The 288,358-nt window shown below is 42.8% G+C and overlaps 3 protein-coding genes across 5 annotated transcripts; 1 reads left to right on the top strand and 2 right to left on the bottom strand.

Annotated features, from left to right (window-relative positions):
- Positions 1–131,294: 131,294 nt before the first annotated feature.
- Positions 131,295–213,383, top strand: PKN2 (protein kinase N2). 2 transcript variants are annotated; one of them, XM_056845631.1, is made up of 22 exons: positions 131,295–131,348; positions 159,247–159,547; positions 185,184–185,335; positions 189,373–189,490; positions 193,060–193,205; positions 193,313–193,526; positions 195,033–195,218; positions 196,300–196,409; positions 198,640–198,783; positions 198,885–198,960; positions 199,279–199,453; positions 199,925–200,054; positions 201,307–201,437; positions 202,043–202,118; positions 202,377–202,468; positions 204,431–204,607; positions 205,511–205,573; positions 206,904–206,980; positions 210,781–210,923; positions 211,677–211,784; positions 212,610–212,690; positions 212,769–213,383. In XM_056845631.1, exons 1-22 carry the CDS (start codon positions 131,298–131,300, stop codon positions 212,970–212,972), a joined length of 2,955 nt encoding a protein of 984 aa, XP_056701609.1. In that variant the 5' UTR covers positions 131,295–131,297; the 3' UTR covers positions 212,973–213,383. The 2 variants fall into 2 exon arrangements, with proteins under 2 accessions (XP_056701609.1, XP_056701607.1); XM_056845629.1 differs by having other exon boundaries at positions 201,280–201,437.
- An 8,871-nt stretch (positions 213,384–222,254) lies between these two features.
- GTF2B (general transcription factor IIB) lies at positions 222,255–247,514 on the bottom strand. Its single transcript, XM_056845633.1, has 7 exons — positions 247,465–247,514; positions 241,560–241,666; positions 231,943–232,076; positions 227,801–227,947; positions 227,535–227,664; positions 226,290–226,571; positions 222,255–222,661 (listed from the first exon to the last, which is right to left on the bottom strand). The coding sequence occupies exons 1-7, from the start codon at positions 247,479–247,481 to the stop codon at positions 222,528–222,530; spliced, it is 951 nt and encodes a 316-aa protein (XP_056701611.1). The 5' UTR covers positions 247,482–247,514; the 3' UTR covers positions 222,255–222,527.
- A 4,559-nt stretch (positions 247,515–252,073) lies between these two features.
- On the bottom strand, positions 252,074–276,579 carry KYAT3 (kynurenine aminotransferase 3). Of its 2 annotated transcripts, XM_056845632.1 has the most exons (13): positions 276,482–276,579; positions 271,957–272,015; positions 270,807–270,951; positions 267,893–268,042; positions 266,536–266,622; positions 264,552–264,680; positions 264,325–264,445; positions 259,728–259,804; positions 259,196–259,285; positions 257,900–258,086; positions 256,468–256,541; positions 255,300–255,386; positions 252,074–252,145 (listed from the first exon to the last, which is right to left on the bottom strand). In XM_056845632.1, the coding sequence occupies exons 2-13, from the start codon at positions 272,010–272,012 to the stop codon at positions 252,089–252,091; spliced, it is 1,260 nt and encodes a 419-aa protein (XP_056701610.1). In that variant the 5' UTR covers positions 272,013–272,015; positions 276,482–276,579; the 3' UTR covers positions 252,074–252,088. The 2 variants fall into 2 exon arrangements, 1 of the variants encoding a protein (XP_056701610.1); XR_008933180.1 differs by lacking the exon at positions 256,468–256,541.
- Positions 276,580–288,358: the final 11,779 nt, after the last annotated feature.

Below are 288,358 nucleotides of genomic sequence, written 5' to 3'. Positions count from 1 at the left end.
GTCTCCATTTTGTGGCCCTTGTTGAGTTTAAAGGAGAGCTATCTCCTTTCTTCATATTCCTGCCCCCTGGCTGGTTTCCAGGGCAGCACGAGGGAGGGAGCAGGCATGTTGGAGTGGCGAATAGGAAGGCTCACTGGAGCTTCGCATGTGGCCAATGGCAGCCATGCATTTTGCATTGCTGCAAAGCCAGCTGGTTCAAACTACCTGGGTTGCAACAGAGGACAACCTAGAGAGGAGGAGGGAGGAGGGTCAGGAATTCTCAGTGGCCAGTAGGAACCCAGGTAAGGAATAACAGTGTTCTTTAACCAATCACTGAAGGTGTTTTTTGGAGGGGAATTATTTTCAAACTTTTCTGTGCTTGGCCAAAGACTATGAAAGCATTATAAAAAGCTAATAGGACATTACATGTAATATTATCCATAGGAAGCTCTGTTAGCTGAAAACCCAAACCTTATGCTCTATTTAATGTAGAGCATCCCCCAATGCAGTAGATAAGTGCTATATCTCATAAAATGTTCACAAAGACAACAAAGAAGTTTGATTGTAACCAATCTGTGTTTAAATATGCAGCTAGAAACATTTTTTCCTGATTATACCATGTCTGAATATATTATAATTCTTAATAATTATGTCAGAGGGAGCCAAGACTGTTGTTGAAACTGTGCACAGTTTCCCATCTTCTTTTTTTTACAAGGGTCAACAGTGCCTTAAGTTTTTAGCAAATTTTCAGCTCTTTACTGGAAAGCATATTCATGGGGCAGCAATGTTGTTCTTCTGAAGGCAATCCTCAGCCTTGTTTGCCCATTTAATCCATGCCAATCTATGTGAGTTTTGTTTTTTTGTCCCTGGTGTCTCAATGCTACAGCTGATGTAGGCCTTGGACATATATCGAGCCAGACAATTTGTCCATCTAGATCTCGGCTGTCTATTGTGAAAGGCAACAGCTCCCTGCACTTTCAAGTAGATAAAGATCTTTCTCATCCCTTCTACTCGAGATTCATTTAAGTGAAGGTACCTGGGAATTAACCTTGTACACATGCTATTCGACTGAACCATAGTCCCAGATTCAACAGTGAATGAGGCAGGGGACTGTGAAAGCAGAGAAGATGAAAAGTACCACTGAAAGGAAAAAACAAGCAAAGAAACAAAAAGGCACTGAAGAGCATTGAAACAAACAATGAGACTGTTTGGTGATGTGTGGATTTTTTTCCTAAAAAATCTGTTCGGCTGCATCAAATTGTTACTTTCGAAGTGAATATCAGAATTAGAACACATCCAAGATAGCCTAATATGCATGGTGAAACATGCTGGCACATTATCATAAACCAAGTAACACTGGAAACTTTGCTTAATCTTCCTTTGCTATTCTACATTCCATGTAGATTAACCCACCCAAGTTTACATACCAGCCAACTGCGATTTATTTACCATTTCTATAATTTCAGATTAAAAAAAATTAAACCAAAGCAACACCTTTCCATATGGCCTATTAGAGAAACCACAAAAATGCCTCAAATATATAATGCTATATCAAACATCTGTGTTGGTTATCCTGTGGGAATTTTAATAAAAGACGAAATAGCAAATTGATGTTAATTTTATGATACCGGGACTTTAAATTAAAAAAACCCAAAATAAATAGCATCCATTAAACTGATCATACTGTTGTAACTCAAGTTGTGTTTATTATGCTAATGGAACATGAAATTAAGAAAAAGACCTTTATGCCAGTGGAATTAATTAATGAGCTTTATGAAGGCATTGGGATGTAATTTATTTCTAGATAAGTAAGTCTAATTTGCAGTTCCATGGGTCTCTGCAATGCTGATTGTAATAGTTATTCCTGCAGATGTGCTGCTCACAGCATGCCTTTCCATTAGAACTGAACACCTCATTATATAAACTGTATGTAATTAAACATAATACAGTGGTGACTTGTTAAACTGGCCTTTTTAAGTCAGCAGCTGCTTAAGCTAATAACACCATACACAAGATTTATATCATCTAACATATAACACTGATATTAAAATATACTGCCCAAGGGATTGATAAGTAATTTGATGGTACACAACCAGTATACTTCAGATTCACTGATAATAGATTAAAGGCCTATAATGCTATCGAAAGAGCAACAAACTTGAGTTTACTTGCAGTATGCAGTTCTTAGTTACCTATGTATATGGGGATTTTTTTTTCTTTTTTGGATCCACATTTAAGAGGTAAGTACAAGGCACGGCTCAATTTAGACATGACATGAAACCTTGGTTCAACTAAACTATGTGATTCTGTGACTGCAGCCCACTCCTCACTAACCATAGTGAGTTAAGAATCCATGAAAAAAGTATCTGAAGGCAAGATTTGGTCAGTTTATTAACCTCAGTCTTAATTATGGTTTCATGTGATGTCTGAATGCTTAGGACCAAACTAGATGTTACTACATTCAAGGGCCAAACCTGTGGATGCTGATGCCATTTTAGAGCTGAATTTGGCTATTTAAAAATGCCTGCAGCACAGCAGGACCAAGGGATCTTGTTCCCCCGATGCCTTTTCAAGTGCCAAAACAGCCTCCCTCAGTTCTTTCGACACCTGAAAAGGTGTGGGGGTGGGGATCAGATTGCATGGTCCCATTGTGCTGCAGACACCTTGCAGCATTTTTAAATGGCCTAATTCAGCTCTAAAATGACATCAGCATCCACGGGTCAGGCCTGTGGACACAGTAAGTCAAGTCTGGGTCTTAATCCTAGCTTGTTCTGTGGTGATATCAACAGAGAAAAGGAAATGAAACCAGTACTTAAGAACATAAGAAAGGCCCTGCTGGATCAGACAAAGGCCCATCAAGTCCAGCAGTCTGTTCACACAGTGGCCAACCAGGTGTCTCTAGGAAGCCACAAACAAGACGAGTGCAGCAGCACCATCCTGCCTGTGTTCCACCGCACCCAAAATAATAGGCATGCTCCTCTGTTACTTGTTGAGGTAAACCTAGATTTGAGTGAAAGTGAATTGAATCCTGGTTTTACAAGCTAACCATAGGTTAACTTACTGGAACAAAAAATAAAAATGAAACTGTGGTGATATAAATATAATAAATTGGTAATTTATTGAATTTAATAACATCCCTATCTGAGGTTCATTTGAAAGGTGGTGTTGGAGGAGAGTTTTACAGGCAGCCAAAAAGACAAATAAGTGGGTTCTAGATCAAATCAAGCCTGAACTCTCCCTAGAAGTAAAATGACTAAACTGAGGCTATCATACTTTGATCTAGGGTTGCCAGATCCCTCTTCACCACCGGCGGGAGGTTTTTGGGGCATAGCCTGAGGAGGGCGCGGCTTGGGGAGGGGAGGGACTTCAATGCCATAGAATCCAATTGCCAAAGCAGCCATTTTCTCTGGGTGAACTGATCTCTACCAGCTAGAGATCAGTTGTAAAGCAGGAGATCTCCAGCTAGTACCTGGAGGTTGGCAAGCCTACTTTGGTCACATTATGAGAAGGCAAGAGTCACTGCAAAAGACAATCATGCTAGAAAAAGTGGAATGCAGCAAGAAAAGAGAAAGACCCAACATGAGATGAATTGACTCTATAAAGAAAGCCACAGCCCTCAGTATGCAAGATCTGACTGAGAAGGGTATTAACATTAGGACATTTTGGAGGTCATTAATTTATGGGGTTGTCATAAGTCAGAAGCAACTTAACGGCACATGGCACACGTACAAACTATCTGAGGTGGCCCATTTCTCCCTGTCTCACACCTGTTTCCATTGGTTTAGGTCTTCAGTAAAGGTTTGTATTCAAGTAAGTCATGAACTTGCAAGAGGTATATATTACAAGTCAAATATATTGGGGAGTGGATTTTACTGGTGGCATGGTGGCATCTAAGCATGGTGGTATCCTAGCATATGCAGGCTTGGAGAGTGCAACTGAACAGCTTTTTGTTAATAAAGTTGGATTCTTGAGAGAACATCCTTTCAGTTCCTAGTAAAAAATAAGATGCAGTTTAGTGTCATAGGTACATAGAATGTTGAAGTGGTAATTTCTCATGCTGCTCTTTTGAAATTATTAAATACAGCTACATCATTTGATTTTAACCCTTTACTACATTTCTTATGAGACCATAACAAACAAATATGGGGTGGAGGGTGTTAATCAACAGTTGTTTGGTTGACATTAAAAATTCTTAGGAGTTTTTCTCTTAAGCTGTGATAATTTAACCACTGCCCCCTTTCTAAAGTCTCGCACTCAGATAATGACCCCTGTCACTTTCATAATCTCTTGTCTTTCTATCATCAGTTGTGAGATAACTTCAGAACCTCTCAGCAAAGACAGTCTGACATTCAGTTGCTTTTAAGTGCTGGCGGCACTCAGTGTGAGGCTAAAGCAGTTAAACTACCCACAAATTAAGGCACATTTACAGGACGTATCTTGGTTACTTACTGAAGATTGGTTTCTAAACTGTTCCACTGAGCCACCTAGGTTCATTGAAAGCTTATCATAGGTTCCCTGATCCGATGATCAAAAATGGCAGACACTCTCCTCTGAGAAACATCTTGTCCACCACAGTCAATCTTCCTTTCAGTGCTTGACCAGGACTGTGAAGAACATGAATCTCATCTGCACTCACCCACAAACCTCACTCTCATAAGAGAGATTAGTAGCAATAATAGGTAGCTCTTATCATCAACTCAGAGGGGAGGGACCTGTCATTTTTTGCAGACTTGTGTGTGTGTGTGTGTACATTGGTGTGACTGTGAGGGGGCGGGGCAACGTGTGTGCGGGGGATGGTGGTTCCAGCTGCTGCCAGGCAGGGTGTGTGTGATTCCCAGGGTATTTTTTTTAGCACGCACTTTATCCTCCAGCCTGCGGGGGGTTCAAGAGCATGTGGTTAGGTTGCCAGAATCCAGGGCTGGAGATTACCCAAAACATGTTAGACGCTTATAGAGCTCTAAAGACATAAAAGAAAGCAGGCAGGCAGGCTGTAGGGAGAGCCCAGCCTATTCTCCCCTCACTCTTTTGGAGAGTCAGAGCCAAGATCCTGAGCAGATTTTTGCACAAAGTCTGCTGTGGACAGAGAAACTCCCTTCCTCCCCTTTTAGACTACACAGCTAAAAAAAACCTCTGCTTTGTAAATGGCGTTTTCCTCTCAAGAGGAACCGAGGGGAGTGCATGGAAAAAGAACATGAGGGCTGTCCTCTGCCTCCCTTCATTCCAGCCCTACGCGTGGTTAAGAGAATTTTGTAAGACTGTCTGCAGCATGCCCACTATAAAAATCCTTATGCTAGAGGGGTTTGTAAATCCACCCCACCCCCGCCGCAGAAAGAAAGCTTCCACACCTCTCCCGGCTGAAAGTTTTTGGAGTGGATTAACACTCTCCACCCACAGTTATCATTTACGGGTACTGTTCATGACAGTTCTATTCCTTTTTTGGGTCTGGAAGTTTATATTTCTAATGACTCCGTTTTGTCAGTCAAACCTTATACTAAACCCTCATCCAAGCATGCAGGATTGGATTTTTCTTTCTTCCACCCCCACATCTCATCAAGAATGTACCCTATAGTCATTTCTTGAGACTAAAATGAAATTCTACCCTTCATTCAGATTACCAATGATCTGCAACTCAGCTTCAAAATGCCCTGTCTTCCAGAGGTTATCCAGACCAGATTTTACAATCAGCTAAGCTGAGAGCCGATTTTTCAGACCAGAAGGCTCTTTTAACATCCAAACATTCATTCTACTATCACTTGGTCATTGCAATATAGTCCGAAATCTCACATGATCAATAGAATAATTAATAAGCATTGGCATTTAATAAAAGATTTACCTGGTTGTCAAACTCCACCTTATGTGGATTGCGCCGCTCGCGGGCGATCCGTGACCATCTGATCCATACCGACATTTATGAACAATCCCTGCCTGCCATTCCTTACCTTTTACCACCGGCATTAGGACACCATCGATGCAGCTCCTGCACAGTGTGCAATTTATGTCTTCCAGTAAAAGAAGTCACATCTGCCGTTATAGGATTTAGATTCACTCGCAGGCTTTTTTTTAATTGTGCCTCCAAACAGGTCATATATTGCATTATATGCAAATGTGGATTGATGTATGTCCTGGGTCGCCTTCCAGCCTGCCCCAGGACTCTGCCAGGAGCCCCCCCCCCCGACAGACCTCCCAGGACCACACTCACCTCCAGTCCAGCGGAGGGCGAGGGGTGACGCGGCGGGTCCCGGCAGGACACGGGACCGGGCCGGGGTCTTGGGGCCAGGAGGGCCGCACAGAGTGGGGGAGTGGCCGCCTCAGGGGCCGTCGCCGGAGCGGAGGCCGCAGGCAGGCAGGGCACCTCGGCCCGGTCAGCCGAATGGGCGGAGGGGTGGAGACGCGGGGATGGGGCGGGACACGGTGGTGCAAGGACCGGGGACCGCGACGCCGCTGGAGATCCCGGCGAACGGCGGCCCCTGCCTCAGGGGAGAGGCAAGCAGGGCCGCCACAGGCAGGCAGCCACGGGCCAGGTTCAGCCGGGACCGCTGGGCGCAGGGCGAGCACAGAGGAGCAACCTCTGTGTGCCCCGGCCCACTCTTCCACCGGGGAACAGGCGGGGCGGAGCCAGAAGTAGGCTGCCTCCTTATAAGGTGGGAGAGGGCAGGGGCGAGGGAATAAGGGGAGAGTGGAGGCTGATGAGGAGGAGGGCCAGAGACGAGTGGACGGCAGTGGCTGGAGCAAGCTCTGCAGGCTGACACGCTGGCTGACAAGGCAGGCGAGGACAGCTCCGACTCGCCTGCTGAGTGGTCTGAGGCCGAGGAAACTCCTCCCGAGGGGACAGTGAGTGCCACGGCCGGGTGGAGTCCAGGGACACAGTCCCACATCGTCACAATGTATTTAGGAAGCACAATTAGACCTGTCAGAACAAGGATCGCTGAACATCGATCCAGAATACGCGCAAAAAATTTGGAAGCGCCACTTACACCACACTTTGTAGAAAAAGAGCACAATGATAATGATTTTACCTTTTGCGTTCTTTGGCAGTATCAGGGACGTCCTTATGATAATCAAAATATTCAAAAAAAATTACACCAAATGGAAACCAAACTGATTTTCCTTATGGGAACTTTATCCCCCCAATGGTTTAAATAATGAATTGGATTACTCTTGTTTTTTATAATACCTCTCTCCCTTTAAGAGAATGTCTTCTTCCTCTCAGTCAAACATACCAGCTGAACGTGATCAACAGTCACTACATCCATTTTAACGTTCTCTCACCCTGTTCATTATTCATCATGATTACTCTGAGACCTACTGGTCCTATCTGAAACTCTACCTATTATGAAAAGTTATACTACTATTTGGTAGGAATTTTTTAATATTTATATGACGGCATGGTACTAGTTTTTCTGAATTTCTCAATTTTATATTTTTATGATAATAAAGTAAGAACTTTTAATAATATTTATTGTAATTTAATTGGGATATTTGTATGATGTATATTTATTCCGTGATACACAGATACTGGTAGCTGATGAAGCCATGTGCGAAACATGATCTTGATCTAGACCACACGTCCTGAATATTCCTCGTTCTGGCTTTGCTCCATTGTTTGTCTTCCAGCCATTTGGATAGTTGTCTTACAACTACAGAAAAGCAAAATAAATTGCCCATGAATTACAACTTTTGGTCAATAATTTTGGACTTACCTATTGTGGATTACCATGATATTCTTTGATTGTTTCTTGAGTTAGGCTGGTTCTCTATTGGTATTTTGTATATGTATTGAGTGTATCTCTATTGTATATATTGTTCACTTCCCTTGCACTTACCTCACCTAGATAAACTTTCACCTTGTTTTCTAAATCGTTGTGAGTGCTGTGGTGGATCTGTTCCACTACCTGGAGGTTGGCAACCCTAACAACTGGGTTCCCATTTTTACTGAATACATTCAGGGTTTTTTTAATGTAAATTCTCCTTGAATAGATCATATTGCCTCACACCATCTGTCTCTAGTGAGACAGCAAGAGCATTCTGTTGAACCACATGATACTGCCAAGGAACAGGAGCTAGGGGTGAATAGCTACCCAGATCCTTATTTTAATTAAATTGCTCAGGATATGGATTAATTTTCTCCACCCAGTATTTATTGTTCACCGGCCTCAAAAAGCGAACTATGTGCTCTCTGACAAATAGATTGAGAAGTTGCATGGTTTCACAGCAGATTCAGTAGTTACTTCTAAATTCTCAGCTGAAATGCTGTTCTTTAACTTATTACAGTTAAAACTCCTCTGTGAATCATCACAGAAACCCTTCTGCCTCCAAGAGCAACAGGAAACTAAGAGAATATTTTTTTCTTTCTTTCTGCAGTGGTAAAAACACAGTACTATCACAAAAGGCTGTCATAGATCAAAGCACTGACCCTGTATCTCAATGCTAATTGAACTTGTTCTACAAAACATAGCTCTAACAAGGGACACGTGCTAAATTACTATACTCGATTATAGGCCCTCGGAAGAGACAGAGAACTTTAAAAAAGCTGAGCTCTTTGAGGAGAAGGAAGAAAGGATATTAGAAATTAGAAACATGCAAAAGATTCAAAATGACCTTAGATCGGCTTCTAAAAATAAATTAGGACCAAGCTAGGTAGCATAGAGGAGGTCTGTGATCAAGATTTCCCAATATTTTAAAGTGGTAAATAGCTGCAGTGAGAGAGGGGCAAATGAGAATACTAGGGAGGGGGGAACAGCCCTGGAAAAGGCCCCACCCCCAAGCCTACCCCCTCCTCGCACATTCAAAAGAGAGAGGGAGCGTATGCCCCAGCAGCCACGAGGATGACATGCCTGGCAAAGTCACTGGGCTGGGCTCCAGTCCTTCTCTGATGTGAGGCTGGGCATGGGTTCCTAGCCATGGGGAGGCCAGACCAGGCATGTTCCCCTCACCCCAGCTAGGATGAGCCAGGTCTCTTGCCACAGTGAGGTGAGGGCCACAGTGAGGGGAGGGCCAGCAGGCATGTCCCTTCCTATGGTGAGGCTACGGCCGTGCAGGGTGAGTTGGAATTGGGCACCTCCTTTTCTGCAGCCCTGGCTCGCAACAGTGGCAACTCCCTCTTCCCTATGGGAGGGAAGACAAACTGAAGTGGTCCTGTCAGGGGGAGTTAGAAGCAAATCAGGTCAGGAACCCAGCACTGGGAGAAGGGGTAGTTAATTCTGTTACGTGTTTGTTCCCAGGCTAAATCACATACACGTACCCCAGTACTGCTGTTTCCCACAGGAAACAAAAAACATTCAAATTCCATAGGGGTGTTCGTATGTGTTTCCCTGCACCATTTGAGGGGACGGTTCACGCATGAAAATGGTATTAAGGAAATGGTCAAGCAGCAAAATCCAGACATTACACACACCAGGAGCAGCAGCAGTACTCTCAGATTTGTCCTGTGAATCATAATATCCAATATTAATAAAATCCATGGAGATCCCAACATCAGTCCCTTCTGTAATTTGATATACTACCCAATAAGAAGTTAAAGATAAAAATTTTATGCATTAACTATTGAGCGGTGTGTAGTAGGTGAGAAATAGAAGTCATAATTAATGACAAGAGAGTGGATGTGGTTTGCAATAAGTGCAGCATCATTAGTACAACCATATTATTCATCAGCTGTTTGGCCTGCTGAGCCCTAGTGGGGCCTTGGTGGTCAGCTGCACTGTGAATGAACAAGCGGTGTGGCATCATTTGGACAGGTAAACTCTGATTATGATGAAAACAGAGAATGCAGATCTGCGTGATGCAACTCAACTGCTAATTTTGCAGGCATTGAAGCATTTAGTAAGATTCAGAGAAGCACTGCACATAACAGAAACATCTGCACCACAGTCTGAAGCTAGTAGTGCCTTCTCTCAAAGTATCCCTGGGAACTGTGATGGTGGTTAGCAGAGCAATCCTAAACAGAGTTACATCCTCCTAAATGTTAGCAGAGTTGGGGTAATAATCCAATCTCATTATGCAAAGTTGCTTTCCATAGAGTCTACTGCAGCAATACGATATGCTAAAAGCGTTAACTGTACGCCTTTCTACAGAAGAGACACTTTCAGGATACAAGAAGTAATTTACAGGCTAGGGTTGCCAACCTCCAGGGAGAGCCTGAAGTTCTCCTGAAATTACAACTGATCACTAGACTACAGAGATAAATTATCTTGGAGAAAATAGCAACTTCAGGGAGAAATTCTATAATATATAAAATATTCTAGGGCCACTTATGCTTGGATCCCAGCAGAACTGCCCCAGGTTTTCTTTTGAGCTATTCGTGGTTTTTCTGTCTTTCAGGGGTCACCTTGCAGCCATCCTGCAGTTGCCCCACAGCTTCAGAAACCTCTTTTATCACAAATTTAAATTTTGCCTTGACCCCCAAAGCGAAGCTAATCAAGGCAATTCCTGTGACTAGTGTTAACTCCGGGTTTCTTTTCTCATGCCCATTCCTGCTTGTCCCTTCCCCTTCAAACCCCCTCCCCCTTGAAGCCATCACTAAACTTTGGTGTCTGTCTAAAAAGAGTCCCTTGCAGCTATGCTGCAAATTTAGTGACTCTACCTCCCAAAATGCCCCCACAGGAACTTTGAAGAAAATCTCCATAGACTATTATGGACACAATGTTTTTGTTTTGTTTTGTTTTGTAAACCTGGAAATAAAGCAAAAATACCCCTTTACCAGTATGGGTATTTGGCTTATTCTGGGTTTACCAAAAAAAATGGGCCCAATAAACCCAAACCCGAAATTTACCTTATTTATTTATTTATTTTGCATGGCCCTGCTTCTGCTTGTCATAAATCCCCAAGTAGTTATATGGGAACCGGATATTACTCTAAGAATATAGTAAAACCACGTAGTACTGGCCCTGTGGATCTCCTTATAAATCGCAGGAAAAGAACTTCTTATCGCTCTTACTTGACAAAGAAGTTCTAAGTTTTAAGAGCTAGGGGAGAGAAAAGAAAGTAATATAGATTGTGAATAAAAAACCAGCTAGTTAAAATCCGTTGTGCACAGTTCAAAATACTCCAGGAGCAAAGACAACATACTCAATTAAAAGGTTGTGTTTTTTTTTTTTGTCTGTTCAAAAATTCAAAGGGTGAGCCATAGTGATTCATGTTTATTTAGAAAACAATACTGAAGAACTTATTTTACAGATAGCAGCCACCAAAGGATGAGATAAAACCCTGGTACTATATTTATATTTTATTTCACAGACATATCTAATCTGCAGTGGCATGAGAAATGTTGTAAAATGTGTGTCGTCAAAAATTGCTGTGGCATCATACTTAAAAACTTGTCCTTTAGAAACCAGGTCAATTTTCCCAGCAGCATATAGTAATATATATGTATGCCGAGGAGGGTTTTTTTATGTCTTATAATAGAGATGATATAGATAACAGGCTTTCATCTATTACATTTATCAGGTTGTCTTATCTCCTTAGAGCCATCAAAAAGCTGTATTCAGAAAAATATTAAGATAGGAATGCCTGCTTCATTCGATACACACACAAGGGGCCCAATCCTGTTTCCATTGAACTCACTGGTGGCTTTGTCTTTGACTTCAATGGAAGCATCATCAGGGCTATGAATAGATTCCATTAATGTTAACTAGACTACAGTAAAATTCCAATTATCTCCATCAAACATAAGGTATCAAAAGCTTTTCCTTATGTAAGTTAACTGTGCTTTCCCACTTGGAACCCCAAGGCATTGTAACCCTACAAATTAGGACTCTGATTCAAGCAAATTTGGGATTATTAGATGTTCACGTATTCCATTTTAGTGGTACTCTCATCACCATTTGCCACTGGGAGATTTTGAATGGGTTGACCTTTCAAACTGGGAAGAGAAAAGCCGGAAGCAATGCAGAAAATATTCTGCTTATTGTGCCGGGGGAGAAAACCCAGAGAATTTGTGCTATCTTGGATTTTTTTTTTTTTAACATGCCTGCATTTTCCCATGTAGCGACATGCTGTGTTTTCTTTGAGTTTTCCCCAATCAGACATGTGTTGTGAATTCCGTATGGGTATGGTGTCATGAACCCCTCTGACAAGCTCAGAGAGTGACTCCAACTCAAAGTGGAGCCAAAGTCAGTGGCTAAGGAAGACCAGAGGGAGCAGTGAGGGCCCAGCACTGCAGAGGTGCCCACTGACATCATCAGCACTAGAGGCCACTCTGCCAGAGGCTGAAAAAAAAACCTTGCCACCATCCCTGAAGATTGTCACCAAGCCTCTGCTGGGCAGGACCCAGGCCTGCAGCCCCCCTGGACCCTCTCCCACTCAGCAGAAATGGTGTCAGCAGAAGCCCAGGGGCGAGGTGGCACAGAGGAGACAAAGTGCCAGACTAGCTACATGCCACCCAACTAGGCTAACCAGCTCTAGGTTGGGAAATTCCTGGATATTTGGAGGTGGAACCTGAGAAGGATGTGGTTTGGGGAGGTGAGGGACCTCAGCAGGGTTATAAAGTCTTAGAGGACTGCTTCTTAAATTTTAAGGAGGCCCATTTACAAAATGCATACTTTACCTTACCATTCTCAGGAACTCTGTGGGCAAAATTTAGATTTCCTATTCCATGAAGTTAAAAGGTATACTGGAACTAACTCAGAGCAATTGTTCCTCAGTTTAATTATCTGGTAAAGCGTTGAGATGTTGCTGTTACAGTTCCCTACAGTTCCCCTAAGCAGGTGTACTCCCTTGTAAACCTATTGACTTTCATGGGCTTAATGCTGGAAAGCAGAAAGCATGTTACCTGTTTCATTAATGTAAATGGCATTTTTGTCCATTTGAAGAGGGGAACAGTTTAGGTTTGCCAACTCTGGGTTGGGAGATTTAGGGGGTGGGGCCTGAGGAGGGTGGGGCTTGGGGAGGGGAGGAACTTCAATGGGGTAAAATGCCATAGAATCTACCTGGCAAAGCAGCCATTTTCTCCAAGTAACCTGATCTCTAGCAGCTGGAGAGCAGTTGTAATTCCAGGAGATCTTCTGCTAGTACCTGGAGGATGGCAACCCTAGAGCTGCAGTATATTCTCTCTAATGTTCAGGGCTTATTGAATGCTTTTCTGGTTATCCCTGCCTCTTGTTGTACTTCTCCTCTGCCTGTAATAGGGTTGCAAACTATGGCCTGGAAAATTTCGGAAGATTTGGGGGGGGGGGTGCCTGTGGATGAGGGGATGCTGGGGAATGGGTTTGGAGGCACCATGATGGTGCATGGGCCATGCCGTCCCTGGACTCCGAAAGGTAAGGAATGGGCTGTCATGCCTGAAGTGTAAGTCTCCTAGATTTCAATGGTGCTTTCTTCTGTTTTTTGACCAGGAAACTCTTTTATATATGCACATGATTTAGTGATGAGAATCTTGCCCAAGCTCCACTTATGATGAGATGTAGACTGAATCTGATGTTTGGGGAAGGAAGTGAAGGAGCCTCTCTTAGCATGTAAAGTTTCCCAATAATTTTCTCTGGACCAAAAGAAGTTGCTTTGGGACCCACATGTTTGTGTAACACACGTATTCTTGGAAGTGAGTTCTGTTGATATCAGCAAAAATTACTTCCAAGTAGGACTGTCAGAAATAGATGGAGGCAAGAATTATACTAAGTATGAACACTTGACAAAATCTTTTACCCATAAAGGCACAGGAGGGGTCCCTCTTGAGGCCTGCTGAGCCTAATCCCAAGTAAGAAGCAAGAACCTCCTTGCCTGGGCTTGTAAACTGGTTTGGCAGTGGTAAACTGGATGCTAGACTGCAACACAGTGGATACTGTCTCGACTTAATATAATACACTGTGGTTTTGTGCTGGCACTGTGGGCTGCCCAGTATATTTCTTTCAACAGAGAATTGGGAAAAATATATTGGGGAAAAGTGCTTTCAATCCAACTTCAGAACTTTAAAATAAAGAGGGTGGCTTATATTCACTGTTCCTATTTACCAGCAACAGTCTCTATTTCTCTCTGTTTTGGTCTTTTCAAAATGCCATATTTAAATTTTGTTACTATGAGGTGTCATTCAGCCCCCTCCCTGCGATCTCTTAGAAGACTTCTGGTCAGGTGGATGCAGCTTCTCCTTAGAGAATGCCCATGATTCTGGGCCACTGGAACAAGGGCCACCCTCCCAAAGCTTGAAAGAAATTTCTCAGGCTCCTGTGCATGAGAGGAATTGTGCTTCCGCTCCCCAATTTAGGAAGAGGCATGTTCTGGTATTGGGGATTCCCTACTGAGAGGAGTAGAGTCTAAACTGTGCCGACCGGGACTTGTCGTCTAGAGAGGTATGCTGTCTACAAGGTGCACACATTCAGAAAGGGTAGGAAGACTCATCAAGCCCACAGATTATTACCCCTTCTTGCTCATTCATGTGGCACCAAGATACGCCAACTAAAATCATGGCGTAGTCCATAGAGCCCCATTAGACAGTTAGACAGTTTGCCCCCTCTTGGCGCAGCCATGTCTCCAGGGCCCAGGTGGATTTGAATGTCGACCGAGTGATTACACAATGGGTGAGGGGTTGAAGGTGGCCACACCCTCACAGCGGTGCCCAGTTGTGGAGCACCAACCCCCTTGAGATGCTGTCCCTCAGCTCCCTGCTGTGGGGACTTAGAGTAAGTGTCTCCCCACTCATGGTGATGGAAATAGCACAAGGAAAGCACTTTACACCACAGGGCTGGCACTTTGCACAAAAACCCACCTGCGAGAGCAAAGTCCACATGCTCTGCGGCTGAGCTCTCCCCCTCAAGTTCCATTTCAGATACAACAACAGCACAGACAGGACCTGGCAGGGCACCCATGCTATTATAAGTAAGCAGGGCAGTGCACCCCTAAACCACCTTCTCACCCCCCCTTTCCCTCTACTGGGGTTGGCAGCCCTCGTGGGTCAGGTGGCTCTTCTGCTCATCAATGCCAGGCAGCAGCAAGAGCTCTGGGGCCCATTTGTTGCCCTTGCCCCCCACCAATGCGGGGGTGCGATGTTCTGGGGTAAGGGTCGGGGGAGAAGTGATGGATGAGCTTCTGTTCCCTATCCCCTGCAGTAGTGGGCAGCTCCTGATGGTCACAGAGTGAGGATGTGGGGGTTAATAACAGCACCTAAACACTCACACGTCTATGTATTCCCAAAGACAACTCACCCTCTTTATGTTTTGGAGGAGCGTAGTCCCCCTCCCTTGAGAGGATGGCAAGCAGGACTCACCAACAAGCGGAGGTGTTTTAAGTAGCACCAAGCAGGAGCTGGAGGGCTCAATGTTGCAGCAGTGAGGCCTGAGGGGATGGGGCTAGTGCCGCCAATGACACAGATCCCACCCCTAAAGGCCACCCATCCGATCCGGCCGAACATCCCAGGGGAACCCCCATGTGCCCAGCAGGAAGGATTTGGCTTCCTACCGAGGGCATGCATTGTTTTTTCTCAACAGACCACTGCAGGAAGAACACCAACAGCTGATGCTCTGCATGCATCTGGCATCCTCTCGATCCACCCGCAGGCTCACCCACTAAACCTGCCTCCGGTCACAAACAATCCATCCTTGTCATCCGGTGCTCCTCTTAGAGACCAGCCAAGGTGGAAACCCGCTGCAGGAATGGGCAAGATGTGAGCTCCCAGCCAACCCAAAGGTGGAGAAAGAGTCTCAACATTTCCATGCCCATTCCCCATACCCAATAAAGACAAGCACAGGTTGTTCTCTTTCCCTGCCACTGTGGCGTCGGCCTCGGGGCACCTTGGGACTTTGTTTGGAATGGCACGAAGTGTCGCCAAGTGTCGTGAGCTGGGGTGGGTCTTGGGTGACCTATCCCGCTCTCTGCGACCCTTGCACCAGTGGTGGCCGTCCCCCCACCGCAGCCACTGCCCCTCAACCTGTCCATAGCGGTTGCCCTCACCTGGGTGGGTGCCCCTCTGGCCACCAAAGTCGCCATTTACACCCCGCTGCACTCCCCACACTTCTGTGGTTCCAGCTCTCCCTCTCCCCCCCCCCCAGCCTCTGCCCAGCCTGCTTCAGCTACTGACATTTCAGGGGCAACTAGAGTTAGGGGGGTTGTGCCCGCAGTGCCAGATGGGGGATCGGGACTAGCAAATGGTATGCAGTCACAGGCCCATCCTCCCCCAGTGGCTACTGCTGTGTGCAGGGCTCAAGGTGTTGGGCTGCCATGGTCCCCTCCCCCGGCCTCAGCTGCACTCCGTCACGGCCAGGTGGGGATGGGGCCATCCTCCTGGGCCTAGTCCCACCCCTCTCCTGCCCCTCCCTCTGCTGCCAGTGCCCTTCCTCTTGCCCAGGTGTGTGTGTGGCCACCCTGTGAGATGCTTTGCCTTGTCCCACCCCTTCCCCGCCCCTCCCTGCTGCAGCCTCCCTGCAGCCCTCTGGTGGCTGCATGCCTCCACTGCAACCCAGTCCCCAGCTCTGCTCACTGTGCTCCGACGCGCCCAGAAAGTTCAAATAGAATTCTGAGAATGGCACTTGGAGAGTTCTGACAGTTGAGAAATGACAGTTGACTGAGAGAGAAATTACAGACAGAGCTTGGAGACAGCAGTGTGAACTGCAAGCTGTCTGGTACAGGATTCTCCTCTAGAGTGAAAAGGAACACATTTGGGTTTGGGATCAGGAAGGATCCGTAACCAGTTATCTAGGGAAAATAGCTCTAAGGTTAATAGAGTGGCCCCTAAGAATTTAACGGGGGATAGCTCTGAAGTGATCCCAGGCCCATTTAAAGGAGAAACTGGGGAAATGTGTTAATGTTCCTAACTCCTCCAATTAAAGAAGCACAGTGTAAAAGAAGCTGAAGTTTAAGAAACAAACCAGTGATTGCCAAGAGAAATCACTCTCAGTAGAAAATAAAAGTTTAAACACTTATATGTGAACCACCTTGATACTTTTGGAATTACAATATATCACTTGAACATAACCATCTCAATTCCTCAATTCTGTTATTGCGTTACAAACCACATTCCTATTATGAAGCTTTGCTGACCTGATTTTTATATCCCCCCAAAAGAGACAAAGCCATTTTAAGTTGTATTTCAAAAAACCTCTTGAGTGCCATATATTTCTGACTTTTTATAGAAAATAAGGGATTCGTCATAATTAGTGGCAATGGTGACATAACAAGTTATAAGTCTCAACAGAGATAGTGAGGGTTGGTGTGTGTGAGAACAAAATAAGTAAATTTATTAAACCAAGAGGAGTTCCCTCATACTGGGCACCACAGTAAAATCTTCAAGAATTTCCTAAGCCATAGTTGGCAACCCAGTCTCAAGAAGACACATGTACACTAGACATGCACTTGAGGCCAAGCATAATTGAGAAATCTGCTAGGGTATCAGCCTCTAGGTATGGCGTAGAGTTCTCCCAGAATTACAGTTGATTTCCAGACTAAAGAGATCAGATCCTCTGGAGAAAATGGCAGCTTCAGCTGGTGGACTCTATGGTATACCATAAAGGCTAGTACAAAATGAAGTTCTTCCACAGGTACTGGATAGGGGTGTGCACCATTTATTTATTTATTTATTTATTTATTTTGTATTTTCACATTTAGATATAATAGACCTGAAAATTTTTCAGTGAATCTGAAAAAAGCTGAATCCCCATACCAATATGGGTATTATCTGGCTATTTTTCTGGATATCTGAAAATTTTGGGGTCTATTATATTCCATGATAAATCTTTGGGTCTGGAGGGTGCGGTTTTTTTTAAGCTAGATGCACTAAATTTGAGTTTGGTAACGTTTTGGTTTGGGAGTCCAATTTTATTGGCCCCCAATTGGAGGAAAAATTTGGGCCAATAAAATATTCTCTGACTCAGTCTTGACCAAACTTAAGGAGAGTCATCAGCAGCTATGTTGTAAATCTGGTGCCTCTTTCTTAAAAACTAGCCTCCCTAGAGCCCCACAAAGATTCCCTATTGAATATAATGGAGCTGAAATTCTCCCCTCCCTATTATCGTCTATGGAAAAGCTTCTCTTTGGAAGATTCTCCAGTCTGACGTAGGTTCATTGAAACCTATAGGGTAGAGGCACCAAGTTTGCAGCATAACTGCTGGTAACTCTCCTTACAAGAACCCTAGAGTTTGGTGAAAATTATGTCAGGGGATCCAATTTTGTGTGGCCCCAATGGAGGAAAAAAAGACGGGAAGCAGATAAAAAGTAGGTTGGTGAATGGCTGAGAAGGAGAGAATGAGGCAGAGAAAGGAAAGAGGATATGGGGTTGTCATAGAGAGGGAGAGAGGAAGTAGTGTGGGGAGGGGGGTACAGGAGAAAGTGAGGTGCCACCCCACAAGTCCTTGTGGGTTCCCAACCATGCAAGTGGTCCTGCCCCAGTGGCCAGCACCATACAACTGGGTCAAATGGAAGTCCGTGCTCCTTCTACCCCCCCTACTTTTCCTAGGTAGTGGCTGCTGGGGGTGGGGGAGAGGGAAAACTTAAATAAAGAAGCACAGATAAAGTTAGGTTGGCTGTCGGATAGGAAGGAAATAGGGTTGCCAACACAAGGGTAGGAAAGGGTAGGAAACTCAATAGCACACAATCTTATGCAACCAATTTAGGGCACTAAAATAGATAGGAAGAACAGTGCTATGTACTGCAAAAGAGCCTGTGCAAGCAGAACAGTGCGAAGTCCAATTATGTTTCTGCTTGTGCATCTCTGGATCTGAAAAATAGAGATGTATCTAGATCTGGATCTGTGACCAATGACTGAATTTGATCTTAGAGGCCCATTTTGATATATATTCTGATGGTTCTAAAGTAAATGGCACTTCCTTCCCTTTGGATCTGAGATATAATCAGATTAGACCTGCTAAGTGACACTACTACCAATATCACAGACAAAATGGATATGCACTGAAACTTGCACAACTAGACTCCATGCAACAGTTGTGACACAATTGCCTGCGGAATAGTTTCGGAGGGTAGCTGTGTTGGTATGCAGTAGAAGAGGTAAATTCAAGTCCAATAACATCTCAGAGAGCAACAAGATTTGGAGTGGGGGTGGGGGGTAAGCTTTCAAGAGTCAAAGCTTTTCCCAAGGGAGCTTACTCTCGAAAACGTATACCCTGAAAATCTTGTTGGTCTCTAAGGTGCTATTTGACTTGAATCTTGCTCTGGCCAGAGGAAGAGTCACATTTTCCCAATGACAAGAACTTTGAGTGTTGGGAAAATGCGATATCACAACAAAAAATGCTGTTGTCAGGAAACTGATCTCTTAAGGCAGTTTCTTTTTCTGTTCAAACAATAGTTCAGGCTGAGGCCTAGGAAAGATGGAAGTTTCTTTTACTGAAACTCAGCGTTGTTGCTATTGCAGAGCTTTAGATAAGTTTCTTGATTTTAGTCTCAGGAGGGTCAGATGTTTTTCCCTTGGTCTCTGGCTGGCTGGGTAGTGAAAAGGACTGGTGGCAGGCTACCTGCTGAGGTGTGAGTCACACTTCAGCCTTTTTGTATTTTTTTTTCGTTAATTGCCCCCATCCCAGGAGGGTCTTGGATTAGAAACTCTCAACAGACATGTTGAGGAAAGACATGTGGATGCTGTGCAGCTAAGAAGTGACATTTCCACCTGTACTATATTATAGAGCAATTTGCATCCTTGGCCGAAGACCATTCAAATGAACAATGAAAAATCTATGAAAATCTCTATGAGTGTTTGTGTGTCAGTAGACACATGTTTCTCTTCTTCCCACACTCTGTGATCATGTAATTTCATACACTGGATTAACATGCTGTTGAGAACAATGTGGCAGCGCTCTGAAGATGCAATCTTCAAATATTTTAATGAGAAGTCTCATTGAATTTAATGAAATTTTCTTTTGAGTAAGCATGCTTAGGATCAAGAAGATTGCAGCCACAGAGAGTCAAGTACAATACAGACAAAGATGTAAAGTACTGGGGCGGGGGCGGGGAGGAAATAACTTTCTCTTGTAGACAGTTGTGCCCCCAAGGACATCTTGAACACCTCTGATACCATCAGATGAGCCATGTTTGAAATAGTTCTACAGAACAAGGAAATATGAAAGATATATGCACTTATATGGTGCTTTTCATCAGCAGCTGCCCAGTTGTTTTACTTTAAAGATGAATGGATTCTTGTCTGCCACCCAATGCAATAAGAAAAGCAGAATTGAGGCTCTGCGGTATCTCACAGTTTGTGCTGCACCACATGGAAGGCATAGAAGTAATACACTTGCCTATGTTCAAGGATAGAATAAATAATCCAGGACTTTAGGCATGAGCTGAGAGAGCTTACTTTTCTTGAAAAGCTCCTCTCATGATCTCCCTTATTCTTCCCCAGAAGCGCTGATGATGTTTCCAAATGCTTGTTGAGTTGGGAGTGACCCATTAGGGCTTGTGAAGTTCATTGGCCCTAAATATCAACTGTGAATTCTAACATAGCAATTCCTTGCTACCTGATCTGAGCTTATTTAGAAGTAAGTGTCCTGGAGTACAATGAGATTTAGAGCACAATCCTGAAGGGGGTGGCAAATCGGCATAGTGACCAGTGTGACCACGTGCTGAAATAAGTGCCCATTTATCCGGGGATAAGGGGCACTTATGCATTCCCACCAGCACCGGTGAGCCACATCGCTGCACAGGGCTCCGATGCTGGCTCTGCCATGCCGAGAGCAAAATCCCAGAAGTGGGAGCCCATGCTGGTGTGGGGGGTGATGTTCCAGTGGGGCAGAGCTGCCTTTAGGCAGCATCCTAACCCCTTTTGCCCTGGGAATGTCCCCTCAAGTTGCAGTGTTGCTATGCCACCTTTTTTGGTGGCATTCCCTCGCTATGGGTGCATTTTCCCTACTTTACATTTTAAATTGTTTTATTTTCACTGTGGTGGCTGGGAAGCCTCGGTGGAGGCATCGTGGCTGTGCCACTCCTGGCCACCGCACATACACACACCCCTTCAGGCATGGGCTGCCCCTCCCTAGTAAGCATGCATGATGCTTCAACCTTGCTTCTTACTGGATCAGATTGGGAGATTTTGCCAGTACATTAGGGATGATGAAAGGCTTGCAATTTGTTCTGCATAAAGGAAAACTGGGAGGGACTGAGAAAGAACCCTACATCTGCTAGTGGTCTCCTTAAAGCATCTGATTGGTTCAATAGAAAAAGAAGTATAGCAAGTGACTCTGAGGTAGGATGAGGCTGTGTATGCCTGCTTGTAAATTCCAATAAATACGATGTGTACTGATATAAGGTATGCAATCCTAAAGGAAATAATTCTCAGTACACAGCCGCTGATAATTACAAATATATTCACTACTATAGTAACAACCTAAACATCAATGTGTATACAAGTTACCAACTTCTCAAATTCAATTAACCTATCTTTGGTTATAAGTTCAGTCCACGGTGATCCTGAAATCAGAAAACATTATTGGTAACAAGTAAAGCCTTCCGGAGAGATGATTTTCAAGCAAATCAGTCCTGTTGCGATGGAAAGATGCACCCGAAGTTGCGATCAGCTAGTTAGTGCTAGCCAATCACGTAGCTGAAATCCCGCTTGCTGGATAGGCTAATTAGCCTGGATCTTTCGTCTGCTGTATCAGCTAGCATTGAATTATAATTTACTGTTGCTGTGCATCACAGACAATAATATACAAGATTCCGGTATATTCTTGTTTCACATTGGCTTGCTTCCTCAGACTGTGCAATTTAATCTGACTGCAATATTGCAGTTCATAAGATGATTCCTAGGATTTTAAATATCCTATCCGTCTTTCTGCAACTCCATTTTCCTGGGGGACACAAGGGTTAGCAAGTCTGTGCTGAATCCCTTTGCTCTCTAACCACTGGGCTAATTCATGTGACAAGAACTCTCCGCCACAATCCAACTGGAGATTGGCAACTGGCAAACCTAGCTGCCTTTCCACCCTGTTTACCCAGTACTTGAGTGTTTTACAAGCTTCACTCTTGTGCTTGAGCAAATAAACCCAGCCAAACCTTGTGTGGTCGTCAACCAGAACCAGAGCCCATCTGTTCCCCGACACACTCTCTTGGAAGGGGCCACAGATATCTAAATGGACAATTTTTAAGGGTCTGTCTGTCACCCTCTGGCAGACTTTGGCCACTGGACACCTTCTGCTCTTTACTGATTTACATACAGTACAATCAAGAAAATTATTACATTTGTTTAGCCTCACCTCATTTTCCCTAGCAAGCTCAGGGTTTTCTGTATTGTTGAAAATGAGGCGTGGCCTAAACGTCGGTATAACAAATGCACACGCTCTGGATGAGGATTTTCGTTTAAAGTTCTCACTGTGCTTGTGGCTTCCCCAGCCCCTCTGCGCACAACATAAACATCCTGCTTTAAGTGACCTTGCAACAGCGTGTCTCCCTCTCTGCTTATCTGGCAGGAGTTTCCTTTAAACTGCACAGAAAAACCAGCCCTTGTCAAGGCAGATACGCTTAGCAAATTATTTTCCAGGAGAGGTACGCAGGCTGCCCTCACACTGGACCTCTAAACGTTTCCCGTCTGCCAGGCTAACATGAGTTCTAGCAGACTGCTTTGTGTTTGATAGTAAGGAGCTATCTTTAACAAAATTCTTGCTAGCCCCGCTATCCACCAGCCATAAATCCTCACCCTTATTAGTCTCTGCCAACACCACAGCTGTGTGTGTGGCAGCCTGGAATTGTTTCTTAGCCGTCTTCTTCTTTAATTGGGGGGCAATCCCTTCTAAGGTGCTGAGTGCTGCCACAGGAATAACATTTCCTCACAAAGAGCACACAGTCCTCCCCCTCTTGATTGAAGACGTCACTCCTCCGGTTGTTAAACTCCTGGGCTGAGGTCTCCGAAGATGGACGAGACGCTGCTCTTTCCATCATGGGGTGACTCATTCTCAGCTGGGCTGTTGTCCTCTGAATCCGTCCATCCTGCCGACACTCCTCGTCTTCCAGGATTTTGCCGGTCACATAATCACACGTAAGTTGCTCCACAGCCATGCATTCCAGAGAGGCCACCAACACATCAAAGCTTGCATCCAAGGAACCCAGCATGATGGATACTCTATCCTCATCTGAGACATTCTTTCCTCTCAACTCTAGCTGCCGAAACAATTCTGCCAGAGTTCTCAAATGCTCCCAGGCAGGCATGTGAGGTGATTTATTAGTCCTGTACAGCCTCCTCATTAGTGCAAGTATTGTTCCAGCTGAGTCTCTGCGATAAACGGCTTGCAAAGACGCCCATGCATCCTTTGCGAAAGTTTTGCTGGCAACATATACAAGCTGGCTATCCCCCACAGTCAAAATTATATTGGCAAGCGCCTTCTTATCTTTCTCTTGCCCTTCATCATCATTATCAGCGGGGGTTTGCAGCACTACATCCCATAAACCTTCTCTCTTAAGGGTAAAGCTCAATTCTCACCGACCAAATGCTGTAGTTGTCAGCGTTGAGCTTCTCCACTGGGATTGCAGATTGAGCCATCTCTCCACTCAATCACTCACTGTTCCAAAAGCCTCTGGACGTCCTGGAAATTTAATTGTACTATCACTACACGTAACCTGCGAAGTAGCGAATCTGGGCCCATAACCCTGACGTGGAAGCAGGCGGATTAGCAGTTATCCAGGACACACCACCAGAACTCCTTGCTTTATAGAAAACAGTGGTTTAATTTACAGTGCACAGATACAAAAAACAAACCGTCATGTACACTTCTCTCCACCAAACTTCCCAACACAGAGTTACAGTTACATAGGCTTATATACAAAACTCCACCTGAAACCAATAAGGCCACCTGCAGACCTGGCCACAGTATTACATCATCCTTACTGCTTCAAACCTGTTAGTTGCAGTTCACCCTAGAACCTGCAAGACTATTTCTGCCTCTTGCATCATCCTAGATGCCTCTGATCTGACAGCTACCTGTCAGCTGTCTCTGTCAGATTATTATGGGCAATTTGTTACTCTGACACATGCTTCTAGTTTGCACTAATCTGTGTGTGTTAAGTGCTGCCAAGTTGCATCCAACTCATGGTGACCCTATGAATCAATGTCCTCCAAAATGTCCTGTCATTACCAACCTTGCTCAGGTCATGCATACTGAGGGCCGTGGCTTCCTTTACAGAGTCAATCCATCTCATGTTTTGTCTTCCTCTTTTTCTGCAGCCTTCAACTTTTCCTTCTGTTACTGTCTTTTCCAGTGACTTCTCATAATGTGACCAAAGTATGATAGCCTCAGTTTAGTCATTTTAGCTTCTAGGGACAGTTCAGGCTTGATTTGATCTAGAACCCACTTGGGGGGGCAGTCCACCTAAAACTTGCATTAGGTGGCATCAACTAGATAACATAAAATTTGCAAACACAATTGTGACTCATTCAGATTGCATATCCAATGCTTTTGAAAACAACAGAAATACTTTTAAGAGGTGTGCATCTGCGCCAACACTTTATTTAACAAAAATACTTTTGCTATACACATTTTATTAAAGCAATTTTTAATATTAGTTTTTGGCTCTTCTCCGAACAGGAGTAAATATGGTATGCAAAAGGCTTCACAGGATTCAATGCTTTGTACACAGGCCTGCTATTCAATCTAATTTTTTTTTAATGGGAAGTAGGAAGGGGAGATATTAGGGTTGCCAGCCTCCATGCAGGGTTCTCCTGGAATGACAACTGCTCTCCAGAGTACAGAGATTTATTCCCCTGCAGTAAATAGCAGTTTTAGAGGGTGGACTCTATGGCATCACACCCTCCCTCCCCAAACTCCGCCCTCCCCAGGGACCATCCCCAAATCTCAAGGAATTTGCCAAATCATAGTAGGCAGCCTTAAGAGATGATTGGCCTGCTGACCCTGTTGGAGGTAAGAGAAAAATGGGATTATTCTTTCTTGTGAAAAATCAAAAGAGAAATTCTTGTGAGAATTATAAGGGCATTTAATTGAGGTGTGACTGATTTGGGCAATCAGGCTGGGCAAAGAATTGGGGATGAATTCATTGAAGGAAAGTTGATTCAAGGATGAGCTAATTGGGTAATAAAGAGTGGTAAATTAACATGAGCAGCCAGATTAGCCCAGTTTGGCCTGCGCTCATCAGGGCTTGGAAGCTAAGCAGGGTCAGGCACTGTTAATACTTGGATGGGAGACCTCCAAAAAAATACACTGGGGTTGCTAGGTGGAGGAAGGCAATAGTAAGCCACCTCTGAATGTCTCTTGCCTGGAATGCCCCATGGAAGGGGTCACCATGAGTCAGTTGTGACCCAATGGCACATTCTTCTTCCTAAATTAATATAAAATGATCTGAAGAACCCTGAAGATCCTCATGAAATAACAACCCCCAAATTTCACTGGAAAAATTTACAAGGGTGATACCAGTTCTAGCCAGAATACCCCTCAAGCCTTGGAAACCCCTTACTTGTACTTTTCAGCTCTTGCACTCTGCAGCAAACATATGCTTTCCAAGCAAGCTCATCTCATCCTGTAATTTCTCTTTAACAATAAACTCATTTTAAAAAGATATCTACTATTTTAAAAGAGCCCTGATCTATGTTTCAGCCCACATAGAAATTAAACCTAGTTTCCTAGACCCTGAAAAGCTAATTATGCATTCAATTAGAGTTTCTTAATAAAGATTAAAACTCTGAAGTCTATTACAAGCCCATATTTAATTCAACTGCCATTTTATCCATGCCATGAAAGTGTGAGTGGTAACAATGAATATAAATTATAATACATGCCACCAAGTGAATGCTATTTGTCCAAGTACGTTACTATAAAGAATTAAATTTTGCTATCGGTTCCATAATCTAGTTAAAATTGGTATTCTTTATTTGGTCTTTCAGTGCAGTCCAATTTCCCTACTTTGAAAAACAAATTCTAGGGACTAAAGAAAAGAGATTAATTTATCATTAAGACTCTGCCTAATTGAAGTCAATTCTGAACAAACTTGAATTCAATTTCTGCTCATTAAATTGAATGTGCTCTGCGTTTTCTCTCTGCATTGCTTTGAGCAAGCAGCTGAGAACAAGGGACTAACATCAAAATTATTAAATTGAGGAGATTTTATTTGGTCTTCACATGCCAGGGCCGCTTTGATGAAGAGCTGTTTTGGCACTGAAAGGAAACGAGAGCAGCTGGAGGAAAAATCAAATGAAACTAAGCCTTGGAAAATTGAAGAAAACGCAAGCTTAATAATATTTAATAATTAAATTTCCACAAACAATAGAGGCAAATGAAGTAATCTGCAAAGTCTGCGAACTCATTTGCATAATTGATGCTAGTCCCCTGTAAATGAATAATGAAGATAATAAAAGATGTTGCTAAAAATGGGCACAATAACAGCAAAATTTCATCAAGCCGCGCTCTCTGATTAATCTGCTCTTGCAAATCAGCAGCGAAAGGGGAACGCGTGATTAACCGCACTGAGGACTGCAGCAGGCGGCAAGCTGGCCTTTCTCTGTGTGTCTCTGGGTACCACGGCTCAACCTTCTCCCCTGCTCTGCCTGTGTGCTGCTGCCAGTGAAGGAACAGGCACAGCCTGCGCACCCCTCAACAAAGCCAGCTCTGTTCCAGGAGCTGTTACATTTAGGCATTTAACCATATCACTGCTGTCTTTCCTTGGCCCTGCCTGAGTCAGCACGACTGCCTCTTCCCTGCCATGGAGGCTGAATCAAAAGGCAAGGGACAGACCAGGAAAGATATAACTGGGGTCAGATAAAGTTGGGGGAGGATCTTTGGCAGAGGTTTTCAGTGGGGAAAGGGGGAAGCTAAGGTAAAAGGAACTTACCATTGGCATTACAGACACACGCTTTGCATGGGCAGAGCCTTTGGAAGCCATTCTGTGCACACAGAACCTTATGAGCTCTGTTCATTATGCCAGATGCTAGCTGGTATAGTGTAGAAGGTGAACCAATGTGCTGCAGTAGTTAGAATGTAGGGCTGAAGGCCAAACCAGATGTTCGTTGGCAGTTGTACATGTGGAGTGCCAGAAATCTTTGAAATTCAATTCTCAGGAATGTGGGGCATGCATGCACTTGAGAAATGAGTTTTAAATTTTTCTGGGAACTCCAGACATAGAATTCCCAGAGGACATCCAGTCTGGACTTTTAAGACTGGGAGACCGGGATTCTGTCTATTACATTTTATATGCCTATCTTCCTCTGAATTACTCAGAGTAGTATGCATGATAGTCTCCTCCTGCATGTTATCCTTACTACAGCCCCACGAGACATCTTAGGCTGAGAGAGCATGGTCTAGTATCACCCAGTAAGTGTCAGAGTTGGGGTTTGAGCCCTTGTCTCCCTACTCCAACACTCTATCCACTATACCATACTAGTTCTCAGTGGATAGCACACTTGAATATCATACTAGGAAACTTTCAATGAGCTTTATGACCACCAAATTATCATATTCTGAATTCAATAAATATGTGATTTTATGTTCAGATCCCTTTCTTGGCCATTTGAGTGACCAAGAACCAGTCATTCCCTTTCAACCTAACCTGTCTCACAAGGTTTCTGTGAGACTAAAATGAAAGAAAGGAAAGTCATGTATGTACTTTTCAACCTGTTCATCAATGTACAGTTCTGGTCACCACACCTAAAAAAGGATATTGCAGAGCTTGAGAAGGTGCAGAAAAGAGCAACAAAAATCATCAGGGGACTAGAGCAACTCCTCTTTGAGGAGCTGTTAAAATGCTTAGGGTTGTTTAGCTTGGAAAGAAGGTGGTTAAGGGGAGATATGATAGAGGTCTATAAAATTATGCATGGTATGGAGAGAGTGAACAGGGAGAAGCTTTTCTCCCTCTCACATAATACTAGAACACAGGGTCATCTGCTGAAGCTGGAGGGTGAGAGATTCAAAACAGATAAAAGGAAGTATTTCTTCACACAACACATAGTTAAATTGTGGAAACTCCCTGCCCCAGGATGTGGTGATGGCTGCCAACTTGGAAGGCTTCAAGAGGGGAATGGACATGTCCTTGGAGGAGAGGGGTATTCATCATGGCTACTAGTAAAAATGGATACCAGTCATGATGCATCCCTATTCTCTCAAGGATCAGAGGAGCATGCATATTATATTAGGTGCTTTGGAACACAGGCAGGATAATGCTGCTGCAGTTGTCTTGTTTGTGAGCTTCCTAGAGGCACCTGGCTGGCCAATGCGTGAACAAACTGCTGGATTTGATGGATCTTGGTCTGATCCAGCATGGTCTTTCTTATGTACTTATGTACCCTCAGCTCCTTAGAGAAAGGGTGGGATAAAGATGAAACAGACAGATGAAAAAGTCCCTAGCTCAAATTCCGCTTTAGTCATGAGCTCTCTAGGTGGTCTCCGGTGTTAAGTCCGCATGGGGAGGACACACAAGGTCGGAGACGGAGTTCAAACAACAACCGCTTTATTGTGAACGAGAACAGAACTGGAGAACAGTGGACTGGCCCCCCGCTTATATGCCCTCTGGCCGCCTGCGGCCACTCCCCCCAATCCGTGATAGGGGGAACACCCCCAAGTGACCAATGGCACATACGGGTTTAGGATCCTTCGGAGGAACCCCAAGCTCCAGGGGTTTCCTCCTGCCTACTGTCCTAACATACATAACATCCGGCAAAGCACTAGTCTCTATGGGGATAATAATAGTAATGCCAGCAAGTCTGTTGCAAAGTTTGCTGATAAACAGCCTTAAAGGGTTCTGAAGATTTGAAATTTACTATATAAATGCTACTACTGTGCTACTAGCATCTAGCTCAGTTCATCTCTTCAAGTGGCCTCCTTGGAGGCAGCTGGGCAATTGCGCAGAATCTAGAAGGAGCTCTGGGCACCTTAGGACTAGGTGAGCCACAGGCTCAGAGGGTGCTTTGGCAGGAGGAGTTATTTTTTTCTCCCCATGCTTTTTTCCTCAAGAAAAAATATCCCTTCTCACCAAGCTGCTTTCAGCCCCAGTACAGGAGGGTGGACAAGATTATAAGGGTTAAAAGCAATTTGGTGAGTTCTTTCAGGAAAAGTGTCACAGTGGAAAGAGTGCCTCATTGCCCACCCAATACCACACACCATGATTTTGCTTTTAAAGAAAATTAAAAACATCTCTAGATCTGGTAATGAATCTCTAGCACCTAAGAGTTGCTGTCACTAGCTTAGATTTAAAAAAAAAAAATTAAAGATTTAACAAGTTCGTGGGAGACAAACTTTCAGCAGGTATTTGGGGTTAATTATGCCACTGGAGAACGAAGCAATTATTAAATATCTGTATCACTGACCTAGTAAAAGTCAACATACCATGCGACTGGGGAGGGGCTGGGGGACAAAATGCTGCATTTGTGGAATGTATTTCCTTTTTTTTTACTTGTAATGTAGTTCTGCATTGCAGCCACTAGGGGTGCAGGGAAGGCAGGGCAGAGTAAACAGGAGTTGTTCTGACTCTGCTGGCCAGGCCTTTCTGCAACTTTTACTAGGAGGCTACTTCCTGCTAAACCCATCAGCCAAGGCAGCACTATAGCGAAGCAAGACCAGCCAGGACAGTCGTTGCCAGGATGCAGCCTCCTAATAAGGTTATCTCTAATAGTCTATGGTTTCCCTTCTCTTTAGTTCCACCCAGCTGCATTGTTTTGTCTGCACCACCAGATCTTGCAAAGGGGAAGTCCTATTAATGTGTGACCGCAAAAGGAAAAAAAAAGTTGTATTTTCCTTTTCCACACTTCGTTTTGTTCTCTTCCTTTCATGATCTACCATTCCCTATCCCCACTTCTAATTTTTCTCCTCCCTTCTTTATTTTTCGGTCTTGGTCTCAACTCCTCATCCATCTTGGTTGGCAACTTAGAATGCATTTAACAGTAGCATAGTAGCAAACCTTAGTTAATATTATGAACAGAGAGGGGGAGTTAATATTTCCCCATCAAAGTAGGGAAAAGATGCTTTCCCCCCCTCACCTTTTACATGCATGATAATGGAATGTTAATCTGCCTTCATGGTAATAAATGAGGAACAGAAGTTAAAACTTAGCTTCCATTGCTAATAGCACAGTGGGGGGGCATGTCTGGACATAACCTGGGCCAGGATATTCTGATTCCTTTCATTTTTGGCCCTGGAACTCCCAAGATCATCCTGAAGCCGGTGGCCAATTCTGAGGTGCCTAGTTTTATTTGCTGATGAGCTATGCATGCCACAAATGGACAAACAGATGGAAAAGAGGATTATTTTGTAATTATAGATGCATGGTAGCAGCCAGCCAAGAGATTTGTTGTGTCATGATATTTGATTTGGATCAGAGTCACATGGGGGCCCCAGGTAGAATCTTTGTCCAGGAAAAGTAAAAGGCAACAGGATTGACTCTATAAAGAAAGCCACAGGCCTCAGTTTGCAAGACCTGAGCAAGGCTGTTAATGATAGGACATTTTGGAAGTCATTAAGACATAGGGTTGCCATGAGTCGAAAGCAACTTGATGGCACTTAACACACACGTGAAAGGGAAGATCTTAACTGTGCATTCCTGAGATGCGGCGTGTGGGGACGGCAGGGAAGAGGCGCAGCCGCGCCTCCTACTAAGCCATTTCCCGTATGCCGCCAGGACGAAAAAAGCCTTCCAAAGGCTTTTTTTGTTTTTAACGGGGCTAAAAGCCCCATTGAAAACAGCGAGGCTACGCCATCCTGGCTGCCGGTGTCCGGGCCAAAAGGCCATAGGGAGTTGCCTAACAGCAGCTCCACCCCCCCCGGCCCACCCCAGGAACACCCCCCCACACTGCCACCGCAAGTCTCCGCCGTGGCCTGGCCATGGGGACACTTCACCAGTGGAGGGGTGAGGTGCAGCTCCGTGGCGCTCGGGCACCGACGGAACTGCCCTCGCCACCAGCGTTAGTGCATCTTGTCCCGTGATAAGACGCACTTACGCTGGTGGCGAGGTCATGCCTCCTCCTGAGAGGATTCCCCCCCCCCCCAGGAATGTCTTAAGAGAACTTATCTGGCAAACTTCTTGGGGAAGGAAATACTAAAAAACATTGGACTATCACTGAAATGGTTCTTTGTTGTCACCATCCATTTACTCTCTGTTTGATCAGGGTTTTGTTTTTGTTTTGTTTTGTTAGAATAATATGCACAATTATTTGGGCATAAGAGTCAAATTAGACTCAGCGGGGATGGATCTTACATGTATCCATGGTCTTAGACCGTATTAAACTCTTTTCAGTACATGTATCCATGTATTCCCACAATTATATCTAAAGCAGAGTGTAGGAGGCCTATTTTTTTTAATAAACATGCTAAAGTTTTGAACAAAACTTTTAAAACTTTTTTTAAAAAACACTGTTCCTTTACCTCATTTTACTCTACTGTATTTCCAGTACTTTTTCTAATCTATGGTAAAATAAGGAAGGGGCCAGATTTACCTCCTGTTATCTGTTTTAAAAAATAGAGTTCACTCATATGCTCTGGTTTGGACATGAACAGGTGGTCATATACAGAAATGGCCACAGATTCCCTTGATGACCACTGAAATTTACTGAGTTTGTGTACATTATTGTCATTAACTTCATGACAATGTGAGGGATTACTGTGATGACGTCATCAGGGACTATAACTATACTAGAAGTAAGTCAAAATTGTCAAGACTGCAACCTTACCTGGAAGTAAGTCCCTCTGAACTTTGTGAGACTCACTTTTAAATAGGCATGTAGGTGGGATACACTACTTTATGCCACTGTTTCATGTAAATTCTTTAAATAACAGACATTGCTTTTCTTAAGTAATCCAGAAGGGCTGGATATTGAGGTCTTGCAAAGTTTAGCGTTCTCGTAATTAGGCATGCTGCAGTGCAATGTTAACCTGAGCACAGGTGCCAATCAAATGCATCTTTCTCATTCCTTCAATTACATGCTAAATAAGCTCCTACTGGGGTCACCTCAATTACATGTGTAGTGAGCTCTTAGTGGGATCATCTCGATGGTTGTTGTTCAACTTCATCTAAAGCAGCTTTGCACTGGTGTAGTAGGCGCTTATCCTACAAGGCCAGGGCAAGTTTGCAGGTGCTGTTGCCCTGGTCTTCTATCCAAATACTATCCAGGGCTGACCCTGCTTATTTCTGAGATCTGATGAGATTGGGCAAGCCTGGGCTATCCAGGTCATAGAACTTGCAAATGTAAGTTGGTTGGCCACTGTGTGAACAGACTGCTGGGCTTGATTGGCCTTGGTCTGATCCAGCACTGCTTTTCTTATGTTCTTATGAAATTTCTGAGCCTCTCTCCATTATTTTTGAGAATTCTTGGGGAACAGGTGAGGTGCCAGAAGACTGGAGGCGGGCAAATGTTGTCCCATCTTCAAGAAGGGGGAAAAGGAGGATCCGGGTAACTACCAACCCATCAGCTTGACTTCTATACCGGGAATAGTTTTCAAACAAATCATCAGTCAGTCAGTCCTTGAGCATTTAGAAAGGATGGATCTGATCACTAAGAGCCAGCACGGGATTCTCAAAAACAAGTCATGTCAGACTAATCTTATCTCCATTTTTGAGAAAGTTACTACCTTGCTGGATCAGGGGAATGCTGTAGACATAGTTTATCTTGATTACACTAAGGCTTTTGATAAGATTCCACATAATATTCTTATTGACAAATTGGGAAAATGTGGTTTAGATCCTATTACTGTTAGGTGGATCTGTAACTGGTTGACAGATCACACCAAAAGAGTGCTTGTTAATGGTTCCTCATCCACTTGGAGAGACGTGACTAGTGGAGTTCCTCAGGGATCTGTCCTGGCCCCTGTGTTGTTCAACATCTTTATAAATGATTTGGATGAAGGAATAGAGAGGATGCTTACTAAATGTGCAGATGATACTAAATTGGGAGGGGTAGCAAATACAATAGAAGACAGAGCCAGGATACAGGATGATCTTGACAGGCTGGAGAAATGGGCTAAAACTAATAAAATGCACTTCAACAAAGATAAGTGTAAAGTTCTGCATTTAGGTAGGAAAAATCAAATGCATAATTATAGGATGAGTGAGACTTGTCTCAACAGTAGTGTGTGCGAAAAGGATCTTGGGGTCTTAGTAGACCAAACACTGAACATGAGTCAGCAGTGTGATGTGGTAGCTAAAAAGGCAAATGCGATCTTGGGCTGTATCAACAGAAGTATAGTGTCCAGATCATGCGAAGTGATGGTATCACTTTACTCTGCTCTGGTTAGACCTAACCTAGAGTATTGTGTTCATTTCTGGGCACTGCAATTTAAGAAAGCTGGAACGTGTCCAGAAGAGGGCAAGAAAGATGGGAAGGGGTCTGGAAACCAAGTCCTATGAGGAAAGGCTTAGGGCTGTTGAATTAAAAAAAATTCGGTATAGTTCGGATTTGGCTGAATTCGGCCCGTTTAGATTCGGGATATGCCAAAGTCCGTACTCCCCCGCTTCGGGTCCGTGCAATTTGGCGGGAATTAAAAGTTCGGGGGAAAAATTCGGCCGAATAAAGCCATTAAAAACGCAACCGCACCTTTCCACGGCTCTGGGGGGGCATTTTTGGGGGTAGAGGTTCCAAACTTTCAGCGGAGCTTCAAAGGACCCTTCTTGCCAGACCCCCCAAGTTTTGTAAAGATTGGGTCAGGGGGGCTGAGATATGGGCCCCGAAAGGGGTCCCCCCACCCTTAATGTGCATCTCTGAGCAGAGCTTGCCACCCACACACAAAGCTCCCAGCCCCGACAAACTGCTGATGAGAGCAAGGGCGGGGCAGGTGCAAAGAAGTTTGCAAAGCAACACCTTTGCAAACATGCAAAGGGCGGGGCAGGTGCTAAGAAATTTGCAAAGCAACACTGCAAAGTAACACAATTGCAAAGCAACACCTTTGCAAACATGCAAAGCAACACCTGACACCTGGGAGTTTTCAAACCATGGAAAGGGACAGAGGCAGCTAGCTATGTATAATGAGCAGAAGGGGGTGGAATTTCCCCTTTTGCATGGGACTCGGGACCAGGCAACTGCATTCTTTAAGTCACCATTTGAAAACCAGTTTTAGCAAGCATCAAAATAGACCTAACTGTCGTATGAATGAGGGAAAACCTGAGGACATACAACTGAAGCCCCCCCTCAAACCAGGGAGAGAGAGACTCGAGGGGGCACACACACCCCAGGCAGAATGGGCGAAAGCCCCCTTTGGCTTCCCCCCCACCCACAGAAACTGCTCCCTCCCCACACACACACAGACTCTGCTTTCCCCCCACACACACACACACAGGAGAAAAAGTATAGATTAAAGCCCCTAAAGGGGTCTTACTGTGGCTGTCTTCTGTTCCATGAAGAGGGGCTGGGAGGAGGACTGGGTAATCCAAGACGATTTCATTTAAGCACGGGATGTTTTGCTCTGGAGATGCATACAGGATCAGGTGATCCATTCATCCCAATAGGGAAAAGGGGAAAGCCCATATCTCAGGGTCCCCTGACCCAATGTTTACAAAACCTGGGGGGTCTCTTAAGAAGGCTTGTCTGAAGCTCCGCTGAAAGTTTGGGGTCTGTACCCCCAAAAATGCGCCCCCTGCAGCCACGGAAAGAGAAAAGGGGGGAGCCAATATTTCTGCCCCCACTGAACCCATCTTTACAAAACTTGGGGGGTCTCTTAAGGCTCGTCTGAGGATATCCTGAAGGTTTGGGGGGTGCACCCCCAAAAAAGTGCCCCCTGCAGCCACGGAAATGGAAAAGGGGGGAGGGAAAAGGGGTGGAGCCCATATCTCGGGACCCCCTGACCCAAAGTCTCTTAACAAGGGGGGTCTCTTAACAAGGCTCGTCTAAAGCTCCGCTGAAAGTTTGGGGCCTGTACCCCCAAAAATGCACCCCCTGCAGCCACGGAAAGAGAAAAGGGGGGAGCCCATATCTCGGGACCCCCTGACCCAATGTTTACAAAACTTCGGGGGTCTCTTAAGAAGGCTTGTCTAAAGCTCCACTGAAGGTTTGGGGTCTGTACCCCCAAAAATGCACCCCCTGCAGCCACGGAAAGGAGCGAATGTTCACAAGCACCCCCCACACACACACACACGAGGATTTATCTCACTCTCTCTCTCTCTCCCCGGCCTGGCCGCGCAGCAGCTGATTCCTCCAGTACTCAGTCCTGACTGATTGGCCAGAAGAAGACCCAGCTTGGCCACCGATTGGCCGGGGGAGGAGAATGCTGCTTACTGACGGCCCCGAATTTGCCGGATTTATTCATGAACTCCCGAACTCGCTGAATTCGGCTCCCCCAGTTTCCCGCCATTTTTGAGTTCGGTTCGTCCCGAACTAAAAACCGCCAAATCAGGGGAAATTCGGCTGTTTTTCGGTTCAGGCCGAACCGAATCGACAGCCCTAGAAAGGCTGAAGGAGCTGGGTATGTTTAGCCTGAAGAGGAGAAGACTGAGAGGGGATATGATAACCATCTTCAAGTACTTGAAGGGATGTCATATAGAGGATGGCGCCGAGTTGTTTTCTGTTGCCCCAGAAGGCCAGACCAGAACCAGTGGGTTGAAATTAAATCAAAAGATTTTCTGTCTAGACATTTGGAAGAATTTTCTAACAGTTAGAGCGGTTCCTCGGTGGAACAGACTTCCTCAGGAGGTGGTAAGCTCTCCTTCCATGGAGGTTTTTAAGAAGAAGGTAGATGGCCATCTGTCAGCAACACTGATTCTGTTACCTTAAGCAGATGAGAAGAGTGAGGACATCTTGGCCATTTTCTGGGCATGGAGTAAGGGGCACTGGGTGTGTGGGGGCGAGGTTGTTGTGAATTTTATGCATTGTGCAGGGGGTTGGACTAAATGGCCCTGGTGGTCCCTTCCAACTCAATGATTGAGATGACACTCACCAAAAGAAAACTAAACTTCCAAACAACAGTCAACATTCAAAAGTGACAGGCCCAAGTTTGCAACCTATCTCCTAAGAGTTGGCCAAACATCATTAGCAAAGTTTTAGAGAAAGCATTTTGAGAGTGACAGCCTAAATTTGACTGGACTTTTATCATCATATTTGGAAAGAAGATGCAGCTGATCCTTCAATCCACTCTGCTAGTTTAAGTCACCATCAAATGTAATTAAATTACTTGTGCACTTTTATATTCTACCCAAAGGCCTTAAATAGTGAGCATATTAATAATATACATTCAGAAAGATTGCTAAAGTCATTCTTTCTTAGAGTAACACTTTCTGTCCCCTTTGATTTCATGACTCTTTATTTGGGTGAGAATAAGTGATATGCTTTGAAATGAGAAACATTTGAAAACCATCATGACAACCTTGAATAATATATTTCAGAGAAGAGTAATATTCAGAATAAGCAATAATGTTACAGTTAGCAGTGCAGGGAAGGGAGCTTCTCTAATTTCAATAACTTGTGAGACCAGGGAACAAAATGTGAATGACAAATATCATGAAACTGGTGCTAGGACTGTTTTTCCAGATAAGAGTTACAATATAAAATGTATAATTTTGGAGGTGTAATCCAGAGTTCTATATTTTCTTCTCTTCTCCTTTTAATCTAATCCTTTGCTCTATGTGCATTTCTTTCTGTTATGAAAAAGTGCAAGCACTGAGACGGTATTTGGCTCTGTTTGCAGATCTTGAAGAAGAGTGGCAGGTGCCAGCACCCACAATGTCAGGCCATGCATGATTTAACTCTGGCACAATGGAAAAGAAGACTGGAGCAATTGCTAGGCCCACCTCCTTTCCTCGCTAATTTGTCTATTGTTGTCCCCTTTGGACACAACTGGATTGGTGTGAGGGTCTCTGTCTTTGTGTCTCTGCTTTCCATCACCTGCGGTGTTATCAGTGAACTCGTAAAAGCAGTTCACACCTTCTGGTCTCAGGCGCCAGGCCTGATGGCCCATGTATCTTCCCCCCCGCTGTTCTTCCTGCCAGTACTCCCTCAGGCCGGTGCGGCCTTGGAAGTGTGATAGCCGCACCAGACTTCCTGGGATCCGTCTGATGTTTTGTATTATGCCAAGCTTGTAACTTCCCATAACAATAAGTGTGAACCCCAGTGCCCCAGTGCCCTGGAGTCAATATATTCTGTAAACCCGTATAGCCCCTCACTTGCAACTTTCTACCTGTGCCTGTCTCATCTCCTGAAGACTTCAATAAATCTATTGTTTCTGTATCAACGTCTGAGCAACTGATTTGGAGAAGCTAACTCAGAGAGGGGGATCTCTCACATTAAGTTGCAAGTCCTTGCCTCTCGGACTGCAGCTGTACCGCTTTGGACAGAATGTCAGCCGACGAGGACACCACCCCTAACCCCGATGCCCCCAAGGATCCGGACGAGCCGGAGAAGCCGGACCCGAAGGAGGAGGGAGCCAAGCCAAAGGAACCGAAGGGTCGCGCCCCCGACCAAGATCGGGACGGACGTCCCCGGGGGCTTACTTATTGGCTGGACTCTCCCAAGGGCTGGTCGCTCTCGCGGACTGCGGCGAAGGATCGCCGGTTGGCCTTCCCCAGCACGGGACTCGAAGGGGACCCGGCCCGCAAAGAGGCCCTCATGGAGGAAGAACGAAAGCAGTGGCAGGAAGACCGCCGGGCTATGCAGGAGCAGATGGAGATCATGCAACGCGTAATGGGTGAGATGGCCACGACCCTAGATGCGCTGAAGTTGCAACCTCCAGCCGGTGCTCCCCCAGACGGGGCGCCGGTAGTTCCGCCCGCAACCCCTGCCCCCCCGGCCCGTCGGGACCTGAACGTCACGTATGACGGGTCGGGAGACCAGTTGACCTTTTTTATGGTCCAAGTAGACATTTTTATGCGGGAACAAGGCCGAACCTTCGTTTCTGAGGAGTCCCGGGTGCAGTACGTGGCTTCCTTACTGCAAGGGGAGGCGGCTGCCTGGATGGTGTTGCAGTATGAACTCCGCTCGCCGGTGCTGCGAACCCTGGACGAGTTCATGGTAGCACTCCGAAACCGTTTTGAGGACCCGACTCTGGGTGAGCGGGCTAAAGCCTCCCTGATGCAACTGCGCCAAGGGACTAAGTCGGTGGCGCAGTATGCAAGTGAGTTCCAGTCACTGGCTAGCCGAATTCTGGACTGGAGTGAAGCTACCTTGGTACAATGTTTCAGGGAGGGTCTCAACCCAGACCTCCAACATTGGTCCTTCATGCAAGGGAACCCCCCGGATGTGGAAGGTTGGGTTCGCCATGCTGCTGACATCGAGAATCGCAAACAACTCCTGAACTTGTCCAAGCAACGGCTTGGGCGAGACCCCAGGCCCCGAGGTGACCGTGGCCGGGAACTCCGGCAAGGGGGTGGCGGGGGTCTCTCGGCCGCGGAACGCCGCAAGCGGTTCGAGGCCGGCGTCTGCCTGATCTGCGGGGGAAAGGGTCACTTTGCATCGCAATGCCCCTCTCGCTCAGGCCGTCCGACCCCCCCCCGCCAAACCCAGGCCGAGCCGACGAAACCGGCCGCCGACAGCCAGCCTCGCCGCAGAAGTGGACCACTGAGCCGGCGCTCCGGCGCACCCTCCGCTCTCCACGCGCGCCCCCAGGATGGGGCATCCGACTCTACGGTCCCATCGGGGTCCCGGATTACAAATACCGTCTTTGATTCGGACGGCTCCCCGGAAGCCACCACCCCGTCCCCCTCTTCCAGCGAGGAGGAAGAGTGGGAACAGCCGGCAAAAAACGCCGTCGGTCTGCTGTAGAGGGGGCTCCGCAGCAGACCGTCCCTATCGTTGTGCAAGGAGCTCCACCGATGGTAAGCGCCCAAGAGGACAATGTATTTGTGCGTGTTCATCTGTCCCTACCCAAAGGGGGTCCCCCGTTAGAGGTCCCCGCGTTGGTCGACTCGGGGTGTGCCCGCACCATGATAAATGAGGAAACTGCCAAGAAGTTGGGTGTCCGGCGCAAGCGGCTTCCGGGACCCCTCCGTTTTTCCCAAATGGACGGGAGTGACTTTAAACGGGGCCCTGTGACCCACAGAACTGCAGCCGTGATTATGTCCGTGGGGGAACATTGGGAACGGTTGTATTTCACCATCGCCCCTATTGTAACCCCTGTGGTGTTAGGGATGAACTGGTTAAGGGGACACAATCCCTCCATTGATTGGGTTAAACGGGTGCTTTCCTTCCCCGAAAACCCCTGTGGGTTGCATGACAAGGAACGGGTACTCAGAACTCCAGCCGCCGCACTGGTAGGGTCCCCCGCCCCAGTCTCTCCTCAATTACCCTCTGAGTACTCGCAATTTACTGATGTTTTCGATGTTAGAGAGTGCGACGAACTGCCTCCCCACAGAGAAACGGACTGTGCCATCGAGATTGTAGGGGAAGGCAAACTGTCTAAGGGAAAGGTTTACCCCATGAGCCCTAGTGAAAAGACTGTATTGCGAGACTATCTGGATGTCAATCTGGCGAGGGGTTTCATACGCCCCTCCAAGGCTCCTTATTCAGCCCCAGCTTTCTTTGTAAAGAAAAAGACGGGAGATTTAAGACTGTGTATTGACTTTCGCAGACTGAACGCAGTCACCCAGTCTAATGCTTACCCCCTCCCTCTTATTCCTGACCTTCTAGCACAATTAAAGGAGGGCCGAATCTTCACCAAACTGGACTTGGTAGAAGCCTACCACCGCATTCGCATCAAAGAAGGAGACGAACCCAAAACGGCCTTTTCCAGTTGTTTTGGGATGTTTGAGTACCTGGTCATGCCGTTCGGACTTTCGGGGGCTCCGAGTGTCTTTATGCAATTAATTAATGAAGTTTTGCATGATTTACTGTTTCGGGGGGTGGTGGTATTTCTCGATGACATTCTTATTTACTCTGAGACCATGGAAGAACATGTGCGCCTAGTGCGAGAAGTGCTCCAGCGGCTGCGGGAGCACAAACTGTATGCTAAGGTGTCCAAGTGTGAATTCCACCAACCTTCTATTACATTTCTGGGGTATGTGATTTCCCACCAAGGGTTGGAAATGGACCCCGCCAAGGTCCAGGCGGTGCGGGACTGGGAAACCCCCACTACCCGCCGCCAACTTCAACAGTTTTTGGGGTTTGCCAACTTTTACCGGAATTTCATTCCCAACTTTGCCCAAGTTGCGCTTCCCCTCACTGCCCTGTTGCGTACCAAGGACAGGGGGGCTAGCGCCGCACTCCCCTCAGCCCGCCTGCAATGGTCTCCCCAGTGCCAGCAAGCTTTTGAACGTTTAAAGCTACTTTTTTCATCCGAACCCGTTTTGGCTCACCCGGATTGCACCAAGCCCTTCGTGGTGCAGGTGGATGCCTCGGATGTAGCCATGGGCGGGGCCCTATTGCAGAGGGATGAGGGGGGACGGTTGAGGCCATGCGCCTACTTCTCCAAGAAGTTTTCCCAGTCCGAAATCAACTGGGCCATTTGGGAGAAGGAGGCAGCAGCGGTCAAACATGCCCTTACCATATGGAGACACTTCTTGGAGGGGGCCGAGCTGCCGTTCGAAGTGTGCACAGATCACAAGAATCTTGAGGCTCTCAAGGGAACTAGAAAACTCAATGCCAAACAAATTCGGTGGGCCCAATTTTTTGCAAAATTCCGGTTCACCCTCAAACATGTCCCTGGCAAAGAAAATGCCCTAGCTGATGCTTTGTCACGACTTCCCCAGTATCGCAACGATTTCGATCGCCCCGTCGACTCCCTGTTCACTCCCGAACAGCGAGGGGAAGTCCCTGGCTTGGCCGTCACCACCCGATCCCAAGCCCGCCAACCGGAGACCCCCCCTACGCTCAAAGGTATCCCGGAAGCATTCCAACAGCGACTCCGGGACGCCTCCTTACAGGAGGAGGAGCACCATCTCCTCCCCACTGGCTTGGAACGAACCAACACTTGGTGGGTGCAAGGGGGGAAACTATATGTCCCATCTTCCCTTCGCAAAGAAGTATTGGGACTTGTACATGGGGCCAGGCTAGCGGGTCATTTTGGTTTCATAAAAACGCTTCACCTGGTTCGAAGGCAATTCTGGTGGCCCGGTATGAGATCTGATGTAGAGTTGTATGTGCGCAGCTGCCCCACCTGCGCCACAGCCAAGAAACGGATGGGAAAACCCCCGGGGCTTCTCAAACCGCTTGAGAACCCCTCCCGTCCCTGGGAAGTCATCGCCATGGATTTTATCACCGACCTACCTCCAAGTCGGGGGAAAACGGTTCTCTGGGTTATCACAGACCTCTTTTCCAAACAGGTTCATTTCGTTCCATGTGCAGGTCTTCCTTCAGCCCAGGGCTTAGCTAAACTGTTCATCACGCACGTCCTCAGGCTACACTCGATCCCGAGGAAGGTCCTCTCCGACCGGGGGGTCCAGTTTGTTGCCAAATTCTGGCGGGCTTTCCTAAAGTTAATGGGAGTGGAGGAACAGGGCCTTTCTTCCGCCTATCACCCCCAAACGGATGGTCAAACGGAACGAGTAAATGCGGTAGTAGAATGTTATTTGCGTTGCTATGTAAATTTCCACCAGGACGACTGGGTCGACCTGCTGCCATTTGCCGAATATGCGTACAACAATGCGCCTCATTCCTCTACCGGCTTTAGTCCCTTCCAAGTTATATACGGGACGGATTTTGGCCCTTTCGGTTCTGCCCCCGTCTCGCCAGAGCTCCAGTCTACCCCTGATCTTCAGGAGTGGATTCAGGTGGTTAAATCCACCTGGCCATGGTTGCTCAAAAATCTGGAAAGGGCAAAAAGCAAGTACAAGGAACAAGCAGACAAACACCGGTCTCCGGGATGGGAACTCAAGGTGGGGGAGCAAGTCTATCTGTCCACCAAGAACCTCCGCTCTCTTCGCCCCTGCAAAAAACTGAGCGACCGTTATGTAGGACCTTTCCCCATTACCAGAGTAATCAACGAGGTTACCGTGGAACTGAGTCTCCCTAAGACTCTCAAGGGAGTTCATCCAGTCTTCCATATAAGCCTCCTCAAACCTTATGTAGCAGCTCCCCAGTTCCACCCCCCTCCCGCTCATGAGATTCCTACCGTAGTAGGAGGGGATACCCATTTGGAAATATCCAAGGTTTTAGATTCCAAATGGAAGAAAGGGAAACTGTTTTACTTTGTTCGCTGGAAAAACCTTGGCTCCGCTCATGACGAATGGGTGGCCGCACCCCACATGGCAGCTCCTCGCTTGGTCCGAGAATTCCACCTCGCTTATCCCGATAAGCCTCGTCCTCTCGGAGGGGGGCCTTAAGGGGGGCAGAATGTGAGGGTCTCTGTCTTTGTGTCTCTGCTTTCCATCACCTGCGGTGTTATCAGTGAACTCGTAAAAGCAGTTCACACCTTCTGGTCTCAGGCGCCAGGCCTGATGGCCCATGTATCTTCCCCCCCGCTGTTCTTCCTGCCAGTACTCCCTCAGGCCGGTGCGGCCTTGGAAGTGTGATAGCCGCACCAGACTTCCTGGGATCCGTCTGATGTTTTGTATTATGCCAAGCTTGTAACTTCCCATAACAATAAGTGTGAACCCCAGTGCCCCAGTGCCCTGGAGTCAATATATTCTGTAAACCCGTATAGCCCCTCACTTGCAACTTTCTACCTGTGCCTGTCTCATCTCCTGAAGACTTCAATAAATCTATTGTTTCTGTATCAACGTCTGAGCAACTGATTTGGAGAAGCTAACTCAGAGAGGGGGATCTCTCACAATCTACTTACCTCTAGACTGGATTATGGACTGCTCTCCCCACCACCACCTTTACAATTGTTTGTTGGGGTGGTCCCCCGACTTGATTCTGGCATTTCCACTTCTGCAGCGGGTACTATCTTAATTGGTCCACCATCTGTTTTAGTAGTCTTAACGATTTATGTGATTATTTTGCGGTTTTAGCTGTTTTATTGCTTTGCATATATTGTGATTTTAGTGTTGTTACTTGCCCTGAGCCCAGCCTTGGCCGGGGAAGGCGGGTTAGAAATTTATATATATATATATATATATATATATATATATATATATATATATATATATATATATATATGTAAATAAATAACATAATCTACGAGGGGCTACCCTTGAAGACACCCCAGAAGCCTCTACTGGTTCAGAATGTAGCTGCCCACTTGTTGATGGCACATCAACATATCATGCTAATACAGGCATACCTTGGAGATATTGTGGGTTCAGTTCCAGACCACCACAATAAAGCTAATATCGTAATAAAGTGAGTCACATGACCTTTTTTTCTTTTCCAGTACATATAAAAGTTATGTTTACACTATACTGTAGTCTATTAAGTGTGCCATAGCATCATGTCTAAAAATACAATGTACATACCATAATTAAAATACTTTATTGCTAAAAATGTTACACAGAGACAAGAAGTGAAGACGTGCTGTTGTAAAAATGGCACCGATAGACTTGCTCGATGCAGGGTCGCCGCAAACCTTCAGTTTGTAAAAAAACGCAGTATCTGCAAAGCGCAATAAAGCGAAGCACAATAAAATGAGGTCTGCCTGCATTGAAACAAATATGTTGACTATGAATATGCATCAGAGCACAATTCAAGGTGCTGTCTTTCAAGTCTTCCATGGCTTTACATCCAGGACCTTCCCTTGCAAAGCATAATATTTATGAATCACCTCACTAGAGTGTCCAGCTGTACTTTGGGAAGGTTTCTGCTTCTCTCCTTCACTAAGCAGTTCAGTAGCAGGCATGGAAGGCAAAGATTGCAGTGATTCCTGTTTTCCAAGGAGCAATAATCCTGCTGTATCAAATGAATGGTTCGTGAAACCCATCATTCTGTTTGGCACTGTAGCCAGCTACTAGATACTTGGAAAGACAACAACCAATGCACGGAGGCCACAAGGCCTAGAGACCATGTTGTTACTCACCAGCACTGATTTTCAGAGCTTACTATCTCTATACATGGAGATTTATTTAGCCATCATGTCTAATAGTCATTAATGAACACCAAGAATGTGTCTAATCTCCCTTCAGAGCCACATAAACTAGCTACTGTTTGTCCAAAGTCTCCCTCTAATATTAGGGGCTCCTCAAGGGAGTATGGCTTGTGGGACCAGCATGTAGTCAATAAAGACACATAGCCGGCCTTCATCCAGGAGAAGCTGCTCCCACCCAGCTGGTGAGGGGAGAGAAATGGGAGGCCTGATCATCTCTGATGAAGCCAGCTGGGTCTCATCACCCTTGGAGAGCAGGGTGGGAATTTCCCCATTAGCAAGGGCAGGGCTCTTCCTCCCAGGAAATTTCCCAGGTGATGATACCTGTTGCTATGAGCCAGCTTTGGGCCTATGCCATTAGAGGGTGGAGCTCTTAAAAGGGAGCTTAAACAGCCAATGAGAAGGTTGAGTGGTTGGATAGTATCTGATAGCTAAGAGATGCAAGCCAGGAGAAGAGCCAAAAAGTGGGTAAGTGGGATTGACTGAAATTCTAACCTCAACTTTGCTCTGCCTGCACTGAGTGGGCCTTTCCCCAGGGGAGCAGAACTCTGAAAGGTGCTTCAGTGCCAGAGGGGACTATAGCTCATCACATCCTCATGCCATTACTGCATCCCATGGCAGTGAGCTCCATAAGATGTGTGAAGAGGGACTTTCTTTCTTGACATGATTCTTGTGTTGCTCCCTTGCCAAGCCTTCAGAAGTAATTCTCTTCCCACAGAAACCAATAATCATGTGCTCCCACTACTCTAATGTGAAACCACAAGGCACCATCTCATAATTGCCTATGGGATGGCTGCAGCCAATGTATATCAGCAGCTCATCCCCTCCCCCTTCCATCTAAAAGTTCTTCTCAAGAGACCTGGTCACATTTAAGAAATTAAGAACATAAGTACATAAATTGGGTATGTGGCCTTTCCAGGTTAATTAACTGGAAGGCTGTGATCAGGCTGGAGTGTTAGGGGATATGGAGGGCCCTTCAGCAATCATAATTCTGGAGGGGAATGAGAAGTTTCCACCATCCCAGCCCTAACAGCTTATGAAGCTTTAGATAACGGCATCTACTGATTGGGGGAGGAAGGACTGGATGAATGTTGCTTTTGAAATTACTGGGCAGTCACTAACAACTACATCTGTAAGATGCTGAGGATTGGCTCAAGATATTGTTCAGTGCAGAGATTTCAGTAACTGAAGTGCAGTGCCTGTATTGTTTGAAACAAGCACATATGTAAGCTTGGACTTTGTGAGGTAGACAGACAGCAAAGCAGGGGATTCTTTTAAAGTGCCCAAGTCTGGGCTGTATTTTAGGAACTTTACGATAAATGTTTAGATACAGATATGGGCAGTATCCAACAAATGAAGTTGTATTCATTCTTTTGCACCCTGTTTTCTTCTTATCACCCAGCTGCCAAGTTCTACAGTGTAATCATAGACAACATCACTTTAATTGCTAGGAAACTGTCTTTTTTGTGACCATTCCAACTACTTGCTTTCCCAGCAGCTTCATATTGCCCCCGATAACTTTTCTGTGGTCTCTAGTCCTGGTGATACTGGGTTTCTATCATATACTTCAAGATGTTACTGAAAATAAACCTTTTCAAATCTGGTTTTGCATCATATTTTTTAAAGTGTGCGAAGTAGAGCTGGGAGGCTTGTGGCTCCAGGCAAGAAGGATACAAAGACCCACACCTCTATTGCCATGTTTTTGGTTTGTGTTTCTCAAGCAGCAGTCCTTCAACTGCATGATTCATGAAAAACTACTTCTGAAACTGAGCATGTATTGGGAGAAGTCCCCATTCTGGAGCAGGGGATCCCTTCATTCTTGCCCTCTGACATGCAGCTACAATAGTTTCTTGCCATCCTAATTCAGGCATTCTTGGAGGAGCCCCTCATTTTAAAAAATTAAGAATTAGAGGGGTAACCAGATGACCCTAGAACAGACCTGCACAATTTATGAGCCACCAAGCCAAATGACGTTCACAAGCCATGTTGTGGTTTATCAGGCACTTGACCATCTCACCTCCTCGCCTTCCCATTTATGGGTCCCAGACAGTCACCAAAAACTTTATCAAAGTTCTGGTAGATGTGGCAGGTGGGCCATTTCTGGCTTGACAGGTTACACACAGGGAAATGTGACAGTCATCCCCTGTCACTTCCCAATACTGTCTGGTAAGAAGAGAAGACGAGACCATGGACATTTGCAGAATTTATTTGAATGTTTACTTGCAAAACACATTGGCCTACAAGCAAAGTATTTACCCTCAATTTCTGGCAATAATCCCAGGCCTGATCTGTGCTATGCTAGTGGGCTTCTTTTCAGAAAGATGTGTTTGCAGGGATGGCATCCAGCCAGCTGCACATCATGGTGGACTGTGTGGCTACTATAAGAATAGAAGCGTGCATGTGTCACGTCCTCTGAATAGAAGCATAAGGTGTATGGCTCCGATGTTACAGTGTTACCCCTCAGAAATATTAAGGGTTGCCAAGTCCTATTTAGTGGTTTGCTGGTGGGACAGCGAAACAGCACTAAACAGAAGCAGAAGAATAAACAAAAAACTCACTGTTGGGCCAGTGGCATATCATTTCTGGGGGAGACCTGGAGGTTGTCATGCCTCTTTAGGAATTGCATGGAACTCTATGGCAAACCCATGTGTTCTGTGCAATTCCTAGAGAGGCATGATGTCACTTCCAGGTTTTGCCCAGAAATGATGTCACAAACACGTGTACATCCCCCCCTCAGGACCTCAACCCATTGCCAGGCCATGCCTGGCAACCCTAAAGATATTAGACATGTGATGGGACGATACAGGAAACCACTGTAAATTCTGCATAAAACATGCCTTCAGTTTTGATAGCGGTTTGCCATGTGACATGGGGCTGCAAGGCTGCTGTTTGAAAACATGAACCCAAAGCATATTCCTTTAATGGTCGCCTCATTTGACCCAAGGTCTCAAATTAGGCCACACTAAAAAAAAAATTTATTATTATTATTAGTAGTAGTGTATATTTCTATATATTTTAAATTCTGCTTTATTTCTAAATGTGAGATTAACCCTATACATTTTCTTAACCCCATCATAAAAAGTTCATCTTTTCCTTCCACATAATCAACACCAAGAATTTTGCCATGGCTATAGTAACCCTTGGATCATCATCCTTTAATAAAAATGGTACAATCTTAGTTCTATTAATAGATACTAAATTCCTCAGGATTGGATCCAGTCATTTCACTCTATATATCATACCACGGACAAAACAAGATAATACAATTCAATGTTTCATTAGATACTTAGTTCTTTGAAACACAACTTCTGCAATTATACATATCAAATGTAATTACCTTGGCAGTTGTTTTGTTGTTATTGATTACATATCTTCTGTCTAATTTCAACAATATGACAGACATGCATTTAGTCAAATGCTTCAGTTTCACAACATGAGAATGTTTCTTTTGACAATTGCTTTCTGTTCCCTTTATGGAAAAGGCATCGCTGGTTTCCCATTCCAGTTCTATGATTCTATCATTATTTTGTCTCACCTACTTAAATATAGATACTGGGTGTCTTCCCACAGTTCAAATAAGATCCCACCATCATTGACTTTCCAGGGAACTGACTCATCCCAAATGATTAGATGCATCAGCAACTCTGGGCACAATTGAGACATTTCAAGAGCAAGGCCACACATTACTGTTTCTTTTTTTAAATATACTTTAGTCATTATAAAGTACACGTTTTTAGAATAAACTTCTCTGGCTTATTCAGTTTCATTGCATATTAATTCAAGGTGGTGTCTCCAAAGTCAAAAAATATTAGACATTCACTTACATGATCTCTACCTTGTATGAAGACAATGAATAAAAAATGAAGATCTGTGCCATGAAATATCCCAGATTAACTATTCTCATTGCAAAAGCAGTTTAGAAAGCTTTTTGTCAGCAAGAAAGTTCATTTCATTCCAAATTGGCTGGATCTTGCCTATGGGGTCATAGCTTTCCTATTTGTTCTAATCCTGTTTCATAAAAGGTCAACACACTAGGCTCCCTGGTTATTTGCAAAACCATGTGTTATATGCATCTATTTCTAATGATTTCTTTTCATTCCTTTCTAATATTTGTCATCTTTTTTCTTATGGCAACTAAGAGCCAGCTGCAAAAGTTCAACTTTTTAGATTATTCCTTTTATAAAAGAAAGGAGACAGGAAATATATGTAAACGTAAGAGAATGTGATGCATTGCTGCTATTCAAGGGCATACACATCATGACATTACCTTTTAATAGAACATTGAGAACCAAATTTGTCCCATGCTATATGAGACAGATTTAGTAAACACTACCTCAGCACTGTTAATTAATCTTAAAGCAATTACGATGGGCAAAGCAGGTTTTGCAGCCATTGTAGTTATTTTGATGCTTCAAAGCATTTTAATGCCCAATGTAAAATATTAAAATCCCTCATCACAGAAATGAGTAACTTCTCTCTCATGTTGTTTGTGTTTGTGATTTGTATGAGGCATGTCCATTCACAGTTATTGTTGGGCTTTGAGGGGCCAGTTCAATGTTTTTCTGCTAATTGTTCAGCAGCTGATACCCAAAAGTTCCCACGTAGGATTTCAGAGCTTTTGTACCTTTAAAAAATTACTTGGAGGGAGGAATGTTAGCGATTTCAGATTTTTATGCCGGTGTTGCAGGGTTAAAAAAAATAGCTTGACAAATTTCTGTCTTCAATGTGGAGAAACAAGCCAGGCTTATTTCATGCGAGCTAAGAGGAAAGGTTAGCTAGATTTTAAGTTCATCTAGTCTCTAGTCCAAAACCTCCTTCCTTCACCTTGTGAGCAACCTGCTTGCTGAAGTCAGTTTGTGTGATTAATTTTCAGTCTTCCCAGCAGGGAAATGTGTCTTCCCAACAGGGTTGCCAAGCCAAACCTGGAAACAGGCAGGAGGATGGTGGGGGGGGTGGGGGAAAGAGAGAGAGCCATAGCATTTCCAGTTATTCCTAGTGCTGCCCAACATCACTTCCAGATTTCTTCCAAAGTCACATCTATCTAGTGTATACTTAAAGTAACTTATTTGTCCCAAAATTTTACACTTGCATTGAACCTCATTTGCCACATCATGGTCCACTCAACAAGTTTAGAGAGATCCCTCTTGGAAGTCTTCACAATCTGCCTTGGTTTTTGTAGGAAGGAATGGACCGTTCAATGTTGTTTAATGCTAGCACAGCCTTTGAAGTCTCAAGGGAGGACAGTAAGTATATATAGGGGGTAGATATCTATGGGGTAGATAGGGTGTTTTCTGACCTTTTCCTTTTTACCCAGAGTGCTGCCCTCAGGGGTGCCTTCCTTCCAGTCACTTGCATTTTTTCTCTTTCTCGCCATTCTAAATAGTCTCCTATATGCCGTTGGAGTTCCTGAGAAGGACAGAATTCAAACATAATGTGCAGAGAAAAGGAACTGATCGCTTTGGCTGCAAAGAGCAAAGTGATCTTTCTCCTCTCCCCTTTGCAATGTGGACATCAGATCTTCATCTTCATTATGTAGCTTATATTGGGGGAGGGGGATGAATCAGAGCTGACTCTTAGCTGATCTCCTGGCTTCTGACCAACAGGCAGCTGCAACTTTGTTTGGCAGTTGTTCAAGTTTCCTGATGCAATCTGAACATGTTCTTGATCAGCTCACAGTACGATCATGAATGCCAAACAGGGTGTGTTCGACCACCTAACAAGTTCACTGCAAAATTTGTGACAATCCTAGCTATTGTATTATGCTGATGAAAAATGTTATTTATGTACCTCAGTAGTAAAACATTGGGAGTTGCTGTCTGGTGCTCCTAAGAGCAACAGCTCATTGAATGTTTGCTTTTTTCAGCTATAGGAAAGTTCCTGGTCCATAGATGCTCCTGAAAAAGTTGACTGCACACAGGTAGTTCCATGTCCATGGTCTTACAGCTCTGTACCTAAGATCAGAGGTGGCTAGTCAGTCAGAGCAGACAGTACAGTGAACGAAAGTGCACTATGATTGCATACGCAAAACCTTGCTCAAGAATCCTTTTTTTAAAATCCTGCACAGAGCAGGATGCTATCGAGATACCATGTGCAGAAACCACAGGAGTTACTCTACATTTTCTCATCTGGATTAGGATCAGATGGAGGGGGGAGATGCAGGACAATCAGCAGTCTCTTTTGCATACCACGAAGCTCGATTTGGGCAAAAGGGTTCTGCTCCTGTAAGTAAATATCATCAGTATCTCTTTAGGTATACAGAAGAATTAACTGTATGCACTACATTCAGTGTAGTAATTTCTCAACAAACTTTTCAAAATAGCTGTGCCATATCTCCATGTTAGCGACCGTTTAATTTACTCTGGAATAGCCTTTAGCTAAAAGCTTTGTATATTGGTTTCCCAACGGTATTAATGTTTAAAAAACAGGGCAGTCTTTTAAGGGCACTTCATAAACACAGAACTATGGATTCTATACCAAATTAAAACTCATAAAATCTGTACTCTGTGGTACAAATTAACATATTTAATTTCAATATTACCTGCAAACCTGTTTTTTTTCTCCAGCATGGCTCTAATTAGTCATATAAAATCAAGTCAGAATACTGTAAGCAATTATTATACTAAAAACAGGAAAGGGAGCTGAATTAAAAATGGAGTAAGAAAATGCCGTATGGAAATTAACACATCTATTAGCATCAAGAAATATGCACTGTAGTTTAATGTTATTAAAATTAAATAAAGCTGTTACTTAAGGTCATAAATGTGAACACTCATCTTTTAAAATACTTATCAACGTGCCTGTGGTTTTGTCAGGATGTTGGGAAGTTTCACAGGCACACTTTGTCAGACTTTAGAACTCAGAAGTCTGTCATTTTCAACATTCACTCTCCCTAAAGTTGTACATTCAGACTGTTAAGAACTTTCCTTACTTTTAACTGTCAGTTATCTCTTTCTCTCTATCATGCTTTTTAATAAGCCTCTGATTTCTGTTGCTAAGTAATTCCAGTTCTCAACAATGTTTGGGCCAGCTAATTGAGTTATTATTCCCTGAGTGCAAGCAGCCTAAGAAATGTCCTTGGAAGACAGCTAATATTGTTTGCCTTGAGTCATGAAGAGAGGTGGGATATAAATGTTTAAATAAATAAATAAATAAATGGGGAAATGTCAGCATACAGGATCATGCACTTTTTCTTTTTAAAAAACGTTGATTATTGTACTTTTACATGCCAAGTGTATATTAATAATGTAATATCAGTCCAAAAGAATCCATGTCCTTTTAAACAAAAAATTGAGGGATCGTTTGAATCATTACATTTTTCTTATTATTTTTACCTAGAGACCATATGCTATATGATTTGAAATGTAAGGGTTATATTTTTAAAAGTGTATACCAGCTTCATAAATGAATTGGGTCTTGTGTTCTCTGGTTTAGGGGCGGGAAAAATAAGTTATTGCATATTATGCAGAAGTTCTATCCATGCTGCCTTTAGCATGTAACTTGGCATTTGAGACAAATGTATATATTATTGCCCTCTACTGGAAAGTGGCAGACTTTTCCACTTAACCATAAAATTATTTGTCTCTTGTTTTCTTTTCTTCTTCCTTTCCTTCTTTCTCCTTTAAAAAAAAGGAATGAAACCAACTGCTGGCAAGAGGAGATTGAAGAAAGCAGGACAGGAGTGCCTGAACCTAAGGCAGTTCAAAGAGGCTCAAAATTGTTTAGTGAAAACCTTTCTTGACCAAAGCAGTCATTCCCTTCACAAATATCTGCTTTGCTTTCTCTTCTTATGGCCAGATGCTAGCATCAGATGTGAACATAAATAACAGGAATGAGGCTTAATAACTTACTCCTCAGCTGTAAAAACAGATATACAGAAGCAAATCCCTCTTTTTGAATAAATGTGCACAGGCTGGCAGCTATCACATTACGTGCCACTGCAAAGCTGCACATTACTCTTACATCTCACTGTTCCTTAGAAAGCCCTTAGAAGCATTCATAGGGCTCTGGGGCCATCTCCCATGCAGGCACTTCAGGGCTGACATCAGGGCTGAGTGTTATCAAGCAGCTGCCAAAGCCCTGGAACCCAGGCAGGCAGGGCCATCTTAATGCATGGGCCTGATGGGCACTTGCCCGGGGGCCCCACAAGCGTAGGGGCCCTATGCTAATCTGTGTATGTTAAGTGACTTGCCATAAATAAATACTACTACACAGTAGTCTAGACCAGGGGTCTGCAAACTGCTGCTCCCGAGCCACATGCGGCTCTTTGGCCCGTTGAGTGCGGCTCTCCGAACTTGGTTCGGAGCCCCTGCTCTTGCACCTGCTCGCGCTGGCAGCCGGGCTGCGGAGCCGACGCACCTGAGAGAGAGAGAGAGAGAGCGCGGGCGAGTGGGCACGCTGTCTCTCCCCCACACACACCGTGGAGAATGGCCAGGTCCCCCTTTCCCTTGCCCTCAATGGTTGGGAGGCTAAAGCCTCCCCTCCCCTCTAGCCGCGTGATTGCTGGGTGGGTGGCTTGGCGGTTCCTGCCCCCCCGCCTATCAGCTGTTGGGCGGGGCGGGCTTCCTTTGGTAGACCTGGCCTCCAGCTGAGTCCCATTGGGAGGCCATGTCTACCCACTGGCTTTCTTGGTGGTAGACCTGGACTCCGAGGAGGGGAAAAAGTCCCCCTTCAGAGGCCAGGTTTACCAATTGGCTTCTATGGGCCTCCGGAGGCCAGGTCTACTGCCAAGAAAGCCAATGGGTAGACCTGGCCTCCCAATGGGACTCAGCCGAAGGCCAGGTCTACCAATAGGCTTTTATGGCGGTAGACCAGGCCTCCAGATGAGGACTCCAGACGGGGAGGGGGAAATGGCAGGGACTTACAATTTAATTTTTATCAATAAATAAGATCACTGTTAAGTATGATATCGTTTTATTCAGTGTACCTATAGTTTAATTAAAACTTTAATTAAAGTTTATTAAGTTAATAAACAGTGTACCTACCTATATAGTTTAAGTTTAAGAAATTTGGCTCTCAAAAGAAATCTCAATCATTGTACTGTTGATATTTGGCTCTTTTGACTAATGAGTTTGGTCTAGACTATACTAAACTGTAAAATAATATTTTCTGCAATGTTATTGTGTTACAAATGGACATTGTGATTTGTCTCTGATTTAATATCCCTGGGTTAGTATTGCGGTCATCTCTGCCACAGTGCCACCTCCCTTGCATGTAGGCTTATGTGTATGGATCTTGTGCTGTATAACGTAATTTAGCGTATATGTTACGTCACTTAAACTCTGTTGACATTACTAACATTGGACCTACTGTAGTACTATTAATAGCAATGACATGATTATTGGATATATTTATACATTGTATATGAACCCAGGTATAGGGCTATGCATAGATTATTAGTGATTGAACCTGAGATTCAATCACAACATTGAACACTTGTATGGTAATCATGTAGTGGTTATTTACGATTATCAATTTATGATGAAGTACTAATAACCAGGTATTGATAGTTTGTGAATATATGAATGGATAAGCTTTTTAATTGTGCAAGTTGAGAAAATTGTTGAATGTAGTCTGGTAGACCTATACATAGATGAGGCTAGATCAGTGCCAGACACCCTAGCTATGCCAGTAAGCTAGATCTAGGTCTTGTCCAGCAGTTTTGTGAATCAGCACACAGTAGAGAGTTTGTATTAAGAATAAAGACTGTTCATACAATTAAAGGAATGACACGTTCATTATGTTGCAACTTGCAAGCACACTTATATAATATAACCCTACATCGGACTGGTGTGGGACTAAATACTAAGTATTTAAGATATATACTTCCAGGTGAATAACCTTTTCAGCAGAAATGAAATGTAATGTTTTGAGTGGATCACAGAAGAGGAAGAGGGCTGCAGAGGAGAAGGAGAAAATAGGAAAACTTCCAAAATTAACATCGTGGCTCAACACAGGTGCAACGACAGCCACTCATACCATTCCTTCAGATATAGTATCCACATCTACATCCATTCCAGCTACCAATCATCCAGTTTCAGCAGACATATCATCATTGCCTGTTGCTGCTGGTGGTGACATTTTACAAGAGGAAATACCCAAATCTGTAACAGTAAAGGAGTTTACAATCCAAGACACAGATCCGGGGCTATGGAACATTAATGATACTAACACAATAGATTACTGGATTCATAGTGGGCCCTCATCATGTCAGAATCATGATAGCAACCTTTCAAACTCACGCAGAGTGTATAAAACAGCTGGAGTAGAGAATATGAAGGCAAGGTATTTATCAAACGATTTGTTCAAACGTGAACTGCGGAATGGCGAGTGTGTAAAACGTGAATGGCTACTCTATTTACCATCCCAAGGTTGTTTGTACTGCTTTGTAAGTTGCCTATTGTCCAAGAAAGACTCTCCCTTTGCTACATCGGGGTTCAATGACTAGAAGCACAGCAATGTTATTGTAGAACATGAAAATGGAAAAGAATATCGAAAGTGCATGACAGCATATTTGATAAGGCATAAAGAAACTGGAAGTGTAGATTCTTTATTACTTGAGCAACATCGCTCAGAGCAGGAATATTGGCATAAAGTGTTGACACATGTGGTTTCTGTAATTTGCTTTCTTGCCTCCAGAGGTTTGCCATTTCGTGGAGAAAAAGAAAATCAGATTATTGGGTCAGCAAAAAATGGCAACTATTTAGATATACTAGAGCTGCTGAGTTATTTTGACCCTTTCTTGGAAGAACATCTCAAAATGTATGGAAACCCTGGAAAAGGGAATCGGTCATATTTATCTGCAAATATTTGTGAGGAATTTATTGAATTAATGGGACAACAGGTTCTTTGTACTATTCTTGAAGAAGTAAAAGAGTCAAAGTATTATTCAATAAGTGTAGATTCCACTCCAGACATCTCACACACAGATCAACTGACATTTACTGTCTGATACATTAAAGGCTGTGAGCTTGTGGAACATTTCTTGATGTTCATCCCCATCTTTTCTCATGGAGCAAAGGATCTAACAGACACTGTTGTGGATTTTTTTTAATGAGAACAACATTCCACTATCAAACTGCCGTGGTCAGTCATACGATAATGCCTCAAATATGTCTGGATGATATACTGGATTGCAAACACGGATTCATCAACTCAATGAGTTTGCCATCTATGTCCCCTGTGCTGGACACAGCCTGAACTTGGTGGGAGTAAAAGCAGCAGAGTGTTGTCTACAGACTGTAAAATTCTTTGACTTTGTTCAGCATCTGTATTCATTTTTTGCTGGTTCTACTCATCGCTGGAATGTATTGACATCTGTAGGAAAAGATTTTGTGGTCAAGTGTCTGTCTGACACACGATGTTCAGCACATTTTGATGCTGTTCATGCTCTATATGGGGATTTCGAGAAAATAAAACATGCACTGGATTCTCTATCAGCTGACAATGAACAGCAAGTGAATACAAGGCGAGAGGCAGAAGGATTGAGCAAAAAAATGGAAAACCTGGAAACAATTTTTCTCACAATTCTTTGGAATGACATGCTAGAAAGAATGAACAAAACAAGCAAGGTCCTGCAATCAAAGGATGTGAACATCCTTGTTGCCGTGAATCTTTTTGAGTCTATGAAAACCTATCTTCTGGAAACTAGAGACAAATTTAGTGAATATGAATTCAAAGCCAGGAGTATGTGTCCAGATACAGATTACAGTGATGGGAAAAAACGGGAACAAAAACAAAGTGTGCGTCTTAGTAGATATGATGAATCAGAAGAGGTACTTCTCAGTAAAACCGAAAAGTTCAGGGTGGAAACTTTCCTTCCTATTCTGGACACTCTAATCTTTGAACTGACAAAACGTGCACAGGCTTATTCAAAGATTGGAAATCTGTTTTCTTTCTTCAGTGAATTGAAAACCATTGCTTCTGATGCACTAAAGAAAAAGTGTGAACATCTGGGTAATATGTATCACAAAGACCTGAATTATGATGATCTTTTAAATGAATGTGAGCATCTCAAGCACTACATGGCTCTTGATGAAAATTGTGAGACTCTCCCTGCACTGTACAGAAAAATAATTTCAGACAATTTGAAATCTGTATTCCCGAATGTTGAAATTGCATTCATTGTTCATGTGCATGATGGTGACCAACACATAGTTAAATTGTTAAACTCCCTGCCCCAGGATGTGGTGATGGATGCCAGCTTGGAGGGCTTTAAGAGGGGAGTGGACATAGCCATGAATACCCCTCTCCTCCATGAATATTAGTTAGAATGGATACTAGTCTTTCTGCATACCTATTCTCTCTAGTATCAGAGGAGCATGCCTATTATTTTGGGTGCGGTGGAACCAGGCAGGATGGTGCTGCTGCACTCGTCTTGTTTGTGGCTTACTGGAGGCACCTGGTTGGCCACTGTGTGAACAGACTGCTGGACTTGATGGGCCTTGGTCTGATCCAGCAGGGCCTTTCTTATGTTCTTAACTCCTGGCTCACCACTATATACAGCTGAATTGAACTGTGCCCCACATAAAAGATTAGATCTTCCCTGTACTTCTCCCTCCCTTGATGAGATGCATCAGTGGCTTCTCTGTTCCTCTGAAAACTGGTAATGCTCCTTTGCTTCATTTTATTCTTACAATAGGTTAGGCTGAGCTTGTGTGATGTTACCCAAAAAGCTTCCATGGCAGAGTGGGGATTCAAGCCTCGGTCTTCCAGATCCCAGTCTGACACTGTAAGAACTAAACCACACTGGCTCTATTAGAGATCTATGGCTAGTGATACAGAGTCGGGAAGTAATTCCTTTGAGCTGTAGTGTTTCTCAGAGTGATATATTCACTCATTGCAAGAGAACATGTCAAGTAGCTCGGAGAGGAGGAGCAGCAGCTACAGAATATTGCTAAGTGAGCCACATTTGACCACATCATCATGTTAGCACACATTTAAGAAGTGAGAAACTTGCCCATGTTTCTCACAAGCTAAAATGACTGTCGATACTGGCCGATACATGCAAACGGAGTGGCACTGAGTGTAAACCACTGTTGACAAAAGTAATTTTAAATGTTCCCATAAATCAGTGAAGGGAAAGGAGTCCAGAGATGGATGGATGATTACTGAAGCCTCTCCTGCTTGAACCACTAATGTGACTCTGCAAGAGTCTATATACACCCCCACAACCCCATAACATATCCATGGTCCCAGGTCTGGAAGCTCTATGTATGAATTCTATGGTGGAAGAAATACAGGTCATAAATGTAATAAAATAAGTAAAAACGTTTCCCAGATTTCCATGTTATCATTTATTATGCTTTAATTTATGAGAAAAAGAATACTGAGGCCCTAATTGATTTTTTAAATATAAACGGCACAAATATATTCAGCTGCTATTCGTTCAACTAGAGGATGTCCTTGAACTTTTTGCTTCTGCCATAGCTGTCTTTACTGGTATTTGAAATGCTTCTAGACACTGGCATATAATCTGATTAAGCTAGCCCCCTTAGGCTTCTTAGATAGTCATCTCCACTTCTTTGCAGGCACCTTTTGAAGCCATAATGGCAAAGAACAAAGCTCAACAAGACATCTGTCAGCCGATATACATTATCAGAATCAGATACCACCTTTTGGCAAACGGGTGGGTCCTATTACCCTGTTTAATTCAATTGATTTATCCCTGTCTCATCTTGAGTAAATTACATCTTAATCTCATCTTAACCTTGAAGGAGATACTTTCCAACACTGGGAAGCAAGTGCACAGGGTGTTACAACAATAGGTGCATAAGGTTTAAAATTAAAGATTAAGGATCAAGGTGTAGTAGGGTGAGAAAAAATTGACCTTTCAGGCTAGATTTCCATTTGAGCCTATATATGGTTTTTGCAGATCACAACTAGAAATGAACAGCTGGGGATTATCTGTGAAGTAGTCATATTTGGAGAGAATATGATCATACATCTATTTAGTTTGGAATGTGCAAATCTGAGATCACTAGAGAAGTAGCTGAGGATGTGCCACTCTTAGCATTTCTGAATTTACAGTAGCTCATATCAGGACTAATCCCGATTGTGGGGCTGAGGTAGTGCAAGTTGGGGAATGCCTAGAAACAGGTTCTGTATGATCGCAGAGTGGTTGTAAAGTGATTTTAAAATCATCTTTTTCACAGAGACTTTCCCCTTGAGGACTCCCTGTGTGCTTTTGTTGCACTTCATACAGGGCACTAATCCATTCTTCTTGGGTCTCACCACTGCTCAGTGATAGATAAACTGTCATGGAGGAAACATTGGATCTTGGATCTCGTCATTTAGGATAGGCTTCTGAAGAACCCCAACATTCCCCTAAACACAGTTTGAAAATAGCTGCTTTTTAAGTTCTCACAAAATGCCTAGACTGAGAATGTAGGCACATCCAGGATGTTATGTAAAATGCAGATGACTTGCAGATGATTTAGATCACCTGATTTCTTGACTCATTAAAGTATTCACGTGTCTTCATACAGTTTCAAGCTGATTGTGGAAAAATGCAGTTCTCTTTTCTGATCAACTGTTGTAGTGGTGGAGAGGATAGGAAAGGAGTTTCAAGGCCCATTCCTGCCAGTCTGAAAATACGGGGATGAAGTGTGGTCATCATTCAATTATATGACATTATTTATTCATCCAGAATCTTGGGCTTGTAGTAAGACCAAGTAGACATAAGCAGCTTGAGTGCCCAGCGTAAGTCATTAAAATGCATTCTGGTTGCCCAAACGCCACAGTACAGCCGGACTCTGGCTTCAACACCTGAGGCTTTGGTTGAATAGCCGCCCCAACCAGCCATCCTCTATCCTGATGAGAACCACAGGAATAGCTGCGGGGTTTTTATATAGAAGGATATCCACATTGCCTCAGTTCCTGCTGGCTGGTTATTGCTGCACCTGTGACTTCTTAAATTAGCCACAGCTGGACTGGCTGAGACCTCTTGGCTGCCAATTCTCAGGAAGCTGCATGCAGATTCAACCACAGGGAAACAGTGACTGCAATTTCTCAGCTAGGTCTTCATAAGCCAAGGACTGGAGAAGTAAGCCTATGTACATACCAGCAGTGATCCCTTGCTTTATAACTTTTGGCTAAGCTCTGATCTCCACGCACTACCAATTAAAAGGAAAATCAAAATTCTTCGTGGATATGTAGGAAATAATGAAATTGTGCATATCAGAGCACAATAACAGTAGATGAACATTAACGGGTAGCTATGTTCAAAAATATGGAAGCTGTATGTGAGGGATTTTCAGACTGCTATACTGAGCCTCCCCAAGTCAAGCAATTTCAGTCTCCCATGGTGTAACTTATTAAAAATAAAGATGATTTAGCAGGCAGAGCTCAGCCTCATACTAGGCAAAGGAATGAAGGCCCTACCTCACATCATTGTCTAGAGGGGAGCAGGGAAGGCACCCAGCGTGATGATACTACACTGCATATTATTTGTATTAAACATTACAAGAAAAGACTGGCACCAGCCGCATGGATCATTGTATGCCAAGTAGACACCCATTTCTTTGGCTGCCATTGTATTCCAGGCCCTGTTTCAATTCTGGTTTTAACCCTGAGAACCCTAAAGAGTCCGAACTCCATGTACTTTAAGAACTGCGTGTTCCTGGATGCACCGACCTGTATCTTAAGATCTTCATTAGAGAATCCTCAGACATTTGGTGAATAGCCAGATGGGAAAGGGCCTTTTCAATGGTGACAGAGAGATAAGTTCCCTTGCTTCCTCATAGATAAGTTGCTGCAGAATCAGCAAATGTTTCCATTTTATTTTTTGATTAACTTTTCTCAGCCATAGCTGGAAAGGGGAGTCCCAACACAATGAAAAAGCAAGATACTGTAATTAGAATGGATTGCCCATGAGGCAAAAAGAAGAAAGAAAAGAAGGGATTGAAACATTATGGTTTTTCTGTTAAGTGAATCAATCATACTTACTCACATACCACCATTAAATGGGTATCTTCTTTAGTGTGTATTTTAAAAATTATCTTTTTGAAAAAATTGATATTTTTACAGATTTCCAAAATATTACTAAGGACTGTATTAAAACATTATATTCTAGTATTAAATGTAATAACACAAAAAAACTCCACCTCTCCCAAAACTGAATGCAGATATATGTGGTAGGAGAAATATTAAAGCCACAGCAATTGGTGAACTAAATGTGTGTAATAAATTAAACAATGTATAATAAAATGTGCAAGCATCATATTGTGCTGTAGTATGTATGATTTCCAAACGAAGGTAGCGCATGCAGCTCTTTTCTTTAGAGAACATCATGATAGAATGCAAGGCATGCTTTAGTTGCCCTAGTAAAACACTCAACATTTTCTCCAGATTTTACCCTGTATATTTCATATATTCCTGTCTTGAAAAGGACAGTACTATATCTGAGGGGGGGAAAGTAAAGAATCTTTTAATTCCTGGGAATTAGGGCTACCAAACTCCCAGTCACTCCAAGCAGCAATTGGGGGGGGGGTAAAAACTCACCAGTGTTGCAAGCATGATGACATCACTTCCAGGGAAAACCCAAAACCAATGGCAGTAGCTCCAGGAATCACTGGAATTTCAGCAATTCCTAGAGCTTTCAAGTTTTCCCTGGAAATGACATCATCATGCTCCTGATTCCGCCCCTGCCCCGTGTCCCTGCCCAACCTTCCCACAGGGAATCTCGCATACTGGGTCTCAAACTGTGGAGAAATATTTTAGTTACTGTGCTGCCAGTATTAGGTAATGGCTACAGGGGATTTACTTATACGTGTCAGCCATAAACAAGGTCAAGATGAGAGAACAATGGGATCCAGTACAGGCTGTCAGCTGGATCTGAAAAATCACTTCACATGAATATTACTTCATAATATACAGATAAATAAAATAAATTAAAATATATTTCAATTAATGCAGAGTACAGTAATTCTGCATAGGATTGCACTGTCAGTCTTCTCAGTCATGGGGAGGAGATTAAAAAACCTACAACTCCCATTAATTGATCCAGACAATTCACCTGTTACTAACAAACACTGAATTATGCAGCCATAAGAGATACAGAGAGTCACCTCACAATTACGTCACCAACTGTGACTTAGAGAGCAATCCCAAGCAGGTCTACTCTGAATCGTACTCTGGTCTACACAATGAGAAATCTTAGTATTGCGCTGTGAGTGTACGGGTTGATTGGCACTTTGGCATTCCCTCCCCCATTCAATAGAGAGAAAAATAAGAGAGAACATACATTTTCTAACAGAAAAGAAACTCACTTCCGTCTGATTTGGTTCCCCTTAAAGCCCAGTGTGCTGGAGAGCCAACTAGTTCGTCTGTATGGTCAGGTCAGCCCTGTTTGCGTACAAAAAGAATGTGGCAGACAGGAGGACATCAACAGAGGCTGGGTGAGAGCTGTGGCAAAGCAGTATATCTTCTTCTTCTTCTGCACAATCAAATATGTTTGACCATAAGGCAAACATTTTGCCCAATGCTGCAAACACACCATGAATTAAACTGGTGTGTGATCAAGCACCACTGACCTGGACTGAATCTGTGATGCCTGGAAAAAAATATTCTGTAACCAACATACAGTGCTCCAGTTACAACTATGAACACTGGTAGAGCAACAAGATGCATTTAAATCAATAGCAGAACTGCAGCCTACTGAGTAGTAACAATTCTGAAAAAACACAGTTCCAAATCATAAATTATATCCCACTGCTTGATGCAATCCCCTTGAGTCTCCTTGATAAAACCTTGGATGAGGACTATCCAATCTGCATAGCAGACATTAGACAGCATACAAGTTGTCTGCATTATTTTATACCTTTTTTATTTCTGAGTTTGAATCAAAATGGTCAGATTTCCTAAAAAAACAGAATACAACACTGTTTATACATTATGCTAAGACCCTTTTTCCCCCTCTCAGCCTCTAAATATTAAGAGAAACCTAAAACTTCAGAAGTAAACATTGTGACAGTTGCCTTTTTAAAATGCATTTATTTTTCGGGTGACCTACATATATTTCCCATGGAAACCTCAATGACAGGTATCAGTGATTCAATATTAAGCACATTTAACAGAATTCTGCAGCCTTCCTATGCACTTATTCATTTACAAACTAGTTTTCAAATCACACAAGGAGAGACTGCTTTTGAGTTATTCACATAACAGTGAAATAATACGTGTGGGTAAAACAGTTGTCAAAATAAGCAGGGTCAGATTTAGGACAAGCAGCACAAAAGGAACAGCTTTGATACAAGTTTAATCAGTCCTCGGGTTTCTGAAATGTCATGGTGTTTCATACAAAATGAAATTACCCTTTTCTCTTAACTTGTTTCTCTTCCAACTAATCCCCTCTCTCTTTATTAAACATATCTTTACCATCTGCACTATAAAAAATGTTTGACACCTTGCAGGAGATCTTTGGGTTGACTGATTTTTATGGGCAACATGATCTGAGCTTTATACACATTTAGGATTATCCCAAGGACAAAAAGCTATAATATTAGGACATTAGCTATAATATGCAAGTGCATGTATCAATGTAACTCGAACATGTGTTTGATTTAAAAAGCAGAATCTGAGTTAGAGAGACATACATCATAAAATACTTACAGTTCTGAATCTCTTTCCAACCTCAACCCTTCCCTGCCCCCAACATCACAATACAACACATGCTTCACTAAACAGTACATCTGGAAATAATGTTTCAGTCTTTGCATATCAGCCTTTTCCAGTGCAGAGATGCCATTTCTAAATCTGCTGCAGCAAAACAAATGGTCCTTTGGGATAAGATCATAAGAACATTGCCTTACTGGATCAGATCAAAGAATCATCCCTTTCAGCACTCTGTTTTTGACAGTAACCAACCAAATGTTTCCAGGAAGCTCATAAACAGTGTATGGTGGTGATAGATATCCTTGTTGCTTGTTCTGAGACAGCGATACACTGCCCCCATGTTGGGGGTTCAATTATTACATTTATGTCTCACCCAAGTTGGAGTTTTAGTTATTACATTCATATCCCATGGTGGTGAAATGCCTTACGCCCCACATTTTGTATCTATTATAAATAGGTCTGCACTCTGTACAGGCTGAACAGGTTATACAGTGTCTTTGGCTGGCTGGGAGGGGAGAAGGAGGAAGAAGAGTATGACTCACCTCCCAGACATTCAGTCCCATAAAAATTAAAATGGCCCTAGACAAGAAAAGAATGATAGCCAGGCCGAACCTAAGCCCGTTATAACTCCTCAATGGGACCAAAGGAAAGAACAGATCTTCCTTTTTGAAACAGGAAGAGAAAGAAGATGTGCAGGGGTGGAAAGAAAGAAGGCTCTTAGCTCTTCAGTCTTTTTGCCATGAGGGATTAAGCCATTCTCCTTTCTATACCTGGACTCCACGTTGAGCACATATTGCTTTGACCACAAAGGAGGAAGCCCCAAACCACTGGGAAAAGGTAATCGATGATTTCTAAATGCTTACATCTCTAAGCATTAGTAGTCTATCCTAATTTCCCATCATTTAGGGTATGTAAGAGTTAGGATCACAGGACAGTGGTTTTATCCTATTTCTTTTGCCCTTGCTCAGTCTGTTATGTTTACATACAATATGTGCACTTTCTGTTTTCTTTTTAAACTTCTTATCATTTTGAATGCAGTTAGTCTGTGTGGACACAGCTTAATGTGGACAACGGTTGATCCCCATTCCCAAGTGCACTGGTTCCCTTGATAATGGAGACAGATTTTTAAAAGAAGAGTGAGCTGCCCTTTCATCGGGGAGGCCATCAGAGGGTCCTGAGGGTGGTACTCCTCAGGAGGAGAATGCCCTAACTAGCCAGGTGGTGGTGGTACCAAGCAAGAACCAGAGTAAATCTAAAAGTACAGAGAGATAAGCCTAACTGAGTGGGAGTACCTGGATGGCTGTGTAGCTCTTTCTCTCTCTCATGTGAGCAGAAATGGGGGCTTGTGAGTCACATTCCTTTGTACTCACCCTTCCTCCCAAGTAGTTAGGTTAGCATACATGGATAGACTGGTTCCATTTACTTCTTTAAAATGTCACTGTACAAGTAGGTTAGTGTGAGAGATAACGACTGGCCCAAGAATACCCAGTCAGCTTCATGGCCCAAGAAGTAATTTGAACCCGGTTCTCCCACATCCAGTTTCCTGGCCACTACACTGCAATGATTCACAAGGATCCCCTTAGCTGTTGTGGCAAATAGCCACTGATAATCCTCTGTGAATATTGCTGTATAACATGGCAACCAGCTATACAAGAGCAACATACTATCAGTCTCCTCAGTGCATTCATAGCTGGGAATCATCTGGAGACAGAAAATTATGAGCATTCCTGTTCCAGAATCTACAATGACAGGGAAACCTACATGAGAAGACCATAGTCTGCCTCCCTACACACACACACACACACACAGAGAGAGAGAGAGAGAGGAGGAGGCGCCACCGCACCACCTCCAAATCGGTTTCCCGGCCACCGAAAACCTTAAAAAAGCCTTTTGCAGGCTTTTTAAAGTTTAAATGGGACTTTTCACCCCATACAGAACAGCAAGACTGCGCCTGTGTTACGGGGCGAAAGGGGACAGGAGGCTGCCTACAAGCAGCCCCACCCCCTGGAACTCCCTGGGAACACCCCCGGTATGCTGCAACGCCGGCGCAGCGCCCCCCCCCCAACATCCTCAGAAGTCAGGAATGCGCTGTTAAACATACTAATTGATATAGTAATAATAATACTGTGTTGTAATATATCACAGTGTAACTTGCTATAAAAATACAGTTGTAATAACCTTCATCCATTTCTAGGGCCTTTCCTCTCTATCAGATGTGATTGTTTTCCTTCATTTTTCATACCAGAGGATTTAACTTTTCCCTATACTGACATATAGGTAGAGTATCCTTTATCCTAAAATCCGATATCCGTAATGCTCCAAATTCCGTAACTTTTTGAGCTGACAGAGCTGTGCATTACTTACTGTGTTGTTGCCGGTGGCCTTGAGTCTTCTCGCCCCTTAAAGGTGCAGGCTAGAAGCCCCTTAAAGGGGCGGCACTTCGCTCTCTTCATCAAACCCCACCCCTCCCTGGCAACAGGCCACACCAGTCCTTTATGGGACTTGCTCACGAGGAAGTCCATTCAGACGTGCAGCCAGCAATGTCTTCCTGCCCCTGCCCAGCCTCAGAAGCCCATGTGAGTTGGACCTTTCCTGGCAGAACATGGGGTCTGCCTGTACTTCTAAAGTTTGGTAAAGGACAGTTACTTGATTTATGTTGGGGGACAGAGAGGGTTCATGAAATAACAGTGAGCAAGTAAGACTGCGTGAATTATTCCTTCAAACATGCCACTGCAAAACATTTTTTGAAAAATTAATTTCAAAATATACATTTTCCTACAACCTGGAAAGCAAATCTTAATTAGGTACACTGCAGTCCTAAGCAAAGTGACACTCTTCTAAGTTCATTGACTTCAATGAGTTTAGAATGCTGTACTCATATTAGGTATGTGTTTGTTATACACCAGAAACCTGTACTTGCAGTGAGAAAATAAGACATAAAGACAACAATATCAACAGCCTACTAATGGTAACATTTCAAATTAAAATTCTATATATGTCATTTATATTGTTATGAAAATGTCCTCACTCTAAAACCCTTCCTATTCTGTTCTTCTTCTTACAGTTACATAACTTTTTCCTCTGCAATCCTCCCAGACTCTCTATAGTTGAGGAATACTTTGTGGTCAACAGCTAGCTGCTCTGGCTATAACTTGCCAGATTAGAAGAGGGAATGTTGGAAATGTCAAAGTGAAGTGGGGACCTTTTACCATCAATGGTGGAGTTGTAATAAAGCAAAAAAAAATGGATATTAGGAAATCTCTAAAATTATTAGAGCAAAACTCCCACATATCCGGAAATATATTTACTGGGTAGCCCTGGTTAGTATTTGGATGGGAGACCACCATGGAGTACCAGGGTTGCTGTGCAGAGTAAGGCACTGGCAAACCACCTTTGTTAGTCTCCTGCCATGAAAACCCCAAAAGGAGTCGCCATAAGTCAGCTGCGACTTTAAGGCACTTTACACACACACATCTTAGATAGGACATTAGAAAAACAATTGGGAGCTATCTTTAGATATTTAACAACAACAGCAAGAATCATATTGTCAGATAGGGCTTCTGACAGCTCCGTCCTCAAACAAGATGGTTCCCCTGCAAACAAAATGGAGTTCTCCGTACACTCCTTCCCCTCCCCGTTTTGCACACGAGCTCCGGCCAGAGATTTACAATTGTATTGGGACCCGCCCGTGTAAATCTTCGATCTGATATCGGGTCCCGTGCACAAAGCCGAGAGCTCAGCCATCTCCTCCACTGATTGTTCATGATTGTTTCTGTTTCAGTTTTACTTAAGTCGTTACCGGCAGGAAACGACTACATTGTCTCTTTGTTCCTGTAACCCTATTGTATCAGCCCTATAAATGTATCCCCACTCCCCCTGTCATGTATTCCAACCTTGCGCGTCTCTTACTGAAATCACTGACTTCTGAAATAAATCTTTGAATCGCTGCTCTGCCTGGATTGAAGGTCTATTGCCTGAAACGCTGTGAATTTGCTGAAGCCTGACACATATGGGTGAAAAAATGGAGAAGAGAAGAAGTACCCGGATTGCATGAATGGTATCAGAAAGTTATGGAGCTGGCCAGGATAGCTAAGTAAATATATAGAAGATAGCTGGGTTTCCAACTTTAACATTGATTGGAAGGTATGGTCAATATATATAAATCAGTACTTTAGAGACAGAAAAATTACCTTAAGTTTTAGAACTTAAATTTATTAAATTGCATATTAAGGTGAAAATAGTCAAATAGTAACTAAAGTAAAGACATATAGAGTTAAAGCGTTATTCACAAAAGAAATAATGTATATAATATTCTGTTCTGTATGAGGAGAGTTGGAAGTCGGTTTCTTTTTTTCATTTCTGTATTGTTCTATGTTTCTTTCTTTTTTTTCTTGTGGTATTTAGGTTTTTTGTATATTTTGACATATTCTGTAATATTCCAGCATACTTTAATAAAAATTAAAAATTAAAAAAAGAAGAGGGCAGCCCTCTGTTCTTTACTTCCTTATAGCATCTAAACTTCTGCACGTCAATTCCTTCATCCATCTGTTGATAGTGAACTATAGAAAGAAATACAGCAAGCTCAGACAAGGACCTGTCTATACCAGCGGAAGATCTCGCTTTTATGTTATTCTAGCCAAGAATGGGGTTTATTCCTTTCAATCTATAAACATGTGCATAATTTAAAGTCAAATACCACCCAGATGGCTTAATGCAGGCATGCAGGTTAATGTGAAATTAAAATGTATTTGAACTACTGCCCAAACTTTTTCTGACTGATTGCTTTGCACTGATGAAATACATATAGTCCCTGGATGCCACCATTTTCAGAAGCATCCTACTGTCCTCCTGCCACCAAACACCACCAAAATTTGTGAGTGTAAGCTGCCAATTAATTCAGGGTAGCCTGCCTGAGAACTGCCTGATAAAACTGAACCAATGAATATTCTGAACAATCATAAACATCTGTCTCATGACACTTTGCACTGAATTAAAATTAAAATTTCTGCTTGAGAATAATTGTTCCATGTAGTTCTAAACTCATAACATGTGTGCATACTGATGTGTCTAGAGACATCAACAACCGTAGTGCATCAAAAATGTAATAAGGGACTACTACAAAAAAAAGCAGTGGTAGAGGACTAAGAAGAACCCATTAATAGGAACCAGTGATGCTGGGTATACTGAATGCCTCAAACATACATCAGATTGATTTGATTTAGATAACCCGCTTTCATTCAGATAAGCTAGACAAAGAGCATCTGGTTTCAGAAAAGACCTCCCTGTGCCCATCTGTAGTAATGTCACAAGGATTAACCTTATCTGACATTTTAAATGAATACATGCTATGTGCGAGGGAATGATCGAGGGAGAAGAGTGTAAAATACTAAGTCATTGACAGGGGCAGAATTCAGCCTCAGACCCATGATCTAGAGATGCTCCCTATAATAAATCTCAGAGCAAGTTCTCATATCCTGAAATTCCCGTCCCCTACCTGGAGGATGTTCTCCCAGGAAGATATCCAAGTTTGTACCAGAGCTCTAACTCAGTCATATAGTGATGATTGCAGATGTTCAAGTAGGGTTAACCAAGCAGGTCAGACAGGTAAACAAAGTTCCACAATGGCAGGTAGGAGACATGGAGAGAGCTAAGAATGTCCTTAAATCTGGGACTGCTCCCAATGAAGAACTTGGACAGTAACTACACAAAGAATCTGCTGTCTAATCTCTTCCTAATGGATATTCTAAGTTTTGCACTGAATGATTTAGCTAAAACTTTAGCCTACTGAGACTTCTCTTTAGAAAGGAAAAAAAAGTTATAATGTAATGTAATGTAAAAAAAATATAATGTATACAGACGAAAGGCTTCTGGCTCAGCTAAGCAATGTAATTGGAAGCAATGTAATTCCACACAGCAATGTAATTGGAAGAGGTAAATGGGTTGATGAAAGGGGGGAGATACATAAACAGAGCTAAAAGGATGAAGCAGTAAGAAACCCAGAGCAAAACCAGGTATCATTTCCCACTATGCCAAAATACAGTTTGCAAAACTCTTTGTTGGAGTTCATTGGTTCTTGTAGGTTATCCGGGCTGTGTAACCGTGGTCTTGGTATTTTCTTTCTTGACGTTTTGCCAGCAGCTGTGGCAGGCATCTTCAGAGGAGTCTTAACCCAATCTGTGAGTCCAAAGGCATTTCTGATATTTTTGTATAAGAAATTATTCTAATATTGGTGTGATGATATCATAATATGTAGAAAATTGTACTAAATGTTACAAAAGGCCAAAAAGGAACCAGGCTGCTGGCACTTTGGTTGTTTATGCATGGGTACTTTCACTCACGTTCCCCCTTGGTCTGACTCAGTTGTTCCTTGGAGTTATGCATGAGTTTTCTGTCCATTAGAGAAGACCTTGAACCCAGCCCATGCAAATCCCGGGTCTTCCCATTGCTGTTCTAACCCGATTGTTCAATCTCTCCTGAGATCAGCCTGGGTGAAGTCTCCATGCATAAGCCAAAGTGCAGGACATGGAAGCTTGGGGAGGGGGTGACGTTTTTCTTCCAGTAAGCACCATAGTGCCCTGACCTGGATAGCCCAGGCTAGCCTGATCTCAACAGATCTCAGAAGCTAAGCAGGGTCAGCCCTAGTTAGTATTTGGATGGGAGACCACCAAAGAATACCAGGATTGCTGTGCAGAGGAAGGCACTGGCAAACCACCTCTGTTAGTCTCTTGCCATGAAAACCCCAAAAGGGGTCGCCATAAGTCGGCTGCGACTTGACAGCACTTTACACACACACACACACATACACACACAAGCACCATAGTCAATTACAAAGCAGCATGTCAAGGGGAAAGACTCAAATGCTTCCAGCTTCCTGCTTTCTCTGAGTTCCATCTGAACAGAAGAAAGGATTTTAAAAACAAGGCTTGGGTTTCTTCCCTCCCCCTCCCTCCATTCCTTTTAGAGAGCTCCATTTTGTTTTGTTTTTAAAATGCTTTTTAAAAGGGCACTTAGGGTTCCACGAGGGGGGAACGACGACTGGATATTTCTCTCACAGTAAGCACTACAGCCCATTCCAAAGCAGTGTTTCAAGGGGTGGGGAGACACTTTTGAATTTGATCTTAGTGACTTTTGCTGATGCATGGCTATTTTGGAATTCGCAAGAGAAATGTGTGGATCGAGCGAGCATGGAACCCCAAGTAAAACTCCCATGCATAAATGAACTTTATGTCAAAAGGGAGGCAGAGCAGCTTTTAAACTAATTCCTGGGGGAAACCTGATAGGAACTAGGGAGCCTATGGTTCAGAGTCACTACACCTATAGTTGATTCTATGACCAGCTGCTCGACTGCAGTCATTTATGATATTTAGAAACCTCATTTCTACAAGATGATTCAAGCACACATTTTCCCAGTTGATGTGAGGATCATTGAAATAACCCAGTATTACAACTTTTCTCCTTGTGAGTGGCCTTTCTTATTTCTCTTTCCATCTCAAGATCTGCCTCATGGTTTTGATCAAGGAGGCAACAGTAAACTCCCATTTTTAAGTAGCTCTTAGGGCCCAGCATCTTCAACAAAGTGATTCTGTATAGGGATGCCTACCTAGCTGGCCCTATATGTGGAACCAGTAGCAATTCTGAGACTGCTACTTTGGTCCCTTGGATGGAGGAATGGCCATGCATGCCAAGCAAAATGGTCTAGTGTGCCGTTCTTCCACATGTGACGCAGGGACTGGCTGTGTCTGAGCCCCACGCTGCACACAAATGAATTTGGGACAGTGGCAAAGAAAACTGGTCTACTCCAGGCTACCTTTCCATTATGGCTCCTGTTCATCATCGTGGGACCCATAATCCTGTTTTTATAATCCTGATGGCAGTTTTACCACTGATTTCAGTACAAGCAAGATCTGTCCCTAAGTAATTAAATGTGCCTTTTGGTAGAGGCTTCACTGTGTGCATATAATAAGGTGTAACACATGTTTGTACAGAAAACACTTCACCCATTTTAATACCATCACATTCCAGTTACCAGGCAGAATGACACTAATGACTACATTTTTAAAATGTGTGTAAAGCATCTTTTATAGCACATGCTGTGTTGGCACCCTTGCCCAACACTGAGATGCAATTACTTTTTGTCGTTGTTGTTGCTGAGGGCCAAACTCTAACAAATTAAATTTGGAGAAAGAAAATAGGCTTATATGCAAATGGAATTAAATGCTGACACAAGGATAAAACAACACTGGATTTAAGCAAAGTGTTTCTAACCAATCACTACATTTAAAATTGAGGTGACAGATTCATTCTGGCAATTTCATTGCCATCAATGGAGTTAGAAAAGTTGGCCCGGTATGTTTTTAATAGTCTTGATGCAATAAAATTAAGCAGATAATCAAAGCAAATTTTTAAAAAATCATAAATTAAAAGCCTGCATCAAGGCAATAAGGTATTAGCATGCTTGAGATAGAAAAAGCATGCACTTGTGCCAAATACTGATCACTGACCACATGTTATAGACTCCCAAATCCAGAACTGTGCCAACCCATGGGTCTGTAACTACAAATCCCAAATAAAACGTTTGTAGACCAATAACAAGGAACATTTAGAGAGTGAATTTCAAGTGTTCAAGGTGTTTTGTATGCACATATTATCCCAATAATTTTTCTAAGATCCTGTAAAATGGGCCAGTATTATAATCTCCATACTTGTTGGTGGCCTGAAACTGAGTAAATGGTAGCTGCTTGTGGCCATCCAATCAGCTCTTTGCTGAAGGAAGATTTGAACCAAATTCTTCTCAGTTCACATGTTTACCCATTACATTATACAAGCTCTCAAGGACCAGGGGTCTAATGATGGAGTTTAACACACCAAAACATTAGCCTTTATGAGCTTTGCATGCAAAAAATTGTTATAGCTGACTGAGAAAGACCTAGAGTCTTTCAAGTGAACACTAATGTGAGATAAACTTAGGAACTTCTTCCAAGACAGATCCTATCTTATAAATAAAATACACTAGCCAATTTCTCTGAAACACTTACCAGGTGCTCTGGATACAGGAATTAAAGAAAATAACATAGACCATGCTAGAATACCTGTCTCTGTTAGATAGATCTCTGATTGGGAAAGATTATGCATTTATATCATGACATTTAGGTCCATTGCCTCTGTGGGTTGTAGGCATAATTTTATTTATGTCAGGCAAGCACACAAGAGAATTGGGTGGCACTTTAACCTTACTTATCAATCCACATGCCTGTGCCCAACAATAGGACACTCAAGTTCTCACCTTCAGTAGCTGAGAGTGAAACTCTTCCAGGTATTAAATTAGTTGTTGAAGGTGTTGCCAAATGCGCTGCTGACCTCTCGCCCTGGTCTTGGCAATTACTTCAGAGACTCATTGTACTGTCTAAGCATTATAGCCTGCTGTTCTGGGCTAGCGCTCTGCTGCATAACCAGGCTGTCCAGGACAAGAGACCAGGTCACCCCTGCAGAACCAGCCAAAGGGAAACCATGATCCTGATTGTCTCCTGATCCAAAGGGAAGCCATTACACTGAAGCGAGAGCATCACGTCGCTCTCTCTTGCAGTCCCCCCCAGTATCCTGAGAGAAAAACATCTGCCGCAATCTGCATCAATACTCCTTTGCTGCATCCCTGGAGTGTAAAGATTCACACCTTCCTGAGGTACTGTCGAACATGAGAAGATCGAGTCAAGACATCCCGGAGATATGTAAATCATTGGTGCCAGCTTAGTTTACAAATTGTCACTTTGCCCGATCTCTGCGGCCGAAGTCTTTGATCCCTATTGTTTTAGATAGGAGCCATCTGGGGGAATCTCAACACACACCCCACCCCAGAGAAGGGTATATTTTGCCCTCCCTGACAGAGCAGTAAGGTTCTTTTTCGTTCTGCCCTACCTCTCCTTGCTTATATTGTGTGTGTTGAGTTTTGCGGCACTCCACACACCCCCTCCTCTCCGGTGACTTGGCTGGCTCAAGTCTCCGATACATCCCTCTCCCATTCCCCACTATATTTCATGTTGTACCTATATGCCACGGATTTTGGACATCTCCACTTCTAGATCAGTAACGTATCACCCTATCAACAATATCCTCTCCTTGAGAAACGTCTCTAATCCTATCTCCTTTTATTCTTAGTTTCTTGTATGTATGGATTTGCAACACTAAATGAATAAATATATAAACACTTTTCATCTGGAAATCCTTGGTCTGTCGTTATTCTGAGGTTCACTGAAAACAATCCTGGTATACATTGGGTGGTTCCGCTATATAAATAAATTAGTGCCGCTGCTCATGCTAATTTCCCCAATCAAAGAGCAGTTTCGGTAACAAATTACTGGTGGAGAATGCGGGCACCCCTAAACGTATGAATGCAACGCGAAGTCGAATTTTGACTGAACGCGTCACCTGAACAAAATTGTCACATTAAAAGAACAGAGTGCTTGTGTAAACTGGGTGTGTGGCTCTAGCAGAGCGCTTTCTGTGGGTTGGCTTTACCCCCTTTCACTCTTTGGCAGCGCGATCAAGATGCCCGGCGGAGGCCAGTCTATGAGCCCGAGTCAATGCATATGTGGGTCACGTTGGCCTAATCCTGGGAACCACCTCTCGATCTGACAGCAGATCGGGACTCCTTGTTTAAGCAGCTGTCTGGGTTGGGACTGTCAGTGTAGGATCGCACCTAGACACTTGCACGTTCTACATGCAGGCTGATATAAAACACACACACCTGTCTGGAAAACCCTCTGCAGGAGGAACTTTTTGAGATTCTGTGTATTTAGCTGGTCAACTCTCTTCTTGAGATTCTCTGTGGTGCGCTTATTTCCCAGCCACCATCAAAACTGAGAAACTGAGCTATTGAGCAACTGAGTAACTGAGTAACTGAAACTTGTGATCCGGACGTGGATTATAGCCCGGGCGAGCTCAAGGCCCCCGAAGAGGAACCAGGAGCGGAGAGCACTGGTATCCTAAAACTAGAAGCACCCTGAACGTTTGAAGCCAGGAGCGGCACGCACTGGTTGTCAACAACAGAGTAACTGAGAGGATTGGCCCAGGAGCGAGGTGCACCGGTGTGCTAATCCAAGAGCAACCGAGATTTGAAAGCCGGGAGCGGGAAACACCGGAATTTCTTTTTCCAATAGGGAGCCACGGTAGGGAGTCCCCGTTCTTCCAAAATGTTCAGGAAATTGGAGATCCTCCCATGCTTAGAAAAATGGCTAGTAAAGAAAGGTGAGTGCCCATGGGAAGAAGGAAGCTTCCGTACTGAAGATCCCATAGAGACCTTAAAGGAAGCCGTACAAACCTTCTGTGAGAAGGACAAACCGTCCTCCTCAAAGAAAGCAAAATACTTCGCGTGGGGCCTCTATACAGCACTCCATGGTTGTAGGGAAATGCTGGGAGAAGCCTGCAGTGCCTTTGATGAAGCAGAACAGCTCACGGTACAAGTCCAACAACTAATAGCAGAAAATAACAGCCTTAAGCTTGAAAAGCAAGCAGCCACGGCTGCCGCAATAGAAATAACCCGAGAGAAGGATGCTCTCTCCCTCTGCAATGAAGAGCTCACTCAGCAGCTCACAGAAGCACTAGAAAAATCGGCAAGGGCCACCCAAGCTGCCAATTTCCTTGCCGAACAAAACAAGCAAAAATATGAAGCAGCCTCACATGAGACCTGCCACCTGGAGATCAATGCATTAAAACAGCAATTAGATCTCCAACAGTCTCTAATTAGCACAGTTCAACCGCAACTGGGAGGTATTGCCCCACTATACCCCGTCTTGAAGGTGGCCGAAGCACTAACGGCGCCGACCACTCCCGAGTGGGAAGCAGCACAGGAGGCTTCTGCTCCCCTTGAGCCAGTTATCACCAAAAGAACCAGGACTCAACAGGGCAGGCAACCCATTGTAGAGAAACAGATCACGGAAACCAGGCAGTGGACTGCAGAGGAATTAAAAACTGCCGCTGCCCATGTAGGTCCCCTTAACCGGGACACAGTAATATCATGGATGACTGCCGGACATACCACTTATCCCACGGCAGAAGGGAACGATCTAAATTCCTTGGCATTGCGATGCACTCCTCAACACGAGCATGCGAGGTTACATTCTTATATGGCTACGCATGATCTCTGCAGTTTAGGAGTGCTACCATGGATAAGAAACATGATGGAATTCATTCGGGTGGGTGAAGCCATCCCAGCTATTTTCTGGGCTGAATGCCAAAAGTCCGATGAAGACCCCGAGGCATATGTGGCTAGGAAAAACTTCTAGCACGATTGGCAGAGATCATAGAACACGACAACCGTGGAGTCCCCCGCTTTAACAACGGATGGTTCATTCAGCCGTTGGTGGATGGTCTAGACTCCGATACCAAAATCATGGCAGGATTGATGACTCATGACGGGCTGACGTGGGATGAAATAGAGGCAAAAATTAGAGCGGCTGCCAGACTAATTAGAATCAAACAAGCCCGGAATCCAAAGAAAGTTAGGTTCACATGCGAGCCTATTGGACCTGTCACATACGCCAACCACAGGCCCCATTCCCAGTGTAGTCCACCCTTGGGGTACTCTGGAGTAAGTTACAACCAAAACCACTATGACGTTCAACGGGGCTCGTGGCAACGAGGGCGAGGCAGAGGCAGCTGAGAGGATAGAGGAAGGGAACAGTATAATAGAGTCACTCCAAGCGCCCCCCCTCCCCCGGCAGAAGAGTTCCGTAAAGAAGACGCGTGCAGGTGGGAGCCTCAACCACAGCGGAGATCCTCTGTCTCCGCGCCTTCCTCTGCCGCAGGGACTGATTCATTCAGAAACAGGGTATGGTTCAGACTAAAGGTTAAAGGAGCGGACATGAGCAAATTTGATAGGGAACCCACCTCCGTTCTGCTCCATGCATTAGCTGAACTGGAACAGGAACCCACACAGGGAACCCCTACCGGCTACGCTGTGAGCAAAATCGAGACTCCCAACCTATAACTAGAACCGACCAGGACGTCCCATACAAAACAATAGGGATGCCCAGAGTCCACAGGGACACCCATGGGGATCGTAGCAAAACTTACATCTGACCCGTGGGGGAGACCCACTGTTGAGGTGGAAATTGGGACTCCAGGGACTATGCATTCCGCCACCCTCCTTGTAGACACTGGAGCAGCACTAAATGTACTACACCCCACGCTAGCGCAACACGGACAGCCCACTTCCAACACCATTCGCCTCTCAGGTTTTGGTTGAGGTAGCCACAGGTCTAAGGAATGGGAAGACATCCCCATAAAAGTAGGCTCAGTGGAAACCTCCATTCAAGCAGCTGTTTCTCTTAGCAATCCATGTCCTGCAATGGAGTGAGCACATATGAAGCTGCCTTATATAGAATTAGACTGCTGAATTATTCCAACTAGGGTTGCCAGCCTCCAGGTGCTAGCTGGAGATTTCCTGCTATTACAACTGATCTCCAACTGATAGAGATCAGTTCACCTGGAGAAAATGGCCGCTTCGGCAATTGGCCTCTATGACATTGAAGTCCCTCCCCTCTCCAAACCCCGCCATCCTCAGGCTCTGCCCCAAAAATCTCCAGGTTTTTCCCAACCTGGAGCTGGCAACCCTAATTCCAACTGGCAATAGCTCTGTCTTTCACATCACCTACTAGCCACTCACTTCAACTGGAGATGCCAAGGGTTGAACCTGGGACCTTCTATATGCAAATCAGATGCTGTACCACTGAGCAACAGCCCCTTACTATATTGGGATATATATATTTTTACAAGTCTGAAGGAAGATCCAACACGAGTACATGACCCAGTGCCTTACATTTTAATATTTTTTTTTCTGTATATGGTATTTACCAAGTAGATTTTGTCCCTGTGTTTATACCTTTTTTGGTCCTTTTTATTGTTTTTCCACTATCTAATGTGATCAAGAAATAGAATCCAAGAAAGGACTATGCAGACAGAAGCAAGTTCAACTCTTAATAAGTCTCTGGTATAATCATGGGTACCTGACCTGGACAGCCCAGGCTAGCCCAATCTCATCAAATCTTAGAAGCTAAGCAAGTTCAGCCCTGGTTAGTATTTGGATGGGGGACAACAAAGGAAGTCTAGGGTCATGAGGCAGGCAATGGCAACCCACTTTTGAACATCTCTTGCCTTGAAAACCCCATAGGGTGGCCATAAGTCAGCTGTGACTTGACAGCAAAAAATAATGATAATAATCAAGGGGAAGTGAGGAGGAGATTTCCTATCCAATCTCCTATCCAATGTGATTCCAATTCTGAGTGTTCTCTTTACTTTCTCCTGTATGTGAATGGTCATCACCCAGTCCTAAAGGGAATATGTTGGCACATTCCCTTGGAAACGCTATTGCAGTGAGACCCACATTTGTTCTTCATCCATGAACCTTAGTGGGCCAGCTCCCACTGACAAGAATCTTGCAGAGATAAACCCAAACTATACCTCTCAAGCATTCAATATACATTGCTTACCACCTCATACACCAACCAGCCATCATACCAACTGACATTTTGCTAGAATGTATGGGTCAATTTCTAACATTTTATCATGTTGTAGTGATGACCAAGACATAGAATTAGGAACAGACTATAAAGCTTGAAGCAGACTGGGTCTTTTTCCTCAATTTTTGATTTTCCATGGCTGTGTTTGCTAGAGGGAGGAAGCAAGTTTAGCCCCATAGTTCTCACTGAGGTGATAAATGAGTTTCAGCGAGGATACCAGTGGGCTCACATGATAAAATGTTCTCCCATTTAAAAGAAACATTCCTACATGTAAAAAATAGGTAAATCCCTCCATACTCAACCCACCTGTCATCATAATCGGCAGTTCCCTGGTAATTAAAGAAAAACTACACTATATTTTCCATTTTGAATACCTGATTGTTCTCAGCATAGCTGTAGCTTTTTCTAATTTATCTTTATTATCACGAAGTCATTCAGATCATCAATAATCCTTATAGCATGCATACATTAGCCTAAAGGTTATCGCTGTTTTTCTGTGTCTCTGTCTCTCTCTCTCTTTGGCCCATTTCTCATTCATGCTTCCTGTACCACTTTTTAGAAATAGAATATGAAAGCAGCTTATAATGCAAAGGGTGTGCCGCTGTCACTCCCTTCTAAAACCCACACCATTTTAAAGTCCCCCAAACCATTCATATGGTATTGAGAATGTATGACACACCCTTTGCAATCGAAATTACCTCCTCACTATTCAGGAACTAACCAGGGTTTGGCAAAAGGTAATAGCATTGCAGATAACATATTTCCATAGAAGTGAGCTAATTATAATTTTGAATTCTAGTGTAAGGTCCAGCTGGCTCATCCTCCTGCTGTCTGCAGGCAACAGTTCCCACTTCTAGCACAATGAAAAATCATATTTTCCTAGGTTTGCTGATTTTTCATTGTGAATAGTAACACATCCATCAGTAGAAAAAAAAAGCCCCTGATTGCTTTCTAAATGAGAGGGTACAAAACTGGAAGAAATGCACAAGCATTGCAGCATCACAGCCTTTTTTTTTTCCTAGGGCTGCACAGACTTAAGTGAGGGGAAAGAAAATCGGTCAAGCAAGGGTTTTGTGACTCACACAGCCCTGTGCAATTAAGAGGCCATTGTCAATTTTAAGATTGCCATAAATCCATTGGAGAATTTGAGACAATTCACAAAACAATTATGATAGAATGAAAAGTGGAGCTTGCCCAATCTGCTGCAATGAAACCCAGCTCACTGAAATAAAACACTGGGAAAAGAACACTCCTGAAATATGTTGGGAAAATAAAAGGCATATGGAACAGATTGATTGTGAAGTCATGGTCTTTTAATAACAAAGGTTATTTGGCAGGAAGGTAGTGGGATTTGCCTAGCTCTGAATGACATTTGGCTAAGTGCAATAGGTCCTTTTTGCATCCAATTATAGGGTAAATGGGGAAACCTACACAGATGCTCAGGGAAAATAGCTGTATGGTTTTGCCTGCTATACCTGTAGCATAGCAGCAAATAAGCAAAAAAAATTATCTGCATTTTAATTATAGGGCTGTCTGCATTGAAGCAACATCACAGTCACTCCACACCTGCAAGGACAAATAAATCTGAATAATTCACATTGCGATTTGATGTACAATATTTTGTCGGCTTTCAGGAATATGTGCATATGGCATGTGCATTTATTTCAGTGATAGCAGGCTTTTGGAAGAAAAACCTGATTAGTGACAACAGGCCAATTCCAAATCAAGAATCAGCAGTAGTTATGCCTTACGTAAACCACTGAAACAATGTGCCATTTTGATTAAACCCACTTGATTCTGCAAACCCTTTCCCACATGGGAATGGGTTAGTTGACTAATGACAGTGGTTTCTGTGGTCCACATCCAAGTCATGCTTCAAATTTTGTCATCTTCCAACACATTTTTGGGGCAATATGAAGGTTTAAACAATCAAAGCACATCTTGTTGTCATTTGTAGGGTTGAAGTTGACCCAGAGTTCAGCAAAGACTCACCACAAAACCAGTGCAAAGACACAGCTACTTGACATAGAAAATGGGATATTAATTCATTAGAGTGAAAAAAGATACCACAGTGTTGCAAGCAACGGTAGCCTGATTTGTAAGCAATGCCTCCAGTACAGAGGAGGAGCTATATCTTTCAGCAAGGATGAAGTAATCAGCTAACACTGTAACTAGAAAGATCATCCACTTCCCCTAACTACTTTCAATTAAGGTCAAGGGTTTTTGGCACTCCAGGTGAACTGTGACTTTTGTGTGTACGTGCACACACCCGCACACACTATTCAATATAGAAAAAAATTGAGAAGTCTTCGATTGACTTTTAACTTTATTTACTTGGCATTCTAAATGAACAATGTAGAATAAAAAAAAGTTTGTGCTTCTTAAAACGTAGCACCCTAGGTGATCTACTAGTTTACCTATATAGTCGGCGTCACTGATGTTGTCATCGAAATTTCCTCTTATTCATTGGCTGAGATTATTTTTCTCTGGCTAGAGAGTGATCTCTTGATTAACTTATCACATTGGTGTCCTATCTGTTCTCCAAGGCACAGTAGGTGGGATTCCGGTTTTATACTTACAACAGCCCTGTGAAGTAAACTTTACCAGAAATACATAGTACAACATCACTGCTTCACAGTAGAATGTGGGTCTTCTAAGCAGTTTGAATTGATTTGATGATATTTATTTTATTTTTATCTTCCAATTTCTTAGTAATTTAAAGCAGAAACCACCATTTTCTAATAAGCATCGGACAGCAGTTGTAACATAATTTTTTGAATTTTCTCCTAGTCTGTCTACACATCATTTTTGCACAAGGATTTATTTGGTTCTGTCCAGAAGCAATGCCAAAGCATGATTTCATGTGACAAGAACAAATTCTACTTCCTCTTCCTGTCACACCTTTATGGCTTACCCTGGTGGTTGGCAAATCATTATCTGACATTTCATCTGAACTGTCGTCCTCCATATTAGAATTTCAAACCATAGTTTGCAGTTTGCAGTTTTGGAGGGGAAATGCAAGCAGTAGTTTGTCAGTTAGGACAGAAAAGGCAAACTGTGGTATACCAATAATGAGGAAGTGAGAGAGGACCTGAAAGGAGGAAAGTAAGCACCTGAGGCTCATTTATATGGTTGGTTTGGTACTGCATCCAAACTGTCCCTGTGAGTCTTCTTCATGCAAAGTGGAACTGTCAGAAGAATGTCAGGGCTGATTGGGACATGCAGTGTGCCTCACATTTTATCACTTGATGGCTTACTGGTCCATGACTTGTAGCTATACATGAGCAAGCCGGGCAGCCTGTTCCTGAGGATGAGGGCTGAATGTGGTTAGGAGGTGCACAGGGCCCAGTGCAAGTGGCACTTGCGCCATCCAGAGAGGGCCAGACGCTGGTGTTAGAGGAGTTAGGCTGGCAATGGTAAGCGGCGGATGGGGAAGACATGAGGGAGGCAGCGCAAGGGCTGCACCAGTAGTCCAGAGGGGCAGAAGTGGTCACTGGTGGGCAAGGGAGAATTTCTGGGGGTGTTTCTCGGCCTAGGAGGATTCCTAAGTTCTTTTGGCTGAGGAACGCCCACTTTTGGCAGCTGAAAGTTATGCCAGCTATTAACCTGGCTCAGCCCATAGAGCCCCATGCAGCCTCAACCTCCCGGCAACCTTTCTTCTCCTGAAAGCCCTGCCCATCTCTCCTCGGCGGCTGTGGAATCTTTTTTTATATATATATAAAATTTTTATTGATTTTTTAATAAAGGATACAAAAAAGAAAACAAAAGAAAAAAATTAATATATAACAACAATAATGAAAAAGGAAAAACAAACAATACAAAAAGATATGTGCAGCACACTATTACGACCAAACCTAGTACATAATATTTGCTATCTATTCTTTTGGTGTGTGTTTTTTTAAGGCCCATAGTGCGCCATACCCTACCACCCACCAAAGTGCCCTTCACCATTGGACTTCCAGCGAAGTGTTATGACAGTAAATAAACCACCTGTTAATCTATTCCTTGATTAAAAATCAAATTAGACTATAATTCGTTAAGTATACCTTTAAAATCCGTTTTTGCCAGTTTATCCCAATATGCGGCGGCCTTTAACCAAGTTTGTTTAAATTCGTTCATATCTTTATCATGTAAAGAGTCTGTAATTTTGGCCATCCGCATATAAAACCATAATTTTTCTCTCCATTCTTTAATTGAAGGTTTATTTATTTGCTTCCATTTTTTAGCAATCATAATTCTTGCTGCAGCAAAACTATATTGGCATATGACTCTGTCAGCTTTATCTAGATCCTTTTTTTGGAATTCCCAATAAACAAAAAGCAAGATCTCCCGGCAACCCTTCTTCTCCTGAAAGCCCTGCCCATCTCTCCTCGGCGGCTGTGGAATCTGACTAGGTTGCTGTCCAATGGGGGCCGCCAAGAAGTTGCAGCACCCCTATGGGGGCAGGGCCTGGAAGGTGGGAAATGCCCTGGGAAATGAGGCTGGTCCTCATTTGACAGGTAAGCTTTGCATGGGCTGGCCTGTTGCTGGAGACCACCTCAGGTGGGAACTTTGCGATTTTCCCCTCGCACTCCCCTCGCAGGGCTCTGCCTGGCCCATCCCTGGGCACTGGGGGTGGGGCGACTCAGGCTCAAGTCTCCCATGGCGGACTTAGCATGTGGGTGGGTGAGCTCAAACTGCTGACAGGAGCCTTGGCCATGGCAACCATGTCCAATGAAACAGTGAACATGCTGACTTGCCATCACAATAGCGATAGGCACTACTGAGCACCTCTGGGAGTCTGCCACTGATTGATCTTTTTGTTTTTTTGCCGATGCCAAGGTCCGGCAGGCAAGGAGAGGGGGTTCCTGGTGAGGCACATAAGCTCTGGTCAACCATCCCTCCAGCCGCCCTCGGGGCATACCACCCAGCTCAACCTACGCCCCCTCAGATTGCACTGCCACCATTCACTCAGTTGCTGCGGGGGCCACCATCATGGGCTCCACAGTCTCCATGGCCAGCCTGATGCTGACCTGTCAGAGTCAGAGACAAGGCAGAGGCCAGGACCAGCACCATGCCGCAGTCGCCAGCCCTGGCCGGCCCGAATGCCAGCCGGGTGCTTGGTGCCCCCCCCCCACAGCTACTTTTTTTGTTGCAGAGACCACCTGTTGCTGGCCTGGAGCCTCCCTGTCCTCGCTGCCCACTCACCTAGTGTCTTGGGGAGGAAGCCACAGAGCTGCAGCCAGAGGCCAGCACCCCCAACAGAAAGCCAGCTGTCTGAGGCAACTAGTCCCAAATCAAACCAAATCAAATGACCTTTATTGGCATATTCTCAGAAATATAGCATAGACGGTACACAAGAATTCTCATTCCATACTTTTCCCATATAGATATGATTTAAGCTTTGATCTTAGACTTGACAACTTCCGTCAAAAATTCCGCCACCTTTAAAGTGACTTCAGGGATAGAGTCGTTCATTAAAACCGGCATATGGCAGTTTCGTGGCTAGATTTCATTTTATCCATCAAGGGTAAAATTGTTTTCTTACGAGGGCCATCATGCAGAAGACAATTTATAATTATATGCCAAAGTGTATCATGTTGACTCAAACCGCATAAACATATTCTTTTTTCAAAGGGGATATTTTTAAACGTGCCCTTTAATACCTCCGAGGGGATGGCATTGTCTGGCGAGCATAAAAGTTGGAGGGGAACCTCAAGTCTATCAAAGTACTGTTGTAGTTTCCCGTATTTAACCTGTAGACCTAATTTAAGAGGGGAGTGTGTTGGTGGAATAGATGGACATATCATTTGTTGTTCTTGGTCTAAAATTCTTTGTTTGATAGTATTGAATGCTAGTTTTTCATCTAACATTGACAGATCCTCTAAGGAAATGCCGGTCTGGCCAAGTTTAGCTAGAATAGTGGAGAACCAACAAGCTTTGTAGGTGTCTTTTAGCAAATGGAACATAAGAGTTCCTAACTAGTCCCACATTCCTGCATGCGCCACCCCCGCCTGACAGCCATGGCCCTGATCAAACGAGGGTCACCCCACGAGGTGGCCCTCTCCCAGTCTGGCCACGAACTGACACTTGGCTGGTGAGGCGGCTTGAGGCGGCAATGGCTGACAGGCAGCCCCAACAGCCAGCAATCCCCTTGTCCCAGTCAGAGTGGAGGGCCCACCATCAGCCAGGGGGAGGGCCCACCATCATGCACACTGTTGGCCAGTCCATTCTTTTGGGAAGGGGGCTGGGTGGCTCTATGGTTCACCTTCACCCAGGGTTCCACTAGGGTGGGGTCACCTGGAACCCCAGCAGGGGCTCCCTCACATCTCCTGTCATCTTGCCCACCCTCTCTTGTGGTTCGCTGCTGAGTGGGTGCGCTGGGTCGACAGCAGGGCAGGAGGGGGTAGCGATAGAGCCCCTGGTGCCACAGCCAGACACCTTGACACAGTCGAACCGCCAGGAGCCACCCCTTAATTTGCATGCTATCCCAGCTGATGCTCGGGATAGCCCCCCCATTCCATGACTGGCCCAATGGCGTGTGATGTTCGTTGGTGTGGTCCCTGACACATATCCCTTCCAGAGAGGGGTCTGAGCTTGTCACTCTGAGCAGCTGACACTAGCTCGCAAGTGCTCTTTGGGGGCGGGGCTGCTGGGTTGTGCCCTTCTGACACTGTCTCAATGACCAGGGAGCTCGGCCTGGAAACGGCACTCTACGGGTGCTATGCCCAACAGGGGGGAGTCATCAATCTGTCCCTTGCTGTGCAGGGATGCATGCTGCCTGTCCGGGGTCCTCAAACTATCGACCGGGGCCTCAGTCAACACTGGTGGAGCATCAGGGGCTATTTTTGCCAGGATGGCTCATCCTGTCCCCAGACCGTCCGGTGACCAGGGGGTGTCCCGATGCTGGGAAGCCATAACCCGGATACTGCACTGGAGAGGCAACCCTCGAGAACTGGCCCTCGCCAAGGAGGGTAGAGGCACATGTCCGGCCAGGCAAGGTGGGGTCATAGGCTGGAAGATGGGTTGGCGCCCCCAGGCCCCCCTCTTCATGGGCTATCAAACCTCTGTATCATCTCTTCTTGCAGGCACAGTGACTCGTCACCAAGGAGGGATCCCTTGCCCTTGCAGCCAGCCTGCACTCCATGCGGAAGGCCAGGGTTGTTTCCTGGTGGTCTAGGCATCGCAAGGGTGGCCCGGTCCTCAAGGGGTATATGTCGACATGAGGGTCTCCACATGTGGCCCTCTGGGTGCATGCTCCCCCCAGGAAGGTGCTCCTGCCAGAGTCTCCACCAATCTTGCAGTGGCTGCAAGTGACCAAGAGGCCTCCCTACTGGACCACAGCACAGGACCACCAGGCAAACAGTGGTTGACCGGGTTCCCACCGATGGTGGACTGACCGCTGCTCCTAGTCTGTGTGGTTTCCATTGGAGGAGAGCCCTGGATGGAGGGGCTGCGCCCTGCTTTGAGCATGCTCCACGTGCCACCTTAGGCAGCTGTGCACTCCCAGACAGGCTCCCCCCACCCCTGCACTGCCTCTCCTCCTCCCAATCCACGACCCCCCACTCACTCCAAATAAAGCACTTATAGATGAACCCAGCATCTCCAGCCACCTCCTTCATTGATATGGAAACTGGGCGGTGAGTCCCGGGGACCTGAATTAGGCGCTGCAGCCAGTAACTTGTAGGAGGCCGCTGAGGAGGTTTGCAGGAAGGGGGTGCAGTACCGTGGGCACAAGGCCTGGCTCTCCATGGCTGCAGGGTGGGGAGGCATGGGTTCAGCGGCTGGCCAGCTCCCATGGTGCCACCAGTTGGAGATGGGATATCGTGCGGGCATGGCTCGGCATCGGAGGCCTGGCCTATCCCAGCTAGTATAGCAGACATTTGCTTGTCCACAGAGCTATCCTATTCTTGCCCTTCCCACCCAGCCCTCCCCTCCCAGCCCCACCCCCACCAGCCAGGGGGGCCGAGGTGAGCCTTCACTGATGGCCGACCCCTATCCCCTATGTCCCCCCATCATCCTGGTCACCATGACATGGCGGCACCACGCTGGTGCTACCACCTCTGCATGTCCACTCCTCGTGGGGTCTGGCCACCATCCGAGCTTGGATGCCCCATGCTGTCAGTGCTGGGATCCCCAGGCCTGCATGGCCATGGGAACAGCCATCTGATCAGATGAGTCATTCCTGTGTCCTGCCCTGGTGGCAGGATGCTTTTAACCAGGCCCTCGTCATTTAGGGGCTGATGGAACTTTCTGTCGGCCTCATCCCTGTCCATCCTTTGAAGCGGTCACTGCCGTTCAGTGAATAAGCTTCTAGAATGAATCCCTTCCTAAGAAGTGATATTATCTTACTTAGCTAATACACCTACAAATAGGCAGGAAACAACTCATTTGAACTTAACCAAAGTTTTTTTTATTGTAATGCTTCAAACAGAATATATGAAGTATAAAAACAAGAATTCTAAGATATAATACAAACTAGTTCTAACATAGCAAGATCTGAGATCTAATTAAAACAAGACAAATCTGATTCAAATACTTGTTACAGAGTATAAATTCCATACATACCATCAGTGAGACTCTCTTCCTGATGCAATAGGACCAGAGAAGTCTGCAAGTGCTATGTTCACTACACCTTTATATAGCAATTTCACCTATGACATCAGAAATTAAAATGCCTTTCTGGAAGGCACAGAGTCCTTCCCAATGGCAGCTTTCCTTTCAGAAACCTACTGTCCTGTCAGAAAGGAAAGGCTCTGACAACGGAGACAACTCACCCACATCCTCCTGTGAAAAGGGAGGGGGGTCAATCTTAGTGTTTAAGGGATGTGTGGCATTCCGAACGCTAATGTAACCTTTTGAAAGCCAATGCATTTAGAGATAAGGATTGTTCTTTTATGCTTTGATGTGGTTTGAATCTGTCTTATTGGCAGATAGCCCAGCTGCAGGAAATGTTCAGCTTCTTTTCCCATGAGGGATCTCTTAGAGTCCTTCCTTTGCCTTAATACAGAGATACTTGGAAGGGGACACTGTGGGTAAGATTAACATAGACCCAGCTGGCATGAATCTCTTCATCCATTCTGAGACCAGATAGGAATTCAGTGGTTGATGTGAATCAGCTGGATGTAATCCAGGGGGGAATAGCTGTATATTCCTTTAGAGGCTTCTCACTCTGGATTGAGAATGCTGTAGATGTGCAAAATACCACACTCTGATCAACTAGTGGAGGAGCTATAGGGCTCTCAGGCAGCTTGGCCCATGACACCTTGTTGCGGTTACTCCAGCAGGGCACCTCCAAGCTCGGACACTGGCAGACCCTGCCCCCTCCTCAGGGGGTCCATTTTTGGCACAGTTGAAAAACAGCTGGCAGCAGGCATCTGGCCATTAGCGGACCGGTACCTGTGACACAGCCAGCCAGCCCCCCGTCTGAGGTGGGTGGGATGGGATGGACCCAGCAGCAGCAACCCCACCAGCCAAGCTGGCCAGCTGGAGGGGCCATCTGGGTGGTCAGACCAGACTCCCCTACCTTAATTTGCGCTGTGCCTAGGCGGTGAGAGATGGAGGGACAAGTCTGTGGCTGTCAAGGGTTTTATTTGTGCAACTGACCCTGGACTCCTTCCGGCCCCTCCCATGAGGTTGCTCTCAAGAGGGTCTTTCAGTGGGGGGCTTGTCGGGGGTCTGATGATTCCACCCCATGGGTCCTGTCAGTCCTCTCCTGGGGGTATGTGCATGGTTGTAGACAGCTCGATTGGCTGGGCTGTCTGCTGGGTAAGGTTTCAACAGGTAGGTCCTCAGCGGGTAGCCACCGACGCCTGCAAGAGGAGGAGGAGAGATGATGCTCAGCACCCTGGGGAATGGGAGCCAGCCAGCCCATCCATCACAAGAACCATCGGAGGGGCCTTACTTACTGAGAAGCCAACCTTTACCCTCTGGCCAGTTTTGCAGGAAGATACGCAGATTTGAGAGTTGTGCACACTGCCCAGAAATTTGGCCACCAGGTCAGTGAAGAGCCTTCTGTGGTTGCATACAGTGTGGATGCTGATTCTGTAGAAGCGTTGGTGGCAGTTCCTGTAGACATGTGGCTCCTCATGGGGGGCCAGGAGGGCAATGTTGGTGCCATCGACGGCACCGATGACATTGGGGAAGCTGGCGAAGGTTTGGAACCCCGCCTGAATGAGGGCCAGTGGGCTCTCCTCAGTGGGGAACTCAGTGTGGCAATAAATGTTGGTGACCATCATGTCCAGGAAGGTGTGGAGGCAGCGGCATGCCAAGGAGGGGGACACCTTGAAAACATTGGCGATAGAATGAAGACCAGCCTGTAAATATAAGTTGGAATTTGAAATACAATTAGGCACTTGAAAGATGGCATGTAGAAATGTTGATTGGTAAGGATTATCAAAGTAACATGAAACACTTTGAATACTTGGAAGTGCAATATAAATGCTAAGTATTATTTCTTGGTAAGATGCCATATGAGCGCCTCTTCAGTTGTGAGGATTTTATGTTTGGATGCAGAAACTTAATTGTTACAAAACAAAAGCCTTACGTTGCCATCCTAAGCAGACTTACACCTCTCTGAATCAATTGAAGTCCAGGCTTTTAGAAAGATGCAACTCAAATTAGGATGGCGGTGACAATTCATCAGTTCATTTGAAAGTATATAGCACTGGTTCCCAACCAGGGGTCCATGGACCCCCAGGGGTCCGCGAGAACTAAATTAAGGTCCGCGAAACAAAGTTATAAACCCATAATAAATTAATATTTTCAATTAAAAGTTCTCTATTATAAAATATATATATTCAGATGTTGTTCTAAGTTTAATGTTTAACTAACAGTTATGATTAAAGTTTATTTTCAAATACTCTGAATTTTTATTTTGAACCTTGGGGTCCCTGCACCGAACAAAAAAGTCCTAGTGGTCCCTGGTCAAAAAAAGGTTGGGAACCACTGGTATATAGGAACACAAGAAGAGCCCTGTAGGATCAGACCAGTGGTCCATGTTGTCTCCTAGGTTCTCGTACAAATTCCAGCTCATCCATTCAAAGGAAAAAACAGAAATCATGAGAGCAATTATTTCCATGTAAGAGGAGAGAGCTACAGAATATAGTTACTTTCACATCTGATGTCCCATGTCTATGTTTTGTATTCTATTACTTCCCCCCTCGGCACCCATAATGTTCCAGAAAGCCAGTATAAATAATAGCGTATTGATGTAATATGCTCCCAGCAAACCGTCCTTGATAGGAAAAGAAATTGCAATATTTCTGCAGGAACCTCCAAATTGTTTTTAAGGTCAGCCTCATGTCATTACCACAGTCTTGCTTTTAAATTAGAAGTTAATTACCATATGCAACAGACAAAGCCCCTTCTCGGTCCTCATTCTTTGGAGATCAGGGGGCAAGTCCTCCAGGTTAAAGGGTATAGCTTCTACCATTCCAGCATCAGTCATTTTACAAGTTAAGCATTGGGTGTCAAATACATGAAAAGGTGAGTATGCTTCGATTCTGTTGAAAACCAAGGCTTTATAGTATGATATAGCTGATAAACAGAGCTACTCCAGTTAGATTTAAATTGTTGTTTGATGTTATTGAAGTTTTCCTGCATCAATTTGTTAGCTGCTTTGAGCACATTATATTAAGAAAGGTGAGATACAAATACTGCATTTAAATACATAAACATGATAATGGGTAGCCTTAGGACTACAGTGTGGAAGAATTAAGGCCAGCTTAATATCTCATGGAGAGTGGAAACAGCTATGCTGTTCTATTGTATTCATTTAGTCAACTTATAACTCAGCTCTCAATATTATGTTTCTGAAGACAAATAATAGAATTGAAACCAAATCCAATTAAAACATCCATAAAACAATCTGAAGGAGGCAATATGCAGGAGAGGAGGCAGATATACAGCAACCCATAAAAGCTAATAGGCATACTAAACATTAAAACTTATCTAACTTAACAAGTCTCTAAAGCCCACTTAAAAGGCTAGGTTCTTCAATCTGATATCTCTCACTAAGCAATTGCACCCATAATTAAGGCCCACCAAGAAAGCAATCTTTGTAATGGCTTCCAACCTGATAGAAGATGGAACTATCACAATTTTATCTGTGCCTGATCTTAAAGTGTGGGAAAGTACCAATGGGAGAGTAAACTTCTTCAACTGTCTTTATAAAACTTTAATATTATTGGCTTTTTATCACGTTAAGAATCAACAGACCACAGATACTCCACGGAATCCTTCTGCACTGACCAGGGAGCCAATACCGCTGTGGTAGCAAATATTCATCATATTCACCACAGAAACACAGCCTAAGATTTTCAGAGGACATTTCTCCCCATAGCAACTGAAGACACATTAACAAAACCCAAATAACTTTCTGTACAAAATTTTCCTACCCCATGCTCTGTTTCTTATGTGCTCCTATTGTCTATCCAATTTCCTCAGCAGAGATCAAATTTTATGGGCAGCTTCTGAATTGAAAAAGTAGGAATCACTTGGAATCCAATAACAAAATGACCTGAAAAGTAAAATAGAATATGTTTCTAGGTGATGAGGTAAAAATTCAATAGAAATAAGGGTTTAACTTAATAGTAAGTTGCCAGTTAGGTGTTTTTTTTAAGCTACTGGGTGGTAATCTCCAACATCTACAGCCATACACATGCTAAATGAGTGTATTTTTAATTATCTATCCCACCCATAAGAAAGCTCTCAAAATGACATGCGAGTTGGCAAACAGTTCCACAGTCTTCAGAAATGGTCCAAAATATGACACCTAGTGAAGCATAAGTATTTAAAGATGTGACACAGATATGCATAAAATATTGTTCATTAAAAATGTTAAGGACTACTTAATCCAGCACCATTTTATATGTGTGCATATTTATTTCCAGATCTGCATATCTGTTTGCATATATCTTGTAATGAAGAATGTTAATTATACTTCAAAAATAATTTATAAATTGTAACTCAAGAATGAATTTGAGGCTGGGGGGAGAGAGAAAAGTTGAGAATGCATTCAAGAACCATTAATTAGAAACTGCCATTTAAGGCACACACTGAAGCAACCCTCATATTGGAAAAATATTGAACTCTTGACAAATAAAAAAAAAAGACAGAGAGAATTATTAACTCAGCTACCTCATTAAGTGGCATCTTGCAAGCGAAGAGTGCAGCATTCCTAAGTACCCTTCACTTTTCCCAGCAAAGACAGGTAAGAGTCAATAATGGACATCAAACATGTTCATTTTTACTACCAATGTACTCACCTTTACCCTACCTTGATTCTTTTGTAAATAAAAGATGCAAATAGAGAGTCTGAAATAATCAACAAGGACACTCATGCAGAAACTTTAAACGTGTCCATAATCAATTAATGTGGGCTGATTCAAACTGTATTCAAAAACTGACTTCAAGTAATTTAAATAAGAAACATTTACACAAGGTCATATCTGAAGTTGCTTCCAAAAAGACCCAAACAAATAAAATAGAAGGCAAGTACAACCTTTTTAAAAAATTTATCCCGCCTTTCTGCCCTCACAAAGAGCCACCAAGGTGGCTAACAATTTAAAATTTATGTGATAAATCACGTTTTAAAACCATTTTTACTTTCAATGCTGCCAATCTTAACAGTTCCCAGTGGTATGCCAAAAACAGTCTACTACACTAAAACATCATGAAGGAGATTGATAAAACGTTATAGTTAAATACCAGCATGGAGCAAGCTTTTTTTTTTAAGGGACACAAACTTTCTCCTTGTTAATTATTTTAATATCAATACATGGCCTCTTCATTAAAAAAAACCTCCAAGGCACGCTCTTACCTAAATTCGATAATGTAATAACAAGAGCCTAAAAATGGCTAAAAGCAGAAATGCCATTGAAAAAAACAATAGAGGTCTACAAGTTCCAAACAAAACACCTGGGTTTGCATGCCTTAAACAGAATCATACTATCAGATGATCCAGCTTAGTACTGTCTACTCTGACAGGCAGCAGCTTTCCAGAGTGTCAGGCAGAGAAAATGGCTTCTTAGCAACTCCTAGGATCCCTTGACTCGTGATATCAGGGAATGACTAAATCTGGCACCTTCTGCATGTGAACTATCCTGTGTTCTACACCACCGAGCCATCATCCTAATCTTCTAAAACTCAAATCTGATGTAGGAAAGAAAACCTCTCTCAGAAGGATATTACACCTCTGTAGTGCTACCAAGGAAAAGGTCCTGTTGTAGATTCTCTGCCTGTTCCCATAAAAATCCCTAAAGCTATGGATTAGGAACAAGGTTTCCCCAAGTATCGCAAATGTCAGGGGGTTTTATACCATGGCTCTTGCCATGTAAAAGCAAGTAAGTGGTTCTTACACTGGATGTAAAATAGAGTGGGTTTTTTTAAGTTTTTTTAAGAAGACTTTAACTAGGGTACAATCCAAGTAACCAAAACTGGTGCCTTAAAGGGTCTTTCAAGAAAACTATTGCATAGGTATCTTAGTATTTTTTTGGTCAAGCACACAGGTAAAGGTGCAAGCACCAGCTCATTCCCTGTGCAAGCACCAGCTCATTCCTGACCCATGGGGTGACGTCACATCTCAACGTTTACTAGGCAGACTTTGTTTATGGGGTGGTTTGCCGTTGCCTTCCCCAGTCATCTACACTTTACCCCCAGCAAGCTGGGTACTCATTTTACCGACCTCGGAAGGATGGAAGGCTGAGTCAACCTTTAGCCGGCTACCTGAACCCGACTTCCATCAGGATTGAACTCATGTCATGACCAGAGCTTTTGACTGCAATACTGCAGCTTACCACTCTGCTCCTTGGGGCTCTCAAGTACACAAGGTCTCTGTATATAGATTGGTGCCATGGTGGAACCATGGTGGTGCATGGAACTGAGTCAAGAATGTAGAAAACTATTGCAGCAGGGGGAAAGTCCTTTCCCTGATGTTTTTATATTTGCAGGTAGTTAAAAACAAATATAAATTAACTTTTGATTAAAAAAATTTAAACTCCCCACTGTTTAGAGTGGAACAGCCCACTACAACACCTTACTCTGTCACTGTAGTATATTATGATGTTCCTTCTCTCACACAGGGACCTCTTAGAGATGCCGTGAACTTCACAGTGATTATATGTTACAGGCAAACATACCAAGTTAGACAGCTGGGATTATTCATGAACCAAGTCTCATATGTCCTCACCTTGCCACAGTCCACCTTGAACAGCTACCAAACACAGCCGTGGTGGTAGAGCTTCGTTTTCTTCTAGTGCTGGTTTCCTTTACTTGTATGGAGAGCGTTTTTGTATCAGTACATTAGATTAAATAGATTCTCCCCCAGGGTCATGAATGGAGGGGTCAGGGATTATGCCTCCCATGATGCTGTGCAAAATAACAGCCAGCATGGTGTATTGGTTAAAACAGAGAGATTCTAATCTGAAGAACCAGGTTCTATTCCCCACTCCTCCACATGAAGCCTATTGGGTGACCTTGGGCCAGTCAAAGTTCTTTCGGAACTATCTCAGAGAACTCCAAAGTGCTTTCAGTCACCCAAAAGCACTCTCAACAACATTCCATGAAAGGCACAAGGCATAACCAGAGTTCCTCTCTCAAATGTCCCTTGGACGTCCAAAAGGTTTCATAAGCCATCATCTGATCGGGTAGGCACCATCAGCAACCATGATGGCAGGAACCATAATTCCTTCCAAGATCAGGGTGGGATCACCAGGGATAAACACTCCTGAATCCATTGCTCTGCAGAGCTGTGATGGTGTGAAAACACAAGCATGGTGCACTCTTCCTGACCACCCCACAACAGCATCAGTAAAACGTCCAGTGTGGTCCACTGTTCCCTGCAGCAGAATCAAAGAAATTTTTTTGTGATTGCGATAATCTGCCACCTGGCTGAAGCTGCTCATGAACAGCCAAACCGGGTGAAGAAAAACCAGCAAACAGAACATGAACCAAAACAGCAGGTGTTTGAGCATTCCTCTGGCTGAGGACAAGTCTTTTATTTTCTAGACAGGAGAGCATGTGAAGAAGACATTTTGTATTTCATCATAAATAAATTGTTAAAGCCTAAAGTATCCTTATCCCAAGCTAGCCCAATCTGACAAGCTAAGCAGGGGTCCCCTCTGCTTAGTGCTTGGATGGGAGACTACCAAGGAAGTCCAGAGTTGCTAAGCAGAGGCAGGCAAATGGCAAAGCATCTCTGTTCATCTTGTGCCTTGGAAACCCTTATGGGTTTCCAGCCAGCTGCAATTTGACAGCACTTTTCACCACAATCCTTATTTCAGTAAAGCGTGCTGTCGAGTTGCAACCAGCTCAAGGCAACCCAACAGAAGTTCCACCTTATGGGGTTTTCAAGGCAAGAAATGAACAGAGATGGTTTGCCATTGCCTCCCTCTGCACAGCAGGCCAAATCTTCCTTGGTGGTCTCCCATCCAAGTACCTGCTTAGCTTCCAAGCTCCAATAAGATCAGGCTAGTCTGGGGTATTAGGGCTGCTATATCTAGGATTTATAAGCATCCTAGATTCTAGAGGTGCCCTCCTCACCCCGCCCCGCCCCGCCTCCCTAACTACGGCCCTGTTCTCAGATTATTGTAATTGGCATCTTGGCAAGATTCTTATGTCATGAGTACTGACCTCTTCAAGAGTAGTTTGGAAAAATGAAGAACTCTGGTCCTTCGCTTAACTGTGTGTGAAGGAAAGGTATCCATATACGTATTTGGAGGGTTGTGCCCACATTTTCATGTGCGGTGCCTATACTTTCACCTTTCATTCTTAAGTGATTGTCCGGATAAATCCATCACTCACTTCTAGTCTACACAGACAGGATTCTAATAGCCATTCCCAAAAGCCTCCATAGTTTCTGCAGGTTTAGAATGAATTGTATTTCGGCTGACACTTTACATTATAGCAGAGACATGATGTCATGGTTAAAGAGTCCCTATACACCTGTAATGAAATGATATTGTTCTCATGTCATATCTTAGAAAACAGTACCCATATGCTAGTTTAGCAGTTGTCATATCAGAATGACACCATGTTGACATTTCATTTCAAAGCAGACAGGCCCAAAACAATGTATCTGAAATGAACACAATGTTTAGAAGACATAAAAATCTGAATGTCATAGGTATTTAGGCCAAATGGCTTAAATCCTGAGTTTAAAATTGAAATGCCAGCCTTCTTTATCTAACAGCTCCATAGTGATGAAGTAAGATGTAGCCATGACTTCCAATATCTCACTTCCTTCCTGATACTATTGTCCATCCTCCACCCATAGCTGCCTAGAGTTCTGCTTGATCTAGCTGGTGAAGTCTAGGCAGGACAGGAAAATCCACAGTTATAATTACTTTTGAAGCTGCAGGGCACATTTGAATAAGGTGCCAGGAAAGGGCCTCAAGCTGGGGTGCCCAGAAATCAGCTTCCTTGAACAAGTCAGGCCATTGGTCCATCTAGATCACTATTTTCTATTGCAACTAGCAGTTGCTCTCCAAGTCCCCAGACAGAGAAAGGTATTTTCCAACACCTGCTACTTAAGAAAATCATTTAACTAGAGTGGCTATATTGAACCTAACATCTTCTGCATGCACAGCATATGCCCCACCTCAGCCATAGCTCCTTCCCTTATCACCTGAGCCACCAGGGCTGCATGTGCCTGTATGTCTCTCACAAGCTTTGCATAATAAACTGGATGTCTCAAGCCCATCACCATGGTTACAAGACCATCCCATCACCTGACTTAGCATTCAGTCAGTTTATCCCAAAAACCAATCCAGCTGCAGCTGGCCTTATAAAACTCTAGTCTCAGAAGTTGCTCTTCCGTCAGCCCCTTGTTTCTGTGAGACATGATTTTGCTAGGACAAATGCTATTGGGACTTTACCTCTGTTTGCCTTGGATTATGTCACTTGCTTCTGATCTTTAGTTAGTGCTTTCAGCATTTAACCTTTGCCTATTCTGTAATGCACTACCCAACTCATGGTCTGTTGGACTGACAGCTGGTACCCTCTGGACATAAAACCCACTTGGCACCCCACCTTGAGAGACAGACATGGACACAACAAAAAAGAAGGTTTCCTAACTAAGAAATCAGTGGCTTTCCCAGCCAGCTGTTACCACATCCCCCCAAACACATGAACTTGCATTCAGATTAACATGGGGAATTAGCTTGCATGTTTGTGCAGAGCACAACACACTGGGATATTTTACCTAAAGAGGTGGCTGTGAGTAGCAAGTCTTTAGTAGGAAAAGGATGACCTGATTTAAAAGGAAGACAGAGTTTATTGAGGGATTTGGTATAATCATGGGCGGGGGCTTATCCTAAGGAAATACTAGCAGTACTAAACCAAAGCACAGACACATTCCTTATCCCAACTAGTACAGCAACCAAACATTCAGCAGAGCTCCTCCAATTTGCAGCAGGAGTTAATCTGAGCTAAAGGTGTGGAAAATGGGGGGATAGTGGTTTGGAGAATGGGGGAGGGTTGATCAAGAGGGAGAGCAAAGATCACCTGTCCTGTTCTGCAAAGACAGATGGAAGAAGGAGGGATCCAGCATGTGGGGGGAGCCTCTGTTGCAGTTCAGCTGATATCCAGGACCAAAGACTCTCTTTCCTGGCTCTAAAGCTAGGCTACTTATACGGTTTTTGGCCCATAGCATAAAATGGGTTCTATTCAGGAAACAAAAGATTACGACAGAGGACAAAGGATTGCTTGAGAGTAATCAGGAAAAAACTATAGATTTGACAAAATGGGACATTTTGGATAGCAAGACTAATACAACTAAGCCCTCTCTAATTATAAAGACTTTTCTTGGTTTCCTAAGGCAGAATATCTGTTTAGGTATCTTAAAATCCAATCTGATTTTTTCCAGAGAGAACTGTGAAATCTGCTATTATGAAGAAGCCTATAATTATGACATATAAGGTGTCGTATGTCATGTCCACACCAGCAAAATAAACTTTTCTGTAAGGCTTTCGGTGCCCATGCAAGTTCCTGTGCTCCTAACTGCAGGTTTCCAGCTATTGTAAAGAAAACTCAAGAATCACTTGTGAACAAGAACCCCCAGCTTTTGAAATAGAGCAGCAACTTGGAACCCTTTCTGGCCTGTGGTTCTATCTAATCGCTTTCTGTGACGGATAAGGGGTTAACCAGCAGCAAGAGCTGACAGAGCAAGAGTGGGCAGAGCCAGAGAGCTGACACTCTTTAGTTCTGAGAGACAGAAAGGATTTGAAGTTTGGGACCCAGCCTGACATGAGGGCTGTGATAGGATTCGAAGCTTGGGAACCAGCCTGAGAGGAGGCTGTGAAAGGAGTCCTAAGATTGGAACCAGCCAGAGAAGGCTGTGATAGATTCTGAGCTTGGTAGTGAAACTGAGCAGAAGCCAGACTGTACTCTGTGAACCTGAGGGTTCTGTTAAAGCCGAAGCTATTGAAACACACAACCTGTGGGAGTGACAGGAGTGAGAATTGGGTTAGAGAGGGCCCATTCTCAAGCCACAAGGGGAATTAGTCTCAGAGGTGGAGCTATTCCGGTATCAGGAAGGTGTGGAGGATTACAGCCACTTAGGTGGGGTAGTCAGAGAGAGAGCTAGGCTGGGGACAGAGTTTTGAGAGTCTGAAGCTGTAGGGCAGTTTTGAAAGCTGAATCTGAATAGTAGTTCTAAGGGACAGAACTAAAGCTGAAGCTGAATGTGTATAATAGTTCTGAAGAGATAGAACTAAGCTTGTGAACTGAAGGAACTTGAGTAAAGGAAACATCTAAGCTATTTCCCTGAAGCAATCTTGTGTATATAAATCTGACTTGAGTTTTCCCTCCAAATTTCTCCTTTTCTTACAAACCAATCTCCATGAGTTCTCTTTAATAAACTTCCCTGTTTTCTCTGTTTAAGTTGAAAAGCCTCTTGTCTCCTATTTCTCACTGAGGTGAATACGGGCGTGGGACTGGAGGAGAGGAATAAATAATTCTCCTCACAAATATACTCAGGCCAATGCCTTTTCCCCTCAGCATGTACGGCCGGGCTGAGTGAGTGGGATAGTGAAATGGTTGGAAGGGGTGTGTGTCATACCTTCACTCAAGATAACAGAGGATTCAAAAATAGAGGGCACCAAAAAACAGAGGATGCTGTTTTTATTATTATTATTGAAATTAACAGGGTCCATTTCTATTTTCACCAGATGGTGGCTTGGACTCCAGACATTATCTCGCCTCACCACTGACCATATCATGAGAGCTACCCTCTAGCAGTGCTCAGGCATAGATGAGTGTGAAGAATGCCAAAAATCCAGGAGTCTGTTCTTGCCTTAGAGGCATTTGAGTGACAGCCAAAGGGAGTCCTGGGAGTGGCCCTAGTGTTACATTCAGCTCTCAGTCGGACAGTGAGTCAGTTCAGCTCCAGAGTTCAAGACGGACAGAGCTCTGACAAGGTAGTGGCAGCTGTGTGCTGGGTGAGGATTCGTCCTCAGGAGTAAAACATCAAGGAACACGATTTTAAGCTGTTTGTTTAATACAGAATCAGCAACTGGGTAATAAGGACGTTAACTCTGAGTGAATAGAGTGCGTCTCGGTTTTGACATTGGGATTTCGCTCTGAGGCAGAAGAGAGTTCTCAAAAACCAGGGAGAGGGAAGTCACCTCAGGTGTATTGAGTGATCCCTATTAAGGCTGAGAAGAATTAGTCTCTAGAGTCCTGAGTAATCCCCGTCCAGTTTAGGTGTTAAACTGGTGAAGAGGGTCAGGTAGTTCCTTACTCCAGAAACTGAAACTAGAGTGTGTTTTAAAGTCAACTCAAGTGAAATCTAAACCAGAAACTGACAAACAAAAACAAGCCTCTTATGTCAGGGAAACAAAGATCTAGCATCCTGAAGTGAATGTAGCCATACCATCTGAAGAACCATCTAGAAGAACCAAGCCTCTCTTGTGTGTGCTTGTGCATACACACACACACACACACACACACATTTGTGAAGTGTCTACTCTCTGTTTGTTTTTGGAATATCCTAATACCCTTCTGAAATCCAAGTCTACCTGCCTAAACCCTCATCTTGCCTTTCTGTTATAAATAAATTCCTGTTGTTTTAAACTTTTACCACAAGCCTCTGTGTGCCATCAAATTTCTGACAGACCTAATTTCCCTGGAAAAAATCCAAGTCTCCCTTCAATCCGTCACAATGTGCAATTACATTCAACATCCAAAAGACATTGAAATTAAAGCAAGGACTAGCTTTTAGGGCCACATTAGACAAGCTGCTGGTGCTTCTGTGATTCAATATCTGATAAATGTCTGTAAATAACAGCCATATCGAGGAGATGATTTTGCTTGGGACCCATGATATCTGTTCAGACATTGGAAGATAAGATTGTGCAGGATGTATCTTTTTCATGGGATATTCTCTCCTCCTTCCAAAAATGAAACGACACCAGAGGTGGAACTACCAAGGATACACTTTTTTAAATGGGAGGACACTAAATAAATATTCCCCAAAATAAAATACATACTGGCATACAAAAATGTTACACTCTTGCAGCAGCAAGAATTAGCGAGAGCAACAGGTTTTGGTATAGAACATAAAGTAAAATATTTGGGAATATGGTTAACCTCTAATAATTTTAACCTATTTAAAAATAATTATGAAAAAACATGGCAACAAATAAATACCGATCTGACAAATTGGGGAAAAATACAATTATCGCTGTGGGGTAGAGTATCGGTAATTAAAATGATGGTATTACCCAGGATGCTTTTCTTATTTCAAAATTTACCGATTATTAAGGGGTTCAAAGTTTTTAAAATTTGGAAGAAGGATATTCAAAAAATTTTGTGGGGAAAAGGAAAACATAGAATAGCGTATAAAAATCTGATTCAATTAAAAGAAACAGGAGGATTAGGTTTACCTGATTTGCAACAATATTATGAGGCTTCCTGTTTTCTCTGGTTAAGAACTTGGATTAAATTAGAAAATTATCGATTATTAGAGTTAGAAGGGTATAACCTTCGATATGGTTGGCATGCATATTTGTGGTATGAAAAGGAAAAGGTAAATAGGGATTTTAAAATTCATATTATTAGAGCTGGGTTATTCCAAATTTGGACAAAATATAAGAAGATTTTAGAAAAAACAGCTCCGGGGTGGATTAACCCAATAGAAGCTTATATGAAGAGGGGAATACAGTTAAATTTAGATATAGAGATGTATAGGGGTATTATTGAATGGAAGGAGAGTAAATGGGTTTTAAAAAGCAGGGAAGAACTAAATATAAAAGACTGGTTTTTATATTATAAACTACAAGATATTTTTAATAAAGATAGTCAACTTGGATTTAGTAAAAATAAATCCGAGTTAGAAAAGATATTAGATAAAGGAAATAAAGGACTGATTGGTAGGATGTACAAATTATTGATGACAATTAATTTGGAACAAGAAAGAATTAAACCAGTCATGATCAAATGGATGCAGGATTTAGGATTCAACATAGACTTGGATAAATGGGAAAACTTATGGAAGAGGGAGTTTAAATTCACAATAACTAATGAAATTAGAGAAAATCTCTATAAAATGTTTTATAGATGGCATATAACGCCAATTATGATATCTAAAATGAACAGTCAAGATAAAGGAATCTGTTGGAAATGTGAAAAAGAAAGAGGATCTTATATGCATGTCTGGTGGACTTGTAAAAAAATTAAAAAAATTTGGAAAAAAATAGTGAAAGAAACAAATAATTTGATTAATAGTAAAGTGAAAAGAAAACCATTATTTTGTTTACTGGGAATACCCTCAAACGATATTCATGATCGGGACAGGATTATTTGCCAATATAGTTTTGCTGCTGCAAGGATTGTGATAGCTAGAGTTTGGAAACAAACAAGTAAACCAATTATAGAATGGAGAGAGAAATTGTGGTTATATATGAGGATGGCCAGATTAACGGAAATTCTGCACGGAAATGATTTGGAAGAATTTAAGCTAACATGGTCTAAGGCCACCTCATATTGGGATAAGCTGGCAAAAATGGATTTTACTTTGTTATTTAGTGAGCTATAGAAAATTATCTTTTAAGTAATATAGAATTTAGATAACTAATAAATAAAGCTACCGGACACTTCTACGGAAGTCATGGTGATGGGTCACTTTTGGTGGGTGGGGGGAAAGGGTATTTTTTGATGAGTGTATTAAAAAAATGAAATGTATTCAATATGTTATGTGAATACCCTTTTATATCTATATCTATATATATTCTTTTTTTCTTTTTTTCTTTTTTGTATTGTAAAATTCAATAAAAAATTATTTAAAAAAAAGTATATGGTATATTGTTTCAGAAACACTTATACTCATTTCAAATGGTTTGAAACATAGCACATTTTATGTAATAGTACTTTATAGTACTTTATTTTATGAAAAGAAGAGACCAGTATTCTGAAATGTCTCAAAGAGTAAGGGAGACTATTTTGCGCCTTCATTATAGCTCTCAAAGTGCAATATTAAAGAGATATTTGCTTGGTAGGTTTAATCATCCATCAAGCATGAAAGTGGATATTATCTATTCCATAATGATTTGTGATGGTTCTGAATCAACCAATATTCCAAGAACATGCAAATTAGGAGAGACATAGATTAAAGCTTTGGGTATGGAATAGAATAAAGCAGAACAAAAGTAAAGGAATAGCAAGAGATATATGGGGAAAATAATGAACCAATGAAATAAAAGTGTATGTTCTATAAAAGTACATTTCTCAGAAAAACTTTCAAGGGCGGGATAAAAATTGAATTAAAGAAACATAAATAAATAAATAAATAAATAAATAAATAAATAAGAAGTAGTTCTGTTTTTAGGAACCTTTTGACTTCAATGGAATCTGCACGTGTGAGGGACGGAAAATACATTTCTATTCCATATGACAGTCTAATATTACTCTAACTGCTGCATTAAATTATAATTTACATGCTATGATTGCCACCTTGAACACAAGGGTCGGACTATTGTGTCACACTCAGTATTACCTACTTTGAGTGGCAACAACTCTTCCAAATCTCAGGAAAGAATCTTTCACTTGATCTGCTTATCAGGAGATGCTGGTGATTGAACCTAGGAGGACCTTCTGCTTACAGGGCAGATGCCCTACCACTGAACCACAGCCCTAGATCAGAGATCACAGATTGGTGATGCCCTCGACCAGTGAGGAGCAAACACTTGGCCAAAGAGCAACTATTAGGAACCCCTTGACATACATGAACAAGCATCTACATAATCACAGGGAACAACCTGCAATTCTGTATTTACTTTTGTGACAAAACTGGGATTAGAAAACCAGGGGAAGTCTCGCAATGGAAATGGGTTGGACCCGCAGGCGGGAGACAACCATGCATTATGACAACAGAGATTCGCTACATTCACGGGATAATTGCAAGACAAAACAGCCATGCATTTTCAACCCTTGAGCCAGCTACCTGAAACTGACTTCCATCAAGATCGAACTCAGGTTGTGAGCAGAGCTTTGACGGCAGTACTGCCACTTACCACCTTGTGCCATCGGGCTCTTTTTAGCCTTAGTCATACTACCTACTTAAAGATGACCCATTGTTTAAAGCAAAAATTATTTATTTCAGCAAATACCTCCCCCCCTTTTCTATGGCCAAGATATGGTCTAAGCTCTTGTAATAGGGTATAAGGAACCAGTGAAGAGCTGGAGAGAGTGCTTTCCTTTGACCCAAATTTTCCAGTTCAGGATACTATAGCCTCTTAGGGGTTTATACAAACCAATTTCCTCATACTCGTCTGGCCCCTGCTTAACTGCCTCTCAAGTGCTCTTAACAGCCCAAAGCATCCTCGTTCTTCAAGCTGTTTGAAGGGTTCCCCCCTTTCTTTAATTTCCATAGTAACGTTTTTCTATATACCTGGGGAGTCCTCTGGCTATGGGGGACTCCTATGTCCCTACCTTGTCTTGGATGGCTTCCACATGACAGTGTTTTCCCAAACACTACATTTAAAGGGTGCATCATGCTCATTGTGAACACAAAGTTTCCTAAGTCTGTGGTGTTCTCTAGATGTTAAATTAGGCAGGAATCTTTATTCTGTAATTAATAATACTTCATTAACATTATTATCCAGAAAACTCCATTTGTAGAAAGCCTTGTTCTTGCCTGATAACCACACACCTCCCTTAGTTTCTGTTCAGTTCTTTCCCACCCATCACTTAAAGGAACCTCATCCTCTCAAAGGCTTTCTCACAGAGATGAATCAGAGGAGGAACTGTTGGGTGGGGGTGGAAGGAGGCGGAACAGAGCTTTGCTTTCAAAATGGTGGAGCTAATCTCTGCATCACCCACCCAGCCCTGTAACAGGATTATGTTTTGTTTTCCTAGTTCAGCCTCTATATAGCATTGCATGGCAGTTCAGCTGGGAAGGAGAAAGGGTGGGTTGCCAGACCGAGGGGGGTAGAAATGGTTGTCATTGCCTCAGAGCTTTTTCACTAACACAATGGAGACAAGGAGGGAGGGGAAGGGGGACAGCAACAGCAGGAAAAGGTGTGCAGGCAAGGTGTGTGTATGCTGTTCTTGCCTGCTTCCACACCACTTGCTGCTGTTGCAGTAGTGGCAGGGGTGTGTTTTCCTGCTTTGGCACAAACCAACTACCTTACCATCCAATCTAATAAAACAAAATAATTATGATTGCATAGAATTCCAATTGATAATACCTAGCATAAGTTGGTGGGTGATATAGAATCAGTTTTAATGGGTACATTTTTGTAATTGTCCCCATTTTTTAAAAAAAAATCTATATAGGTCATAATCTAGCTCATCAGAGAGAAAGAGCTCAGACCGCTCCCTGCTATACTCATTTTCTAATTACCAGGAGGTGGGTTTTCTTTATGTGGTGGAACATGTATGAATGTGATTCTCCATCTGTAATTTTCATTCTGCTTCCTGAGGATTCTACCACTATCTTGGTTGTTCTTCAGTATGTGGAAACTAGACCAATAGATCAGAGGAGTTATATCAAAGCTTTGTAGGCTTGTTTGCCAGGGACTCTCTCTTTGCTTAAGAGGGGGAAAATACTCCAAAGCCTTTCACTTGGCAGGTTTGAAAATACACTGGAAATTATTGCCCTGCTTTGAACATTGGCTGAAAAACACTAATATCAGTGCAGAGCTGATGGCATCAATCAAGCGTCTTCAGAGATGCTTCATTTGATTGTTTGGAGATATGAAAAATCAAAAAAAGTAACCAGACCAAGCAATTCCAGATACTTACAGTACATTAATCAATGTAGAATGAACTGTTTTTGACTCTGGGCATAATGGTTTAGAAGACACTTTCCAAACAAATAGGCAGCACTGGCTTTTATGTAATGACAAATTAAGCAAGGATTGCAACTGCTGTATTAAAAACAATGTAGAAATTCTTATATGAGAAGGTAGCAGGGTGGGAAAGTGTCCACACATTTGAATTGGTTGTTACTAAAACTCATGTAAAGATCTTTTTTTTATTTCTGTCTGACCTTGAGTGTGACAAAACTTCATGTAAGGGTCAAGTGTATGAAAGAGCTTCCATTTAAAGTTATCTAAGTATGGTTTAAACTGGTTTTCAGAATGAAATACTAGCTGAAGTTTGTATTTACTTCATACACAATCACTTTAACCTTGCCATTTGCACAGCGGATGTCTTCTTCACAAGAATACAGAAGCTATAGGCTATAAATCTTTATAAGATAAGCTGTTCATTCCTTGTTTGTCAAAATGCTGCTGGAAGCTGCATCAAAGAAAACAATTGCCATCCCAGAGCAAATGTCTAGTATAAGTGCTGATCCTGCAGTCCTGGGAGTTTGGATTCAGTGAATTTTACCCAGGGAAAAAAATATTGTGCATTTGGCACTGCTGCAAGGAAATCTTACATCTCATTCTTTAAGGCATTAAATGCCTTTAGGTCCAATTCACACGTGCGTTCAGAATTTAGCTAATCCAAATTAAAGATGAACAGATCAGGTTTGTTAACATCAAAAGGGTAACTAAGTCAAAATGGTTGTTCCAGCTTTCAGAATCAGACCAGATCTGTCCATTATCCTTGAGGTGGCACAAAACCTGCAGCTGCAATTTACCTTCAGTTTCTTCTTCCTTGAGCTAACTTTAATGTTGCTGCTGGGGCAGTGAGAGATATGGGAAGGACATTGATTGGAAACTGTGATTGAGCAGATACAGTCTTTACTCCAATGCAAAACTGGGTTGTTTCACAGGTGTGTCATTAATAAAGGGGGGGCGCGCTTTACAGTTACAGTTGTATCCAGCATTTTTTATTTATAGTCTGACTTTCTCTGTAGGACTTTGTGGCTCCACAGGGGGGCAGCAAGACATCGTAAGTATCTTCCATGGTCAGCAGAGACTCTCCTGAACTCAATGGTGCTCATTAAAGATCCCTTTGTTGCCAATAATCACATTCACAAACTATCCACACAAGAAGTTTCCTTCTCTGCCTGCTTTGCTTCTTTAAGACATCAGGGAACTGAGCTTTGCCTCTACCATGGGGCAGTTTCCATCAGACCTACCAAAGTCTGGTTACCTTATCTTGCCCAAGGTTCCAGCTTCTTCTCTATGTTCCTTTCCCTCCCTTCTCTGTGCCTTTTCAGCCTTTCCCAGCCAGCTTGCCTTCCTCTCCCGCTTGTCTCTCTTGACATCTCCCTTTTTACACCTGGGGCTCCATCCATGGAGGCAAAGTCCAGCACTGCTCCTCCCATTGCTGAGCCTTTAATCTCTTATTCCCTTCCTTGCCTTGCACCACCCAGTTTTGGAGCAGCTGCTGCCTTTGGCCCAGAAGATGGGGCCTCCTCTGGCCTCTGCTGCTGCCTCTGTGCTACAGACTCAAAATAATAATTTCTCTCTGTGTTAATATATTATGTACGTGTAGGGTTGCCATCTTTAGGTTGGGAAATTCCTGGAGATTTTGGGGGTGAAGCCTGGGGAGGGTACTCAGCGGAGTATAATGCCACATGCTGATCAGCATTCCTGATCAGCATTTTGCCTGGTCACTTGGACAGAACTCTCACTCTACATCATTAGAGTGCTCTGGACTGGAACCATTCTGGCTGTTGGGCATGATCCTCAAGGTAAGAGAGGGAAAGTACATGGCAGAAAGCAGACTTGGGGGAGAGGCAAAGTTTGTTTGACCTAAATCTAATCTAACCCCTGGAAATCCGTGGCATATTTGGCAAAAAGGGAAAGAGGGTCTGCTTATGTTCTTTGTAAAGTGGGAAGTGCTGCCATGTTGCTGGGGGGCGGGGTCAGCCAAAAAGGTTTCTGCTCCATTTATCCCTCCCCCCTCCCCATCAAAATAGGCAAAATATGCTTTGCAAAGTGGAAGTTATGAGCCTCCCTCCCCCAAAAGTAACAAAGTAAAAAAAAAAAAATACACACATGAAGAAGGATATGATGAGGAAAAAAACCAGCTCTCTCTTCTCATCTAAAAGCAGCGCTGGGGGGGGGGTGCCCATTTACATCAGAAATGTAGGTAGAGGTATAAAATGTTTTATAGATGGTATCTCACTCCAAATAAAATTCAGAAGATGAATTACCCCAAAGGGAAACAAGGAGCATGTTGGGAGTGTCAGGAGACTGACGGTTCTTACTTTCATGTCTGGTGGACTTGTTCGAAGCTACAATCATATTGGCATGGGATTCATGGCGAGTTACAAAACATGTTCCAGAAAAAATTCAGCTTGAATCCTAAAAGTTTCCTACTTGGCATAATGCCACCACAACTAAAAGACTTATTTAAATATGCCACAACAGCGGCAAGAGTAGTTCTTGCAAAGAGATGGAGACAACCAAACATGCCAGAGATAGATGACTGGAAAGATAAAATGATGGAATATGCCACAATGGCTAAAATGGCTCATATGATGAATATGACTGATGAAGAAACCCTTGAACGGTTTAATGAAAAATTGAGTTTGTTTTATAGGTATATAGAAACCAGTAGTTGAAATTTTATAAAATGGTATAAACACTGTTCGAAGCAAAGTGAAGTTGTTTAGTAGAACAATAATAAAGGTTCAATTATTGATTATAGCAAAATGAATATTTTTATAGGAATAAGATACTCTTTTTTGAGGTAACCATGATGTAATTCCTTTTTATGCTGAATCGCTACTATTATTTTTTTACAAATAATAGTCTACACACAAACGGTCCCCTAGCCCTTCTCTTCTTTCCTTTTGTACCCCTCTTTTTGAAAATAAATAAATAAATAAATATAAAAAAAGAAATGTAGGTAGAGATAGGGTAAAAAAAATATCAGGGAGAAGGGAGGTAAAGTCCATGCTACTACTCCATGATTTAGCATGTGCAGCATTTCATTCTTTTTAAGAAAACCCATCAGATCATTCAGTTTCCCAGAAATGCTGTCAATGAAATCATTTTCAAGGCTGGCATATTCAGGAGAATGCACCTCTTAGTATTTTTCTAAATACCATAGCTAAACTAAGCAATTATTATCTTAAAAAGTACAGAAATTTGTACAGAATTTAATGTACACAAATTATACATAATACAACATACTAAAAATAATTTAAAATATAACATCTTAGAATATCAAGATGATTTTCCTTGGTGTGGTAAACTGCACCCGACCCTACCAAAAGTATAGTTGGAACATTATAATACCAGTATTTGTATACTTCAGTAATTCAGCATCACAAAACATTTTGTGTAAATGAGAATATCATTCTGGGTAAACTGATCACTAGTAGGGGAATCAATATTACCAAATCCATTACTGGATCTGTTTCATACTAAAGACAATGGTCATGGAAATTCCTGAACATTTGGAAATTAATATTTGGCCGTCAACTACTGGTGCATTTCTACTATCTTTGACACACTATCCAATACATTTTTGAGAGAAATTTTGAATTTCAAGAAGAAGCCTACATTATTGTTATAAGTCTCATTTTATGTCAACAAGAATCAGCATGTTTTACAAAAAATGGGATACCAAACAAATTTTTGGAGGTGTAGCCCTGCCCCATGGAAGTTTTTTTTTATGTCAGCTGTAGGTACATATCACTATGGTGTAATATTCATGCAACAAATTTCATTGATTTGGCGTGGAATGACTGACCTACGCCCCTCAGCACAGGCATCGTTATATGCAGTTTTCCTGGTAGAAGTATAATATGGTCAAGGTCCTGATTCATTTGCAGTTGTTTTGGGAGATATAAAGAAGCCCACTTGTCCCAATTTGTATAAAAACATTATTTTATTGAGCGTTTTTTTAAACAAGTACCACCTTAACTGATTTCTTATCAATTCATATTTCATATAATCATTAAAAATCTAAATACTTTTAATTTGAACTATGAATGGTTGATACAAGACCATTAATAACAGTCATAGACAATTTACTGAACAAAGGTTGTTGGCTATGTTATGGCACCCAAGGTGTAGGCCATATTTTCCTCATCATTTGAGAGTCTCAAATGTGGAACTGCTTGCCTTCTGGCGAGTCTAAATACCATGGAGTGCTTTTTGATGCTCTTGGAAATCCATGAAAAAGCATATAGGCAATAATGCATAGTCAAAATAGAAGTACCTTTCAATATCTTCCATCCATCAACAGCTCGTAACTCCACTGTAGTCATATTGTTGCATCAAAGGACTAGCAAATTTTCCAATTTTCTAACTTGAATGTCAGTATCCCTAATAGTAAATCATATCTAAGATCTTTCTAGCATCAAGACAGTGCTATCTTCCATATTGGTTATCTTATCAAAGAATGGCATTAGATTAGCTTGATGTAATTGATCCCCAGCTTGCCATGAATGATTGAATGAACCCACAGTGTTACTTATCACACAGTTCTTTGCCAGTGGTCAGCAACTGACCTTCTAATTAGGAAGCCAAGTACTTTCCCTGGAATTGAAGTTGAACTGATTAATAGGTAATTTGGTTGGTGCCTCTTGATTTTACCCCCATCAAAGCATTTCCACTTTTTAACCCTTTGTAGATCCAAGAATTATCTCCTGTATTTCCTATTTCACAGATGATTGGCAAGTGATTCCTAGTGAACATCAAGCAACAAACAAGCAAACAAAAACCAGTGTGCTGTGAAGGGCTCAGGTATCCTTACACAATTCTCAAAAGCTTTCCATCATGACATAAATTTATTTACTACCTTAAATATTTCATATAAAATTAATTATACCCATCTAAAGGGGAAAGCAGCAGCATACAGTTGTACCATGCACATTTCTCAACTATGGTGGGTAACCTGGTTCTAGGAATCCCTTCATCCTTTCCGTTCTCTTGTAGTTTTTTTTCCAGGTGTCAGCTTTATTTATTTATTTTTAAATTTTAATTTTAACACGAACAAACAAACATTAACAGCTCATTCCTGAGCCTTTCAGTAGCCAGGGACAGTGTGGCCAAGGCACCACCACAGCACTTCCAAAGCTGTCCTTGGCTGCCAAAAGGCTTTAAAAAGCCTTAAAAAAATTTTTTTGCTGAAAATGGGGCATTTCCCCCATTGAAAACAACAAGGCTGCATCAAGAAAAACCAGGCACAGAACCCTGTTCCTGGAGGGGGCGTTCCCAGCCTGAAAGGGCTCAGGAAGTTGCCTACTGGCAGCTCTACCCAGAACACCCTAGGAAACCCCCCCCCCGGGACAATGGCACAGCGATTTGTGCTGGTTGGATGCCAGCAAGAGGCCAAGCCGACGTCCCAGGACTGTGCTCCCACGCCAGCGCAGGGAGGCCAGTGTGAGTGCCCCCACACCGGCATCCCTGCCTCTCTCAGCGGCACAAGTAGCTCAGGTGCCGGCACAAGCAGCCCAGACAGAGCTTGGGAATGGGCTGTTTAGCGTAAACAATCATAATATTACAATATATGTGGAGCTTACTATTTAAAATTACGTTTCAGCTATTAACTTCTTTGAATTGTTTTTTAAAATTACATTTCAATTAACTTCTTTGAATTACATTACTTTTTCTCAATATATTTTTCATATCTGATAACATATTGATTATTAAACATATATTACCTAAATCTTTCTTATTCTGTTTTAATTTAATGTAATTCTTTTCTTAATTTTAGCTATATAATTAAAAAAAAACATTCAGTTTTTCCTGAAGTTCTGAAATTGATCTGTTATGTATAAGAGATGTTAGTTTTGCCATAATTGCATACTCTGTTAGTTTATTGATCCATTCAATCAAATCTGGTTATTTCTCGGATTTCCATTTTGCTGCATATATCACTTTTGCCGATGTCACCATGTACCTAAATAGTTCGTTATGTGTTTGGGGGATATTACTTGGCAAAATATTTAATAACATATTTTTTGGATCCAACGCAAACTTAAATTTTACTATCTTTTACATTTCATCGTGTATCATTATCCAATATTTTCTTGCTTTCTTACATGTCCACTGCATATGATAAAATGTTGCATCTGTGTTATGACATTTCCAACATTCCCCATTAAAGTATTTTGTTTGCTTTTGCTATATCTTTAGGTGTGATATACCATCTGAAGAACGTATTATACCAGTTCTCTCTTAATACTTGACATTTGTAAACTTGATTTATTTAGTCCAAAGACTCTCCCACTGACTCATATGCATACTTCCTCCAAAGTTTTGCATCCATTTTATCATACAGTCTTTGATGTGCTCTGGTTCAGTATCATATTGTAATATCAATTTATAAATTTTCCCTAATCAATGTTTTAAGTCTCCAGTAATTAGTTGTTCAAAAGTCATCGTCTTTCTTAAGTATCCACCTTCTTTTGTTATTTGTTCTCTCAGTTTTGGAGCCACTTGATGATATAATAACCACAGAATATTCTTTCTTTCATGAAGATGTCAGCTTTATTGTACTTCCTGACATTTTTTAAAAATCCTCCTGTCTGCGACATGTCCTATTTAGGGGATCAAGTCTGAGTGAATGGTGACTTCAAGGTGAGGGTTAGCCAAAGGGAGCAGACATTTTGGATGCAGCCTGATGCCAGCACGCCTGACACTCTTTGCAGCCAAGTAACATGTAGGATGACAAAAGAGCCTTCTGTATTATCTGACAGTGTTATCCAAATATTATCGGATGTAGTCTTGTTTAGTAGTATTATGACTAAGCATTTTTTGTGAGATAACACTTCCTGTTTCTTTGAGGTATAACTATGCAAAGAAGAATGTATTGGAATACAAATGAATTCAGTAACCATTTCACTGCAACAAGAAATGTTCCTACTCACCTTTGATTGGCCCATCACACACAATGCCCAAGATTTCCTCTAAACCAAATGTTCAACAACAGAAACAGAACAGGGGAAGGTTGTAGGGTTGCCAGGCCCTCGTTGAAGTAGATATTACCTCATCCCCAGGTCCCATTGCCCGCCACTGTTTGGACCAGAGGTGGGAGGATTATTTTTTTTTAAAAAAAATACAGCCTTGTGTATTCATCAGTTTTTACCAGAAGTGACAATAGGCTTTACCATAGAGTTTCCATTAATTTCCAGCATCACCCTTTGTCACTTCTGGTAAGAACTTCTGGTAAGTACACGAGGCTGCATTTTTTTAAAGTCTCCTGAGACACTGTGCCGCCCCCCCACAATCCTTGGCAGTTTGTCCACACGTCTGCCTTCCCTCTGTGTTTTCACAGTTGTGGAGTCATGCCTTCAATCATGAGGATTTTCAAGGGAGGGTGCTGTCATCATAGATACTGTCATTGGTGGTGTCACAGCAACCCCCTCTTTAAAAACAGCACTAAAATATCAATATAAGTTGAGTATCCCTTATCCAGACATCCAATATCCAGACTGATTAAAAAAACAGACGTTTTGAACTAGCATGCAGGTATAACTCACAGGCCCTCAGCAGCACCATTGATGGTTCAATATACACAAAATTATTTAAAAATATTGTTTAAACTTATATTCAGGCTATGTGCATAAAGTATATATAAAACATAAATGACTTTAGTGTTTAGACTTGGGTCCCATCCCCATGATATCTCATTATGTATATGCAAAAATTCCACAATACAGAAAGTTCTGAAATACAGACCACTTCTGGTCCCAAGCAGCCCGGATAAGGGATACTCAACCTGTATATCACTAGAGCATTGTAACAATAGGCTTAACAGTTTCTCTAAATTCCCAGCTTTATTTTTTTAAGTAAGTGTCTAGCTCCTAATGGAAATATGCCTTTTTCCTTATATTTCCAAGAGGAAATAAATAAATTATAAAATAAAAGCTGGAAATTCAGATAACCTGCTAAACCTATTGTTACATTTATATCATTTATATCAATATTTTACTGCTATTTTAAAAAAGAAAATGAAATCACTCGTCTTCAGTATGGAGCGGGGGAGAAGGAGTGGTTTGATCATGACAATCGAATCATCATTAAGTGGGCTGGAGGTGGGTGGGAGTGGGCAGGACAAAGAAAACGGGCAGAAACATTATGCACAAGGGAAAAGCAGTCTCAAAATCAGCTTCCAGAAAAAAGATTAGGGTAAAAGTGATCTCAAAAGAAATTGAAAAAACCCGAGGGGAAAAAAAACTTAAGTGAAAACTAAAGGCACAAAATGCACACAGAAATTGGGATAAAGCAGTATGAGGCCAGAACTGATGGGGAAAACCCATGCAGAAAAGCCCAATGAAATATAAAATGTGTCCTGAAGGAGTTCTGTTACAGTGAATGGAGCTTCTGCTAACAGTGATTATTTGAACATCTGATTTACATCCCAAAGAGAAAAACAAAATCAAAGGCTGAAGTTACTTGCCCGCCACAAGTAGAGTTCAAAGCAAACAACTTTTGAAATTAATTAGGTATCAGATGAGACCCTTGAGGGTAAACAAACCCTGTTCCTATTATCATGGACTGCTATTGATTAAAGTATGGTTACTCCTTTGGGATGCCAACTTTTAACCTAACAAATTATGGTCAGTCTATTCATATCCAGAAAGTAAGATATAAAGGCACTGATTGCTCCCTTGCAGTTTAAACACTGGTATTTTATTTTTAGACTTGTTAGTCTCTTGCCATGAAAACCCCAAAAAGGGGTCGCCATAAGTCGGCTGCGACTTGACAGCACTTTACACACACACATCCTGCTTCTTGCCAGGATTTCATTTTTTGTCTAGGCATATCATTTTAAAGTATGGGTTTCTAATGAAATAAGTTTACTGTTGCCTACATATTTCTCTAAACTTCATTTCCAGTTGTGACTAACAATTGGATCAAATAAGGTGTTTTTCTGAAGGGGGAGGAGGAGATCCCTATGAATACCCCCCCCAAAAAAGAGGCTATGCTGGAGATCACTAGACCAGTATGTACAAAGCCAAATGGGACAGGGGCTTTATTAAGGAAGGGAATTAGTAGAGATTGAGAGAAAATGCTGACTGGATCCAACCCACTATGTATTACAGTTCCACAAAGCATCTTTTTCTGGCTAGAATTGTTGCTATACCTTAAGGAAAGTACATGGAAAACAACCCTTGTCCAAAGTACCCTTATATACAGACATTAAAGGGTTAAAGACCACTTCCATAGCATTCAGGTACATTCTGGAGATAAACTATCAGGCAACACATTCTTCATCCCCAGAAAGCACTGCGTCTCAGACTCAAAGGGGCATTTTTCACGGTAGATTTTGCTTCTCTTTTGCCACGGACCAATAAAAAACCCGATTTTCATGGCGGCAATTTATCCCTGTCAATTATCTGTAGTTTTGGTTTTTAATGGGAACAAAGCACGCTGTATTTGACAACGGTTTGGTCTGTCCCTTTTGCAGGAGGCCTCCCCTTCCAACAAGCTCATTGTTTATGCCTGCCCCCAACTCTGCCCCAACTCCGCCCAACAGATTACGTCGTGCGGTTCACCAGCCCCAGCGCAAAAAACAAGCACCAGTCCCTCTGGCCTCCTCCATTTTTCTTCCACCCTCACTCTGTTCTGCTTTTGGAACAGTCAGATTCTAAATGGGGGGGGGCAAGGCAGTGCTTTCCTCAAAGCTTCCCTCTATTTTCTATAGGTGTGGAACCCATTGCCCTTTAATGAAAGACAGGATTGGGGGGGGGGCAGGAATTGCATCCATGTGCCAAGAGGTGTGCCTTGGATCCAAGGTGTGCCTTGGATTTGCCGCTCTCTAGATGCACATTTTCCCAATCCTAATTCTCAAAACTCTTCTTGGGGGCTGATTGTTGAGTTTTGAGAATTTGGATGGGAAAAGGGTGCATCTAGAGAGCAGCAAATCCAAGGAAAAACCTCCCGTGCATAAATTTCCACTGTAAACCTCTTGCATTAAAGCCAGTGCATCGTGAGAGAGAGGAGGGCTACTGGCTTGCTTGCCGGCCCCGATCCAGCCAGTGTGCATGGCGGGGGGAGAGGAAAGAAGACCCCTGGCTTGCGCGCCGACCATGATCCGGCCCCAGTGCATCATGAGAGAGAGCAGGGCTCCTGGCTTGTGCACCGGCCCCGATCCAGCCAGTGTGCATGGCGGGGGAGAGAGGAAAGAAGGCCCCTGGCTTGCGCGCCGGCCATGATCCGGCCCCAGTGCATCGTGAGAGAGAGGAGGGCTCCTGGCTTGTGCGCTGGCCCCGATCCAGCCAGTGTGCACGGTGGGGGGGGAGGAAAGAAGGCCCCTGGCTTGCGCGCTGGCCATGATCCAGCCCCAGTGCATTGTGAGAGAGAGGAGGCCTCCTGGCTTGTGCGCCGGCCCCAATCCAGCCAGTGTGCATGGCGGGGGGGAGAGGAAAGAAGGCCCCTGGCTTGCTCGCTGGCCATAATCCGGCCCCAGTGCATCGAGAGAAAGGAGGGAGACCCAGAGCAGACTGGCTGCCCCTCTTCAGAAGAGTGATAGGAGGGAGTTTTGCCTTGGGTTTTCCGCTCTCAGGATGCACATTTTTCCCATCCAAATTCTCAAAAATCCCCCCTCCCCGCTGGGGTAGAGGGGCCAACAGCCCCTTCCCTTGAACATCCCCACCATGGCTCCAGATGCCCTAGACCGAGCTGCCACCACCACCACCCCCAGCGCGCGAGGCGCACATGGCATGGCCCCGCCGGACTCCCCATGGAGCCGTCCGTCCGACGTCCCCCTGGGCTTGGAGGTGTGGGCCCAGCTCCAAGGCCCATCCTGGGCGAGGGGCAGGGAAGGCGTGCCGCCTGCCCACCTGCCAGCCTCCGGGACGGAGAGAAGTGCCAGGATTCTAGGCAGGCAGGCAGGCAGGCAGCAAAAGGGGCGGTATTCTTGTCCGAGCGCGAAACTCCCCATCCAATCACTGTTCTTGGAGGAGGAGAAAGTAGACGTCACGGGCAGGGGCAGCGGAACTGAAGCAAACAATTCTTCATGAGCCTCTGAGCCAAAAAAAAAACACGCGCCAACAGGAAAGGACGCCTCAAAAGTGGTTTCAGTTGCCTCAGTTATAACACTGCTTTTATTGCTCATTCTGGGAAAACGCAGACCTACAATGAATAACCAAAAATTTGCACCGACACAAATCAGATTTGAAAGCGCAGCAAAGCTCTGTGAAAAATTCCCCAAAATCTTGTAAGGCAATAGCCCATCTTGTCAATTTTCAATTCTGGTTCTGGGTGTGATTCAGACACTCAAGAGGCAAATGATCGGTCTGCAGCTTAAAAACAGGGCCTGATCTAAGGAGGTGAGGGGGCAGGTGCCCCAAACAGTGGGCAGAGAAGGGGAGGTGGATGAAGGTGGGGGAGGCTCAATTGCCCAGAAGAAATGGCTCGTTCTGCAGTGCACATGCCCCATTCCCCCAATTGGGCTGCTGCTAGGAGGTTGGGGAGGCTCAATTGCCCAGCAGAGATGCCTCGTTCTGCAGCATGCATGCCCCGTCCCCCAATTAGGCTGCTGCTAGGAGGTGGAGGAGGCTGAATTGCCCACAAGAGACAGCTCATTCTGCAGCGCACGGGCCCCATTTCCCCGATTAGGCTGCTGCTAGGAGGTGGGAAGGGAGAGCTGGGCCTCAGAGGGGAGACACAGCCCTTGGTAAGGCAGAAGCTGTGGCTGTAAGTCAGGCAAGACTATGGAGAATGAAAAGGAGGGAGAGCGAAAGGTTCCTGAGGAGATGTTCAAAGATGTCAAGTAGGAGACACAGACACACACACCCGGTAACCTTCCTTGACCTTGCTAATCCCCCTCCTTCCCCTGTCCGAGGCATTCTCCACTCTTCCATCTGCAGGACTTTCCAATTCCTTGTCTTTCCATCCCCCTTTCAAGGACCGCATGTTGACAGTGGCCATGGTAGATATTGGGCACACAAGACTTCTGGGTGAGGCTTAGGGCGTGATCTAAACACTCACAGGGGGAGAAGAGTTTTGGGGGTTAATATCTGATCCACCCCTCCTTCCCACCCAGTTTGCTTTGTGCTCTGCTAAGGCACTGCAAGTCCTGGAGCAGCCTGGAGTCAAATGGGGTGGAAGAGGATGGACTCTTCTCTGCCCCCCCCCCCACTTTGGAACTGGGAGCTGTGTTATGCTTGGCTTTGCCAAAGGCCATGTGTAGATTGCCCCCTCATCTGATAGGGTTGGCCTTTTTGATTTTACACCTTGGGGAAGGGGGGGACAAAAATGGAGGGCCTGTTCACATGCATTATGTGCTATCAAGTTAATTCTGACTTATGAATCAGTGACCTCCAAAATGTCCTGTTGAAAGCATATGGGCCGCCTAAACTCCCGGACTGGACCTGGCAACCCAATATGCAGGCACACGACTACTGTTCCAGCAGCGCACCCGCCCCAAACACTACAGGACGGCCGCTGCGCGCTCCATTGAAACTGACACGGCCGCTCCTGCGAGCTCCGTGCAGCCAGCAGCTAGGAAACAGAAGCAAGGGCAACCTCCAGCGAACCTGAGAGACTCCATGTTCCTGTACAAACTCTGTTCCAGCCGCAGCCATGTCATGGAAAGCAGACAGTCACGTAGTCAGTGCCAACATTCCCCTTTCCCATTGCAACATCAGCAGCTTAATGGGCCATCAGCAGCGATCCTGATATCAGCGATGATTCGTTCTTCCAGTTATGCAGCAGCGATCCCCGGACGTTTTGCAGAGAACGCACCCATTGTTCCAGAACGTTAATCACTTCAGCAGAGATCTCCCGGTTCCTCCCGGATTGCAAAAGCCATTGGAATCAGAATAGATTTCAAAATTCTCACTACCCCACAGATTAATCATTTTGTTACCTTTTTGTCACCTGGGAACCTAGGAGGGGTAAACCCCCTCTCCCCGCCCCCAGAAAAACAGTATATCTGGGGTGCCCCCAGCCCATTATGTCACCTTAGGTCTTTCCTGGCACCCTGGCCGTTACTCTGTTGGTTTGGTTTTGCACAGCCTGACCACGCTCCCGCCCGCCTTGTTGGCCAAGTCTACAGACTTGCTGGCCAAGTCCCTTACCCCTGCCTTCGCTCTTAATTTCATTCTGTCTTAGTCTACATGAACTTGGACAACACCTCTTCGAGAACGGTAAATATTGCCCAATCAACGATCCCTGCCACGTTGGCATCTGTGCTTGAAATACTCTCTTTATTTCTTAGTTTCTTTGTATGTTTGTATGGATCACTGAATGAAAGAGACGACATTTACTCTTTTAATTCGGAATTCCCGTGTCTGTCGTAATTCTTAAAGGTCACAGTTAATGAGCTCTGGTATAGTTGGTTGATCTCGCTTTAAAAATATTAAAGTTACTGATCTGCTTAGCTAATTCCCCAATTAAAGAGCATTTCAGGTAACACTGTCATTAACAGCCTTGCTCAGATCATGCAAACTGAGGGCCGTGGCTTCCTCTATTGAGTCAATCGATCTCATTGTGTGTCTTCCTCTTTCCCTACTGTCTTCAACATTTCCTATCGTTATTGTCTTTTCCAGTGAGACTTTTCCAGTGACTAAAGTACAGTAGCTTCAGTTTAGTCATTTTAGCTTCTAGCAGAATAATTACAGATAAAGCAGATAAAGTTTTTCTTGGGCTGTACTTTATCAGGCTGCGACAGAGTGTAAGGTGTGTTTGGTGTTTCCCATGTCAAAATTATGTGTTCTGTATTTTTTTAAAAACTATCCGGGATAGGGTTGTGCATATCGATATGTGTGTGTAAAGCCCCATGGTGCAGAGTGTTAAGCTGCAGTACTGCAGTCAAAAGCTCTGCTCACGACCTGAGTTCGATCCGATGGAAGTTGGTTTCAGGTAGCCAGCTCAAGGTTGACTCAGCCTTCCATCCTTCCGAGGTCGGTGAAATGAGTACCCAGCTTGCTGGGGGTAAAGGGAAGATGACTGGGGAAGGCACTGGCAAACCACCCTGCAAACAAAGTCTGCCTTGGAAACATCGGGATGTGACGTCACTCCATGGGTCAGGAATGACCCGGTGCTTGCACAGGGGACCTTTACCTTTACCTAAAGTGCCGTCAAGTCGCACCCAATTCATGGTGACCCCTTATGGGGTTTTCAAGGCAAGAGTCTAACAGAGGTGGTTTGCCGGTGCTTTCCTCTGGCATATCGATATACCCAAACATAAACCCAAAATTAGCCGTTTCAGCAATATTTGGGTTTCGGGTTGACTGAATAACAAAATCTGGGAATTTGTCCAAAGCCAAATACGCGATTCCCGAAAAAGCCAAAACATTATTCAGCTTTTTTGGGTTTCAGCTATTTGCCTTCTGCGGAGTCTCCATTTTGTGGCCCTTGTTGCATTTAAAGGAGAGCTATTGCCTTTCTTCGTAATCCTGCCCCCTGGCTGGTTTCCAGGGCAACAGGAGGAAGGGAGCAGGCATATTGGGAGTGGCCAATAGGAAGGCTCACTGGAACTTCCCATGTGGCCACTGGAGCTTCCCATGTTCCCAGTTTACCTGGATTGCAATAGAGGACAACCCAGAGAGGGAAGGGAGGAGAGCCAGGAATTCTCAGTGGTCAATAGGAACCTAGGTAAGGAACTGGAAGAACAGTGTTCTTTGGCCAAACACAGAAGGTGTTTTTTGGCAGGAATTATTTTCAAACTTTTCTGTGCTTGGCCAAAGACTATAAAAGCAGGTCTGGTTCCCAGACCAGGCCATTCCTCACAGAGGTTGGAGAGAGTTTGGTGGCAAAGCTTGGCTTTAGCTCCTGCTGCCCGATTCTCCCTCTGCATCCTGGTGCATCATTCTGACCTGCTGGATTACAACCTGCTGTTTGGATTGGATTACTTACTGCCCTGCTGCCTGGAGAAGACATCCAAGGGTTTGAGATATCATCGTTTTCCTTTTAAACCTGTTGTTGTATTTGAGGCTTATTTTCTAAATTTTGCTAGAAGCCAGCAGGCCTTGGTCTGTTGGTTGGTGGGAGGGTTTGCTAGTTTGAGGGGTAATTTGATTATTGGGGTGGGGGCTGCTTCCATTTCTCCACTGCTAGCTGTTTCACAATTCCACTGTTTGAATTTTGGGGGATTCTCTGACTCAGATCTTGCTGACTTTCACCTGAAAGGAGGGGGTGATTTGATTATGGGGGGTGGGTGCTTGCTTCTATTTCTCCACTGCTTGCTGTTTCAAAGTTGCCTTGTTTGAATTTTGGGGATTTCTCTGCTTCAGATCTTGCTGGCTTTCACCTGAAAGGAGGGGTGATTTGATTGTTTGGGGGCACTGTTTTGTTGTTGTCATCATTGTTCTCATTGTTGGGTTTAGAGAGAGGGGTTTTTTGGCAGTTTGGTGTCTTCTTGTGTGAACTTCGCAATGTTTTCATATGGGGAATGGCGGCAACTTCAGGGTTTATGCAAGGAGAGTCCCGTCAAGCTACCCTGAAAATTTGGGAACTCTACCTCCAACCCCCACAAGAGCTTCGAAAAGTGTTTTCCATAGACTATAACTGGCCCGATTTTTTCGGTAAACCCGGAAATAAGCCAAAAACCCAAATTTACCGGTATTGGTATTCAGCTTATTTCGGGTTTACTGGGAAAAAAATTGGGCCAAATAAACCTGAACCCAAAATTTACTTTTTTTTTGGGGGGGGGGGTTTTGCACAACCCTAATCCGGGAAAAGGCTAGACTGAAAAACTTTATCCTTGGGTTGGGTTTTTATGTGTGCAGAGGGGTTGAGGGAATATTCAAATATTAAAGATAGATAAAATAATGTAAAAGTGTAATTATTCATTACCAGTTCATAAAGGTCAACATTATTTATTCTATCATTTAAAAGAGTTCTTGATTATATACATATATATATACAGAAAAATATGTATATAATATATGGGGGCATCATTTTGTAGTTTTGCCCCCTTCAAAGAAATTGTAGGTCCAGCTCTGAGTTGAAAGGGAGTAAGTCTGTCTGACTGAAACTGAGGCAAAGATCAGCTTAAAGCTAAAGGTAAAGAAAAGTCAACTTGTAACAACAGATCCCAAATGCTGGAATAGGGAAACAGTTCAAAAGTTCAAGGGAAATGAAACATTGTAACCTCTACCTTACTTTCTTCAGTGTTATGTTCAAACCATAAATAAAAGTTAACTCGTTTGTTTAACCCTATGGGCTGTGTATCTGGGAAAGAAACACACACACACATACCAGTAAAGATCTCAAAATACATAGACTAAGATATGAATAAATGGTGGCAGCATGTGAATGGAACAGTGTGTATGAACCCTCAACCCCAATAAGGAAGTGAAGTGTTTGAGTGAGGGCCTGTTATTAAAGGGGGCTGGGCTAACCCATCGGCTGATGTCTCTGTGAGTGAGAGAGAAGGCCAGAGAGTAATGATCACGGATCTCTAGAGATTTTTAAAAAGACAGGAAGGATAGCAACATGTGGCAGCCTGACCTACGTGTAACCCTGAATCTGAAAGAGAAGTGTAGAGGGTGGTAGGCACTCTGTGTGAGTAGAGAAGGAGCTTCACAAGTGCCCTGAAAAAATATGAACAAATTCAATCCATAATAAATTTTCCATTAAGTAGATTGGAATTACTACTTACTGTGGTCAGAAATATAAAAAATCCATGAGAATTATGGGTGCATTCCATAACCATACTATTTCTGTGTCTATTATGATTATTATACTAGAGTAAAATATTCCACCTAGCCACTAGATGGAGCAATTCTATTTCAGAATTCTATATTTCAAGAAAAACATTTTTTTCATTTTAGTCACAGAATGTAAGGCAATTTCTGTCCTTACAGCCCCAAGAAGTAAGAAGTTAACATAAATAACCAATTTATATAATCCTCTATTTTTAGATACAAGAGAAGCTGGAAGTAAAAAATCAATTATTCTTAAAGTTTAGGGGTTTTTTTGCAGTTACTAACAGTACAATCCTGTACAGTTACTCATGGCTAAAGAGTGTAAAATAGGATATACATTTCAGTGTTGTAATGGCTTCATGAAATTTATCAAGGCCAAAGCCATTGATTATGACTTGACAGCATTTTCCACCACCAAATCCATTGAAGTCAATGGGTTTAGAAGGATGTAACTCTGCTTAGGAATGTTAGAAAGTCTACTAAAGCTTACGGAATCCCAATAGTGCAATGTTCTGTGTGAAGTTTTTTTCAATCAATCAACCTTTATTACAGCCCACAAGCCATGTAAACCAGTAAAATGTTAATACTACAAACCACTCTCATCTATATTGTACAATCTTATTACACGTACGAGAGAATTAAAATCTAGTCAACAATTTGTTCACCATCTCCACCCAAGTTGTTATGGCAATGGAAATTTTTTTTTGCAACTTACATTGTACTTCTCTGATTAACTTCAGCTGGTAACATTTCAAGAATTTTCTGCTGTAAAAAAGTTTTTCTTCTCATAATAGCTTCCAATAAACACAAATGCACTTGTCTGCAAAATTTATGTAAAGGTTTATTTGCTGTGAGCTAGAGTGGGCCTCTATTATGTGATAAACCATGTCCTGTATTTAATTAGGTTATTTGGTGCTCACATGTATCAAATTTCAGTTCCGCAGGTGATGCAGAAGTAGCTTAACTTGTTTAGGGATAAACGTGAGGCAACACCAAATAGACTTAATCTCAAATGGAGACCATTCAAGAAATAATTGAAGGAAGGTGGGTACAAATAAACAGAATATGTTTCCTGCTTTTGTGAATTCCTTGTTTGTGCCTTGGAATCTAACAGAAGATCACAGAAGACTATTTCAAGGAACACACACGTTATATTTAAATAAAATCTCAAAATAATATCACTTTGGTATGAAATTTTAGATTAAGGTCAACATCAAGAAAACACACTTAAGCATATCTAAGGATTTGTGTCCCCCTGACAGACTCTAGATATATTTTTGTTGAAAAGCAGTTTCAGGTGGGTAGTCATGTTGGTCTGCAGCAGAAGAGCAAGATTGGAGTCCAGTAGCTCCTTAAAGACCAACAAGATTTTCAGGTTATAAGCTTTCAAGAGTCAAAGTGCCTTTCATCAGGTATTCCAGAGTTATCCCCATTATCTCTTCAGCAACCAAAGTCCCAGTTATGTGCACCACTAAACTGAGAAAGGGGGAGAATCATACTGAATTCCTGCTTCATGTACAAAAGCTACCTGAAGCTGACCCTGATAGAGGGGTGAAGTTTTTATTGAACTCTTCACAACTGAGGCCTGGATTTTGATTAAACATGAAGAGTAAAGGCTGAAGTAATTTATAAAGGCTGAAACAATATAAAATATATTATATTTCTACTTCATAAAATTTATAAAGTAATATAAAGTGTAATACAAAAAAGGCTGAAGTAATATATAAAACAATCCTATGTGTGTTTACCTACAGCCAGTTTGGCCCACTAGGGAAAGTTACAACTTCCCTGGGGTACAAATAGATTTCCCCAAATATATTGTAAGTTGAGAAGTTGGTACAGGGGTGGAGAGGCAAAAGCCCTTCTCCACACACAGCATAGTCCTGATCTGAATTGGGCACCACGTGCATTTATTTATTATTTATTTACAGTATTTGTATCCTACCTTTCCACCCTTACAAGAGCCACCAAGATGGCTAACAACCTAAAACACACATGATAAAATCACATTTTAAAACCATTAAAATCAACCCCCCTCTCAAATACACATCATTAAATCAATTAAAAGAGTTAAAGTAAATACAAAAAATAAAAATATTGGTTAGGAATGAGGGATCATTGAAGGAATGCCAAATTAAACAAAAAAATTCTTCACCTGCTGGTGGAAGACAGCAACAGAAGGGGACAGATTACTCTCTTTGGGGAGAGAGTTGCAGAGCTTTGGTGCCATGACCAAGAAGGCCCTCTCCCAAGTTGCCACCCACCTGGTTTCATAAGATGGGGGCACCTGAAGCAGGGCCTCCAAAGATGACCATAGTGGTCAGGTTCATAGTGGTCAGGTTCATAAGGGATTAGGCGGTCATTCAGGTACGTTGGTTGCAAACTATATAGGGCGTTGAAGGTGTGCTCAGCGCCTTGAATTGTGCTCAGAAACAAATTGGGAGCCAGTGTAGGTGGGCCAAGACGGGAGTGATATGGTCCCTACGATCCACTCTAGTCAACATTCTGGCGGCAACATTCTGTATCAATTGATGTTTCCAAACACTTCTCAAGGGCAAGGGAGAACCTACTATTCGAGTCTGACTGTGAAGTCTGACACAGAGAGGAGACTTAAGACCTATGTATTTTATAATGTGTGAATTCAAGTATCCCTAGGATTACAGACTTGCTAGCCCAGAGAAAATAACTAGTCCAAAGTAAATAACAGGAGAAGACTTGTTGGTTTCAACATGAGCAACACATTATCTTTAGTTTTGTAGGTGTGCATTCTTAATCTATGGTAATTGCTCCCTCCCAGTTCTTCAGCCGAGGGTATTATCTTCAGAAGTTTAGGAATATGCTTTTTCCCCAGTCTCCGCTCCCCCACTCCCATTTCTTCTGAATTATCACCTTCCCCCACATGATCTTTCCCATCAGCTGAGACTCTTCTCTAGCTGATTTTGGAGATTAATCACGTGACTACCACCTTTTCTGTGGTTCAGTCCCAAGTCTCTCAAGATATGTTCACTGAGTGCTATCTTTGTTCTCTTTTAAATTCATCATAATTTTCTTTCAGTTTGCCTACTCTTTTTAGAATGCTTTGTTTAGTTTCTGCTGTACATATGGCTAGTACCACTCTGGCAAGTTGAGTTATTACTAGTAAACTAAAATTATGATTGGTTTTCTTTATTGTCAGCGAAGATTGACATTTAAAGCTGGTTTTATTAACTGGTGACATTTTTATGGATATTGTTTTTGTTTTACTTGCTGAAGTTTTTATAGCTATTTCCATGCCCTATTTCGGTAGAAAGGTGGGATATAATTTTCTTAAATAAATAAAATCCATTTGTCCCTCCGGGCTCTCTCAGGGGCAGCGGGACATCATAACTGACTTTCATAGGCAGCAGAGACTCACCAAAGCAATGGTGCTCCTTAAGTGTCTCTTCATTGGAATCGGCAAAGTCCACATGGGCTTCCTCACGAGCACACTTCTCTTCATTTGCCTGCTTTTGCCTCTTCAGAATTTCAGGGGGCTGAACTGCACCTCTGCCTTGGGGCAGTTCTACTCAGCCTGCCCAGGTCTGGTAGCCTCCCTACTTTGAGCCTTGTTCCTCTCTTAACCCGTTCCTTGCCTTGCCCCACCTCAGCTAGGTTTGCATTAGGGCTAGCCAGAGGCCCTTGCTGTACCCAATGCCCCCAGCTAATGCCTAGGCTGCCAAACCTCCTACCCCTGTTGCTACTCTCAGCTGCAGCCTGGTGGAAGAGAGAGTGTCCTGCAGGCAGTGCACCTCTCCTCCTGCTGGGCCCATCAGGCTACTGCCTTCTAACAAGGTGCCCCACACTGTCCTGGAACAGCTGCTGCCTTTTGCCCAGTAGGTAGGGCCTCCTCTGGCTTCCACTGCTGCCTCTGAGCCACAGTCCCTTTCCCAAATTGCTATTGCTTGCTTTGCAATGCCTGGACCAATCTATCTGCACAGGGCCATTATTCCTTACCAGGCCCAAATGCTAAAAATCTACCCAACAGCTTTATATTTATATTTCAGATTGGTCACCTGAAAGTTATCTTCTGCTTCTTTAACAAAGCCACACCGTTTTTATTTTTCACCATATTGCTTCTTTACCATTTTCCTTTAAATTCACTCTTCCTACTTCCCCAGATCAGACTGAAATATTTTTTTGTTTTCTACCACACACATGATCTGTATAGGATATATATTTCTTAGTGCCTCTTGCTTTCACTGTTGCAGTCATTGGGGAACATAAATACATTGGTTTAGAGCCAAGTTCTTCAAGCAGACTTCCCCAACATAAGAAACTTCCAGGTAATACCACATCTCAGTTTTACTTTAGCTATGCATTGAGCACATTTCTTAAATGGCTTTGACATAAGTCTCTGGAACAACCTACAAAGGAGTGTTCCCCCTTTTATTACATAATTCCCCTTTTTATTGTATATTTAACAGTGTTACCCTGTGTATCAATGGCATGGGTACTTTCACTCAAGTTCACCCCCAATCTAACTCAGTTGTTCCTTGGAGTTATGCATGAGTTTCCCATCCATTAGAGATGACCTCACAGCCAGCCCTCACAAATCTCAGGTCTTCCCATCCCTGTAATAACCCGATTCTTTGATCTCCCATGAGAACAGCCTGGGTGAAATCTCCACGCATAAACCAAAGTGCATGTCAGGGGAGCCGGGTGTGTGCATGTGACATTTTTCTCACAGTAAGCACTACAGCCAATTACAAAGCAGTGTTTCAAGGGGCGGGACACAAATGCTTCCTGATTTTTATCTCTACCCAGAGTTCTTTCTGAGCAGACATTCACATAAGAAAGGGTTTTTAAATGACGCTTGGGTGTCCCGTCCCCCCCACCCTGGTTCCTTTTAAAGAGCACTGGTTTTTGAAATTGTTTTGTAAAATAGCACTTGGGTTTCCGCCAGGGGGAAAGAGAGAGGCTGGACGTTTTTCTCACAGTAAGCATTACAGTCAATTACAAAGCAGCATGTTCAAGGGGCAGGGAGATGCTTCTGGATTTGAGCTCGATGACTTTGCAGGTGCATAGCAAATTTTGGATTCACAAAGGAAAAGCGTGGGTCGAGTGAACATTGAATCCTGGGTAAACTCCCATGCATAAACAACCACTATATCTCTTGTTTAACAAGTACCCACTTGGGCTCTTCTTTTTTTTTTTTAGCCCAATCCCCAGAATGATTTGGAGATGTAAGGAAGCTGAGTGGAATGGAATGAGCCTGTCTTCACCATTGAGGGAAATGTGGTTCCAGTGGGGGTGGGGAGTTCCATTTGGCCTGAAAATTTTTTTCCAGACTCCTGTTTGCCTTAAATGATGAGTTGCAATAGAAGGATATCCAGCCCAATTTTCATCCATTAAACTAAACATTTACCCATGAGGAGGGACCCAAGATGTACTTATTGTAAGTAATCTGAACATACTATATTTTACAATTTCAGTGTTAATAGTTCTGGGAATGCTGTGCCATCTAGTTCCTCCTCAGTCTCACCAAAACAAGTTTTACTAAGGCTGCTGTTGAGTTTCCAACCTATCAGAGCTTTCTGGTTTAACTGATCCAAGTGCCAAATTTCCATTGGCTCAGCACTGCCAGAATTTTGCCCAGTGCCTTTATTTGAAAACACTTTGTACACATAGTAGTCCTCCTAATTTTAAATAAGCAACCTACAGGTCTCCAGTGTTTAATTCCTTGTTTCAAATGCTTCTTTTAAAAGCCTCTGGTTCAAAAGAAGTCTAGCAAGAAGCAGACTGAATTATTTACAAATGGATTGTAAAATAATAAGATTGAATTATTTTACAATTTTTCAACTTTAAAACAACTTTTTTTTAGAGTTTCTGACTAAACTGCCTTAGACCAGTTCCAAAATCTATAAAAAACTCTCACCGTCCTCCTTTTAAATTATTTCCAGATCAACATTTGCCTCACTCTCTCCTTAAACCAAGTTAAATTAAGGGGGGGGGATTCTGAGGGGGAAAACATGATGCTGAGTCAACACTCTCCACCCTGTTAGTGAGCAATCAGCATGCTCCAACTGACTGGTTTTCAACTGAGGCTGTTCAACACAAGCCAGCTCCTGAGGAAACACCATGGGAGTGAAGGCTGCAGAAGGAAACCTTTGGAATCGGGGAACCTCCAGAAGAAATAAACACTTAATTTATCTCAAGGTAAAGTTAAATGTTCTTCTTCACTAGATAACATTCCATCAGTTGCTGCTTCTCCCTTTTACAAGTCCAAATAATGCATTTTTTAAAAATCTTGTATGTCCCATTTAGCAAATCTCTAAAATAAGTGATGCAAAGAAAGGGGAAGGACCTTTTCCCCTCCGTGCTCAGGTATTGTTAATTGGTTGTAGGATTTCTAATCCCCAGGATTAGGGCTGTTGATTCGGTTCGGCCCGAACTGAAAATCAGCCGAATTTCCCTTGATTCGGCGGTTTTTAGTTCGGGACGAACCGAACTCAAAACTGGCGGGCAACCGGGGAGCCGAATTCAGCGAGTTCGGGAATTCACGAATAAATCCGGCAAATTCAGGCCGTCAGTAAGCAGCATAACCGTCAGTAAGCAGCATTCTCCTCCCCCGGCCAATCGGTGGCCAAGCTGGGTCTCCTTCTGGCCAATCAGTCAGGATTGAATACTGGAGGAATCAGCTGATGTGTGGCCCGGCCGGGGAGAGAGAGAGAGAGAGGGAAATCCTCCTGTGTGTGTGTGTGTGGGGGGGTGCTTGTGCACATTCGCTCCTTTCCGTGGCTGCAGGGGGTGCATTTTTGAGGGTACAGACCCCAAACTTTCAGCGGAGATTCAGACAAGCCTTCTTAAGAGACCACCCAAGTTTTGTAAACATTGGGTCAGGGGGTCCCGAGATATGGGCTCCCCCCTTTTTTCTTTCCATGGTTACAGGGGGCGCATTTTTGGTGGTACAGACCCCAAACTTTCAACAGAGCTTCAGACAAGGCTTCTTAAGAGACCCCCCCCCAAGTTTTGTAAACATTGGGTCAGGGGGGCCCAAGATATGGGCTCCACCCCTTTTTCCTCTCCCCCCTTTTCCATTTCTGTGGCTGCAGGGGGCGCTTTTTGGGGGGTGCAGCCCCCAAACTTTCAGCATAGCTTCAGACAATCCTTCTTAAGAGACCACCCAAGTTTTGTAAAGATGGGTTCAGTGGGGGCAGAAATATCGGCTCCCCCCTTTTCTCTTTCCGTGGCTGCAGGGGGCGCATTTTTGGGTGTGCCGACCCCAAACTTTCAGCGGAGCTTCAGACAAGGCTTCTTAAGAGACCACCCAAGTTTTGTAAACATTGGGTCAGGGGGGCCCGAGATATGGGCTTTCCCCTTTTCCCTATTGGGATGAATGGATCACCCTCGAGAGATGCATACATATGGATCTCATATTGGATACAAATGGAATCATATTGGATTACCCAGCCTCCCAGCCCCTCCTGATGGAACAGAAGACAGCCACAGTAAGACCCCTTTGGGGGCTTTAATCTATAATTTTTCCTTTCTGTGTGTGTGTGTGGGGAAACAGAATCTGTGTGTGTGGGGGGAGGGAGCAGTTTCTTTGGGTGGGGGGGAGCCAAAGGGGGCTTTTGCCGGTTCTGCCTGGGGTGTGTGTTCCCCCTCCAGTTTCTCTCTCCCTGGTTTGAGGGGGGGCTTCAGTTTTGTGTCTTCAGGTTTTCCCTCATTCATAAGATCAGTTAGGTTATTTTGATGCTTGCTCAAAACTGGTTTTCAAATGGTGACTTAAAGAATGCATCTGCCTGGTCCCAAGTCCAATGCAAAAGGAGAAATTCCACTCCTTCCTGCTCATTATGCATAGCTAGCTGCCTCTGTCCCTTTCCATGGTTTGCAAACTCCCAGGTGTCAGGGGTTGCTTTGCACTGTTGCAAAGGTGTTGCATTGTGTGCTTGTGTTGCTTTGCAGTTGTATTGCTTTGCAAATTTTTTCACACCTGCCCCGCCCTTGCTCTCAGCTGTTTGTCGGGGCTGGGAGCTTTGTGCGTGGACGGCAAGCTCTGCTCGGAGATACACATTAAGGGTGGGGGGACCCCTTTCGGGGCCCATATCTCAGCCCCCCCTGACCCAATATTTACAAAACTTGGGGGGTCTTTCAAGAAGCGTCCTTTGAAGCTCCTCTGAAAGTTTGGGACCTTTACCCCCAAAAATGCCCCCCCCAGAGCCATGGAAAGGCGCGGTTGTGTTTTTAATGGCTTTATTCGGCCGAATTTTTTTCCCGAACTTTGAATTCCCGCCGAATTGCACGGACCCAAAGCGGGGGAGTTCGGACTTCGGCATATCCCGAATCTAAACGGGCCGAATTCAGCCGAATCTGAACTATACCGAATTTTTTTTAATTCAACAGCTCTACCCAGGATGACTGTCAAACAGGGACATGCCTGACAATTTTGTTTGCCACGTAGAGCTAGTGGCCTTGCAACAACAGAGTCAAACACCAGCCAGGCCACTAGGATCAGCAGTGTGGGAGAATTCCTTATTTTTTCCAAGCAATGTCTCCACTGATGGAACGTTAGGTCACTATTGCTTCCACTCATTAACATTTGTGCTGTGTTTATTTTGCTTTGAAGAACTTTACTATTGTCACATGTTCTTGGACCTGAAAAACCAGTATTTTTTTTTCAAAAAAGCAGTAAAAAGGATATACAATTAACAATGTCATTACACTACTATAACTGCTATGCTACCCACATTCTCATATTTAAAATTAAAATTTATTAGCCTAGTGTTGGGGGCACTTATTATTCAGATTCATGTGAATAGTAAGTTTGAAGCCACTGATTCTAGTAATGAGTAACAGCCCATTCCTGGGGGGAGGCGAAGCTTTATAGGAGCTGGTGCGACCCTGCACCTGCATAAGTGCCCATTTAACCCAGGATAACAGGCACTTACACCATTGGGGGGCATTCCTAGGGGCAGAGCTGATGTTAGTCAGGTTCCTAACCCCTTTTGCCCTGGGAACCCCCCTTGAGCTGTGGCGTGGCTGCACCACCTTTTTCAGTGGCACAGCCTTGCTGTCTGCAATGGGGCATTTCCCCTGTTTTCTCTATTTTCATAATTACAAAAGCTTTTTCGCCCTCCATGGATCTACCCCCCCCCCCAAGAATGGGATGCCAATATAAGCTAGATTTAAAGTATTTCTAATTTAGAAAGAACTTGCAGGTAACCACATTGTTCCAAAGCAAAATACATCCAGCCCCTTTTAAAAAATCCAGCCTGCTGAAGAGTTCTCGAAAACTCAAAAGCTTGCACACTGTTTAATGTAATTTTGGTTGATCCAAATAAAAGGTATTATGTGGCTTTCATTTTTGGATATTTTTTATCTAGTAATCAAAAGCTGAACAACTGAATAAATCAAACCAATATGGACACTTCCCACATTCTGTGCTACCATTTCTTTGTATCTTGGGGTGATTCCCAATTAGCAAGTAGAAGTCTTGGAAGTTACCAGGTTTGGGCGTGTGCATATGCCTGAGGATGTTTTGCCTGCATGTGCACAAACATTGTCCATGTCCTTCTGTGCCTAGTAACTATAGACACCCTGTATTGTAAGAAACATAAAAAGAGAGTGCTGCTGGACTGTACCAAATGTCCATCTAGCGCAGCATTCTGTCTCCAACAGGATGATCAGATGGAATTTAGATGTGTCTGCTGTAGCAAAAATAAACAGAAGCCCTGGGCACCTTAAAGATTCATTTAACTGATAAAAAGACTCCTTTTAGGCCTGGTCTACACATGCAGCAAAATAAGGTGATAATATTCTGAAAATGTAATGGGCTGTAGCACCGCAGGGGGCGTCACATTTTATGCTCCCCCATGTAAACATTCCCTGCACATAAAAAAGTTCATGACAAATAAACTTTTTAACCATCCCATGTTGTGCTCGTTTTCCATTTACAGGTAATTATTAAAGTATGAGAACTTCGAAAAATGTACTCTCACTTTCAATGGTACATTTCATCATTCTGGTGCATGGGAACATCCAAGCAAAGACTTTAAAGTTTCATAAGACTCCTGATTTATGCGTCTAGAAAGCTCATAAAGTGGACACCAATGTCCACAGCCTCTGCTCTGTCCCCAACCCGTGATATTCAGAGATATGCTGTGTGTGGACACAGAGACACAGTTTAGCTAACTGAAAGCCAATGCCACATCTCTGTTTACGGGGAAAGAGAGGACAGCGCGTCACGTTTTCCCTTTTCTCCAGCTGTGCATCCTTTTCGAGAACCCTGTGATGGCTACAATAAAGAGGATTCTGGTGGCACCTCATTATTCCCCCATGAGCTTTCGTGGCCTATAGTGCACTGGATGCAAAGTGGCCACCCCGCCAAAAAGCGCACGCAGGAATTAAAAAGTTAAAGGCCTCTTAACTGAACGGGAGTCAAGTGAAACCTTAACGACTCATATGATTTATTCCAGGATAAGTTTTGGTGAGGCACAGCTCGCTTTATGACTCACGAGAGACGATTCAAAACAGATAAAAGGGAGTATTTTTTTCCCCACACAACGCATAGTTAAATGGTGGAACTCCCTGCCCCAGGATGGGGTGATGGCTGCCAGCTTGGAGGGCTTTAAGAGGGGAGTGGACATGTTCATGGAGGAGAGGGCTATTCGTGGCTTCTAGTTAAAATGGATACTAGTAATGATGCATACCTATTCTCTCTGAAGAATTGTATCTGAAGAAGTGAGCTGTGGCTCACGAAAGCTCATACCCTACCAGAAAATATTTTTGTTAGTCTTTAAGGTGCTACTGGACTCTTGCCCTTTTTGACTACTGCAAACAGACTAACACGGCTACCCACTGTGAACTATTCTCTCTAGTATCAGAGGAGCAGGCCTATTATTTTGGGTGCGGGGGAACACAGCCAGGATGGTGCTGCTGCAGCCGTCTTGTTTGTGGCTTCCTAGAGGCACCTGGTTGGCCGCTGTGTGAACAGACTGCTGGACTTGATGGGCCTTGGTCTGATCCAGCAGGGCCTTTCTTAGGTTCACGAACGCATAGGCTAGGATTGATTTCCTCCGCCTCTAAAGCGCCACTGGACTTCTGTTCCGTTTTGCAACTGCAGACTCTCCCCTCCCCTCCCCTCCCCTCCCCTCCCGTCGCTCGGCCTGCAAGAGGCGAGAGCCTCTCGGCCCGCCTTCAGGCACTTCCCTCTCGCCCCCACCGCCTCCCTCCCCAAGTCACGTGCTCCTGGAGCCGCAAAGCGGGCCCGCTTTTACGACAGGGTGACCGCCAAAGAGAGCGACGAGGAGCGGCGGCGGAGGAGGAGGGGGCGGGGCCTGCGCAAGGTGGCGGGGGGGAAGGGACTGGCGGGCCGAGAGGGGGACGGGAGGAGGCGCCGCCGCCGCCGACGGGAAGGAGCGCGACGCAGCGCGGCGGGAACACCCCCTCCCTCTCATGTGAACGGGAGAGGAGGGGGTTGCCGCCGCCGCCGCGGAGAGCGAGCGACAGAGCGCCCCCCTCGGCCCGGACCCGCCTCCCCACTGGCGGCGGCGAGGGCCGCGCTCAGGTGCCAGGTCCAGACCGACCGCAATGGCGTCCAACGCGGCGGAGAGGGAGATTTTCCTCACAGACCTGCAGCAGGTAAATAAATAAATGAATAAATAAATGAAGTGGGCGGGGGGGGGGCTCTGCTTCCTTCCTGGCTTCGTCCGTCCCTCCTCATCGTCTTTTCGGGCCTCCTCGCAGAGGAGGTGGAGCCGCCCACTCCAGGCCCCCTTCCTCGCCTGGCTGGCTCACTCCCCACTGCCCAGATTTAAGCTGCTCTTTCCCCCCCCTCCCCCGATTCAGTGGTCTGAAAAGGGTCCCACATCCTGCTTTCCGAGTTTCCTTAACTGAAAGTTGAACAGTAGTAGAAAAGGGCCAGAGTCCAGTAGCACCTTAAAGACGAACAGAAATATTTGGCTCACGAAAGCTCATCCCCTGCCAGAAAATATTTCTGTTCGTCTTTAAGGTGCTCCTGGACTCTGGCCCTTTTCTACTACTGCAGACAGACGAACACGGCGACCCACTGGGAAAGTTGAACAGAAAGCTGTGATGTGAAGGAGATTCTTGTGATATGAGTGATGGGAATCTGTGCCTGTGAGTTAACTAGCAAGGCGAGAACGACTCTTGCCTGCTTAGAATCTTATTTCTTTCTCTTGTCTGTTGGGCACAGGTCAAAATTGTGTTCATTGCTTACGGAAACAGGCAAAAACTATCGGGTAGAATAGCTTTTCTTCCTTATGTGAGTTTGTTGCGAGTCCTTTTACAGCCCAGTTCTATGCAGAATTTGTGTGTGTGTGTGTGTGAAAAGTGCCGTCAAGTCGCAGCTGACTTATGGCGACCCCTTTTTAGGGTTTTCAAGGCAAGAGACTAACAGAGGTGGTTTGCCAGTGCCTTCCTCTGCACAGCAACCCTGGACTTCCTTGGTGGCCTCCCATCCAAATACTAACCAGGGCTGACCCTGCTTAGCTTCTGAGATCTGACCAGATCAGGCTAGCCTGGGCCATCCAGGTCAGGGCATGCAGAATTTAGGTGCACCTAAATCAATTTACTTAGGTGTGCCAAATTCCACATAAAATTGAGATGCTAGCCACAGTGAAACTCCTATCTTTATTTCCCACAAAGTTAATTTCTGCCAATCTCTTTTTGGGAGCGTGGAATACAGGGCAGCAAAACATTTTTTCTGCCATGAAGAGACTTTAGATACAGGTTCTGTATAGGAAGGTTGGGATAAACAGTTGTGAAAGCACATGCACTTTTGGGTGATACTGTTGCTGAGGTCCATAAACCAATGGCATGTATCAAAAACTAATAACTGACAATTCAGTCAAAATTTTGGTAACCTTTTGGTTTCTTCCAAAGCAAATCCCTGGTTTGGGAAGTTTGGTTTTTACAAAACTGTAATGGTTAACGTGATCACTGACTTGTAGTAACACTATAATTAATGTTTCAAATTGTACTTGATGTTATCTATTATAATAAAGATGCACCCATTTTGAAACATGATTTCCTACATGGAAGTGGGAAATGAAAAGCTAACTACAAAGTTTGGAGTACATCAATTTCCTGTGTGTATATAATATGCTGGTGTAACATAATAAGTGGTAAGTGTAACCATACATTTGTGACTGTCATATTGGATGTACAAAGGGTTGCTGTCAAGCGTTCTTCCCTGTTTAAGTATACTGTATAATGGGAAAGTGACTGGAGGGGAAAGCATAGCCTGAGAACTCAAGTTTAATCAAGGCCATATTCAGTGTAGAGAAATTACAGTCTTATGTAAACTGTCATATCTTTTTTAAACCATTGTGGGGTTTTATTGATAAAGTAACAGTAGCATCTATAATTGTATAGTCTTGATATATTCAGTTTATTTTTTTTCCTGAGATTTAACGTGCATATATCTTACAGAAGATGACATTCAGGTACCCCCCTCCTATACTCGGTGTCTTTTCTTTAGAGTTTTGTTTTGTTTTTCCCTTTTTGTTTTTCCCTGGGAAAAGTCAAAATATTTGGTGTGAGAATTCTATGCCAGTTTTCTGGTGTTACAAAATGAAGCATATTGTGTATTTCACACATCTTCTGTTTCCATATTGTGATATTGCACAGAAGGCAGAAAATAAAAACAAAAAAGCCAAGAGCCGAATTGTAAGACATTCCAAGCTTTTAAAAAAATTCAGTACTTGCCTAGTTTGAAATAGTCCTTTCTGGAAACAAAACAATAATTCTGTAGAATATTCTGCTAGTGATTCCTGAGCAATTGATGCCTTTTTAAAGTCGGCTTTTGATCTGGGTGTATTACAGTATGTTTTTCTACCTATGTCAATCAATGTGTGAGGGTATTACTTAGAGCTTTTGCTGCTGTAGATATGCTTTTATCAGGAGTAGGCCATGTTGACCAATGTGAGCAGCGAGGCAGGTGTAATGAAGTATGGTTTCCTTAACCATAGTTAGAAGGAGGGGAGCATCCTGTGGGGTCTCATACTCCTCCCCATATCCTGTTCTTTGGACATTTCTCTTCACTTCTTGAGCTACATGTGTAGGTAGGGTTGTATCTGTATCAGCATTTTGTCAGCCATAAATATGTTCAACATGGCTATCTACATACACTTGCTGAGTGTCATATATGCATTTTTTATGTTAAGGATTGTTAAGTATAACTGTAAATTAAGTATAATATTCACTGTTATATACCTTTGCCGAACCCTCAACAATGTTAAACACATCTGTTATGACGTCCTGCATGTTTGATAATGGTGGGCACTGTTTATTAATTTATTTTGCTGGACAGAAATGGGCAGATTATGGAATAAATCCTCGTCTTTCTATGTGCATAGCAGAACTGGAAATAGCTTCCTTTTTTCAACCTAAGAGGCAAATGCTAGAGTGGTTAGAGTGTTGGACTAAGATCTGGGAGACCCAGGTTCAAAGCCCTACTCTGCCATGGAAGCTCAGTGGGTGACTTTGGGCCAGTCATATGTGCTCAGCCTAGCTTACCTCACGGAGTTGTTGTGAGGATAAATGGAGAAGGGGAAAATGTTGTAAGTCACTTTAAGTCCTGTTAGAGAAAAGTGGGGTATAATGAAAAGTTATACACAGATAAAATAAAGTTTAAAAAGAATTGGCTTTTCAATAGCATTTTATGATCACACACACATTGGGGGTGGTTTTTTATTGGCTTTTTATGTCAAATAATATTGTACCATTTGTTTCCACCCATGTGGCACAAAATCACAGACTAGTCATATCTTGAACTGTTAATGCATCTTTTTAATGTATTTTGTATTTTCCCAAGAATTGTTAAAAAGGAGGGGAGCTCATCTGCAGTGGTATTGATTCTGATATGGAAACTTCTGTTCTAAAATGTAGAGCTGCTGTTAATAACATATTTTCATGGTTTTTTGGTATGTGGTTTTAAAAGACAATGTACTTTTTAAAGATTATATATACCTTGCAATTAATTGGATATTGTTTGTCCTTATTTAAGAACACGTTTAAACAAGGCAAGTTGGTCTTTCCTATGATTGTGAGTGTTTTTTTTTTTAACTTACACAAGATTATTGGTAACATAAAATCTTATTGCTTTCCATCTCAACAGGATCAGCATGGAATTGAAATTACCAAAATATGTTTTTATTTGTGTTTTATAAGAATATTACTTAATAACTCTTTTCAGTAAAATGAGTAATTTTACTTTCTGGATGAACAGAATCACCCCTTGATTCCATCTACATGTTTTTGAGACTTGGTTCTCTTCCCACCTGTTAGACCAGTTATTCAGCATTTTCACTGGAGGAAGTTCTCAGCCTTCTTCTCCAGTGAAATTCTTCAGAGTTCTTCTTTTCAACAACTACTATCCATAATACACTGTCCATGGGCGACCTTATCAAATATTATTTGGTATCACATGTAAATTACTCTGAATTCTTCCCTTTTACCCCGGTTCATCCTGTCCTACCATTGATAGTTCTACTTAGATGGCTCATTGCCACCTGCTAAAAATCTTCCACTCTTATATTTACTGACCATTGACATCTCACCTACCCTGTTGACCAGGTGTGATGCTGTGGCATTAACTTTCTATTTTTGTGTGTGTGTGGCAACAATGAATATTGGGAACCCTAATGTCACTTCTCCCAGTACAGCATTGCAAAAATAATGGCCACATACTTGTGTGTGTCATTCTGGTAATACAAATATTATTCATTTAACAGGAATAAGTTGATAGTAATGTTGAAATCAAATGCATTGATCCACTGAATCAATAGTAAGTTGGGTATCTTAAGGATGATTCAGTGTCATTCAACAGAATGCATAGAACAGTCCTAATCTGCTGTAGGTTCTACTTACCTTGATTGCTGGAGGAAGGCAGCAGCCAGTGTGGTGTGGTGGTTAAGAGTGGTGGACTCTAAGCTGGGGTACTGAGTTTGATTCCCCACTCCTCCATGTGAGCGGTGGACTCTAATCTGGCGAACCGGGCTGGTTTCCCCACTCCTACACATGAAGCCAGCTGGGTGACCTTGTGCTAGTCACAGTTCTCTCAGAACTCTCTCAACCCCACCTACCTCACAAGGTGTCTGTTGTGGGGAGAGGAAGGGAAGGTGGCTGTAAGCCGGTTTGATTCTCCTTAAAAGGTAGAGAAAGTCGGCGTATAAAAACAAACTCCTCTTCTTCTTTCAGCAACCAAGAAAATTGTTGGCTTGGAATCAGGTCCTAGAACAAAATAGTATTCATGTTGTCATCTTAGTGCTGGGCAGGGTGGATTTGATGTAAATCAAATCTATTTAAATCATGGTTGAAATCACTAGTCAGTAAGACTAGATTTTCACAATTTAAATCTCTAGTCAGTAAGACGGTATATAAATCAGGGTTTTCTTCATAAACAGCACTTTTCATTATGTTGTTTCATTCAGGCCACCATGCCTTGCATTTCTTGGTTGCAGTGTTTGCATTTTGCACACCTTGCCTGCCTTACCCATAGGTAGAGAAACTTCATTAAAACATTTCCAAACTGCGTCTCTTTTATTGCCTGCTGCCATTTAGGTGTTCTCCAGGGAGAAAATAATATGATAAACCTCAGGCTATACATACAAAGATCCCAAGACTTGTGGAGAATTCTGCTCAGAAGGTTTCACTATCATTTTTACTTCTTGCCCTTCCCTCCTCACATCTAGCTCCTTGTGCAAATCTATTCCATTCCAATAAATCTATTCACTGAACTTCTTCAAACTTAGCACTTAAGAGGTAAGGGGTTAGTTCTGTGTACATAGATTTGCAAAGGAGCAATGGAATTTTCTCGACTCTGTATGTTTATTTTATAACATTTTTGCTGTGAAGAAGAGGCAGACACAAATTCAGTTTTGAGAACCGCAAAGCCAAGCATCTGTGATAACATCTTCTAAATAGAAAAATTTCCCAAAATAGTCTTACAGAAACTTATGGAAGAGCATGACATTGTGAATGGATTAATGGAATTCATTTACCCCAAAAATTAAACGTTGCATGAACATACAACCTCATGCGACCTAATTAAAAACTAATCCTTATTTCATGACCTTTGGACTATAGTGTATCTTAAATAGAGAACTGTTTTAGATAGATTTTTCCTTTAAAAGCATTTTATCAAACCCCCCCCCAATTTAAATCAAAAAATTGTAGGCTGTTACCAGAAAAGTGAATATCTAAACAGTCAGTCTGATTTGATTCCTCTAATGTGACCTCTTTCCTTGTCTGGTTATGTATGTATGTGATCCCTGCCCAGGCAGCTCAGTAGAGGAGAGCCCACCCATCTGTGGTACAGCAGTGCAAAGACCATTAGTCCTGTCTCCTGAGCAATTGCCGAACAAGTCTGAGGTAGCAAGAATGGGAAGGCTTGGAGTGAGCATGTATAGAAGAAATAAAAGGCCAGATTAATTGAAGTTAGGGAGGATACTTCCATGGTTCCTTCCTAATTGAAGGAAGTGTTCAGGTCAGAGAAGTCATCAGGTGCTAGAAAAACTGGGCCTTGACCTCTAACTAGCTGCAGTAGGCAAACCAGCCTTGATGCCTGGTAACACATAAAAATAAAATTACTGGTATGTGCTTAATATGGCATTTCCAGTCAGAACAGGAGTTACCTTTGCCAGCTGCATAATATTTTAAACAAAATGAAGACTTGGTAGGAATTGATATTTCAAGACAGTGTGTTACCTCTTTGATTCTTTAATACTAAAGTTTCTGTGTTTAATAAGAAAAGCTTATGTGTGTGTTACCATCCTGGTCATAGTCCACTATTCTTTAGTTAACTGGAGTAAACAGGAGTTGCATGATGATGCTATCGATTAAATGCACTCTTAAAATCTATCAGCTGTAAAAGTTAAAATTGTTTCATCAGGAGCTCCCCTCAAGCCATGTAGGAAGCCTATCAGAGTATTTACTTGCTATTTAAAACATGATATTGCTGTCAACAAATGTGAGTTATTGAAACAGAGAATGCAGTAAAAACCTTAAGAGTTTTGGTCAAGATTTATGTATTGGAAAAATATAGTTATGCAAACTGCCTGTTCTCTGTTTTGGGGAACTGACCTACCAAAAGTACCTGCTGCACCTTTAGTTTTTAACCTTGGACAGTATTCTGAGCAACAGTGAAATCTTTCTCCACGGACTATTGCAGTATGGAGGGAATATACAGCTCTGCACCCAAATAATTTAGCATGAGCACCTGATCATAAACAAGGAATCTGACTTCCCTAAGCAGGCAATAGGAAGTGGCTTCCTCATATCCTAATATTGAGTTCAGTGGTTTTTGTAGTGCATTGCACTGGGACATCAAGTTTGCTCTTCAGTGGGAGGTCTGGACCCAGGGTGGGCACCACCCTTTCTTTATTATTGCCGAGGGATTTAATTTTTAAAGGAAAGAGAATGAGAAGGCTTTAAAGAGATAGTGGTGTGTGTGCACAGTAGAAACTTAAAGGTGGGGACTGTGTCAGGTAGGAACAAAATATTCTATCTTAAACTTGTGTATTCTGCCCTTTCTCAAATGATGTGTAGTGGTAGACTTCAAAATTTAAAACAATTTTTTAAAACCCTACTGTTTTGTGAAACCAAACACATCCAGCAAATTAAAAACATACTTCCAGGTTAAATTATCAGCTACAAGTCTCTGTCCAACACCCACCCACCCCCAAACGAGAACCTTAGTTTTGTGCTGAGAGAAACTTCAAGTTTTCTGCCTGGGGCCCAGGTTGGAAAGCACAGGATGCCACAAACCTGCTGAAGCTCAGTGAGTATGGGGCCTGGTCAGTACTGGATGGAAAACCTGGTAACCCTGTGTACCTTACCTTGGAAGTAAGGTGGGATATAAATTGTAATTTATTTAGTTAGCTAAGATGAGAAAAGGTGGACTTGCCTTGGGCAGTCCCATAACCTAGGAATTACTAGAGAAAAGTGGGGATTTCAGACTGGGTGGAGGAGACATGAAGAAGGCCCTCTGAAGATGAACTCCGTGTGCATATAGGTTCATATAAAAGAGAGAGAATGTGGTCCTTAAGATAATCTCAAGTTTAAAACGTTTTTGTTTTTATTAATAACCTGGTCCCAGACCATTTAAGGCTTTAAAACTCAGAAACAGTATTATGAGTTAGGTACCAGACAGTAAGTCTATGCAAATGGTATTCAATAGGAGATTCAGGCTTTAAGTGGACTACTTCTGTCACTCCTGTAAAAGAGGGTGTGAAAAGACTGAAGGACTTCTTTGCTGTTTAAAAATTAAAAGAAAAGGTAGATCAGCTGGAAAGAAATGTAACAATGCAGAAGGAAAAAATAATTTTGAGGGTTATGATGTATTCCTACATTTATTTGATGTTGGAATATTAACCAACTAAAATAAACATAAGGCACATTATAGAACGGTTTAAGGTTGCGGATAATTCAAACCTGTTTAGCTGCTTATGCAACTAATTTTACTTCTTGACAATGCTTATTATAAATTAACTGATATTTTAAAAGTTGCACTGGGTTTTGGTAGGGTCTAAAGTTAGAAGCAGCACTGGAAAAGTAAGAGTAGTGTAAATCGAGCATGCCTGACTACTGCTGTAGCATTCTTGAACTGTTGCCCATTTAGAGCTCTGTAATCTCCTTTAATGGAGACATGTTTTCTTTGATAGCAAGTTTGTTTGTTTGGTCGTCTGAATTTTAGCCCCAAGATGGTAATTCTCTCTTCTAATTTTGTAATTTCAAAAATTGCCAAGTCAGATTTAGTTCTCTAACTACATTATGATCTTATCAGCAGAGTTCATATTTTGTGTTATGTTTTAAATCAGTAGTTGCTGAGCTATTTTAAGTACATAGATTTAAATGAATATTAATAGTTCTCTCTATTAATGTTTTTACATTAGTATTTAACGTGGATTCTTGAAACTCTTTGGAGAAGTCCATAAATGCTGCTTTGTCACTGAGAGAACCGTGCCACAGGTGGGGGTCAGCTCTTTGTAAGCCAGAAGTTCCTTTCAAGGACTCCTTATAACATGGGCTTTGGAATTAAAATGAAATGTAGGACTGTGAAATAGTACTAATTCTCTACCATTTTAAGGTTTTATTTTAAGAGATTTTAGAAAAAATGATATTAGTTTGTGGCTTAGTCAAGACGAAATTTGAGAGACATCAGGCTTCCCTATCTTTCAATTTTATAGTGGCTAATTGTAACTATTTGTTACCAGTTAAAACCCCAGCATTAAAAACCCAACAGGAGCGTAAAACAGTTTTAAAAGTCTCATAAAACAGTTCTCAAGCTAGACGCAACCCATAAAAGCTATTTTAAAATAACAGCCCCCTTAATTAAAATCCTGGGTTAAAAAAAGAGAGTATGGTACCGTAGGTGTTGAGTAAGCAGCAAGGGTGAGCTGCCACCACTTAAAAAGCCCTGTCTCTGGTCATCAGAACCCTGGCCTCACTTATGAAGGCAGGAACACAGAGCACAGCTTGTAAGAAAGATCTTAGCTGGTGAGTTGGACTGTATGGGAGGAAGCAGTTCTTCAAGTTCTCTGGCCCCAAGCCCTTTAGGGCCTTAAAGTTAAGAACTAGCAATTTAAATTAAAAAATGATAAAATATTAACTCAGAGCCATACTAATCAACCCAAAGACATATTTTGGGACCAAGATGAGAACAAATGGATGTCAAGGGAGGTGGCATAAATAAATAATACTAAATAGTACCCCTGTTAATTCTCAAATGCTCCCAGGGAGGGGTTGTATTGAGCAAATTATTTGCTTTCACCAGTTAAAGTATATCTAGTGTTAAAGTTACTTCTTTGCTCCAAATTCACTGCTTGCATCTCGGTTTTTTGGGAGGATTATTTCAGTTTCTTCTGCTGCTATAATCCTCAATATCTCTTTTTTGTGTGAACTATTTTTGAATCTGTTTTGATAGAGCAGTCTGATTTTAAAAAATCTTTGGCTGAATCAGCACTAATTAAAGGATGATTATTGACATCAAATTTTAATTCATGCCTTCTAGACATCAGTTATTGTACTCCAAGGAAGATAATCAATTGCAGCCTTTAAATCCCATATCTGTTGTTTTTTTCATGAAACACACAAGGAGATCTTAACTGTTCTTTCTGTTACACTGTTACAAATGTAATATAAGCAACTTGGAAAAAACTGAATGAAGTAATTCTCTCTCTAGGAATCCAAAAAAGTAGCTATATGCTACTTGAGAATATAGATAGCTTTTGTCCTTTTGAGATTACAGTTTTGAAAGAACCTTTTTCAGGTAAGTTGAGGTGTTGAATATGTACTCAAATGTTTTGCAGTATGCCTTTATTTTTAAGAGGGTGGAGTTCTTTGTTATGGTACATACACTGAAAGCCAGCTGGTATGGCTCAAGAGCTATAAGATGTATTTCAAGCCTATGCCATTGGTGCCTGTTGAGGTTGTAGGCGTGATAACGTTAGAGGCTCTTAGTGAGCTTCATGAAGCATGTTTTACAGAGATAAAGGGCCAACCAGGAAGTAATTCATGCCTTAAAACAGGCAGCATGCCCGTCTATCATTGCAGGATGATACAGTGGCTTGAAGAGCGTACAATGACAGATAGTAGCTAGAGGCATGCCCTCTTTTTAAGTTTAAAGAAAAAGGTTATGGAGAAGTACCAATAGGGAATCTCTTTCAGTAGATTTTGAAAGAGGACTGGGTATACCCTATCAGCCTGTGTGGATTAAATGCCATCAAGTTGTTTCTGGCTTATGGCAACCCTATGAGTTAAAGACCTCAAAAATGTCCTATCATGAACAGCTTTGCTCAGGTCTTGCGAACTGAGGCCTGTGGCTTCCTTTATAGAGCCAATCCATCTCATGTTCGGTCTTCCTCTTTTCCTGCTGCCTTCAGCATTTCCTAGCATTTTTTTTCTTCCAGTGACTCTTGTCTCAGTTTAGTCATGTTAGCTTCCAGGGAGAGTTCAGGCTTGATTTGATCTAGACACCATCAGCCTACCCCGAAGTAATTTGTTTGCCTTGCAGTCAGCTAACAAAACCTATAATAGGAGGGACTTATACTTCGGATTTGTAGGATATTGCCCTAGACTTACCTGCCAGTTCCTACCATGATGAACTTCGTCCCCTGAGCTGATGACATGGCAATAGAATATTCTACATTACCATCACTAGTACAGACTGTTTTGACAGAGTAGGACAACATGTTGGTCAGTAAAGATGCTGTTAGTCTGACTCCTTCATTACTTTTAAAATATTAAAACAATGTTTTTTTTTAAAAAATGATTGTTAGCTGCCTCAAATGCATAAGAGTTTAACATTTTAAAAAGTCTCACAGCGTATTCCTGAGGCCGCAGGCGCTGCGCCGGGGAGAGGCGTAGGCAGAAGGACTCCTAATGGGTTTGGCTTCAGCATGCATAAACAGATGGTGAGGAAAGGGAGTTGCAGCCTAGGTTTGGCATTGGGGTAGTGCACAAACACCTAGTTTCTTTAAATGAAACAAAGGATTGCATCCAAGGGTACTCAAAGAACTTGCAGATCTAATTTCTGAGCCTCTGTCCATTATTTTTGAGAAGGCTTGGAGAACAGGTGAGGTGCCTGGAGGCGGGCAAATGTTGTCCCCATCTTCAAGGAGGATCCAGGTAACTACCAACCCATCAGCTTGACATCTATACCAGGAAAGGTTTTTGAACAAATCATGAAACAGTCAGTCCTTGAGCATGTAGAAAGGATGGATCTGATTACTAAGAGCCAGCATGAGTTTCTCAAGAACAAGTCATGTCAGACATGTCACCCCCTGACTGGCAGGGTTGGCCCCGCAAGGGGAGGACTGGCCAGGAGGGACTGGAGAAGGGTGGCTCCACCTACATACAAATGTCCGCAAAGCTGGCTGGGAGCTGCCAGCTCTGAATACGCAGCATGCCCTCTTGACATCCCATCTTGCACCAGAGCCACCTTGGGAGCTGGCCAGCCACTGAACCTGAGCCCTCCCAGGTGGTGGCCAGCTCCCATGAGCGCTGGCTGCCATGGGTGAGCCGGCAGACTGCCATCTCACATGGCTGCTTGCCACCCTGCCACGGGTCCCCAGTCGGGGCATGTGCTGTGGCAGGCCACCCCCTCGCACCCAAATCCACAAGTGAGGCACCTGGAGATGGTGTTGGGTGCAAGCAGACATTTATTGGGAGGCAAGGGGGGTCCTGGGAAGGTGGTGGGAGAAGAGGCGAAGGGTTGGGAGGAAGGCACCCGAACGCTCCAGCCCCAGCCGTCCAAGGAGCTGTGGGGAGCCCGTTGGCTGGTGCTCTCGCAGCCAGTTGCTTGCCGCTCTGGGGGGGGAGGGAGGGCTCCCGGTCAGTGGCTGCCAATCCATTTCCATTTATTTACTAGCTCCTTTGACCAAAGGTCTTGAGCTTAACCATAACAATAATACATAATACAACAACACATAATCAATTTACAACACCCAACGTATAAGTGGCTGCCAATGCGAGGTTGGTGGAGGCTCCGGTAGAAGCACCTTTCGGGGGAGGGTGACAGTGCCACAGTCGCCGGCCACCAGGCGTACCTCAGGCTCTCGAGGGGGCAGCAACCCTAGCCAATGGCTAGGGCCAGGCGCCGTCTGCCCCTACCTGCCGGGTGGTATGTGCCCTGGGTGCAAGGGCCAGGGCTTTCTCCGCGGTGACCAGTCGTCGCTCCTGCAAGACTAGACGACAAAGAGAGTGTGGGGTTCTCCCGCGGGGCACCTGGGGACAGCCCCCACCCCAACCCCCTTCAGGCCCAGCCCCCACCTTCAGCCTGGTCTCTGGCCTTTCTCCCTTCATGCCGGGGGCTCATTCTCCTGGTCCGACCAGGCGGTGTGGGACCCGGGCGAGGCTATCCTGTCAGAAATATCTCCTGAGGCACCAGTGTCAGGGGGGGTCTTACTCTTAAGGTAGGGAAGAACTTTAAACTTATTTACTAACAGAAGTAAAGCCTTGCAGGTTAAGACATAATCTACTGTACTAGCTCTAGACGCAGCCATAAAAGTAAGTTCCCTGAGTGACTTCTGGGGGACCCATGGACAGACAGCTCCAGACCCTGCAAGGGACCAGGACAGAGCAATTACCCCACTCGTTGGGCTCCCCTCCCGTGGTACACATTCCCCAGGGCACGCTGCCTGGTGGCCCAGCCAATGTGTGGGGGTGGAGCAGCTGTCACAAGGACTCACCCCAGCAGCCTCCCCCTCAGCGGGCACTGGCGAGGTAGTGGTGACCTCCCAGAGCCACTGCCCCAGACCCCTCTCCGGCCTGGAGAGGGGCAGGGTGACTGTTCGCCTAAGCTGCTGCATTACTAGATTTTTCTATAGTATCCGTAGTGCATAAATATTGGTCAGGATCATGCAAACTTGCTGAACTAGCTATACCACAGTTAATACTTCTTCCTTAATAAAACGTTTCTAAATCTGCTGTGTACTAAGATCTTCCAGCTGATGAAGTAGGTCAGCATCATACCAAATGAGATGTAGTAATAGACATAACCCTTTATTTAAGAATTATTTGCCTTGTCTCAGTATGGCCATCTTGGAATTATTAAGGGTTTGTGGAGGGGCATTCCTCAGGGGCTTCCAAGCTGTGTTTGGAATTGAGCCTGGAAGGTCTGACACTCCCCCCCCCCCGCCGTGTCTTCTTTTCCTTCCTCAACTTGTGGTGGCATGGTCACGACAGCTGCTGTGGCTGATTGAGACTCCCCCTTCCCCCAAGTTCCTTGGATATTGTTCCAGCAAAGTATACTTCATGTGCCTGGGGAAATATGCTCCAGGTATTAGAAATCAGTACTTCATAGACAACATTTCTTGGGGAACCTCTGGTGTACCTTGTAGGCTGTCAAAAAAGCATCTTAGGTTCAGGGGAAGCCATATAAAAGGGGCTGCCCAACTGCCACCAGCCACAGCAGCATCCTCTACCATATCACAAATAGAGGGAGGAGGCTGGAGGGGAGGAACTGTAGCTCAGTACTAGAGCATCTGCTTGGCATGCCAGAGGCCCCAGGTTCAATCCCTGGCAACTCCAGTTAAAAGGATCACATTGTAGTTGGTATGAAAGACCTCTACCTGAGACCCTAGAGAACCGCTAGCAGTCTGACTAGACAGTACTGATTTCGGTGGACCAGTGGTCTGATTCACTATAAGGCCACTTCTTGTGTTCATGTGGGTGTGTATTCTTTGGCTTGATAGTATAATCCAAGCTAAAGATATTTTCAGGGTGTAAAGAATTAACAGCTGGTGAATCTCTGAGTTTCAGAGGGAGTACAAAATGTGATAGTTTTATTAGAAACTGCTATTGTAATTGTTTCACTTTCTCAAGATCATTCCTTTAAAGTTGGGAGTTGGCTAAGAATAAAGGGAGGTAGTTTTTCAGTTTGGAGAATGTAATTATTTCATATTGCAAAAATCTTGGGGTGATTTTTCAAGCATACTTGCATATTTCAGGAGATACTGTAAAATGCAATAAGTCTCCCACATTTGGATACAGAAGAGCAACACTGTTTTCAGACCTTGTTACTAGCTTTGATGTAACATTTTCTGTCTGTGAACCATCCACTTTTGGTAGAATGTTACTTGTAATGTTAGTGACTGAAGATCTTGTTGAATTCAAGCCAATATCCTTCAGACATGTCTATTGGTGTCTAGGTTTGTACTGCGTAACTATATATGATGTCTCAGTAACATACAACTTTGTTTTGAATACATCTTTTTTTTATAATTTTAAATCTGGAGCGAAGAGAGAAAAATATTCATGAATGATATTCCAAGAGATTAGTCTATCATGCCATTTAAAAGGAATGAAAGGCTTCTTACTAGGTAGGGCTAATGATAGCATAACTTCCTAATTTTTGAAGATATTGAGGCATCCGGTGTTGATGATAGCTGTGAAAAACAGGAGTTTCTGGACCGAACTAAATGAGATTCAGGGAGATCTGTCATTGGATCTTTTGTGGCAGCTTTAAAAAGTAAAAAATTGCTACCGATATATCTGTGCATATGCACATTATAAGGCTGGAAAAGGAGGGGTTAATCTTTTCCCCTGTACAGTGTTTCTGATTTAACACCCACCCCCAAATAAGGAACCCACAGGAAAAAAAACAGGTGGCCATACAAAATGTTGTCTCTCTAATGTTTTAAATTGTAAACTGGCTTGAGTGCCTTGGCAGCCAAGAAATGCAATAACTAAATAAAATATTTTCCATAAAAAGAAGCAGTGCTATGCTGCATTGTAGTTGTTGCCTGTAGGATTATGGGTGAATTAAACAGTTAATCTCTTCCACAAGTCTGGTGTGTTATAAGACGTTTGTGGTTGTGGGTCGCAACTCTTAAACTGCAGTCTAATGTAATATAATGTTGAAGTTATATCAGTGTTTGTTTTTTTAATTTAGTTTTTTTTAAGTAAATTCAAAATGTAACCTTCTCCCCTCTCCACCAAAAACATTAGGCCGACAAAAAAATGTCACACATTCTTTTCAATTGGTAAAAACTTTTAATTTTGAGGTTACTCATTTAAGGGCATTCACAGATCATGATATATGTCAGTGGGTAAAGTAGGCCAATGCATTTGAAATTAAGAAGTAAAAATAATGTAGAATCTAGCAGCTGTTTATTCTTAGTATATAAAATTGTAACTTTTAGAATTACTCTGACTTCAATGTTTGTGTTCCCCTCCCATATACAGACAGATAGATGTAGAAGGGCACAATTATTATTATTGCTTGTACCTTTATTCTTGCAAAAGTATTTTATGTCTTCATGTGTGTGTTTTTAAGTCATTGGGTTGGATCCTGTCATTCTCAAGCAGAAGTTCACATAGGTGGATCTTCCAAGTTTTCCTCAGATGTGACCTCCAAGGAGCTGGTGCTGGGGGTGAGAAGAGACTCATGGTCAAATGCTGCATGGCATAGTATAGTAAGGAGGGTCTCGAGAAATCACACCTCGACTTCTTCTGCTCGTTAAAGAGGAAAGGGGCAATTCCATTCAGTTATGTCTCCTTCCTGTGGCTCCCCTGTGATGAACAAAGAGTTAATCTTTGAGAGAAGCTCAGAGAAAGAGAGTGGGTGGAGCTAAGGAACTCTCTGTTCTGAAGAAAGGAATTGATTCTTGTTTCAGTCATCAGAAGCTGTGTTTGGGAACCTGAGGGTTCAAATTTGCCTAAGCTGGTGTAAAACAAATCCTGTGGAGTGACAGGCAGAGATTTGGAGGAATAGGACCCTTTCTCAGGTCACTGGAAGGGAATCGGCTGTGGGAAGGAGATATTCCAGATACAGGGTTTTGTTATTGGATTACTGCCACTGGAGTGGGGTAGTTCTATAGTGAGAACAGGAAGAGATTTTAGGAGAATTCTCCATACTTCTGTGTTCTCTGGGGAAGAGAGATTGGTTAATCTCTACCTTTCCTGTTAGCTAGGCAGCAGTGTCTCTGAATAGGAGCATCTATAAGAAGTTCTGGGAACTGAAAGGAATTTGAGAACTTAAGAAGTGTAATTCTGTACCATCTAAGCCGTCTAAGGTCTAAGCCTTCTCTAAAGTGATACCTATAAAATATCTCTGGTTCTATGCTTTTCATAACCACAATTTCCCCTCCAAGTCCATCCCTTGTACAGGGCTCAATAAATCTCTGTTATTTGATTGTTAACTTGAAAAAGCTTCTGGTGTCTCATTTCTACTGAGGTAAAATAAGTAAAAGGGACTATGAAGAAGAAAAATGAAAACTCCAAATACACATTCTGCCAAACAAACAAGCAAGCTCTCCCTCAGTGTACCCAAGAGGAATTGTGATAACCCCCCACTACGTGACATTTTTGTCCATAGTGGTCCGTCGTCCCCGTCCCCCCACTCCATGTATCAGTTTTTGTGGAGAATGGTATCTGGCAATTTAATTTAATGGTTTTGAATGGTAATATTCTCACAATGACTTGTAAACCGCCGTGAGCAATGAGGAAAGGCAAGATATAATTATTTTAATAAATAACTTCAGAGGTCACAGGGGAGGGGAAGGCAGAGAAGACAAGCCTCTGATTGTGGGATCCATCGCAATGTTTTATAAGGTCTGTTCCAAATGCTTGTGTGAGGTACAGTAGGTGCTCTAGTTCATGTGAGGGGAATAGAGAATGGGTCGGAATGTGTTGTGTAGATGAGGATAACATCTTGGCAAAAGAATGTACAAAAGGCTCAGAAAGGGGATCTTTGAAATGGGCTTAAAAGAGAAGGTATAAAATGGAGAAGAGAGCTGTTACCAATAACATACCCGCACCAGCCAGTGATCTAGATTCTATAGCAAAGTAACTGTTTATACAGTTAAAATGCAAGTATAATTTGTATATCGTCCTTAATTTACACTATTTCTCTGGATTTCAGAATGTTACAACTCCTATTTTGGGTACCAGATGCAACTATAAATCTAATTTAGATATATATTTCTAGTAGCCTGTTTCCTGTGTTGATCATATTAGATATAAACAGGTTATCAAAACAGTAGCCCTGCTGTATTCTCTAGGAGCAGTCTAGGACTTCAGGGGTTATGTAGTCTTGTCAGCAAGTGGAAATCTGAGACTCTGGTTTAAACAAGAGATTGATTCAGTTTTCTGTTGTGGTACTGGAATCCTGATGCTTTCAACTCAATGTTAATCTCTCTCCAGCAGGGGAAATACCTTAGACTTTGATCTCTCTCCCACCCATCCTCATGCATTTTGTGCTATATATTAGCTACAAAATTCAGTTGTCTCAGTTGGTATATGATTTATTTATATGGTTCAGGAAAAAAATAAATAGCTTCAACATTCTCTTTAAACAGGAGGCTTAACGTATTTGGAAAGGCTGTATTTGTAGCAGATTGCCAATATTCTTCAGTATGTGAAGTACAGGTCCTTTCTGAATCCGACTAAGAGCTCATTCCTGAGCCCTGCAGTGGCACCTCCAAGGAGGTTTCGCGGCCGTGGCAGGAAAAAATAAAATGAAAAATATTTTATTTTTAAAATAAAAAAGTTTAAAGGGGAGGGAAGCCCCATAGAGAAAAGCAATGCTTCAACAGCAAAACCCTGGTCAGCACTGCAGAGGCGTAAGGGGGCATTCCTGGCCTGGAAGCAGTTAGGAGGCTGCCTACTGGTAGCCCCACACCTCAGGAACGCCTCCCGGGATGCTGGCATGAGCACTTGCACCGGTGGGAGGCCAAGCCGGCATCCAAGGGCCGCACTGCTGTGGCAGTTCTGGGGGGGGGGCAGCACAAGTGGCACTACTCCGGCATCCGTGCCAGTTTGCATGGCTCAAGTGGCACAGACACTGGAGTAGGGGGCTGGTCGCCTCCTAATCCCATTCGGCTCCCTGGCTCAGGAATGGGCTGTAAGAAAGCAGACATAAAACTGTGAGAGCTGTGATGCCCAGGGATGCATTAAAATGTTTGGCCATACTGCTGTTGCTTAAACCCTTGTTCACAAAAAACCTTGTAACTTACTGTAAATAAAGAATGTCTTTTGGACCAAGGCTTTGTTCATACTCTTGCTATGGGGTAACTGGGATGGATTCTAGATAGATCTTTCCATGCCTTCACCTTCCTTGAGCAGTCCACTATGGCTCTCCAAAAAGCTGATGGGGGAACCTTTTGCCAAAATGCCATGAGCCTCAGGAGGACAATAGTAAAGAATGGGAATCATGTTCATCTTACTCTTCTGCTGGTAAAAGTGTTGCACTGCAAGAAGGAAGAGGGGTGATTTTACCCCAATTTTCCTCCTTACTGCAGCCTGGTCCATCTGTGCCTGGTGGCATTTTGTTCAAAACATCTGGCAATGGCCCCTTAAACACAAAATTAGCAGTCTCCCTATTTCAGGAACCACCTCCCACTTTGTGACTGAAGAAAGGGTTTTCTCTACCCCAATGTTCCCTTTGTCACCACTCAGGTTTGGTTTATGTAATCTAGGTAATATGTGAACACACAGGTTCTAAGAGTCTTAGCACACAACTGCACAGTTTGGTAGCTCAAAGCTAAAAGATCAGGAACTTCTCTCTTCCTTCAAGAAGACTCCTCTCAGCTTACCAGTCTCTGCCCACTGCCCGCTGGCATTGGCTGACAGAATTCCTCAGTCTCAGAGATTACATTTAACCTTGTATCTGTCACAAAGCTTACCTTTGGCTGGCATTGGCTGACAGAATTCCTCAGTCTCAGAGATTACATTTAACCTTGTATCTGTCACAAAGCTTACCTTGATTCATGCTTCTCACATTCCATGTTCCTATTATATGCATCAAACAGCTTTGGGCTTTCCTTTTGCATCCATTCTTGTCAGCCACTGAACATCCTTTCGGCTTCAGTCCAGTCATGTAATTAAGAACAGTGCTAATAGTACTTGTCCTTCGCTCTTCCTCAGTAGCTGATTGAGTGCCATTCGACCTGGGGGGTCTCATCTTCCAGCACTATATTTGTTTTCATTTTGGATTGTTTCGTAGGAATTTCAAGGTAAGGGTTGGTCAGAAGTGGTTTACCATTGCCTTCTTCTGCGCAGTACTAACCAGGGTTAACTGTAGTGGCACTGCCGTTGTCTACGGAAGATCCTCCACCAGTGTCACCTTCCACTACTGCTGCTGCCCAGCCCCTAACCTTCAAGGATTCCTCTGCCCCCATCACCACTGGAACTGCCTGTTCTCTTCTGCTGATGTGGCCATTGGTCCCTGAAGTGGGTCCTGGCATAGTCAGGGCAAAACAATCCCATGAACCTTGTTAAATGTTCATTGGTTCTTGTGGGTTATCCGGGCTGTGTAACCGTGGTCTTGGTAGTTTCTTTCCTGACGTTTCGCCAGCAGCTGTGGCAGGCATCTTCAGAGGATTAACACTGAAGGACAGTGTCTCTCAGTGTCAAGTGTGTAGGAAGAGTAATATTGTCAGGCTGCTATCTCGGTTTCGTTATTGCCTCTGTCTCTGTGCTGTATTGTCTGCCCCCCAAGGTCGCATGCCTAAGCCTAAGCCTGGGAACTCAGCTCCTGGGAAACTGTATTCCTGCGTGTAATCTCCCGCCTTTCCTGCCTTATAATATCTCCCAGCTAGTGAGCCTTTCATAGCTGTCATTTTATTCGTTTGCACTGTATGCCTATTTGATCAGTAAAATCCACCTGTTTGGACTCTATACGACTTTGTGGTGATTTCTGGTTCTGTGGGCCAAGGGCTGACATTATGACAGCTATGAAAGGCTCACTAGCTGGGAGATGACAGCTATGAAAGGCTCACTAGCTGGGAGATATTATAAGGCAGGAAAGGCGGGAGATTACACGCAGGAATACAGTTTCCCAGGAGCTGAGTTCCCAGGCTTAGGCTTAGGCATGCGACCTTGGGGGGCAGACAATACAGCACAGAGACAGAGGCAATAACGAAACCGAGATAGCAGCCTGACATTCTGCTCCCCTCAAGGCCCCCTCCCAGTTCGCAAGGGGGCTGGCTTGTTCGGGTAAGCAATGTGAAAGGCGTCAATGAGGTCGGGGGCGGAGACATCCCGTGCGCGCACCCATTCGTCATAGGCAGGGGGGAAATGTTTCCAACGAACTAGATACTGGAGAGTACCATGGTGAATACGGGAGTCAAGGATCTTGGAGACTTCGAAGTGTTCTTCCCCCCCCCACCATGATGGGTTGCGCAGGCGGTGGGTCCGGATGCCACCGTGGAGAAGCAACATGGGGTTTGAGGAGGCTTATGTGGAAAACAGGATGCACACGCCTCAAAGATTTGGGGAGAGCCAGTTCCACTGTGACAGGGTTTATGACCCGAGTAATGGGGAAAGGGCCAATGAATTTGGCGCTGAGTTTATGGCACGGTTGGGTGGACCGGAGGTTTTTGGTGGAAAGGTAAACCAAAGCACCCACTTGCAGATCGCCCCCGGGGGAGCGATGTTTGTCAGCTTGCGCTTTGTATTTACGTTTGGCCCGGTCGAGGTTGCTAACGAGCCAGGGCCAAGTGGTACGGAGGGCGTGTGCCCAGGAGGCAATGTCGGGGTTCCCCTCCCCCTCTACATCATCTGTAGGAACGATGGGACTGAAATCTTGTCCATACACAGCAAAAAACGGGCTAAAACCTGTGGATTGATGCATGGCATTATTGTAGGCATATTCTGCTAAAGGTAGCAGTTCCACCCAGTTATCCTGGTGGTAGTTAACATAACAACGCAAATAACATTCGAGTACAGCATTGACACGTTCAGTTTGACCATCAGTTTGAGGATGGTATGCACTAGACAATCCCTGTTCCACCCCCACCAACTTGAGGAAAGCTTTCCAAAACTTAGAAACGAAACCACTTCCGCGGTCACAAATTATTTTACGCGGAAACGAATGTAAACGAAATATATGCGTCACGAAGAGGCGGGCTAGTTTCTGAGCAGAGGGGATCCCTGCACATGGAATCAAATGTATTTGCTTAGAAAACAAATCAGTAACAACCCACAACACAGTTTTACCCCCACTGAGAGGGAGATCAGTCATGAAGTCCATAGCGATCACTTCCCAAGGTTTGCTGGGCGTTTCAAGAGGTTGTAGCAGTCCCGGGGGTTTGCCCTGCGATCGTTTCGCAGCGGCACAAACGGGACAGCTGCGGATGAAGGAGTCAATGTCGGAACGCATTCCCCCCCACCAGAACTGTCTGCGCAATAAGTGAAGGGTCTTCAGAAACCCAAAGTGCCCAGCTGTTTTGGCTCCATGAGCTAAATGTAAAACGTCCTTCCGGAGAGCTTTGGGTACATACAATTTTGAGTCTTTGTACCAGGACCCCCCTTGTTCCAAAACACCAGGAGGTAGGGTATGAGCGGAACGTTCTAAAAGGCACTGGTCCCGAAGGACAGTTAAAAAGGATTCGGAGATGGGGAGTTTGGAGGGAGCCCCCCCGTCGGTTCTGGAGATCTGAGAAATAGTTATAGGGCTAGTGCTTACGTGTGGCGGCGCGCAGACTGCAGGCGGCTGAGCGGTCGGAGGGGTAGGAGGGGCGGGAACTCCGGTCTGTTGCGGTGGCGGCTGGGCAGCCGGTTGGGCTGGCGGAGCTTGCGAGGTGTGTTGATGCTGGGATCGGGTTTGCACAGCCAGCATAGGTAGGACCCCACGTTGCATAGGGGTGAACAGAGAGTTGGTGGGTCTTTCGAGTTTTACCGGATATTGTGGTAAACGGGAGAGGGCATCCGCGAGAACGTTCTGCTTCCCAGGGACGTGCTTCAGGGTGAAACGGAACTGAGCAAAGAACTCCGCCCACCGTTGTTGTTTCGCCGATAGCTTATGGGACCCCGTGAGGGCAGCTAGATTTTTGTGATCGGTCCAAACTTCAAAGGGTATTTTAGACCCTTCCAAGAATTGCCGCCATAAAGTCAGTGCATGATGAACTGCAGAGGCCTCTTTCTCCCAGATGGGCCAGTTTAATTGAGCGTGCGCAAATTTTTTTGAAAAGTAAGCGCAAGGGTGAAGAAGACCGTCCGGTCCTTGCTGGAGGAGAGCCCCTCCCATGGCTACATCGGAAGCATCGACTTGCACAATGAACATTTGATTTGGGTCTGGGTGCCGTAGCACCGGCTCCGAAGTGAAGAGGCGTTTGAGGGCCAGAAAGGCGGCTTGGCATTGCTCAGTCCATAGGATCTTTGCGGAGGGCAAGGCAGCCGAGCTTACTTTTCCTTTAGTTTTCAGCAGGTCCGTAATGGGTAGAGCCACTTGGGCGAAGTTAGGGATGAATCCCCGATAGAAGTTTGCAAATCCCAGAAATTGCTGTACTTGCTTACGGTTGGTGGGGGGAGTCCAATCGAGGACGGCTTGGACTTTGGCGGGGTCCATGCGAAGACCTTGGTGGGAGATGATGTATCCCAAAAACGTGAGTTTGCTTTGGTGAAATTCACACTTAGCTAGTTTAGCGAACAGTTGATGGTTACGCAGGCGTTGTAGAACTTCTCTGACCAGAGTCACATGCTCGTCCATAGTTTTCGAATAAATGAGAATGTCATCTAAGTAGACCACCACCCCACGATATAGAAGGTCATGTAGGATTTCATTGATGAGTTGCATGAAGACCCCCGGGGCCCCTTTTAATCCGAACGGCATTACAAGGAATTCATACATTCCGAAACAGCTAGAGAAGGCAGTGAGGTGTTCATCTCCTTCGCGGATACGGACTCGGTAGTAGGCTTCCACCAAGTCTAATTTAGAGAACACACGGCCTTCCTGTAATTGTCCCAAAATATCCGATATTAATGGGATAGGATAGGCGTTGGTTTGGGTAACCGCATTGAGCTTTCTGAAGTCAATGCACAGGCGAAGGTCGCCCTCTTTTTTCCGGACGAAAAACGCGGGGGCCGAGTTTGGGGCATTCGAAGGGCGAATGAACCCTCTGGCGAGGTTTTTGTCCAAAAAGTCCCGGAGGACAGTGCGCTCGGAAGCGCTCATAGGGTAAATCTTACTTTTGGTTAATGTGCAGTCCTTTACTACTTCAATCGCACAGTCTGAGGCCCGGTGGGGGGGTAAGGCATCACATTCCTTAAGGTCGAAGACATCTTCAAAGTCCCGGTATACAGCGGGTAGAGCCGGTGGTACTGGGGCAGTAGAGGTTAACGCTGGAACGGGCGGAAATGGCAGAGCAAAGTTTTGCCGATGCTGGTCGCAGGTGGGACTAGCGAAAGAAATAGTGTCTGTTTCCCAATCAATACTGGGACTATGTCCTTTAATCCAGTTAATTCCCAAGACCACTTCAAATCGGATAGGGGCTATAGTGAAGTCTATTTGTTCCCAGTGGGAACCAATTCCCATTGCCACCCCTATGGTGCGATGATCAACTGGACCCCCCTGGAATTGGCTCCCGTCCATTTGAGCAAATTGGACGGGGGCGGGTAAAGCCTCTGAGTCGGCTCTGAGGGCAGCAAACGTGGCTTCGCTTATGAGAGTGCGACAGCAACCGGAGTCAATTAGTGCTTTGACGGGGATTTGTGGACCTCCGTTAAGTTGTTGTAAAACCGCATCTACGTAGACGGTGGAGTCCACTTCTTTGATTTTGGTAGGAGCATTCGGTTTGATAGGAAGATCCTGAGAGGTCTGTGGAGATGCTCCATTCACCACAGACCGGAGCCGTTTTTTGACAAGTCGAGGGGAGATTCCAGGTTTAAGGCTGGAGAAATCCAAGGGTTTTCCTCATCCGAAGAGGGAAAGCTGTCCCCCAATGGGGCACTTGTAATCCGAGACCCGGCGGGGTCGTTGGAAGCAGGCAGGGAGGCTGGGTCCCCGGCATGGAGTGCAGAGGGTGTGGGCCTTCCCGGAGCTGCGCTGCGGGTGGCCGCGGTGCCTCTGCGTGGTGGACGACCTCGGGCGCGGGTTGTCGTGCTGGGACGAAATAATTCCTGGCGGCGTGGGCAAACGGCTGCAAAGTGGCCCATTTCTCCGCATGTAAGACAGGCACCCCTCTGAAATCGGACTTCACGTTCCTGGAGCGGACGTGGGGGATTTCGTGGGACGAGCAGTGGTGCCTTGGGTTGAGGCTTTTGGGTGCCCTTCTCCTTGTGCTTTTGACGGACGAGAGAAATAAAGCGGCGGCGGCTTTCCACTTCCTCGGCTAAAAGGATCCAGCCTTCGAGGGTATCGGGATCGCCCCGCATGTAAGACCAGTTCAGAATGTCAGGATGCAAGGCTTCCCTGAAATGATGGATTAGGGTGGTCTCGGGCCAACCTACAATTTTACTTGCCAGTCGCTGAAATTCATCGGCAAATTCCCGAACTGTAGCAGAGCCTTGTTTTAATTGTAAAAGTTCCGTTTTGGCTCTTTCTCCCAGGAAGGGGTCCTCAAACCTCCTTCTCAGGGCAGTCATGAAGTTGTTGAGGGAACGAATCGCACGAGAGCGGGTGTCAAACTGGAGGACCATCCAGTCAGCCGCTTTGCCTGTCAGGAGGGAAGCTACGTACCGCACCCGGCTATCTTCCGTGGGGAAAAGTTGACCTTGTTCTCGCATATAACTGTCCACTTGATGCAAGAAACAAGGCAAAGTCTCAAGAGATCCGTCATACGTAGTCCTCAATTTGAGTTGCTTCCAAGGGCCGGGCGCGGGCTGACCCGGTTGCACGGGTGGTCCGGGCGGAGGAGCAACAGGAGCTCCAGGAGGCAAGGGTGGAGCAGGCACATTAGCAGGTGGTTGCACGGGTGGTCGGAGCGGAGGAGCAACAGGAGCTCCAGGAGGTAAGGGTGGAGCAGGCACATTAGCGGGTGGTTGTACGGGTACCGCCTGACCCGGTATCGGAACGGGCTGTCTCTGAGCTATCAGGGTTTGTTGTAATTGCCTGTTCTCGTGAAGCATAAGTTCCATTACTTCTTGGAGTTGATCCACACGGTCGGAGAGCTCCCGATTCTGGGCTCGTAAAAGATGAACCTCCTCACTTGGGCCCCCAGTAAGATGAGGCTTACTGGTTCGGAAGCTCGTGGCCCATTGAGAGCTATCCCCATATAAATCCTCGTCTTCAGACTCATCTGAGTCTCGACGTCGGTCAGCCAAACGGCGTGCGCGTTGGGTCGTACGCGACGGGACAAACGCCGGGGAAAAGGTGAGACCTGATAGTCCCAGTACATAGTCCTTGGGGCGCGTGTCCACGTTCGCCTGATTCCTTGCTGCAGCCGCCCTGGCTGCTTCCGCCGCCTCTCTCTCTCTTGCGACCCTAGCCGCTTCGGCGGCTTGCTGATCCGCAAGAACTTTGGCGTTCTCAAGTCTTAGGGCAGCCTCTGCCGTAATGCGCGGCAAAAGTTCTGTCTCGAGGAGCAAGAGTATGGGGTCAGGTTCCCCGCCCAGCAGAGGTTGTACTCGAACCGCCAGTGCGGATGCCTCGGCTCCAAACGTCGGGGTCAAAACTTGAGCCAAGGTGGCTACCGGGGTGTCCTTTGTACATTCCACAAGGAGAAGAGCGGTGCTAATAGCGACTCGCTTGGCCTCAGCCTGGCAGCTGGCCGCATCCGGGATCAGGGAAAAACCCTCCGGTGGGGCTCCCGCCATGGTAGAAAGAGTTTGTCGAGAAATAAGATTATCCAGAAGTCCAGTTAATATTTGTAAATCCTCAGTCGCCAATCGGGCATCGTCCAGTAATTGATCCAAGTCCTGAAGATCTAAACGAGCATCAGTATCCTCCGATGTTAACATCCAGAGACGTCCTGTAAGAGATTGCCACTGCGCGTGTACCAGTCCCCTCAAGCGGCAAACCTCTCGGTTCGTCCGGAAAAGTTCAGCAATTAAGTCCTGTAACAGAGTAGGGTCCTCTGAGAAGGGCTCCAGGGTAGTAGATCACCTGGAGAGCTGCACAGCTCCCATCCAAGTGGCAGGCGAACCCCCCTGGGCTCCAGCCTGGCTAGGAGAACGGTGAAGATGTGAGATAGCTGTCATAATGTCAGCCCTTGGCCCACAGAACCAGAAATCACCACAAAGTCGTATAGAGTCCAAACAGGTGGATTTTACTGATCAAATAGGCATACAGTGCAAACGAATAAAATGACAGCTATGAAAGGCTCACTAGCTGGGAGATATTATAAGGCAGGAAAGGCGGGAGATTACACGCAGGAATACAGTTTCCCAGGAGCTGAGTTCCCAGGCTTAGGCTTAGGCATGCGACCTTGGGGGGCAGACAATACAGCACAGAGACAGAGGCAATAACGAAACCGAGATAGCAGCCTGACAAATATATAGTCAGAAAGGGGTTGGGTTGAGATGAATCATTGTCCTGCAAAAAGTATCAAAGGTAATGTGCTAATCATTGTCCTTTAAGTATCAAGATAATGTGCTAATGAGGGTGTGGTATGTTAATATGGAACCATTGTATCCTGAAGTGATCTGTTAATGTGTGAAATCCAAAGCTAATCTGCATGGCTATTGTTGACTGTAGTCTTTGTTAGTCTGGAGGTTTTCAGGACAGGAAGCCAAGTCTTATTCATTCTTAAACTCTTCTTTTCTGTTAAAGTTGTGCTGATGTTTATGAATTTCAGTGGCTTCTCTGTGCAATCTGACAAAATAGTTGGTAGAATTGTCCAGTCTTTCAGTGTCTTGGAATAAGACCCTGTGTCCTGTTTGTGTCAGTCCATGTTCAGCCAGCAGTGGCCAAGTCTGGTTGGCCAAGTCTGCAGTATCTTTCATGTTCTTTTATCCTTGTTTGTATGCTGCGTTTTGTGGTCCCGATGTAAACTTGCAGCTGTGGCTCAAGAAAGCTCATACCCTGCCAGAAAATATTTTTGTTAGTCTTTAAGGTGCTACTGGACTCTTGCTCTTTTCTACTACTGCAGACAGACTAACACAGCTACCCACTGTGAATTATCTTCTGTTTAACAGTTAGATTATTGTGTTTATGATGCTCCTTGAGCACTGAGAGAAAATATATTATTAAATGCACAATTTCTGTAAATATCTTTATAGAAGCTATGACAGCATTCATCTAAAGCAGGGGTGTCGAACTAATTTATTAGCAGGGCTGGATATGACATAAGGATCACTTGGTCGGGCCAGGCCTCACCAGCCCAGATCGGGACTGGAAGGGGTGGCTGGCTCGCGTGCCGGATAAGAGCTCTCAAGGGGCCGGATCTGGCCCATGGGCCTTATGTTTGACGCCCCCGATCTAAAGGCTTAATACCATTGATTGTGTGTGTGTGCGTGTGCGTAAAGTGCCATCAAGTTGCAGCTGATTTATGGTGACCCCATAGGGTTTTCATGTGATTAAGCATAGGTAGTTTGCCATTGCCTTCCTCTGCAAAGTCTTCCTCGGTGGTCTTACATCCAAGTACTGCCATCCAAGTACTGACCCAGCTTAGCTTCCGAAATCTGACAAGATCAGGCTATACTATACCATTCTACATCCCCACCGTTGATAATAGTGGGCTAAAACATCAATATGCTTCAAGTGTAGTCTACATATGCATTCAGAGGGCAAATCAGAATCTGAAGCAAGTCAAAAGAAAGTGAAGTTGTGTCCCTGTGGAAATATCAGGGACACATCTGTCATTCTAGAATTAGTGTTGTTGTTTTTAAATAACAACAGCAGGGTTGTAACTTAGGTGTACATGTGTGAGGTATTCTGGCTGAAATGCCTTTAACAATTCTTCAGTGTTAACAAGAATTGATAATTTAAGATGATAATCTGGGTCAGAGTTTTAAATATCCCTGATCATATATTCTGGTCTAAATTCATGTTAACATTCAGTGAATTAAATGGTACATTTCTGTACATGGTATGCAGAAATGTCACTAACAAGGATGTATTTAACATCGTCATCTAGACCCACTTTTTAGCCAAGTCAAAGCTATCAGAGCAAAGTCTGTATGTGGCAAATCCAATGGAATTTAAATCTCTCACTGTTTTAAAAATAGGCATAGCAAAGGCGTCACCAACTTAAACCTGTTACTTGTTAGCGTTAATCAATACGTAAAGCTCTTCACCTAATCCATTACAATGCAGACAAATGGTTAGTAAAAGGGGACTCACAATGTGTATTAGTTTTAGTTTGAGCAAAATCTCATTTAATTTTTTACTCTGTTTTTTCTCCCCTTACCATAGGTAGATGTGCGAAATATCCTTGTCTCTGACAGCGTGAGCATTGGACAAAAATTGGACTATTCAGACATCATGGTACAGCAGAAGTTGGATGAAGTAAAGGACCAAATTAAACGGGAAATAAGGAAGGAACTTAAAATCAAGGAAGGAGCAGAAAACCTTAGGAAAGTCACTACCGATAAAAAAAACTTGGCTTATGTGGACGACATTTTGAAAAAATCAAATAAGAAACTAGAAGAATTACATCATAAGCTACAGGAATTAAATGCACATATTGTTGTAACAGAACCTGAAGAAGTTGCAGGTACAGTACATCAAGCTAATTGATGTTTTTGGGGTTTTCTTGTTAAATTCAAAGTACTGTGGGTGGAGTTCTACTTGAAGAATGGAATTTGACTGCTTTTCCATGCACCTAACCCCCTAATGCTTTCCCCAGGAATCAGGGACTCCTATTAACAACATTAGGTACATTGTGGAGATCTGCAGCAGGAGGGGCAATAAATAGAAATCTCTCCCCCTGACTGCATGGTCCTTGGAACAGTGGAAAATAATTTTGGATCCAACCCATAGTATTTAGGCCATCCTTAACAATCCTGCAGTGTTTAATTTTCTGAAAGTATAATTCAGAGGCATTTTATCTTGTGTCTAAATAACTATTTTAGAATTCTTATACTTCTGTCTGTAGTGAGCATTTCTATTTTCTAATACGTGGAAAAACAACATTAGGAAATTCAGGTGGTCTGTTTATTCACATCTGTATTACTTCTGTGGTTTAGTTTTTAAGATGTTGCAGTGTAACGTGGAAATAAATTTATTTGTGTCCACAGATCATGGAAAATATGCTTAGTTCTTCCATTGCATTAACACAAGGGAGGCAAGTAATAGAAATTCCTCTTGCTGTGTTGTGTCATTGTAATCTTCTTCATCATGCAACCAATTATGTGGTGTGTTAGTGACCCAAATGGCATGTAGGCAAGTGCATCCTCATTCTAGCCCACCTACTCTTTCCTATGTCTCACAATAGTAGCTCTTCCTCCTTTGGAAGATGATGAAAGAGATACCTGGATTGGATTTAAAAGATTATCTCTCAGTTCCTAGTGATTTTTCATGGAAAGAAAACCTTAATTCTGTTGTGCAGTCCTTTGCACAAAAGGGCAGAAAATGGGAGGTCTGCTGTAATGTGGATTATAAATATAGCTGCATTTCTGATGAAATGTAATGAAAATGGAATTCTGCTACTCTGCTGAGATATATCCTGTTTTCCTCTTAAAGGGTTGCTAATGATTGTGAGGAAAATGAAGTAGAGATCAGCTAGGAATAGAGTAGCTCAGACGCGTGGAGTCTTAGCAAGGAACAATACAATTTTGCATAGACTGAAAATGTTCCGTTTTGTATCATCCCTGTTTTGTGGTAAAGTAGCATCAATCCATTCTGTTGTGCCTTCATATTGGTGCAGGCCACTTTAACACAACAGTAGAAAGGTAAAGGTTAAGGTAGTCCCCTGTGCAAGCTGACCCATGGGGTGACATCACATCCTGATGTTTACTAGGCAGACTATGTTTACAAAGTGGCTTGTCATTGCCTTCTCCAGTCATCTACTCGTTACCCCCAGAAAGCTGGGTACTCATTTTACTGACCTCGGAAGGATTGGAAGGCTGTGTCAACCTTGAGCCAGCTACCTGATACTGACTTCTGTCGGGATTGAACTCTGGTCATGAGCAGAGCTTTTGACTGCAGTACTGCAGTTTACCACTCTGCACCACAGGGCTCATATAACAACGGTACAACACAATAAATTATGATACTGCTTTTTAATCCTCAAACAGTTGGCACCTACATTTGAGGCTTATTTAGAAAACAGAGGAGATCGTGCAGCAAATACACAGTGTGTGTGTAAAGTGCCGTCAATTCGCAGCTGATTTACGGCAACCCAGTAGGGTTTTCATGGCAAGAGACTAACAGAGGTGGTTTGCCATTGCCTTCCTCTGCATAATGACCCTGGTATTCCTTGGTGGTCTCCCATTGAAGCACTAACCGGGACCAACCCTGCTTATCAGACTAGCCTGGGCCATCCAGGTGAGGGCAATAGTGACTAGATTACAGATATCTGTGTACAAGTACCACTGTTAATAGTAATTTAAGTTGTGTTAGTGTTTTGGGTATTGTACTGCTACTAGTACAGTGAAATAAGACATAATATCTTGTTTTTAAAATGGAATTTTGTGAATAGCTTGACTTCATGAAACTGCAAGAGACGTTCTGAAAGCAGAACAGGGCTTTTGTCTTCCACATCTTGGTTGCAGCTTCTGAAAAGCTGTTTCTCAGCCCCCTGGATTGGTATGAAGTACTGCAGCAGGAAAGGGGACTTGGTGGAAATTGCCTGTTAGTTCAGGCAGAACTGTTGCTAGCTTGCATAAGTGCAAATTTGGAGCTCTCCTAAAGCAAGTGGTGTCTGAATTATTGTGAAATGCTGATAAAGCGCAGCCAGCACAATAGTTACAACAGTGCAAAGAAAAGTTTGTATAAATGTTGCCTGCCATTCAGGGTATCTGAAAGGAATCCTAAATGTTGCACAGCTTGAACCGTGAATGATTTCTTCTCGCTCTGAGGGAGAGGACGTCTTCAAAGTGGGTTATTCCTTTCACTTGCTCGGGTGGCAGGAACAAAACTTCAACATCCTGTATCTCTAAAGGAATAACCCCTCCTCCTCAGTTCTGTTCCTGCCTCGTGAAGGGAGAGCAGAGCCTTGCAGCCTGTGCTGCAGCTAGCTTATAGATTTTGCCTTATCTCACCTTTTCTTACTTATTCTTGCTCCCTTCCTCTTCTGTCTGTCCTCCCAGCCTACCCTGTGACTGTGCACCCCCAATTTTCTTTTTTCTTCTCCTTTTTGGGGGAAACTGTGTCTTTCCCGCCAAAACAAATTGGTGGACAGAACCTCTGAGACAGACAAAGAAAAAAATGAGTTCTTTGCTCCCAACCGAGTTCAGTAGATCCACCCTCCAACAACCACCATCATGGCCGCACAGTGGAAAAGAAGGCAGAGGAGCCCTCAGTGGCAAAGAAGAAGGGCGCAGGACAATCTACCAGGAAAGGTCCCAAGAGACGCGGCCAGCTTGAAAGAGCCCATAAGGCAGCAGAGTCTGCCATTTTGGATCGCGCAGCTTCCGCGGGCCACAAGGGTCGGGATCCCTCCCCCCAGGCCGAGTCCTTTTCCGGATCATTGCAGGCGGCTGGTAAAGTAGCCCTTTCTTCTGTTTCCCAACCCAAGAGCAATTTACAGTTCTTGTGCTCTGAATTAGCGGAGCTGGTGTGTGGGGCTTTTCTAGAGGGCCTGCAATCTTTGCAGCTGCTTCTCTGGCCCCGTTGGTTAGACATGCCCAGGGGTATTCCCCCATGTCTCCTACTTATGATGACCAGTCTGCTCCTACCCATGATTGCCAGGCTGCCAGTCGGCCACCAGAGGGCAGCCTTCAGGGGTCTGAACCACACAGCCGCTGGCCTACTAAGGTAGCCAGGAAGGCCGTTCCCCCAAGCCCAGATCCTCAGTCCCCAAGCAGCCTTTCCCCTCAATCCTCGGCTGAGGAAGATCGAGAGGAGGGAGAGTTCTCATCCGAAGAGGATGAATCCAGAGTGGAGGAGAGATAGACCAGGCTTTTTAACACAGATGATTTTCAGTCTCTCTTAGCCAGGGCCTTAGCAGCACTAGACTTGAATGAGGACTCAGAGGAGGCCCAGTCTAAGAGACCCAGACTCAGAGGCACCAAGGATTTCTTTCATAGACATTCCAATCCCACTCTAACTGTGCCCTTTTTTGGTTACTTTGAAACCTGCTCAAGGCAGAATGGGAGAAGCCTATGTCTAATAGGCAAATCCCAGCCATTACAAAAAAGTTCTACAACATGGCTCCCCACCTTACAGAACTGCTCCAGGTCCCCCTAGTGGGCACTCCCAATTGCTGCCCTACAATCTTCGGATCTCATCTCAGAAGACAGCTTAGGCAGTATTAGAGACACCCTATATAGGAAAACAGATTTTGCCATCAAAAAGGTACACAAGGCCTTCATCCTTTCAGTCAGCGCCTCCACTACTTCGGCGCTCATCTCCAGGGCAGCAATATTGTGGGCCCGCAAGCCCAGCAAGCTTACTCTTCCTGAAAATAAGAGAGCTACTGAGGGAGTCAATTGGTTATTAAAAGCTGTAACCTTCCTAGCTGACTCCACCTTGGACATGTTGTCCTTCGCCTTCAGGGCCATATCAGCAGCCCTCGGCTGTTAGACGCGCCCTCTGGTTTAGGGCTTGGCAGGTGCATTCCCACTCCAAGACTGTCCTCATGGGTTACCCCTACCAGGGTGGCAAACTAATCAGGGACAAATTAGAGCCCCTTCAAGTAGAAACCAAAGATAAGAAAAAGGCCATATCCAGGCACCTTTGCAAGGACAACAGAGCCTCTTACCAGTAGTCCTTTCGTTCCTTTCATTCCCTACCCAGATTCAGGCCTGACCAAAGGAGGACTCAGTGGTTCTCCTGTAGAGCTTCCTTCCACAGGGGTGGCCACTTTGCCAGAAACCCTTGTTTCTCCAGCTTCCAATCAGAGCACTCTGACAAGAACCAATTCCAGTCTAAGCAACGACACCAGAGTCCCAAAAAGGGTGGGCAGACTCAAGTACTTTCTGCACCGATGGGAAGCCGCTCTTCCAGACGCCTGGGTGCTCAGCATCATCCAAAACGGTTACCTGCTGGAATTCAACTCCATCCCTGCAGATCGCTTCCTGAGGTCTCCAAGGTCCCTGAACAAGGAGAAACACAGGAGAACGCTATCAGCCGACTACTGGACATAGAGGCCATCGAACCGGTTCCTCCTTCTGATCACTCCTCTGGCGTGTATTCAATCTTTTTTTGCAGTGCCAAAGAGAAACAGTGACTGGTGCGCCATCCTCGGCCTCAAGTGAGTCAATAGGCACCTAACGACCAAGTGTTTCCGGATGGAAACCCTATGCTCTGTCTCCAAGGTGCCCCATCCAAATGCCTTCCTCACTTCCATAGACTTCACCGAGGCCTACCTTCACATTCCGATTCATCCCAATCACAGGAGGTTCCTCCATTTTGCATAGGAGGACTCCCATTTCCAATTCCGGGCCATGCTCTTTGGCCTCGCCTTGGTACCCAAGGTCTTCATGAAGATCCTGGTCTCCCTAGCCAGATACGGCTGTATCTGGACAACATCCTGATTTGTGCCTCCACATGTAACCAGAGCATTCTCCATGCCGCCTTCGTCCTGCAGATGCTACAGGACCGTGGTTTCCTAGTGAATAAAGCAAAGAGTAACGTCCACCCCTCCCAAGTGCTCCATCATCTAGGAGTAGTATTCAACACCTCCGACAATACCCTATCTCCGTGTTGGCGAACCTATGGCACGGGTGCCACTTCCGGCACGCGTAGCCCTTTCTGCCGGCACGCACGGTTCCTCCAAGCCGCTGGCCTTTCCGGCTCTGCCCCACCCCGGATGGGGGAGGCTGTAGCCCAGGGGTGGGGAACCTCCGACATCATTGGCAGTGGCCCCCGGACTCTCCCACAGAAGCTGCCGCCATTGCCGCCGCTGGAGCGTGCGCGGCCAGCCAGGCGGGTGGGAGAGCGGGGAACAAAAGCTGAGCGCTCACACTCGGCATGGCCGGCGGCTTCTCCGGCGCCCTCTGGGCCTGTGCGGGCGGAGGGGCATGGCTGGTCGGTGGGTGCGAAGGAGGCGCCCTCTGCCCCACCCTGCTCGCCTCTCACAAGCCTGCCGCCGCGCCCCACCGAGTGGCAAATCCAAGGCAAAACCTCCCATGTATAAATGGCCTCTTTCTTTTTCTGTCTCCCTCTGTCCTTTTCTTTCTCTCCCTTGCTCCATTTCTTTCTCCCTTTCTCTCTCTTTTTCTTTCTTTCTCTCCCTCCCTTCCTTCCCTTTCCCCCTCCCTTCCCTTCTTTCCTTCCTTCCTTCCTTCTTTCCCTCCAGCGGCTTCTCCGGCACCCTCTGGGTCTGTGCGGGCGGAGGGGCGTGCAGTCCTATTCCACCTTTGAAGTGCCCACAAGCTATCCTCCAAACACCTTTCCATTTGTCTTGATATGTAGAGAGAAAACACTAAGGAACTAGTTGCCAATCTCCAGGTACTAGCTGGAGATCTGCTATTACAGGTGATCTCCAACCAATAGAGATCAATTCCCCTGGAAAAAATTGCCACTTTGGCAATTGGACTCTATGGCACTGAAGTCCTTCCCCAAACCCCGCCCTCCTCAGGCGCCACCCCAAAAACCTCCCACTAATGGCGAAGAGGAACTTGGCAACCCTAGCCTCTCCCTCTGGGCCCCCTCTGGGGGTGGTATTCAGGTTACATTGCCGCATTGGCACTCGGCGATAAATAAGTGGGGTTTTGGTTGCAGTTTGGGCACTCGGTCTCTAAAAGGTTCGCCATCACTGCCCTATCTCTTCCTCGGGACAAGGTACACAGACTGTCCTCCCTGGCCACCAGGGTCCGTACTCAAAAGTCTGCTCATCTTACGATGTTCGCAAGCCTCCAGGGGCCCATGATTGCATACATTACAGCAGTCCCCTGGGCAAGGTTCCACCCCAGGCCTCTGCAGTGGCTCCTTCACCCTCACCAACTTGACATCCTGGCCATCAGAGAGAGATCCAGCTCCCCCTCTTGGTCAAGAGTAGCCTTTCCTGGTGGGCCAACTGCTCCTACCTGTCCAAGGGCCTCCAATACATAGTCGACTCCCCAATCCAGTTGTTTACGGATGCCAGCCTCGTTGGCTGGAGAGCAAGCCTTCTAGATCTCCCAGCCCAGGGGTTGTGGTTGGCTCTGGAGTGGCACTCAACATCAATGCCCTTGAGATCAAAGCCATCATGCAGGCCCTGTCAGCATTCAGCCACTCCCTGAGAGGGAAGCATGTCCTTATCAGAATGGACAATGTGTCAGCAAGGCACACATCAACAAGCATCACCTTTGCCCTTAGGGTGTTGGAACTAGGCGCCCTGTTGGCCAGAAAGAGTTGTGCGTGTTTCACAAGGACACGGTCATCTTACCAAAAGTGAGCGCTCGCTTCCACAGAGAGCAGGAGCTACATTTCCCCTCTTTCTGCCCGTGACCTACTCATCCTAGGGAAAAGGAATGGCACAAGCTCGCTGTCATGAGAGCCATCTTCATTTCCTACAGAGGACCGAGACCATCCAGAAATCCAACTCGCTTTTCATTACTCATGACAGCTCCCAGTAAGGGAAAGGCTACACCATTCTCCTCTGCATCCAGCAAGCCTACAAGGCAAGCAATCTTCCAGTTCCTCTGCGTATCATGGGCCCCTCTACCAGGAGCGTGGCTACATCTGCAGCCTTTAACCAGTGTGCATCGATAGAGGAAATTTGCAAGGCGGCAACTTGGTCTTCTATCTCTACGTTCGTATGCCACTACATTCATACGCCATTACAAGCTCAACGCCCATTCATCCGTTGACACAGCCTTCGGCTGCGGGTCCTGCAGAGCATCCTGGAGAACTAATCACTCCTGCCCAGTTCGGGGACTTAGCTCTTTTAGGTCCCACTTTGAAAATGCCCTCTCCCTCAGAGCAAGAATGAGCCTTGGACTGCTCACCATGAAGGCTCCTTCTGCTCTGAGGTGATGGCATCTTGCCCACCTGGATTCTACAAATTAAAAAAAGAGAGAGAGGGAGATCAAAGAACAGAGTAGAAGGCACAAAGAACAGTGAGACATATAGAAAGTCCAAGACCTTCCACGGCCACACTTCAGGCTTTCTTTCCTTTTCTCCTCCACACCTCTCGGTGCTCCATGTTTGTCCATGTTTTACGTTCTTACTACTGTTACAGTTATAGGTTCCTAAAAGTTATAGTTGTTTGTACCAGTTCTATTTTTTCCACTCTGTAAGTTTAGAACTGAGGGGGAGGGGGTATTCCTTCAGAGAGACAGGAGGTTGAAGTTTTGTTCCTGCCTCTCGAGCAAGTGAAAGGAATAACCCACTTTGAAGATGGCCTCATCACCTCAGAGCAGAAGGAGCCTTCACAGTGAGTAGTCCAAGACTCACTGAAATGAAAGTTCATTCTATTAAAAGGCACAGTAGCACTTCTGGTAGCTAAGGCTAAGTTTGTTTTTCTAAACCTAGCTGAGGAATTGCTGCTTTTTCTCTTTGTTAGTTAAGGTCAATCGTCCAGCTAAATACATGCGGCTAAATACAATTAAATAATTATAAATAAGATTAAGTAATTAGCAAAGGGTATTTTGCAGGTAATTGAAAAGCATTGTATTATGCTTTCCTGCCATCTGGGAACCAAATTCAGAAACTAACCTAGCTGTTCCTTTTGAATATATTGAAAAGATAATGCACTCATTTATAACAAGGTGTGCAGGCTAGTAATCACTCATGTTGGGTGTGGGATAGTTGAATGCCCAAGAGCTTCTCTGAATGAGTCCCTGACATAATTAAGATAGTCATGTCAATTCTGGCCCCTGCGCCTGAGTTTTGTACCTTAAAAGCCTTCTTGAATGGCTTCTTACGTTTCTAGTGCAGTATGGTACCATCAAACAACAAGTTCAACTCTTGCCATACAAATGAGTAGCAATGAAGCTATTCATGTGGTGTGAGATTCTTGCAGACAGGCACCTGCACATACACAAAACTCATGAAAGCTCATGCCCTGCCAAATATATTGTTGGTATTCAAGGTGCTACTGGACTCTTGCTCTTTTATACTTACACCTGTCTGATGACCCAGATCCAAATTATCTGGAAACAGATTTGCTGTACACTTCCTGATACAAACATAGCAAAGTTCCTGAATGTGTTCTTGGAGGGTATATGTTAATTTAATTTAACCAATAACTTGATTGCTTTACACATTCTCATTCAAAGGTCGTTATATTCCCAAAACACAATGTTGTTATATAGTTTTAGAAAGAAACTGATTGTGATTTTCTTTGATGAAAGCTTTACTCTGTGTTTATATCTATCCAGTATGTGAAAGTAAACATGAGTCCAGTGGCACCTTGGATTCCTGTTTAATTTTGCTGTAACACTCCTAACCCTTTAGAATTACGATCTAGGCATGTGGAAGCTTGGTGAACATAATAGATCAAAAATTGTATTGGAATGGAAATCTTATTAATGACCAGTAAACTTCTTAAAAAATTACTGGACCCCGTACTCTTATAAAGAAATTGGATAGTTTATTGACACACCTTATAGACGGTATTACATTTCTGGTGTATAAAATGTATGATTAGTTCTGTTTCAGTGACTCAAAAGTAGTCTCTAAGGTGATAATGCTAACAAAAATATGTGTGTTTTTAATTAGAACTTCAGTATGTACATATGCTTGCCTAGCTAGCTGGCTAACATTGATCCATAGATTCCTCTTAATTAACAGTTACATAAAATGATGCAGTAAACGTGCTATCTCAGTACTCCTAACATAAGTGAATGGCTTAAGCCATTTAAAAATTAAGCCACTTTAAAAATTACAGCAAATACTTGCTTATATGAGACAAATACTAGATATCAGTAAGAACCCATAGTAAGCATTCAACAGATAAAGAGAGTACACTGAATCAAGTGAAATAGATGTAGGTGACGTTTTTTATCTGAGATCTTTTCCAGATCTTGGTAAGATCTCTCATTAGAGACGTACTAAAAATTTTGTTTTAATTTCATTTTGTAGGTTCAGAAAGGGCATGATTATCATTTTAGCAAAATTTAGCAAAAATTTGGGAATATGGATATCATTTCAGGGATATCATTTCAGAAATATTGAAATCATTTCAGGAATAACATTTCAGAAATATTGGGTATCAACAAGAGTAGACTTTGAATGCTGGGTCTACTGCCTCTTAGGAGTAGCATCTGAAGCAATTCTGCTATTCCCACTCTGAGGGAAGGGCATTTTATAGCTTGGGTTATTCTTGTCCATTGCTAGGGTAAACAGGACTAAACTTCCTGTCTCCCTTGTGCAAATAGCCTGAAGTTCCCAGTTTCCTTTCTGCCTTGCTGGGGAATGCACACACACAGCAGAGCTCTGCTGTAGCTTCAACTTAGTTTAGGGAAATTCTATCTTTCTCACCTTTCCTTTCCTAATCCTGTTATTTCTATCCTCCTTTTTTTTAAAAAATCCTCCTTTTAAAAAAAAATCCTCCTTTTTTCCTCCCTTTTCTTCTCCCTCCTTTCTTCTCCATCCTTCTGAGGCCACTGCCCCAGGCAAGATGGCAACCACTGCAGTCGGAGCCCACAGAGAGGACGACCTTCTCTCGGAGGGGGACTATGACCCAGCCTTATGTCCCCAGGGAAAGCAGGACGACGAAGAGCCCTCCATCAGCTGCTCCAGTGGTCTCTTGGAGCGGCCAGAGCCAGGCAATGCAAAATGCACCATGCCAAAAAAGAAGGGAGCCCTGAAAAGGCATCGCTCCAGTGTGCCTAGTAAAAGTGCAAAAAAACTGCAGGGCCCCAAGCACAGCTTGGGAGCCCCTGCAGCAGCACCCCTTGGCCTTCCCTCCTACCATCGGCCAGAGGAAGAGCCAGCGAGAAGCCTTCAGATGGTAACGTACCTCCTCCACCAGGCATAGCAGCAGAAGGGAGACTGATTACTTATGAGGAGGTGGCAGCCATGATTAACTCAGCCCTCACTGCTCAAAGACAGGCCCCCTAACCTCTTCCCTCGAATCCACTTGTAATGAGTCCTGCCTCATACCGTGGCAGCTCTCCTTCCCACTCCCACCTTGGTAGGGAGCCTTGTTGCAGCTACAGGGATGTGGCTAAGCCATGGCCTACCAAAGCGGCCATGAAGTCTATTTATGTGCAGTCCCATACCCTCATGGACAACTGTGCCTCCCTTGGCTCCATCTCAGAGGAAGGGGACAGGGAGGAAGGAGAGTACATTTCTGATATTGGAGAATTCCCTGCAAGGAGAACAATCAGTCTAGTCTGTTCTCGCTCTGAGGAGAGGGCATCTTGAAAGCTTGGGTGATTCTCGGCCGTTGCTGGGGGGGGGGGCAGGAACTAAATGTTTGCACTTCCTGTTTCCTGATGTGAATCTCGTGCAGCTTCCAGTTTTCCTCCTGCCTTGCTGGGGAGAGCACCGTAGCAGCTTAGCTGCTGCTAAATTAATTAGAGATCTAGCTTATTTTTCCTAATCTAAACTTCTCTACTTTAATCTAAATCCTTATACTTGAGTCTTAATTTTTCTACCTATCTTAGCTTTCTCTGATCTGTCTTTTCTTCTCCGGAGGAAGACGATCCTCAAAATGGCCGCTGCATCAACTCCTAAGGGAGAGGACACAGGCTTCCTCTCTGATGGGGACCATGACTCAGCTCTGCACCCTCATGGGAACTATCACCCAGGCGAGCTTTCGGATAGCCGTTCCAGCGATCTAAAGAAGCTGGATTGGGAGGAGTTGAGTGGAAAAAAGCCCCAAAAGCCACAGCTATCAGTGCCCGGCAAAAAAGGCGAGAAAAGAAAACAGCTGGTCAAAAAATCAATTGCTGCAGTCCCTGATGGCTCCCGCACCGCTCAGCTGACCAAAGGAGAGTGTTCCTCTGCAGATCCTGCCAAAAGGTCTTTAGAGGAGAAGGTTTCTCTGGATTGAAAAAACTGAGTAAAAAGCTGCTTACTTATGAGGAGGTTGCAGCCATGATTAACAAAGCTATGCAGGAGCAGTTCCTAGCTATACAAGCCCTGCAATTCTCTAGGCCACCTCCAGATGGTTCCACCTCCCAGGCTCACTCCCCCTTACAATCCCAGGCCTCTCTAGATCCTTTCTCTGAGGAACCTTTCTGCAGCCATATGCTTCAGGGGAGACCATGGCCCACTAAAGCAGCAATGAAATCTACTTTTCCTGCTTCAGATAATTATTGTGCCTCTCTTGACCAGGAGTCTAAAGAGGAAGAAAGGGAAGAGGGGGGATTCATCTCTGATGAAGAGACTCCTACTGTAGAGGGACAGAAACCAAGGCTGTTTTCCTCTAATGTGTTTCAGTCCCTGCTAGCCAAAGCTCTTTTTGCCCTGGATCTGTCAGACGAACCTGACCCGCCTAGTGATCCTAAACCTAAGTCTGGTAGAAAAGGAAAGAAGGAGTTTTTCTTTCAATACAATTCCCAGAATTTAAAGGTTCCCCTCCCAGAACACTTTGAGAGGGTTATTAGAGCTGAATGGGACAATCCCACCTCTGATAGACAGTTCTCAGCAAGTACCAGAAAAATGTATGAGATGGCACCCTATGCTATGGAGCTGCTAAAGCTGCTGGTAGTAGATGCCCCAGTGGCAGCCCTACAGTCCAATGAACTGGTTGCGGAGGATGGAGTAGGCTCCATTCGCGAACAACTAGACAAGAAGGCAGAGTTTCAGTTATGTAAAGTACATTCAGGCCAATGCTATGGCTGCTATCATGGCCAGAGCCTCTGTAGTATGGGCTAGAAAATTGGTTCAGTTAATTCCAAACCCAGATAAGAGGGTGGCAGACGGTCTGATGAGTATTTTAAAAGCATCTTCCTTTTTTAGCTGATGCTTGTCTAGATGAATTAACCTTTTCAGCTCGTTCTGCAGCTGCTAACACCATCATCTGGAGAGCTCTATGGCTAAGGTCCTGGCAGGCAAGCTTTCAATCCAAATCTGTTCTGTTAGCTTACCCCTACCAAGGAGATAAACTTTTCAGGGAAAGGCTGGACCGTGTGCTGACTGAGTCTAAGGACAAGAAGAGAGTTATGCCCAGAAACAACAGAAGTGACAACAGTTACTCCCAGTCCTTCCACTCCTTTCAATCCTTACATACGCTGCCAAGATTTCGATCAGACCAGAAATGATGCACTTGGAACTCAAGGGGATCCTTTCATTGTTTCGGACGCAGCGATAGAAATACTTAACAATTCCTCCGCAATGATAAACAGGATAAGTCCAACAAGACCCCCAAAACAATGATGCCAGGTCCCTGATGGTGGGAGGACCACTTCAGTTCTTCCCTCAGCGGCTTTGCTCTCAAGCCGATGCTTGGGCTCTCCAAGTAGTTCAACAAGGCTACCTGATAGAATTTTCTCACATACCACAAGATCATTTTGTGCCATCCCCGAGATCCTATCAACAGGACAAGCATGCGAGAACATTGGATGCCATAAACCACCAACTCCAAATGAGAGCAATAGAACTGGTTCCTGCCCCGGAAACATCCAAAGGCATCTATTCCATATTCTTCACGGTTCCCAAGAGGTAAGGGGACTGGAGAGCCATCCTGGATCTAAAGTATATAAATCGGCATATCCCACCAAAATGATTCAGGATGGAGACTCTTTGCTCCATTGTGGGGGTGCTTCGACCAGACATGTTCATGACGTCCATTGATCTCACAGAAGCTTACCTGCACATTCTGATACACCCCTCTCATTGCAGGTTCCTGCGCTTTGTGTACATAGACGCCCATTATCAATTCAAAGCCCTTCCATTCGGGTTGACGTCTGCCCCCAGGGTTTTTCCAAAGACCTTAATCACCATTGTGGCAACGGGGAGGGCCGTGGCTCAGTGGAAGAGAATCTGCTTGGCATGGAGAAGGTCCCAGGTTCAATCTCCGGCATCTCCAGTTCAAGGGACTAGGCAGGTAGGTGATGTGAAAGATCCCTGCCTGGGTCCCTGGAGAGCCGCTGCTGAATAGACAGTATTGACTATGATGGACCAACTGGTCTGGTTCAGTATAAGGCAGCTTCATGTGTTCATGTGTTCAATTTTAAGAAAGGAAGGGATCAAAGTGCACCCCTACTCGGACGACAACCTCGTCTGCGCTCCATCAGAACAGTCATCTAGGGTTCACACCTCCCGAAATCCTGAATATTGCAGAGCCTTTATGCTTCTTCGGCGTAATGCTCTCCTTCAACGTTCATAGATGGCATATATAATAAATGACCATTAGAAGCACGTAGATACATAAGCAAATAGGATTCTCTTGAAACCACCGAACATGTGCTATTTGAGTGTAAATTATACGATCATATCCACACAGGTTCATTGATTCCATTATTAGTGGACTGCCCCAGATCTCTGAGAAAACAACTTCTAGCGCTCCTCGTATCGGATACAATATTTAACTTATCTGCTAGCATGGCCAGATTTGCTTGGCTAGCAATGAAAATAAGGCAGAGATCACTTAAGACTATACAATAGCCAAAAAAATAGAGAATGTGTATTGTGCGTACTATATATATCTATATACTTAACGTATGTTTATTTTTTAGAGATTTATTCTAGCAATCTTTTGCTATTATTATGCATTCCAATTTTGCTTGATATTATGTGATACTAATTAGCTATGTACCTCTGCATTTTCCCATTTTAAGCATTTATATTTTAATTGTATTTTGTACTTGTTTTACCCTATATTATTCAGTTATGTAAATTCACTTTGTTTGATGGTCTATGACTGCAAATAAAATGACTACCACCTCCCGAGTCATCAGGGTGCTCAAGGAACATGGCTACCTAATAAACAGCCAGCCACTCCAGCCTTCGTGCCACTCCAGCGCCTTCAGCACCTGGGTGTTATCATAGATTCCATCATCAACTCCCTCTTCCTTCCAGAAGACAAGGCACAAAAGCATTCCAACTTAGCCAAGGCCACAGCCAAAGCAACAAAGGTCAAGATCATGGCCATGGCTCATCTTCAGGGCCTAATGATCTCATGCCTAGCAGCTGTTCCCTGGGCTCAATTTCATGCCAGACCTCTTCAATAGTTGCTACATCCCGACTTCCGGTGGTGCTGCTGGGGAGAGCACTCCATTTCCCCAGGCTGTCCTGGGAGAAATCCAAGTTTGCGTTACTTCTGGGGTACATAGATACCCCAATCCGACCCTTGCAAGTGGGTTGGAAAGCAGGAACTCCCTGCAGCCCGCAAACGCGGTTTGACCTCCTAGGTACTCTGAGGGGGCTTTTTTAAGCCCCTCGGAGTCCTGGACGCCGGTCCTGCGAGGGCACTAGGGAAAGACATCGCCAAAACGCAACTTAGGCATCAAGCTCCACCCTCCACCACCTTAATACCAACATAAGGACTACATAAAGAAAAGAACCTCACCTCTTGACACCCAAGTGAGTACAAAAGAACTCTTCGTCTACCTACTGGAAACTTGAACAGACGGGGGGCTGATAAGAATATTTCTGGGACCCCCACTCCTCCTTAATCCGAACTGAAAAAGTTTGATCTGAGTTAGCCATCGGGATTAGCGACAGGAGCCTTATCAGTCCGATCAGCCTAAACCATAATAAAGAGTCGGAAGGATACCTTTGACAAGAATTATCACCAATGGGTCCAAGGGAAGGGGAGGGTGATTTTTCTTCCTGATTTTCCGGCGAAAAGAATATCCTGCCACGTTTGCAGTAAGGGAATGCCTGGAACGGAAGACCCTCTATAACACCCTCTCTATCATCGGAACTAAAACAACAGGAAGTAGTCGTAGGACTGATTACGCGTCGCACTCGAGTTACTCTGAAATCATTCCTGAAGGAACAACCATCGAGAAGAGGCGGTAGAAGGTCCACGGCACTAGCAACTTCCTGTATACTTCCTGATCAGCCCGACCTAGAGCGACCGAAAAAACTCACTGGTATTTCAAAACTTTAAAACGCAATTTTAGAGCTAATTTCGACTCTTTTCAACCCAAAAAAATTATAAGGCTGATGTTTGAATCATTATCTTTTAATTAGTACTTTAAAGGCCCTGTCTGTGGACATGTATTTTACCAGCTTCTTTTGAATGTAAATGTCGGGAACTCGACCCCGCTCTGGCTCACTACACAGCCCTGCCTATGCTAAACTAAGGGAATCACTACAAACCTCAACCATGGGAAAAAAATTACAGGACATGCTAACTAAACAAACAGAGGCAACAAATAAACAGTTTGAACAGATGTCTACACAGATGGCACAGTTGACTTCTATGATGACAAATCTTGGTCAAGCATCCCAAGCTATTAATCAGAAGTTGGATGTGGTTACAGGAGACTTGAAAAAAGTAAAAACTCAAATGACTGTCATGAAGACAGATATGCAAGCGATGGATGCATCAATTAAGAAAGTGATGGATGAGCATAAGGATACAAAGAAAAAATTAACAAGTCAAGAAAAACAGATTGAAACAATACAAACTGACCAGATGGCAGCAAAAAATCAAATGGCAATGATGGAGATGAGAGTGAGAGAGACTAACCTTCGTATACGCAACTTTCCAGACATGATGGGAGACAATAAAGAAACTGCACTACCAAATTTGGCCTACTTATTTCAGATAGATGAACAAGAATTAAAACAAGCCATTAACAGAGTATACAGGATACCATTACCTGCTAGAATGAGGAGATCTAAGCCAAGAGATTTGATGATAGTGTTTTATGACACTAGAGTTAAAGATAAGATTATGAAGATTCACTATGAAAATCCAGTGTCAGCAGGAGATTCCCCTCTCATATTACTGAAGGATATTCCAAGGCATCTACTTTCACAGAGGAACAACTACAAAGATTTTGTGTCTACATTGAAAGCTAATGGTATCAAATACCGTTGGATCATGCCACAAGGTTTGGCTTTTACCTACAAGGAAGTGAAAACGACAATTCTATCTCAAGCTGATGTGGGGAAATTTCTGAGAAAGTATAAAATGGACCTTAAAGAACTATCTGGGGAGAAGGAGGAAGAAGAAAAGGAAGAAGAAGAGGCACAAGGTGCAGAAGGAGGTACCAAATTATAGACTTGTTACTCTGTTAAAAATACTACATTATGGCAAAAGCAATTTCTTGGAATGTAAATGGACTGAATGAGAAAACTAAAAGGGCTAGAATTTTCAAATATCTACAGAAATATAAATACTCCCTAATTTGTCTACAAGAGACTCACATAGCTTCAAAGCATAAAAAATATTTGGAGAAACAGATGCTTGGACAAGCATTTATTACCTCAGCTAAAACTAAAACAAAGGGAGTGGTAATTTATGCCCACCCCAGTCTTTGTCCAGAACTATTATACAAAGATAATGAAGGAAGAATTGTAATTATTAGAACTAAAATATTGGGACAAAGGACAATAGTGGTTGGAATTTATGCACCTAATGAAGGGAAAAAATCCTTCTATGAAAATCTACATGATTTGATAGCCCAACACGCAAAAGATCAAATCTTATTGATGGGCGATTTCAAAGGAGTTATTCTCCCATCATTGGACAAAAAATCAAAAGCAAAAGACATCAATGACGGATGCTTACCTAAAACTTTCTTTACTATGGCTTCAGAATTAGAACTACAAGACATTTGGAGAACAATGAATACAACTGCTAAAGAATACACTTTTTATTCAGCGAGACACGATTCACACTCCAGAATCGATATGATATGGGCCAGTAAATCAATTTTCACTCAGTTACGTAAAATCCATATTTTACCCAGAACTTTTTCTGATCATAATCCTGTTACTTTTGATTGGAACAATAAACAAGCATTTAGATGGCGAATGAATGATAAACTTCTAAAAGACAACAAGATACATAAGGAATTACAGGTTTTAATGAAAGACTTTTTTGAAATTAATCTTAATGGGGAAACTTCTTTAAATACAGTTTGGGATTCATTCAAAGCTGTTCTGAGAGGCTTTATGATACAGAAACATTCGGCTTGGAAGAAGACTCAATTACAATTTACAAACAATTTACTTTGGAATTTACAAAATTTGGAACAGAAATTGGTAACGGTAACACAGGAAGAGGAGAAAAGAGAAATTCAAATAAAGATTTCTGCATCTAAACATCAATTAAATTTGGTAATAATGGAGGAAATGAATAAAAACTTGAAACTTGCTAAACAAAAGTATTTTGAATATGCAAATAAACCAGGAAAACTTTTAGCAACACAATTGAAGGACGCATTCCAAAAAAAGGTTATAACAAAAATCCAAACTGTTAAAGGACCAGTCTATTCAACTTCAGAAATTCAGAAAGAATTTGTTTCATTTTATTCTAAGTTATATCAGAAAGAAAATATTCCAAAACAGAAAATAGAAAAATTTCTAAACTCAATACAGATGAAAGCTTTGTCAATGACCCAGAGAGAATGTATTGAAGCTCCAGTAACAAGGGAAGAAATACAAGAAGCAATACTGAGACAAAAAACGGATAAAACACCTGGACCAGATGGAATTACTGCACTATTTTACAGAACATTTAGTGACAATTTAGTTGGATTTTTTGGCTTACTTTACAATGCAATTTTGGATGAGGGAACATCCCCGGAGACTTGGTCACATGCATTTATATCATTGATACCTAAAGAAGGAAGAGATCCAGAAAAAACATCCAATTATAGACCTATATCGCTGTTAAATGTGGATTACAAAATTTTTGCTTCAGTTTTGGCATGTAGGATAAAACAATTCATTAAGGATCTTATACACGAAGACCAAGCAGGTTTCATACCAGGAAGGCAAATAAAAGACAATGTGAGAATTTTACTAGACTCACTGGAATATTATGACCAGAATATCCAACAAACTGCGGCTTTTGTATTTTTGGATGCAGAAAAAGCCTTTGATATGGTCTCCTGGAACTTTTTGAAACGGATTTTGGATAAATTGAATTTTGGAGATCGTTTTCAGAAAGGTATATCGGCTATTTATACCTCCCAACAGGCTAAAATTTTGGTTAATGAATCAATGTCAGATAATTGCCAAATCATGAAAGGGACCAGACAGGGATGTCCCTTGTCTCCACTTTTATTTTTGTTGGTGTTGGAACCGCTATGTGTGAAACTAAGAAGTATGGAGGACATCCGCAGGTTAAGAATTAAAAAACATGAATTTAAGTTGAGAGCATTCGCGGATGACCTACTGTTAATTTTGGAGAACCCAACACAGTCAATGAATATACTTCGGGAGACTTTGGACGATTTTGGGAAAATATCAGGCTTTAAAGTGAATCAAGAAAAAACAAAGATAATATTTAAAAATCTACCGGAAACACAGCAACAGGAATTTATATCATATACTGGTTGGGAGAAAGCCAACAAAGTTAAATACCTGGGAATTTGGATTACTGCAAAGAATAAAGATTTGATAACCAACAATTACCTCAAGTTATGGGGTAAGATTAAAACTGATATGATTATATGGTCAAATAAAAAATTGTCACTAATGGGACGTATTTCAACGATTCAAATGAATGTCTTACCAAGGATGCTCTTCTTATTCCAAAATTTGCCAATAATATCACACACTAAATATTTTGATACTTGGAGGAAAGACATTTCAAACTTCATCTGGCAAGGGAAAAAACCAAGGACTGCTTATAAATATTTGGTGGATCTAAAAACTAGAGGAGGTTTAGCACTGCCTAATTTTCAACTCTACGCTGAAGCGGTAGCTTTAGTATGGCTAAAAGACTGGATGAATTTGTCAAATATACGTTTGCTAGACTTGGAAGGTTATAATAACTTAAGTGGATGGCATGGCTATTTGTGGTATGATAAAATTAAGTTACAAGCAACATTTCGTAATCATACAATCAGGTCCTCTTTATTTCGTATCTGGATGAGATATAAACACATCTTGGAACCAGAAACACCGATGTGGATATCGCCTCAAGAAATGCTAACATTGCGCCCACTTAGACCAGACACATTTATTACTTATCAAGATTTAATTAATTGGGACGGAAAGAAATGCTCACTAAAAGACTTTAAACTTCTTAAGGATGATTTACAATGGCTCCAATACTACCAAATTAAATCAGTTTTTGTACAAGATGCTAAAAAAGGTTTTTCTAAAGAAAAATCTTCTTTTCAAAGGATTTTACTAGATAATAATACAAAACTGATTTCTAAAATGTATAATCTCCTTTTAACAATATATTGTGAGCAGGATACGATTAAACCAACTATGATCGATTGGGCTCAAAATGTGGGACATGATATTGCTTTAAATAAATGGGAACGACTATGGTCCAAAGATTTAAAAGGAATAAAAGCACAGTCAGTGCGAGAAAACATTTATAAAATAATGTATAGATGGTATTTAACACCTAAGAAAATTGCAAAGATTTATAAAACAATGTCCCCTATCTGTTGGAAATGTAACAAAGAAACTGGTTCCTTTTATCACATGTGGTGGACCTGTGACAAAGCTAAAGACTTTTGGGACATGATCTATAATGAATTGAGACTAATACTACAAAAGAATATACCCAAAACACCAGAAATGATGTTATTGAGTATGATTCCAGACGACTTATCAACACAAAGAACCTTTTTGATTTATGCCACAACAGCTGCGAGACTGCTTTATGCAGCGAAATGGAAAGGGTTAGAAATTCCTGAGAAAAAAGACTGGATTGTTAAAATGTTTGAAGTGGCAGAAATGGCAAAACTCACAGCTATTCTAAATGAAGAAAATGACGTTCGGTTTCTGGGGGAATGGGGGGCGTGGATGCATTATTGTGAATATGAGTTAAAATTGGGAAGAATGGAAGAATATTTTCTAATCTGATCCAGAGGATTATTTTTGGTCTTTTTTATAATGAATAAGCATAATTATATTTACTAACAGATTATGGTTTTTTTTTTATATATGGTATTGATAGTTTATTAAGATTAGATTAACTACGACGGGATGAACTTTTTATTAAGAGGAAGATAGAGGTGAAGGGGAAGTCAAAAATTTCCCATTTCTTTTTTTTTCCTTTATTATATGTTATGGAATTATAACAACTTTAGGTTAGAATTGAAACTTTATATTGTCATAGATGTTGTTTAATGCAATGGAAAATTTCTAGTATAAAACCCAATAAAATTTATATAAAAAAAAAATAGTTGCTACATCCCCATCAGTTTCTTATCACTCACAAAATAACAAACCTATCAAGATGACTACCAAGGTCAGAAAAAGCCTGGCTTGGTGGTCCGAAAAAGAAAACCTTACCAGAGGACAGCCCTATTTACGCGACAACCCTATTTAGGTCTTTACCGATTCCTCAACCAAGAGGAAGAGGAAGTCAGCAGGTCCTATGTCTCCCTCTCTTCCTCAACTTCTAAAAGCATCTACCTTACAAAAAAAAATCTCTGCTATTTCCACAGTTTTTCCTGTATTGGACAGATTTCCTCTGGCAAAAAACCCTCAGGTCCAGGCCTTCCTCAAGGGAGTCGCTCAATCCAAAAACCCTCTTTCTAATGGCCATAACTTCTGCCCAGAGAGTTTCTGAACCAGGAGCACTTTCCATCAGCCAAGGGACTATGTGTCTTCCATGAGGACAAAGTGGAACTGCGCCCAGACCCCGCCTTTACTCCCAAGATAAATTCTTCTTTCCATAGAGCTCAAGAACTATATCTTCCTTCCACATCCTTTGCATCCTAGAGAAAAGGATCTGCACAGAGCCTTACGCATCTACATCTGTAGAACAGTTTCCATCAGGCAAACAGAATCCTTATTCATAACCATCTCCGCTCCTAGTAAAGGTTGCAAAACATCCCAGCAGATGATCAGCGCCAGTATTCGCCAGTGCATCATAGAAGCGTACAGAGCTAGTGGTCTGCCTATTCCAGCCGGCATCATTGCCCACTCTATCTGTAGCACGGCCACTTCAGCAGCTTTCAAAAACCAAGTTTCTGTTGATGAGATCTGTAAGGCCGCCACTTGGTCTTCCGTATCCACCTTAATCAGACATTACTAAGTAAACACCTATGCATCAGCAGATGCCAAGTTTGGGTGATGGGTTCTGGAGCAGGTGGTGATGGACAATGAAGACTAATTCCTACTCTTCTAGCATGGCTCTTGGACATCCCAAGCTTTCAAGATTCCCTCTACTCACAGCAGGATCGGAACCTTAAACATTTACCGAGAAAATTCCTTCTGCTCTGGGGTAGGTGGGCAGGTAGAATCAGATTCAGATATTTGTGCCAGTTTCAATAGTTTACTTATTTAAGGTTCGTAGAGGGTTTTTTTTTTTTTTGGGGGGGTTATCCTATCTCTTGTTAGCTTGTCTATAGTAAAACTGAAAGCTGCAGGAGATTCACATCAGGAGACAGGAAGTGCAAACATTTTCAAGATGCCCATCTACCCCAGAGCAGAAGGAACCTTCTCAGTAAGTGTTCAAGGTTTCATTTTCTCCTCTAGCAATGGACAGGAATTACTCAAGCTACAAGATGCCCTTCTACCTCAGAGCGGAAAGGAACCTCTCGGTAAGTAAACAGGGTTCCATTCCACATATTTCGGGGGAACTGAATTTCAGGAATCCCAAAATATTGGGAGTGTTTAGGGTATTAATGAAATGAGGCATTTCCAGCACTGTTTCAGATCAGAAATATCAGAAAGCATGCATACCCCTTTCTCTTGCTTTAATTGCCCAAGAAATATTTTCTGTTTGTCAGTTTGGGTCCTTAAAAGAAGAGGGTGATTAACATGTTACATTTTTGATGTGGGAAATACCCCATGCAAGCCACCACATCTTCATGTGTACTCGAGTTTATATTAGAGCAGCCATCCTCCAGGTGGGACCTGGAAATCTCCTGGAATTATAACTTCTGGCAAGATGGCTGATCTGATCGCAACTTCTCTCAAGAGCTCTTGAGAGAACCAGGAGGCGCATTGGAAACGAGTCACTTTCAGTGACCCGACCACGTTCCTAAAAGGTGGAACGTGGAGCAGGCAATTCCTGCTGCTGACCAGTGCGGTTTGACTCCCAAACTCTCCCCCGGGAACTAAACCCGGGGCGAGGGGTTGGATGCTGTCCTGCTCAGCTGAGGGAGGACCATCGCTGCGAGCGCCTCTAATGGAATCGGGACCAGATCTCCTCTACCTAATACCAGCTATTGAAATATTTTAATCATCAGAAACCCCAACATCCGAGACCTGTAAGTGCCAAGAACTTCTTTTGTTTGCTTTTTTTTAAAAAAAAGAGAGAGAGACGGAGGAGTTTTTTTAAACTAGCTGTACACCCGCACACACCCCTCCCCAAGACCATGAGATAACTTGATAATAAACAAGAAAAATCACCAACCGGACTGAGGATTATAAATCTTTCTTGCGGGTAGACATAACAACTAAGGATTTGAGTGACATTGCACGCAGCAACTGAAGACTCAGAAGGGGGAGGGAAGAAGTTTTATTTCCGATTTGAAATACTTTCGCTTTTGAGCCTTCCTGCCACGTTTCATTGTGGGAACAAGGAGACTCAGTGAGAAATACCGGATGTCCCTACAGACCCAACTAGAAGACTCTTGAAACTCAATGGTGGGCGTTACATCAATACTGCCCGCCTATGCAACTAATTCTACAGGGAACCATGGATTACAAAAGAGTGGAGGAACTTTTGATGCAGCAAACTAAAACACGTAAGCAAATTCAACATCAAACACAGCATATGACTCAACTACTCGACCAGAAACTTGACAATCTTATGAATGAGATTAAGTCAATTAAAGAACAAGTGAAGGTATTAAAAATAGACATGAATAAGATGGAACTTACTATAACAAAAGTGGAGGAGGAACAAAAGGAAATTTACAACGAAACCAAAGATAATGAGAAACAAATTGGAAATCTACAAATACAAGGAGAGATTCTGAAGGACCAGATGGCACTTTTGGATATGAAATCGAGAGAATCAAATCTACGAATACGCAATCTCGCGGAAAAATATGGGGATACCAGAGAGACTATGATAAAATCACTTGCTGACATTTTCCATTAAGTGATCAAAAATTAAACTATGCAATAGATAAAATATACAGAGTTCCTCTTGTCACCAAAAATACAGAAAGCACCCAGAGAGATTGTGATTGCCTTTTTTGATCTCAAAATGAGGAATACAATCATGCAAATCCAATATGATAGTCCTCTTTCGGTAGATGGATTACGATTAATAATGCTAAAAGATATACCTCGCCACTTGGTTGCAAAGAGAAATGCTTACAAAGAAATGCGACGGGATGAAGACTCAACTGGGCAAGATGTAGCAACTGGACACCATCGACTTCAAGAGACTATACCGAGAAAGCAAGAAAAGAACAATAGAAACCCCCGACAGAAGAAGTCTTTTAAAAAGAAGGGATGAAGTGTTGGAGGGTATTAAAATAATGGGAATAAGGGGAGGTGTGGGGAAATAATAATAACTTTTTTTAAATTTACATGATAATTGGTTCTTGTGGGTTATCCGGGCTGTGTAACCGTGGTCTTGGTATTTTCTTTCCTGACGTTTCGCCAGCAGCTGTGGCAGGCATCTTCAGAGGAGTAACACTGAAGGACAGTGTCTCTCAGTGTCTCTTCAGTGTTACTCCTCTGAAGATGCCTGCCACAGCTGCTGGCGAAACGTCAGGAAAGAAAATACCAAGACCACGGTTACACAGCCCGGATAACCCACAAGAACCAATGAACTCTGACCATGAAAGCCTTCGACAATATTTTTACATGATAATGTTAAGTATGTGTAGTTCTATCCTAGTTTTTGGAATAATTTATACCCTATTAGCATTTTTAATTACTTTCAATATTAACTAATCATATCAGATAGGGTTACAAAGTTATGGCGTATGCATGGATATAAGAAAGAAATAGATAAATAAAAATAAATATATAATGTTTTAGAAGAACAGACAAAGAGTAATTGTCGTGGTGCAGGCGAGGAGCGAGGGCTGTAAGCTGTAAGCGTAGTCTGGGGAATAGTCCAAGGTCATTCACAGTGAAGGCAGAGTCCGAGATAGCAATACAGGCAAGGGAAGTCCAAGGCGTTAGTCAGAGCCAGTCCAAGAAGTCAGGATACCAGGAATCCAAAGGATAGCAGGGAAACAAGGCCAGTACACAAAGAGGTTGGTGACAAGTTGCTTGCACAGCAGCCAAGCCTAACTGATGGCTTAAATCCCTTCCCCTGCTGCTGTAGCAGAGCCTGCTGATGAGGCTGAGTTCACAGGTAGTGCTTCAGCCCTGCTCTTCCTCATCACTGCTACTGGGGAGGTTCCTCTGTAAAGCCTTCAGTCTAGCACTCTGCCGTCTCTGCTGCATTGCCAGACGAACCTGTTTTCTTCTCTGCTCCAGTGGCCTTGGCGAGGCCTCTGGAGACACTGCATGTTGCAAGGTGTCAGGTCCAACTGGAGTCCTTGAGCTGGCAGGCTGCAGGCATGGTGAGTCATCTTCTGACTTTGGCTGATCCTCTATTCTGGCAGGTTGTAGCCCCTGTGGTTGTTCCTGTGGGACTTCTGCCTGAGGATGTCCCTCTGTTCTGGCTTCTATTTCCTCTTCGTCAGAGGAGGTCTCTGCAGGCTGACTCATGACAGTAATACAAAGAAGTGACTGGATTAAGAATGGGTTAGAGGAAGTTGGGGGGGATTTCAAATTGTTATATGTATTTTACTATGAGGATATCCATTCAGCACTGTACTATTATTGTTTATATATGGAAAAATAAGCTAGATGGTATATCGAATGGGATTATTGTATCAACTTTATGAAAAAAGCAATAAAAATTTTTATATATATAAAAAAAAGAAATCTCCTGGAATTACAGCTGGTCTCCAGACGATAGCGATCAGGTCCCCTGGAGAAAATGGCTGCTCAGGAGGGTGGACCGGATGGCATTATACCCTGCTGAGCTCCCTCCCTTCCCTAAGCCCAAGTTTCACCCCTAAATCTCAAAAAATTTCCCAATCTGGAGCTGGCAACCCTAGTTTGTATGAAACAATCCCCATTTGAAAAAAATGAAAACTAATACCAAAAGGAAGGGTCGATACCACACTTATAATCTTGGACAAAGATATTTGTTTTACTGCTTGCTTTATCAGTTTCTCAGCTTAGTAAAGGAATTTTTTTCCTGTCTTTTTCTTTTTTTCCAGTTTTTAATACAGTGTGGGTGGGTGTTAAGAAAATCAGTTGTTGGCTTTCTATCACACAGTTGATTTATCTGTAATTTACAGATTGTCCCCGGACCCCGGATACACCAAACAGTGATCCTCGTTTTCCTACAAATAACATGTTGATGGCCTTAAAAAAACAGTTGGATATAGAACTGAAAGTGAAACAAGGAGCAGAGAATATGATCCAGATGTATTCAAATGGTTCTTCAAAGGTATGCCTTGTGAAAATTCAGTTAAATGCACTTTCATTTCTAGCTTGCATACAAACAGCACTATGCTTTTTGGAGTGAATGAAAGCATCTTGGGCAAGACAAACAATGGCCTTTTATGCATGGGCTGTTTCCGCTGTATCTGCTGCTCTCTAACTGCACAGTATTTGCAGTCAAGTTCTCAAAACATAGTGCACAGGAGCTTTCCCCTCCGAAGAAATTCCAGGAGTCCTTGTGATCACTTATGCATCCCCAGCAAAAATGTAGAATTTCTGAACCAGTGGGGGAGTGGTCACTGATGTCATCATTGTTACACTGCTTGCCACCCAGCCTTCCTTTGATTTTTTTTTTGTTCATGCATGTGCACTAGTGATAAATCACGAGATTGCTTGTTGCTGTTAATAATTATGCTTGGAATCGTCTTTTGAACATGGAGAATCGTCAACTTGGCAGTAGTGGGGGAGAGAAAAACTTTCCCTTCCGACCCGACAGCCCTCCTCTTTTGTCGCCTTGTTCAGGGTCGCTCTCTGCAAGCCCCCACCATTCCATGTTTAAGGCCAGCAACCTCAGCGAGGGGACAGTGGCCTCCTCTGATGGCCAGGCCTGTCTTCCTCTCCTGGGACTGCCACCCTCTGTGCACTTCTTTCAGAGTAAATGGCACAGAGCCATTGGGTGGGGCTTTCTCCCATCATGTCCAGCCTGGGCCAGGCTTGCTGTCAAAGAGCTTTCTGAGGCTGGAGTTGAGTGATGAGACCTTTCGGCTCTCCCCCCTCCCCTTATATATTTGTATTTTGCTCACTCCCTCTTCTTCCCGCCCCTTCCCTACAAACCCAACGGAGGTGGAGAGGGAATGGCTTGTAGTGTCTCTAAATGCCTTGGGGAGTGGGAGAGCATTGGTCCCCCAGCCTCTTCACTTTATTCGTCTCTTGCCTGCCTCAGCATGAGCCAGAGCTGAGCACCCCCCCCCACCGTTCCCTCTGCAGCAGCCAAGGCACCAGGGTCAGGCGAGGACAGCAGTGGGCCCCAGCCAGATTTTGTCTGGCCGCTGCAAGCCCAGTGTACCAGAGCACGGCGGCCCCTTCACTGCCTCTTGCAGCTGGGGGGCTGCAGATCCGAGAATTGGCCTCTCTCCCCCACCCCACCCCCGAAGAATATATACATATTTGTTCACAATTACTAGGCTTTCTAAGTGATCTATTTGAGTCTTAATATGAGCCTGGATCAATCACGTTATTATTACTATTATTGCACTCGCAAAAAATAAAAGGCTTTCATGCCTATAGGAGGACGCGAATACAGAGAGGGCGACAGATCAGCCCAGCTCTGTTCCATCCAGCCGAGGACTGAAACTGACAACACTCGCTGTGAAACTGACCAAATAAGCAGCCCAGCATTCTCTTGCTAATGCACTCGCAAATGGCTTGGAGGGTAGGAGTTGGATAAGGGTTGGGAAGGCAAGTGAAAGGGAAAAGTAAGGATGTGGGTGTGGTGAGACAAACCCAAAGAAGAAGAAATATGCACAGAAGTAGCAATCGAACTGGGCTCAATGCAGGCGTAAACCTCGCAGTAAAACAGCATCCAGCAAACGCATGGGAAGAGCGAGGCAAGTGATTTCTAAAGGTCAGATAAATCATGCGTAATTCCAGCAAAGCCCCAAAGTGGTTCAACGGTGATTGCAACACGAACTACCCATGCATCAAAGGCCAGTGTAAATACATTCCTCTGTAAAGTATAACATCTGGCACATGGTAGCCATTAAGAGTAATTCACGTTTGATCCTAAATCTGTAAAACATGATAAATCAGTTCAGAGTAATGGTTTTGTACTTTTAAAGTGCCTGATATTACAAAATAATGACTTCAGTAGTTTGATAATTTCTTGAATGACTGTTTTATGAGATTCTGTCATTAAAAGCGTAGTCTATACATTCCTTTTTCTTGCCAACTGACAAATTGCACTTGCACTGGGAAAGTATGTTCTTCCTTCAGCAGAACTATCAGATAAGATCATTACTGTGGCACAAGTTTACATCTTAAAAAAACCTGTGCTGCCATCCCCAACATTGCCACTCAAAATGCTTGATCTGAAACGCTTAGTACTTTGGAAAGATTAGACCCAGAGAAATTGCTGCTCTACCATAACTTGGAGAGTGGAAGTTAGAATGTGGAGAAAGGACTAAAGAAACACAGATTACTGCAAGTGAGCCAAATGGATTGCTGACTGAGAGTTGACACTTTGAATTGCTTCCTGATGGCTCACTGACCTTTTTGAAATAAAGTTTGTAGCTGTCAGGGAACTGTTTCAGTTGTACATGTTAAATTACACCGTTAATCTTCATATAGCACTCCTAACTTGGAAGGGAGCTGTTTCCTCCAAGCTTCTTTCTATTATCTTCAAATATTGAAAAGCTATTTTTTCCTTATAAGTTGTACAGCAAAAACTGCAAATGACATTCTGATGTAAATTCTATTTTGACTGATTTCTGAATTGCTGTAATAATTATATGGGTTTGCTGGAATTTAAGCCCTGAGTGTATATGTTCTGCATGCCATCAAAATCAAAACAAGGACACTCTGATCACAAGAAATGTGTTAAAATACAATAGTGTACCATTTTAGTTTCGGTCTCTGAACTTTGAATTGTTCTTGAGACAGTAATATATTGAGAGCTTCCACTCATTGTTTGTACCTTTCTGTTAAAACTTTGCCTCCTCAAAAATACGATACCATCATGCTTCTAGGAATATTGTTCTTGGTATAAAATCAAATAAGAAAATGCATTTTTATGTAAAGCTGTGGAAAAGGAACTATAGTGGGGAGGGTTGAAAAACTTAGTTGAAAAGGTCATGTTGGTGTGAATTTAGCCCATTTTCCAATTCACTCCAAGTCCACACTAAAATAGCCTCAGTGAAGCAAAGAAAAGCCCTACTTTGCTGCCTTCTGAGCTAAAGAAGGTATAGAGTGGGTTTCTACCCTCGTCTTAAAGTAATGCCCTTATCTGGGCAGTGACCTACTCAGATAGTTGTGAGGGATCTGCTAACAAGGAATACTGAGAATCTGCATAGAGTGAAATCAGAAACCAAGTTGCTTTAGGGGCATACTACAAAGAATTAGGAAACTTTAAGCAACTGAAATAATATCAAGCATTCAAAATAATATCAAGCATTCAATATTGTACCTTGCTCTAGAAAGTCCACTAAAAGGACTCAGATAGTGCAGGCATTCACACTGCTATGTACTTTACTGAAGAGGAGAGGCCAGAAGCCAAAAGGTCAATTGAGTGAGACAAGAGCTGGCTATAGTTACCTGTCCATGCAGGTCCAAGCAAAGGTTCTGTTCCCAAGGCAGGGGCTCAGTGTCTGGACTGCAAATAATCCAAAGGGAAAGACAGTGACGTGTGATGCATGTCCGCAATTAGTACTGTTTACAAAACAAGGGTACTCCTGGATGAGCAAAAGTTCAGGTTTAGGACAGATTCTGCCCTCAGTTAAAATTCAGGAGGCTTAAGCGTAATGCATGTAGCACTCTGGGAATATTTTCATTTGTGGAAGCAGAGAGGAGAGCTCCAGACTAGATGGTGGTGTGTTTGGAGGTAGTTGTGGTTTGATTGGTGGCATGTGGCTTTGGTAGGAAATCTTAATTACAATACTGGGCAGTCTGCTCTGTTTGCATTTCATACAAATGTGGGTTCAGTGTGATTAATAGTCTGATAGCTTGGTACTGAGAAAGGCAATAGCTATTTACCTCAGTGTGCTGTGATTAAGGACTGCTTAGTCTGCTGGCTGTTGTGACAGTGGGTCCAAAATGGTTCAGTGGCCTATGCAAAAGATATGGAGAAGAGATCTGGTCCTGTGTCAAGATTGAGGTAGGGGGAGAAGTATTAACCAAAGTTTTGTTGGCAACAGCTGATATCCCTTGGTTTTCATATCACAATTCACATTCTGCAAAGAACACCTAAACTTCCGCTTCTTTGGTTTCATTTAGGAATTCACATTTGAAAAAATCTCTCAATCTCTCTCTCTCTCTCTCTCTCTCTTTTAGGATAGAAAGCTTCTTGCAACAGCTCAACAGATGCTGCAGGACAGCAAAACAAAGATAGAAGTTATAAGGATGCAGATTCTTCAGGCGGTCCAGACTAATGAATTGGCTTTTGATAATGGTAAAGAACTAGAGTAGAGTTTTCTCTATACTGTTGATAGAATTTAGAATAGGATTGTTTATGTGCATACCTCTATTTGTTTCAATATGATTGAATGCTAATGGAAGGGTAGGTAAAGATAAGAAAGGCTTTTTTTCCTCAGATGGTGTTTTTAGACATATTTATACTTCAGTCGGAATTCACTTTACCATTTGACATGTGCCTCTTTAATGTAGAATGGAAGCTGTAACTGCAAATCTTGCTAGTCCCTATTTCAGAGCTGCATGTTTTAGTAATGGCTTGAGCCATATGGATGCCCAATATAAGCAAGGGAGGAAATAACCAGAGTTGCAAAGTAAAGACCATATGTTTTTAGCAGTAAGATTCTAAAACTCACAGATACTTTTAAAATTCATATATACCGAGGTACCTCTACCACAGACCATTGTCTGACCCTCCTTCAGTTGGCCTCTAAGTATTCGAGTCACCCGAGGGGATGTTTATATGCGGCCTTTATGGACCTAAAGGCTGCATTTGATTCTATCTCCCGACATAGACTTTGGAAGAAACTGATGAACACCAGCATAGACCGCAGACTCCTGGTTTTGATTATGGCCTTTTACTCTAGAACAACTGCCTCAGTGCGGGTCGATCCCAGTGGTACACTGACAGATTCCCAGTTCAAAAGGGGGTAAGACAGGGATGCCTGCTTGCTTCTCTCTGTTTAACATCTTTATCAACTATTTGGTGCCGCATATCAAAGAGGGAGCAAAACACCCCTCGTATCTGGCCGGTCAGCCCATACCACTTTTATTATATGCGGACGATGTGGTTTTGTTGGCGACATCAGAAGTGGGGCTGAGGTCCACTATCAATCTCTTCTTGGAATATTGTGATCAAGAAGCACTCACTGTGAATTATGCCAAGTCAAAGGTGCTTCGCTTTTCTGCCACCAAGAGAAGAGGCTCCCAGTTTTTCAAGGTCAAAAACAGACAACTCGAATGGGTTTCCACCTTCCGCTACTTGGGCATTGTCTTCAGTTACAACCTATCTTGGTCTGCCCATCTGGACCATGTGAAGAAGACAGCAAGATCCACCACTGTAATGGTAGAGAGGTTTTTTCGAACCAAGGGGGCCAAGCACATTCCGTCTGCCATTGATGTCTTCAACGCGAAGGTGGTTTCCCAGATTCTGTATGGAGCAGACATTTGGATTTCTGGAGTGGATGAGAAGCTAGACTGCCTTTTGAACAATTTTCTCAGGAGAATTATTGGAACTCCGAGCTGTGTTGCTGGGCCTGCCCTCCATATGGAATTGGCCCAACCCTCGCTTGAGGCGCATGCGTGGAGGAGAGCAATTAAGCTTAGGTTTAAGTTGCCGGATGACAATCTCCGGTCCCAGGCGGGGTTCCTCCATCTTACTCTTAAGGACCCGGCCCCCAGCCCCTGGCTGAATCTGTTAGTGGAAAAACTAAAAGTACTGTGACCCCCAATCTCTACTCCCTCTGACAACCTGGTTCCATCTCATTTAGCGGCAATCTTGAAGAAATTGAAGGAGTTAGATTGGGCCAGTACGGTTGGGAGGGCCAGACGTACTTGCTCTGGTCTGGTCTTGGGACTTCCCCCACCAGAGAAGCTTCCAGAGTTCCACTCTACGGTTTCAATCTTCTCACATCGTCGGGCTCTCCTTTTAGCTCGTTTAAATGCCTTTCCATCCATGGTCATGTTGGGCAGATATACTGGGATACCTTTTCCGGACCGTCTCTGCCCATGTAACACGGGCAAAATTGAAACGTTGGACCATTTGATGCTCCACTGTCCTCGCTGGTCTCAAGATAGAGATGCTCTTATTGCTCCAATCCTCACAAGCTTGAACTTCCCTCTACATGCCTGGGTGTTGCCTTTTTTGCTTGGCGACTCAACTAATGGTGCAGCCACATCAAATGTTGCCCGCTTTTTGGCCAGAGTGGCTGCTCTTAAGAAGAAAGAACTCTCAACGCCTACCTCTGACAACTTTTAGTCAGTTTGCTCTGCCCCCAGTTTATTTTAGTTAGGAATTTTACCTATTGGGCTGACGCCTAATTTTTAGCATTGTTAAGATTGTATTATACTATATATTATGCTTCCCATTCTCCCTCGTCTCCCCCTCCCTTCCTTTCTTCCTCCCTTGGTCCAAGACTGCGGTCATAGACCTAATAATAAATTATATAATTATATAATTCATATATACACTAAAATATCAGTCTGTCTTCAAAACCTTTATATCTAATACAAGAACTTAATGAATTTGGCAGGTGGAGCTTGCTATTTTAACATGATTGCTAGCACTCCCCTAACTATATACATTATTGTGCAGAAGTAATGTGATTTTAACCAGGAAACTCAGAGATTAACTCTTAGGGAAGTCTTTACTGATTAATACATTCATCTGCTATGTTCATCTGTGGCATACACATTAGATAAGAATACCTTGTGTAGAATACCTTTCAAGGCTGCTCTTTAGTTCAGTATGAAAAGGTTAAACAAGGTAGCCTTTCCCCCATTCAAATATATGGTCAGTTGGCATGCTCTCCACCAGTTGGCATGCTTGATGACAGTGGGGCATTACCAGGGAAAGACTATTGTTGCTTCTAACCTGGTGCAAAGTAAAAATAAAAGGAGGATAGTAGAATATGAGGGGGAAATTAAAAGGGGGGAAACCAGGAGGAAGCAAAACAAGTTGTGTGGATACAGAGAGATTTGTGTTGGTGCAAAAAAAAGGGGGGGGGGTTCCCTGGGTCACAGAAAGGAAAAGGTAAAGGATAGTGGAGATTGAGCTGTAAAGAGTACCATGGGTGGGGAGACAGAAAATGGGACACTGGCCTGGGAGCTGTTGTGTGCCAAAGAGTGCAAAGAGGAAAAGGAAGGGGCAGGGTTAACTGGTTCTGATACACTTATGGTGCTGCAGTGGGTGAAGAGAGAACTGTACCCAAAAAGGAAGGCATTAACAGCGAGGGTGTCAAAAAGTAAATATGGCATTAAAATTGCAATGAAAAAGATTTTCTCCCGTTAATGTAGCGAAAGAGTCCTCAGTGGAACAGCTAATAGTCAATGTTTAGCAAGAGCATAACTCTAGAGGTTGAAAGGAGTGGCCGTTGCAGCGAAGTTCTACAAGCTTCATTAAGAGCTCCAAAGTGCCATGCAGCACTGATTGCACTGACACATCTCCTTCCTTGACAGTGGTGATCTTGTGTGCATCAAGGGTTGTGATGATGACAACAGGGGTTAGCTCTATATTTATCGACATACTACAACTCTGTGTAATAACTTTAATAACATGATCAGGAACTGTGATGAGGTAAGGATTAGGTTTTGTGGTAGCAATAATTAGAAAATGTGGTCATTAAACTACAAAACCCCGAAGGCTTGAAAAAGGAGTCTGGTTCTTTGGTTTTTGATCTGGCTGTTACAGCCAAAGAAAATTTGTCAAGGCCTGGCTTAATAATTGTGCTGTCAAGTTCTATTTTATCATTCTTGTATTAATCTGTTTTAATGATTTTGAATGTTTAAAGGACCAATTCATATTGAATATCTGTGTGCTTTTTTCTCTAGCTAAGCCTGTGATAAGCCCACTTGAGCTTCGAATGGAAGAGTTGCGGCATCATTTTAGGATAGAGTACGCAGTCGCAGAAGGAGCAAAAAATGTTATGAAGTTGCTTGGATCGGGAAAAGTTACTGACAGAAAAGCTCTCTCAGAAGTAATTTAACATGATAAATCTATCTGAATTGAAGCACTTTAAGTTAAATTCAACCCTTGTTATGTAAATGTGTTTTTCTTAACTCTTTCTTTCTTTTATTGAACAAGGCTCAAGCAAGATTCAATGAATCAAGCCAGAAATTGGACCTCCTAAAGTATTCATTAGAACAAAGACTTAACGAACTCCCTAAAAACCATCCCAAAAGTAGTATTATTATTGAAGAGCTTTCACTTGTCTCATCACCAACATTAAGTCCACGACAAAGCATGATTTCTACACAGAATCAGTATAGTACGTTATCCAAACCAGCAGCTTTAACAGGTTGGTTGGAGTAATATTCTATTTGAAACATATGAGAATAATTCAGTATTTTGTTATGCTATCTTTTAGCAGGTAAAGGGGTAGAAATCAATACTGACTGAAGTAATTGTTATTTTCTTGAAAAAAGTTGTTGTTTGCACTAATTGTACCATTATTAACATCTCGTTTGTTGACCTATCTTAACTTTCTAAATGTTGATTTCCATGTGTTTTGGTTATAAAGATTATTTTTCTTAATGGATGATTTTTTTTAGAAGAGGCTCTTATAAGACTATAATGCAGTAATCCCAAAACATGTTCTGAATGAGAACCGCCACATGAATAACTGTTACAGATCAGATCCCCATGTCTGTCTCCCAGTGCTTTATGCAAATTGAAAACTACTAGCAGTTTAATGTCCCACCAGCAAAGTTGCTATTATCTGTTGGTGGGTCCTGACCCGGCATTTGGGAATCATTGATGTAATGTGCTTAGTTTCCAGAATGCTTTGAATACATTTATGCCATTATTCCTCACGTTGTGGTTTCCTGCTAGTTAGCCATCAAATACAGCATTCATAAAACTATGTTGTCTTCATTTAATGCTGAGGAGTTGTGATGAAAATAAAATTTAAAAAATTATGGTGAGATTTCCACAAAATATTAAGACTTGTTAATAACCTGAAGAGAGAATTACAAATAGCAGTAATGCTTAAAAATGCATCTCCTATTTACTTGTGCTAATGAGTTTTCTAGATTAAAGTAATTAAATACAAGAAATTAAGAGGCACTATTCCAGAAGAATAAACGTCTGCACGGGGATTATGAAAGTTGAGAGTATATAGTCCAGCTGTTCCTCTTGACAATCTGTATGTGCTTCTATAATTGCAGTACTTCATAAAGGGAAATAAGTTCCAAGATATCTCGTATGCTTAATGAAGATCTTAAATATATCCCTGCAGATTTTATTTGCTAACTTGAAGCAGGTGTTGAATAAAAACTCTGTTCCTAATATGTTGTTTACTAAATTATTTAATAAACAACCAAATTAGAAGCACTAGCACAGCTGTTATCTTGTGTTTCCCAAAATGAATGTAGTATTTAAACTGAACTTGCCGCAAAACTAGTTGGTTACACGTACAACACTCAATATATAGGATCTCATTCTGCCATCTTCACATTTTATAGAAGCTGGAATACATTAAGTTAGAGCATTTGTATCCTTGATTTGCATATTGTTACTAAATTAATGTATTTATACTCTGTGAATGCTAGAAATGGTAATGCGTGAGACACTGTTTCATATTTTTGAAGGATACAGGGTTTCTTGGAAATGGTACAGTTTTAAAAAAGTTCGATAATATGTGTAGCAGCCCTTTCATTGTAGACCTCTTCTCTAGTTAAAAATAAGACTTAGACCATCTTCTGTAAGTTTTTGAGCTGCCAGTACTGCCACCATTCATGAGACGTTCACATTGGCTGAAGTAGGTGGTTTGCTAGGAATTTTAGTGAAGGCTGTCTTGTTGCAGGTACTTTGGAAGTTAGACTCATGGGTTGCCAAGATATTTTGGAGAACGTACCTGGTCGATCAAAAGCCACATCCATTACTCTTCCTGGATGGAGTCCAAGTGAGGCCAGATCATCTTTTATGAGCCGAACCAGTAAAAGCAAAAGCGGGAGTAGCCGGAATCTTCTGAAAACAGATGATCTGTCCAGTTGAGTATCTTTTGTAATAATGGATGTATTTTCAGAGAGGCTTTCATGAAGCATCGGTAAAAGTAAATACTAGTACTAGCTTCAGAACAGGTGCATATATTTATGTGGGACAGTGCTGTTGGAAGTAGTAAGAGGTTTCAGTCTTACAAAGGGGCTTGGGTGTCTTGGATGTAACTCGTGATGGGTAAGCCCAAGGCCCTTGTCTAGATTTGGAATGGGTTTGGTTGAAACTAATTAAAGAAAGAAAGAAATTAGAAAAGAAATTGTATTGTTTTTGAACCCCTACAAAGTTTGTGTGCCATTACATTCTCATTGACTAATTGAGGGAATGGCAGGACTTAAGTGCCTCCCTTTCTACAAAACCTATCTTCTGGTTGCAACATTAATAAGGTGATCTTATGGCAAAGATGCAGTGCTATCCTAAGTAGGTCTGCCCAGAATCCTAATGAAGTTTGCTGAGTACAGCTTACTCCCAGGAAAGTGTTCTTGGGATTGCAGTTCTGGCTTCAGAACCTTCATTTTGTGCTGGAATACAGTGTTACACAGAGATGCTGCTGCGGTAACATTATGTAGCATAACGGAAGCCCCAGTGCCAACCATTTCCCCCTTCCATTTAAGTTTGAATGGGAAAGGGGCAACTTTGGTAGTAGAGAAGGCTTGGTACAAAAATCAACAAGGAGTTCAGCTTGGGTATTCTGAAACAGTGGACTTTGTTTCCTAAGATACCTCCTGTATTCCAGAATTAGTCACCATCTGTAATGGCAGCTAAACTAGGATTAGGTAATCAAAGAGGCTGATAGTGATGTTAGGTTAACTAACCATGTATATAAATTTCAATGAGAGTGATGTATAAGTTTGCTATAGGACAATAGAAGGGCTTGGAGAGCTGGAATGGTTTTAAATAGGATTCATATTTAACAGTGGTTAAAAATCCTTGAGTCCTGTATTGATATTTTTTCCCCATTCCAATTGCATAATTGATCCTTGCCAGTGTTTTTGCAAGAAGTTCTAACACTCAGCTGTTTTGTGTCTGGAAAATCCTCTTAGAGCTTTAAGTGGAGTTTGTGAATTTATTTACAGATGAAGTCTGTGCTGTTCTGAAACTGGATAATACTGTGGTTGATCAAACTAGCTGGAAGCCTATTTCCAATCAGTCATGGGATCAGAAATTTACACTGGAGCTAGACAGAGTAAGAACCTTCTTATTTTGTTAACAGTGACTGCCAGTTCAATAGGTTACTTTTTGCGTGCAGAATAATAAGTTCATATGTAGTTCTAAACCATGGCTTGTAACATGAATGAAACTTCAGTTCTTGCACTCCCTCCTCTCCTCCTGTGTTTTGATTTCCATCCGTCTCTTACTGATTCAAGGTTGTATGAATTCAAAATAGCCAAACATGATTTGCATTTGCCATGGAAATCAGAACTACTGACCAACAACTTTTGGTACTGTGATCTGTGTCAGTTTCTTGTGACCTGTAGTAAATTGAATGCACGGCTCATGGGGAAATTGCTTTATCTTTTACAATATGACATGTTTTAAATTAAATTTAAAACACTAATATGTATGAAAAAAATTAAGTTCAGATTTTTAAGAGAAGTGGAAGTGTTGTACAATACAGATCATCGCTTTGGCAGAATTACACTTAGGAAACGCTTGCAATGTGTCCATAGTGCATATGGCTGTGAAAGCCAATATTATTGTTGGTTTTTAATGAACTGAGTGTACTCGCTTTCATGGTGATAGAAAGTGTTTCCTTCTTTAATGAAAATATATGAAATATACCTGGAATAATGAGACTGAAAAAGATCAAGTTGAAGTAAAATTTCATATCAAGCTAAGTAAATATGCTTAACGTTAAAATTTTTAAAATGCTGTCTTCATAACCTTCCAGCTGGTTTTTATGAGAGAGAAAAAAAATGGCCAGTACCTAGAAATTGTTCCAAGGTTAAATGTGACAGATTTTTTCCCAAAAAGTCATAGTCTGAATGAAGGCTGGTTGATTTTTTTTAATCCAAAAGATCAAAACATAAACAAGGTGGAAGCTGTTAACATTCCAACTAACTGTTTTGACATGCTTTCTTCAAGGAAGAGTTAGGGATTCCCTTTTAGATAATATCTGTATTCTATGAAGCACATGTGTGGGATTGTAGTAAAGGTACAGAAATCTTGCTGATTTCAAAGGACCTTAGCACTGAACTGGAAACCCAGGTTGCATAGATTTCAACCAGCATTACTCATTTTTAAAAACTTTCTCTGGAATGCATACATGATATGGGCACGGTCTGACTGTTGAATCTGTTCACACATGCAAGCTGTCAGTCCTGCTCATTTGGCTTTTTTACATTTAACACGTGAACAGAATTGCATGGAGAATCCTCAGTGTGATCTAGGTTGTAAAAGCAGATAGCCTGTGGCTGCGGTAACAATAGAAATGGCTGCAGGTTGTACCTGGTTTTCTCCTTGTAACCTCTTCATGGGAGGGTGTTGTGTGGCAGGACAAATTGGTTGCTTTGTATTTGTGAGATTTCCTTTTGAAACAACATTAGGATATAAAATATTCATATCTTAGCCTGCACTATAGGATAAACAGTTGCTTTTGAAATAAACCTAAGGTAGCTTATTTTTTTATCCACCATTGAGGCAGCAGACAATAGATGGCTTGATTCCAGCCTTCCTGGTGCTATGGAAGCCCTTTGAGGGTTGGAGTACTTGCATTGGTGTGTTCTGCCTCTGGAAGCTGCTACAACTGTAAAGCTGTATTTATCTTGTAGGCATTTTTATGACTCATCTTTTTCATAAAATGAATTGCTTTAAAGTAAATGTTATTGAATATACGTGGGTGTTTTTATAGTAGCAGGTTTAAATAGCCAAGGAACTTATTCCTTGGCCTTCACAAAAGGCTGTGTAAAGACATCTGAAGAGATGTTATGTCACATGGAGTTTCCTGGGCATGTCACAAGTAAAGGACCTTTTTATGTTGCCATGGGTGAAGGAGGACGAGAGAATGTTCCTCTGTGGCTCCTTATGACTCACTCTGAAGCTCTTGCCCCTTGGTTGCCCATCCTTAGTAGACATACCTTCAAGGCCCATTCACAAGTTACTTGCCATTTGCAAGCTGCTTCCGAAATGTCCAAAGGAAGTGGCTCATAGGCAGGGACAGCAATATGACTACTTTTCCACTCCAGCATTATAAACAGCCAGAGTACAATCAATAGCAAAGAAAGGAACCGTATCACAAGCCTTGCCATTGTGACCTTTTCCCATCGTGTTACTTTAGCAGAACAGTGCTGTTCTGCTCAAGTGGATCCCTGCTGGTAGATTATGAACTGTCCTTCAACTTTTTCCAAAATAGGTCTTCAGGAATGTAGCAACTATACAACGTTTAATATTAAAATTTGTGTTTTAATTCTCTTCAGTCACGTGAATTAGAAATTTCTGTTTATTGGCGTGACTGGAGATCTCTATGTGCAGTGAAGTTTCTACGGTTAGAAGACTTCTTAGATAATCAGCGACATGGGATGTGTCTCTATCTTGAGCCCCAGGGCACTCTGTTTGCTGAGGTAAGGACACAAGTACAGAATATATTTTTAAGAGATTTATTATAAGTTCTAAGAGTCAGTACTTTGAAAATGAATTTTAAAACCACTCCTTTGAACTGCAGGTTACGTTTTTTAATCCAGTTATTGAAAGAAGACCAAAACTTCAAAGACAGAAGAAAATTTTCTCAAAGCAACAAGGTAACACATTTTTAGTAGATTGAACACTGTGTTACAAAATTAATATTGCAATAGACTTGTATTTCTGAGCCCTACCAGCTGAATCGAAAGCTGATGCTAAATTGTCAGAATTCAATGTAAAACGTTTGTTTAGAATTTGTAGATATTGCTTCAAATAATAAAATTAGGGTTTTTAAAAAGTCTATTACTTAGGAAAATATGAAAGATTACATGTTTGGTTTATTCATAAAAATAATAAACTAATGAATATGTATTTTCTTTTAATTATCGCTTTTGGTGATAAGAAGATTACTTGCACTGTTATTTCTTTCTCCACAGGCAAAACATTTCTCAGAGCTCCTCAAATGAATATTAATATTGCCACTTGGGGAAGGCTGGTGAGAAGAGCTATTCCTTCAGTAAATCATACTGGCACTTTCAGCCCTCAAGCTTCTGTGCCTGCTACAGTGCCAATAGTTGATACTCGAATTCCTGAGCTAGCATCAGCAGCTAGGTAAATGGCAAAGAAATGTTGAGCATCTTTTACATACGACAGTGATGGGGAAACTACTGTAATGTAAAAGGGAACATGAGCTTATTTACTCTTCTAGGATATCTTACCTTGAGAGCCAGCGTGGTGTAGTGGTTAAGAGCGGTGGTTTGGAGCGGTGGACTCTGATCTGGAGAACCAGGTTTGATTCCCCACTCCTCCACATGAGCGGTGGAGGCTAATCTGGTGAACTAGATTTTGTTTCCCCACTACTACACATGAAGCCAGCTGGGTGACCTTGGGCCAGTCACAGCTCTGATAGAGGGAAAGGAAAGGTGATTGTAAGCCGGTTTGATTCTGCCTTAAGTGGTAGAGAAAGTCAGCATATAAAAACCAACTTTTCTTCTTCTAGAAATTGTAAATGAATGCTTAGCATATCTAGTTTTGTTTGCCAAAATTGTAACCATGCTCACTAAGCATATTGCTTTCTTTAAGCAACTCCCCTGTAACCAAATTGGAATTTGAACTTGAATCCGAACCCCCACTTACTCCACCGCGTGCTTCTTCTCTCGGAGAAATAAGTGAACCTTCACCTGAGCCAAAGGCTCCAGCTACACCCACTCAGGCAAGCCTTCTCATTTGGAATAATTGAATAGGTTATTGCAGTGAAGTTTTTTTTAGGAATGTTGCATCTAAATAGTATGTGGTCATACGAATTGTTTTCTTGATTTGGTTTCTATATAGAGCTTGCTATCATTGACATGTTCTTCGTGCAGTTCTCTCAGCCAAGGTATATAAGTAATGTTTATAGGATCTGATGTACAACTACTTGAAACGATTATGCAAAAAAAAAAAAAACCCTTGATATATTAAAAAAATAGACAGGCCAGAATCCAAATAACAGTTGGAGGTTTTAGACCAGGAACTTCTTGGCTACTTTTCTTTGAATAGGAGACCTACTGTACCTCTGTGTCATGTTTCAGGTTGCACACTGTGTTTGCAGCTCCACTGCATTTCCAGAGTCTTTTCTGATAGAGCATGAGAAGCGGTTGTCAAGAAATAAGTCCAATATATTCTTCATTGTATAGAGCCTGGTGGACGGATATTAGGATCCCTGCCTTTAATGACCTGAATATTTTCACCCAACCCTAGTCTAAGGATTGATATTAATTAGTTCTGACCATAGTATGTTTTATATGGCTGTTGGAAGAACTTAATATTCTTCATATTCTCTCCCTGAGATCCCAGAGAACTGCCTCCAGCCACCACAAACGATACTCAGCTGGGTGATCAGTGGTCTGACTTGGTGTAAGGCAGCTGCTAGTATTCAGCTATTTATATTGTTCCTTTTAATCATAATTTAAATTCATGTCATCATAAAAACTGTTAACGTCTAATAAGGTAAATAACACTAGATATCACCAATGAAGACATAATTATCCACAACACTTGTATTTTCTGAAAGCCTGCCAAAACAAGAAAGCTTCACACAGCCTTCTAAAAATAAGTTCCAGTGTTCCTCCTGGGGCAGAGCATTCCAAAACCTTTGCCCAGCAATGGAAAAATTCTGTCCCTCCACTTTTCTCATCTCTCTTAGAGTAAGCCTTTCTATAAGCACGTGCCTGGGCTGAGATGAGAGGCCAAGTATGGGAGAGGCCGTCTTTTAACAATTTCGCAATCTGTTTAATTACTTTATTATGAGAGTGGTCATTAAAAAAAGTGCAAGTGCATCAAGCTGAGATCCTGAATTCTATAATCCTAAATTAAAAACCGACTGCTATATCATTACTCTTTTAGATAGAACGCACTCCTCCCAGTTTCTAGCAACTTTCATTTTTTTAAATCTTCAGATTTTTTTTCTTCTACACATTTCACAGGATGCAGAAACATTTGATTTTGAGCATGACAGAAATAATTTTGTCCCCAAACTTCAGCCGGAAATTATTTATGAGACTCAAATTTCAAACTCTGATATAGAGTATACTATACGAGAACCTGAAGATAGAAGGTAAGTTCTTTGTAACAGTTTGACTTTGACTTTGTAACAGGTGAAGGGTCTGAGATCAAGTCCTATGAGGAAAGGTTGAAGGAACTATGTTTAGCCTGAAGAGGAGAAGACTGAGAGGTGATATGATAACCATCTTCAAGTAGTTGAAGGGCTGTCACATAGAGGATGGTGCCGAGTTGTTTTCTGTTGCTCCAGAAGGTCAGACCAGAACCAACGGGTTGAAATTAAATTAAAAGAGTTTCGGTCTAGACATTAGGAAGAATTTTCCAATAGTTAGAGCGGTTCCTCAGTGGAACAGGCTTCCTCGGGAGGTGGTAAGCTCTCCTTCCCTGGAGGTTTTTAAGCAGAGGTTGGATGACCATCTGTCAGCAATGTTGATTCTATGACCTTAGGCAGATCATGAGAGGGAGGGCATCTTGGCCATCTTCTGGACATGGAGTATGGGTCACTGGGGATGTGGGGGGGTAGTTGGGAATTTCCTGCATTGTGCAGGGGGTTGGACTAGATGACCCTAGTGGTCCCTTCCAACTCTATGATTCTAGTAGGTCCCTAGCTTCATATTGAATAGAAATTCTTACTTGCTTTAAAAAATTCCTGTCTTTCAGAACACAGCAGAGATTTCAATTTAGTTTACAGGACTTCCGATGTTGTGCTGTTCTGGGCCGAGGACACTTTGGAAAGGTATGTTGGATGGACACAATTAGTTTTGTTCCTTTTTTCCCCTTTTGGTGTTTCCTGACCGTAAACTTCTCCTTTCAGCTGCATGCTGTATTTAGGAACCCAGATTTTGTAAGATAAACAGTTTCTATATGCTCAGTCAGTGTGCTGATCAGTCTAAAACAGTTTTAAAATAAACTTTTTTGTGGGGAAGAGAATAATAGAATTTTGTCCATAAGTGTAGTGGAAAGTGTGCTCATTGAATGTTGCTTTTTGTTTCAGGTCCTGTTGGCTGAGTATAAAAATACAAATGAAATGTTTGCTATTAAAGCCTTAAAGAAAGGAGACATTGTTGCTCGTGATGAAGTAGACAGGTCAGTATGAAGGAGAGAAATATTCTGAATATGTCTTGGTTCTTAAGGGCCAGGGTGCACAACACTACTTTAGGGAGACCCTGTGACTTGTAAGCATCCAGTGTGATACTTTCCCCTCAAGCAGCGGACAACGTTATATCGCAAACTTGCTCTTGAAATTTCCCAGTTTCAAAACCAGTGTGCCATAGTGGGTGTGGCTGTGGCTGCTGTTCTGGTACAATGCTTATTTAGAATCCTTGTACGTAGTCAAGAAAAACTGCAACTTGTTAAAGCATTCCAAATCCGAGTAATAAGAAACAGTTTAGGCTGAAGAGTTCCTAGTTTAGTAAATCTTGGCTGCACAAGAGGAACAGGAACGTGCAACTGAAGTATAAGCAAGGCTCATACTTGAGATTAACAAACTGGGGTTTGTTTGGATGACATCTGAATTCAGCCATGGATTAGAAACAAATGTAGGTTCAGAGTATAAGGTAAAATAAAGTTTCTGTCCGGGGGAAATGGTGGTGACCTACGTGCCATTAATGTGCTGCTTCCAGCTTGATTGTGTACATATACCTGAACACTTGCACATAGGCATGTACAAGGGTGTTTTACAGGTCAGAGCTGTTGTGCCTTCTTAAACAACAAATGTATTTTATCACACTTACATCCCGCCTTTCCAAAAACTTTGTTCAGTTTAGCTGGTGTTACCTATTTTTTGTACCAAGTGCTGACTGCATTGGAGCACACCCATTATTAATTACAGTAAGCTATGCACCTCAGATGAATTGGTGCATTTGCAACAGTCCTGTTGCAACTCCATTTCTGTGTGCACCGGTAGCGTGAGGAACCTGTTTAAACTACTGTTTAAATACAGCTATCATTAGCAGCGAGGGCTATCATTGTTCTTTTTTTCTTTTGCACAACAGGAATCTCTATTGTAAAAAATGTTTCTCCATAGTATAGTTTAATTGTATTTGTTGGCTAATGTTTGAATTCTGTTTTTTTATAAGACCCATTTAGATATTATTCTTTCCATGTGCAATTCTGTGTAACACATATTGCCTTCAATTGGCATGTTGAAGCTCATGCTTTCCACCGAATAAATTCTGTGATGATCTGGCTTGCTAATTTTCTCCATGGCATTGTGAATGTTTGCTTTATGTTCATATTAGATGCGACTCTCATGTGTCTGCCAGAGTATGTGAACAAATGGAGACTATTCTAGCTGTCTGTGGCCATACTTGAAAATTCTGGCCCCGAAACTCCTCTGCACTGTGAGGGTGTCTTTGCACTTCAGAACAAATGGACTTTCCTTGCCAGACTTTTTTCTGTTGAATCATAGTTAAATGTTCCAGTTTAGTAGAAGAGTCTCTATGTTGGAAAAGGGCAACATTTTTTAGAAATGGGGTTTGTCAGCTTCCACTGGAATGGTGCCATGGACTCACAGGGAAGGAAATCCTGCAGTATAGCAACAGAACAGTATGTTTAACTAACCTTGCCACAAAGCATGTCTAAAAGTAATGCACATGTTAGGGTTGCCAATGCTGGGCTGACAAACTCCTGAATATTTGGGGCTGGACCCTGGAGAGGGTGGGGCTTAGGGAGAGGAGGGATTTCACTAGACTGTGATGCCATGTAGTCTCTCCGCAAAATTAGCCATTTTCTCCAGGGGAACTGATCTCTGTAGTCTGGTGATAAGTTGTAATTCTGAGAGACCTCTAAGACCCACCTGGAAGTTGGAAAAACCCTAACATACATGATAACTAATTGCAGTAGAACACAACGTGATAGATGTAACATTTATACAGGACCAGGATACAGATTAGTTTTGGAACGGTTTTGTGAGGTTGTCATGTGACTTTTTACCTTTGTGAATTTTTCTGCAAATTGTTTTGAAAGCCGAACTCTTTGAACCTCTTGTATTTGGGATGGAAATAGTTCAGGCAGTGTTACAATTCTCTAAAACATTTCTTTTTCCAGCCTCATGTGTGAGAAACGGATTTTTGAAACTGTGAACAGCGTAAGGCATCCCTTTCTGGTGAACCTCTTTGCTTGTTTCCAAACCAAAGATCATGTGTGCTTCGTAATGGAGTATGCTGCTGGTGGGGACCTCATGATGCATATTCACACTGATGTCTTTTCTGAACCAAGAGCCGTGTAAGTGTTGTTCTCTTCTATTGGCCGAAAAGATATGTATGGGTATTAATATAAATAGCTTCGTTTTGGTGTTTTTGTTTTGTGAAAGAACAGCCCAGGCAGAACACTGGCTCCACCTCAGGTTTCAGAATCTGGTTTAGGGGAAACCCTGATTAGCCTTAACAGTGTTAAATAAGAAGAAATGTAGTCTTGGAGGTGGGGCCAGCTCAGGAGCATGTGTCATGAGGCATAATCGCTGCAGCATTGCCAAGAGATTGTTGGCCAACTTCATAAGTGTGCCAATGTTGTTCCCCCATTTGGAAAACAGCAGTTGTGCACAACTGTCTTATGCTTGTGAGACTTCTGTAGAGATGGAGAATTTTGGCCAAGCCAAGACGTGTTTGGGACAAACCGGGGTGCCATCCTGATGAATTTGGAGCCCCGTAACACAGACCTATGTCTGGGCTTTCCTGCATACTGTAATGAGACTTTTAGTTTGACAGGCATTGCAGAGCATGCCCTGCCTGATCAAGGCCCGTGCTCTATTTGGGTCAGCACATACTTCTCTATGCATTGGTAGCAGGCATGTATATATCTAGATGTTGGGGGTGCCAGTTTTATAGGGTTGTATCCACAGGGGGCCCTGCGCTCCCAGAAGAATCTTCTATGCATGAAAGGACTGCAACCATGAACAGATGATTCCTTCATGAGCAGAAGAATACCTTCAGATGCATCATATAGTTCTGATGAAAAGGTTGTAAATCCACTTTCTAAATAAAGGCTAAGGGTTATTTCTGTGACATTGAGCTTTGACTCTCTGAAATATGCAGGATTTTATTTTATTCATCTTGATTTTCAGTGGTTATTCTTTTGTAGAAACATAAAGTAAGATGAGAACTGACACATTCTATTATCTTTAAACAGATTTTATGCTGCCTGCGTGGTTCTTGGACTGCAGTATTTGCATGAGCACAAGATAGTTTATAGGTACGAACATTAATGTATAACATATGGAATTCTGTCTGCTGCCTACACCTTACATATTCTTTTATTTAAATTTTTGTAATTGAATAATTGCAACCCCCAAACATAAAAGAAATAGAAAATATAACAAAATATAACAACAATGGTGGCAAGTCTACAGATAAGCTTCTATAAAAGATTTTGAAATATCTAAAAAATATTTCCAAGCACACTTGTCATCTATATGCCATGTGTTCAAATGTGGATAAGGTTGTAAGGTCCTCAATCCGTTGGATTACAGGAGGTGGGGTTTATCTCTCCAGTGTTGTAATATGTCTTTTACCAACAGTAAGGGCACAGAGGGTCCATTTTCACTAAACATCAGTAAGCCTCCAAGAGACAGGCAAATGGCTTCTAAGCTTCTTCAAGGATCAATGAATATTCTAATACAAAATTGATATGAGTAATTACTTCTTCCCAAAAAGGCCAAATAACTGGACAGGCCCAAATGTTTAAGAGATGTGTCTTGTAAGTTACAGCACTACCAATTAGACATTTAGCACTTTACTAAAAAAGGCATTGTGGTGTCAGGTATATCCTAAACAAAATTTTTGCTGAATAAGTTGCAGTTTGAGATCTGTAGAAACAACAGGTATTAAGTTTAGGGCTATATCCCACCTTGTGTATTCTTTTCAGATTAATAAAAATGTTACATTTTCTTTGCTAATAGAAGGTCATGCAATGAGATATTTGCACATACCTGCAAGCTGTTCCCAAGTATTTTTATTTTGAGAAAGAAATAGATTAAGGCTGCAATCTTAACTGGGGTGGGAGTGAACCGCCTTAGGAGCTGGCATGACTCCATCGAAGCATAAATGCCCATTTAACCTGGGTTAAAGGGCATTTACACCATCCCGGGGGCAAACACAGCAGTGCCAGGGAGCCGTGGAGCTGTGCTGGCCCCTGCCGCCAGCGCAGCCATGCCAACCGGGAATTCCCAGAAGGGAAAGCCTGCACTGGCAGGGGGGGGGCATTCCTGGAGGCAGAGCTGCCTTTAGGTAGCTTCCTAACCTCTTTTGCCCCGGGAACGCCCCCCTCTTGTAGTGGAGTGAAAAGATGGCATAGCCTCATTGCTTTCAATGGGGGCATTTTCCTTTTTATACTATTTTAAATTCTTTGATTTTCCTTGTGTCAGCCGGGAAGCCTTAGAAGAGGCAGCTCAGTTGCTCCACTCCCAGCCACCACAGAACTACCCCCCTTTCAGGAATGGGCTGCCCAAATTGTAAATGGTTGCAGTGAGCACTTTGGATCTGACTATAGGCATAATTTCAGTTGATCTTCTCTGTATTTGCAGAGATTTGAAATTGGATAACTTGTTGCTGGATACAGAAGGTTTTGTGAAGATAGCTGACTTTGGCCTCTGCAAGGAAGGTAAGCCTTTCAAAAGTATGTTTTATAATGATAGGCTTTTCTGGCAATGGCAAATACTGTAGACTACTACTAAAATACCCAGAGTTACCTCTCCCCCTGTCCTGATCCCTAGCATAGTGCATGTTACTGTGAATGAAGATTATAGCTATCTCTCTCCACTGTTCAAACTGGAAGTGACTGATTAGGCTGTAGTAGGAAGCAAACACCCTGCCAGATTCCCAGATAACATTGCAAAGATTGGAGGGAAAACCTGTATCAATTTCTACTCTGGCTACCACTTTCACTTAGAATCATAGATTTGCAAGGTACCACCAGGGTCATCTAGTCCAACCCCCTGCACAAGGCAGGAAATTCACAACTACCTCCCCCCCACACCCCCAGTGACCCCTACTCCATGCCCAGAAGATGGCCAAGATGCTCTCATGATCTGCCTAAGGTCATAGAATCTGGCTGAAAGATCGCACCCAAAGAATGCTTGTTAATGGTTCCTCATCCACTTGGAAAGGAGTAACTAGTGGAGTGCCTCAGGGATCTGTCCTGGGCCCTGTGTTGTTCAATATTTTTATAAATTATTTGGGTGAAGGAATAGAGGGGATGCTTATTAAATTTGTAGATGATACTAACTTGGGAGGGGTAGCAAATACAGTAAAAGAATCTTCTGGCACCTCGCCTGTTCTCTAAGACTTCTAAAAAATAATGGACAGAGGCTCAGAAATTACATCTGCAAGTTCTTTGAGTACCCTTGGATGCAATTCATCTGGCCCTGAGGACTTTGTTTCATTTAAAGAAACTAGGTGTTTGTGCACTACCCCAATGCCAATCCTAGGCTGCAACTCCCTTCCCTCATCATGTATTCTGTTTATGCCATGTTGAGCACCATTTCCCTCACAAAAAAAGACAGGAAAACTAGGAATTGTGCAGTTCTGCCCTCTTTTCGGGTGAAAACGCATGGTTGCTTTAGCGTCCTTTATTCCCTGATCCAGCCAGGATCGAACGCATGCGTTTTGCCGAACGTACGTTTGATCCTGGCTGAATCCTGGCTGTAACGGAATAAAGGAGGCTAAAGCAACCATTATGAGAAGGCAAGATTCACTAGAAAAGACAGTCATGCTAGGAAAAGTTGAGGGCAGCAGGAAACGAGGAAGACCCAACAAGAGATGGATTGACTCAATAAAGGAAGCCACAACCCTCAATTTGCAAGACCTGAGCAAGGCTGTCAAAGATAGAACATTTTGGAGGACATTGATTCATAGGGTCGCCATGAGTCGGAAGCGACTTGACTGCACTTAACACACACACACACAAAGCGACCATGCGTTTTCGCCCAATATCTCCTGTTACAATTTCACTTTCCGGTCCCCGCAATGGGCTTATCTTGTCCTTATTCTTACTCTGTACATAGGAAAAGAACCCTTTTTTGTTGTGTTTGGCATCTCTCACTAGCCTAAGCTCATACTGAGCTTTAGCTTACCTAACACTCTCCCTACAAGCACTAGTTATTTGTTTATATTAATCTTTGATTATAAGGCTCTCCTTCCACTTGCTAAATGAGTCTTTTTTATTTCTCAAATCTTTAAAAAGCTGTTTATGGAGCCACCCTGGCCTTTTTAGGCTCCTCCCATTTTTCCTTCTCATAGGAATGGTTTGTGATTGCACCAGTATTTCATTTTTAAGAATCTCCCACCCTTCATGTGGGAGAGGAAAGACATGGTGGCTTCTGAGGGGGTCTCAGCCAAGTGTACAGTCTTGTGTATAAGACCGACTTCCGATGCTACATTTTGTTGTCATCAGAGTACAAAATGAACACATGCTCTATTGAGTAGAAAGTGGGTTGAGGGAAAACCTGTTCCTTTAAGATACTCCTGAGCAATGATTAAGGAACGCCTTTAAAATGTTTGGAAGGTTCATCTAATTCAGAATATCGTGCCCAGGTATCCCACCAGTTTTGAAAGCTCTGTACTGACTGCTGACTCATTTCTGGGGATGAGTGCTGGTTTCCTTTAAAACTGTTCTCAGTGTGGGAGCATCTCGACCCATATAAATCTTTTTACCATTTAAGATCTTCGTCAGAAGCCCTGCTTTGTGTGCTCTCACTTCTAGAAACTTGCACCAGAGACAGTCTTCTCAGTGGTGGCACCCAGGCTCTGGAACTCCATTCCCACATAAGCTCATCTGGCACCCAGTTTGCCAGAATCTTCTCTCTTTTTAAAAGTTGTCCTGCTTTTTATTTTATTGCTGTTTTTAGGCTTGCGTTCGGTTGCTGTGCTGGTTATTTTAGGATCTCTTCTCAATCTGAATCTGATGTCGTTGTAAATTGTTCCACTTGCTATTTATGTCCAGGTTTTGCTGCTGTTCTTGCTTTAATTTCATTGGTAGGGTTTTTAAATTATTTTTATGATACACCTGGTAGATATTTCCATGGAGAGGTGGGGCAACTAAGTAATGAAATAAATAAATCCGGGAAGGATTAGGCCCATACATATTTTTAAAGGGATAAGAGTCAAACTTCACTTGCATGAGCCCTTCAAACTTGCCTTTCTCTGGAGTACCAATAGTAGACTATAAAACATAATGCTTTATGTATCTGATAGAATAGTTAAAATTTTGCAGCTAAATCTAGACCAATTCTAGTTTCCTTACCTGTAAAATTAACTTCCTGTCCACCTACAAAAACAATTATTGTGGAACTGATAAGTACTATAAATCTCTGTAGGGAAAAATCACATCTAAAGTAATACAAGTTTTATTAAACTTACAGTAGTAGCCTTTGTTAACAAGGAAGTATGTTGATAGCACATAATTAAGAAATTCTTGAACGTGTTCTTCTTGCTCCTTGCTGTTTTGTAAAATATTGCCACAGAATTTGCATCTCACCTTTCCTTGTGAATGGATGCCACTATGGCAAAAATATCTTCCAGCGTGAGTAAGTAAGCGTTCAATTGCCTTGTTTGAATAAATACCTCAACTGTGTCAAACATGGGAGAAAGAGCTCTATTATTATCATTTTAAAATCTAGAAAGTCACTTGCTTAGTTTAGAGCCAGAACTGAATGTCTAGACTTTTTCTCACCTGACATTGGTGAATAAAACCACCCACACTTTTAACAAGTGCTCTAGTAAACTCAATTTTCCTTTTACCCTGCAGACTCATGTGCTTTTCTTTTTTTAAGGGGGGGTCCAGTTTTAAACAACTCTCCAAATGAATTGGAACCTGGCCTCCTTTGAATAAACAAGAAATTCCCACCCTCATTGAATTGTTGGTGTAGATCAGGGTGCCCATCATGGTGTCCGTGGGTGCCATGGCTCCTGCTGACATCTTTCCTGGTGCCCACCAAGTGCTTTTTGTAAGCGGGCAGGGCCAAGTGAGGATTTTGCCCAGTAAGGCTTCTGATTGGCCATTATTGGTTGTGCAGATTTTTAAAAACATTGATATGGCAGCAGCTGCTACCATTACACAAGGATCTTCACTGTGTGACTGAAGGTAAGCTGTGGTAGCCTTTTTGTTGCTGGCTCCACCTCCTGTAGTAGCCAGTTTGTGGTTGCGCCCACTACACTGTATCCAAATTCTGAAAGGGCCCTCTGGCTCAAAAAGGTTGCATAGATGATATGATGGAGAGAGTTAATGGTATGTGCTTGGTACACTGCTGTATATTTTAAAGTAGCAGAATCACTAATTGATCTTGGTCTTCCACAGTTCTTGCCCCTTGTGGTATATGAGTCACTAAAAAAAACTCACAGCCATTTAAGGCAGAAGTACAAGGGAGTTGGATTCAGTTTTCAGAACCTGTATAACTGTTTCAGGCATGGGATTTGGTGACCGAACAAGTACATTCTGTGGCACTCCAGAATTTCTTGCTCCAGAAGTGTTGACAGAAACATCTTATACAAGAGCTGTGGACTGGTGGGGTCTTGGTGTGCTCATCTATGAAATGCTGGTTGGTGAGGTAAGTGTAAATTTTTTTAAAATGGTTTCCTTTATCCTGTTCCTGTTTCAAAAATCAGAGCACCTGCATGCCTCAAGGCATCTTGGTGAAACTAATAAGCAACAGTCCCACTAACACTTAACCCCAGGGAGATTTTTAGCATATGCCTATCTAATTCTGAGGGCACAAAATATAAACTTCACCATAGACAAAGTAACATGCCTATTATTGCCAGCCAAGATATAGAACAGACAAAAATCATGTGAACAGATGAAAATCATGACAACAAGAGAACCTGCCCAATAGAGGCAATATATATTTAGCTGTTACAGATGAATACAAATAACATCTAAATACAAAATGAGGTAAAGTTTCAATCACAACTCTACCCACAAGGGCAAAGTCTTTAGGGAGTCTTAAGAAGTCTTAGTCTAAGGAAGGTTAGGGAAATGACTTGCCATATTTGGGAGAGGCAAAATCTTGCTTATTTACTATATGGATTCTATCCAGAATATCACAAGGGAATGGAAATTTTCTGCCTGCTGCTGCAGCCCCTTGTGCCCTGCAACACTGCCTCTGGTTTTCACTGTACTCCCCCACCCAACAGTGCTGAATGTGATGTGAGATCTGAAATGGGAGGATGAAATTTGTTAAAAATGCCGCTTCCCTTGCAGGCAGAAGTGTCCTTCAATTTAATTCTGTGGTTGGTCAGATTTGAGTAATTCTTTTACTAAAATAGTTTCTGGTAACTTCATACTTGTGACTCCCCACCAGTCTCCCTTTCCTGGAGATGATGAAGAGGAGGTTTTTGACAGTATTGTAAACGATGAAGTAAGATATCCTCGATTCCTGTCTACAGAAGCCATCTCCATAATGAGAAGGGTAAGACTCTAATATGCATACATGTCTGTTTTACTAGTGCCAGCCCCGTGGCGCAGAGTGCTAAGCTGCAGTACTGCAGTCAAAAGTTCTGCTCACGACCTGAGTTCGATCCCGACGGAAGTCGGTTTCAGGTAGCCGGCTCAAGGTCGACTCAGCCTTCCATCCTTTCGAGGTGGGTAAAATGAGTACCCAGCTTGCTGGGGGTAAAGGGAAGATGACTGGGGAAGGCACTGGCAAACCACCCTGCAAACAAAGTCTGCCTTGGAAACATCGGGATGTGACGTCACCCCATGGGTCAGGAATGACCTGGTGCTTGCACAGGGGACCTTTACCTTTAATGTATGTCTGGTCCATGACCACATGTATAAAGAGGAAGCAGTGAGTATTAAAGCTATCCATACTATATTTGGGGTATGTTCTTAAATTCATTTAATGTTAAGCATCAAATGAAGATCTGTTTTTCCTGTTGAGTATTAGCTAACCATTTTGAGTAGTAACATACTCCTCTTAATGGCTAACTTAATTTACAAAATGTTAATTAAGTAGCATAAAGAAAGAATATTGTTTTTGCTTTCTTTACTGTTGAGCAGAGGTTTTGAAAAGCTCGTCGCTCTCTAATTAAAACACATCAAATTCCTAGTTAAACGTATCATGGTCATTCACATTATGTATATAGTGTTTCTTCTGTGTTCTCAGTACCTTTAGAATTCAGCTCTAAAACTTTGAATTGTTACTCTGAACTATATTGAAATTTTATTACTGGAAATCTTCAGAGATTTAATTCTCAAGTATACTAACTGTCCTAGTTCTTGGTACTGTCTTTAGCTTCTGAGGAGAAATCCAGAGCGGCGTCTTGGTGCTGGTGAGAAAGATGCCGAAGATGTCAAAAAGCATCACTTTTTCCGGGTGAGTGCTGGCTAGAAAAGTATGTGAAATTCAGGAACAGTTAGAAGTGGGGAAACTTAACAAGTGCTCTGTTTTTAGTTGATAGAATGGGATGCCTTGCTTGCCAAGAAAATGAAGCCTCCTTTTGTACCAGTCATAAGAGGAAGAGAAGATGTCAGCAATTTTGATGATGAATTTACCTCAGAAGCACCTATTCTCACTCCACCCCGGGAGCCACGGATACTTTCAGAAGATGAGCAGGAAATGTTCAGAGACTTCGACTACATTGCTGATTGGTGTTAATTCCTTAGACACTGTGAAATCCTACCTGATTGGCTCATGAGAACAACATCCTCCCTCCCCCTCAAGAAGAATACCAGCCTTTGGATTGGTCTCTGTGTTGCCTGTAGCTTCTGATTTTAAATCACATGAAGATTTTTTAAAGTACTGTTTTTAATACACCCGAGGAGTGGCCTCTTGTATATCCTTATTTTAAAAAATCTTGAGCACTGGAAAGCAGTTCTATGCAGCTTTTAAATTGAATTGTTGGATATGGTTCGTGTCCCACTCTCATATAAGCACACATCCTTTGTACCTTTTATTTTTTTGGAGCAGACCGCATTGCAAATTATATGCCTTAAAAAGTGGGACAGCAACCAGACTGACAACCATCTACCCAGGTTTTATTGAAAGAAGGCAAAAGCTGGCCCTTTAAAAAAAGAAGAAGAAGAATTACTGAAATCTCCAGAAAATATGTTGATGGCTAAGCACACTGTTGACTTGAGTTTTTTAAAAGTAATGACACTTAAGAACAGATGCCTTGTTTTTTGGTAACCTTTCTATGATATTTATTAAAGGTGGGGGTTGTGTTTAAAGCCTTAGCTATATGAAAACAGTATAAGTGCTTCCATTTTTAAAATACAGAGAGACCAGACTGGTCCTGAAACGTTTACCAAAGTTACTTGCCAAGCATTGTTTGCCTTTAATCTCTTTAAACACTGTTCAGAAGTAACCAGCAGAGATGAAGAATGTAATGAATAAGAATGTGTCTCTTCAGATTTAACCAGGAAACTTTCTAGATGGATGCATTCCCTCAGATCCATCACTGTTCTGTACTCTCTTAGTCATACCTTGTCTCACTTCAAGGATAGATAGATCCCAGAGTTTGCTAGCAATCTCATTCATCTTGTATGTGCTAACTTGGTGTTATCATATCATTTTTAGAGAACCAGGAACTTCAGTGTATACATGTGATGTACATGTATATTTAGAAGTTATAATGTCTGTATTTTTGTTTCATGCATGTAAGTTAACTGTACCCCTCCCATTAGTTTTTGTCCAGTGGCCATGTGAATGTATTGTTAAAGCCAGACTTAATGGGAAAGAAACACACTTGTATATAAGGCCACTGAATTAAACAACCTTCATTGGCAATTATTGAGAAAAGGGGTAAAAAGCAATAATGTTTTAAGAGAATGCTATAAATATTTTTGATAAAACATCTGTATTTTAAGTCTCTTAAGACTATGTTGTACCTCAGAAGTTAACTTATCTTTGACCAGACACTGTGTGCACTCCTTGCAAACTTGGTTTATTTTCCAGTATTCTGTACAAATATTTTAAGTCATCGTGGAAAATAACATTCCACTTTAGCCTATCAACATTTGTGATCAGCCTCATTCCCCCAGTAGCTCACAGTCAAGAGTGTGTTGCTGAGTGAAGTTTAAATTCACTCAACTGCTTTTTCTACAATCTCATTCCATAAAAAGATGGAACAGTAATTGCTAAACCATGTTGATTTTGAGTGGAGACAGTGCATCACAAAGGTGTTACATGCTGAGATTTGTCCAGTAAAATTGACCTGAATGTGATCTGGTAGGGTTCTAATAATGTCTTTAAAGAGAGTACTGGAATACAAGGTATAATAGCATCACTAGAATAATGTACATGCAAGTTTGTCCAAAGGGACAATGGTGAGAGACTGTCCTAAAAATAATCAGGAATATAATTCTTTTACAAAATTTAGTCTTTTGAAGATGCTGGTTTGCTGTTCCCCATTTCATATTCTAATTGAAACAAACACTACACACTTTGAGGTATACTCTGTTAACCCTTTCTATTTACAAATGATAAATCTACAGGTGGCTGGGTCCCAAAAGGGTGCTTCAAATTTAAAATCCTACAGAAAATAACTTTTGTAAGAACATCTTGTACAGAAATGTTTGTAATCTAAGTAAATCTCTAAAAAAAATTAGAGGCAGGGTATGTTCACACATTAAAGCTGAAAGAAAGCACTATTTTTATCTAGTTTTTAAAGTATTTAGGCAAATTAAGATTTTAAACTCTAGATTGTAAATATATTTTGCTGTACTTGTATGTGGCTGCTGAAGCACTTTGTAAAGAAATTAGGATATTTTAGAATGGTACACTATGCATTAAATGAAATGTGCCTTTAACATTGTCATACTACAAACTGTCTTGCAGTTATCACAAATTAAAATTTAAATAGCGACATTTGTATATGAAAATGATTTACTGACTGAATCTTGTAATCTTGTGTGTTACCTTTCTCTAGCTTAAAATGTCTTTAGAACTTAGTAGTTAATTAGACATAGACCTGTTCAACATCAACTCTTACCAGATTTTGAGAGAACGATAGGTGACCGGTCATTCCAGCGTGCAGGCAGGGAGAGTCAGCAGCCATTTTAATATTAGGACTGATCAAAGGGGTGGAGCTAACATTTCACGGAAGCAGCAGCAAACAGTTTGAGTTCTGTTTTCTGTGTCTCTCTAAGAGGCAGTTATGGGAGTGTCCATTTTAGGAGCTAGTGTGAGTTATTGATAAGCCAGAGAGGCACGAGGAAGGAGGGCAGGGGCCATTTGTGAATATGGTTGTGAACATTTTTGGGGTCAGCTTATCTTTGCAGTGAGGAAGGACGGGTGGAGGGTGCTTTGTGCAAGACACTTTGCAAGGAGGGAGACAAGTTGTCCACTTCCAACTCCCCCCACCCTTTCCATCCCCCCTCTACAGTCTCCTTGCTAGTTACAGTTTGAAACAGAGAGCGTTTCTACCCCCCCCCCCCCCAGCTGCTGACCGGGGAGAGTAACACATTTCCCCAGAGTCAACAAAAATGTATTTCTTTTACCTTACAGGTGGGATTTAGGCAGCCCCATGGCAAGAAACCAATCCTCTGCAACCTAGCCCTTTTCACAGAAGAAAACCCAGAAATGAACGCGAATTTTGGGCAAAGCCACAATCCTGTTTCTGTACTTTTCCTGCAGAAAAGGAAATAACATAAAGCAGAGCCCCACAAACTTTCTCTATTTTCTCCTCTTCCCTGGGGTTCCTGATGAGAAACAAGCAGCTAAATGAGAGAGACAGTCACCTGTCATTCTCTGCAAAATCTGATAAGAGTTGATGTTGAATAGTGCTGTGTCTAATTAACTACTGAACTTGGTTGAATTATCCTTTTGTGCTGGGTTTGGAAAGCTAGTTTCTAAAACTTTTTTCAAGGGACAATTTATATAAGAAATTGAGACATCTGATTACAGCTATAAATAGCAATGACAACTCAGCCTTTTGGTCTATTGTCAATTCTGCCAGTAATGATCTTGTGAAAGTCCCCGCCTGTATTCCATCTTGTCTGGAGAATAAGAAAAAAGGTTCTTAAAATAAGTTAACCAGATGGAAGATGGCCTTGGAACCTCATATCTGCAAGACCATCTCTCCCCTTATGCTCCGCCACGACAGCTTCACTCATGGAGTAGGGTCTTCTACAAGTGCCACTCTGCAAATGGGCAAAACCCTGCCTGAGGAGTTCAGGAAGGCTCCCACTCTCATGGGACACTGCCTTATTCAAGAGGGCTTTTCTGTGCACTGTACTAAATGATTTACAAAGTTACTTAGAAAAATTATTACAGACTATGGTCTATACTACTGTGTACAGGTTGTTAAAACTAGGATCCTACTATGGAATTTTGCATCATTTAATGTGTCGTGTTAAAAACATAAGAAAAGCCATGCTGACTCAGACCAAGGTCCATCAAGTCCAGCAGTCTGTTCACACAGCGACCAACCAGGTGCCTCTAGGAAGCCCACAAACAAGATGACTACAGCAGCATCCTGCCTGTGTTCCACATGCTCCTATCAACACTCCTATTAAGTGCTAATACTTACGCTTTGTTTATTGAATGTCCCACCCATCTATTGTATTGACACAATCTGTGTAATCTGCCTTGAGTCCAAGTGAGAAAGGCGAACTAGAAATAACAAATAAAAATAATAAATGTCTTGAATGGCAGCTTAAGGGTGAAGGAAAAGAAGGTTCTTTGCCTGAAATTCTGACTCTCGTGATATTATCCTTGTTTTTCTATAACTTATGATAAATGTATATGAGACAAGGTGATGTGAAAGTCGTCTAGTAAATTCTTCCAACATTGTGATAGAGCCAGTTTAAAAGCTGCTCTGCCACCTTTTTTATATTACGCGCCAGCAGTCTGGTTCCATCCTGGTTGTGTATGCACATGCACACTCACAAGCTTTTCTTGCATGGTCCCTGTATAGAAATGACAGGGAAGGGCATATTGGAGGGGGTGTTGCTATGTATATCAAGGAAGGCATAGTGTCTAATAAGCTAGAGACCATAAAAAGGGCAGACTCGTCCACAGAATCCTTATGGGTGACGATTCCGGGCCCCAAAGGAGATTTAGTACTGGGGACGTTCTATCGGCCCCCTGACCAAATGGCTCAGGGTGATCTTGAGATGGAGAATGAAATTAGGGAAGCATGCAAGGGTAATGAAGTAGTAATAATGGGAGACTTCAACTTCCCTCATATTGATTGGATAAATGTATGCTCCAGTCAAGCCAAAGAGATAAAAATTTTTAGACATCCTAAATGACTGCCCTCGAACAGTTGGTCATAGACCCAACAAGAGGGGAGGCAATCCTGGATTTAATACTCTGTGGTGCTTCCAGTGATTTAGTGCGGGATGTGGATGTAGTTGAGCCAGTTGGCAATAGTGATCACAGTGGCATCAAATTTAATTTATATGCAAGTGGGAAAGTGACTGGGAAATATCACACAATTACCTTTGTCTTTAAAAGAGGGAGCTTCTCTAAAATGAGAAAACGGGTAAAGAGGAAGTTGAAAGGAACAGTTAGGGTTAAATCTCTTGAAAAGTCTTGGGGGTTACTCAAGTCCACATTACTAGAGGCTCAGCTAGCTTGTATACCGCAGGCCAGGAAAGGTAGTAATAAGTCCAAGAGGTCACCACCATGGCTAACGGGTAAGGTGAAGTAAGCAATTAGAGAAAAAAAGTCTTCCTTCAGAGACTGGAAGGTTTGCCCAAACGAGGTGAACAGAACCAAACACAAACTTGCACAAAGGAAATGCAAGCAGATAATTAGAGATGCAAAAAAAGATTTTGAGGGGCTTATTGCTAAACGCATCAAAACAAACAATAAAATTCTTTAAGTATATTAGGAGTAGGAAACCAGCTAGGGAAGCGGTTGGACCATTGGATGACAATGGGAGTAAAGGAATTCTAAGGGAGGATAAAGCAGTTGCTGAAAAACTAAATGAATTCTTCTCATCTGTCTTCACTGTTGAAGATACAGGGCAGATTCCTTCTCCTGAACAGAGATTTTGGAGAGGGGAAAATGAGGAACTGAGGCAAATAGTGGTAACAAGGCAGGAAGTCCTAGAACATCTAGACAAACTGCAAACTAAAGTCACAGGGACCAGACGGTATTCATCCTAGAGTTCTTCAAGAACTCAGATGGGAAATTGCTGAACTTCTAACAAAGATATGTAATATGTCCCTTCGATCAGCCTCTGTACCAGAGGACTGGAGAATGGCCAATGTAACACCCATTTATAAAAAAGGTTCCAGGGGGGACCCAGGAAATTACAGGCCAGTTAGCTTAATGTCTGTTCCGGGTAAATTAGTGGAAAGAATTATTAAAGATAGAATTGTCAAGCATATAGAAGGGCAAGGTCTGCTGGGCAAAACCCAACATGGCTTCTGTAAGGGTAGGTCCTGTCTCCCTAACCTATTAGAGTTTTTTTGAAAGTGAATAAGCATGTGGACAGGAATGAGCCTGTGGATATTGTGTATTTGGATTTCCAAAAGGCTTTTGACAAAGTCCCCCACCAAAGACTGCTAAGCAAACTTCATAGTCATGGGATAAGAGGACAAGTCCTCTTATGGATTGAGAGCTGGCTGAAAAATAGGAAGCAGAGAGTAGGAATCAATGGTCAGTTCTCACAATGGCGGGATGTGAGCAGTGGGGTGCCTCAGGGATCTGTGTTGGGACCGGTGCTTTTCAACCTGTTCATCAATGACCTGGAGTTGGGGTTAAACAGTAAAGTAGCCAAGTTTGCAGATGACACCAAATTATTTAGGGTGGTTAAAACAAAATCGGACTGTGAAGAGCTCCAGAAGGATCTCTGCATACTGGAAGAATGGGCATTAAAATGGCAAATGAGATTCAATGTGAGTAAGTGTAAAGTGATGCATATTGGGACAAAAAATCCCAACTTCACATGTACACTGATGGGATCTGTGCTGGCAGCGACAGACCAAGAAAGGGATCTTGGGGTGGTAGTGGATAGCTCAATGAAGATGTCAACCCAGTGTGCGGCTGCTGTAAAAAAGGCAAATTCCATGCTGGCCATAATTAGACAAGGAATAGAGAATAAAACTGCTGATATCATACTACCCTTGTACAAATCTACGGTGAGACCACACTTGGAATACTGTGTAGTTCTGGTCACCACACCTAAAAAAGGATATTACAGAGCTTGAGAAGGTGCAGAAAAGAGCAACCAAAATGATTAGGGGACTAGAGCAACTGTCCTATTGGGAGCGATTAAGATGCTTAGGGCTGTTTAGCTTGGAAAGAAGGTGGCTGAGGGGAGACATGATAGAGGTCTATAAAATTATGCATGGTTTGGAAAGAGTGGACAGGGAGAAGTTTTTCTCCCTCTCCCATAATACTGGAACACGGGGTCATCTGCTAAAGCTGGAGGGTGAGAGATTCAAAACAGATAAAAGGAAGTATTTTTTCACACAACGCATAGTTAAATTGTGGAACTCCCTGCCCCAGGATGTGGTGATGACTGCCAGCTTGGAGGGCTTTAAGAGGGGAGTGGACATATTAATGGAGAGGGGTATTCATGGCTGTTAGTTAGAATGGAACTAGTCATGCTGCATACCTATTCTCTCTAGTATCAGAGGAGCATGCCTATTATTTTGGGTGCGGTGGAACACAGGCAGGATAGTGCTGCTGCAGTCATCTTGTTAGTGGCTTCCTAGAGGCACCTGGTTGGCCACTGTGTGAACAGACTGCTGGATTTGATGGGCCTTGGTCTGATCCAGCAGGGCCTTATGTATCCCTACCTAAAATACATGGGTTACATTTTAAAATTCAATTGCTTGGAATCTGTATTTTCATCTGGGAATTCCTAAACTCAAACTATTTTTATTTTTAAAAACATGTCACTGCATCATTTGAATTGCTTTTCTCTTAAGTCTAGTTTAGAGGAAAGGAATACTTAACTATTCAAAGTTCTCAGATACATCTGTACCAGCAACTAACAATTGAACTTTCTAATCAAGCCATCTTTGATACTTACAGAAACTTGACAAAATCAGCATCCAAAATTGTACATGCCTAGTCAGATAATTGAGGATGATAGTCTCTTGACATTTTGTGGGATTGTGATGGAAGCATGTGGCCTGGATTCAAGGTCAACATATAATCTTTAGGTATTGTTCAAATCGCAAGGCATACAAGGCAATGGAGCAGTGTGCATACTGGTACAATTCACTGCTATGGGCAGCTACATACTTGCATGATAGCTGCTTTATTCATTGATATTGTATCTGCAATATCAGGTATATCATCAAAGCAGAATTTTGGAGGTGAAATAGCTGCCTCATTATCAGCAAGCCACAATGCCCTGCCTCTTTGTTTTATGGTGAAGATACACAATTGCTTTAGACCACACGTTCTACCTCCCAAGAATTCCCCATCTTGAAGAACTTGTTGCTTCGGTGGTTAGATTAGCTCTGATTGACTACTAATATTTGGACACTTACCTGCCCTATGCCTAACCTGGCACTCACGGGAGAGGGGTGTAGGCATGGAGTGAAGCACGAGAGCAGGCACTGTTCTGCTGCCAAAGACAAAATGGCCATCACTTGGCACTCATATTGGGGATAGATCTGAACAGGCTGACAGGGCAAGATCAGGAGTCCTTTGTGCCCCCCTCCCCCGTCAATGCCAGGTGCAAACCTCATACAATAGGAAAGATATCTCCTTTGCATTCATGTCCACCTCCTTGCAATAGGTATGCTAATCATGCTGGAGTTTGGAAAACAATCAAACTCCCTTCAGTCTCCCTGAACCTCCCTCCTCAAGGCCAGAGGGCAAGGTAAACTTATCAACCCACCCATGACTCATGACTGTCTGTCTTTCTTGGGAACTTGTCTCAGAATATCTTTCTCCATCTAAAAATCTATGGCAGATCATGACCACTAGAGTATTGTTTCACACCTTCCCTTGTCTTTTCTTACTCAAATGACTAAACTAATCAAGAAGCAATCAGCCTTTGTCCACTCACCATGATCACCATTGCCGGTGAAGTCACCCTGCTCCAGGGCAGAAATTGGGTACAAATATAGCCACCATTTGCTATGGTCCTTTGTACTTCGTTTTGGATCCAAATGTTGTGCCCTGCACCTTGCAATGTGGCAGATGTCGTCCTCTTCTGACAGGTACAACTTCCCTCTATCCCTTTGTCCTATAGATCTTGTGTGTGCGTATGCTCTCATACTGTGTTTTGTGTGTGCTTGTACCCCTTTTAAACCCCTTCAATAAAACTACTTTCTTTTGATGCAAACATTTCTTTATTGAAAGCTTTTTCCACTGACTTGCTCATCCCTCTTATACATTAGGCAAGATTCGGCTTGAAAACCTTTTGTAGTGTTCTAAGTGTCTCTGCAGCTAAATTCCCCACTAAAACCAGGAGACCCCATCTAATTCCCTTAACACTAAGGTTAAATTATGGAACTCTGCTCAGGAGGTACTCTGCTATTGGTTCTTGTGGGTTATCCGGGATGTGTAACCGTGGTCTTGGTTACACATCCCGGATAACCCACAAGAACCAATGAACTCTGACTGTGAAAGCCTTCGACAATACTCTGCTATTTGTTTATCAATTTATGAAAAAAGAAAACTGATCATAAAAGAATAATGTCAGATCCTTGGCATAGTTGACTTCTTTTCCAAGATGGTCAAAAAGCACTGTAGCAACCTATAATTTCTCTGAGTCAGCTGTCCATTCTTTATACTGCATTTAATCAAGCTGCCAGCAAATAATACGAACACCCCCAGGCAAGATCCAGGAACAAACGAAATGGACGAGTTTCAAAAAAGGGTTGTTTGCACCAAGTTTGTACTTGTTTAGAATGAAATCAGAAACACTGAAACCAGGATAGTAAATGTTTTTGGAAAACAGTTTATTCAGGAATCAGAATTTGGAATATTTTCCAAAATATTTTCCAAAATACCTTTTACGCGATCTCTACGAAAGAAATCTACATACATACAATAGGAAATTAAGCTTGTTGCAATGGTTGTTAAATAGTTACTTTCACTAATATATACAGAAAAAGATGCCACAAAATGATCTTGTTTACACCTGGAATGTTTGCTCCTGCCTTTGCTAGGCATTCTTCACATCCTTTAACCAGTTCTGCAACGGGAAGGCTCAGTAATAATTCCTTTATACGCCTCTTTTGTAAGTCAAAAATCAAACTCTTGTAGGGTCTAGAAGTAGCCTTTGGAGTTTCACAGTTGTGGCAGTTTATCCACAGGGGTGTCAAATTTGAAATCTGCTGGGAACAGATCTGGAGCTCTAGGGTAGATCAGTCTATAGGACTGTCTGATGGTCACATCAGCTACACCAGCAATGTCACCAATTTCTGAAATAAGTCAGAAAAGATTAGGTTATATCTCCCGGAAGGCCTATCCTTAAACCAACAAGTACAGCTACTAATTTTAAAGGGCTAGATCTAGCCAAGGAACTCTTGGAAAGTGGGAAAGATCCACTCTGCCCTTTTCCCCAGCATCTTACTGTTTGTACCAAAAAGCCTCTGATGGTAGGGGAACCCCTTATAAAAAACAAAAAACACTCTACAGTTAGGAGGGGGAAATTGAGCAAAATTGCCTCCCATTCCGTTCCACTGGCCCCTTATACGGCAATGTGTTTTGTTCACAAGGGTCACCCTACCTTAAAGACAGGGTTTTGGAAGTGATCAACAGTTTGCTAGGAAAATATCCCTTCAACCACCTCCATGAGATGGATCCGATACAAGAAGTTTCCAAAGCACAACTCTTAACCTACAGAATATAAACTCCCCCTCCATGTTTCCCCCTTTTCTCCCAGTGTTCTGCTTCTGACTGTTCAAAATGCTTTAAGAAGGAGATTTCTTAAGAAATAAGCAACTCGTGAATAAGCCAATATTCTATTAGTGAGTCTGAAGATTTTGTTGGGGTGACCAATGAAACAATACTGTACCCATATTTAGTCCGTTTCTAGGCCAATTCAAAGTGCTGGCATTAACAGTACAGGCCCTAGACAGGCTGTGTCCTACATTCCTGAAGCACTATCTTTTTCCATGTTCCCAATCCCAGCTTTAAGGTCAAAGGAAACTCTGTTCCAGGTTATACCACATTCAGAGGCAAGGCTAGTAGCAGAGGAAGCCAGGCTTTACGAAAACTCTGTTTAGCCAGCACAGTGACTTAAATTCTTACTTATTTATTTCTAAAAAGTACACAGACAGAGGTGTTTGAAGCTATTATTCTTCCAGAATTTTATGGAGTTCTACATAGGGAATTGCAACTGTGCAGATCATAGGCAGGACCCTCTAGAAAGGATTGAGGGGGGGCAAAGCCAGTGCCTTCTTACTTAGTAATCCACGGCTAGAAGATCTAGTGATCTCTGTGAAAGTTACTACTACTTCTTTAAAGACCTTTTCAGGAACTACCACAATTAGGGTCACGAGATATCCAAACTGGAGTTCCAGAGGTCTGAGCTTGTGGACTTAGGCAAATGTCACATGGTAGAGACTTGCAAGCATAGCCATAACACATATTTTAAAAGATCTATAACTTATTAATACATCTCCAGGCTTCCTCGGGAGATGGTAAACTCTCCTTCCCTGGAGGTTTTTAAGCAGAGGCTAGACAGATATCTGTCAACAATGCTGATTAGAATCATAGAATCATAGAGTTGGAAGGGACCACCAGGGTAATCTAGTCCAACCCCCTGCACAATGCAGAAAATTCACAACTACCCCCCCCCACACCCCCAGTGACCCCTACTCCATGCCCAGATGGCCAAGATGCCCTCCCTCTCATGATCTGCCTAAGGTCATAGAATCAGCATTGCTGACAGATGGCCATCTAGCCTCTGCTTAAAAACCTCCAGGGAAGGAGAGGAACCGATCCAACTGTTAGAAAATTCTTCCTAATGTCTAGACGGAAACTCTTTGAATTTCAGCCTGTTGGTTCTGGTCCGACCTTCTGGGGCAACAGAAAACAACTCAGCACGATTCTCTATATGACAGCCCTTCAAGTACTTGAAGATGGTTATCATATCCCCTCTCAGTCTTCTCCTCTTCAGGCTAAACATACCCAGCTCCTTCAACCTTTCCTCATAGGACTTGGTCTCCAGACCCCTCACCATTTTAAAAAAACATTTTATTATGTATTTTATAAAACAAACAAAACAATAACAGACATACACATTCACACAGTATTTTTTCACCCTTTTTGGGGTTCTGGTAAATAGCCTTTACAAAAATTAGCATTTAATATCATTAAAAAAAGGAAAAGTTAATCTGCCTTAATGTAAAGTTCTATAATCATAGCCATTATATCTGCTATTGTTATAATTGCATTCCTAGCTATTCCCACTATTTTTACAATTCTACAAAATTATGCAATATTTATAATAGCCATTTTTGATTGTATTTATCTCCCTTCTAGTTTTGCAGCACTCTCTATTTCTACTTTTTATTACATAAAAGTCAATTATCTAATCGTTTCAACTTGAACCACTTAGGAGATATGTGTGTGTGTGTGTGTGTGTATATATATATATATATATATATTACTATACATCTAAATACTTTTCTCTGCTAACTTTACTGTATTACACCTTACATTTTGCATATTCATAATAAAATGCCCATTTCTTCTGGAATTCTTCCATTGGTTCTCCTTTTAACAAATTGGATAGTTTTTCCATCACTGCATATTCAGCCATCTTGTCTTGCCATCACCCCTCACCATCTTTGTTGCTCTCCTCTGGACACGTTCCAGCTTGTCTACATCCTTCTTCAATTGTGGTGCCCAAAACTGAACTCAATACTCTAGGTGAGGTCTAACCAGAGCAGAGCAAAGCGATACCATCACTTCGCATGATCTGGACACTATACTTCTGTTGATACAGCCCAAGATCCCATTTGTCTTTTTAGCTACCACATCACACTTCTGACTCATGTTCAGTGTTTGTTCTACTAAGACCCCAAGATCCTTTTCGCACACACTACTGCTAAGAAAAGTCTCCCCCATCCTATAATTATGCATTTGATTTTTCCTGCCTAAGTGAAGAATTTTACATTTATCTCTGTTGAAATGCATTTTATTGGTTTTAGCCCAATTCTCCAGCCTGTCAACATCATCCTGTATCCTGGCACTGTCTTCTACCGTATTTGCTACCCCTCCCAGTTTACTATCATCTGCAAATTTAATAAGCATCCCCTCTATTCCTTCATCCAAATCATTTATAAAGATATTGAACAACACAGGGCCCAGGACAGATCCCTGAGGCATTCCACTAGTCGCTCCTCTCCAAGTGGATGAGGAACCATTAACAAGCACTCTTTGGGTGCAATCTTTCAACCAGATTCTATGACCTTAGGCAGATCATGAGAAGGACAGCATCTTGGCCATCTTCTGGGCATGGAGAAGGGGTCACTGGGTGTAGTTGTGAAACTCCTGCATTGTGCAGGGGGTTGGACTAGATGACCCTGGTGGTCCCTTCCAACTGTATGATTCTAGGAGCTACTTTCAGCCTGGGAACCACTCAATACGTAGAGAAAAACTAGACTGTGAAGTTAGCCCAGGGTCCTAATGAGGTCTAACTAATCATACTAGCCAGGCAATACACATCTAGAGTCATCCAGAGCAACCAGTGCTACATGCAATTTGGCATCTTAGTTATGAGGGCGCACTTGCCAATGCAAACTATAAGTATATCACTTAATACACTATATTTCTAATTCCATAAGAGCATATATAGGTTCAGAAGACTCACTGTGACTATTGTATGGCAAATGTGGCATAGTTTGACCACTCAAGAATTACCCCAAAGGGGGAAAGAAAGGAAGACACAGTGGCTAAGTGCTGAAGAGGAGATGCATTTAAGACCAAAGTAAAAGCAAGATATTGTTATGCTTTTATGCATAAAGGTCTCTCTCTTTTCAGAGGAATTACTACTCCCACAAATGCAAAGGTAAGATTTAGCAGAAAAAGGAAGATTACCTTTCTGTGTCCTCTTCTCTGCAGAAGCTTGTGAAGCCATATAAATAGCTGCGGCTGCTACCGAAATGGGACTCCTCCCAGGGACCAAGTCTAACTCCACAGCTTTACGCGCAATATGTGTTGCTGCCATCTGGACTTGCTTAGGAAGACCCAGGTTTGAACAAAACCTGGACATGAAATCTCCGGTTGTGATCAAATCCACACTTGTTTCCAGGGCCTTCAAAATGAGCTTGAAGCATCGGCCTATTTCCTTTTTGGAAATTCTGGAGACAGCGCATATTTCTAAAAACAAACAAAATGTTCACGGGTTAATATAAGGGCAGTACTTTGAGTCCTCATTGCAAATTAAAGCTTAATTTTTAAATTACTATTAAGTTAATTTCTTACTGTGCTATCAGCATCCTAAATTTTCACAGCAAGATCCCATAATTCAGTCTACATACCCAATGAGCTCAAATCCACTTTTAGAAACATTCCACTAAAACACACTGAAGTATTAACCTCAGAGGAATAATCATCAGTCAAAGAGCTACTGTTTCAGCTGTTCAATTTTATGGAACCGCAATCTGTCTAGCACCAAATATGAAGGCAGAAATTAGACCGTCCCCTAGAAGAGAGGGAATTCAACTCCTCCTTCTGAAAGCATGAAAGAAAGACTAGATTACATCAATCAGGAAGAGAGGTACATGGAAACTGGACTTCCCAGGAAGCAAGGAAGCTATATTTGGCACTGCTTGAAGCAATCCTAGCTGTAAAACTTACAAGTTACATTGTCTATCTTTGGATTAGGCCCTGTGATACAGCAGAAAGAAGATGCTGTATTCAGATACACTCACACCCTATGGCCAGATACTCAAAACATGCTTCTAGGAGCCCTACAACCAACAGGACAGGGCCAGAATTTGTCACTTTGCCTAGCTCAGTTTGCTTGGAAAGTGGCACAATCCAAGTTGCTTTGCTGCAGGTTTGTGGGTATGGCAGACAGTACTGGCTGATTAAAAAAAACAGCTTCTTCAGTCCCCTTCATCCATATCAATCTGTATCACATAGCAGCTTTGAGGCACGACCAATAATTCTTTCTCCTCCTGAAACATTTACATTTAAAGTCAATCTATACCATACAAGACACCAGGAACGGGAAGCTTCGTTTTACTCCTCTTGAATACTATACTACAACGTGGTGGTCTGCGCTAGTTAAACAGAGGTCAGCCAGGAGCGTTGAAACATGTGACACTAGATGCTTACCTTTAAATGTCCGTGGAACACCCTCCTGTCTGCAGGCAATATAGAGACAAGCAGAGGCAATGGCATCGTTACTTCTTCCCTTTAGGCTCTTCTGCTCATACACTTGCTTGAATAAATTATTTGTTCGATCCTTCAAAGCAAGCAGACAAAATTTAATTAACTCTGGGCCATTTAATTAGCAATAATATCAAAAATTCATGCGCTCATTATATTATGCTAACTAAATAAATGCCAGAACAATTTAAGAGAATGAGACACGAACTTACAACTATATTTCGGGGGAGGTTGATCCTGTCTGCCATGCTAGCGATTTCTTTAAAAGCATTCATCATGGCACGGTCAGAGCTGCTCATTGTCCTGCGGTTTTGATACTTGGAATTCCCAAATTCGTCAAAACTAGCTGCACCTGTGCCCTGTAGAAGAAAGGTTTATAATCGCATTTCTGATATGCATTAAGAATATTCAGGGCAAGGGAGGAATGAACAATTCACTACTCGCAATACGCAGACTTTCTTACAGTTTCCTAGCAATTAAGAAAATGGATTGGCTCTATAGCCTTTACACTGCAGCAGGGAGCGATCATTGTTTTACCCATTTCCACATGGAAAAAGCTGAACAGGCTGTTCCTAATGAGACTATTACATTCTCTGGCAGTTGGTACTTTTAAAATTCAACATTTGTAAAATACTTCGTACATTATGAAGCATTCTGAAACCTCCCTTTCATTTATCCTTGAGCTATTCTGGCCCGTTATTATTTCCTTTTTTACAGAGGCTGATACAAGAATCTCCACCCTAGCCTTCATGAGGTGATACATTAGCAGAGTGGCACACCTGCTCGCATGGAAATCTCCCGTATCAGTGCTGGTGACCACAGCTAAGTAAGACACTTAAGAGGACGTATGGGGTACGGTACTTGCTGCCATCATGATGGTCTTTTACAGGAAGCAGCAAGACAGAGCCTTTACTAAAACCCAATTTGGAAGGGAGGCAAGATATTGAGTTGGATCCAACAACTCCCTTCCACTAAGCGAGGAGCCTTGCTCCACTTATATGAAGGAAGTTGATGGATCACATCCTGCTTCCCTCTATGGGTTCTCCATTAATGTCAGTGAAGCTGGGCTGTTGATCTGTTTTTGCACTAGGCTTTTACATGAGATCAGAGATACCTGCATGGTTTTAGAACAATGCCATTAAATGAATCACACCACCCAGAAAAGCCAGTTGTGTTTATGGTATAGGTCAGAGGAAAATGAGCTTGTGAATATGTCTTATGTATTAGTGACAAAGACAGCTGGCAATGAGTAAAACCCACTGCTCGAGTCACATGGCAAGGCTTAATATCTTCTGATATTAGGAGGTATAGCATGATGACACACATACACACTAAAGTGTGACCTGGTTTTCAGAACTCATGGAATTCTTAAGAGTTAAGCTCCCCTAAACTAGTCAACAAAAAAGAAAGAACCAACAAGGAGTAAGAGAAACCTCAGGAGGACCTGAAATTGCTAAGCATCTCACAGGGTATGCAAAAGAACTGCTCCAAAGAAGCCTGCAGTGAGTAGACAAAGTGTGGTTGGCTGCCTTTCCCTCACTAGTACACGAGGGAAATTCTACCTCAACCAGCGGAAAAGGGCATTCAAGAAAGGATGTATAAAAGCAGTGAATCATCTCTGGGTGGGTGGGAAGACCTCCAGTCCTGCATGCCTACCACCCATGTTCTTAGGACACTAGCTGGAACTCAATTGAACTCCTGGCACAGTGCTGTGTGTTGCAGGACACCACAATACTTTTGATATTCATCTCACTAAGGGGGATCTGTTTCTTCAAAAATACTTTGAATGGGAAAAATAATTTACTGCTTCTGTTCCCAAAACAGTTGATTTCTAGACAAGCAAATTTAGAATGTGTTCTATGTACACCCAATTTGTGCTTTCCTTCTGGTGCAGTGAACTTTATATGTCTGGTAAGAAAATATGACATTATATATTTGTCTACACAACAGGTTATCCAGTGGGATATGAAGGAATGCCCTTCACTGCCTACAGTATTTTAGAAAGTGTTCATGCAGGGAATCACAGATACCGAATAGGGAAAGATGAGCCATTCAGGAATCTCTGAATGAATCAAGAATCTAGCATATGGAGAGTTGGCCTGCTCTCCTGGACTTGCACATCACCAGGCATAAACTCATCAAGCATTTCCATTTAAATACAGATTTTGCTTGATGAGCAAACTGTCTTGTGGCCAATGTTATGGGAGCCATGACAAAGAAAACATGTCAAAAATTGATTTGCACTGATGCAACTGACTGATTTTACTAAATAAACATGAAGACTATTCAGGTCACTTGTTCAAATATTGACCACTATTGAGAACACATGCTCTTCATAGCTATTGTGGACATTTAGGTACTACATAACTTTGTAAAGGTTGATCAGTTCCACATTTTACTATGGTCACTGAGCTTTTTTTTTCTTTAACAAAAAACAAAAAAAGCTCAGAGAAGCACTTCATGTACATAATGTGCTTAATGATAACACATGATTAAAAAATTCAGTGTTTTCAATGTTATGAAGTTTAACTTAATATCCAAATATGCTGGTAGTCCTAAATACTGTGACTGAGAGTATTTGACCAGATAATACACTTTCTTTTGCTCACTACAGAATTTCTTTTCGACTTTCATTTTCTTTGTCTTAGACCTCTCAGATGGCGAAAATTAAGATATGTATAGGATGCAGCAGTTTGCAGCTCTCTTTCAAGTACTGGGTATACTTGTAACTTTTCTAACAGAAAATGAAGACTGCTTTACTATTAAATAAGTCAATTAAATAATACAATTTTATATGTTAAGTTATGATAAATTTTATGCTGTTAGATCCATAAAAGTAATTTTGGTTTGACAGGAAAATAAGTATTGCATATATTTCAAATTTCCCCCAAATTTCTGGAAGGCTTCCCCAGAAAAAAACAGAGGGAGAAATACTTTTTCTGTGGCTTAAAAGTTTCCAGAAATGTTATATCTCTAGTCACAATAACATCAAGATGCCATAAGATTGCTTGCTTCTCTCATTAGTAGATATTTGGGAGCTGCTCTTCACTTTGCAATACAAGATTATATGTCCTGCCAATTGACAGACTTAGCACAGGGGTGTCAGACATAAGGCCTGTGGGCCGGATCCGGCCCTTTGAGAGCTCTTATCCGGCCTGTAAGCCAGCCGAGGCAAACCCCCACCTCAATGAGACCCCCCCACCACTCTTGATCTGGGCTGGTGAAGCATGGCCTGTCACATCTGGCCCTCGTAAGAATTGAGTTTGACACCCCTGCCCCAGCAGTTAAGCTTGCCTTTCTGCACTGGACAGCAATGAACTCTGTGAACCAAGGAGGCCTTGCCCCCATTTTTATCAGATAATACCAAATTCAGTTTAAAGGTTTGCTGCCACCTACAGAAGAGTATTTCTGGCTTCATAAAATAGGCAACTGACAACACACCACTGACTAATGGACGAAACTCCTCTATGCTGGCCTATAAGGCAAAAGCTCCCACATTTTCTTAAGAATAAGAGAACAGACTCCAGGAAAAACCGAAGTCAATCACCGTACTAGAATGTACCCCTATTTGTTTCTGATGTTCAGTGGTATTAATTAACCTGACAATGTCTTAATAATAGTCAATCCAGTCTGGTCACATATCAGCTCTTCTCCAGAAAGAATATGTTGCTTAAGACACTGAGGAAAAATTAAACTTTGATACGTACATACAAAATGGATTCAACTGCAGCTCTGTTTTATTCACACACCTGACCATGATATTCTTCCAGTTATGGAAAGCAGCAATGGTTCAAAAGGAAAACTAGTCACCAATGCTGAAAATAGCCTTAGTGACCCAATGTGCCCAAGTCTAGTAGTACTTCTCCTTTCTTTTCACCCAACATGTTCAGTACATCTGCATCCAATTTCATAAATATCTGAGAACCAGATAGGGGTTCATAAAGCATTGAGGGAATAAATACTATGGTGCTTGGCAATGTTAATCTCTAGTCGTTGTGCCAGAATGCACGTCAGTTGCTTAGACTGGTTTAAGTAACTCAGAGTGGCTTTTGGGTGCCCTAAAAAGCAGCAGATAAGGAAACATAAACGAGTTGCATCCTAATTTCTCCTTCTTTCTATATTCTTTATTTTTGAGGGGGGAAATTCCAATTCTATACTACACAAGTTATTGAGTATTTGGGAAGGTAGAAGATTGCTTTAGAGGGCCATAATACCACCAAGGAAGGTCAATGAATGCTGTCTCCTAGTCTAAATGCACAAAGAAGATGCAGAGAACACCAAGAAGTGATTATGAAACAGCTATTGTACATGTTTTCATGGCACTAAGACATTACATTTTTTGATTAAATATTACCTTGCCAATCATTGTAGTCAAATCTCCATCACTTAAAAGTGGATTCTGGGTATCTCCAACTCGAGATGGGTCTTTGGTTGCTTTGTCATTGCTGAACGTTCGCCATTCTGACCCTACATCTATGACTCTGTCACCTGAATACACAAAAAGCTTTTATCACCTCTGGTTTTGAAATCTCAGTCATTAACCAATATTAAGACTTCCTAATCTTCAGCAGCAACCATTTAACAGCACAAGGATAAAATGTAGGAAGTGGGGGGCACATGTATGAAAGAATTCCAGAGGGAGAGTCTATATGGTGGCAATCCTGATAGCACTTCGTAAATTATCAATACACACATGAGTTAAGCAAATAAGAATATTGTAATTACACGAATCCCAGGTTAGCCTGATCTCGTCAGATCTCAGAAGCTAAGCAGGGTCAGCCCTGGTTAGTATTTGGATGGGAGACCACCTCTGTTAGTCTCTTGCCATGAAAACCCCAAAAGGGGTTGCCATAAGTCGGCTGCGACTTGACGGCACTTTACACACACACACACAATTACACGAATACATTCTGTAGTATCTCATACCCAGGACCCAACAGTTGCTGAAACAGTGTCACCACTGGGCTCAACTAATATTTCTCAAACTTTGAGCTCAGCTTACAAGACAGACTTCTTATCCCCAAGACAGTGCCAGCCATCTTATAGGCAGGTGAGCGAAGTGTGGAGATTATAACATGATATAGCAGGCCCTAATCTTCTACAGGTAAGGGCCCACTTGACTATTTTAGGCACTGCCCCAAAGGACAGCAACTGAGCAGTGTGCCTTCAAGAGCTGCTTGCAGAATTCCAATCTGGGGCCCAGAGAAAGAATTCACACCCACTGCTCATCTTCCAAGAGCAGTAGGTCATTTCCATGGTCTCAATATTTGTAGCCCTCCTGCAGGTGGTTTGAAGTCTCCATTCTGGGAGGACTGCATCACAATTTCCAAGCATATAGGATGAAATACTATCAAGAAGATTTTTGATAACTGTAACTACAACGATACCAATAATATTAAGATTTTACAAATGGGTCTCTCAACTACTAAACACCAGTATTTCATAAATGCAATTCAAACGCAGGTGTGAGACAGCTCCACACATTCAAGTGAGACTGTCCCCGTGCTTGCTATGGCAGGGGACAGAGTGACTGTCTGTCACAGACAGTAATGGGGCATTCAAGTGCACGTGGAGCTCTGACTGAGTCAAGCTCATCTATAATTGCCGTTTTCTAGATCATTCAGTAAGTAGCCTGTTACTATGGGAATACAGTTAGGCACTCAGGTATACCTTTAAAAAATATAACGACCAGAAACTTTATAATTTGCCAATTTCAGTTGCCCATAACACAAAAGGTGGCATATAATTTTCATAGAGACCTGACAGATAGTCAATTGCAAATGATGAACACACTGTTATGTACCACACCACCATTCTTATTCTGAAACCAGCAGCCTAAAATGTAAATTCCACCAATCTGTTTGAAATGTAGATTGCTAATAAAATAAAATTCTTTAATCCACCTTTATTCTTTTGGAGGCCCTGAGAACCAATGTGGTATAGCGATTAAGAGTGGTTAATCTGGAGAATCGGGTTCGATTCCCCACTTCCTCCACATGAAGCCTGCTGGGTGACCTTGGGCCAGTCACAGTTCTCTTAGAACTCTCTCAGCCCATGCAGAGGCAGGCAATGGCAAACCACCTCTGAACTTTCACTTGCCTTGCAAACCCTACGGGGTCGCCATAGGTCAGCTGTGACTTTTGATGGCACACACACACACACACACACACTTTCTTTTGGAGAAAGGTGGACTATAAATGCTGCAAAATAAACACGTGCATAGCTTTTTAAAATAAACATTTAAAGGTCTCACTGAAAGTTCAGAACCTGAAGACCTTTCAAATGCACCTTTTGACTAAGCAGAGACATTTCAGTTAGACTCCAAACTGTTACACTATAACTATTCATAAACACGCTCATTTAGCCATAGGGGTTGTTTTGCGGCTGGGGATTTTAAAAAATGATGACTTCACATCACGTTAAGATGAAAAAAACAATAATTCTGCAACCATGGCCCCCCTAAAAAGTACTTTAAGTTGAGAAACCACATATGCAGAATTCAGAGAACGTTCTGGTTGCACAACAAATTCCTAGTATAAAAAAATCAGCTTAGCATAAACTGTAAAGGCTGATTTGCTGCTAATGAAGTGCACTCAAATATTCAGCCACTGGCTTGTGATCAAGACTACAGCAAAAGGAAATAATCAGTCATTAGAAAAGAATCCAGATATAGCTGTGATTTCATAAGCATCAAGTATGCCAGATACTGGCATTATGATGTAGAAGCTATTTTTCAAATCATGAATCAGAAAGGCTTCCCCCTAAGAGAACAGGCAAGAAACAATTAATATAGCAAAGACTGTTCATGCTGGGCATTAAAGTGAGCCTTAAAATGGAAAATATACTACTTTACAATCTTTGTTCAAGAGAATTATGATACCAAGTTGATAACATCAAGCAACAGGAATAATGGCCAAGGAATTTCTTAACAGCCTCCTGGGTTTGATTTGGATATTCATACAAATGCACCCTACCCGTGAATTTGTATAAGTTGTTCCTTACATCAATACAACAGATAATATTTAAGGCCATCAGCAGGTAGAGAATGGCATTAAGACTCAAGGTTGTATACAAATGTAATAGAGAAATGTTCAACAGCTATCCTGTCAGCTCTAGGATTCAAGATGGGTACTGGCTACAAATATTCAAGATCATAAATTAAATAGCCATCTTTTACTGTAAAAAGTACTTTTTTTTAACCCTGGAACAGGATTACAGCAATTAAATCAAATAAGGAGGTGGAATTGTAGAGATACTGCAACCATTGAAGCAGCATTTAATATAGTTTTATTATGATTCATCTATTCCTGTGGTTGAATAATTGTTGTTGTTTTTAAGTTTTACTAAGCAAGATTATCTCCCTAGAAGCCCATATGATATATGCCAAGGAGAGCAAGGGACCATCCTTCCAATCCTATAATTCCCTTGCAAACTGAAATTTGGAGACAGAACACTCCTCCTCTGCGTAAATATTTGATTAAGCATTGTTCCTTCTAAGGCCTAGCAATAACTTCACTTCAAGACAAACTCCCGTTTCTGTTTACTGCATCTAAAAAAAGCAAAACGTACTTGAAATTCTGGCTGGCTTATAAATAGAACACTGAGCACAGCGATGTCGTCATATTTTTCCACACAAGTGGGAATGACCTATATGACTCACAAGGATCTGCCCTCTTGTGGATTATGCACCATCCTTGCTCTAATGAAAAGTGTGTTCTATCACTGCCAACTTTGGCAAAAGTTGTAGTCATCAGTTGCCAAGAAAAGACACTTGTCTAAAAATAAGTGTTCTGTGTAATACACCAAATATACTTAATCTATTCTGAATAAGTCTCTTTGGTGTATTACACTGAACACTTATTTATAGTGACTTTTCTTGGAATTTTGCTCCACTGTATATCATAAGTATTCGAAGGGCTGGCAGAGGAGGGTAGGGAGCTGTTCCCGTTGGCAGCAGAGCATAAGTCTCGCAATAATGGGTTTAAATTATGGGTGGAAAGGTACCGGCTGGATATTGGGGGGGTGGGGGGGAATTTAACAGTAAGTGTTGTTCAGCAGTGGAATCAGCTGCCTAGGGAAGTGGTGAGCTCCCCCTCACTGGCAGTCTTCAAGCAGTGGTTGGATGAACATTGTCAGGGATGCTCTAGGCTGATCCTGCATTAAGCAGGAGGTTGGATTTGTAATGTAGTAGCTGAGCTGCTCCCAGCCACTGAAAAGAAATTTAAAACAGTATAAATGAAAATAAAACAAAAAAGTCCTCATTGCAGACAACAGGCCTGCACCACCAAAAAAGGTGGCACAGCAATGCCGCTGCAAGAAGGGGCGTTCCCAGAGCGAAAGGGATTAGGAAGCTGCCTAAAGGCCATGCAGGTGTGGGCTTTCCCTTTTGAGAATTCCTTACCAGCGTGGCTGCACTGGCAGAAGGGGCCAGTGCAGCTCCGCGGCCCCCCGACACCAGCTTGTTTACCCCCTCACTGGTGAAGATGCCACTTTATTCTGTGATAAGGTGGCACCTACACCATCACAGGGTCACGATGGCTCCTAAGGAGCTTCGCCCCCCCTTTCAAGAATGCAGCCTTAGTGAAATAAATCAAGGTGTAATTAAAAGGGTCAGAAAACAAGAGGTTGCAATAGACAAAGCAAACAAAGCAAGAAAATTGAAAAGGAACATTACAAATAAAAATAGATGGGGAAAATGTTCATACTGTTGAGGTGAGAGAGTCAGGGTCCTGTAACGAATTCAGAGGGACCGGAGAATTAGAGGAAATTCTGGACAAGACTGAGCATAGCATTCCCAAGGAAAGTGAATGAAGCAGTTTTGGAGGACAGCTGAGACATTCTATTTTTGAGCATTTTGAGCTTGAGGTGTTCTTGTATCCTTCAGGTTGAAATGCCAGAGGCAGTTTTAAATCAAGGTTTTGATTTACTTTTTGACAGAAAGTCTTCCAAAAGAAAACATTGTTTTCAAAGAGAAATTTGCCCTTTCATTCACCTTTTTACAGTGCCCAAGCACTGAAATCAATTACAGCCAGGTACAGGCAGAGTGCCCTTAGTTGTATCTTCAATACATACAATCACAAAGTCTTAATTAACAGAACACAATTCTGTTATTTAGCACTAAACAGAAATGTTATCCAGGAGAGGAAACCTCAGACCACCAAAATATAGCACCCTAGAAATATACCACATGCTCAAGCCACTCAAACCAGTAGGTCAGAATCCCACATCGTGGATTTCTGTGTTGCCATTTTATTCCTAACTGTACAAAAGCAGAACTAAAGTCTAGGATTGTCAGAAAGAAGCAGACAGCTCCACAACAATTCTTTGAAGAGTTAATTAGGGAATGTGCTGCCATCTAGTGACTGATAAAATGATCACATCAACTTGACATTTATATTGACGACAACCATTCCAAATATGGGTGACTATCACAGAAGCATCCTCTATTAAAGTATTTGGCTTGGAGAAAACTTTTTTAAGACAAAAATGTCATGAAGACGACTTGAAGAATTTTACTTAAATGATTCACACACACATAAACACACACATATAAACAGCCAAGTCAAGACTTGACACATATAAACAGTAAAGCATTTTGATCTGACAAAGTTTGCTAGCATTTTTCATGGACATCTTGGTTACCACAATGGGCCTTATAAACAAATATAAATGATTAAAGCAACAATGCAACTGGTAAAAAGACGCTCTAGTCGCTATCCTATTTAAAAATGGTAGTGGTTATAGTAAAACTAGCAGATTTTGAGGACTGATAGCATTCTGTCAGAGCTACTTCATGCTTCACGTAACAAAAATGTGCACTCTGTGAAGCGGTCATCAAGAAAAGGTATATGGACTGGAAAGCTGATTTCTTGTATACAAATTAAGAGACTCAAATTGTAAGCTCTATCCATTGGCCATCCAACTATGAAGTACACCAATGCCTCAGTCCGTGATTTCAGAACATTTATGCCCTGCCTTTCTTGGCACTCAGTGAGGACAACAGTATAAAATATTTAAGAGTAAAACCCAAAATAAATCAAAATTAACAAGCAGAAAATTCATAAATAACACAACTAATAATAAAACAAATTCATCACTGATACAAATGCATACACATCAAACAATAAAATCCTCAAAGCATAAAACCAAGATTTTGCTGTGATGCTCCCCAAATGGCACCATATTAGTGATGCCTGGTTCTGAGATGATGCACTGATGTTTTTGGCAGCCATGCTGGGTGTCAAAGTTGTTGATTATTTTCAAAATTCAGCAGGTTCAGAGTCCTAAATTGAGACCTTTCATAAACATCTTTGTTTTAGCTTATCGAATGCCTAGAAGGATTCCTATGGTTATAACAACTTATTTGCTTTGTCTCTTACAAGTAATCATTATTATTCAGAACAGGCAACAGAGAAAAAGATGCTGTTTCCGAGCCAGTACTTAATCATCTTTTCTGTATTATAATACTCCTTGCAGTAGAAATATGTTCCTGTCCCTTCATATTCTGGAAATCAGGTTTACAAGGATTTAAAATCTTTCTCTACTGCATTAAACTCTTCTTCAGATGAAGATACTAAATAAAGGGATGCAATGAGGGACTCAGCCTTAACTTTTAGTCTTAAACTCTTCTGTGAACTGGCAATGCATAACTTTTGCTCCTCCCCTATGCTACATGTCCTACACATCTTATCAAATCAGGCATAGGTAAAACTTGAATATTTCATCATTAATTTTGGGCCAGGATTAGTAGTATTACTTGGCACTGTCAGTTCTCATTTTGATGAGGAACAGAACAGATGCTGAAAATGGAAGTGACATTTAAATATGAAAAGCACTGAGCTAGTCCTAAAGAAGCAGCCAACAGATTTTTACAAACAGATAATAGTTATTAAGAAAAGCCTGACCAAAGATTGCTCCTCAGTTAACACACAGTTCACAATCAAACAGTTATCCTTACCACAGCTACGTAAGGTAGGCCAGCAGTGTCTTATTGCAGGTGTTGCAGAGGCTTCTCCAAACCACCAACCCCATTCTCAGCCACTATAGCACTGTTTAAATCTAAATAAAATGACCCTGTTCCACATGCAAATTATATTCAATCACTTTTATTCATGGGTGAGAATACTAATAAATTCACATCAATCTAAGCTACCAAACCTACCCATGCTCAACCACCTCAATCCAGTGTTTACACTAATGTCACAACTGCACCATATAATGTAGGGGGATTGAGGAATCAGCCAATGGAGGCCTTCCTAGTCTGCAATCACATAAAACAAATTAACGTCAATTCAGTCATGGGTGTAGTTTTTGTTCTATACAGCATAGCCCAATTTCACCTCCAACTGCACAAAAATAACTCACTAGTAATAAGTAACAAGGGATCTTTTACTGCTGTTCTACACAAGCCATAGAAAGCTAAATGTGATAGCTGGCACCATATGACACATACAGATAATTTCAATAATTACTTTATAAAATGGATTCAGCATCCATTTTGATCTGTTCTTGTTTCTGTTAAATGCTGGCCTGAAGCAGACACCAGACTCTTATAGGAAGGAAGAGCTTGGGCTACCTTGAGCACATCACTCAGACATCCTGAAACAGCAGGGTGGATAAAAATCAATGATTAAAATTTTTGTGTGTATAGCCTGAGGTTTACCATATTATTTTCTCCCCGGAGGAGAAAATCTATAATGGCAGCAGGCCGTAAAAGAGACCCAGTCTGAGAATATTTTAATGAAGTTCCTCTACCTATGGGTAAGGTAGAAATGTGTGCAAAAAATGCAAATACTGCAACCAAGAAATGCAAGGCCCGGTGGCCTGAATGAAACAACATAATGAAAAGTGCTGTTTGTGTAGAAAACCCTGATTTAAATCTAGTCTTACTGACTAGTGATTTAAATCGTGAAAATCTAGTCTTACTGACTAGTGATTTAAATCGATTTGATTGAAATCAAATCCACCCTGTGAAACAGTTACATCTGATAATTAGAAACACTGTACTTATCAGCCAAATTATAGAACCTCTCATTAAAATCTCTATCACATTAAAATAATCATCTACAACTTGCTAAAGATCAGTTAAAATGCTTTTTCTGCTCAAAGAATATCAATCACTTATTTTGCAATATTTATAGTTAATAATATTGGCGGAAATCAAGATGCTTGATCAATGTGTTAAAGGGGACCAATATTTAAATAGTTCAAATAGCTCATTAGCATAAAATAAACTACCCATTTTTTAAGTCTGCATAGTGATGACTAGAAGCAAGACTATGCCATGCAGACGATCCCAAATAAATTAACACAGATCTGGCCAAACAGCTTTTACATCCACAATTGTTATCCTGATTTGGGTAAATATGGGGGCCTATTTTCCCACTAGCAAACTGAGGAATTAGCTACTAGAAAATTTGTTACAGCAAATGGTAAAGTTGTTACAGATTTAGAGAATGTAATTATTATCTGGTTAATAGTCTCCTCTTATGCTGGTTGCACTACCATCTTGTGTTTTGTTTTTTTACTTCTTCAACTTTTCCCCCAAACACATCTTCCTTCATCAGCCAGCAATAAGTATTGTTCCTACCCTATTCCCCCGGTCATAAAAAGAAGAGTATCAGCCAACTGTAAGTGAAGATGGTTTGCAGATTAATGTTCTCATTCAAAGCTTTATTGGGATAATGGGGCTGGTCAAAAGATTCTCTGGGTGCTGTTAGAGAGTTCCATTCCTGGGAGAAGCCATGCCTATCTTGCAGAGCTCCAGGTGAACTTCCCAGACCAGTATAAAGAGCGGCTTGTGGAAACTTACAACTTTGCAAGTCAGAAATTAGTTCAGCTATAGTTCAGTTGCTTTCTTCTATCTTCATTTACCCCAGAAGACAGCTTCCATCCTAGACTGGGCCAATCTGGCCACAAGGATCCAGGCCAACGTAACCTTTAAGCTACAGTGTTGTAATGCACTCTTACATGGGTCTGTCCTTGAAGACACCCTGGAACACCACAGCTTATTTATTATAGGGAGCAAGGCAGAGTATGCATATTACACATGTTGTGGAGTCACTGCATTAGTTGCCAAGTAATTTCTGAGTTCAAATCAAGGTATTGGCTATCGCAAAGCATGACCTAGAGAACCACAAGGACCGCTTCTTCTAATATGCCCCACTGCAACAGCTGTGTTCATTTGAGCAAAGTTATCTGAAGGTGCCATCCTGCAAATGCATATGATCAGCAGCTGCCTGTACCTGAATATTTTCTGCTGTGGCTCCCAATTTGTGGAACAGCCTGCCTGAGGAGGTCAAAAGGTCCCCAACCGTCCATCATTCCACAGAATGTGTAAAAGAATTGTTAAGGAGGTCACTTTTATAAATGGACTAGGGCTGTAGTTTACCGGCACAATTTATTGCATGTATTACCTTGTTCTTACTACACTATTGTCCATTTTTTGTAACTCAGTTTTATATCACTTATGGTATGCCATCTCATACTGTTTTTACTGCACTGTTCTCTAATTTTATAATCCAACCTTATTGCATTGCATATTGTATGTCTTACACCGTTCCTATTTCACTGCCTTTAAATTTTCTAATTTAAAGTTTCAGTGAGAAAGACAGACTATAAAATAAATATATAAATTGGCTAGTACCTGGCTGGCTTCAAGAACTACGAACAAGACAGAGTTGGAGAGATGGCGCTTTCAGGAAGGGCAACCTGGTCTTTTTTTTTCCAGTCAAAGTTTAGCAAATCTCTCCTTATGCTTTCGATATAATGGAGGATACTTGACCACACAGTTACCAATATAAATACATGTGGGATACTACTCCAAAGGGTAAGGTCCATCAAACAATACTCAATTATTTACAGCAGTAAAAAAAAATTCAGTGAATAAAACCCTTAAAGGCAGTTATTTTGAATTTAAGAAGAACTCAAGGAGATTCATCTTCATTTTGGAAAAATTACAAAGTTACTTACCTACTACTAGTCCGCATTCTGGGCAGATCATATCTCCAGCTCTGTAATCTTCCACCAAAATAGAATCGGGATGGTTTGGACATGTCACTCGTGGAAGCACATCCAAGCTTTAAAAATAAATTAAGTATTTTAATTTTGTATGTCATATCATATTGCAGTGACATGGGATAAAATTATTTATGGAATGTATACTTTTCTGGAAAATCCATAACTATTTTCCCGCAAAAACTTTTCATTTCTAAAAATGCATCATTTCAGAAAACTATTTACACACACCCCAGTGCTCCCTTTTGTATACAACTCACTAAGAGCACTTTATTGATTCCTCCTCCACACACAAAAAATCAGTTTAGCTGCTTTTTATTGAAAGAGTTTAATATACAGCACATACAATTAAAATATGCTATGATTTAGTTCTTCTAATATAAAATGATGCAGGCATATTTATTTTTAAGATTTTAGTTTTCTGAAAAGCATAGAATTTGAAAACTAACATCTTAAGAATAAACATGCCTTTAAAAAAAGTACTCGTTCAATTAAGGAACTGTGTAAAACAATCTGATAAAGTACTCTTTATAAGAATATCTGTAAGCAGAAAGTTCACTATCATACGAACAATTATATTTCATGAAACTCAGGAAGAAAATGTAAGAACTTATGGGAAATGTAAGGAGTCAAACATTAACAGCCCAGCAGATTCTACTGTGAAGGAGAATGATAAAAACTCTTATTTAAGATGAAGATGCCCTCATTTACCTGCCAAGATTTATTGCTAATGTTCTTGTAAAAAGTTTACTGTTTGACAAATATATTATAAATGTAATTCAAGAAACGACATGACTAGATATGTCATATGAACTACATCCTGGTTAACTGAAAAATCTAATATGCAACTACTAAGGAATTTATTGATGTAATCAAAGATAGAAATTAGCCCAGAAACAGAAGCCCATAGGAAGAGCACATCTATCATCATTTTACATCTAACATATACCCTAAAAATTAATGCAGGTACATATACCCATAATGGTAACACAATCCCAAATACCAGATACATATACTGGACAGCAATCTAGAGCAAAGCTTCTTAAACTGTGGGTCACAACCCCATATGGGGTCACGTAACTGAATGTGGGGGTCACAAAAATTTGGCAACAGTAAAATGTTTCTTTATGATTTATTATCAGTAAATGTTTGATTTGTAAACCTATTTTATATACCTTTATACCCGGGATCACATAAAAATTCCTTGGCCGAAATGGGGTCGTGAGTGGGAAAAGTTTAAGAAGCCCTGATCTAGAGCGTTATAACATACCCAGTGAGACATTTTCTGCAGAATACTTTTTTGTTTAAACAGTAGCCCCACATCTAACTTTGATATTGCTGAGTTTCAACAGTATTTTACTTGTATGCAAAGGAGGAAAGTAGTGTGCGACTTTTCTTTTTTTTAAATTATAAAGATGCAAGTGGGCATGTGAGATTCACGGTGGGAGAACGTTCACTCTTCTTCAGCCCAGGTCTGGGCCCTTTCGGTTCTAATTCTGGCTTTGCAAAATGGCCTGCCCAACGAGTTCAGGAGGATATCATCATTACTGGCATTTCAGCAAGAAATGAACAGCAGTCTTACTTCAGAGAACATTTTTTGTTGATCAACTCTGAAAGCTCTTTTTCTGATACTGAAGGGCTTGGCCATAACAAGTTACATTGGAGGGGCCTTTTATTAAGCTTGTTGTTCATTTTCGTAGTTTTCACTGATTAATGCAACATTTTAATGTTTACCTGAATATCTGTTGTAAGCTACCTTTGAAGGAAAGGTAGGTTTTAAATAACTGAAATAATTGCTACAGACTGCTGAAGGAGAAAGTCATACCTTTATAATCTTAAACAGTGAACTATTTCTCTCAAGATCAGAATGTCTCAAACACATAGACGTTATCTATTTGCCATTTTTGGCTGTTCAAAAACTTAAAGATGTTTGGGGGGATTACAGCTTAAGGGAAACAATCTTGTTACAGCAAACAAGTATAACAGAGTATGCTATGTTTAAAAAACAAACCTAAGAACTAATTTTGCTGAAGGAATAAAATATAACACCTTGACTGAGAAATGTCAAATGTTCAGATCTCATAGTATCATCTGCTCTGCCAAATTTTCAGTCACACCAATGCACCCCTATCTCAAATAGTTAAAAAGCAGGCTTGTCACATCATCCAAATGTGGGGGGGATTAGAATTTAATCTAAAATGTTTACAATTTTTAGCTCAATCAGTTCATTTATGTTAAAGAAAAAATAACTAACATTCATGAACAAGTAAATATCTATTTATATTAAACAATTTTTCTTCTGTTGATTAGCACTAATGTATTCATTGCGTGTGGATTAGATTTAATATTGACATAGTGCTTTCTGTGCTCAAAGTATTTCACACGCACAGGGCTGTTACAATACCTTTGTAAGACAAGCCAGCATTTTCTTCATGTGGCAGATGGTGGCAATCTAAGACTGTGATAGGGTGGCTTGCTTCCCTAATGCTACCTTGTGAGTTCACAGCAGAGGCAAGATTTGAACTGGGGACCTTCCCTCATCAGTTCACCAGTTTTGCTTCCCCCCCCCCCTTTTCTCTTTTTGCCATCAAGTCACAGCTGACTTACGGCGACTCCTGATGGGGTTTTCAAGGCAAGAGATTTTCAGAGGTGGTTTTGCCAGTGCCTGCTTCCGTATCATGTCCCTGGTATTCCTTGGACATCTCTCAGCCAAATATTTGCCAGGGTCGACTCTGCTTAGCTTCTGAGATCTGGCAAAATCACGCTAGCCTCGGCTATCCAGGTCAGAGGCCTTTTGCTTCTATGGTTACTTTTAAAGAGATTCTTAAAGTGAATTTCTTATAAAATCTATTCTTTGTCTTCTGTCACTCAGCCTGGTGTCATGGTTAGAGTGTCAGACAACTCTGCCATGGAAGTTCCCTGTATCTTTTGACTAGTCACACATATTCTCGGCCTAACCATCTCACTGGGTAGTTGTTGTAAGGATAAACTGGAGGAGGGGAGAACAATACTGTAAGCCACTTTGTGTCCCTATCTGGGAGAAAAGTGAGGTATAAATAAATGAATCAGCTGCCATATTGCAGAACGCTCATAAAGTACAGAGACAGCATATCAGCAAAACAGTCATACCAGAAAAAGAAATATGCAGTGTCCTGAGCTTTTTGATTATTTTGTGGGTATCAAAATTTAGCCATAATAATATTCCACAATGTGTCTAAACAGTATACACAATGCTTTGGTATTTACCAGTAAAACATTATGGCAATTAAATTTATAACCAGCTTTAAAGGTAGTACAAGTAATGAGCATAGGACCAGATAAACTGCTGACCTTAAGAGAATGAGGAATACTTTTTACTCCATAGCTTGTCAGCATCCTGGAGCCAACTCTGAAGAATCAACCCAATCTCATGGAAGAGAAAACAATGTTTGGCCACAGAATTGAGCAACGAGCTTTTGCTGATAGTGTCAGCAAGAGTAAATTAGTAAGTGAATGCAATATACAAAATGATCTGTTTCACGGTCATAATCTAGGCCAACTGCACAAACTACCAGCTATGTGGTCATAATGAAGAAAGTTAGAGGAACCAGAATATTGCCCAACTGTGAATTTTATGGGTGTGGAGTTTTGTCCTCACAGAACAGAAAGAAGATGAAAAGATGCTTATATTTAGATCTCTGTATTTAGAGTGGTAATCTTCTAAGAATGACTTCACTGAATATTTTAAGTATGTACCATATAGTGCTCCTGCAGAAACTTACTTTTAACTCATTCATCCCTCTGGAAATTGGCTGTTACAGTATGAATTCTGTTTACACAGTTTAACTTTAGCTGTGCTCAGAGATCATACGAAACCACAATTAAGCTCCAGTATGACATCATAAAGCATGAACACAGCTTGTTTGTCATACTCCTTTTTCCTCCCTTTTTGCATGAAAAAATCCAATGGTCCATAACACCAGAATGCAGGTGCCCAAGTGAACTCTAGTTTCTCTGCCTCTCCCCCTCCCAGTCAGGATTAAACAATGGTTTAGAACCCCAGCTTGTGGCAGCAAAAAAGCTCCAATTCACCCTTGTGCCTGCACGCGGATGTCACAAGCACCTGGAGTTTGTTTGCATACTTTGCACAAGGAAGGAGAATGGAGAGAGCCAGTACAATGAAAAGGCCATATTCATACCCACTGTAGCAAATCAGAGCTTAGCTGAAGCTTCACTTGAAAGCTGAACACAGCCTTTGTCTACATGACATCATGAAAACAAGCTGTTTATATGTATATTCCTTTTCTGTTTTGTCAGCTTTCACAGCAGTTTTATTTTACAGAAGTCAATATGAACTAAATTAATGTCACCTGTCTTCCTTTCTCCATTTTAATTAAACAGAGACACATTTTTCTCAACCACCAAATTACCAGATTTCTTTTAAAATTACAATTATCAAAAACTTATAGCATATGTGCACATTTTCCCTACCATAACACCTTAAATTATAGATGTAACATGAGAAGATGTTCTGACCTACAGCACAGAGATATGGTCTAAAATGGTTTCTCTATCCGCAGCCCAATGCCAAGATTGGTCAAAAATAATGCATCACATAAATCGATTGATCCTTTTTATAATGTGGCATTTACACAAACACCGTAAAACCAGACCCAGTTCTCGATGACTCTGCCAAAGAACTCATCAGCAAAACAAGTGATTCCCCCCACACATAAGGGCCATAGCTATGGCTGGAAAACCAATACAGCAACCCATGGCGCTCCTCTGAGCAGGAAGCACAACAAGGGCTGAACAGATTCAGGGCTTCCCGCTGTTCAATTGGCCTGTTGACTTCTACACATCGAGACGTTGTTTAAACAGGAACAGCAGGCTAGGCTGGTTCCCCTACCCCGTCAAAGTGGCAACTGGTCAACCAAAGGGACTTTCTATTCAGTCCTACACATCTGCCCAGGACTGCTCTTCTACACTTGTTTTTTATTTACTTATTTAAAAGATGAGCAGCCTGCCTCTCTACCCAAAGGCTTCATGGGCAGCAAACAAGAACAATTTTTTAAAAAATATATATAGCCAAAATATATAACTATTTTACCAAACTTAATTAACAAACTTCATGTACATTTTTAAAAAATCACATGGTGTGTGTGCGTGTGTGTGTGTGTGTACAGAACCAAACTCCAGGTAAACACAAACTGTCCTATCTAGCATTTCAAAGTATAACAGACCCTATGCGCTGGGATGGACAGCTGGGAGAAGGTTATTCCACAACGAAGGTGGCTCTTAGCGAGAAGGCCCAGAGCGGCCGCGTTCAGAGCGCGGACCGCTGACCAGTCAAGCAACGTTGCGTCACAGTGTTAAACCTTGGCAAAAACAAACGTCTCACAACGTCGGAAATCCGGCATAGACATGAGACAGAACCAGAACACGAAGTGTTCAGAACGCAAAGGATGCGAACACGCTGTTCCCCAAGTCGGATTATATTTTGGCTTCGACAGGGAAGGCGGTGCGACCCGGCCAACGCCTGCTGAGGAAGACACGGGAGACCTCATCACGATCCTCCTCTCGAGAGGCGACGGAAATCAGATTGAAGCGGGGGGGGGGGCAACGATTGGGAAGGAAGAAACGGAGCGACGAAGGCGACAGGAGGCCGCTGGAAAGAAAACGAAAGCGGGCCGAGGGTGGGCAGCAGCCACAAAGGGGCGGGGGTTGTCAGGGGGGACGAAGGGGCGCCCGGAAAGGCCCGGAAGCCTAAGGGGCGGAGTAGCAGCTTCCCCGGCGGCCTCTCTGCCTCCCACCCCAGAAACCTCCCGCGCCGGCCTCAGGGCTCCCCGCACGCCTCCGCGCCCGCCAACCGCCTACTGACCGGCTCGTCGACGCCATCTTTCTTCCTCTTCGCGGCGGCGTCTGCCCAGGGTTAGGCCCCCTACGCACGCTCGCTCCCTTTTATGCCTGACGTCCCAATGGGCGGGGCTTAGCAAGCATCCGCTACGGGGAGAGGAAAGGGACAAAACGGCGCGAGCCCGAACCGCACGTCCTCGTTCCGTCCGCGAGCGGGACCGTTTCCTGCGTCGGTTGACGGCTCCGCGCGGCTAGGCGAGGGAAAGGCACGTTTTAGCCCGTGGGGCTCTAGAGTAGTCACGCTTCAGGTGCGCTGCGATACGGTGGCGTCCTCAAGATCTGATTGGCCCTTACCACGTTAGAACTTTATCCTGTGTAAACCTCAGAACCTGGATGGATGCTTGAAAATAAGTCTGGGTCTCCCAAGGTAGCATCCCCTTTCAGTACACGCGAGTGATATAACTGGATAGTTATTGTTATGTATGTACATAGTTGGGTGGATCTGCAGGAGGACCCTTAGGAGCTTGAGTCCCTGACGAAGGCTCCTAAGCCTGCATGCCCTATTGGCCACCGCCAGCGAATGCTATTGGCCCTAAGCCAGGACACGCCATTGGTACTCCGGGATCGGGGGCGTGGCCGCGGGTGACCAGGGGGGCATATAAGCAGGGCCAGGTCGTTCTGTTTTCAGTTCAGTTCTGTTCATTGCTGGAATCGACAAAGCTGCGTTGTTGTCGGAACTCCGTCTCGACCTCCTGTGTCCTCCCCACGCGGACTCAACAGTTATTGTGTGTGTAATAGGGGACTCCGTGTTCTGCGTTCCATAAGCATAATTGGTCAGTGCTACATCCTGGATGCCCTGATCTGGATGGCCCAGGCTAGCCTGATCTCGTCAGATCTCAGAAGCTAAGCAGGGTCAGCCCTGGGTAGTATTTGGATGGGAGGCCACCAAGGAATACCAGGGTTGCTGTGCAGAGGAAGGCACTGGCAAACCACCTCTGTTAGCCTCTTGCCATGAAAACCCCAAAAAGGGGTCGCCATAAGTCTGCAACTTGACGGCACTTCACACATTCACGCACATCTTTTGGGCCCTGACCAGTGCCGGATTTACATATAAGCTAAACAAGCTATAGCTTAGAGCCCCACTCTTGGGGGGGCCCCCAAATATTTAAAGGAAATAATTATTTCACTATTAATATACTTCTTAATTGTATTTCAGTTCAACAATTACTTTGGTAAAATACACATTTTGTTATGTGCAAATGGCTTTCGATACCTATTAGATCCATAAATTACCATATAGCATATATTCAACACAAAAAAACAGTGACAGTTTGTGGTTGACAAAGGACAGCTGGACATATAAAGGGCCCCATTACCTTCAATAGCTTAGGGCCTCATGAAACCTAAATCCGGCCCTGGCCTGAATGGCCCAGGCTAGCCTGATCTCGTCAGATCTCAGAAACTAAGCAGGGTCGGTCCTGGCTAGTACTTGGGAGACCACCAAGGAACACTAGGGTTGCTGTGCAGAGGGAGGCACTGGCAAGCCACCTGTTAGTCTCATGCCTTGAGAACCGTGCTGGGTTGCCATAAGTCAGCTGCAACTTGACTGCAGTTTACACACACACACACAGTCTTTTGGAGTGTTATGCATAGCTAAATAGGAGCTGGAAAAATAACAGACTTGTAATTTCTAGATAATTAAGTGCAATTCCTTGGCAGCAGCAACGGAGCTGTAGTGCTCAGGCATTTGAGATTTTTCCAAACCTGCCTATTACAAAAGCTGCCAATCGCTGAACCTTTGTCGACCTTCCCACTCAACTGTTGTGTTCTTTTAAATAGGTCAATAAAATATGCAATAATTTCTGTCATTTCATCAACAGCATTACCATGCCAAACATATTTTAGTTTACAATAATCCTCCCGCCACAACTTTTACTGGTTGACAGGGTTAAGGCTGCATAATCATTGTTGGAACAATTTTTTAAAAGTGTAATGAAATGCTAAAATAGGGTGGGGAGCCCATTCCTGAAGGGGGGTGGAGCCGCATAGGGGCCGGCGTGACCCCTATGTAGGGTTGCCAACCTCCAGGTATTAGCTGGAGATCCACTTTTACAACTGATCTTCGGCTGATAGAGATTAGTTCACCTGGAGAAAATGGGTTGGACTTTATGGCGTTGCAGTCCCTCCCTTCCCCAAACCCTGCCCTCCTTAGGCTCTGCCCCAAAAATCTGCTGGTGGCAAAGAAGGATCTGGTAACCCTACCCCTACAATGGTGTCCATGCCATTTGCGCCATGCAAACTGTCACGGAAGCTGGCATAGGGCAACTTATTCTGGTCCCCCTGGACACTAGCAGCAGCAGGAGACTCAGGCGCCACTTTCTAGTGGTGTTTTTCCGGCATATCTCCCCACATCGGCGTCCAGGAGAGCATTCCTTTCGGGCCGGGAACGCTGCATTTTGTAGTCGTTCAGTTATGCCTGCAAAATTGTGGAGTAGCCCCATGTAACTCTGTAAGGTTTTTTTCCAGAAGTGCTTTTTAATTTTTTATTTTTTTTTTACTTGATACACTGACTGCAAGCTGCCTCCGGGTGCCGTCTAACCACCACCCCCCTTCAAGATTGGGCTGTTAGTGTACCATTTGTAGGGAAAACTCCAATGTTTCTTGAAACATACACAGAACACATGGTGATCTTCCTCAGGCACCTTAACTACAGCAAGAGTTACATCTTATAACACTGGAGTTGATCCACTAAAATCAATGGGACTTCCTTCTGAGTAAACATGCATAGGATTGGGCTGTAAACTTGCTTTGCAGTACTGTTTTAAGTATGAATACTCAGAAGTTCAGTGGGACTTAAGCTCTATTACGTGTGCTACAGATTACAGCTTTAACTTGAGTTTTATGAAACTATTCATGACCAAGTTTTCTTGACTCCTCTGAAAAGTGACAAGATGGTAAAATAGCAAAATCTTTTTGTGTTATGTTAAATGAACACAATATTTTGTATGTTTATATAATTAATGAATACAAGCAGTCAAGATTTTTGGCAACTTCATTTTTAATAATTTGTTAAACAACTTTGCAAAAAAGCAACAATGTATAGTAGATTATCAATCATTGTTACTCTAAAATGCAACTATAAAATGTGAGAGGGAAAAATCATATCAAGTAGTCCAGTTTATATCCTACTTGCTTAGCTGCAAAAGCAAGTAAAAGCACAAACTTAAGTAAAGTTACAGCTTTCTAAACCCATTGACCTCAAAGGACTTTGAAAGATGCAACTATACTGAGGATTATATGCAAATAACCTTATTTACTCACTATGGGGAAATGGCATGTTACCCCACAATCTAAAGCACTATCCAACTTCTCTTTCATATTTTCCACGCAACTTATGAAACAAGACTGCATGATTTGAAAACTAGTGATTTTGTCAGTGTGAATATATTTAATTTCTCATTCATTCCAGTTAAGAGTCTTTTGATGATTACTGTATTAAAACTGCATTTGATGTTTTAATTCATTAACATGTCTATCTTTCAAGACAGCGCTATAATTTACTGAACCAATCAGAAGGCTGCATTTTGTATCCATACCTGGCAACAGATGACATTTCTGTCAGACTGACTGTCACTGCAATTGCAATATGGTTATGTAAATGAATATGCTGAAGCAATAAGTCATGCAACTCCATTAAATGTAATTTACTGTTCAAATATATCCTGCCATTTATGCTTTAATAAATGAGTTGTTTAAGTCTGTTTGGATGCAGTTCTCTGATGCAAAGCTGCTATGCAGGATACTCCCACATCTCCAAAAACAATGTTCAAACGTGATAAACTGGGTTTTTAAAAAAACTTTAAATGCTCCCCCACCACACATAGCCTTCTTAGTTTTCTGGAGTTGTGCACTTCCCTGATGGCATTTTATACACTTTTAAAAAAGTAGACAGGGTCAAGTGATTAGTTTCAAATTATATCGAGGTTATTTCCATCCTACCAGGCTCTCCAATCCCAATCGAAGATGATCTACTACTAAATAAAATCCTGTGAAAAATCAATTTCTCTTATTGTTTCTGGGCAGTTGGAGATCAGGTTCAAACTGACTATGGTACTAAACGTAGTTGAAAACAGACTATGGTAGCAAAAACAGTTGAAAAAGAACACTGGCGCCCGACTGCCCTGATCCAGTCCCTGAGTGCTATGCAGCTGCCTTTTCCTTACCAGCATGCCATGGGCTTTCCTGGCACAGTCTAGTACAGCAAGGACCCTGTCAGTCAAAGCACTCATACCCAGTCTGCTTCTGCTGGACATGCAGAAGAGCTGCTATTCAAACAGCTGTATAGAAAACACATAACCACATGTGCAAAGGCATCCACTCTACTTGGATCCAATGGATACAGTCTGCATATATTTTAAAGAAATTCAATTTTAAAAATCTAAAATAAAGCAGAATTATTCCAATGGATGTTTTGGAAAAATACTAAAATTTGGAAGATAATCAAAAGCAACCCCTTATTACGCTATTATTATTAAATATCCAGCAGATGGCAGCATGGTGCAATTTTAAGAAGGTTCATGAAAAATGTAACCAAGTCTGGTGTTAAATGTACAGACATCTGTAAAAACGGACAGAAATTAACTTCTGGATTAATGTTTCTTCCAGTTCTTCAAGATCTTTTCTGCTGCCTCCAATGTGCTGTCTTCCTGCCAATACACAACACCATCACAGCTTATTAAAAAATCAAGATTCAGTTATAGAAGAACACTTCAAAAACCACTGTATCTGACTACAACCAGTAGATCACTGCAGTTCTAAGAAAACTTTCCTGAGAGTAAGCCCCACTGAACAACATGGTATTGTGGGGGAACTCCAGGTTCAAATCAAGCTGGATGTAAGAATGGACTCAGAGAGACCTTGAAATTTAGATAAATAGCTATTATATGAAAAAAATATCCATACACAAACAATTCATTTGGGCAAATGGGAGCGAGGTGGCGACGACCCAAGGGTCATCACTTCCAAGAAGACCTGCTTAGGATTGCTCCTTATGTCTCAGAGATAGAAAAAGTACCAGAGGAAATAGCTGGCAATAGTTAAGAAAATATATCTGCTTCAATATGGTCGCTTGAAATCCATCCTTTGTTGTTCTCCCTTTCTACTCCTGCTGCTGACTGCTGGAAACACGGGGGACTCCTTAAGTAGTTTCACAGAGACTTCTCATCTTTTGCACAATAGGTTTTGCACAATATGCTAACACAGGAGGTGATGGGAGAAGGAGAATACCATTCTATTGGGAAGAAGAAACAGAAATGCTGATAGTGTGATACAGATAGTACCATTTGATTTTTAACAGGTCCCTGGTGTCATCACCAACAAGGAGGAGGTTGATCCAAAGTCAGTGATATTCCTGAGTACACTCTTTCCTTGCTCGCCTATCATGAATGTCTGCTAGAATTTGAGAATGCTCTTGTGGATAAGGACAAACTCCGTCCTCCACCCTGACACTGAGTCAGCTGGTCTGCACTGACAGGAATTTTGTAGCAGAGTAGGTCACCTTAATTCTCTCATGCTGCCTCCAATATATTTGGGAATCATGAATTGGCTAGCTAAGGAAGTGTGATTACCCCCCACCCCCTTTAATACACTGGATCTTGCAAGTTCTGGCTAAGATCACCTTGTCCGGGATTTACTACAAATTGTTTTGCTGTCAAACGTCAAAAGAGGCTTCACATTCTGAGAGATTGCTTAGGAGGTTGTAGGCTAGGTTCAGGACTATGATTCCAGTTTTTTGTATGCATGGAATATTTTCAATATTCACTCTTTTTCAATAACATTAATTGATTATCTAGACATACAGTGTTACCCAGAACTGGTATAACTACAAGAGTTTAAATGCTTAAATGTAAAATAATATGTTTTAATTTACATCATCAACAGATACAATTTAAAAAAATGAATACATTTCTAACATGTACTTTGGGTCTGCACTGATGGGTTTTTGTTTTTAAGAGTTGGAAAACTAAGAATCCACATGCCCACATTTGGACACTGTGACAGACAGTAGTTCCCATGAGCAGTGATTTTTGAAATACACACACACACCTCACATAACAAAAGCCTTTCTCCTAAAACAGAATGCTTTGGAGTCAGACTTTTGGAGCTTTTGATCAGGCCTGCAGTTGAATGTAGTGATCTGGGGGAAGGTAGCTCTGGAGCTAGTCCTTCCAAGTATTTTGTTAATTGCTGAAAGCAAATGTGGCAGGGACAGATTCTCTACCAGGACAGAGTGTTTCTTACATGTGCATCCTCAGAACGAGATGACTGGGAATGCATTTGAAGGGACAATTAGTGTGAAGCTTGTGTTCCTAGGAGATGTTTGCAGTTTCTTGGAAAGGAACTCATCTGGTCTCTTCTCATGGCAATCTTTCGGCCAATTTTCATTTATATGTACTTGGTTATCTGTACATATCCATAAAGGGTTTTCCTCATCATGGCTGTCTCATGCATAATCAAACAAGTGCCCCTTTGCTGGTTTGGTGCCCTGGAAATGCATAACTTTACAACCCCTCTGGGACTACAGACAGAGGGCATAACATGTCTCTATTTGCAGGATTCTCACATCAGAAGTCCTTGCAATGTACAAGCCTTTCCATCATGTGACAAACATTTTGCTAATTTATAAAACTGATGAGTCATCTCCCTGGCTGAAGGCATTCCAGGGACCACACAATATTAACTCTTCCTGTCAATTAAAATGTCTGGCTAATTTATGTTTTGACGCTGCAATCGTAATTACATATATGTTGAACTGATCAACCTTATAATTAGTCTAGAAAGCCCTTTTAGCAAGAATTATCCAGATTACACATTTGTAGAAGAAGAGTTGGTTTTCATACCCCGATTTTCTCTACCTTTAAGGCATCTCAAAGCGACTTACAAACTCCTTCATTTCCTCTGTCCACAACAGAGACCTTGTGAGGTAGGTGGGGCTGAGAGTTTGGAGAGAAATGTGACTAGCCCAAAGTCATCCAGCAGGCTTCAAGTCACAGTTCTCAGAACTCTCAGCACCTATCTCACAAGGTGTCTGTTATGGGGAAAGGAAGGGAAGGTGATTGTAAGCTGCTTTAAGATTCCTTACAGAAGAGAAAAAGGGGGGTATAAAAACCAACTCTTCTTAGCTTATGCTAGGCTGCAAAGAGAACAGCAAACCTGCATGTCTAGTTTGGCCCTTAGGCTGTAATACTAAGAACATTTTCCTAGGTGATAATTCACAGTGGGTAGCCGTGTTAGTCTGTTTGCAGTAGTCAAAAAGGGCAAGAGTCCAGTAGCACCTTAAAGACTAACAAAACTTTTCCTAGGCGTGAGCATCACTGAATAACACTGACTTACTTCTGAGTAGATCTGCTTAAGGTTGCTTTCTTAGTCAAGGTACTATCTTACCCTTCTGCTTTTAGAATTGCCAACTTCTGCCAGGGGAAAAATATATCCTGTTTCTCTAAAAAAGGTTTAATGGGAAGTTATTCCACAGGTGATATTATTTACTTCCATGCCATGAAAAGCTTCAGCTGCCTATTTCCACACATTAAGCCTCTATTAAAGTGGCAGGACATTTTTTCTACAGGCTGTCGGCAACCCTACCTGCAATTTGCAAAATGGGGATAATTTGGTTGGTCTTTCAGGATGATTGTGACCATTACTGAACATTTAGGAAATAATAATTAGTAGCAATAGAAAATGCTATTTTAGCTACCTAAGAGAATGAGAATTTAAGATGAAGCTAGCTAGTTTGAAAACTACAGAAACAAACAGTATTGTAGTATACTAAATATTCTTTAAGTTTACAGCTTGTCAACTTACTTTGATGAAGCAAAACCGGATGTACTTCTCAAAGTTCTGTTGGGTCTCCGGGCTACAAAATGAGGAGAGAGGGATAGCTGCCAGCTTCTGAAATGACAAAATACAATTATTCTTTCACAAACAGTGCAATCCTATACTGGGTTTGTCCAGAAAGAGTCCACGGACTTCAACAGGCTCACACTAAATATAATTACACTGAACGTTTATTTATTTATTAAAAAAAACTTTTTAAAATAAACTTGGAAATAACTATATTTTGTGAACAGGTAAAAACCTGACAAAGAACTTAACTTCTTGCCTTAAATGAGACTGTGTTGTATGTTTAAAATTCTTGCAATGAGTGGCATCTAACTGTAGTGTCATGTATGAAGATCCTGGTATTTTTTTTATTTTTTTTGCTGCACACATTCTTGTGCACAGTCTGGAAACGGTAATCAAGCTGCATGCACACTGCACATCAATTCCTTCATGGCTTCATGCAGACCTAGGCATGACCAGGAGTTTGCCCCACCATCATAGCAAACAGTATAAAATGCTTGTCAAGCAGTGGTGTATCCAGTCCATGACCAGTAACCAAATTCAAGCAAATAGGCACAGTGGTCATTAAGGCATTCACATACCATATCAAAGAGAACAGAGGCAGCAATCATGCACTCCTCAGCCATGTCTGGCTCTGGCTCCAGCTGAGAGCCCCAGCCTTACAGCTTCCAAGTGTCAGTGATGATGCCATTAGAAAGAACCCATTTCTCCTCCATGCCCAACTCAGCTAAAGGTCCCTGCCCAACAGTTTCCTGCTCCCATTAATGAGGCCAGATGGAGGATAGGGTAAGGGCTACTCTAGTTCCATGAATCCCCCAGGTTTCAGGAGCAGTTTTTCAAGTGGCATCGGGGCCAAAGCAAGGGAAGCCAGGAAAGATCCATTCCATAAGTAGAGTTCTTCTGGTTCTTTGGATCCCACTCATAGGACATAAATGAATACAAACATGTTATCATTCAGGGAAGGGCAGGGAGAACAGTTATTCAAGCCCAAATCTGGGCCTGCCACCTTCCAGTGTGCTCCTAATTAATTACACCGTTCATTTCAAAATCTTACTTTAGAAATCTGACAATTACATACATGTATTTGAATTTAAAAGTATCAGAGGGAAAACAAAGAAAAAAACCTTACCTTGTTTTTTATCATCCATTTCACAAATTTATAATCATAAGGCTTATCCTCTTCCATGTCTGATAAATCTACACCTTTTAAACAAATAACAGAAAAACAGGCTTTTGCAGGACACAGATTTCAGTAGATTCCAGGAGAAAAATGGGCTGCCACTTGTGCCACACTCTCTGCTAGGGAGAAGAACTGCGTGCAGAAGAATCATGACACTACGTTATACCTCCCTTTCCCAGGGGGCTATTCCCCATGCTCACACTTTGCACACTGAAGCCAGCACGGTATGGAAAGCACACACAGTGCAGGGGTTAGAGTCTTAGACTAGGATTGAGGAGCCCCAAATGCCCACTCTGCTATTGAAGGTAACTGGGTGACCTTGGGCCAGTCACTCTCTCTCAGCCTAACCTATCTTGCAGGGTAATTACGTGGATAAGATGGAGAAGAGGATAACAATATTGTAAACTACTTTGGCTCCCCATTGTGGAGAATGGCAGGGGTATAAATCTATAAAAATACTTTCAAGAGCAAAGCTAGACACAGCGAGTAAAAGAGGATGCTACCAAAAAAAGGTATCCCTCTGATGAGTTTGTGCCTCCTTTCCATTGGTTGCTGCTGCTGAAGCATGCATAGTACGGTATTGTGTGTGTGTTAAGTGCCGTCAAGTCGCTTCCGACTCATGGCGACCCTATGAATGAAAGTCCTCCAAAATGTCCTATCTTTGACAGCCTTGCCCAGATCTTGCAAATTGAAGGCTGTGGCTTCCTTTATTGAGTCAATCCATCTCGTTGTGTCTTCCTCTTTTCCTGCTGCCCTCAACTTTTCCTAGAATGACTGTCTTTTCCAGTGACTCATGTCGTCTCATGACGTGACCAAAATACGATAGCCTCAGTTTAGTCATTTTAGCTTCTAGGGTCAGTACAGTATTAGGTTTCACTATGTTATTACAGAAGGAGATTCAGGGGCAGCACTTTCAGTGGCATCAAAAACAAATCATTTATTGTTGTTGTTTTCCTTTTGGCTTAATGTGTTTAATGTTCCTTCCCTGCTATTGTCCCGTAATGATCAATATTTACTAAACACTGTGGCAAACACAGAATTGCTGTCCATTTGTGCCACTTACTTGTGTTATGTAGCCATTATTAAGAGCTGTGGGTCGGCTTCAGCACTAGACAATGCTGTTTTAATAGGCAATTGTGTGTATAGAGAAATTTATATGTGGAATAGTTGCAGCTTCCCTTTTCCCGTATGAAAAGTTACAGACTGGACTGAAACAAATCATGTATTGTTCTGGCTAGTGCTGCCTTCACTGAAAATAAAATTCATTATGTTCATGAAAATGATATGCCACTTATATTAACTACTCTTAAAGAAATAAGCAGATGCAGTCCTCAGTGCAGGTAAGAATACTCTCATCCCACAGAATAAAACATGCACTAACCTAGCGTGGATACATCAACAATCATGAAGTATCCTCCCTCTGGAACAACAGGTTTGAGTCCAACTTCTTGTAGCATCCGACCCAATTGGTTCCTCTTGCCCTCCAATTCCCTAGGCAGAGAGCAGAAGTAGCAGTCTGACTCATCCATCCGTTTGAAATCTATCAAAAAAGCTTGTGCCACAGCCTCCTGAAAATCAAAGTCAAAAAAGAAAATCACATGGAACCACAGGTTAGCAAAAGAGATGGGCACAAAACAGGGCATACAGATTAACTTAAACTGCTTCATTAAAAAATGCTGAGATCTCCAAAGTCCTTTAAACAAACTGCTTTTCCTTAAGGGGCTTCTGCCCAATAAAACAGATATTCAAATGCATCAGAAGTCAGTTTTAATAGCCTCAAAAAATTGAGATTCCAAAATTAGTGAATATAGTTCTACCAATTATTTGAATGTTTTCCCCCAGTGTCTGTAATGGAAACTACCAGTGAAGCATTAGACTTGACCTGCTCACTCAATCAGTTTCAACAGATTTATCAAGGCTGGACAGCAACAGCCCCAATCCATGATCCCACTACCATATGAGAGTTCTGCTTTATAATCAAGTCCCTTACAGCACTGGCTATTTATCAGGTAGGAGAGAGTGAGCCTGCGTACATGCAGAGTTTGAGGACACCTTTACTCCATCCACCTGAATAACTCATTGGTGCAATGATATACTTCACTCACAAGTCCTTGCAATACTGCTGCTGCTACAGATGAGTAGGCTGAGAAACACACGGCCCAATTTATAACAGCATCTGATACATAAGCAAATTATTAGATGGCGAGCAAAGATGAACTTCCCACACATCTTCACTGAAATGTGTATAGGAAACCTACTTCTAAATGCAATCTCTGTTGTTAGATCAGGGCAACATCCTTCTCCAGAGACACAGGAATGGCATACGATAGGCCACACAAGGCTCAGTCTGTAGGGGCAAGAAGCTCTTCCCCAGCAGAGGAGCTTCTCCCACCCTTCATTTTAATGGGACTTACTATATTATGATGCATTTAGGGCTGAGGGGTTGATTTTCAAATACTGATTCACACTGGCACAGATTTTTTATTTCCTTCATTCCATTCTTTATGCTTGTGGACCAACTGGCTTCATATGTTCAAGAACTCATTTCATTCAAAATTCCCACTAATACAGCTCTAACTGAATACTCTCTTAAGTTCTTCAGTGACTCCTATTCCCTTAATTGTGTTCAGATCATTTACATACTATACTGTTTGCTTCTGCCTGCATCTGTACCCACCTGTAATGGAGTCGGACATGTATAGAGTGAATTTTGATGAACGACTTGCAAATGTTTTATCAGATGCTGGGGGCCAATGGACCATCCAAGCTTAAACAAAAAATAAAACAGTAATAAATATTTAGCAGTTTACTGAATATTTACAAAGTATTAGGAGTCTGATAGCATTGAGACAATCATACTTTTAACTTAGCTGTAAGTACTTCACATCAGCCTTCCAAATAAGCCCACAAAACTGTTTGCTTTGCTTACATAAAAGCTGCAGTCACTGTGGTGATGCTTTCCCAGGAACAGGCTTTATTGACTGTAATAGGACTTACTTCCAAGTAGGCTTGCTTGGTTATAGCTCCCTAAAGGATCATTTTCAAAAACGTCCCTGCCTAGAGGCAGCCATGTGAATTGCTATTTACTAATCTATTCTACAACCTTGCCAACAAAAATGCAAGTTACTTTTCTGGAAAAATATTCTGAAAATTCAAAAGTATGAGCCACAAAATAAAACTTTCTAACATATATATATTGTTCACTTTACCTTCCAGCCCGTTACAGTGTATGTTTTCCCAACACTTCCTATAGTTACTGTTCTTTCCCACATTCCAGGCAAAGTAGCTGTTTGAAAAACACACAGAGAGTTATCTGATTAATCACAGTGGGTAGCCGTGTTAGTCTGTCTGCAGTAGTAGAAAAGGGCAAGAGTCCAGTAGCACCTTAAAGACTAACAAAAATATTTTCTGGTAGGGTATGAGCTTTCGTGAGCCACAGCTCACTTCTTCAGATCTGATTACTAGTATGCATAATGGAAAGCTGTACCTCACCGATACAAGGATCCATGTTGGACAGAACTGCATGTCATTCTGAATGAGTTTGAAGTAGCATCATACTGTTCAAATGAAGCTGGTACTTATTGACATCATATTATCCTCTTACCCACACTCACATTCAGACATCTTATGATGTATAGTAGAAAGGGTGCACACAGATATCCCTCTCTGCAGGAGCCAATGTGGGTTTTTCTTCTGAGGGGTGAGTTTTACCATCCACTGCCTTTCCTCCTCTGCTGGCACATGCACTAGGCTCCAAATTCAGTGCTGATCCAGGCAGGCTTTCAATTTATCAATCAGGCACCTGACAAGTTTATTCAATCAAATATGTATTTCATGCATTTTTTAAAAAGCCAATCTTTCTTTCTTTGTTTCTTACTTAGGATACTGTTTCAGGCAGAGGTGAGGTAAATGGCTTCATAATTGTCACAAGTCAGCCAACCAGCACAAAGCCAGCTTCTGCTGAGGAAAAAAAGAACCATCAGCTGCTCCTTAGCGCAATTCTCCAAGGAGTGTTGGTCCGTCTGACCAAAAAGGAGTGTGTACAGATATAAAGCAAGCTTACTACTCAAGCAATGTACGTCTGCGTGCACCTCATGTCTACAGAGAGATGTCCACATCTTTTTTGATTAATCAGATAATTTTGAATCACAAGTTAACAGCTGTAAGCACTGAGCTAATCATCAGAGATGGCCGCATGTTCTCTAAAACCCACGTGGAGGTGCAATAGCCACAAGAAAACCACAGCAGCACTTCCTTGCAGTGCAACTAGGCTCTGACTGCTTTGTTATGGATGACACCAGAATGTCCCCAAAAATGGCACTCCAAGGCTTACTGGAAAAGACAGTAAAGATAGAAAAAGTTGAAGGCAGTAGGAAAAGAGGAAGGCCAAACATTAGATGGACTCAACCAATAAAGGAAGCCACAGCCTTCAGTTTGTAAGACCCGAGCAAGGCTGTTAATGTTATGATGTTCTGGAGGCAACTAATTCACAAGGTGCCATAAATTGGAAGTGACTTGATGGCACATAACACACACTATCAAATATTCTCCTTCACTCGCATAATATGCAGTAACAGTTATTCACGTAACATGGTTGCCAGCCCTCACTCACAACACTGGTAGTTTCTAGCTGTAAGAATACAGCATGTCAATAGCAGGACATAGGGCAAACTGTTACTCCATGTCATGGAGACAGAGGAATGGAGGAGCCATTTCCACTGACACTGCTGTGTGTCCCATAATGGGTATCTCTATGGTTCAGTGCTGCAAACCATCTATCACCATAGTCTGCAGAAGCATTATTAAATCTAAAGCAAAAACTACTACCTAATCCGTTTGTACAGCAAATACTTCAACATGCCAAAAAGTAATCTGTTCCATTTGTACAGGTCTGGTAAAGGTAAAGGTCCCCTGTGCAAGCACCGGGTCATTCCTGACCCATGGGGCGACGTCACATCCCGACGTTTTCTAGGCAGACTTTGTTTTGCGGGGTGGAAGTGCCTTCCCCAGTCATCTTCCCTTTACCCCCAGCGAGCTGGGTACTCATTTTACCGACCTCGGAAGGATGGAAGGCTGAGTCAACCTTGAGCCGGCTACCTGAAACCAACTTCCGCTGGGATCGAACTCAGGTCGTGAGCAGAGCTTCGACTGCAGTACTGCAGCTTTACCACTCTGTGCCACGGGGCTCCTACAGGTCTGGTATGGGAAATTAATTGCAAATTTGGTAGCAAATATTTTGCCACATAAAGGAATTAAGAGGGGCAAAAGGAAAGAGCCATTTAAACTATTGTAGGGATAGACAGTGAGTATAGAGCAGTTTACTGCTTTCATGTTAGAAGCACAGCACAGTTAAAAAGAAGAGCACTGCCACGTTGCAAGACATGAAGCTATACTGGGATTAAATGTATTTTTATAACTGAACAGGCACCAAGAACTATTAGTAAGGCACCTTACATTCACATTAGCCAAACTGGCACTATCCCTATTGAGATAGCAGGAGAATCCTCCCTTGCAATATGCAAGCTCTAAATCTGTCAGTGGAACTCTAATCATTACTCATGTGAAGCTCCCTCTTTTTCACAAGCCAGATAAGAGACATGATGAAGTATTCTACACTAGAGGAAACTGCTTAGGCAATAGCAGAAAAGCGATGCTCATTTTACGATCCATCACTGGCAATCCCATTAGACAGGTATTAGAGAACTATCACAGGATGCTGTAAGTTGATGCAATATTCATTTTTCATCATGAGAGGTGTGTCACTATAGCTGATCGGAAATGCGAAACTTAATATGATAACATCTCTGTCCTGGGGATGATCTGTGTGCTTTATCTTCACATATAAATCTACAGAACTGAAAGTTTCTTTAGAAACAATAGTTCGGCTTGGTTTATGAAATCATTGTCACTTGCATTTAGGTATATGGTTTGGAGGTTACATGTATAAAAGCAAACAAGCACTGATGGTTAACGGCCTTGGTTTTGGGAGCAATCCTAGGCAGGTCTACTCATAAGTACATTCCATGTCACTCAATGGGGCTTACTCCCAGGTGTTTCCTTAGGATTACAGCCTCTGACTAGGATGTGTAACCTACTTCTATTGAATGTTTATTGTCTTATTGTTGCTGCTGTTGTTATAAGCTAAACTTAAAATATTATTATTATAAACAACCTGCACAGCCAATCAAATCTCCAATATTCAATCAGAAGTCTTACTGGGCAAAAACCCCATTTTGCCCCACCCACTTCCTAAAAACACTTGGCAGATGCCAGAAAAGGTGTTGGCGGATGCCGTGGCAACCACGGGGACCGCATTGGGGACCCCTGATCTAATGAAACTCAGCAAGCACAATGTGAGTTAAACACACAGGAAAGAATAATGTGCTACTCTGTTTCAAAAATATTTTAAAATTTCTCTCTTGCAGCTATGCAAGATATATTCATTTCAGCTGCAACATGAGAATATCATGATTCTAACAAGAGCCTAGGGTCCCACCCCCAATTTCAGAGTTGTGCTACAACAGAACCTCCATGATCCCAGAAGCTTCACACATGAACATGCATTTCAGTGTCCATAACTTCCCTGTTGCCTACACCCCTCCTGACCTGGATAGAACTTTCCTTGATTCACTGCCCCTGCTTAGCAATGCAAGTTAGTCCAGAGAGAAGTCTGGCCAGAAGTGTGCAGTTGCAGAGTTTCACTGGCTTGAATCCACCAGAGATTTCTGTGGACAGAATGAATTTCCATCTGCAGAATGGGACCTCTCTCCCCTGTGTGAAGTGCTGTCAAGTTGCTTCCGAATCTTGGCGATCCTATGAATGAAAGTCCTCCAAAATGTCCTATCTTTGACAGCCTTGCTCAGATCTTGCAAATTGAGGGCTGTGGCTTCCTTTATTGAGCCAATCCATCTCTTGTTGGGCCTTCCTCTTTTCCTGCTGTCCTCAACTTCTCCTAGCATGACTCTCTCCCCTACTGCAGCCCAAAATGTCCCTCCAGTGCTGCTGTCGCAGGAATCAGTGGTCTGCAGCCAGGGAAAGGGGGTGGGAACAAACGAAAAAAATCACCTGTTCCGTCTGCAGGAATCCTGCACAGGATTCAATTTCTGCCTGGAAAAGCTATTACCCCCATAATGTTCCTTTAAGGTGAAGCAGTTCAAAACAGCTGTGTGTGTGTGTGTGTAAAGTGCCGTCAAGCAGACTTATGGCGACCCCTTTTGGGGGTTTTCATGGCAAGAGACTAACAGAGGTGGTTTGCCAGTGCCTTCCTCTGCACAGCAACCCTGGTATTCCTTGCTGGTCTCCCATCCAAATACTAACCAGGGCTGACCCTGCTTAGCATCTGAGATCTGATGAGATCAGGCTAGCCTGGGCCAGCTAGCTGTCGATAAATATTGAACTCATTTAACAACGCTGAGAACTTGATTCTTCACAATGTTGTTTCATTAAATATATGTGCTTGTTGATATTCTTAATACCATGAGGTGCAATAGTATTTTGAATATATTCTGAACCTGCAGCAATATGCCTTTTGCTTGAACATTTCGATTTCAGTCTGTGTTCATTAATATTTCATCTCATGTGCTCAAATTATGGCAGACCTATTAGCACACTGTCACTGCTTACTTCACAAGCAAAATACACAATGCTGTATCTTTGAAACAAGCAGTTTAATAGTAAATTGATAAACTAATATAATTTAAAAAAATCATGCTAAGGAGAAAATGTTTCATTTGTAGAATAACGTATACATTATCTGATTAAGTTTTCCCATGAACCAGCATCTGTACAACTTCATGTTATCAGTACCAATTTTAATGTGCTTCTTTCCAGCGTACACCAGCCATTCATATACTTCATCACTGATGCATAAGATATCATGCTTAATACAGAGATCAGCAATTTTCTGGAGCTCTTCTTTTGTATAGACCTTTTTTTAAAAAAGAGAAGAAAAAGGAGACAGTGTATTAAGCAATGTACTCAGGGCCAATATTATTATTACATTTAGCTACCAGATTGAAAAAGAGGACTCTCACCTTTCCTATAGGATTGTGAGGGGTATTCAGTACAATAGCTTTTGTCTTGGAATTAAATTTACTTGCAAGTTCAGCAGGATCCAAGACCCAGTCAGCACTAGAGGCAATGTCTCCTCCAGCTGCAGGTTTCTAGGACATAAAAAGTATGTTTCACTGAGTTGTATCTGCTTTCCTTAAATTTGTTCCATAATATTACTGGTAGACTTGCAATGAAAACAATTGTATTATACAGAATACAGAAACTAGGCCAAGCTACACATGATTAGAAGCAAAAAGCAGCCATTGGTGTGTGGGTGGGGAAGGGGAATATAGATCTAGACCAGGGTCTTGGGAGAGTATGGGTGTGTATATGTGTGTGTGTGTGGGGGGGTAAATTCTTCCCCTGGGGAAGAATTTAACTCTCTTCCACCTGATGCCACTGCCTCAGTCAAAAATGCTCCCCCCACCACTAGGGTTGCCAGGTCTGTCTTCGCAACCGGTGGGAGATTTTGGGGGCGGAGCCTGAGGAGGGCAGGGTTTGGGGAGGGGAGGGACTTCAATGCCATGGAGTCCAATTGCCAAAGCGGCCATTTTTCTCCAGGTGATCTGATCTCTATCGACTGGAGATCAGTTGTATTAGCAGGAGATCTCCAGCTAGTACCTGGAGGTTGGCAACCCTATCCACCACATTGTTTTAAGGCCAAATAGGGAAAAGACACATATTTATCTTTTCTCCCCACCAGGCTTAAAGTAGAGGCATTTTTATTGGGAAAACAGCAAGTGGCAAGGTAATATAACTCCTCCCTTTCCCAGTATTGCATCCCCAATCCATACTGGGACCACTCACTGCTGATTTTCTAAATTTCATATTGTGGGATCTGATCATGGATCCTCGAAATTACATGTAATGTGTCCCAAAGCAGCACAGAAATCTCATCAGACTCCAACCACCAAGACAACCATTCATGTAATTTTTTGTAACTTCTGGGTGACAGAGCTCCTGAGTTGATGCCCTCCATATCTACACTAGATCAGGAAGGAAAACACACACCGAACTGTAAAGAATTTAAAGTCATATACAGCAACAACCACATCAGAGGAGAAAAGGGTAACTCAGCCTGCCATGTTGTGAGCACGATCAGGATTGGGCCCTCACAGCATTTTTAAACTGCTTTAAAATTGCATCGGCCACAAGCCCAACCAGTAGACATTGTCACATCTAGTTTAGCCCTAACAGAGAATGGAGCCTTGATTACTTACCGTGACAGCTCCTTCTCTTCTGAGGCGAAAGGCGTCTTGATCTGTGGGTTATTTTCCTTGCTCCAATAGGGGAGGCAGGACTAAAAATGTATCTAATATCACATACCGTGACGGCTCCTTCTCTTCTGAGGCAAAAGGCGTCTTGCCCACCCTGGACAAGAAATCATAATCTTCTAACCTTACACTCTAATTGGGATCTTATAAGCAAGTCCCATGATTGGGATCTGATACACAAGTCCTCTGGACTCTTCACACAGTTCCTTTGGTTCAACCATTCCATTGTTGATGTTGTTGGTGTTTATTATATGTTTTTTATCAAGTTGGTTCTTCATTCCTGTATTCTTAAGCTAGGCAAAACTGTAACTGAGTCTTACAGGCTATTTTCCCACCAAGAGGAGACAGGATATTAGATACATTTTTAGTCCTGCCTCCCCGATTGGAGCAAGGAAAATAACCCACAGACCAAGACGCCTAGAGCCTCAGAGGAGAAGCTTCACAATCACCATTCCCAAAGAATAAAACAGAAGTCCAGTGGCAACTAGTGAAGACTAACAAAATGTATTTGAGCATAGCCTTTCATGGGTCCCAGCTCCCTTCATCAGATGCATAAGGTATATATCTATCAGGCTGATTTATATACACAACACAGGGCCACCTTTCTATTGCCTATATATATTGTTCTGATGAATAAAAGGTACTCTCTGTAAAAAAAAAAAAAAAACACCCAAATTTCAAAAATACTCACATATCTCAAAGATATACAGACAGGTTTTGCTCCTGCCATCCTCACCATGTCCACATAACAATCATAGTACGGCTCTATTATTATTACCTAAAACAAAAAGATTAGTCAACTACATAGTCAAGCAAGAGTGATAAGTGTTTTTCTGCAAAGACTGAATGAGCATCTTGATTTGAGTCAGTGCTAATTCTAGATATCTAGCAAAACAAACTGCTTTTTAAACTTCCCAGTTCCTTGAATGAGCAACATGGACAGTGTTTTAGACGTTAGATATACTCGAGAGCTTCTACGGTTAAACAATACAGCTAATTCAACTTAATAATTTACAAGTGGATATGGAAGAAGGCAACAAAAGGGGCAGCACGTTGATCTCTTTTTGCGATCAAAGACCTACAGCTATGTATGACAGATAACAGGATAGAAGTGTGGATTTATAGTAAGGAGAACAAAAATGAAAGTGAGTAAAGAACCCAAGAGACAAAATAATCTAAAAGGTAAGTATAACAATACTGGGAAATTAACTCACAATGAGTTAATTTAACTCAGTGTGACGTTTATTTTTAACTGGGGCCACTTAGGGTGAACAGTATTTCCGGGTTTTACTACAATCTTTTCCAAAACTTTGGAGCAAACCAGGTTCAATAAAGATGGGAGAAAATCCAAGGAAACCCTAGGAGGGGCACAAATGCAGCACGTTGCTTCAAGGAAGCAGGGGGGAAAACACACTTCACAAAAGCACTGAACCTGGGGCAGATAACCTGTGAGGAAATGGCCAGACAGAGAAATCTCTGTTCTTAACAGGCTCATCCCAAACAAAAGGCTTAGAGGCTGAGAAAACGTACCAGTCTCTTCAGGATCAGTATAAACCTTTTAAGCACCTGGATCACCAGACACCTAGGATTTTTCCAGTCCCACTGGGGGCATCCAAGGAAGAGAATTTATAGTGTGTTGCAAATTGAGAAGTAGGTGACTACTCAACTGAAGTCAAAACAAGTACAGTGGGGTTGATTTTTTTCAAAAAAATAAGCAGGGCTTTTCTTTAGGTGCACTGAGTAGGTCTTCACTTAGCAGCCCTTTTATATAGGAGGGATTTTAAAAAAAACACCCAAATGAACAGTAAAGCCAAGTGGTAGGAACATACAAACATAATCATATAAAATTCAACTCAAGAACGGCACAGAGACGACTCAATAGTTCTGCTAAGGTGTCAACAAGGTACAAATCCTTCCAGGAAACAGATTTTAAAGTGTGTTTGAGTGCTTAGCAGACCCCCTTGGGGTAGACTTCAAGGATTTTTAAAATGAAATGAAGACACTTTCGACCATTTTTTAAAAATGTGAGATGCTTCACAAAAACTTACTTCATCTTCTACTTCAATGAGTCCCTGCACTGCACTAAACAGAGATCCATATGCTCCTATTGTCACCAGGATGTCAGTGTACGGGTCAATCTTTCTTCCACAAACCTTTCCATAAACTTGGGACAAGGCCTCCACCAACAGTGGATGTCCCTATGTAAATTTTTAAAATGCAAAAAAGACAAAAAAAGACATATTAAAATTTGCCCAACAGACATTTGAAACTGTATCATATACTAGCCACATGTACAATTATTATCTTCAGGTGACCTGAAGATTATGCCTGAGAATAAGATTTTGATACAATTAGAGGCTAAGGCCACAAGTCTGACAACATCTGGGAGAAAACCAAATATATAACACATGAAATTCTTCCTGCGCATGAGCAGTTGTGAAAAATCATAAGCTGTGCATTGTGTCCACAGCTAGCCAATAAGCTTAATATTTAGGACTATTTCCCTTTTAAAAAATTAACTTTTTATAAACAAAAATATTAATTTAAACATCAGGCCTGGAAGCCACAATAAATTATAGTTACAGTTATCTTGTAGTTCATGTTAAGTAATGCAAAAAAAATTGAAATCCAGGAAGCGGACATAAAGATTCCCATACATTTTCTTTGTGCCTTCTATCTAGTATCTACCATTCTCATGCAACTTCCAACATGGTCGGTATGCGGCATTCCCACATACATGGACGCTCTCCAACATTGGCGCACAGGTAATATAACATTTGGCTAGAGGGTTGGGCCTCTGACTCTGGACTGCACATAACAGGCTAGTAAGTGAAGGAGCTACAGCGGCAAAGCAGGAATTTGAATGCAAGACAAAAAAGAACTTGGATGTCACGTCAGTCAAGTGAGTAGATTCAAAGCAAGGGAAAACAGGAACAGCAAAAGAGATTTAGAAAGCTGCCATCACCTTTTTTCATGAAAATGTTTAATAATGGATGTAACATATGAAAATCAGGATTCATTACCAAAAAAATCACACTATCCAAGGAAGCATATCTTAATGTTATCAAATTAAGTGTTATGAAAGGGGGGGGATTTAAGAGCAAAGAATTTGGGATCAGTGACATACTATCATAGTCTGTTATACTGACCAGCACCAGGTTTTGTTTGTTTCTTTTAAAGAAATGCCTGTGTAATGGAAAATTTATGTAGCAACAGGTAAACGAAGAGCTACTTTGATAATACGAGGAAGTTAACAGTGTACGTGACCTACACCAGTAGCGAGATCAATCCATATTAATTAATTTAATAACTAGAGAAAAAGTTTGCCATTTTATATAGAAAACGTATCACAAGGAAAACTGGATTAGATTCCTGGGCTCAATCATCAACCAAAAGGGAGAGTGCAACCAAGAAATCAGAAGGAGACTGAGCCTGGGAAGGGCAGCCATGAAGGAGCTAGAAAAGATTCTTAAGTGTAAGGATACATCACTGGTGACCAAGATCAAGATCATTCATACTACGGTATTCCCTTTTGCTGCATGGATGGGAAAGTTGGACAATGATGGGAAAGTTGGACAATGAAGAAAGCTGACAGGAATAAAAGTGATTCATTTGAAATGTGCTGGAGGAGAGTTTTATGAATACTATGGACAGCCAAAAAGACAAGTAAGTAGGTTCTAGGGGAGCCCCGTGGTGCAGAGTGGTAAGCTGCAGTACTGCAGTCAAAAGCTTTGCTCACGATCTGAGTTCGATCCCGACGGAAGTCGGTTTCAGGTAGCCGGCTCAAGGTTGACTCAGGCTTCCATCCTTCCGAGGTTGGTGAAATGAGTACCCAGCTTGCTGGGGGTAAAGGGAAGATGACTGGGGAAGGCACTGGCAAACCACTCAGCGAACAAAGTCTTCCTTGGAAACGTCAGGATGTGACGTCACCCCATGGGTCAGGAATGACCCGGTGCTTGCACAGGGGACCTTTACCTTTAGATCAAATCAACCCAAATTCTTCCTAGACGTTAAAATGACTAAACTGAGACTGTTGTACATTGGTCACATCATGAGAAGACAAGACTCACTGGAAAAGACAGTAACACTAGGAAAGGTTGATGGCAGTAGAATAAGAGGAAGACCCAACATTAAATTGATTGAATAAAGGAAGCCATGGCCTTCAGTCTGCAAAACCTGAGCGAGGCTGTTAAAGATAAGACATATTGGAGGTCATTAATTTATAGGGTCAGTCCTGCCCTTTGATCAAGGAAAATTTTCCTCTGTATCCAACCCCAAATGAGTGCCTGTGTAGTGAGTTTAGGAAGCAGGGCAATGGGTAATGCTGGGTTTGAATATAAAGAAGTTCAGGATTCACCTTTGGGCCATCTTTGGGTGGCATTGGGCAAGTCACTACCTACAGTATCCACATGCAGCAATGGGAGGAATAACAAGGTAGGAATTGCAAAACACCCTGGTATGCTGAAAAATGTGTCAGCAATTAACAATCTTTCATCAGGAAATTACAATCAATTAGATTTTCAATCAATCTGGCCTACTGCATATTCCCCTTTAGATTGGCAGGAGGTTTAGGGGGTGGGGCTGAAGCGGCTGCATGCGCATGCACACAATGACGGCACTTCCGGAAGTGCTGCATCACTGGCTGTTTTAACACACGCACACAGCATACCACCCACCTGGAAAACCTACCTTTAGACCACATTTACACCTTTACAGTTTGAAGTTCTAAAGTCAAAAGCCATGTTTCTACTCTTCTTGAAGGTAGCAGGTACACAAATTATCACAAGACCCTGAAATTAGCTTAGATGTGTTGCACTGTAAAATAAAAGTTGCTAAGATAAAATTGTCTTTAAAAAGGAATCTAAACTTGACACATGTAGCATCAGAATTGAAACCCAGAAAGGAGCATGAAAGTACCCTAAAACACAGCCAGCCAAGCTCAGAAACATAAAATGTACTCACAAAACCACGTGTGTACTGGTTTAACCTATTCACAAAGGCTGCTTTTGCCAGCTCTTCTTTTAAGTAGTTAGGAGGAGATATATCAGGAAGGCCTTGTCCAAGATTAACAACTGAAGGATTTGCCGCTAACCTGGTAAATTCTACCCTATGAAAGGAAAACAGAAATGTATTGTAGTTTGGCTCAACAGGATTTTTTAGTTTATCGTTTTGAAAAAGCTCTCTCAGCAAGACTAATTTGTTTTAATCCAGTTATCATCAGTTGTTCATCTCAACGAGCTCAGTATATTTTGTTCAATTTTTCGCATGCTTTCTACTTTTCTCAAAATATCATGTAAATCTCTGGTTTCTCTCTTATAAGAAATAGCTCTTACGTTGTGAATACTAGCCTAAGTCTTTAGATTTGTTCCACTTTGACTATCTATGTTACAACCATTCTTTGTTACCATGCCCTATTAATGAGGGTTGTTGTTTTTTTGTCATACAGGAAGCTTAGAGAGCAATCCTAAGGTGGTGAATTAGAATGTAAGTCCTATGTTATTCAACAGAGCTTACTCTAAGGAAAATGTCTTTAAGACTGAAGTCATAGAGAAGGTAGCAGGCTGCCAAAAAAGCTGCTGCTGTCAGCTTCTGGTTTTGTAGGCTTTTTCTCCCATGGATGGGTCAAGGAGAGTTTGGGAATGCAAGAATTTAAAATGGAAAGCACTCTGCATTTGGGATCTTTGTTACCAGGGCTCTACGAAACCACCCTGAGGCAGCCTGACAGTTTCCTCTGGAAACCTGGGGGACATGATAGAGGGGCTAAAAGTAAGGTCGCCATCTTTTATAGTGATCGACGGCTTGATGGTATGCCAATAAAGGTATTGAAATTTGGTTGAAATTTGGTATAGTGATCCCGTAACTGTGCCTTCAAGAGCAGCATAATGTGCAAAACATTAGAAGGGAATTGTCTGTACCACCATACTATAAAAAAAAACTTTACACACAATTTTTATGCATCAAGGTGTTAGGAGAGTCCAAACTGATTTTTTTTTCTGCTCAGCTGTCAACCCTTGATAAACATCAAACAAACAGAGCTACAAAATGTAGGCATTTTCCATCATTTCTGCATTCACTCCTTAATCATTTTCATTAATCGATCATTGTTACTCACCATACATTGCTGTCAAGCCCTTCTATTCGTTTTGCATTTTTATGTCTGAAGGTCATTGTCTACATAAAAAATAAAGAGGACAGAGGATTTTTATCAGAATCACAAAGTGTCTTAGTGTTAGACTCTGTGGTAATAAATGACATTTCCTCTACATAGCAGACACCATGGATACAAATAATAATGCACAGTCCAATATAAAACTGAACTGATATTATCTTTTAGAACATGCATGATAATAACAAAGAAAAAAACAATAGATTGGATCCCAAGCATCATGACTGTCAAGCAAACACCCATCTTAAAGGAATTTTCCAGTTAGTTCCAGATAAGCTCTCATTTCACTGTTCTCTGACTCTCAGCAGGTGTCAGCCTCCCTTCCCCACCCCCAACTGGTAGTTACTTCTCAAGGTGATCTACTCAGGTTTGTCAATTAGCTCACACAGTTCAGTTTCAAGGCAAGAGACATGCAGAGGTGGTTTGCCATTGCCTGCCTCTGCATCACAACCCTGGTATTCCTTGGAGGTCTCCCATCCAAATACTAGCCAGGGTCAGGGCTAAGAGTGCTATAAGCAAGCAGGCAGTGATAAGAGCCAGCAACTGAGGTATCCACATCATAAAATACAATCTCCAGCATTATCAGTATTTGTTCTTCAGCATTTCAAGAAGGAAGCATAATCAGTTCCACTGCTGGTTTTCAGCACTCCAGACTTAATTTTTTTACTGAGAAAAAAATTGTCAAGCCATGTCAAGGGTATTTATTTTATTATTTATTTACAAAATTGGTATTCCACCTTTCTGCCCTTACAAGGTAGTGGCAGTTGCTCTTGTTCCAATTAAGCTGGAGTTCAATGTGCTCTGCTGAACAGTTCATTTTATTCTAATTCTTCTTACACTCACTTCAATTGGAAGAAAACTGATCAACCAGAAGAATTCTACACACAGACATAAGTGTCTGCTAGGGCTTGCAATAGGACTGGAGAAAAATCCCGTTAATATAGGCCTATTGTGTGGAAATGGACAGCTAAAACTTTTTATGGCATGAAAGTAATTAACATCACCTGATAAATAACATTCATTAAGCCTCTGTTGAAGGGGCAGGGCTTTTCTTTTCCAGGCAGTTGAAACTCTACTGCCTGATCCCAGTCAGTAGTTTAAGCAGAAATACTCCTGGATGAATGGCATGTATCCCGATGAACATAAATAAAAAAATATGCTAATTGGTGCTAGAATAAAAATATGCTAATTGGTGCTAGAATATCCAAGCAACTCAATCAGCAACAAAGGCAATTCCTGACCAAAGTCCTGACTAAAGTGTAACATAATGACCAAATGTGCTACCAAGAGGGGAAACAGATGGAGTAAGGGGAAAAAATAGGAATTATTATGGATTACTTTTCACCTGGGCAACTCTAAAGGCTGTGCTTAAATTTCTCAAATCAACACCATAAAGGGGACAGCAAAACCTGGGACTCGCCATCCATCCCAGGTATTAAACATGCTTTGCACTACCAGTGAATGGTCTTTGTATTTTTCATTAGATTTGAATTGTACCAAATTACTTTTAATCCTGTACTTACTGAAGTTTGTGGCCCCTTATTTGTTTTTCTCTTCTTTTTTTGCCATTAAGTGACAGCATAGGGTTTTCAAGGTCATCTAGCAAGCTTTCATGGCACGCATGGGGATCTGAACCTGGGTTTCCCTGGTCCTAGTCCAATACCTTGACCACTACACCACACTCAGACCTCCAACATAAAATGTCAGCATAGTGAGGATCCACTTGTTGCATCTGAAGAAGTACGCTCTGGTTCATGACATCTTGTGCTGGAATAAAGCATATTCTCTCCATAAAGAGAAGCAGCCTAGTGAGTAAAGGATCTGTGTGAGTTTAGTAGCTGGGCAAAGAAGCCAGGGTGCTAGATCCTTATTCAGTACAGGAGAAGCACAGGGCATAGGGGGCAGAGCACTTATCACTTTTCATCTCCAGGGTACTGTAAATTGTACTATGCCAATAAAGGTATTTGAAATTTTGATTATTATTTTTTGAAATTTTCATCTCCAGGGTAAGCACACCAAAAATAAATAAATAAATAAAATATCAGTTATGAAAGTAGAAAGCCGGTTGGGGGGGGGGCTATCCAGTGTACTGCGTTGAGTTTCACATGTATGACTATCTGCCTGCTGAACAGAAGTCATGGGTGTGTGCTCAGTGCAAGGAGCTCCTGGCTCTCAAAGAACGAATTCATTCCCTTGAGACCAAGGTAGCTCAACCAGAGGAGCTGACAGGCAGAGAGAGTGGTGGACAAGAACTCCAGGGATGAAATAGTTGCATCCCAGGATGATGGCTCTCTGCCAGACATGGATGATGGAGCCCTTGGTTAAGGAGGTCATCTCTCTGAGGTAAGGGGATGTGGTACCTTAGAAGGGACCCCTTTCTTGGTGGATGAACAGATATCCTCTTGTGCCAAGCATATGCCTCTGAGGGGAGGGGGGCTTCTTGTAGTGGGAGATTCAGTCCTTAGACATGTAGACAGCTGGGTTTGTGGTGGGTACATGGACCGCATGGTGACTTGCCTGCCTGGTGCGAAGGTTGTGGATGTAACCATCATTTAAATAGTTCGGTAGATTGTGTTGGGGAGGAGCCAGTGGTCATGGTGCACAGTGGCACCAACGATGTGGAGAAGTGTAGTCCTGAGGTCCTGGAAGCCAAATGCAGGTTGTTAGTCTTGAGACTGAAAGCCAGCTCTTCCAAGGTAGCTTTCTCTGAAATGCTACCTGTTCCATGTACAAGACCAGCTAGTCAGGCACAGCTGGGGAGTCTCAATGCGTAGACAAGACAGTGGTGTAGACAGTATGACTTTACAGTTGTTAGGAATTGGCATGTAACATAAAAAAGGTGGCAGAACAGTCTTTAAACTGAACAGGGGAGGGGGGCCAACAGGAGATGAAAAGCATCCAGTTCTGGCAGACTGATTGCAATTGGACAAAGGGAAAAATGCTTCTGATTGCCCACATGGGGATGGGGTAGACATGAAAGGTTACAATATAGTAAAGCAGGATAGCCACTCTAGGAGGCACATGCCAGGCAAGGTGGGGGAGTGAGGGAGAAAGGTGTTTCTATGTTTCCCCTCACTGGCAGTCTTCAAGCAGTGGCTGGACGAACACTTGTCAAGGATGCTCTAGACTGATCCTGCTTTGAGCAGGGGGTTGGACTAGATGGCCTGTATGGCCCCTTCCAACTCTATGATTCTATGGTTTTAAGGGACGTGGATATAGTTGAACCAATTGGCAATGGTGACCACAATGTATGTGGAAAGATGCCTGGGAAATCTCACACAATTACATTTGACTTTAAAAGAAGAAACTTCTCTAAAATGAGGAAGTTGGTAAAAAAAGAAGTTGAAAGGAACAGGAGGGTTAAATCTCTGGAAAAGGCTTGTGTTACTCAAGACCTCAATACTAGAGGCTCAGATTGTATACCACAGGTCAGGAAAAGTAGTATTAAGTCCAAGAGGGCACCGCCATGGCTAACGGGTGAAGGAAGCAATTCAAGAAAAAAAGGCTTCCTTCAGAAACTGGAAGGCTTGCCCCAAATGAGGCAAACAAAAGCAAACACAAACTTGCACAAAAGAAAACAAAGCAAACTATTAGGGATGCAAAAAAAAAAAAAAAGGATTTTGAGGGATATATCACTAAGGACATCAAGACCAACAATAACAAGTTCTTTAAATGTATTAACAACAGGAAACCAGCTAGGGAAGCAATTGGATCATTGGATGACAATGGGAGTACAGGAACTTTAAAGAAGGATAAAGCGATTGCTGAGAAGCTAAAGCAATTTTTCTCATCTGTTTTCACTATTGAAGATATAGGGCAGATACCTTTTCCTGAACAGATGTTTTGGGAAGGGGAGAATGAGGAGCTGGGGCAAATAGTGGTAACAAGGCAAAAAGTTCTAGAATGTATAGATAAAATTCAAACTAACAAGTCATTGGGATCAGACAGGACCAATCCTAGAGTTCTTTAAGAACTTTAATTCAAATGGGAAATTGCTGAACTTCTAACAATGATATGTATGTAACATGTCCCTTAGATCAGCCTCTGTAACCAGAGGGCTGGAGAATGGTCATTGCAACAAACATTTATAAAAAGGGTTCCAGGGGGAACTTTGTCAGATAACAGAATCAAGTACTCCATTAGTGTTGCCCTGAAAGGAGCAAAAGTAGATAATCACACTGGTCCTACTACTAGTTATTTTAACTTTTGGTCCATGTCAACATTATATTGATGCCATTATATATCACAGCTACAACAGTCACAACAGGAAGAGAAACAAATTGAAGAGGATTCTAAATTGCATAGATTTCCTCAATCAAGAAGGGGAATTTATTTTGCAGTGGCTAAAGAGCAAAATAAATGGCTTTAATAGATATCAAGTCTGAGTTCAAGATCATTGCCATTAGCATATCTCACACATTAACAAGAAACACGTATAATCACATAGCCTGTACAGAGATATAACGCATACCGGAGAGGCTGAAAACCTGACGCATCTCAAAGAATAAATAATCTTCAGTAGTGATGCCGTAATGCCAGAGCAGTGGGAATATTGCTGAGCAAAGAACATGCCTGTATGACAATAAGTTTTAAGTTATAAGTTTTACTTAGAGACAAGCTTTCCCTACCATCACCAAATACAAGAAGGTAAGTGTACAATTGTTCTTCCAAGATACCTTATTAGCAAAAATTATTTATGTTCAGAATGTTTGCTACCTAAATAACTTTGGACTATATCTCTCAGTTGCCTGATAGGAAAAGTGAATGGGCAAACTCAAAAAATTAAGACAAGAAAAAGGAATAATTGGGTTCAAGAAAGGCAGTTTTCTAAGCACATCAGAGTCAGAAGAACATCGACAATCTGTTAATGCAATGAAATTAAGATCAAGAAAACTAGTGACATTGGAAAAAGCAATGCCCAAGAGCCAGTGTGGTGTAGTGGTTAAGAGCGGTGGACTCTAATCTGGAGAACCAGGTTTGATTCTCCTCTCCTCCATATGAGCGACAGACTCTAAACTGGTGAACTGGGTTTGTTTCTCCACTCCTACACATGAAGCCTGCTGGGTGACCTTGGGCTACCTACAGTTATCTCTCTCAGCCCAAGCTGCTTTGAGACTCTTTAAAGGTAGAGACAGAGTGGGATATAAAAAAACCTCAAAGTCTTCTTGCAAAGAGGCATGCTGGTAATTTGAAAATTATGATAACAAATCCCAAACATATATATGTCAATACAGTCTGAGTTGACACAAAACAGATCCCAGAGTCAGAGGGCCTAGCTTATGGAAAGTATCTGTGTGTGCTGCAGCAGTGAATAAGGCAAATCTGATGTTAGGAATTATTAAGACAGATATAAAAAATAAAATAGCAAGTATCATAATGCTACTATAAAATCTATACTCCTGCCACTTTTAAACTAGGGTATACAGTTTCAGTCACTATTCCCTTAAAAGATATCATAGTGACAAAACAGAAAAGTGTGCTTGGCAGTGCAATCCTATATAGAGGTTGTCCACAGAAGTTATAGAAGCGTTTTACGGTGTGTAATCAATTCGCAAGGAATGCTGGCCAGGCAATAAATGACCTTACTGGAGTATATCCTCACACCCAACCAGCCCCTGCATTTGCACATTTGAGAGAAGCTTCCCTATCATTAGTGATCTTCTAATTGAGAAATCCCTGATAAACTATCAAACTCTGGAATGCACCAGAGCACAATAAAAGATACTGACTTGCTTCGTTTTATGGATGGCAATCCTTGCCAATCATTCACAAAGTGATTCCTTGCCAACCATTTACACAGATCAGAATCTATGCTTCACTAACCATTTTATTTAATACTAAGCTAGCTGGATTCTGTGTGGTTGACAAAAGCCACACAACTTGGCTGACTAGCTTTGGAAGGGATGCCGAAAGACAGGAATTTATAAGTTAACCAAAAGGGGGGGAAACACTTTTATTTAATAAGTAGTCTGATGAGCACTAAATAGGCTCCAAAAGGGACAGTGGCTGTTTCAAAGGTAGGAACCACCTGCCAACCACAAGCCCCACCAGCCCACATTCCTGGAACAAGACATGTGCCACATTGGGGGACAGTGCTTAGAAGAGCCACAGGTGGCATGTCATAGAGTCACATGTGCCTCCCAAACTGCTGAGTATCACAGGTTTAAGCATTACAGCTCTTCTGTGGAGATACCGAACACACATTTTCATGCAGAAGTGCTCCATGGAGTGATATTAAAAACCTCTTAGCCCAAGCCAGGTCCAAAATACATTTCGTCCAATGTACAGGCAGAGAAGAGTTTAAAGACGATGCTACCACAAAACAGGGCTTTTCAACAGGCCTCAGGGGATCTTAGGTGACCCTGAAGGCATACTGTGAACTGCTTTAACTTGGGATGATATTTACATTTTGTAACAGAGTTATGCTTAAATCTGTAGCCTTTCTATTTAACCCTGATTCTTGGGAACTGGGGAATGTATGTAATAACACCCCAACTCAGACTCAAAGCACCAGTATATTTAGAATGCACCATCTTCCCAGACTTATTTCCTTAAATCTTCTCGGTATTTTATAGATGCACACTCAGAATTACTCAGCACTCATCAACCATGCTGATCCTTATTGGGGCTGGGGGGGAGGGAGATGCCGTCACTGGCTTTTGCTCCTTGCTCTGAGTTTGCTTCCTGTGTCTTTTTGTATTGCTAAAGCTGAGAAAAGACTGCCGTTTTCCCAGCTTCAAAAGGCCATCACCTAGTCAGCGGCACAAACCTCTAGGTGAGAGCACAAAGGTTCTTGGCCTGGGATGAACAGCTGGAGTCCAGCTATTGCACCCAACGAGTGAAAGGTCACCCACTTTTGGGAGGAGAGCTACACCAGTTACATACCTGGAAACTCACATAGAACAAGACCTGTTGGACACATCAGGGCTGTAGCCCTGGACAGCTGTATGGCTTCTCTGTGATCACTAGCATGTTGAATGTGGGGTGTGGGGGGGGGTTCTTAATGGTTCTGGGGGCAATCTTTACCAGGAGTAGGATGTATGATGAATGTACTATTCAGTGCAGATGGGAGTTGGTAGATATAGAGGTAGGATTTTCATAGATGGCCAGTATCTGGCAAGAATACTTGCTGCCTATCTAATATCTATAGAATCCCAAGAGCTGATGATATAAGGATCCATATTTCTTCCACCTCTACTCTAACACTGTGCAACATCAGATCAGTGAATCACAAAACTGCCCTCTATGAGATGTTGCTGGAAGAAGAAAATGACCCAGCCTGCTTAACAAAAGCATGGCTGGAAGGAAACGATGTGTTGTGTCTATCCCAACTAACACCACTTGGTTATGTGGTCCTCCACCAACCCCACACAGGTGGCCAGAGAGAATGAGCTGCTATTATCCTCTCTGAGTCCTTCAACTTCTGCAGACTCCTGGAATGTTTCAGAAAAGTGCTTTGGTAAACAGATAGGGACTATAGACTATGCTACTGTGTATAGTACCTACGGTCTGCTGCTGAAAGTATGCTCCTACTATGTAATTTCTGCATCATTTAACATGTCATATTTAAATGCTCATGCTTTGTTTCAGATTTCTGCAATCCAAACCCTATTGCATTATTGGATGTCGCATCCTGTTGATCATATCAACTTACACTTTGTAATCTGCCTTGAGTCTTGGTGAGAAACTAATGTAAATAAAAAATATAATAATATGGACTAGTTAATTCCTACAAAGAGCTCTAGACTGCATATGCTATCCTTCCCCTACATTTTATCCTCACAACAACACAATGAGACAAGTGAGGCTGACACTAATTAACCCAAAGTCACCCAGGGAATTTCATGGCAGAGGCTCAAACTACACATTTGCACAAAGGTCACTTTGCTTGTTGTTTGAATTTTATCGAACTATAAATCCAGCGCCCTGATCTGAATTGGGGCAACATGGACTTGGGAAATGTTACTATCAGAGTCAAAGTCAGATACAACACATTAAATATAATGTATAGTTTGGGCCAGAATGGAGGTTTGAACTTGGTTTGAACTCTTACCAGTTGTAGTCCCATTCTATGTCACCCCGCCTCTCGCAGTAAATGGGCTGGTATAGAAACTATGCACAAAAATTATACTACAGCATTTTATGTCAGATTCATATTTCATGAGTCCCATAGATTTGGTAAAGTTATGTTGTCAATTTACTGTATGGTCTGATTTCAAGACGGTGACCGTATAAAAAATTATACTAGAGCATTTTATGTCAGATTCACATTTCATGAGTCCCATAGATTTGGTAAAGTTATGTTGTCAATTTACTGTATGGTCTGATTTCAAGACGGTGACCGTCATGCAAAATGGTTGCATTTTGGAACAATAGAAGTTCCTAAGCATTTGTCAACTGCATCCCCTTACAGAGTGTGTTACAACAGCCTGGAAGTTAACCAAAGCATGAGTAAAGTCAGACTTCTCCAGCGTTTACTCATAAAAGGTACTCCTAGCCACTCCCATCTCTTTGGCTTTCTCCAAAAGTTTCGGTGAACAACGAACACTTTCAGTGTTTGGAGATAATGGAAAACATCACCACAGGTCTCTAAAATCTTTTCGTTTACTGCGGGATACAATCTGAATGGCACCGTTGCTTGTACTAGCAGTTGACGTATGCACAAGCCTCTATTTTGTTGACGGTCGCTGAAAAATGAAGATCATTCCCAGCGGGTCGCCGTGTTCGTCTGTCTGCAGTAGTAGAAAAGAGCAAGAGTCCAGTAGCACCTGAAAGACTAACAGAAATGTTTTCTGGCAGGGTGTGAGCTTTCGTGAGCCACAGCTCCCTTCTTCAGATACATACATTCTTCTATACATTCTATACATATAACTGTATAACTATAACTATACATTCTTCAGGTGTCTGAAGAAGTGAGCTGTGGCTCACGAAAGCTCACACCCTGCCAGAAAACATTCGTGCTTGTCTTTCAGGTGCTCCTGGACTCTTGCTCTTTTCCACTGCTGAAAAAGGAAGGCAGCGTCTGTCCGGGTGGGGACAGCCGGGCTTGGGAGAGGCGGTGGGGGACGCCGCCGGCAGCTCCCCACTCTGCCCGGCCCTGCAAGCCCGGGGAGGGCTGGGGCAAGACCTGGGCGAGGGAGCAGGGGCCGGGGGAGGAAGGGAAAAGAGGCAGAGCAACCCGGGGGAGAAAGGGGGACCTAGGCGGGGGCCCAGAACCCCTCCCCGCTCGGGCACCCGCTCCGAAGGGGGAAGAGGGCCGAGAAGGGGAGCGCCTACCTTGCAGAAGGAGCCGGCCCGAGCCTGCGGGGAACTTCCTCGCCCCTCTCCCTTCGCGGCGGCGTCGGAAGAGGCGGCCGCTGGCGCCGCCTCCTCTCAGCAGGCCGGCCCGCAAGCGCACGGAGGGCCGCGCTGGGCAGGAAGCGCGCAGGAAGCCTGCGCCGCGGAGGTCAGGCGCCAGGGGGCAGTGCAGAGTCAGCCCACGCCGGGAGGAAAGGCCAGACTAGGGTCCCCGGGGATCGGGAACTGGAAGGGATTCCAGAGGAGCCCCGTGGCGCAGAGTGGTAAGCTGCAGTACTGCAGTCCAAAGCTCTGCTCGCGACCTCAGTTCGATCCCGACGGAAGTCGGTTTCAGGTAGCTGGCTCGAGGCTGACTCAGGTGAAATGAGTACCCAGCTTGCTGGGGGTAAAGGAGAGATGACTGAAGAAGGCACTGGCAAACCACCCTGCAAACAAAGTCTGCCTTGGAAATGTAGGGATGTGACGTCACCCCACGGGTCAGGAATGACCCGGTGCATGCACAGGGGACGTTTACCTTTATAGAGGGCCAGAGTCCAGTAGCACCTTAAAGACTAACAAAAATATTTTCTGGTAGGGTAGGAGCTTTCGTGAGCCACAGCTCACTTCTTCAGATACAGGTATATTATTACCAGAAAATATTTTTGTTAGTCTTTAAGGTGCTACTGGACTCTGGCCCTTTTCTGCTACTGCAGACAGACTTAACACGGCTACCCGCTGTGAATTATCTTTATGAAGAGGTGTGGGAACGGATTACTAGTACGCGGGGTCATCTGCTGAAGCTGGAGGGTGAGAGATTCAAAACGGATAAAAGGGAGTATTTTTTTCACACAACGCATAGTTAAATGGTGGAACTCCCTGCCCCAGGATGTGGTGATGGCTGCCCCAGGATGTGGTGATGAATGCCAACTTGGAGGGCTTTAAGAGGGGAGTGGACCTATTCATGGAGGAGAGGGGTATTCATGGCTGTTAGTTAGAATGGATACTAGTCATGCTGTATACCTATTCTCTCTAGTACGCCAATATCCAATTAATTTTTTAAAACTTCAGAAAGGCCCTTGCTGGGGGGGGGCAGGGGGGCTGGCTGCCACGAGGACTGGGGCAAGGAGAATGGCTGCTGTGTAGGTGGCACTGGGAGAATCCAGACTTTCCCACCCACGTGGCAGCCAGCCTAGCTTTGCTGCGTTGTTTCTCAAAACATCGCAGCGAAGCAGGTTTGAAAGAGAATGCAGAAAAGCTGAGGGAAACCTGGTTGGTGCACAAAAATACCATGATGCTGTATTGAAGCAGGGAAAAGCCCCACTGCCCCCCCCCAAATCAAACCTGCGGCAAACCACCTATGTGGCCTTATTGTTTCCATGTAATAGAACTCAACTTGCATACATGGGGGGGAAGTAGTTTTAAATTAATTCTAATTGCCTCTGTCAATGGCCAGTAGAGCGCAGCATTTCCTTAAAAAAACATATTGTGAAGAACCCTTAGGTTTTAAAGCACATCTAATTTGGAGAGCCCCCTGGCGCAGAGTGGCAAGCTGCCATACTGCAGTCCAAGCTCTGCTCATGACCTGAGTTTGATCCCGACGGAAGTCGGTTTCAGGTAGCCGGCTCAAGGTCGACTCAGCCTCCCATCCTTCCGAGGTCGGTAAAATGAGTACCCAGCTTGCTGGGGGTAAAGGGAAGATGACTGGGGAAGGCACTGGCAAGACCACTTTTCAGGATTGTTTGGTTTCAATGCCTGTCATGATGTATATAGTAATTCGTTTGTTTTGGTAAGCAGATCAAAAGGTTGGATTGCTTGAGCGGTAACCTGAATCCCAGGCTGGAGTTGGGAAAGTGGAGCCGTGTGTGTGTGTGTGTGTGTGTGTGTATAAGGGAGGGTTTTTAGAATTTGCACAGTAAGGCAGAAAAGTGGCCTTGAGGGGCACAGATAAGACTGAAAGCCTCTGAGTGAAGTGAAACCCCTGTCCAGGAGGGGGATGGAATCTTGTGCCGGCTATAACCGGAGCCTACTGAAATGAAAGTCATTAGAGTCTTTACACTGTACCAAGGCTCTGAGTTTTTCTGAATGCTCCCCAGAATCACAACAAACCACTGGTTACTGCTGAACAACTACTGAGTGCCTGGGATTATTGGAATATTGTCGGGACAATGAGAAAGCTCACGCCACCCCATAAACATAGTCTGTGGTGGTGAAGAAATATTGATTCTTAGCCACCATCACCACCATGGCGTAGGCTTTAAAATGAACTGTAGCCCATGACTTGTTGGATTCATTTTGAGTCTTTCTCCACTGTCGTTCTAGCCTTTTCCCTTGTCTTTCCATCATCTGCTTCAGTGACCCAAGGAGCTGCCTGGGCTCTGAAAGTAGTCAGGAAACACATATCTTTCCGAAAGCTGAGCTAGAAACGCTTCTTCCTTGTCTGGGATGTTGATGGCTGTGCTGATTGGCCCTAAAGAAGGAAAATCAATCTGCATGTATGCAGAAGCTGCAGTCCTAGTGGCACTTTCCTGGGAGTAAGGCCACTGAATAACACTGGACTTCTAAGCACACCTGCTTAGGATTGCTTCCAGAGACATAACCACAAGTTACATCCTCCTGGCCTCCAATCAGGTTCTGTGTTTCAGCCTTAATTACTCCTGGGGAGGCATCTGGCTCAGCAACACATATGCACCATTTAATCTGCTCTTCTTCCTCTCTCTTCCTGTCTTGCAAATACGTTGAGTCCAAGAGGATAGTTAGGGTTGCCAACCTCCAGGTAGTGGCTGGAGATCTCCCACTATTACAACTGATCTCCAGGTGACAGAGATCAGTTCACCTGGAGAAAATGGCCGCTTTGGAAGTTGGATTCTATAGCATTATACCCCACTGAAGTCCCTCCCTTCCCCAAACCCTGCCTAACAGCATTATAGGCCCCCGGGGCAAAGCTGTACCCTGGGGCCCCTACCTACACAACCACTCACAGGAATAAAAAGGTAAATGGTCAAGTAAAATTAAAGATAAATTTATTGTCAGTTCCATAATGAACAGGTCCGTTCTTACATCATGCCTCAGAATTTATTTTTAATCCAAACCCAAATTAACATTAATATTGTTCGTTATCTTTAGTAAAACACATGCTAAATATGCCAATCACAACATACATAGATGAGCATGGGCCCCCTCTGCTCGTGGGGGACCCGGGCAACCGCCCAGCGTGCCCAGGCGTTAAGACAGCCCTGCTTGGAAGGAAGGCCTGTGGAATTAATGGGTCTCCCTTCCGAGTATGGGTAAGCCGAGGCTGCGCGGCGTTTGGTGTTTTCTTCGAAGGGTACAGCCCCGGAACCCATTTTCTTCCTCTCTCTCTCTCTCTCTAGTAGGAAAGGGCAAGAGTCCAGTAGCACCTTAAAGACTAACAAAAATATTTTCTGGTAGGGTAGGAGCTTTCGTGAGCCACAGCTCACTTCTTCAGATACAGCTAGAATGTGAATCCATCTGTCTTTAAGTAGAGGAGAGTGAATTCAGACAAGCATTAGTATGTGAATTAGTATGTGAATTCAGACAAGCATTAGTATGTAAATGTTAACAGTATGTCAATGGGAATAGCAGGCGTGATGGGATGAGGTGTGGCGTGCAGAAGAGTCTGTGATGTCCAGGGGAGAGATGGGTGTGGAGAAATCAGCATTGGTCATGAGCCCTGCAAGCTCTTTATTCAGCCCAGGTAAATGCATTGACTTTAGTTTGAATATCAGCTGTAACTCTTGCCCTTTTCTGCTACTGCAGACAGGCTAACACGGCTACCCACTGTGAATTATCTCTCTCTCTCTCTCTCTGCCGGATAAAACCAGGACTGAACGCTGCCTCCCCGCGGGTGAGAGGAAGTCCAAAGGTCCCTTTTGTCTCTGGCCTCGCGCCCGCCACCATTGTCCCCTCCCCCCTCCCCCGGCGACGCTTTTCGCCCAGTCAGCGGTCCCACCAACGGGGCCTCCATTGGCGGACGCGGCTCGTGACGCGACAAAGGAACGGGGCGGAGCCTCAGCCGGAGCAGCTCCGGTCGAAGGAGCCTCCGCCCGCCGCTTTGACCTGGCGGCCGCGCGCGCCGGGGAGGTTGGCCGCGCCGAGGGCGAGGCGGCTGGCTCAGGTAAGCGGGGCGGGCGGGATGGGGGATGGCGGAGGGGCCGAAGCTCACCTGGTGGGCAGGTGGGGGCGGTGAGGGCCGCGCTCCCGCCCGTTCGGCCAGGAAGGCGGCCGCTCGCCTGTGGCAGGCTGCGGTCCTGGGCGGACCTGAATCCCGCGGGGCTTCCTTCCGAGCAGAAGCCGCAGCAATAGGTGGCCTCCCCCACGGTAACCGCGAGAGCCCTGTAACCGGCTCGTTCCGGCCTGTTCTTGACACCTGCTGAAATGATAACATTTCGCCACAGCAGTCTCCAGGGCTCAGTCATGCAGCTTGGTTTTTATTATTATATTATATTATTATTATTTTTTTAGAGCCAGGAGTCACTTCTGGTATGTGAAAATTCAAACAACAGCCATACTCCACAGTAGCCATGCAGATTAGCTTTGGATTCACACATTAACAGATCACTTCGGGATACAATGGTTCCATATTAACATACCACACCCTCGTTAGCCCATTATCTTGATACTTGCAGGACAATGGTTAGCACATTACCTTGGATACTTTTTGCAGGACAGTGATTCAGCTCAAACCCAACCCCTTTCTGACTATATATTACTCTTCCTACATGCTTGACACTGAGAGACACTGTCCTTCCTTCAGTGTTACTCCTCTGAAGATGCCGGCCACAGCTGCTGGCGAAACGTCAGGAAAGAAAATACCAAGACCACGGCCACACAGCACGGATAACCTACAAGAACCAAAGCAGTGCTGTTGGACGTGCGCCTTTTCTTCACCGCTGAGTAGCTGCCACCACCACTTGTTGGCGGTCTCAGGGAAGGGTTTCTAAGGTTGTAGGTAGGAGTGAACCCCAGGACTCTCATTGGTTCTTGTAGGTTATCCGGGCTGTGTGACCGTGGTCACACAGCCCGGATAACCTGCAAGAACCAATGAACTCTGACCGTGAAAGCCTTCGACAATACCCAGGACTCTCATTTTCCAAATGATACCAAGTCGCATGTCCTTAAACAGGTCAGGGGAGTAGCTGTTTTGACAGGATTGGTAGCCGGTATTTCGCGGTGTGTTTTCCCAGTCTGTGACCTCAGGTTTCTGCAATCCCCAGGAAAATCTATGAGCCAGGATTGTTCCGTGTTGCTTTTGGGACATTGCACTTGATGAGATTGGGATCAGGGGCATTAATAAAATGCCCCCCTCCCCCAGTCTTTAGTCTTCCCTGGACTTATCCTAAGAAATAGTTGAGTGGATGCCTTACTATGTATTTCTGGTCATGAGCAATGGATGTGCGGCCTCTTTTTTATTTTTAAAGGTTGCCTGCTTAAAATGTCAGTCATCTACATTTTGTAGAAATTGTTCCTAAATCCCAAAAGGGACTTGAAGATGGTAAAAATACACCTGTCTGCACATGAACTGTGTGTGACACAGTTGTTCATGTGCACTGATGCAACAACTGGTTCTTGAAATCTCTAGTTTGGAGCAGATGATTGGTTGTGTTGCCAGAATCTGCATACTTACAAGACCAGCGTTGGCACTGAGTTATCCACACCACCAAATCCCAGGCTTCAAGTTATTAAGCAATCCTTGCTTGTGCTTTCAGCGTTTCAGTAGGAACAGAAAGTACAGGCCGGGTTTAATTGCTCTCACTAAATAGAAGGGATATCAGGGAGGTTCTTTAAATATTAAAGAGATTGCGTGTATTCCCTGAAAGAGATCTGTCTCTGACTTGAATTCAAGCTATACATGTAGCTTGAAGCCCACAAAATGTTTTAGTAAAGTTGCCTGTGTCCCCAAGTGACCCCAAAAGTTTTGGTGACTCATTTTCATCCTTCTCCGGTGAGTCCATGTCCAGATTACTGAACAAACAAAAACTTTGGAGTAATCTATTGTGTAGGGACAAACTTGACCTTTGCGTTTTAAAAAGAAATGAACTATTTCCAATATATAAATTCCTCTTGATTGTGTGTGTGTGTGTGTGTATATATATATATATATATATATACACACACACACACACACAATTTATTTATATCTATAGGAGCCTAAGACTGTAAAGGCAACTCTGGATGGGAGATATATATATACCGTATATACTCGCGTATAAGCCGAGTTTTTCAGCCCCAAAAAAGGGCTGAAAAAGCCGAACTCGGCTTATACGCGGGTCAGTACGGTAGGGTAGGGGAGGAGGGAGGAGGAGGGAGGGGGGAACTTACTGCCGCCGTCGCCGCCGGGCCCACGCCGCTTCCTGCTTCCAAGAGCAGCCTGGGGCGGCCTCCTGTAGCTGCAGGGAGGCTGCCCCGGCCCTTGCCCGGCCGCGCCGCCGCTTCTGGCGGCCGGGAGCGGACTGGGGCGGCCTGGGGCGGCTGCTCCAGCCCTTGCCCGGCTGCGCCGCCGCTTCTGGCGGCCGGGGGCGGCCCGGGGCGGCGGCCCTGGCCCTTGCCCGGCTGCGCCGCCGCTTCTGGCGGCCGGGAGCGGCCTGGGGCGGCCTGGGGCGGCGGCCCCAGCCCTCGCCCGGCCGCGCCGCCGCTTCTGGCGGCCGGGAGCGGCCTGGGGCAGCCTTCTGCAGCTCCAGGGAGGTTGCCCCGGCCCTCGCCCGGTCGTGCCGCCGCCGCCGCCAGGACCGTGCCGCTTGTTCCTGCGCCGGGAGCCCAGGTAAGCCTGCGGGGGGGGGGAGGGGTTATAAACCGACCCTCGGCATATACGCGGGTGCCTAATTTTTCCTCATTTTTGGGGAGAAATTAGGCACCTCGGCTTATACGCGGGTCGGCTTATATACGGGTATATACGGTAAACAAATTTTAGACTACACTTTACAGTAAGAGTTTACATGTTTGTTTTAAATTTAATTTAAAAAAATTCTGGACATTAGTGTTAGATTTTTTATTTACAGGGTGTATCATCTCACATTTTCATTTATATTTCAGAATATCATTTTACTCAGTCTAA

Source organism: Euleptes europaea, chromosome 2, assembly GCF_029931775.1.
Source record: "Euleptes europaea isolate rEulEur1 chromosome 2, rEulEur1.hap1, whole genome shotgun sequence".
In the NCBI taxonomy this organism is placed as follows: Eukaryota; Metazoa; Chordata; class Lepidosauria; order Squamata; family Sphaerodactylidae; genus Euleptes; species Euleptes europaea.
Note: the sequence above shows the minus strand (reverse complement) of the source record. Positions and strands in the feature narration are given on the sequence as shown.

Bases quoted from the DNA above. Each gene is read 5' to 3' on its own strand.
- PKN2 (XM_056845629.1), top strand. From the start codon at position 131,298: ATGGCGTCCAACGCGGCGGAGAGGGAGATTTTCCTCACAGACCTGCAG. The intron at 193,206-193,312 runs GTAATTTAACAT...TTATTGAACAAG, and splicing joins ACAGAAAAGCTCTCTCAGAA to GCTCAAGCAAGATTCAATGA. The intron at 210,924-211,676 runs GTAAGTGTAAAT...ACTCCCCACCAG, and splicing joins ATGAAATGCTGGTTGGTGAG to TCTCCCTTTCCTGGAGATGA.
- GTF2B (XM_056845633.1), bottom strand. The intron at 232,077-241,559 runs GTAAGTAACTTT...TTGTGTATTCAG, and splicing joins AGAATGCGGACTAGTAGTAG to GTGACAGAGTCATAGATGTA. The intron at 226,572-227,534 runs GTAAGCATCTAG...GTTTGTTTTTAG, and splicing joins TGTTCCACGGACATTTAAAG to AAATATGCGCTGTCTCCAGA.
- KYAT3 (XM_056845632.1), bottom strand. From the start codon at position 272,012: ATGACCTTCAGACATAAAAATGCAAAACGAATAGAAGGGCTTGACAGC. The intron at 268,043-270,806 runs GTGAGTACATTT...AAATTTACATAG, and splicing joins ACCAGTACACACGTGGTTTT to GGACATCCACTGTTGGTGGA. The intron at 255,387-256,467 runs GTAAGGTTTTTT...TTGTCATTTCAG, and splicing joins AATGGATGATAAAAAACAAG to AAGCTGGCAGCTATCCCTCT.